The sequence below is a fragment of the Diabrotica virgifera genome, chromosome 8, assembly GCF_917563875.1.
Source record: "Diabrotica virgifera virgifera chromosome 8, PGI_DIABVI_V3a".
In the NCBI taxonomy this organism is placed as follows: Eukaryota; Metazoa; Arthropoda; class Insecta; order Coleoptera; family Chrysomelidae; genus Diabrotica; species Diabrotica virgifera.
Genome location: NC_065450.1, coordinates 138,619,610 through 138,907,967, shown reverse-complemented (window position 1 = coordinate 138,907,967; position 288,358 = coordinate 138,619,610). Strand labels below are relative to the sequence as shown.

Sequence of the window (288,358 nt, the reverse complement as noted above, 5' to 3'; positions counted from 1 at the left end):
CTTTGTATCTGCTTTGGTAGACAGGGTTGCCAGGTCAGTTTTAACTCTTTCAGTAGTTTTGTTTTCACAAAATCAGTAGATTCTTTTTAGGCCATGTAAATATACAGTAATACAGTGATATGCACATCCGTCCTAAATGTCCCAAGAGCAATTCCACAAAATTGGAAACCTAATTATTCCAAACCACCAACTGGTAATTATCATTTTTTAGCTAAAATCTACTAAATCAAAAACTAAAATATACTTAAGTATTTTTGGGATATATTTGGGATTTTTTATAACAAACACAACAGCTAACTTAAGGGGATAGGCGCAAAATGTCGTCTGTTAAAATGTTCAATGTATTTTAAATGTTTTCGTTTTTTTTTGCGAATCCTTAGGGCCGGTTGTTCGAACGCTAATCAAAAATGATCATTATCAAATATTTAATTACTGTCACAACTGTCAATGTCAACTTTGATTGGGTTGCTGAAAACATAATTATTGATTACAATTATGAAATTAGTTTCAATCAATCAATTATGTTAACAATTGTTATGTTAATTAATTAACTAATTTCATAATTATAATCAATTATGTTTTCAGCAACCCAACCAAAGTTGACATTGACAGTTGGTGACAGTAATTAAATATTTGATAGTGATCATTGCTGATTAGCGTTCGAACAACCGGCCCTTAGAAAACTAATAAGTATTTTTGAAAAATTTAAACGCACAAAGAAAGATTACGTTATTACCGAGGACCGAAAGTCCCTGAAAACTTCTATAATGTTTATTTTAATACGTTACAGGGGTGAAAAAAAGAAAAAATTTAGTGACTTTTAATTCCAAATATCTCGTTCAAAAGAAACGTTTTGGTTTTTCTAAATAATGCAGTCTTTCATTCTGCGTGTAAATTTTTCAAAAATACTTATTATAGTTTCCTCATGATTCGAAAAAATGGATCAAATTCTGTTGAAATATACCAAAAATCTACTAAAAAATATTGCCTACTAGAATTTTTTAAAAAATATCAAAATTCTACCAAAAAAGTAGAAATCTACTAAATGTGGCAACGCTGTTAATGAGAATGATACACTTTTGACACTGGTCACATGACCTCTGTCACCCAATAAGAGGGTGCGTTCTAAAGTGGTTTTGATAGTCGGCGCGGCCGGGTTTGGTTGGCGATTGGACTTCTAAGTTGTCTTATCCGTCTAAGGTTGGTAATTAGGTATTTTTTTAGTAATATTGGTAATATTGTTTAATGCGCCATTTTGGTTTTACTTGAGATTTTTGGGATGTAAAGAAAATGAAAACACAGAATATAAAAAATGCAGACATTTTCTGATAACTTTAAAAGCACCATCAATACATTAAATTTATACAGAACATCTTTAACATACATTTTGACTTTTATATTAAAATGTGATTTTTTAAATTTGCTTATTTTTTGTCAAAAATGTCATAAAAAAGCAGCGCGTGTGTTTTTTAAAGGTGAAATATCCATATTTGACGGTAATCTGAGATGCGTTTATAAATTTCACATCAGGTAATAAGTCCTTTATGTATTTATATCATATTAATTTAAATACCCAATACGATGTCAAAACAGTTTACTTTTTGGTTTTCGCATTCACCATACAGGTGTTAAAAATATAGGTAAAAAACATAACTAGTCTGACTCCTTGAGCAACCATTGCACGCGCAGGTGCTTTTTATAGTCGCTTCAGTTTTTTTTTCTTTGGAGTTGTATGACTACGGGCCCTTTAAGGCTCATTCGCCGATTCACCAATTTTGCTCATTTATTTTACAATATCTTTTCCTATACCTATCTACTTAACATTTTTTATCCTACTTATTCTACATACTTTATAAGGAATGACCACTGGTCAGTGGAAATACCACATCAGGCAAAACACAGGTTTACTTATATAATAAGTTTTAATTTCGATCTTTACTTTAGTTAGTTTATAATTTGATTTTTATATTTTTAATATGTTCTATAAATAATTGCATTAATTCTGTATTATTAATTTGTGATAATATATATGTTAAATTTATTGGGTGTGTTATATTTTTACAACTGTATAATTTACTTATTAACATATTTATATTTATTTGTATTAGAGAGCAATTTAAAATCTTATGTTCAGCATCACCTATTTCTCCACATTGACAATATGGATTGTCTCTTAAATGAATTTTATGTAGATATGTTGGAATCAATGCATGGTTAAATCTTAAACGGCATATTTGTCTCAATTTCTTTATAGTACATACCTTTTTTAATTTCCTCAAATTCTTTGCTCCAGATTATTTTATATATATTAGTGCTAATATTTTTAATTTCTTCAGGTGTACATTTGTAGTAAATATATGTCCCTTCTTTTAGAGCTTGCTTAGCTAAGGAATCCACGAGTTCATTACCCATAATTCCGCTGTGTCCTTTGACCCACAATAACCGTATTTTTTTTAAAATCTGTATTTAATTTGTTAATATTTTTGATTATTTCCAAAATAATATAATTTACTCTGGAAGTTATCTTCAGGTGCTTTATTTTTGACAAAGCGCTTTTACTGTCACTTATTATAACAATTTCTGAATTTGTGATAATATGTTGACAATACTTCAAGGCTTCTAGTATACCTATTAACTCCGCCGAATATATGTTTGTGTTTATATTTAATTTTACCATTTTTTTATACTTAACTTGTGGATCATATATTGCACAGGCTGTTCCCTCCTTGTTTTTTGATGCGTCGGTGTAAATTTGATATGAATTTGGTACTAATTCTTTTATATCTGTTTCAAACATTAGATTTCTTATTTGATTTGGATATTTCGAATAATCTCGAAGGAAATTTATATCTATTTTCATCGTTTCTTCGAATTTATAGGTATAGCTTAGGTTTATTGATGTAGTGTGAATATTTTCCTTGTACTTAGCCAATTGTCTATAGCATTCTGCAATACAAGGTGATTTCTTTTTTTGCCAGTATTAATTCATTAAATCTTGCATTGACAATCGATGAATTTTTTCAATTATATATTATATTGGATTCTTTATGAAGTAATTTAATTAAAAATTGACTGCCTAGTTTGCATCTTCTTATTGTCATAGGCATTTCAGAACACTCTATAAATAAATTATTTATTGGAGTAGACTTTAGAGCGCCTAAACACAGTCTTAAACATTTGTTCACAACGACTTCAATTTTTTGTAGATAACAGTTGGCTGCGTCCGCATAAAATACTGATCCATAATCTATTATTGCTCTTATATAAGCTCTATAAATCAAAAGAGAAATATTGGGATCTGCTCCCCATGTGGAATGTGAAACTGCTCGTAAGGTATTTACTCCTTTTTCTGTTTTCCTAATTATATTTTCTATTTGTTCTTTCCATAGAAATTTTTGATCCAAAATGACACCGAGGTGTTTTACAGATTTTTGTACCGGAAAATTTATATTATTTAATTTTATTTCTACTGGGACATTTTTCCTTTGTCTAGTAAATATAGAGGCTTGAGTTTTATCTTTAGATAATGCAAGTCCATTTTTAAATGCCCAGTTACTAATTGTTATGTAGTTATCATTGATATTTTTGATCCCTTGATTAATTTCAGTTTGATCTTGATAAATTACCACATCGTCTGCAAATTGTATAATTTTTGAAAATTTTGCTGTTTTTTCTAAATCATGTGTATATAATAAGGTACAATACTGGACTTAATATGCCTCCTTGTGGTAACCTATCTCTAGCAATTTGAGGTCCTAACAGGTTATTGTTAATGTTTAGGAATATTTTTCTGTTGGAATACATCTTAATTATTTTTTATTAAAACTTTCCGGAAGACCAATTAGTGACATTTTGTTATATAGAATACTAAGATTGACATTATCGTATGCTCCTTCTATGTCCATAAATAAAGCTGTAACAGACTTATTTTCAGTAAAACTAAGATTAATATCTGTTACTAGATGACCTATGTTTTCTGTGGTAGAATATCCTCTTCTAAATCCGAATTGTGAAGCCGGTATTTTTTCATTAGATTCTAACCATTTCTCCAATCTCCACTTTAACATTCTTTCAAATGTTTTACTAATACAAGATCCTAACGAGATTCCTCGATATGATTCTTGCATTTCTGGATTTTTGTATGGTTTTAGAAAGGGTAAAACTATAAACTCTCTCCAACTTGATGGATAACATTCGGTATTCCATATTTTATTGTAAATTGCCAGTAGCATATTCTTAGCCTCTTCTCCCAATTTACTTATCATGATATATTGAACATCATCAAGTCCTGGAGCTGTGTTTTTGTTTATTTTTATACTCGCTTCTAATTCATTCATAGTAAATGATTTTACTAAATAATGTTCTTCTACATTAGTCGAATATATGATATTTTGAGCAGGACCTGGTTGACAAATTTTATTAAAAAAATTTGCTATCCAATCTCCTTCCATAACTGAACTTATGGGTGGTTTATAGACATTATTTAATATTCGTATTTGACTCCAAATGGTTTTAATATTTGTGTTTCTATTTAAAGAGACACAAAATTCTCTCCATGCTTTTCTTTTACTTTGTTTTATTATTTTTTTAGTAATAGCTGTGCATTTGTTGTAGTTAATGTAATTTTCAATTGTTCCTTGTTTTTTATACTGTTTAAGTGCTAATTGTTGTTGCTTTATTGCCCTACTACACTCTGGATTCCACCAATTCTTATTAAATTTTGCGTGAAACGATTTTTTCTTCTCTGGAACAGTAATTTTAATACATTTTTTAAATTCTTCAATAAAGGTATGGTAGTCATTATTATTTTTATTAATTTCAGCATATTGTTCCATAAGAGAAGAAAAAAGCGTCCAATCTGCATTCTCTATATTCCATTTTTTTCTAGTATAATTAATATTATTAACGTTATAATTCAAATTTATCTTCATTAAAATTACATAATGATTTGAACCTAATGTCGTATCATCCGCGTCCCAGTCAAATAAATGAGCAACATCGGCTGTAGAAATAGTAATATCTATTGCTGACTTATTAATACTTCCCGGTCTAGACACAATAGTTTCTTTACCAATATTTAAATATATTAAATTACATTCATCAATGGCCTCTAATAAGTTTTTCCCCAAATGATTCGTAGTACTACAACCCCAAGCAACGTTATGACAATTAAAATCACCACCTACCAAAAATGGTTTTTTCAAACTACCAAAAAAATTTTTCCAATCATTCTGTGAAATACTTAATCCAGGTTTAACATATATTGAGTATAAGTTTATTGTTTTTCCTGAAGGTAATCGGACAGCTATGCTAATAGTCATTACATTATTAATTTTATGATATAATGGAGTTGGAGAAACAGCCAAACTGCTTTTAAGCAGCAAGGCCACTCCTCCATATCCATCATGTCTGTCTTCTCTATATATATTATATCCTGAAAAATGAATATTCATATTTCTTTTAAACCAAGTTTCCGATAAAAAACAAATAGAAATATTTTTATCAAAAAGATACCTTTCTAAAGAACCTTTATTTGCTAAAACAGACCTACCGTTCCATTGCAACATATTAATATTAGCCATTAGTGTTATTTATTACTTTCTCTATATTATTTTTTAAAGCTGCTAATGTTTCTATGTCCATAGTATAACTTAATTGATATAATTTAGTTTTTATAAAATCTAATATATTTTCACAAAAATTTTTACTGTAAATTATCACTATTGTGATAATCAGATATATTATGGTAGTTTGAAAAAACCGGTTGTGACTGTACATTGGGATTACGTAATATTTGTTTATGTTGCTCCATTGTTGCCATATCTTTGGTATTTGAACTAATACTTCCAGTCCTCTTCCGTTTTGCTATTGTATAATAACTCGAGGTAGTTGCTGGATTGTTTTTAACCACTGTAGAAAAGTTTTTTTGTATTTGACGTTGGCTTCATAGTAAGATAGTTTTTCTGAGTTCATTATATTTTTAATATCTTTTTGCTTTTCCCTTTCTGGACAACGTGCCGTCATATCTGTTGCCATATGATTATCGCTACAAAGTGCACATTTTATATCTTTTTTGTCGGTACAATTATTACTCTCATGTTCTTCACTACAATATTTGCATCTATCTTTTCCTCTACACTGGGAACTTACATGTCCAAATCTCAAACATTTCAAACACTGAACTAATCTGGGGATATATGCTTCGACTTCATATACCATTTTTTCTATAATTACCTGCTGAGGTATCGTTTGACCCTTAAGAGGAAACAGTAGCGATCAACAGGTAGCGAAAACGCGTTCCAAGATTGCGGCTGTAATTTTGAATATTTTTTCGAGATATTTGGCACACGTATTCGTAATATAATAAAGAATGGCGGTACAGAGCCCAATTTGAAAAATATATTAATATGTGGAAATTACTCTGTAATTAAATACAATATTAAAAAAACGAGCCTGTACCGCCATTATGAAGAACAAAAAATACACTTTCTTCAAATAAACTTTTTAATCCGATGCCTAGATTTTGTGTCATTTTGGAACTACTAAATTTTTTTATTTCATTAGCAGTTCAAAAATGACACAAAATCTAGGCATCGGATAAAAAAGTTTATTTGAAGAAAGTGTACTTTTTTATTCTTCTTAATGGCGGTACAGGCTCGTTTTTTTAATATTGTATTTAATTACAGAGTAATTTACACATACTAATATATTTTTCAAATTGGGCTCTGTACCGCCATTCTTTATTATATTACGAATATGTGTGCCAAATATCTCGAAAAAATATTCAAAATTACAGCCGCAATCTTGGAACGCGTTTTGGCTACCTGTTGATCGCTACTGTATCACCTTAAAAGATACTATTATGGTAGATGTAGGGATATACTCTATACAGGGTGTCCCGGAAAATAGTGCGTTCCTTTAAGGTATGGAGAGAATACACAATTTGGAACAAAAAAGTCCTATACCATTTTTTTCTAAAGTTAGCCGTTTCCAAAAAAAAGTTAACATTGTTTTCCATATACCTGTATTTTAATGTTTGGAAATTTTAATAAACTGGCAACATCGAACGCACTACGGAATAATAACATAATAAAAACTCGTTTGTGATTGTGATTAACAGTATTTAAAATAATCCAACCTAATAGTAGGTAATACTTATGTATTTACGATTTGTTTACTAAAATTATTTTCTTTTGAAATGTATTGAAATACCTATTGCATAATTTTAAACGAATTACACATCTTTTAACATAAAAACACGTCTTTTAACTAAACTAGTATTATGTATTTAGTAAGGTTTAAATGGGTTGAATGCTGAGTACTGCTGAGGGCTTTAACTGAATTACATAGTTTTAATAGTTTACAGTGGAACTTAAATACACCAGATAATGTCTCAGTAATTTGTTTACTTGTGAACTGAAATAACTAAGTTGTACTTACTTGAAAATAATTATTATACCGAATAGATGTTTCAAGTAACCTTTCACAAACACCATTCATAGGTAATAACATAATAGGTAATACACTCACTATTCGAAAACATTTTCGCATTGACACTAAACACTAAACAGGATTCTTTAAAACTATCTGTTTACTATGTATCTTAGTATCTTCTATCTATTTACATGGGACTGTCTATGCTTAAATTTGCGTACCGCACATAGTTGTCAGATTTAAATTTACATACCAAAATACATTTTAATTTTTTGGTCAAACGGTTGCATTTAGAAAAAAATGTTATAAGAGTTTTTTGTTCTACATGGTGCCTTCTACCTATACCTTCAAGGAACGCACTATTTTCCGGGACACCCTGTATTTCCATCTGAATTCTTAACTCTTCTATTAATTCTTTTTACATTAACTACCTCAAATTTATATTCATATCTAGGTTGAATTATATTAATTAATTCTTTCTCATCCAGGTCTTTATCAACTAACTTAATTACTCCCCTTTTTTGTATAAGGAATGTTGGTAAGTATACATTATACTCCTTTGCTGCTAACTTTTCGGAAATTATTAATTTATTTGCACTTTCAAAATAATTAAGTTCAACTTTTACTTTATTCCTACCAATTACTGTTATTAATGTAATATTATTTTGTACCTCCGGCACTGTATTTAATATTATTCTGGCTGTCCCGATTTGGTGCAATTTCCAAAATTACCGTTTTTATTTTCGATATATACGTAAAAAGGTCCGTTATCATTATTTGTGTACAGATTTTTTATGACCTTATCATTTTCATTTGTTGACATCATAGAATTTTTTCCCCTGTCAGGTGGTTCTGGCGGAATATTGACTTGCATTTTAGTTTTATCAGCTATTATTTGATTATTATACCGTAAGGAGTAACGCCCACCTCTACAGTTCCAAAATGTTTACTCCTATCTCTAGCCAAATGTTTTTATTTGACAGTTGTTAAATATTATAGGTTGTCAGTTTTTAATATAATTTAATTTTCAAAATTTTTTACTTACAGCCTCTTCCGCTTGTAATTTTTGATTCTTATTTTCACTTTATACAATAATTTTACACTAATATCACACTTTAAGTTCAAAAGGCAGTTCATGCAAAACTAAAATTGAAATATAACACTGAGCCACTTTCAAACGTCTGTACTAATTAGTAGTCGCTTCAGTTGTCTTATGCAACGGTTACGAAACGATATGTTGCTTAAACAGGAGGTTGCCTAGGCAACGTCAAGACAACTCAAAAATCGTCCACCAAATCAGTGCAGAATAGGGTCGTCTTTTAGGCAATAACAACGTTGTAAGAAAACGTTGCCACGCAGTAGACAACGTTGTCGCGTCGACAAATTGCTACTTGGGTTGGTTGCAAAATTCTGCTATAACTGTATCCATATGTTTAAAATAATAAAAAGGTCGTATTTTTGCTATCATATGACCAGTTCCAATGTGGCCGTAGTGGGAATGAATCTTTTTTACCAATTGTAAATCAAAGTTCTTAGATATAAAAATGCGTTCTTTGTTTCTTAGTTTTTTATAAAGTAGTTCGCCTTTTTTAACTGTACGATTGTCTAAATATAGCTCAGTGCTATTATTTTGTTGATCTTCTTTTATGTCTTCGATGGTTATCAAGTTAACCACTTGTAGCATGTCCTTAGTATTCTCAAAAGATTCCAAAACAGGAATTCTCGAAAGAGCATCAGCTTCTTGGTTCGTTTTGCCTGGAGAATATGTAATGATAAAATCGTATTGAGAGAGATAGTACACTAGGTCTCCAAGTTCTTCATCGGTTCGTGCTTTTATTTTCAGATTTTCTAATGGCTTATGATCTGTGATTACCTGAAACTTTAGACCTATTAACCAGTGCTGCCAACAACGTAGTGCTTCTCTTATTGCGAGATACTCCAAATAAACTGCTTTTGTCTTTGCTTGTGATGGCGAGAATTTCTTTGAAAAATATGCCACTGGGTGCAACTCACCATTTTCTTGTAACTGTTTCGAAACTGCTCCAACTCCTAAAGCACTAGCATCTGTAAATACATAAGTTTTTTTCTCTGGGTCAAAAATTGACAAGATGGGACTCTGACATAGTAGACGAAGCAACGAAGCACTAAAAAGCTCAAAACCATGGAACTTTTTGCATTCGATTAGAGAGAGTGTCAGGCAACTTTGTGAACTAAATTCATCTAGGGCAAAAATTTTTGTGCATAAGAAAATGCATTTTAAAAGTGCATCTCGAAGAGGTGAAAATGAAAAATTTAGAACTTGGGAAATATTGAAGGAAATGAGTTGAATTTTTATACTCGGGGGTTTTGGGTATCGCTGAGCACGAATTTCATATCGGCGATGGTCTCCAAGGTACCTGGTGCCCAGGGTGGAACTCGTCGCCTAGAGTTTTATGTTATAATTATTAAAAATCAGTCAATATCCATTAGTCGGGGGGTTTTGGGGTCGCCGGCCACGAATTTAATGTTGGCGATGGCATCCAAGATACCTGGTGCCCAGGGTGGAACTCGTCGCCTAGAGTTTTTAGTTATAATTATCCAAAATCAGCCAAAAACTATTACCCTATGGGTTTTGGGAGTCGCTGAGTACGAATTTCATGTCGGCCATGGTCTCTAAGGTACCTGGTGCCCAGTGTGGAACTCGTCGCCTGGAGTTTTATGTTATGCTAATTAAAAATCAGTCAATGTCCATTACACGGCGGTTTTTGGAGTCGCTGACCACGAATTTAATGTCGGCGGTGGTCTCCAAGATACCTAGTGCCTAAAGTGGAACTCGTCGCCAGGAGTCTTTAGTTATAATTATTCAAAATTAGTCAAAAACTATTACCCTGGTGGTTTTGAGGGTAACTGAGTACGAATTTCATGTCGGCGATGGTGCCCAAGTTACCTGGTGCCAAGGGTTGGAACTCGTTGTCTAGCGTTTTATGTTATAACCTTAGACCATAAAAACTGATAGACACGCCTTGTACCGAACCGTTGAAGCAAAGACCTTCCGCTAAAGTGACGTCGCATTACGGCAAGAACTTGTTTGGATTCTTAGCAAAGCACTAATAAAATTACCCAATTTTAGATTAATTATAGTATAACTTTTGTAATATAAGTAGTTTTGTAGTATAACTTAATATTTTGTAAAATATATGGAAGAAAAATCATTTAGCAAAGTAATTAATAAATATTTTTGACTTAAAGTAATTTTGTAAAAATAAATGTTTTATTTGAAATTATATCGTTGGTATATCTCTTCTTGTTTGATAATCAAAAATAAATTTAAAGGAGAGTAATTTTCTTTTGGGTGTTAGTTTCACGTTAGGTGAAAAAATATGTAGGAAATCTATTAATTAATGACCACAAAACAAAATAGCTTTTGTTAACTTACTTCTAACTCTTATTACATTATTTAGTTTTTCACCTTCGTGGTACAATCTGATGTATCAATAATGCGAACAAATTATCTTTATTCGATTAAACAAATGGTTTGTTTCAAAATCATGATCAAACATGTTATTTGTATTCGCTAAACACAGAACCATGCACGTTTAAGATCAATTTTGTCAATAATTTAGAATCGTTCAATTTTTTTGAATTGTACCTACATAATTCTAATTTCGCTTTCAGCAATTTTGCAAATATGAATGACGTCTTTAGAAGGTTGAATTAAAAAATTTTTTGATATGCTATAATTTTTGTGTCTTATGAATGGACATTGTAAATTATCACATTCAATTGCACACAAACATATGTCACAATGTAATGTTCTCTTAACTTTCTTAACTACAAACCGAGCGATATAGTCAACAACATCACAAACATAAGATGACTCTTTTTGAAAAACTTAAATTATTTGCAGTATAATCATGGTTACTAGTTATTATTTCCCTATTATTTTCATCAGTTCTAGAGTTGTCAATGAGTTGATGATCAACAGTTTTCATTTTTACAGTATTTGTTGTGCTCATTGCTAAAATTCTGGAAGGTGCCTGTTCTATACAATTAGCCTGGGTAGATCCTGTAACACGTGTGTGCATTAAGAGTCTTTTATATGCATCTTCAAATTTTTTTGCCGTTGGGTTGTTGTTGTAACCTCCATGACTCCTATAATAGAACTAAAGAAAACTTCTAAGTGATACTGAGAAAGTTTATAGGCCGAAAGATACTTCAGACCTCCATCCATATGATCCTTCACGTAATTTTTCCAAATTCGCATTCGCATCATACCAATAAAACCCGTTTATTTTTGGCTTAGATGCAGTGGTTCACCATTGTTGGAATATTTGAGTGAATTAAGATACTTTATAAATTATTCAATTTTTTGACAAATCGCTTGTTTATTATGCTGCTGTAAACTGGATTTTAGTTGTTTTCCCCTTTTTTTGTGTCGCTGCGTACAATTAAATGCTCTACAAGATAACACCATAATTAAAAAATTAGTGTATTGGAAAAATTTTAAATTGGAACACTTTAAAAAGTTTACAACACCTATAAACACTTCTAATCTCTAAAGTTTTCTGCCGTAAACTGACGTCACGCACAGCTGTGTGAATCGTTTTATGTTGGCTTCACTCTTCGAGACGAGAGAATAGCATTACGGCGTGTCTATCAGTTTTTATGGTCTAAGGTTATAACCATTTAAAATCAGTCAATAACCACTACTCGGTGGGTTTTTGGAGGCGCTAAACACAATTTAATGTTGGCGGTGGTCTCCAAGGTACCTGGTTCCCAGGGTGCAACTCGTCGCCTTTAGTTTTATGTCATAATTATTCAAAATCAGTGAAAAACCATAAATCTGGGTGTTTTGGGGGTCGCTTAGTACGAATTTCATGTCGGCGATGGTCTCTAAGTTACCTGGTGCCCAGGGTGAAACTCGTCGCCTGGAGTTTTATGTTGTAACCATTCAAAACCAGTCAATAACCAATACTCGGGGGTTTTTGGGGTCTCTGAGTACGAATTTCATGTCGGCGATGGTCTCCAAAGTACCTGGTGCCTAGGGTGGAACTCGTCGCCTGCAGTTTTATGTTACATATATTCATTCAGAATCAGTCAATATCCATTACTTCGGTGTTTTGGGGGGGCGCTAAATATATTTTTCATTAATAATTTTTCTTAAAAACTTTTATATTATATCCTAAAAAAATACCTATTTAAAAATTATTTTAGAATTTTGTCGCTTTTAAAGCAGTTGGCGTTAAATTTTGACACTAATGACTTTTATGAAATTTTGACATAATTGGCATTTCCAGGGTAATTAAGTTATATCAGCGATTTTTTGTGTTTTCTGCGGTATTATTTTAATTTTTAGATTTCTAGTCTGCTTTTATATAAAAAAACAGTGGTTTTTAGAACTCTTTAGCGACGTATTAGTATAATATAATGTTAATGGATTAACGTCGAAGGCCGATATGATCAACCAAAAAAGAAGATGTATATGGTGATTTTTCTATTGACCTTCTTGGGTGTGAATCTGTCTTTTTATTTTACTGCTCCTGGTTTAAAAACAAAGCATAGTATATATGTGAATACCTCCAAGCTACACTTTTATGTACTTAGTTCTGTTCTGTTAAAAATGTTTAATTAATTATAAAAAAAAAACATCTAAAAAGTGATACCGTATTTAAAGCAAAGTAAGTTTTTAATGTTGGTGTTTTGAAAAAGTCATATATTTTATACTTATTAGTTTTGTTAATTACCGAGTAAATAATAATATTATAATATCAAGCTATTTAAGATTGGTATTAAAGGAATATTCATTATCTACAGTCTATAGCTGCGCTGTATTATAATTTTAGTTTTCGAAATTGCGGAAGAGAGAAATTTGTGTAACTTCATATAAGTAAATATATTTTTTTATTTTATTTTACTTTTTTATTAAGTTTTTCATTATATTATACAAATAAATTGATTATGAATACGTGCACTAACATTTAATTTAACACGTATTTTTTAGATTATTTTATACCCACCTTGAAGACCATCGCCAACATGAAATTGATGCCCAACGACCCCTTAAACGTTCATAGTAATGGTTATTGACTGATTTTGTATGATTATACCATAAAACTCCAGGCGACGAGTTCCACCCTGGGCACCAGGTACCTTGGAGACCATCACCGTCATGAAATTCATGTTCAGCGACCCCCAAAACTCCCCGAGTAATGGTTTTAAATGATTTGTAATAATTATAACATAAAACTCTAGACGACGAGTTCCACTTTGGGCACCAGGTACTTTGGAGACCATCGAACACATGAAATTATTGTTCAGCGACCCCCAAAATCCTCAGAGTAATGGTTATTGACTGATTTTGAATGATTATAACATAAAACTCCAGGCGACGAGTTCCACCCTGGGCACCAGGTACACAGAAGACCATCGCCGTCATAAAACTCGTGCTCAGCGACCCCCAAAACCCCTGCGTAATGGTTTTAAATGATTTGGAATAATTATATCATAAAACTTCAGGCGACGAGTTCCACCCTGGGCACCAGGTATCTTGGAGACCATCGCCAACACTAAATTCGTGGCCGGAGACCCCAAAAACCCCCCGAGTAATGGATATTGACTGATTTTTAATGATTATAACGTAAAACTCTAGTCGACGAGTTCCACCGTGGGCACCAGGTACCTTGGGGACCATCGCCGATATGAAACTCGTACTCAGCGATCCCTAAAACCCCTAATTATAAAAATTCATCTCATTTCCATCAATATTGCCCGAGTTCTAAATTTTTCATTTTCACCTCTTCGAGATGCACTTTTAAAATACATTTTCTTATGCACAAAAATTTTTGCCCTAGATGAATTTAGTTCACAAAGTTGCCTGACACTCTCTCTAGTCGAATGCAAAAAGTTGCATGACGATTCATCTTACTGCACAAAATTTCTAGGTTTAATGCTTCGTTGCTTCGTGTATAGATATTCTTTGATTCGCATAAATGTTGTCTCGCATTCATCTGTCCATTTAAACTCTGTTTTATTACGTAGAAGATTATGGATGGGCTCATGAAACCTAGGGCCATGGGCTCATGAAATCTGGAATGTATTTATGGTAAAAATTTATTTTTCCCAGGAACTGACGAATATTTTTCTGATTTTGAGGTCTGGGAATTTTGATAATTTAAGCAGGAAACCTTCTTGTCTGAGTGCATAAAATAGTTGTTCTATGTGGCGTAGGTGTTCTTCAAAATCAGAAGAAAAGATTAGAATATCATCAATTATGCAACAGCCCTGAAGTCCGTTACGTCGAATAGTAGTGGCTAGTATTCGTTGAAAAATCTCTGGAGATATTTTTAAACCAAAAGGTAATTTCTTCCGTTGATAATGACCGGACTGTGTAACAAATGCCGTCTTATAACGATCTTTTTGCCTTACTGGTATTGTCCAAAATGCTGAATTAATATCCAAAACTGTATACCATTTGCAGTTGCGAGCCTTTACTATAATGTCTTCGATTCGCGGGAATGGTTGTGATTCCGGTACCAAAATTTTATTCAGTTCACGAAAATCAACACAGAGTCTAGATTCTAGATCGTCTTCCTTCGTCTTTCTTATATGCCAAGGTCACTGGTGTAGCAAAAGGAGATTCAGACTTCTCTATCAGTCCTGCTTCAAGTAACTTGAAGACCGATGTTATCTGACTTTCAATTTCACGTTCATCCGGAATGGAGATTCGATAAGGTTTCTTTGAAGTGTATTTATTTTCTAAGAGTTTAATGTGAGCTTCTTGATTTGTTACTTCTCCTACATCGTACTTGTGTTTTGCAAATATTGATAAGTTTTCATCTAATATTTTAGAAATTTGTTTTATTTTAATGTTGCCTAGCTGTTTTACTTTATCGAAGTAGTCATAGGAGTTTTCTTCAAAATGTCTTACCTGAACTTTATTGTTATCTAAAGTCTCGGTTGTACTATTATGACTATATCTTAAATTATCCTCTAATGTCTTAATATCTTCTATCTTGTTTTCATCCACTCTTTGGAGAATATTCAAATTTTCATCTTCCAGCAAACGAAACTGTTTAATAACATCTAATCCTAGCAATACGTCATAAGAAAAATTATCATTTTTAATCACAAAAGCATCTATTTCTTGTTCTATTTTATGGATTTTCATAGGTAACTTTATTTTATTATAACTTTTTCCCACACCACTAATTGTTCTAAATGTCTGTTCATTTTCCAACATATAATGTTTATCATCTTCAATAATCTTTGAATTTATCAGTGTTATATTAGATCCAATCCACTGTCATAAACTCCAGTAACTTTATTATTGTTTATTGTAACAGTTAATTTAATTAGAGGTGTATAATCTAGTTTTTTTTGTTGTTCTTCCTATTGAGCATTAACAGCAACTTCACCAACATCCGCTAGATTTACCCTTCTCGCCTCAGCGCTACGGGTTTTGCATCTGCAAATTTCAACTGGATGAAAACGTCTCGGATACCCAGGAGCCTCACAGTTACTACATGGTCGATTTTCTATCGATTTCTGATTTCGACTTTTATTTAAATGAATATCAGTCTCATTTTTTTTTTTTTTTTCGTGGAATTTATGGCTTTGGTGAGGACCAATTAGCCAGACTATGTTAGATTGTATAAATAGTTTGTGTAAATTGTTTCATAGTATCAAACTTGAGCATGATGTATTCATTTGTTTTGTTAGTAATATGTAGCATTAGTAAGGTGTAAGGTGTTTAATTTTTTTTTCCTTCCGCGCTAGAGCATCAACCCGGTTCAACGCCGCGGAGGTTTTAGCCCTCTTTGTGTGTGTTTTTATTTTTTTTTTGATTTCTTTTTTTTTGTTTTTTTTTGTTTTTTTTTTGTTTTTTTTTGTTTTTTTTTGTTTTTTTTTTGTTTTTTTTTTGTCTTTTTTTTTGTTTTTTGTGGTTTTCTTTTTTTTTAATTGGTTCATTTTTTTTTACTTGGTTTATTTTTTTTTATTATTTTTTTTTTATTTTTTTTGTATTCACCTTTTTTTTTCCTTTAATGCTTTACATTTAGTTTGTTTTGCAGAATTGCTTACAAAATTGGTTAGTAATTTTACAATTTTAGTTTACAGTTTATGATGTGTTGATGAAGTACATAAAGTATATTATTATTTCCTGAAAAAATAATACAATTTAGGTCTATTGGAAGGTTTATCTTGTAGTGAATTAAGTTTTTATATAGATTATTAATGTTTACAATATTTATTGGACATTCAAGTAAAACATGTACCAATGTACCCATTTTACCACAACTACACAGTGGATCGTCTGTAATTTTTATTTTGTGCTTATAATAAGGTGTTAGTGCATGGTTTGCACGTATTCGATTTATTGTGGCGACAAAGTTTCTGTTTGGTATTTTGTGAAACCATGGTTTTCTGGGGATCCTTGGCTGGTGTTTACAAAAGTTTGTTCCAGTTGTTGATGCACTGTATAGGTTTTGCCACATCTCATTTATTTTGTTCCTTTGATTTAAGAATAAATCGGACGGGGGTAGTTTAAGATTTAGTTCTTCTCCTGATGTTGGAGCTGTTTTTGCTAAGGCATCCACCATTTCATTACCTGTTATGCCTGCGTGTCCCTTTACCCATAGATATATGACGACTTTATTCTTAATGTGTATCTCATTATGTAAATACAGGATTTTTGCTTCAATATGATTAACTGATCTATTTATTTTAACATTTTTAAGTTTATCTACTGCACTTTTGCTGTCCGTACATATTATAAATTTGTCGTGGTTAGAGCCGAGTACGTATTTCATAGCTTGCACTATTGCTGTTAGTTCTGCAGTGTATATGGAAGCTTCCTTTGGTAAAATAAATTTTTTGTCAGTATTTTCCTCAAAATGGTAAAAGGCACAACTGGTATATTCTTTTGACTTTGATCCATCAGTGAATATAGAATCATAGTTTGGCCAGTATTTGTTTTTTGTTTCGTTGAACTTTGTTTGATTGATACTTGCTACTTCTTCACTTTCAAAATAGTAGGTTCTAATTTCACGTGAAAAAATTTGTTCAGGTGAGTAAATTAAAACTGGAGGGAGTTGGTTGGAATAGAGTATATCTGTAATGCCAGCTATTCCTGAGAAAGATTCTACTATGAGGGGGGTTTTCTTGAAGTGCCAGTATCTATGGGTCAAAACTTGAACTGTTAGTGACTGTACACTATTGAGGTAAGAAGTTTTTTTTGAAATGGTTTTTATCATGAATTTTCTGCTCAATAGTTGTCTTCTTAGTTTAAGAGGAGGTTCCACGGCTTCAGCTTGTATAATGTTTATGGGCGTTGACTTAAGATATCCCAGGCAAACTCTTAAGCATTTATTTTGTTGTATCTCGATTTTATTTAGATGTGTATCTGCTGCTGTTCCATAGAGTTGACTTCCATAATCCATTATTGATCGTACCATTGTTTTGTAGAATAGTAAAGCCGTATTTGGGTCTGCTCCCCACTTTGCTCTACAAAACGCTCTTAGGATATTTATAGAATTACTTGTTTTTTTGATAATTTGGTGGATACAGTCCTTCCATAATAGTTTTCTATCTAGATGCAGACCAAGATATTTTACAGAGTTACTAATACAGAGTTTATATTTTCCTATTGTTAATTGTCTTTGATAGTTGTTTCTGTTTCTAGAGAAAATACATATATTGGTTTTGGACTCGGATATGGAAAGTCCCATGTTGTCTAGGTATTTTTGGATTTTTATAAATTCAGTGTTGATATTTTCTATACATTTGTCCTCTGATTTGCTACTAGTGTAAATAACAACATCATCAGCGTATTGAATGATTTTAGACTTTTGTGATATAACATTTTCTATATCCATTGTGTACAGGCTGTAGAGGATTGGGCTCAGGATACTACCTTGTGGTAATCCAGATCTACATATTCTTGATTCCGAAATTTCTTGATTTATCTTTAAGGAAACTGATCGATTAGAGTAAGCTGATTTTATGAAGTTGGCAAAGGAGGTTGGTAGACCAATATTGATGAGCTTCTCTTCTAGTATATTTATTTGAACATTTTCATATGCTGAAGTTATATCCAAAAATGTGGCCAAAGTGCTGTATTTGTGTGTGAATCCTAGATAGATGTCATTTACTAGTATCGTTAGGGGTTCCAAGGAAGATCTTCCCTTTCTAAAAGCATATTGTGAGTCAGGTAATATTTTTTCATTTTCTAGCCAATATTCAAGCCTCTTCTTTATCATTCTTTCCATGGTTTTAAATATACACGATGATAAAGCTATGGGTCTATATGAATCTGCATTTCCATTCTGTTTTCCAGGTTTTTTGATAGGTACTATGATGTATTCTTTCCACATCGGTGGAAAAGGAATCCTATTTATCCAAATCGAATTGAACAATTCCAACAGGGCTTTCTTATGGTCTAAGGGCATTTTATGCAACATATTATATGAAATGTTATCCGCCCCGGGAGATTTATTATTTGTTGATTTAATGCAATGATCGAGTTCCCATAATTGAAATAACGATTGTAGGAAAGAAGTGTTCCTATTTACAGTAGCTATTTGTTGAGTAATGTTGTTTTCGACCCATGGAGGTGAGATTTTTGTGTGGAATTCGCTTATCCAGTCTTCTTTGGGGTCCATTAGGGGTTTATTCGCTTGTTTTCGGTTTTTATATCGGTTTACTTTGTTCCACACTTCTTTAATTGGTGTATTTTGATTTAGATTTTGGCAGTAATTTATCCAACTTTTTTTCTTAGTTTCTTTAAAAGTTTTTTTAGCTACTGCATCAAGTCTTTTATATTCTGTTAGATTATTAAGATTTGGAGCCTGTGTGTAGGTTAAGAAAGCTTGTTTTCTTGCTTTAGCAGCTATGTTACAGGTTTCGTTCCACCAGTCCTTTGAGCAATGATTTCTATTTTGTGCGTTTGCTTTTCGTAACGGAATTGCTTTGTCGGCAGCTTTGTTAATATTGTCGATAATGCCCATTAGTGATGATTTTGGATCTGTTGCTTCAAGGGTAGCGGTGTATACATCCCAATTAGCAGCCTTGAGTCTCCATATATTATGTTTTGTCTGTTTAATTTGCGCAGGTGGGATATTCCTTCCAAATTGTATGTGTATTGGTAAGTGATTAGAGCCATAAGGTTCTTCTAAAGTACACCACGTAATTAGTTGTGTCAGATCCTGTGTACAGAGGGTCAAGTCTACAGCTGACTTCTTATTGTTTGCTAATGTAGGTGATCCGTCGTTTATAATTACTAGGTTGCATTGTTCGATAGCTTCCAAAAGAATCTTGCCATAGATATCGTCATATCCATCGTTCCATGCCAAACTATGTGCGTTAAAGTCGCCCCCAATTATGAATGGTTTTGGAATTTGTTCCAAAAAGTTAATCCACTGTTGTAATGATATTCTAGTTCTCGGTTTAATGTATACTGAAACAAAGTAAATTTTTTTATGTATATATGGAAAATTTACCGAGATACAAGTATGCTCAAAGTTGATTGTAGTTGGAATTGAGACTTCTTGGTATATTAAGTCTGATTTTAATAAAATGGCAGAGCCGCCGTACCCGTCGTCCCGGTCACAGCGAATATTGTTGAAGCCTTTAAAATTATAGTATTTTTCTGCTTTAAACCATGTTTCCGATAGAAGTGCAACGGAGTAGTTGCCCCTATCTAGTAGATATTCTAAGTTATTTTTATTAGAAACTGCCGAACGGCAGTTCCATTGAAGGATATTTATTGCATGGTTGAGGTCTGAGAATGTGATGACGTGTTTCCATTTATAGTTAATTTGACTAAGTTTTCGAGTTCTTCCTTATTTATGTTTATACTTTTTGTTACTAAAACTTTTGTGACAATTTCTATAACTAATTCTAATATTGAATTTATCATGCTCAAGTCTGAAGGAGATGCAACTGGATTATTATTAATATTTCCCTTATAGTTAATGCTGTCTAATATTCCTCCCGTAGGTAATTGAGATCTAGGGGAAGATATAATTTCATTATGCAAAATTAATGTTGGATCTGGACTATTTGGTCTCTGTCTTTTGAATGTTCGAGAATTTGTTCTATTTGAATTATTATTGTAGAATATATTATTAGTTGACATTTTGTTAATTGGATTTGATGGGAATTGGGTGGGTGTATAATTATTGGGATTTAATGGAGGGAAAGTTTTGAGGCAGGAGAGGTTTGTAGTTTGTTCCGTATTTATGGATGTTACTTTTGCATAGGAGTTTCTGGGGAACTGTTTGTTTGCGTCTTGATAACTAATATTATTGGAAGACATAGCGTCTTTAATAAGTTTTTGACGCTGAAATTCTTGACACGCGTTTAAATTTGTAGTAAAATGATCCCCCGAACAGTTAAAACATTTTGGAGTGAGATCGGTCTTTTTACAATCTTTTGAGTTGTGGGATTCTTGACATTTATCGCACCTAGCCTTGCTCTTACACTGCCCACCTGTATGTCCAAATCGAAGACAATTAAAGCATAATAGCACCTTTTGTTTGTATGGTTCGACTTCCTTTAGTACCTTGTTGATTGTTATATATTTTGGTAGCACTTGTGACTTAAAACTAACTACGCATGTTTTTGTTGGAATGTATTGAGTACCGTTTTCATCTACTTGTCTTCGATTTAATCTTGTGACTTGAAGGACTTCAAATTTACAGTGTAAATCGTACATTTTTATTCTGTTTTTAACATACTCTACTGAAAATTCTGTGGAAATATCTTTTATTACGCCCTGTCTAACTAAAAGAAACTTAGGAATGTATATGTCTAGATTATTTTTTATAAATATTGCTTCATTTTTTTTAGATATGATATAGTTAGCCGATTTATAATCTTTAAATTTTATACGTATTTTATTTCTTCCTACTGCGTCAATGCTTACAATTTTTTCATCAATTTCTTTAAAATTTGTGATAATAATGTCACCTATCCTTAACGCGTTTAATCTGCCTTTAAAATCGGGTGAATTATTTTCTAAATACGCGTAAAAAGGTCCTAGGTCGTTTTGTCGGTAAAGAAATTCCTCCCTTTTTGTTCCTACTTCTTTGTTAATGTTATTTGTTATTGAAGTGTGTACATTAGCAAAGTCATTATCGATAATGGGTTTATTATTAACAAGTTTTGTGGTACTTATCTGTGTAACTGGAACAAGATTTTGGAATCCTAATAGCTCCTCCTTTGAAGATGTTGCATGTTCTGTATCCATTTGGGTTTCTAAAACATTTTTATCGGGGGCGTCGCCCCCGCTAACTGCACTCATAACTTTTTAATGTTTTTATTCCGATTTCGCTTTTTTATTTGGTGTAATTAATTTACTTTTAAAATTCACAAAATATTTATTTAAATATCTAATTTATAGACACCGGTTTTAAAAAACAAGCTTCTTTCCTACGCACGTCTGACTACCACGACGAATGGAAGCTAAGTGATCAGTCTCATTAGTAGGTACCATTTAAAAATCTTCCTTGACTTTTTTTGGATCTAGGAAATATTGATGTGTATCTGCGTAACTGATTCATAAGCTGTTCAGTAGTATTATTGGTCTCTTTGTCCAAGCGATCTTGAATGTTCGATGGCAGACCCACCACCACAATGTGATTTATGCGCGATTGGTCTGACATAGAAGGCACAGTCTCTAACAACATCCCTTCTTTTCTAGAAAATAATCGTTTATATACTTATAAGTATATGCTAAGTACACTGTTCGCCAACTTTTATCGCCGTAAGTTTCTAAAAAAGAATTGTGCCATTCCGACCATGCTCCTACATCGTTAGTTTACATACAGTTGAGCTATACCATTCTATAGCATTATTTTCCAGAAAAAGTCGTAATATTTGTATTTTAGCTTCATCTGTCGTGTCTATTTTTTAGTTTAGTGAGAACAAAATTGGAATATGGATCTCTAATATGGAATCCTATTTATGCTCAATATACAACAGCTGTTGAGAGGGTGCAAAAGAAATTCTTAAAATTTCTAAGTCCACTTTACATCAACAATAATTGAACAAGAAATTGACAACAAGTTATTCAAGGTCAAATTTGGCTTATACAAAACACAATTCTACATCCAATTTTGCCGTGAATAAAAAGAAAATAAAGAAATTTGACAAAACAAAACATATCCAATTGTTCTATTTCATCAAATTCCTTCATTTTCTTTTACAAACCATACATTTTGTACTCGTCAAATTTGGCCTTGAATAACTTTGTCAATTTCTTGTTCAATTTATTGTTGATGTAAAGTGCACTTTAGTTTTAAAGTTGACGGCGTTTACCCTGCTAGGGGTTGCAATTATTTTAATTTATTAGAAAAGTTTAACTTTGTTTCTCTAGAAAAACGTAGAAATCGGGCATCAGTATTGTTTCTACATAAGTTATTAAACGGTGGGATAGACTGTGCAGTGTTACTAAATCAATTAGATTTTTTTTGTTCCGAGGCCTGCATCAAGACAAAATGAGACGTTTCTGTGCAAAAGAGCTCAAACAAATCTAATGTTAAAAGCGCCGATTAATATGATGTGTGCTAATGCAAACAAACTTTCATCTCTTTGTGACATTTTTTGTTGTAGTGTCTCGGAATTGAAAAACAAATGCAATACTTATTTGTAATTTCTAATAAGTTACCACATATAAGCATATAAATTTTCTGTTTTATTATCTCTGTAATATTTACCTATATTTGACCTATATTTTATTCTTTTTCTTTTTGTTTTATTATTCTACTTTAAGTTGCGCAACCTTAGATTTTAAGTTCTATTATTTGTATTAAGCATGCAGTGCTGTTATAACTTCTTATTCTTTGTATTCCTCTGTAAATGGGAAACTGTTGGGGAATAAAGGCTATTATTATCTGTTGCTATTTTATGTCTTTCGCACTCATTTTCAAAATTATTCATCCACTGTCTAGCATTTTATTACCTTGAAATTTATTTAAAACAAACTGACTTTGAATTCGGGAGATATCTAGCCTCATGTTCTTTTTTGTCTCTAATTTAGTGCTTAACCTATAATTAGCCTAATTAAATCTGCTTGAGTTTTTCTGTTTCTTCTAATGAAACCGGAGTATTTATCTCTGTATTATTCTCTACTAATTCTTCTAATGGTAGGGGAGCCCTATGTCAGGGGAGCTAATAAGGGGGTGTCAGGTAGCGGCAGAAGGATCCTCTCCTTCAATAAGGAGAGATTTACCGAAAATATCGGGAATCTGCGTGGAGAAGATATTAACTTCCACTCTTTCAGAAGTGCGGTATTACGTGCATACAAAACGAGCAAAAGCAGCACATACACATCGTATACTGTGCCATACTGGTGGAATGAGGACATACAGAATAAGCGCACTAACTCCTTTAGGATGAGACGTATCGCACAGAGAGCCAGAACCCAGCAGGCAAGAGACGCATACAAAGAAGTCAAGAAGGAACTCAATAAAGCTATCAGGAACTCCAAGCGTACTTGCTGGAAAAATCTGTGCGATGCGCTGGAAAACGATATATGGGGTCAGGCCTACAAGATAGCAACAAAAATCCTGAGAATGGAAACTCCATATAGACTATCAGAAAATAGAAAAAGGGAAATCGCGAATGTCCTCTTCCCCAGTAAACCGGATACTTCATTCGTCCCGAATGTATGCACGCGCCCGGATGCCCTTACCCCCATAGAACTCACCAGAGCTGTGGAATCATTAAAGACGGGTAAATCTCCGGGACCAGACCGTGTGCCATCCGAAGCAATTAAACTGTTTACTAATGCGAAACCGGAACTAGTAACAAACATCATGTCCCAGCTCCTTACGGCCCAGGAATTTCCCCGACGCGCTAAAGTGGGCACGCCTCACACTAATCCTGAAACCCGGAAAGGACCCAGGAGAGGTTAGCTCTTTCCGACAAATATGTCTCTTAGATTGCCTAGGCAAGTTGTACGAAAATATAATCAAAACCGCTTGGAAGCAGAACTAGAGGAGAAGCACGTAATTTCGGCTAGGCAATACGGTTTTAGAAAGGCAAGATCGGCGATTGACGCGGTAAAATACATCACCGACGGTGTAGGGAATACAAGAAGGAGGTGGGCCGTGATAGCTATGTTCGACGTCAGAAATACGTTTAACTGTGTAAACTGGGGTTATATTATACAAAAAATGGAAGCCGCCAATATTTCAGAATACCTAAATAACATTGTTAAAATCTACCTCACAGATAGGTATGTAACTGTGGAGAAAAATATAGATATAAAGCTAATAGCCGAGGTACCTCAAGGCTCGGTACTCGGCCCAACTTTATGGAATATTCTATATAATGGAGTGCTAGAGATCCCATATGGCAGAGATAGTGTGGCCGTGGCCTACGCCGACGACTTGGACATTCTCACGACTAGTGACATGTATCGGGTGCTAGTTGAGACCGTAGAGGATTGCTACAAGAAAGTGAATGATTGGATGACCGACAATGACCTTGAACTTGCAGATGGCAAGACAGAGGTCGCCATCCTAAAAGCCCCGAGAAATGGGCCAGACTTGTTGTTCCGCCTAGGAAATAACAACGTCCAGGCGACGCGCTGCGCTAAATATCTGGGTATAGACCTCGACAAAGGACTGAGATTCACTAAACACCTGGAAAGAGTGGTGAAGAAGGCGGAAGTACAGACGACGGCCCTCCAAAAAATTACACCCAATATTGAAGGTCCGAGCAGTTCCAGGAGAAGGCTATACCTACATATCGTTCAGTCTACCCTTCTTTACGGAATCCCAGTCTGGTTCTGGGTACTAAGATACCAAAAGTACAGGGATATGATAACAAGAGCGCAGCGTAAACCTCTGTTGAAAGTCACTAGTGCATATAAAACTACTTCTACCAAGGCCCTGCCAGGTGATAGCAGGCGCGCCCCCCATTCACCTATTAGCCAAGGAACGCCAATTATTATACGAAAACGGCAATGGTCACGTACCGGAAGTAAGGTCAATAGCACGCGAGCGGATCATAGAAGATTGGCAAAGGGAATGGGAGGCAGAGCACACGAAAGCCTAGTGGACTAAGAGACTGATCCCAGTTGTTGAGACGTGGTACGACTGCAAGTTTAAGCGTGTCAATTATTATTTTACACAATTTCTAACAGGACATGGATCCTTTGGATCCTTCAGATCATTCACTTTCGCAATCGGGAAATCAAACGATGACACGTGTCAAACCTGCCACGTGAGGGAGGATGCGGGACATTGTATTTTTAGATGCAATGTTTTCGCCCGTGAGCAGGGCACCCTGCGAAATAGGCTAGGCGACATTGGACCTGATAATTTTCTGCAAATAGCGACTAGCAGTAAGAGCAACTTTGAAACCATTATTGATATTATAACAAAAATAATGAAGCGTAAGTCCCTAATGGAAAGGCTGGAGCAAAATGGCTGAGGTAGGCCACTCCAGGCCATTACAAAAGGGATAAAAATGTAAAAATATGAAAAAAAATATGTATGTATATGTGTGTGTATGTATGTATGTGTGTGTATAATATGTATATATGTGTATATGAAATATATATATAAAAAAGAATGTGTGTGTACTTTGTACGCACGTAAGAAGATATTCTTCTATTATATAATAGGTAATTTAAACGAAGTAACTATACTTAAAAGGTTATTTTACTTATTTTATTTAAAAATCAAACAACTTTCTTATCTACCACTTTCAAAAAAGAAGAATATCTTAAAAAATTATATAATAATATACTTACAATCATAAAATCTATAAAAAAAATAAAAAAATAATAACTTGCTTGGGGTTCGAACCCACTTCACGTCTACCGCGCCGTACGAAAGTTGACGACATTTCAAACTGCACCAAACTCTCGTATACGTCATGTGGGAATATACACAAACTAAACGTTTACACCATCAATTTATATGAATTTAATAAAATTATTAGTTTGATTTTTGTCGAAATAAAATACAACAAAATATAGAGTAAGAAAACGATATATGAGATGAAGATTTGTAGAAAGTTTGTTCGTAATCAGATTATGTAAATTAAAGCATTGCCTACTAATAGGTAACTACATTATTTTGTTTACATTTTCCAAATAGATAGGTATTGAAACTATTAGGTATTTCCAACTGAAACATTTAGAATTACGTACCTGCGGCTTTTCAAAACTATTTAAAAAGTCACTATAATTATAAATTTGATTTTATTTCTGTCCCCACATCAATAAAAACTAATATTATACAATATTTTTGTTTGCCGATAACCTCCATATTGAAGAATTATTGACAGATCATTTCCAAATTTCAACACCCAATCAGAGCCCGTATAACCACTAATACCATACTGTCGGTGTGCGCATGCGCGGGGATCAATCAAATTTTACCCTCAATCGATTCGCCGCTAAAGAAGAATATCTTCAAAAATATAATCCCTGATCCAGGACCATAGATACGATAACACTTCTAGCTACGTTTCTCCGCTGCTCTGGTGAAACTTTTGAGCCAGGACCTATTCCACAAGCGTTTGCCGCTTTTAGGCAGGTGCTTTGGGTTCAGTTATTCAAACTTCAGATACAGACTTATTGCTATGTTCCTGCCGCTTCTGGGCAAACATAATAGGATTTTTTAACAAGTAAGATATCTTCAGACATCCTTTTTAGACTGCGCGGAATATCCCCATGTTTCGTTCATCCACTGAACATGTTAAGGAATATTCCGGGTCGCAAGAGGGGGTGTTTTAGTTGGTAGGCATCTGGTTATGGGGGGCACGCGGGACACATGGACCATACTCTGGTCTCTGTGCCCTGGTGTGTTCTCCTCTCCTGTCCGAGTCCAACAGTACTAGGGACATCTTTCCTAGTCAGCTAAGAGCGTTCCACCTCAGTCCAAAAAAATGGTAGGAGAGCCCAAGCGGGGATTTTTGCAGTAACTCGAGCGCGTCAGATTATCATATGGGGAGAACCCTGGTACCCTGTAGATGTACCTCTACCATATATTGGCTCTAAACACAGGGGAGTTCGTTAAGGGGGGGCCGAAAAAAAATCTAAACTGGACTGCCATTTAGGCAGTCCAATGGCGCATCTCATTCGCACTCACATTTACAGCCGCGTCAATACGATCTTTAGACAAGGCGAAAAGGGCGGGATTTTTGAAGAAAATATTCCCATGAAATTTTTTTGCAGAATCACATTCGTGAGACATTCCAGAATAAGATTCCAGAAGTCGCCCACGCGAAAATTGGTCCAAATTTTTTTTAACAATTTTTTTTAATCAATATGCAAAAATCAATGTTTTTGGCCGGAATATTTTTTTTAGGTTTTTTGGACCATTCTGGATAAAAAAAGTCTCTTATAATTTTTCTCTAAAGTTATTCGTTTTCGAGGTAAAAGCATTTTATAATAAAAAAAAACGAAAAATGGCGATTTTTAAGGCTCACTAACTCAGTTAAAAGTTATTAATATGAAAGTCCTACAAGATCCTGAAGAAATTTTTGTCATTATTTGATTACTAAGCTGTTATTTTTAAGTAAAAATAATGAGCGCCATGCACGTATTAGGCGGCCGTCCATGATGAATGCGGGATGCCATTCACGCAGTCCAATGGCGCATCTCACTCGCACTCACATTTACAGCCGCGTCAATACGATCTTACCGCTCATTATTAATAATTAAAAATAACAGCTTAGTAATAAATTAATTACACAAGTTTCTTCAGGATCATGAAGGGGGGCTTTAAATTTGATTTAGCCACTTTCTGACTTTCTTAATAATAATTTTTAACCGAGTTATTAAGTCTTAAAAATGGCCATTTTCGCGTTTTTCAAATTTTAAATTGCTTATAACTCGAACACGATCAATTTTAGAGAAAAATTATAGGAGACCTTTTCTGTCCGGAATGGTCCGAATAATATAAAAAAAAAATTCTACGGGCTGAAAATATTGATTTTTGTAATTTGTTTAAAAAAAATTGTTAAAAAAAATTGGACTACTTTTCGTGTGGGCGACTTCTTGAATCTTATTCTGGGGTGTCTCACGAATGTGATTATGCAAAAAAATCTCATGGGAATATTTTTTCCAACGAACCCGCCGTTTTCGGCTTGTCTACTTACCGCTCATTATTAACAATTACAGCTTAGTAATAAATTATTGACACAAGTTTCTTCAGGATCATGTAGGGGGCTCTAAATTTGAATTAGTCACTTTCTGACTTTCATAATAATAATTTTTAACCGAGTTATTAAGTCTTAAAAATGGCCATTTTCGCGTTTTTCAAATTTTAAATTGAATTAAACAGACTGTCAAACTAACGTCAGAACGTGTATGTATCGATCTGTAAATTGGTGCCGAAATTTGTAATTAAGTATTACTGTAAATACTAGTTATTAAAATTAGTTTTCGCGCAAATAGTGACTAATAATAATTGTGTTACGTGTAAATCATCAAGAACAAGCCGTAACTTCGTTCAGTAAGAGATTTTTACTTAATAATCTTTAAACTTAAACAAATTCAGTGTCAAACTGTCAATAGTATTTCACTGTTGCTATCACGTCCCAACGGACGCCAACAGTTAGGCAACCAGTATTGCAGTGATGTATCGAAAGTTATCACTTATTTCCAGATATCCAAAGCGTTAATATAAACAAATTCAAGTTACTTTTGACTACATGAGTAACAATTTAAATCAATGTTCCCCCACTGTTAGCAACACCATGTCTGGACCCAATTCTTCCAGTAATCTTACTAGTTCATATGCAACTGCTACTATGACTAAACCGCGTCCGAAGTATCCGAAGAAGACCGAAGCAATTTTAATTCATGCAGAACCAAATTTAGTACTACTCGACTATGTCAAGGCCATAGGTAATATTGTTAATCCGAAAAACATCTGCTTCGCCTCAAGAATTCCCAATAACAGAATCTGTATCTACCTTACAAATTCTGAACTCGTCGATCAAATTATAACTGAACATCCTACAATTAAAATAAATACAGTTGAACTACCAGTACGCAGACTAGTAACACCAGCTAAAAGGCTTATAATTTCCAGCGTTTGTCCATCAATCCTACACGACATCATAGAAAAACATCTCAAGGATCTAGGTCTACAACTCACGTCACCAGCCTCATATCTAAAAGCCCCGGTGATGTATTTACTCATATTATGAGTTTCAGAAGACAAGTATATGTCACTCCATCCACAGAAAACTTTGAGCTCCAACTTCAATAATAATCCCTTTTGACAACAACTCTCACAGGATATTTCTCTCTACGGATAAAATGGTTTGTTTTTTATGCAAACTACAAGGTCACACGGCAAATAATTGTCAAAATCCTCCTAGAAATCCTTCCCTAAATGAACAATCGTTCCCTACTGAACCCAATCCCACTTCCCCAATATCAAATAATGACACACTTTCAAACCCAACAAATAATCTAGATCTTAGTCAACAAATAAATACAGTCGATGTTCCCATTACTTCCATAACCCCAAATAATGATTTTCTTCCCTCATCCACCAGTCAGAAACGAAGTCGTTCTGACATCAGTGATACAAGTTCTTTAGAAACACAAACTTCTAAAAATACACCCACTAAAATCAATGAAATGCCCACATCAGATGTAATTGTTCCCACTAAGCATAAAGCCAAAAGATCTAAGAAAGACTCCCCGATAAGTCTAAATTAACTAATTCCACAATTCACACTATCCAAAATCTTTTTCAAGAAAATCCAGACTCATTTTCCCTTCCTGTTGAAAATTTCCTAGCCTTCCTTGAAAATACATTCGGCAGTGATAACCCCTTGCACGAAGCACAGGAGTTCACTTCAAATGTCGAGGCACTCCTTGACGATATGTCAAAAATATACCCCTCACTTGAAGACAGAACAGCGAAAAATAGATTCACAAGAGTTTCTAAGAAAATTAAAAAACAGTTAAATATAGATAGGGTTACCATAATTTATTAAGGCCAAATCCGGACAGGGGTAGTCCAAGGGGTTGTAGAAAATGTAAAATGTGAATTTGACTGTGTTGCTACCTCTACATTGTACATATATGTGAAATGCATATAGGGCACAATTAAAAGTACAGCTGTTTCGCTACAATATGCAACTAACATCGAAAATCTCTGCCAGTTTAAAATACATATACACCTATGTTTTAACATACTTTAGACCTAAGGTGCTGCGCAGAATGAAATTTTCCACCGTTGAGCCTAGTATTTTCCATTTTTTTTAGTAAAGAAAAAAATCCGGACATTCCTGATATCCGGACGCCAATCCGGACCGATCTTTCAAATCCGGACTGCCCGGACGAAATCCGGACGTATGGTAACCCTAAATATAGACAACACAGAAACGGAAAGTACAGCATCTCAATCAACCAATAATGATAACGATTATCTCTCAGACTCTTCCTTAACTACCTAAAGCCATTACTTTCACGCTTGTTCAGTGGAATTGCGATGGGTTTTACCCTCGCTTAGAACGCATACAACAGCTAATCAACAATACAGAAGCCGATATAATTTGCTTTCAAGAGACTAATTTTAAAGACTCTCATAAACGAGAGCTTAAAAACTTTGAAGGTTACCATTTTCTTCGAACAACATTTACTAGAGCAAGTGGAGGAACCTCTATTTTCGTGTCTAACGATTTATTTTCTTTACATCATATTCTAACCACTAATTTGGAGGCTATAGCAGTAACGATCTGGTGTCCTGATAAAATAACTATATGCAGTATTTATATTCCACCTAAATATAACCTCACTGAAATCGAGTTAGATGATTTAGTCCGCCAACTACCTAGCCCATTTATACTAGTCGGAGACTTCAACGCCCATAATACTATGTGGGGCTCCAAGAAAACATTCGGAAGAGGAAAAATCATAGAAACCGTATTGAATTGCAATAATGCTTGTTTGATGAACAGTGGAGCTAACACATATTTTAATATCGCATCAGGAAGTTACTCGTCTATTGACTTAAGTATATGTGATCCCAAGTTAGATGATTCACTCTCATGGTATACGTTAGATAGCCTATACTATAGTAATCATTTCCCGATAGTCATAACAAATAGTCATAAAAAACATTGCACCGTCACTAAGTGGAATATTGCTAAAGCAGACTGGAATCATTTCAAAAGTAGTGCCGAAAACCTACTCTCATTAGTACAAGAGTCTGAAGATATTGACGAGACAATAACTCTTTTTAACAATTGCATTATCATGGCTGCAGAAACTCATGTCCAGAAAATATCAATATGCCCCTTTAAAAAGGCTGTACCATGGTGGAATCCAGAATGCGAACAAATAGTACAAGAATGTAAAACTGCTCTTAACAGATATCTAAGAAAGAGAAGTCAAAAAAACCTGATTTGCTTCAAAAGACTAAAAGCTAAAGCTAAATATATTGTTAAAAAGAGTAAGAAAGATTCCTGGCAAAATTTTGTTTCGGCTCTTACCAGTGATACTTCTTTAACACAAGTAAGTGTGGACAAAAATAAGACAAATTAAAGGACAGAAATCTTCACCAAAAATCCCAGCAATTACACAGGAAGGAAAAGTAATTACAGATAACCAATCAATTTCGCATATTATGGCTGAAAAATGACTGAAAGTTGAAATGAATATGACTGAAAGTTTCGCACTGAAATTTAGATATGAACTCGAGCATAACCAAAATCTAAATGAGCAAAATTCGTTAACTTCTCACACTCCTCAAATTAGTAGACATGATATAGTCGCTATAAACCTCCCTTTTACACTAGAAGATTTAACAGTAGCTCTAGCGTCTTGTAAAAACTCCACTGCCGGGCCAGATAATATTCCATACATATTTTTAAAAAAATTATCTGAATCCAGCCTTGCAAAACTTCTAAATCTGTACAATAAAATATGGCTTACTAAGAAATTTCATCGTATATGGTCCGAATCAATCATCATACCAATTAGTCCTGTCGCCAGGGGGGGTACAACGGCCTCGTTAATTCAGATGGACTTACTCAAGTTTTTTTTATGTATTTTGACCCGTAGAACACGAATTTTTTGGGTAACAGTTGATCCGAATGTCGATAAGATTGTTATAGACCAAGAACTTGAGGAATCAAATAACAGCGATTTTTGGCAAAACAAAACAATATTTTGTATTTTTTGGGCCATTTTAAGTAAAAAATATTTCTACAAGTTTTTTCGTATGATGCACAGTTTTCGAGATAAACGCGGTTGAACTTTAAAAAAATCGAAAAATTGCAATTTTTGAACCCGAATAACTTTTGATTAAAAAATAAAATAGCAAGTCTGCTTACCGCATTTGAAAGTTTAAGTCAAATTATATCGGTTTTGATTATTTGCATTGGTAAAAATTTATTTTTTTATTGTTTAACAAAGCTATAAACACGTAGGGTTTCCCGTGCTTTTACATGCGTTTTAACGCATGTAACGTAGAAATAGTCTTGATTGCACTAGTACCTATTCTACCTACTCGTTCGATTTTAAATGAGAAATCATAGAAACATCACTCACGCACTAGTTGTTTGTAGCTTTGTTTAACAATAACACAATAAATTTTTAGCAATGCAAATAATCAAAACCGACATAATTTGACTTGAACTTTCAAAGGCGCTAAGCAGAATTGCTATTTTATTTTTTAATCAAAAGTTATTCGGGTTTAAAAATTGCAGTTTTTCGATTTTTTCAAAGTTCAACCGCGTTTATCTCGAAAACTGTGCATCCTACTAAAAAACTTGTAGAAATATTTTTTGCTTAAAATGACCCAAAAAATACAAAATATTGTTTTGTTTTGCCAAAAATCGCTGTTATTTGATTCCTCAAGTTCTTGGTCTATAACAATCTTATCGACATCCGGATCAACTGTTACCCAAAAAATTCGTGTTCTACGGGTCAAAATACATAAAAAAAACTTGGGTAAGTCCATCTGAATTAACGAGGCCGTTGTACCCCCCCTGGCGACAGGACTAAATAAAAAAACCCGATCAACCTTCCAATCTGCCAAAATCATATAGGCCAATTTCACTGACCTGCTCGTCATGCAAACTTCTCGAGAAAATGATTAACTCAAGGTTAACCTGGTTTCTAGAAAAATATGCTATAATTAACGAAGCCCAATCTGGCTTCAGACGCCACCGTTCTACACTTGATAATTTAGTGTTATTGCAAACACAAATAGCTACCGCTTTTTCGAATAAACAAGATGTTATCGCTACCGCTTTTGATATAGGAGCCTTCGATAACATTTCACGACCAGCCATTCTTCAAAAGCTTCTTCAATGCAATATTACAGGAAATATTTATTTCTTCATACAAAACTTAAAAAAAAAGAACTTTCAAGGTACAAGTAAACGGTGAAATATCTGCAACATACCCGCAAAATAATGGAGTCCCACAAGGTTCCGTACTCAGTACAACCTTGTTTATACTCGCAATAAATGACATCTGTTCGAGTGTTTGTCAACCAGTCAAATATGTAATGTATGCGGATGATCTTATTCTATATTGTCAAGGAAAAAATAAAACCGCCACATGTAAAGTACTGCAAACCGCCGTAAATCAACTTAACGAATGGGCTAAAAAGACAGGATTAATACTATCACCTTCCAAATCAAAATTAATTCGATTTAGCAGAAGACCTTGTAGCCAAAATCCTATTGTATATCTCAACGAGATTCCATTGCAAACTGTAACACACTACAAAATACTTGGTTTAATTTTTGATAGTAGACTAACTTGGAAAGAGCATATTAACAAACTAAAAGGAGATAGTTACCATGACGAGGCTTAATATAATCAAGGCACTGTCACAGTATACTTGGGGTGCAGACGAAAGTATTTTACTCAATGTCTACAGAGCCTTAATTCGCTCCAAACTTGACTACGGTAGTTTCATTTACATGTCTGCGTCAAAGTCTGACTTAAAGTTACTCAACTCTGTGCATCATACTTCCATTCGTCTCTGTTTAGGCGCCTTCAAATCCAGTCCTGTAGAGAGCCTTTATTGCGAGGCTAATGAACCACCCCTCTGGATTCGACGAGAGTATCTCCTACAATCTTACTTTGCTACAGTATTCGCAAATCCATCTAACCCCGTCTATCATCTAATAAATTCAAAACCTCTCTCAGATTTACCGAAAACGATCCAATCAATTATTGAAATCCAGAAATCAACCTTAAGAAATCCCATCGATCTTACCAAAACACTTCCATATCCAATTCCAGCTACCCCTCCTTGGAGCAGATCAATCCTACATTTAAATACTTCTTTGTTGACCTACAACAAACATGAAACTCCGAGCATTGTAATAAGATAATACTTTGAAGAAATCATAGAGAACAACCAATTCCAAAAAATTTTATACACAGATGCTTCCAAAAGTGAAATAGGAACTGGATGTGCTGTTACCACAGTTGATAAGACTATAAAATCATTTTTTTTACCAGATGTATGCAGCGTATATACTGGAGAATTATACGCGATATTAGAAGCTTTTAAATCCTTAGAAATCGATAGTAAAAACCAAGCAATATGCACAGATTCCTTTATCATCACTCTTATCCATAAAAAGTTTATATGTTCAACATCCTTTAGTTCACGAAATCCATAACATCTATAGTACACTTGCTTCTCAAGGCGTTGTTGTTACTATCATCTGGATACCATCCCATATCGGTATCCCCGGTAATGAAAAAGCAGATCACGTCGCCAAACTAGCCTCTACCCTAAATGGTCAGCATTCAAAAGAACATGTTCAAATCCGTAGGGATTTGAAGCAGATGTTTAAGCAGCAAAAACATATCTCTTGGCAAATCCACTGGAACACAATCAAAAACACATTACATGAGATCCGGCAGACTGTCAATATATTTGAACTCCCAACTATGACTAGAAAAGAAAAAGCAGTCATTAGAAGGTTGAGAATTGGACATACCCGATACACACACGAATACTTAATGAAGTCTGAACCGAAGCCTAATTGTCAAACATTATTTAACACAATATGATCTTTTGTCTTTATAATCTCTACCTGTTATTCAAAATTCAGTAATTAATAATTAATCAATATAATTAATAATTAATAGTTGTTGTAATAATTAGCTGTACGTCTCTATATCCCATGATTGTATATCCAATTTTTTTTTTCTTCATACTTTTTACCTAATGTTATTTAAGATTAAGAAATTAACTGTTATAATAATTAGTTTTAACTCCTTATTGTAATTAATTATTGTATAACCAATATTGTTTGTGTCAATGGCCATTGCAGCCGAGACACATAAATTTAAATAAAAAAAAATTTAAATTACTTATAACTCGAACACGATCAACTTTAGAGAAAAATTACAAAAGACTTTTTCTGTCCGGAAAGGTCTGAAAAATCTAAAAAAAATTTGTTCGGGCTGAAAATATTGATTTTTGCAATTTGATTAAAAAATATTGTTAAAAAAAATTTGGACCACTTTTCGCGTGGGCGACTTTTTGAACCTTATTCTGGGGTGTCTCACGAATGTGATTATGCAAAAAAATCTTATGGGAATATTTATTCCAAAGAACCCGCCGTTTTCGCCTTGTCTAATATAAAACAATTTGGTGTTGGAGGATAACTTTCACTTTGGATGTCTGGGTTGGGGTCTAGTTATACCATACTATATATCTCAGGAATTAATGTAATAGTGATGTTAATATACTGACCTACTTTTGTCAAAACTTTACTTACCATTTTGACAGTACTACAAGTGTCAAATAACTCTTTAGGATGTTTAAAATTTTGTAAATTTTTTTGAAACAAGTAAGTGATATCATCTGATAATAATCTAATTGTTGTTAGTTTAACTACCTCTAAGCTATGTTCTTCACCAAGCTCCAAATGGATCCGTACCTGTAGGCTATTGATTCTGTTCAAAATAAGACAGCTAAAAGGAACTACAACGTTAACGGAATTTTATTATCTCATATGGTTAACGGTCCTCTAAATTTGAAAAATCCGCAGAGTGCTATCATTTAAATGGGTGCGTTTTTGAGAAAGGGGTGAATTAGTCCCTAGGCACAGGGCGAATTAGGGTGAGTTCTATGCACTTTTGGTACAAACACGTCTACAGGAAAATTGTTCCAGGTTAAATTTACTATCGAAATATCACATTTTAAAGTCAAAAATGTTCTTTTTTTACAAAAACATATTCAAAAGAAAAGCAGGAAAAAACACGAAAGAAAACAATTTTGTTTTTTTGCCCCATAACTTTTTTCCGCAGTAACATAGGAATAGGCATGGCTTTAGCGAAAAATAAACCTCCATCCTTCCTCTTTAAAATGACGTTTGGTAGAAGTCTCCAGGATTTACAGTTTCCGAAATAAGATTTTTCAAAGTTCGCCGCTCACAGCATTTTTGAGCCATTTCCCCCATTATTTCATTTAGTAGAAAGTATAGTTAGTGTAGAAAGTGTATTTAGTAGAAAGAGAAGTCAATTACCTTTATAATGGTCTACTGCAGCGATACTCAACCTTTTTCTTTCCTGGGCCACATAGAAGCTATTGCCACAGTTTGCGGGCCGCAATCAAGATGAAGTAGTATATAGGATGTTTCATTGGGAAACGGAAATACTTGAATGGTGAATAGAGGTAACTGAGGCGGTTCTAGACATACTAAATTTATTGCTACACCGAGTTTATAACCGAGTTACAAGGTGATTTATCGATTTTGCCCCTTTCTTTCTGGACCCATAACTTTAGAACCACCTTGTATATTTTTTGATATGTGGTACACATATGTCACATTTAGAACAAAACCACTCAACACTAATCACAAGAAAAATCCAGGTCCGGATTAAACAAAATTATAAATCCATTGTGACTTTGAATCAACATCCTGTATATTGAAATTTTCAAAACCCATTTGCACATTTGAAAAGAGCTTTAATGGAGCTGTCATTTTTTGCGCAGATAATTCAATGACTTTAATTTTGAAATTATGTCGAAATTTTTAAGAACTCTAACTTTCAAAACAAAAATTTCGATAAAATTTCAAAATTAATGTCATCAAATTATCTACGCAAAAAATTGAAGCGAGCAATTAAACTTAGTTTTTTGTGCTCTTTTCAAATGTGCAGACGAATTTTGAAAATTTTAATATACAGGGTGTTGTTTCGTGGTCACAATTATTATAATTTTTTTTTGTTAATCCGGACCTAAATTTTTCTTGTGATTAATAAATGGGTCATGGCAATGTAGTAAATAGGTATTGATAATTTTTAAAATGAGTATTTGTTCAATTACTTTAATAATTTATTACTAACAGTTAATAATACCCCGCTTATTAATCAAGAGTTCTTACAAATTTCAATATAATTTAAAATTGAAATCATTAAGTTGTCTGCCTCATGCTCAAACACATCGGCACACTATCAAATAATTTGAAAAACACGTGAAATTTGACAGATAATTTGATCACAGGGCCCAGGGCCCCTTAGTTAGCCTTCGGGCCGCATAAAAAACGCTAGAGGGCCGCATGCGGCCCGCGGGTTGCAGGTTGACTATCACTGGTCTACTGTGTAAGGTGTTACTATTTTTAAGCAATATTTGCTTTTTCAAGGTTTTATACTTTTAATGATTTTTGATATTTCTTATGATTATTTTTTAAATTTCTCATTACTACTTTTTTTTCTTGTACATTTAGGTACATACATTATGGAATAAAAAAAGCTTATTTTCTTTACTTTAAAATGGTGTATTGCAAAAAATTCTAGGACTATTTTTAAACAAGATATCCGTAGAATATCCAAAGGTATCCGTATTCTGAGAAAAATTTAAAAATTTTTTTTTAATTAGAAGAATATAATTGCATATTGTAACACAAGTTTTAATTCCAAATAACTTTTCTTAATAACACTTTTCGATATTGTGAAATATAAAGGTACTTTACTCTTGAGCGAAGTTCATATTTTTTAACATACCTCGTACACTATTATTGATAAAATTTGATATTTGATGATTGCATATTAGGTTTTAGACTATATAGAGCATTTTGGGCATAGGTAAATTGAGTCCCATATACCTGAATTAAGAAGGGTCAAAATATTTAGATGGTCGAATTGAGTCCCGGGCATCGTAATCCTTCTAATTACCTTTTAATAGCTTTTTAATTTGTAAGTATTTTATTGGTTCTGCATTTATGGTAATCAAATACAAAAAGTAATATGTACACCACAAAATATTTATTAGAGTGCGATGTATCTGTACATATACGATACGGTGTTAAGTTGATTGTCAAAATGAGTTATGTGATAATTGTTCTTAGTGAAAAAGGAAAACAACAATTGATTATGTTGAATGGCTTGGTTTCAAATATCGTTTTCACAAATCTTTAAAAAATGACGGCAAACGTTGGATTTGTTGTGCGCAGACGAAAGAAAAATGTAAAGCATTTTTAAAACCCAAGGGGACAACTTAGTGACGGAAATTATGAATGACCACAATCATAGTGAATTAAACGAAGATGTACTCAATTGTCAAATGTTAAGTAACTTCTTGAAGCGAAAGACCGTAAAAGATATCAGTGAACGACCTATAAAAATGGGTGATATGAAAATTTTGCATGAGGAATTACGAAATGGCGATATTAGTACGTTGATCGTTGACTACCAAAGTTGTGGAATTGGTCCGAAAAATATGTGTATAACGCCCGACGATCTCTTCTGTTTAAATTGCCAAAAAGTATGGAAGAAGCTCATGCACATTCATTTCCAGTGAAAACCAACAAAAACGAGGATTTTCTAATGGTAAACGACATAGAAAACCAAATTATTATGTTTTCCTGCAACAACAATTTACAATTTTTAGCAGGTTTGGACACCATTTATATACTTAGATGGAACTTTTGAATATTACATTACACATTTATTTGAAAACAAAAACATACATGTACACATTGGCATTTAAATACCTTACTTAGCATGTAAATATATGTTATATTGTTTAATGTAAATATTTTAGGTATACATTTTTGTAATAAAATTGTATGTTATAAAATAAATTATTGTTTTCTAATTCCTAGAAATCATTACGTACACCGACTAAGCCCCAGGTAGACACGGGACTCAATTTACCCATCTTCGGGACTCAACTCGGCTATTGGAAAGACGGATTATAAATTTTGGGACTCAACTAGGTTACTTCGAGCATTTTATAAACACTAATTTTTTTCATAAAGTTAATAATGAAAAAGTTTTCCATATGCTTATAACTTAGTGGGACCTATTGCATGTGTATATGTCACATTTTGAAAAAGCATTATCTAGTTTAAAAATAGTCCTAGAATTTTTTACCACACACCATTTTAATGTAAAGAAAATATGTTTTCTTTTTTATTGCACAATGTATATACCTAAATGTACAACAAAAAAAGTTATAATTAGTACATTCTTTCACGGTTTTTGCTGTACATTTTAAAGAACCGCTTGGATTGACATGAAATTTGGCACACGCATAGCTAACATGTCAAAGAACAAAAGTGTTATGGTGCCCATGTGTGCTTTTGCCCTGGGGGTGAGTTTCATCCCATCTCGGGGGTGAAAAAATATATGTTCAAAATAAGTCCCGAAATGGATAAATTGACTAATTTTAAGCAACTTTTGTTCTATAGAGTTTTTTCACCAAATCAATACTTTTCGAGTTATTTGCAAGTGAATATGTTCATTTTTCAACAAAATAACAACGTTTTTAGACGGTTTTTCGAAAATAACTCAAAACGTAAGCATTTGATCGAAAAAAATATTCTTATCAAAACTATAGCCTATAAAAAAGTGAAAAATACGGTGTATATATTAGGTCTCTATACCTAGCAAAAACAGAGTTATAGCTAACGAAAAATAGGTTCATATTCGAAAAATTACAAATAGAATAATTCAATGTAAAATATCCAAATAATAAAGCATTCTTGGGGAAAACACATTACAACTTTTTAAAGTGCTTAAAAAAATATTTATTTCTGTTTTTATAAAAAAAATTTCTAGCATCAAATGTAAGCAAGTTACGCTCAAAATAAAGTTGGTCCCTTTTGTTTTGGCAAAAAAAATCAGGAAGATCACCCCCCAATTAACAAATTAAATGAAATTAAGCGTTACCGCTTCATAAGTTACTTTACTTATGTTGTGTTTATATGATCTGTAAGTTTTATCGATTCAAAGTGCTTATTTTCGAAAAAATTTGGTTTTGAAGTAAAATTTTTAAAAATTTCAATTTTGAAAAAAATGCTTTTTTTCAAAATAACTTAAAAATTATTAGAGATACCAAAAATCTTAAACAATAAATAATGTCGGCTTTACTTTTCTGAATATTTCGATTTTTTTTTGTTTTTCTGTAAGACAAAAATTGGTTAAGATTCTTTTTTTTTATTGGCTTAGACTTACCGTCATACTGCCAGACACATAAGGAATACAAGTTATACAAAACAGGTTTAAAACAAAGGTAACAACTAAAAAGTATTAAGAACACTAAGCTTAACAGCTAAAACAACTAACTACCAAAGGTATTAACTAAAAATGTTTAAGGGAATTATAATGATAATAGGTTAAGATTCGGTGTTTCCAAATTTGCATACACTTGTGATAAGTGACTTGTTCAAGCCCTTTTAACTACAGCTCTTTCAAAAATAAGGACTTTGAACCGATGAAACTTACAAATCATATGATCAATACATAGGAGAGTAAAAAACTTGTGAAGTGGTAACAATTAAGTTCATTTGAAATGCTAATTAGGGGGTGATTTTCCTGATTTCTTACCAAAAAAAGGGACCAACTTTATACTGAGCGTTACTTGTTTACTTTTGATGCTAAAAAATTTAAAAAAACAAAAATAAGCATTTTTTAAATACTTTAAAAAAGTTAAAATGAGTTTTCTCCAAAAAAATGCTTCGTTTTTTGGTTATAGCACGTTAAAATATTCGATTTGGAATTTGACGAATATGAACCTATTTTTCATTAGCTACAACTCTGATTCTACTAGGTATAGTGACCTAATATTATATACACCATGTTTTTCACTTGTTTATGTGGTATATTTTTGATAAGAATTTTTTTTTCGACCAAATACTTACTTTTTGAGTTATTTGCGAAATACCGTCTGAAAATGTGGTTATTTTGTAGAAAAATTAACATATTCACTCGAAAATAACTCGAAAAGTATTAACTTAGTGAAAAAACTTTATAGAACAAAAGTTGCTTAGAATTAGTCATTTTATCCATTTCCGAACTTATTTCGAACATATATATTTCACCCACAAAAGGGGGTGAAAGTCACCCCTAGGGCAAAAGCACACATCGGCACAATATCACTTTTTTTCTTTGACTTGTTAGCTATATGTATGCCAAATTTCATGTCAATCCAAGCAGTTGTTTAAAATTTAGAGGTTATGCAATATTTTACCTTTAAAGAACGTACTAAATGAGAAATTTAAAAATAATCGTAAATATGTAATATCAAAAATCATTAAAAGTATAAAACTTTGAAAAACCATAATCAACTATTTTTAATGGGAAATAAGCCACAATTTTACCAAAAAATGATTTTATTTTCGTTTCGAAGCCCAAATCGGGTTTCGTTGTCAAAATACAAAATACTACTAAAAACGACTGTCAAAATATCAGTAGTACTTTGTATTTTGACAACGAAACCCGATTTGGGCTTCAAAACGTTAATAAAATCATTTTTTTGGTAAAATTGTGGCATATTTCTCATTAAAAATAGTTGATTATAAAAAATGCCACAAGGAAATAGCTTCAGAACAACATTGAAAAACCATACCTTGCTTAAAGATACAGCCTTTTACGATAGACCATTTTAAAGGTAATTGACTTTTCTTCCTATTAAATGTATTGCATATACCTAAAGCTGCATAGAAAAAAGTTACAGAACAATGTTTGCGAAGTAACAAGGAAAATGTCCCAAAATCGCTGTGAGTGGCGAAGTTTGAAAAATCATATTTTGGAAACTGTAAATGATGGAGACTTCTACCAAACGTCATTTTAAAGAGAAAGGAGGGAAGCTTTTTTTGCGCTGAAGCAATGTCTATACATAAATCCCCGTGAAAAAAGTTATGGGGCCAAAAACAAAATTGTTATCTTTGGTGTTTTTCTCTTGCTTTAATTTTGAATATATTTTTGTAAAAAGAAAATATTTTTGACTTTAAAATGTGATATTTCAATAGAAAATTTAACCTGGAACAATTTTCCTGTAGACGTGTTTGTACCAAAAGTGCATAGAACTCACCCTAATTCGCCCTGTGCCTAGGGACTAATTCACCCCTTTCTCAAAAACGCACCCCTTTAAATGGTAGCACTCCGCGGTTTTTTCATATTTAGAGGTTCATTGACTACATGAAACAATAAAACCCCGTTAACGTTGTAGTTCTTTTCTAAAATACATAATCCATAGCCTACTGCTGTGACATTTTCACGTCTTCAAGGTGACCAAAAACCGATTTATAATGTTGAAATCTTGAGAACTGGGATGACAGACTAAACACCGTTTTTTCTCCTTAAAAAACAAAATTTTTTAGTTTTGTATACAATTAAAAAATATTTACATACCTTAAATAAAATCGGTTTTATAAGTCGTTAACTATTCTAATCTTTAAATTAACAATAACAAATAATACATTAACAAATTTAAATAATAAAAATTATCAGAGATGTACAAAAATATTAAATTAGATTTTAAAATTGACGGATCAATATTTATGTCAATTTAGTGTCAGAATATTTATTATTCTTCTATTTCTTTACAAATATCCTTTATCCTTTTATATACCAGGTTTTCATTATTAGATATTCTATATATTGTTCTTTTTCTCATGATCATCTTTCAGTGCGTCACAGTTTTTCGATTTCTTTCTAACGCATTAAATTGTATGTGACAGAAAAAAAGGCACGCCGGTGATTACATTTCGTCGGTGACATTTATAACATTTATTCTAGTTATTCTAGTTGTCGATAGATGGCGCCATAATAAAAAAAATAATTTTTTTTTAATTAGATAATAATATTACAAATATAATCTGTATAATTTATAAGACTATACAAATCAAAGAAAATACCATTTTATAAATGCAAGAAACACATTTGATTTGCTTTTATTCCAAATTGAAAATAAAATGTGACAACTGTCAGATTTAACTAAAATGTCATGTTAGAATAAATTTCATAAATGTGTATTATCACGGACTTACCCGTGGGACTTACCCTTTTTCCTATCACTTGTTACGCACTGAAAAATGCTCATGAAAAGGACAATATAACAATATTTTTATAATCCTACATTATATTATAAATACCGATAATAAATAATATTAATGTCCGACTGGTATATCATTTGACAAATAGTGACAGTCGTGATCTCGAAGTCAGTTAAGTGTGATATAATGCCTTAGGACGTTATTTTGAAAAATAAAGCCTTGGGCATTAAATTTAAATAACTATGATTACCCCAATGGACAAATAACAACCTAAGTAAAACTATGGTTACCACAATTACGTTACGACTATTGCTGGTAAATGTACTTATGTAAAAACTAATTAATTAAAACTTCATTCAAATTTTTTGCATATTATAAAGAATAATTTAGTCGGACATTAAACGTTGAAGGCACCACGGGTATTATAAATAATATCGCTTTCGGTCAACGTATATCCCTCGGGCCAAAGGCCCTTGGTATATACACCATTGACCTCAAGCGTTATTATCAGTAGCAATTGCACAAGAGCTCTGAAATTATTGAATTTTTCCCGAGTGACACTTTGACAGTTTTAATTTCACGAGCCGAAGGCGAGTGAAATTATGTCAAAGTGTCACGAGAGCAAAAATTCTATATTAATTTCAGAGGTCGAGTGAAATTTGTTGCGATTATTTCATGAATAAAACTGTTCAAAACCAAAATTTTATTGTAATTTATTTATGTAAGTACCATTAAACACACAGTTTTTATAAATATTTGACGATTGAAAGTCATCACTTTTATAATTTTTAAAACAATTATTGTCATTAATGTCACTGAATGTATTTTTTCGTAGCAACGAAGGGTATCTGACGTAATATATTTAACGACGGGAGATTATCAAAAATTATCGATTTAATTCAGATTTCTGTAGCTTTCTATTGGTCAGAATCTCCTATGAATGAAATAATCCTTATAATACCCTTGGTACCTTAATAACTATTGGTTAAAATGAACAAAAATAAAATCGGACGAATTTCATGGTGGCGTCGGATTCAAGAATAGTTTTGTATCGAGTTGGAACAAACCTCTAGTCTACTTATTTGACTTTTGAATAATATGTCAAAATAATTCTATTTTAACGAATTATCGCGTTAATTTCATTACAACATGAACAAAATAAGATAAATTTGAAATAAATTAGTAAATAATATCTAAATATTAGTTTATTACATATATTATAATAAACATAATATTATAAAGCCACATTACAAGGTATTCTACTTTCCAGCATGCCGTGCGGGTAAGAGCAACTTTCGGAAACGAAATACAGTTTTGCGCCACGTAATATTCGTATCAGGTTTTTTCTACGAGCTTGCAAAAATGTCTACTTTCGCGCACGCATTTTAGTTTAGAAAGTTTCACTTTTCCGCACGTGTGTTACTTTTCCGCACGCGGTTTTTACTTTTCCGCACGCGTGTTAATTTAGATATGTTAATATGGCCTTAAAGTAATTATAATATATGCAATAATAGTATATTAAGTATGGAGAACGGTAAGGGTTTTATACCGATCGAAGACAATTGTTTGGAGGAGGAGCGGAGCGACGACTCCAATTATTGTCTGAGATCGGTTACCCTTAACGTTCGACATGCTTATAACGTTTTTTGCACGATTGATACCATTATAAATTATAAAATTAAACATTTTCGTCATATTGACTAGTTTCATTCATTTTATCAAGATAGATACTTTGGTTGTTAGGTAGTAACTAGGGTGCATAACAACAATGGAGAATTGAGTTTTTATTTAGTTGTCAATAATTTTAAGTACAATTTTGATTATTATAAATTAAAATATGAGCGAAAGTGAATTTGAAGAAATTGAACGGGCTTGGGAAGAAGGGTGTTCCGCAATTATTCCCGAAAAATCCAAAATCCGTTATCAAAATACCTACCAAAGTTTTAAAAAATGGTGCGAAGGCAAGAATTTAAGAATCGAAGAAAAGGCTCTATTGGTATATTTCGTTCAAAGACATATGCAGTTGAAAGCTCCTGGAAGCCTCTGGGCAGAATATTCAATGATTAAATTCACCGTTTTTCTTTATGATGGCATTGATATTTCCAAGTTTTCAACTTTGATCGCGTATTTGAAGAGAAAAAATGTTGGCTACAGGCCTAAGAAAGCGAGCATTTTTACATGGGAGCAATTTGAAAAATTTCTGATGGAAGCACCGGATGAAGAATTTCTAGTTCACAAGGTAATATAAGCTAGTTTAGGTAAAAGAAATACTCTAATGAAGATTTTTTCATAATTTGTAGGTCGCAATGATATTGGGAATATCTGGTGCCTGTAGAAGAGAAGAATTATATAATATTACTATGAATGACATCCAACAAACCGATTGTTTAATGATTGTAAAAGTACCCAATACAAAACGAACATCCAGAGTACTTTTACAGTCGTTAATAAACCAGACGATAAAATTCCATATTTAGAAATTCTGCAAAAGTATATAAAACTTCGTCTATTACAAGTAAAATCAAATCATTTGTTCTTAAGATACGCCAAAGGAAAATGTTGTGCTCAAGTAATAGGGAAAGGGACAATCGGGGGCTGGCCTTCTCAAATTGCCAAATTCTTAAATTTGCCTAATCCCGAGAACTATACTGGCCATTCGTTCAGGAGGACATCAGCAACGCTTTTGGCTAATAAAGGTGTTGATGTCCTCGCATTAAAGCGTCATGGAGGTTGGCGTTCGTCGACAGTGGCAGAAAGCTATGTAGAAGATTCTCTTCAAAATAAAATAGATTTTGCCGAAAAAATATTGTGCAATACTAGTAATACTACTAATGTATGCGATTCTGCAGGAGTTTCTGTTAGAAGTGAAACCACAGCCCAAACAAGTGGGATTTCATTAAATAATTTAACAAATTGTACCATAAGTATCAATATTAATAAATAATTCGTTAGTTTTCTTTATTCTTTCAAAAAATAAATTAAAATTAAAAGATTTTTTAACTCGACGGTAAGTGAATTACTTACCGTCGAGTTGGAGTACTTACCGTCGAGTTGGATTACTTACCGTCGAGTTGCTAGTAAATGTCACCTACTGACGTAAAATCTGTCACGGTAAACAGTCAAAAATGATCAATCGTGCAAAAACTAATATTTAGATATTATTTACTAATTTATTTCAAATATATCTTATTGTGTTCCTGTTTTAATGAAATTAACGCGACAATTCGATGAAATAAAATTATTTTAACATAATATTCGAAAGTCAAATCGGTAGACAATAACAGTCGTTTTGAATCATCGTCATGGAAACCAAGATCGTCGTCGTGCTAACTAATTATATTGAAAGTTTGGTTTTGACAACCTTGTCAAAGAATTAATTTGTGTATGTATTTTCGTATTAATTAAATTAACTGATTAAGATTTGGTAATTTTTTCTCCCGTTTCGCGTCGTTCGGCAAACTGCAGTCGCGTGCGGAAAATAATGACTTTCTGCACTTGTTAGGAAAATAGCTATTGTGTAGTTGCAATATGCCGTAAAAATGAGTGTGCGCCATTCATTTTTACGGCGTTTAGCGTTTTTTATTCTTGTATGTATACAGTATGGTGATATTTCGTAAACTGGCGACTTTAAGGAAAAATCCCGAAACAGGTCGATTTTTAATTTTTAATTTACGATATTTTGGCATATATTATTTCATACGAGTGACGTCATCCATATGGATGTGATGACGTAATCGATGATTGTTTTAACACTAGAAAGCCGGAGGGGCCAATTTGGCCCCTGTTGCGATGTAAAGTTACTGTAGTTTTTTTATTTGAGGCAATAATATTTTCATATTTTATGACTTTTAATATTTTGATACAAAGCCTTATGTAAAACAAAAAAATATTGTTTACTAAATTTATTTAATGGTTTTTTTAACAAATCTACCATAGAAGTCTAAAGGGGCCAAGTTGGCCCAGTGCAAGTTATTATCGTTTTCTGGTAAATTCGACGATCCTTTCTTTCAAATTCCTCTCGAATGGGTAAAATTATATTTATGTATGTTTATTGTAAATGGTTACCCTTATACTGGTACTGATCTTGTTGATACAAGATTGTAAGATACAATTGTTGGCGAACACAAGTGAACACAAAGATGCAATTGTTGGTGTAGACGACCAAATGACGCGTCTTTATACTACAAAATCAACTTCAAGACGATGGCCTATGTACTTGTTTTATCATACTCTTGACTTGGAAGCAATAAATGCATGGATTATTTATAAAGAAATAACTGGAAGTAGACTCAGTTTCCGTAAGTTTATTCTTCGCCTGTGTGAAGAATTACGGGCCCCATACCTTGTCTCCCGAAATCTGGAACTACGTCTAGCAACACCATTTCTACCAACAACTATCACTGTTACTATCCAAAAACGAAAAAAATATCAGTTGAAAATATTTTGTAAAGGAAATCATACTTCAAATCATTGCCACGGTTGTAACAAGGCAATGTGTGGCAAATATCAAAAACTGCAAATTGTATGGTGTTCCGAATGTTTTTGATGGGCAGCGAATGTGTTAAACAATAAAAAAAAAAATAAAATTATATTCTACCGTCTAGAGTTGATTTAATTTCTTTAAACTGAGTTTTAATTGATTAAAGAACGTGGGGCCAAAATGATCCCTTCCGGCTTTCTAGGTAGGTATGCTAAGCCAGATATTCTAGTGTTAAATGAGACTACGGGTCGTGTGATAGCTCATTTAAAAGGGTATTCAATTCTGTATTCAGTAATATAAATATTAACATAATTGTTTATACACAGTGTCCAAAAATGTTTTTTTTATATTAAAATAATTGACAAAAAAAAAGAAGAATGTACGTAATTTATTTAATTCAAAATACATTTTACAGCTGTCAGAAAACATAAAAAATGTTTACTTGAAAAATAAGCATTGCTTTTCGCTTAAATTAAATTTTCAAACTTCGAAGAAGTAGGTGGTTGGCGGGTGCTGGTTTGAACATTGAATTTAAGAGAAAAGCAATGCATATTTGCCAAATAAACATTTTTTTCTCTTTTCTGACAATAGTAAATTGTATTTCGAATTAAATAAATTATGCTTATTTGTCAAAATAACGCGAAATTATGCAAAAAACAATGCTTATTTGTCAAATAACATTTTTCTTGTTTTCTGACAATAGTAAAATGTATTTTGAATTAAATAAATTATATACATTCTTCTTTTTTTTGTCAATTAATTTATATAATTTTTTTGTGACACTGTAAACAATTATGTTAATATTTATATTACTGAATACAGAATTGAATAACCTTTCAAATAAGCTATCATACGACCCCTAGTCCCATTTGAAAAAATCATCGATTACGTCATCACGTCCATGTGGACGACGTCACTTGTATGAAATATATGCCAAAATATCGTAATTTAAAAATAAACATCGCCCTGCATCCTTAAAGTCGCCGGTTTACGAAATATCGAATATATTCCAGACATTTGCACCATACTGTATACCTTAAAATATCTTTCAAAATAAATTGTGAATTTTATTAGGGTAAACCCGATTGTATTTAAAATCGGTTTTTGTCGGGACACTTGAGCAGCCAGGTTGCAAATAGGTTTTTTGGATACTATATACCTAACACAATATAAATACAAAAATTCCCGTCACGGTTCAGACGAGAATTTTAGTTATTAACAAATAATAAGGGTCAAAAATGGCAGTTTTTTCGTTTAAATCGCTACAGGTAAAAAAAGGGTAATTAAATATCTTATTTGTAATATTCTTAGTTTAGTAGATGCCAAGGTTTAGTAGAAGCCAAGGTTTAAAATGGCAGTTTTTGAATTTTGGTCCGATCATTTGTTGCTTCGGAAATTGCAAAATAAGACTAGAATTTCGAAAATAAAAAAATTGCTATAAATTTTGCGAAAATGACCTTAAGTATTCCATATTGCACATGAAATTGAGTCAAACAGTCCATATAAGGCACCAAAGTTAAGACGATTCATCAATTAGTTTAAATTTTATTCAATTTGATTATCCTAAAGAGCTTTTCGCAATGTTCTTGTTCAGAAAATAATAATGATATAGCAATTATGTGTAAACCACATGAAAGAAGAATAGTTATATTTTCAAAGTATTGAAAAAAATCATTAAAAAGTCATTTTTATTACTCCGAAAACACTTTACTAAAGTAGAGTCATTTTTGGCTTACCTATAAATAATTTGAATAGCTTTGTTAATGTTGACTGTCGACTAAATCTACTTTGGGATTTCCAAAGCTGGTATTTTTAAACGAATTTTCAAAAATAACTTTTAGCCTAGGTTAATTACGGTCAAATTTAGCCAATTTTTGTTATTTAATTCACAGTTACTTCTATATACATACAATTCTCTATTCTCCTGTAACAGTGTTAGTTACCATACTACCCCGAAAGGACTTGTCCGATTTTCATGAAATTTTACACATGTATCCTATAGGACTGAGCATAGGTTTTAATCTATTTTTTATACCCATAAGTTATAAGGGGTTGCTCCCCTGACAATTTTTTAATTTTTTTGGACACAATTATCTACTTTAATATTTTATGATGTAGAATTAAAAAATACATAAAACCCTTAATTTTTCACTCTTCTATCACCAACCACTATTTGTTAATAGCCATCTATATATTTACATCTATAAAATTCTTCTGTCACAGTGTTAGTTGTCATACTCCCCCGAGACCGCTTGACCGATTTTTATGAAATTATATATGTATATTCGGTAGGTCTTTGGTTGTTGTCATGAGGTTCTCTTTCTTCATCAAATATACCTTCAACAAAGCCTTTGAACTGTACACACTCTTCTCCAAAGTCGCCATCTATGTCGATTCGATACTTTTTAGTCAAAATAGAAACGTTTACCCCGATTTCTTCATTGGAAATTGATGATAAGTTGTTTTAAATCCATATTCTTCGTTAAGACTGAAATAAACTTCGGGCCTTTCATTCAATTCTGAATAAAGCGTTTCAATTACAACATTAAATCTTTAAGTTTTCTTTGCCATTAAAGTAGGGTTCAGTGGATTTATCTTCTTTGTCTTAGCCAGGGAGAGCTTTTCTTTTCGGGCGTCTTTTTATTTCAAGTAATATAGGCTTCATTTTTAGACAACTCTTTTCCTCTTTTTTCACAGGAATCAAAATTGTCTCTCAGACTCAATGCATACTCCTTTAGAGATTTGTATGTTGCAAGTCACATTCAAGTCTGTAGCAGATAATGTTTTGCTACTCTTGTCAAAACGTTCTAAAAACCGTACCACGTGTTTAGTAGAATAGACATTCTCTTATTTGAAAAATTGTTTACCGATTTCAATTCAATTAGTAAAATTTTTTTACCAAAAAAGTTTTTTTTGACAATACGCCACGGCCCCCTTTTGCTTGCGCCTAGTGGTAAATCCGGCACTGCTGTAACTTCAAAACAGCCCTAGTTAGGTTGCTTAATTATTATAAACAAAGTAGCCGTCAGTTAAATAAGAACAGTGGCTAACCGTAAGTTGGACCGTAATTAACCTAGGCGAAAAGTTTTTTTTGAAAATTCATGTGAAAATACTTGATTTTCAAATCCTATTGTAGTTTTAGCCTACAGTCAATATTAACAAAGTTATTCAAATTGTTTATAAGCCAAAAATGACTCTACTTTAGTAAAATGTTTTCGGAGTGATAAAAATAACTTTTTAATGACTTTTTTTAAACACGTTGCAAACATGACTATTCTTCTTTCATGTGATTTCCACAGAACTGCTAGATCATTATTATTTTCTGAACAATAACATTGCGAAAAAAAGCTCTTTGGGATAAATAGATTTAATAAAATTTAAAATAATTGACGAATTGTCTTAAAATTTTTTGTACGTTATATTATGGACTATTTTATTCAACTTTTTGTGCAATATGAAAGTGTTGAAGTAATTTTCGCAAAAGCTAGCAAATTTTTTATTTTCGAAATTTTAATCTTATTTTGCAATTTCCGAAGCAACAAATGATCGGACCAAAATTCAAAAACTGTCATTTTAAACCTTTGCTTATCTACCAAAGGGTGAATACTTTAAATAAGATATTTGATATTTTCATTATCCTATTTTTACCTGTAGCGATTTAAACGAAAAAACTGCTATCTTTGACCCTTATTTGTTAATAACTAAAATTCTCGTCCAAACTGTGACGGGCATTTTTGTATTTATGATGTATTAGGTATATAGTACTCAAAAAACTTATTTACAACCTGGCTGCTCAAGTGTCCCGAACATGGTATATTTTTGCCTTATTTCCCTGTTCTATTACTGTAGAAAGATCATCTACATCTATTATATTCCGCACTATCCCGAAAACTTGTTGAGCAGCGCTGATTGACACAACAAAGCAGTAACATTGTTATACATAAAGATGTAATAGATTCGGTTATTTGGTCTACTAGTAGAGATGGCGGTTTTTGATAAAACACCGGTTTTCGGTTATACCGGTTTTTTTTGCTTACGGTTTAACCTGGCGGTTATAACCGGCCAAAAAAAACGGTTTTTGGAAAAATCGGTTTTCGGTTTTTTTAAATCCAATATGTTACAAAGTTACATTTGCAATACACTTTAGTTTGCGATACTCCATTCGACTCGATATCAATATGATCAAAATTAGTACTATCGAAAGAACATGTATTACTTTTAACACGTTTGTATATTTGTAGAATAGGTACATTTTAACTCATTTAATACTTCCTGTATGAGTCTATCGTTTTGAAAACGTAGGGAAATTCTTGGAGATTCGTATTCGTAATCAGTAATTCTATATTCATAGTCAGAGCATTATTTTTGGTAATCAGAAAAAGTCATTCACCCACTTTCAATGTCAACAGTTAATTGTGAAAAATAGTTGATGTTTGCGTCTAATTAAACCAGATCACTTCTTATGTAAATATTATGATTACAAATACCTTTTCAAGGAAATATAATAAAACTTAATAATTGTTTCTGGCTGATGTGAGATTACACTTTCAGTTTGCTTCTGTATTTTATAAAGAAAATAAAATTTGAATTATGGTTTTGTTTGGAATAATTACTTCAGAATAATAATTATGATTGGGATCCAAAATAATACCAGGACGGGGTCGAGTTCGCTCCCAATGGTAAGAATTTTACCTGAACTAAAAAAGGTAGAGTCCGAATTGGCTGCCATAGACAAAATTTATTTTACCTAAACATGTCGAAAATATCACCCAGCGTTGTCACTTCTTTCAAATTTTCTCTTTTTGTTAGAAACAGGTACCTTCCTAGAAATATCTATGGGAAAGGAGGAAGACATAACCCTTCGGTCCTAACTTAACTTTCGGGTATTAAAGTGTAGAGCGCAAACCGGCCGATTTCAGGTAAGAGCGCAAAACGGTCGAGCGCATACCGGCCGACACCGATAATTTGTGTTAAAATTGCCACATATGCCAATGTTGAACTAAAACAAACTCTAAAAGTATTTGTCTAAAAGTATAATTTTCCTATAAAAAGTCTATATCACTATGTAAATTTCCTAAGCAGTATAAATATTACACGATTTGGCAACAATGTCTAATGTTTCCGCGATTATATGAGAGCCTACCCGCATTCATGCGGGAGCCAATTCGTACCCTTCTAAAATATACCTGAACGAAGCGGAGCGAACTCGACTTCACGCAATACCAAACCTAATACTAATCACCGTAAAAACCTAATAACCGGTTTTTACTTTAAAAAGAAATAACCGGTTATAACCGGGACAAAAAAACAACCGGTAAAACCGGTTATTGCGAAGTAAAAAAACCGGTTTTAGGTTTAAACCGGTAGGTTTTTCCCATCCTATCTACTAGTAATAAAGTAATCAACATCAAATAGAAAATAGTTTTGATTTATAGTTAGTAGATAAAGAAAATCACTGGCAATATCGTATCAAAAAAAATCAATATTTATTACCGATTATTTGTAAAATACGATTAATTTCTTCTCCAACAATTCCATTCATAGTGCAGCCGATATGTGAAACAATTGTGCATTTAATGATAAAAGTATACCTATAATTTGAACCACATACATATACTGCATATATAAAGGTTCAAATTTAGATATGAGGCCATCTCAGATTTCGCCCTTTACAAAAATGGCGGGGATTCAAAATGGCGACTATACATTGTGACTAATAGCACGATAACTTTTGAACTAGACTTCAGATTTCAACCAAAATTGATACATAGTTTCTTTTTTTGATGTATAAGATCGAGGTCTTGAACTGGAAGAATCGGTTTACCAGAACTTGTGTTTTTCCTGGTTTTGTTGTAAAAATATGCTGTTTTTTTACAATTCTTTCACCCTCTATGTATTAATTTTTCAAAAAGTTAATACCGCCATTGAAAAGAGCGTAAAAATATTTTTTAGGAAATATTTTTAACCTTTTAGTTATGTTAATTACCATTTAATAAATGCAAAACGCAGCTTCACATGTACCTATATGCGGCAGATTCGTGCAAATATTATAAGAATTATTGTGAATTTAATGGTAGAAGCATATAATTTGGACCAGATATACTACACATATAAAGGTTCAAATTTAGATGGGAGGCCATCTCAGTTTTTATTCCTTTTAGAAAAATAGCGGGCATTCAAAATGGCAACTATACATATGTGACTAATAGCACGATAAATTTTGAACGAAACGTCAGATTTCAACCAAATTTGGTATATAGGTTCTTGTTTTGATGAGTAATATCGAGGTCTTGAACCGGAATAATCGGTTTACCAGAATTTGTGTTTTTACTGTTTTTTTTATGTAATAATATGTTGTTTTTTTTCAATTTTTTCACCCTGTATATATAAATTTTTCAAAAAGGTAATAACGCCATTAACGCCAGTAAGTATATTTTTTAGGAAATATTTTAAACCCCAGTTGTGTTAATTACCATTTAATAAATACATAACGTATGTTCACATGTACCCATGGGCGGCAGATTAATTTTGAATGCCCGTCATTTTTGTAAAAGACTAAATCTGAGATGGCCTCATATCTAAATTTGAATCTTTGTATGTGTAGTATGTGTGGTCCAAATTATATGCTTCTACCATTAAATGCACAATAATTCTTATATTATTATTTGCACGAATCTGCCGCACATAGGTACCTACATGTGAAGATACGTTATTCATGTATTAAATGGTAATTAATGTAACTAAAGAGTTCAAAATATTTCCTAAAAAATATTTTTACGCTCTTTTCAACGCCGGTATCACTTTTTGAAAAATTAATATATACAGGGTGAAAGAATTGAAAAAGAAACAACATATTTTTACATAAAAAATACAGTAAAAACACAAATTCTGGTAAACCGATTCTTCCGGTTCAAGACCTCGATATTATTCATCAAAAAAAGAACCTATATACCAAATTTGGTTGAAATCTGACATCTCGTTCAAAAGTTATCGTGCTATTAGTTACATATGTATAGTCGCCATTTTGAATGCCCGCCATTTTTGTAAAAGGAACAAAAACTGAGATGGCCTCGTATCTAAATTTGAACCTCCATATATGTGTAGTATATGTGGTCCAAATTATATGCTTCTACCATTAAATGCACAATAATTCTTATAATATTTGCACGAATCTGCCGCATATAGGTACATGTGAAGATACGTTTTGCACTTAATGAATAATAATTAACATAAGTAAAAAGTTAAAAATATTTCCTAAAAATATTTTTACGCTCTTTGTAATGGCCGTATTAACTATTTGAAAAATTAATATATACACGGTGAAGTGATTGAAAAAAAAACATATTTTTACATAAAAACCAGGAAAAACACAACTTCTGGTAAACCGATTCTTCCGGTTCAAGACCTCGATCTTATACATAAAAAAAGAACCTATATACCAAATTTGGATGAAATCTGAAGTCTCGTTCAAAAGTTATCGTGCTATTAATCACATATGTATAGTCGCCATTTTGAATCCCCACCGTTTTTGTAAAAGGTAAAATCTGAGATGGCCTCCTTTTTAAATTTGAACCTTTATATAGTAGAAAAAATGAAAGACTACCCATGAACGAACATATAAAATACGCTGTATTTTCCTGTCACCGTGTCACAAAAAAAATTTGGCCAGCGCAAGTGCATGTAATAATTATATAAACTGTTCTTATAATACTGGTACTGGTTTATTACTTTCTGGAATATAGAAAAGATGTGTTTAACATGATCGCTCATGGGTATTCTTTCATTTTTCCTACTATATATGTAGTATATATGGTCCAAATTATATGCTTCTATCATTAAACGCACAATTCTTATAATATTTGCACGAATCTGCCGCACTATCAATACATCTGCTGTTATCGTGTACTAAGAAAAAATAATATGTACTACACAAATAGTATTTTCTGAGATATTGTGCTCGTTCTGAACTTAAACATCCGTTGAAGATGGCTCCAACTTTGTACATGCTCGAAGCTAGTCCTGCTGTAAGGTCGGTAATTCTATGTGCCATGGCTCTAGATTTAAAACTTAACGAGAAAGAAGTTAATCTTCTTACTGGAGAACACCTTACACCAGAATTTCTCAAGGTAATCATTTCATTTATTGAAACAATAAGGTATATTAAAAAGGACTATTTAGAGGCCGTTATATGCAAAACCCTCTCTTTGCTATTTACTTTTAATTTGATTTACTTTTAAGGAGAAACAAAAAACATTGCAGCTTTCATGTAAACAATATTTTCGAATTATTATATTTTTTAGCCAATACAATAAATTAATTAATCATAAGTAATGCTGATCGTAAACTTAAATCTATAACAGTTTTTGAAAAGAAATTTTTTGTTTTTCACAATGAGAGAGTTTTGCAAATAAAATTAATGACTGAAACTCATTAAAGTTTTTTTAAATGAAAAGTTTGTTAACTAAACAGTAAATAACGTGTTGCAAACATTAAAATAAGGTTTTCAAATAACAAAATTCAGTTTCAAGTATCTTTTCTTAAAAAAACTAAGAAATAAAAAGTAAAAAATTAAATGATTTTAGTGTAGTTTTCATTTTCATACAAACTTGGTCACCTTCACTTCTTATTGTAGTTACAGCAGTTTGCTTTAGGATGTGATTGTAGAATTCTAGCTCTGGTAATTTTCCAGTCTTCAGCATAATGCTTATCCAGCAAAACTAATAATTGAAACATTACCGCCTTTAAGTTTGTTGCGTAGTTCACCTGGCCAACTTCATGAAAACAATAGTATATTGTACAAGTGAGAAAAAAGACATATTTCTCACGAGCGCAGAAGTTGTTGTAACCCCCCCTTTCCAGTAGTTGTAACCCCCACTTAGGATCATCCTGGTTACGCCTATGCTGTTTCTTACCCAGTTATTAATGTTATCCACCTTGCATCTCCGTCGTATATCTGTACTTCTAGCTCTGTCCCATAGAGTCTTACCATCGATTTTTCGAAGGGGTTTTCATCTCCGCTATTTCGAGCAATCTGTTTGTCCTCTCTGTGTCGGGTCGTGTTTCTGCCGCGTATGTCATTATTGGTCTGATGACTGTTTTGTAAATTCTGCCTTTCATTTCTTTTCCCATATTTTTATTTCTCCATATTGTGTCATTCAGGCAACCTGCGGCTCTGTTTGCTCTATTCCCTTGATCTTCCACTTCTGTTTCGAGCCTTCCGTAGCTAGATAGTGTGATGCCTGGATATTTAAACTCCATCACTTGTTCTATTATCTGACCTTCCAGCTCCATTTACATCTTATTGGATCTGCTGTTATAACCATGCATTTTGTCTTTTTGAGGAAATTAACATGTTAAATTTTCTGGCGATTATGTTGAATTGGTGCAGCATACAGCATACGTTGTAAATCATCTTCATTTGAGAGATTAGTATTGCATCGTCCGCATAGCAGATTATTTTAAGTTGTTTTTCTCCCATTTGGTATCCTTTTTTAGTTCCTACTTTTTTATTATTTCGTCCATAATCAGGTTGAACAATAAAGGACCCAAGGAATGCTCGAATAGGTAACCAAGTAATACCCAGAATACATATACAAGTATGTAGGTATTTAATATTCTTAACATTTATATACGTTATTTATTTAAAATTCTAATTAACAGTTATTTTTGAACAGTTTTGAAAGGTTAATCCTGATAAGTTTTGCTTCAACACATTTTTAAATGAAAACTTCTTTAGGGGCGTTGTGCTTTTTTTGGATGGGGTAAAAGCATTGAATTCGCGACCGTCATCGCACTATTTGGATGGGGTAAAAGCATTGAATTCGCGACCGTCATTGCGACCGTCATCGCGACCGTCATCGCTACCGTCATCGCTTCGGCGATGTATATATATATGTATGTATATATATATATATATATATATATATATATATATATATATATATATATATATATATATATGTAAATAATATACGAAATTAATATTCACACCTCCGTCTTTCCTACCATTCGTAGACCGGTTTCTGCATTATTGCGTCATCAGTACGACTTTATAGGAAAGACGAAGATGAGAACATTCCTTTCGTATATCTGAGGCCGCGATGCAGCCAAAAAGTCATTCAAAGACTGGTGCAATCTGAATTATTTGCAAACAATCTACCTACTTGTTTTGGTAATGAAACCTGTATAGCCTTCCACTTTGAAGGCACTAGATGGCGCCCGGTATTTAAAATAAAATACCTAGAACGCCGAAAACAAGAGGCAATAATTGCTGCTTTCTACTTTAACAAAAGTATGAAAATAATGTGTAAATAATATACGAAATTAATATTCACACCTCCGTCTTTCCTACCATTCGTAGACCGGTTTCTGCATTATTGCGTCATCAGTACGACTTTATAGGAAAGACGAAGATGAGAACATTCCTTTCGTATATCTGAGGCCGCGATGCAGCCAAAAAGTCATTCAAAGACTGGTGCAATCTGAATTATTTGCAAACAATCTACCTACTTGTTTTGGTAATGAAACCTGTATAGCCTTCCACTTTGAAGGCACTAGATGGCGCCCGGTATTTAAAATAAAATACCTAGAACGCCGAAAACAAGAGGCAATAATTGCTGCTTTCTACTTTAACAAAAGTATGAAAATAATGTGTAAATAATATACGAAATTAATATTCACACCTTCGTCTTTCCTACCATTCGTAGACCGGTTTCTGCATTATTGCGTCATCAGTACGACTTTATAGGAAAGACGAAGATGAGAACATTCCTTTCGTATATCTGAGGCCGCGATGCAGCCAAAAAGTCATTCAAAGACTGGTGCAATCTGAATTATTTGCAAACAATCTACCTACTTGTTTTGGTAATGAAACCTGTATAGCCTTCCACTTTGAAGGCACTAGATGGCGCCCGGTATTTAAAATAAAATACCTAGAACGCCGAAAACAAGAGGCAATAATTGCTGCTTTCTACTTTAACAAAAGTATGAAAATAATGTGTAAATAATATACGAAATTAATATTCACACCTCCGTCTTTCCTACCATTCGTAGACCGGTTTCTGCATTATTGCGTCATCAGTACGACTTTATAGGAAAGACGAAGATGAAAACATTCCTTTCGTATATCTGAGGCCGCGATGCAGCCAAAAAGTCATTCAAAGACTGGTGCAATCTGAATTATTTGCAAACAATCTACCTACTTGTTTTGGTAATGAAACCTGTATAGCCTTCCACTTTGAAGGCACTAGATGGCGCCCGGTATTTAAAATAAAATACCTAGAACGCCGAAAACAAGAGGCAATAATTGCTGCTTTCTACTTTAACAAAAGTATGAAAATAATGTGTAAATAATATACGAAATTAATATTCACACCTCCGTCTTTCCTACCATTCGTAGACCGGTTTCTGCATTATTGCGTCATCAGTACGACTTTATAGGAAAGACGAAGATGAGAACATTCCTTTCGTATATCTGAGGCCGCGATGCAGCCAAAAAGTCATTCAAAGACTGGTGCAATCTGAATTATTTGCAAACAATCTACCTACTTGTTTTGGTAATGAAACCTGTATAGCCTTCCACTTTGAAGGCACTAGATGGCGCCCGGTATTTAAAATAAAATACCTAGAACGCCGAAAACAAGAGGCAATAATTGCTGCTTTCTACTTTAACAAAAGTATGAAAATAATGTGTAAATAATATACGAAATTAATATTCACACCTCCGTCTTTCCTACCATTCGTAGACCGGTTTCTGCATTATTGCGTCATCAGTACGACTTTATAGGAAAGACGAAGATGAGAACATTCCTTTCGTATATCTGAGGCCGCGATGCAGCCAAAAAGTCATTCAAAGACTGGTGCAATCTGAATTATTTGCAAACAATCTACCTACTTGTTTTGGCCGTCTTTCCTATAAAGTCGTACTGATGACGCAATAATGCAGAAACCGGTCTACGAATGGTAGGAAAGACGGAGGTGTGAATATTAATTTCGTATATTATTTACACATTATTTTCATACTTTTGTTAAAGTAGAAAGCAGCAATTATTGCCTCTTGTTTTCGGCGTTCTAGGTATTTTATTTTAAATACCGGGCGCCATCTAGTGCCTTCAAAGTGGAAGGCTATACAGGTTTCATTACCAAAACAAGTAGGTAGATTGTTTGCAAATAATTCAGATTGCACCAGTCTTTGAATGACTTTTTGGCTGCATCGCGGCCTCAGATATACGAAAGGAATGTTCTCATCTTCGTCTTTCCTATAAAGTCGTACTGATGACGCAATAATGCAGAAACCGGTCTACGAATGGTAGGAAAGACGGAGGTGTGAATATTAATTTCGTATATTATTTACACATTATTTTCATACTTTTGTTAAAGTAGAAAGCAGCAATTATTGCCTCTTGTTTTCGGCGTTCTAGGTATTTTATTTTAAATACCGGGCGCCATCTAGTGCCTTCAAAGTGGAAGGCTATACAGGTTTCATTACCAAAACAAGTAGGTAGATTGTTTGCAAATAATTCATATACATATATATATATATATATATATATATATATATATATATATATATATATATATATATATATATATATATATATATATATACATTCATTTATAGTACAATCCTGAGCCTTCGATAGTAAAACTTAAACACAAACCTGAACCACGTTAACCATCCTGAACCTGTATATTGGTTCAGGATTGTTTTCCTTTTATAACTGACATATATTTTTAAACTTACAATATAAATAATTTTTTTAAACTAGTGGTGTCATCAGCGGACAAAACTGATTAACTTTTAATTCAATATGTCACTTGGAATCCGAGAGAAACCTGTTTGTAGTATGGTTCAGCATTGTATCTTTTAGTTCAGACATTTGCCACTTTGGCGCTGGAAACAATTTCTCGAATATACATGATCTTTATGTATATATCACAATTAATACCATCCTGATCCATACCATGTGGCAACATTGCTTTGTCGTTATTTTGTCTAAAGATTCGGCGAATTCTATTTTTAGCCAGACAGATTTGTTAATAGGTATATATATTATATACTTTAGTTTTGCAACTTTGCAAGATTCGTTTGTTTTGGTTCAGGAACGTCGCTGTGTGCGCTCGATGTAAAAGTGAATATGAATAATAAAGGACGTTGTAAATTGATTTTAACTATTTAGAATGGGAAATAAGCCACAATATTATTAAAAAATGATTTTTATTAACGTTTCGACGCCCAAATCGGGTGCCGTTGTCAAAATACAAAATACTATTAATATAAACAAAAATGTTGTTGCTTAGTAAAAAAATTCTTCTAATAATTTATTTAATTTGACTCATTTATATCGGCAATTCAGATACATATGATACATTTTAAAGTAGAAGACTTTAAAATGATATTGCCAATATTTATGAGTTGCGTTCCTGGGACGACTTTACTGAAAGATAGTTCATTCGATTACATGAAATCAACCCCAACTCAAGAATATCCGTCACAAAAAATCATAGCATGTGATCTGTCTTTAAAAAGACAACCACATGCAACGGTGACATTAAAATTCTCGCGTTAGAGATCTCATAGTAAATCACGAGGGAAAACCAGGAAAAACCTCGTGATACTATCCCGACATCGTAAGTATTTGGTCTTACATTTAATTTACTCTCAAAATTAATACCAAATTCTGACTTTACTATAATTTTGTTTAAATTATAAATAATATCAATAATACATGGGTATATAAGTAATACTAAAATATACAATATGTACTAACTCGACTATTGACTTACTAATTGTGGTATTTTCTTTCTATTGACTTCCTCTTTCAGTATGGGTATCCACATCCTACTGCATTCCACCGAGGAATTTGCGACACAATTGGTTTCGTTTAGCATAATTAGAGCCGCTTCTTTGATTTTTCTCTTTTTACTGTCTGTTTCTTTCAGGATTTTTTTAATAATATTGTGGCTTATTTCCCATTCTAAATAGTTAAAATTGTAAAAATGCCACAAGAAAATAGCTTCAGAACAACGTTGTAAATTGATGGTTGATATGTGTTTGTAAGTTAGGTAAAGTTTAGTTATACAGAAGGGATTAAAATAAATTCTCACTTTGAGAATAATGGTTTAAGGATTAAATGTATATTAAATTTATTTCTAGACAAAACATAACAGAAAATTTAAATCTTATTAACAAAACAAAAACAACTTTGACATTTATTAATGTCAAAGGAACAAAATTGGGAACAAAAAAATTGAAGAAAATTGCTCCATGGGAAGCCGAGAAAATGCAATTTTTTTTAACATATACCGATTTTGAACGTTGACATTCCATTTTCTCCAACCTGATGTTTTATTGAAATTTTGGTATTTTTGGTATTTTTCACTCGTAATACCGATAGTTTTTATTATTATAATATATGTTATGAGTCTTTTGACGATATGAAAATTTGTGCGGAGAAAGAGAACCGAAATAGAAAGGTGATGATTCGAAAATTACCATCCTATTATGTATATCTTCGCCGTACATGCCGGTCAACTTTGACCGGTTGTATCTCAGGAACCACTCATCGCAATTAAATAGTTTTTCTTTTAAAAGAAGCGTCCTGCCGCTTTCTTCCCAAGACCGTTTTCATAATTTAATTTAATTTAATATTTTCCGAGATATTATATTTGTTTTTAAGGCAAAAAATTGTTTATAATTTTAAAATATTCCTAAGGCCGCTCAAATAGTCCAATTTCAATTCTGTAAAGTACATTAGATAGGTATAGTGCCATTTTATACAAAAATCATAGTTATTCTTATGCATCATAATTACTGTGGTTATTATGGCGACCCTAAATTTTTAATTAACAATTTAATTGTTGCTAAACTGTAAAAGCTCTTTTGGTAGATAGATCTATTTATTGATAAATAATTACTAACCTAAAATTTTAGTTGAAATTAAAAATTTTGTTGAAAAAAACCAGCATTTTCCGAAAAAAAATTTCGTCGAAGTAAATCGAGAAAAATCTGTCTCTATGCAGAATTTCATTACGGTGAATTTTTATTTGGGTGTTTTTGGTGTAAAGTTAAAATCTTTGGAATTGTAGTGCAAAGATTGAAAAAACACGATTTTCGGGCGCCATTTTGTTTATAGAAAAGTAGCACACTGTCTGTGGACTTTGCCTACCTATATTATTAATATATAGGATCATAAGATTCGATTCCAGCAATAAAATTGCTGGTAAATAACTTTTCCCAAAAATTGCTTATTCTCCGATAATCTGCCCAGACTATTCTTGCAGTTCTCAAATTTAAATATTCTACTAAGAAAGAGCCATCCACATAATATATGTGAAGAATTGGTTGACAGCAAGCAGCGTGAGAACGATTCGTTAATATTTGAAGAAGTGGTTGATAGAGCGGATCACGGGAATAACGTTTCTTCAATATCATTTGAAAAACCGGTTGAAAGAGAGAAGCGCGAGAAGGACGAATCCCTAATAATAAAGAAACTCTTAAATTTTGATAGTAAACAAAAAAGTGAACAGACAAGCAGCAGTTCTGTAGCTAAAAGGATATCATCTCTTGTTTTAGAAGAGAAGGTAATAACTCAATTAAATTACGATCATCATCATCATTCAACCCGGATCTATCCACTGCTGGACATAGGTCTCCCTCAGTATTTTCCATGCATTTCTGTTTTGTGCTGTTTGCATCAAATTTTTGTCGATCCGTTTTATTTCTTCAGACCATTTGGTTGGCGGACGACCTCTACTTCGATATGCTTCTTGTATTGGTCTCCAGTGTATTATTTGCTGTGTCCATCTGTTATCCGACATTCTAGCTATATGTCCAGCCCAGTTCCACTTTAGTATGGCATCCGTCACTCCTCTTCTCCGTCTTATCTCCCTGTTCGTAATTCGATTCCTACGAGAAATGCCTAACATTGAGGCTCCATTCCATGGCTTTAAATTACGATATAAGCAGTATAATATGGCATCCAAAACAATTTGGTACTTTACGTTTTCCTAAACTCCAATAATTGTCAAACTAATAATCTGTGAGAAAGCCTATAACGTAAGGACAGAAGCAGAATTGATTTTAATCCATTAGACATGACATACCCTGGTAAGATTGTTTTGTCGTTTACGGCTCGTAAGACGGTTTTTTGTGTCCAACAAAACAAACCAAACTCAGCTGCATGTATAAAAAGCCTATATGACAAGTCGTAAATGACGAAATAACTTGGTCACAAGATTCTGTGTCTAATAAGTTAAAATCAATTATGATTATTTTTTTAATGTTACTTTACTTAAATCTTTCCTATTTCTTTTAACGTGTTCGATTCATTGTACATTTTTTTAGCCACTTGTTGAAAAAACGTTGAGGAAAAATTACAAAGATCCAAGGGATTTTTGCTTCTATTGCGAAAAGGATGTACAATCTCATTTTGCTAGACATATTTCTAAATGGCACTCAGAAGAAATTGAGGTAGTTAAAATATTATGTCATAAAGTTAATTTGAAAGAGAGACGATTGGCTTTATCAAACTTAAGAAGGGAAATTTTATCAGAAATCGGGCAGACGCCGCATTAAGACCTGTTAAAGGACAAACCTTACTGATAAGTCGTCAAGTGCAGATATATATCTACCGTGCAAGTATTGTTTGGGATACTATAATAAAAAATGTTTACTTAAGCATACCAAAATTTGTCCGTCTAATAATTATGATAAGGATAATAATAGAAGACAAACGTCCCAAAGCGACGGACAAACTACTTTGTTTCTACACCATTTTCTTAAACATGACGATTTATTAAAATCAAAAAAAAATTCAGGATGCACGCAGATGACATAAATATTATTGCCAAAAAAGATCCCTTAATTTGTCAGTATACATATTTGTACATAAAAGGCCGTCAAAGTAAAGGCAATATGGATTTGGTAAGAAAGAATATGCGAAGACTTGAAAAACTCTTACACTTTGCAAGACTACAAAATCCAGAGATTAAGAAACTTATAGGTATTCCTCGCCTAAAGCATTTTCAACTAATAATTTTTGGAGTTAATAAACTGGCAAAATATAATCCAGAAACAGAAAATTATGAGTCACCAACGTTGGCCATAAATTTTGGGACACTTATAAAAAAAATCTTGCTACTTAGCAGATATTAATCTTGTTCAGATTGAGGACACAAGCGATGAGAGAAAAGACCTTAAAATATTGAAAAATCTTATAGAATCCCAATGGTGCAATGAAGTTTCTGCACAAGCATGTACCAACTTCAATCAGAATAAATGAAACAAGGAAGAACTTCTGCCGCTTACTAACGACCTCAAGAAACTTAACATTTTTTTGCAAACAACTGCAGAAGAATTATTTGACAAATTGAAATCAGATGAGTATGATTTTAAGACCTATAATTCATTAAAAGACACACTGTATGCGCAAGTCATTCTTCTTAACAGACGAAGACCAGCAGAGATGACTCAGCTAAAGATCCAAACGTTTAAATGTATTAATTTAGGGGGTGAAAATGCTCCGAATTCGAAAAATGTTTAACTCAAGCTGAAAAATATTTATTAAAAACTTACAGTCGTTTAGTTATAGGAGGTAAGCGTGGAAGAGGAGTAACCATGTTGTTATCACTATCAATGAAAATGCATTTCGATTATATTTTACACTGTAGAAATAGCTTTGTAATTGAAAGTGACTTTGTATTTCACACCACTGGAAGAGGATTTGTTGATGGAACTAAAATTATTCATAAATATGCCAAGAAATGTCAGTGCGAGTATAACAGCAACAATACTTTGAAAGCATTTGGCCACCATTACTCAACTTCTCCAATTTTACAATAATGATATGGAGCAATTAAGCAAATTCATGGGACACACATTACAAACGCATTGCAATTATTATCGTTTGTCTGAAAAAGTATATCAAACTGCTAAAATTTCTAAACTTTTACTTTTAATGATGGAAGGAGCTGAAAAATACAAAGGTAAAACTTTAGACGAAATTGACATTAACTTACCTCCTCTCTCTGACGCGCAAGGTGAAGAAATGGAAAATATATATTGGATGATAATCTAAACGCCGATTACCAGATTCCATCTACTTCAGCTAACTTAGATAATAATAAAGAACCACCAAAAAAAAGGGCCATTTAAAAAAGAAAATCTTTATTGATAGGAGACAACCATGGAGAAAGCAACAAAAAAGCATTATCGCAGAATATTTTTCCGACCATATTAAAAACAGAAAGCCTCCCGTTGAGGTAGAAGTGCATCAACTTATTGGAGTCTCGAGGTATTTAAAGAAAGAAAATGCACAAGTATCAAAGCTGTCGTTTATAATATATGTACAAAGGAAAACATTAAATATTAAACACTATTTTTCAAATATTTTTTAGTTGATGTTTAATTTTTTTTTCACTATTTTGAAAGACATTATTGTTTTATTTTTGATCTGTATCACATTATTCTTACGCTTGCAGGCAATTGAAATTGCCATTACTTAAGCTATAATCAATAATAAAATCAAGTAATGTACAAATGTACCTACTTTTGATAATAAATTATTGTACCGAAAACTTTCCTGATTTATTCCTTTTTTGTTAATCTGCATAAATTGCTGTCAACATAGGTACGTCATATTTTTGACATTCATTTCTTTATAATAAGAACTGGAACCTGGAATCTATAGTTTATAGTAATATGATGCTGCCATTGCTGTTAATTCGGTGGCACATAATATCGTTTTGCAATATTATGATGGGTTCGCCTTCTTTATAATATTCATTATGTGGGACGGATCTTTTGCAGTAATGTGATACCTTCGCCGACAAGTTTGTTACTGTTTAAAACCCTTTTTTTAACTAATGAGTTTTATATTAGGTATTATTTTTAAATACTATATAACGTTACTGTGCAATCCACTATGTATTTCATTTTTTTGCATTTTTAAACATTTGTTGTTGTTGAGATACAATCAAAACTTACGCCAACGAGTTTATCATTTTGTTTGATAAAAGAGGTTGCTTTAATTTCTTATATATAATATTTTATTACAATCAGTTTAATAGTTTGTTTTTTTGAGATATTTATAATTTGTAATTTTTTAAAGCCTGTATGTTTATTATTTTGAAAAATAAACTAACTAACTAAATAACTAAATAAATTACTGCTGTCATTACTCCACAGGCGAGTGTTCTTGTAATCTGAGATCCCAATCCCAGGGACCACCATTATAAGACACTAAGTTTTATTCAATTTATTATTCTCCGGAAAATAAATAAACAGAGGGGTTTGTCTATTTGTTCACTTCATGAACAATACAAATAATTTACTAGATAAATTGTAACTATCCAAAAAGGTGTAAACTTATGCATATGTAAAAGATAATTCTTGCATTTCTTTTGTTAATTTTTATTTTGACTACTTACTTAAGCCATACGAAAATTTCCCTAAGAATCCCATTTCACTTAAAACTGGCAACATCTATTAGGCTCAGGTTTGTATATATACACATATGTTTGGGTTCAGAATTGACTGAAATAACAAGGGGATCAGGATTATGTCAATAATATGTAAAATCCCTATTTATATATCTTTAAAAATATTAAAAATTTCTTTTGTATATATACATTTTTGAAATCCCCGCTAGAATTAATGAATATAATCGTGCCGTGGGCAACTATAAATACTCTAGATAATTGAGGTTCAGGATTGTACGGTTTTCCAGATGGTTCAGGTATGATATAAAGATGTATATATATATATATATATATATATATATATATATATATATATATATATATATATATATATATATATATATATATATATATTGTATTTGCGTCCCTCGTGGCTTCTGTATAGTTTTGACTCTTCGTGACTTCCGATCAATATACAGCGTGTATATTAACAAGAATAATTTCATACAGTTAGCGCTCGCTTTGGCATCCGTTATACTGGCAACAGCGTACTTATAATATCAAGTAAAATATTTAACCTTGGTCGTGTTTAAGTGCAAATTTAGTTGTAGAACCCAGACAAATTCTATTTATAACTTTTGCCAATTAGGTGGTTTTGCTCGGATATACGATAAGGATTTGCTGTAAATTGTTTGTTTTCGTTTTTTTATACTCTTAAATCAGGTTAGAAAAACTTATTTCTTGGGTGTAGTTATGAATGATGTATTTTCTAAACTTTTAGAATTTCTATTTTATTTCGATGGAAGAAGATTATGGATTTCGGAAGATTTCGATGGAATAAGTTATATTGTAATATACTTAACAATACCACTATATACCCTTGACAAATTTTTATTTTTTAAAGTTAATAATTGTTTAATGAGCCTTTCGATAAGTTAGGTTAGGTATATTATTAAATTTTATTTTGATAATAACCGGTACTGTTTCTCTCTCTCTCTCTCTCTCTCTCTCTCTCTCTCTCTCTCTCTCTCTCTCTCTCTCTTCCTGTAATCCCTTCCCAGCGCATCCTTATCTGTTTTATTCTTTCGAAATTTGCTATACAAGTATTTTCCATTGCTCTCTGTTTCTCGCTCTCTGTTTGACTTCTCTCCATCTCAGGACAATTCTTTCATGATCTCTTATTACAGTTCTTCTCCAGCTATTATCAGGTCTTCCTCTTCTTCTTCTTTCGTCTGGTTGGTATTCGAGTGCTTGTTTGGTTATATTATTTCGATCCTTCCTCAGAGTCCGTGTAATTCATTTCCATTTCCTATTTTTAATCGTGACTGTTATTTTCTCTTGTTTTGTTCTTCTCCGTAGATCTATGTTTTTTATTTTATCTGGCCAGTATATTTTTAGGATTTTCCTCAACGATTTATTTATAAAGGTTTTTAATTTTTTGCTAGTTGTTTCTTCCTGTCTCTTCCTGTAAATATTTTGATTTTGGTTAATTCTGATATATCGCGTGTGTTCCAGATTTTCCTTAATGCATTATGAATATATAATGAGTGCATATTGTGCCTTTACTATCCTTTTTTCTACATCTGATCTACTAGCGCCTTTTTTTCCATGGTTGATCCCAGATAATATGTAAAGTTATCTACCTCCTGTATTTGTCTTCCTTGTATTTTAATTTTAGTTTCTTGGTTGCTGTTTTTTAAGTTTTGTTTTTTTTTTTTCTTTATCTTCAGGCCCATTACCCTGGAGTATTTTGCAAGCTTCTTTTGCTTATGGCTGCTATGTTCGGTTAGGGGAAAAATTGTTGGAATTCAACTTTATTATTTTTGTTAAGTGTTAGAATACAAAGAAGCGCTTAAAAGAAGTGATATTGAAAAATGGAAGCAAGCTATGGAAGAGGAAATCACGTCATTAAGGAAAAATAAAACTTGGGATTTAATACAAGCACCAAAGGGAAAGAATATAGTCTCATGTAAATGGGTATTCAAGTTAAAAACAGGCGAAGATCAAAGCTCGAAGAAGTACAAAGCACGGCTGGTAGCAAGGGGTTTTAGCCAAAAATTCGGCGTAGACTACGATGAAGTGTTCGCTCCGGTTGCGCGGCAAGCTACTCTTCGAAGTTTATTAACAGAGGCATGGAGAAAAAATCTCATAGTAAGGCATATAGATGCAAAAACAGCCTTTCTAAATGGAGAACTGTCAGAAGAAATTTTTATGAAACAGCCTGAGGGATTTGAAGAAAAGGATACAAGTTGTGTTTGCAAATTAAATAAAAGTTTATATGTTTTGAAACAATCTGCCAGAACTTGGAACAAAAGCTTGATGAAGTTTTATCTAAAGAGAATTTTTGTAAAAGCAATATTGATACATGTTTATATATCAAGGTAATAAATAATGAAAGGGTTTACGTACTTATATACGTGGATGACATTTTAATAGCAGCAAAGGATACACAGGTAATTGATACATTTGAAGAGAATCTAAAATATAATTTTGAAATAACGAGTTTGGGATTATTACAAGATTATTTAGGTATGAAGATTGAAATGTGCGATAAAGGGATATGTAGTTTAAATCAGGCCAGTTATATTGACAAATTGCTGAACAAGTTTATGATGAAAGATGGAAAAGAGTTCAATATACCGCTGGATGTTGGATACTATAAGCCTAGCAGAGAAAAGCCGGTGAAAAACAGTGAAATATATTAACAACTGATTGATGGTTTATTATATATTGCGGTAAATACTAGACCGGATATATTGGCAAGCGTCACCATACTAAGCCAACAGAATAAAAATCCAAATGAAGTAGATTGGAACGAAGCAAAGAGGGTGTTAAGATATTTAAAGAAAAGTAAATATAAAAAGCTTATTTTAGGACAAGAAGGGACAGATAGTGCATTATACGGCTATGCAGACGCTGACCGGGCAGAAGACAAGGGGAACGGAAAATCAAATAGCGGGTATATATTTTTATTACGGGGTTCGCCTATAAATTGGGGATGTAGAAAACAGAATTGCGTGTCTCTATCATCAACTGAAGCAGAGTACATAGGATTGGCTGAAGGATGCCAGGAAGCAATTTGGTTAAAACAGGTTATAAACGAATTTGTGGGTTTAGAGCCGGAATTAGTTATATAGAAAAAGGGGTTGTTAACTTTATGTATTGTCCTACCGAGGATATGATAGCCGATATGTTGACTAAACCGCTGAATAGGGTTAAGTTAGAGTACTTAAGTAGTAAAGGGGGTCTGTTTGACTAATTCAAAAATAATTTTAGTTGCGAGGGGATGTTGGAATTCAACTTTATTATTTTTGTTAAGTGTTAGAATACACATGTGGGGTCTCTCTTCATGGCTGGGCCAATTCTCCGAATGCATTAGGGCGATAAACTCTTACCTAAGATTGCACATGTTACAAGGGATGTGAATTCCAGAACTGTATGTTAGTGTTAGTTCTGCGTTCGATAAGTAGTCTGGTAGTATACGTTGTAGAAGACACATCTTAATTTCTTTGTTTGTATATTATTATAATACGGTTCGGTTAAAATAAATAGTTTGTTTACTATTATTTGTACCTTTTATTATCTACTATTTCTAATAAAAATGTCATCTGGGAACTACAAATCCTCCAACTAGTCATGCAATTTCAATCTAATACCTGTTTTATTATTGCTTACTTTCTGCTTGATCCAGTCCGTTATTATTAGAAATAATGTCGGGGATAGCACACATCCTTGCTTAACTCCGCTTTGTATAACTACATCTACTACCATTTTTCCCGCATGTTCTAGTCTGGCTGTATATTTCTTGTCAAATAGTCTGATTAAGTTGATGTATTTTTATCGGTAGTCCATATAGTTTTAGAATCTTCCACATTTGTTCTCTGTTTATACTATCGAATGCCTTTTCAAAGTCAAAGTCAAAGTAAACACTATGTTTATATTTTTTTGCCATTCACTAGCTTGTTCCAAGATAATTATAGAGTACAGGAGATACAGCGGTACAGGTACAAGATACAGAGGTACAGATAGAGTACAAATGTGGTCGATAGTGGAGCGTTTTGCGCGAAAGCCTTCTTGGTTGCTTCTTAGTCTTAGTTTCTTGTCTATTTCTGGCTTCAGTCTATTCAATATGATATTTGACATTATTTTGAATGTGGCACTTAGCAGTGTTATTGCTCGCCAATTCTCGCATTTATTTAAATCGCCCTTTTTTGGTATCTTAATGGTTACACCCTCGTTCCATTTCTTAGGGAGCTCCTGGTCGGCCCATATCTTGAGTTTGTGTAACATTTCTACTAATTTGTTTGCGCCCGCCTTTATTAAATTTATCGGTAGGTTGTCGCTTTCAGCGGCTTTGCCATTTTTTTAGTTGATTCAGTGTGTTTTGTATTTCTTCTTTCGTAATTTCAATTGTTCTAATGTTTATTTCCTGTATTACGTTATCTTCGTCTATATCTGGTGTTTGGAGTATATTTCCTCGCAGTGTTGTTTTCATCTTTGTATTATTTTATGTTCTGATTTAATTATATTTCCTTGTTTATCTTTGATTTGTTTATTACTGTTTAGTGTTTTCCCTGTCAAATTTCGGATGATATTGTACTGTATCTTCAGGTCGTTTTCTTGCGCAGCTTTTTCTGACATTTTTACCATATCATATACATAGTATCTTTTGTCTTTCCTGGCTTGCTTTTTAACCGCTATATTTTTTCTTTGTATTTCCTTTCTACTGCTTTTTCCTTCTTCGGTTGCTTCTTTTTGTAGCATTTTTTTTTAAGTTTCTTTCTTTCTTCTCTTAGTTGCAATAGTCCAGAAAAATAAGGTTTTTGTCGGGACACTTGACCAACCAGGTTGCAAATGGGTTTTTTGGAGTTATACCTATTACATTATAAATACAACAATGCCCGTCACAGTTCGGACGAGAATTTTAGTAATTAACAAATAAGGGTCAAATATGACAGTTTTTCGTTTAAATCGCTACAGGTAAAAATAAGGTAATTAAATATCTTATTTACATTATTCACCTTTTAGTAGATAAGCAAAGGTTTAAAATTTTTTAAATTTTGATCCGATTATTTGTTACTTCGGAAATTGCAAAATAAAACTAAATTTCGAAAATAAAAAAATTGTTATAACTTATAAAAAATTGTTATAAAAATGAAATTAAGACTTTGATATTGCATGAAATGTTGAGTCAAACAGTCCATAATGCACAATAAATTTCAAGACGATTTGTCAATTAGTTTAAATTTTATTCGATTTGTTTATCACAAAGAGCTTTTTTTGCAATGTTATTGTTCAGAAAATTATAATAATACAGCAATTCTCTGGAAACCACAGGAAAGAAGAATACTTATATTTTTAACTTATTTAAAAAATCAATAAGAAGTCATTTTTAGCATTCTGAAAACATTTTACGAAAGTAGAATCATTTTTGGCTTCTAAACAATTTTAATAACCATATTAACATATTGACTAAATCTGCGTTGGGATTTGAAAAGCTGATATTTTTACACGAATTTTCAAAAAAAAACTTTTCGCCTAGGTTAATTACGAGCAAAGTTAGCCACTTTTATTACTTATTTAATTCACAGTTACTTCTATGTACATAAAATTCTCCTGTAACAGTGTTAGTTATCATATTCCTCCGAAACGGCTTGACCGATTTTTATGAAATTTTACACGTATATTCTGTAGGACTGAAAATAGGTGGTAATCTATTATTTACACCCATACGTTATAAGGGGGGTTGCCCCCTGCCACTTTTTTATTGTTTTGGAGAAAATTGTCTACCTTCATTTTATATTATGTACCATTAAAAATATATACAACCCTTAATTTTCACCTTTCTACCACCAACCCCTATTTTTTATTAGTTATCTTTTATTTACATCTATAAAATTCTCCTGTCGTAATGTTAGTTGCCATAATCCTCCGATACCGCTTGAACGATTTTTATGAAATTATATATGTATACATATACTTGTATATGTATACATAACATTTTGTATTGTTAGGTGGGTATATGTGTACATAACATACTCTACAAAACTACAGGTATATATAAATTAAAAAAATAATGATAAAAGTCCATCAACAAACTCCGGAGATATTAAGCGCAACATATCTTTGAAAAGTTAATTTCATTTTTTGAGTGCACGGATTTTAATAATTCCGCTCCACAGACCACGAGTCGATTTCGTTAGGACGTCATTTTTAAAGATATATTAACAACTCTGTTCAAGTTTACTCAAACTTTTACACATAAACTATATACATACCTTGAACTTTAAAATAGCGCTAGTTAGGTTTCTTAATTGTTATAAAGAAACTAGCTGTGAATTAAATAAAAAAAAGTGCCTAACTTTGACCGTAATTAATCAAGGTAAAAGTTTTTTTTAACATTTATGTAAAAGTACACATCGAAAACAATGTGATAACTACAGGGGTAATTTGTGTTACTAAAAGATAAATTTTTCATATCTACAGTATTTTTTGATAAAATGCATATTTTTCGAGGTATTCTCAAAAAACCCTCTAAAAAAGTCGATTTTTTCGTCGAAAAACTGTTACTTTCAAGCGCGAATAACTCGAAAAATATTAGTTTTACGAAGAAAATGTAAAAAACATTTCTTTCTTAGAATTACTTTTTACATCGATTTACATGGTTAAAATGCAATAAAAATTTCCCGTCCCCGAGATGGGGTGGCAACCACCCCAAGCTTTTAGCGTACAGCGGCATGATATAGAAAATGATCCTTGGCCTATTCCCTACGCCCTACCTTCTGTGAAAATTTCAAGTAAATCCATGCTGGACGAAAAAATTGCGAGTCAAAATGCTTCATTTCCTCGACTATAGAAGGAGGAGAAACAATCAGTAAATGTAACGAATATAAATACCTGGGTATGAATATGAAAATCACGAATGATGGAACACTAGACGGAGCCGTTAAAGAACGAAACACTCAGGGCAGGAAAGCAATTAGGCTCCTAAACTCAGTACTCTGGGACAAGCAGGTAAACAACCAAAACAAGAAAAAGATCTATAACGCCGTAGTGAAAAGCATTATAACTAGGGAGCGGATTTTATGCTAACTGCATATTGCTTGCATATTTCGCATATTTGGAACTTTACCAAATTTTGCATATTTTAAAAAAACATGCATATTATGTGTCTATTTAAAAACATAATTGTCTAAAAACAAATAAATTCTAAAAATTTTTAATTCGACACAATTGTTTCACCGCACATGCGGTCGTATCTTTTCGAGAACTACCTGAAAGGGGCGCATTCACTGCCTTTTCGGTGTTTTTTAGAAAATACCCGATCTTTCCCCACAAAGTGCACTAGTACGCCGTCATCAAATGATTTTAAGGATGGTTTACTGGGAAATTTGGATTTTATTTAATTTTTTAAGTTTTAAATATCCTATTTAGAGAATTTAGTAGTTAATAGTTACTTATTTTATGATATAAGTGTTAAAAATAAAATTTTAAGGCACGCATGTGAAGGTTTGCAGAATGAGCGAAGCGAATTCTGCAATTCACATGAGTGCCTTAAAATTTATTCATTCTCAATTACAGGACAATACCTACAAAAACTTTTACTTGAACTTGACTGACATTCCATTTTTATATTTTTCTTGACATTACATCAAAATTGCCTATACTGTCAATACGTAAATCATAACAACTATAGAATAACATTTACTTTCATTGTTGTATATTCTAACAAATTTTAATAGTTTTTTTCTACAAACGTGTTAAAAATGCCATAATACAGTTTAAATTAAATTTTAAAAAACCTTCTAAAAAACCTTTTTCTAATTGCGCAAGTTGTACTGTTAATATTAATGTTTATAATTGAAATATAAAAAATATTTTGACGTTTGCTTTCAAAATTTGACATTTTAATTTTAACTGTAGTGCCTTAAAAATTTTAAAGCACTAGTGCTTTAAAGTAAAATTTTTAACGCTCCTATGGCGTGCTAAAAGTTGCATTTTTAACACGTTTGTAGAAAAAAGTTTTAGTATTTGTTCCAGAAAAAATAACGGCTTTAAAACTTTGAGGGGCATTTACTTATTTTTTAACGGAAATTTTGAAATTGTTTTTGGTGTAGAATTTTCGGGTTTAACAAGCTATTTTAAATACGCTCCAATTATCTCTACTGATGTTGAAAGGAGTCTTTCAAGTTATAAAAATATTTATCAGATCAAAGAAATTCGTATTTCCTTCCTAAATAATTTGGAAAACACATTGTAGTTAATTCTAATAGGTACATACCTATTTCATTATTGAATCAGTTTTTGTAAAAAAGGTGAATAAATTGCGTATATATAAACAATAATGTTTTATTTGAAATTTATAAAACCCACTAGGTAGTCCTTTTTTTGAATTTTTGTGCATATCTTGCGCATATTTCGTAATTTTTTACAGCATATGTATGCGCATATTTTATCAAAATTGATCGCATATAAATCCGCTCCCTAATTATAACATACAGCTGCGAAGTATGGCATATGAAGGAAAAATCAAAACGAATGTTAGAGGTCACCGAAATGGATTTCTGGAGAAGGGCTGCAGGAAGATCAAGAAGAGAACATGTCACCAATGAACGGATACGAGAAATAATGAAGGTCACACATACAATAAATGACGAAACCAACGAAATACAACTACGATGGTTTGGTCACGTATAAAGAATGCATGAAGACAGAATCCCAAAACAAGGGCAAAAATGGAAACTGCAAGATAGAAGAAGATGAGGTAGACCGAGGACAAGTTGGCAGGCAGGAATAAACAAAGCCATGGATGAAAGAGGTCTGCAAGTAGATCAATGTACGGACAGAGAGGAATGGCGAACGGGTATCGGAAGACGAAGAACGTTATAAACCGATAATATAATAATAATGTAAAAGTACCAGCTTTTTAAATCCTAAAGTCTAGGGATGGCGCTTGTTGAACAAAAAACCGGTTTTTGGTTATACCGGTTTTTTTTAACTTACGGTTTAACCTGGCGGTTATAACCGGTCAAAAAATCGGTTGTTCCAAAAACAGGTTTTCGGTTTTTTTTTAATCAAAAGCAAATACTCAATAAGTTATAATGTTACATTTATATTGCTCTTTAGTTTGCTCAATTTTCCTCCCGAAAAATTCCCCAACCAATTCAACCTATAAAAATTTTCCCAGGCGCTTTCAAGTTACCCTAAAAATGGGCCAGAGTATCCCAATCTCTGATTCGTCGCTCGTTGTAGACGGCGTCGGCGTATATTGCGTTGTCAATAATTGGGATATTCCCAAAAGTGATGATCCTATCGATCTATCAAAATGTCCCTTGGATCTATCAAGTTTTAAAAAATGTCCAAATGACTTATGGGTATTTTACAAAATAAATTCGATAAACCAATTCAGTATTTACTTCTCTATTGCCATCAAAAAATTTCAGTAGGTAATATTTTTTAATACGTTTGTATAATACCTATTTATTTCGTAAGAATTATTTATTGTTTAAAAATTACATAATGGAGATTCCTAATCGTATTTCGGTATTCACATTATACAGGAGTCTTAAGTCTCAAGTACTCAAGTATAAACAATTTTTTAGCTGATGATGGTTGGAATATCGATTTCAAGCAGATCACATACTTTTATGTAAATATTATCATCACATGCACCATTTCACCAGTCTTTGAAACATTTATTAATCTAAATAACTATTCTCAAAATTGTTTCATAAAAGCTGATGTGACACTTTCGTCCAGTTCTCTATTAGTAAATAAAAGTTGAATTATGGTTGTTTGGGTTAATTACTTCGCATTTATTATTTATAATATTATATGATTAAGATCGAAAATATATAGAAATTTCTTCATTTTTCTCTAAATTAATTTTTTTCCACAGGCAACTTATTCGGTTTTTCAATGGTTATTACTTTAAAAAGAAAAAAACCGGTTATAACCGGGACAAAAAAACAACCGGTAAAACCGGTTGTTTCGAATTAAAAAACTGGGTTTAGGTTATAACCGGTAGGTTTTTTCCATCCCTTAGTCGATTAATTTAGTTTGCAGTCAATACTAACAAAGTTATTCAAATTGTTTATAAGCCAAAAATGACTCTACTTTACTAAAATATTTTCGGAATGATAAAAATGAGTTTTTATTATTTTTTTAAAAACTTTGAAAACATAAGTATTCTTCTTTCATGTAGTTTCCACAAAATTGCTGTATCATTATTATTTTATGAAGCATGCTTTATCATTGCAAAGAAAAGGATTTTTTATTAAACAAATTGAATAAAATGTAAACTAATTGACGAATCACCTTGAAATTTTTTGTTATATCTGGACTGAACATGGACTGTTTGACCCAATTTTTCATGTAATATCAGTCTTAAGTTTATTTTTGCAACTTCCGAAGCAACAAATAATCGTACCAAAATTCAAAAACTGCCATTTTAAACCTTTGTTCATCTACTAAAAATGAATACTCTATCTGATATAAGATATTTAATTACTTATTTTTACCTGTAGCGACTTAAACGAAAAGACTGTAATTTTCAGGGCCGTGCCGTTCTATGATGCGGTGAGGCAGCCGCATCAGGCGGCATCACAAGGGGGCGGCATAATCAGTAAAATCTAATATCTTCTTCTTCTTCAAGTGCCGTCTCCTAATCGGAGGTTGGATATCATCATCACTATCTTTAATCTATCCACCTCTGCTCTAAAGAGTTATATAGAACTGCATCTAAACCAATCCCTTAAATTCTTTAACCGTGACATTCTCCTTCTTCCAATGGACACGGGCCAACACGTAACTCTTAATGACAAACTTTTTCAAATCAAAATGTACACCGGCCAATTCGTAACTTTTTTACTACCTGACCCTCCCAACTTGCAACTTATACAGGTGAATTCGAAACCATTGTTTAATTCTAATTCTATTTACACATAAACATTACATCTACTGGTAATGCAGCAGAGTTATGCTCCACGTAACGTAGAGCCACACCCAGAGCTTTAGTGGCATCTGCGTGTGACACTCAATATGACAGGGAAACTTCTTCCTCGCTTTCTTCATCTTCATTAGTCATTAGGGTTGCCTTGAGGTTGAACCAAGTCTACAATGTATTCATCCGTAAATTCTTCGCTCCCTTTGTCGTCAGCTTCAATCCATTCTGTAATTACACTTTCTTCTTAGTTTTCTGATCCATCTTGTATAGGGGAACTGGGAAAAATGGAGCTTATTCAAATTAGAAATCAAGCCATGGAGTTAACGACTAAGCACAAATCATGACACTGGCTCTGCATCAGTGACATCAATCTGAGATGGGTGGAAGAGGGAGAGAGACAGGCACAGCGACTCAAAATCAACGACAAAGTAAACTTTCAATTATTAGTTAGGCTAACTTTCGGATAATCCGACCTTTTCGGAATCCGAACAGGCTGTCCCCCCAATTAGTTAGGATTTGCGGGGTTTTACTGTATATAGGTCAGGTACCTACTATAATATCTGCGTTCCAATCGGCTGGTAGTCTGTTTTGTTCATATTTTTTGTTGTATTAGCTGGTTTATTTCCTTATGTAATTCTCTTCCTCTGTATTTTTTCCACTGTTATTTCATTTTCTTCTGCTGCTTTTCCGTTTTCTATGTTTTTAATATTTGTTTTTGTACGTTTTCTTCTGTGAAAATTTCTACTTCGTTGTTATCTTGTTCTTCTTCATCTGTTTCCTTCATACCGAATAGCATTTTTTCGTAATATTCTTCTCATATTCTGCTGATCTGTTTGTCTTCAAACAGGGTTTCTCTTTTTTTTTGTTTTTTATTACTCTTGTTTTAATGCTGGACGTATTTTTTTATCTGACTTTTTTGTAAAATTGTTATATTTGATGGTTTTCTGTCTTTTTTAATGTCCTCCAGCGAAACCCGTCATTTTTCTTCTTTTTATTTGTTGAGTTTGCTGTGTTTCTCGCTATTTTTTATTCTTCCCTGTTTTGTTTTGACGGATTGGTTGTTTATCAACGTCATTCTAGCGTAGTTTTTAGTTTTCTGCGTTTCGCAGTCTTGATCGTACGTAAATTACACATTTAAAATTGAAAAGGATTTATAGGTGCCAAATTAGCTAAAAGACGGTGTTTCAATCCCTGTTTGTGTATTATCGCTCCAAACCCTTCTTGGCAGTAGCGCACCCAGGGGGGGTTTGGGAGTTAAACCCCCTTTCCCCCATGGCATATGAAAAATATATAAATAATAGCAGGAAAATGTAACTTGTCTTTCACAAAATATTGTCTTTCACAAAATATAGAAAAAAATTTCGACGCCCAAGCCAACCCCCTTCCCCTCAGAGAAAAATTATAGGTGCGCTACTGCTGCTTGGATGTGTCCCGTTTTTTTCAAATTTATGATATGGTCACCCTACAGTAGAAACGCTTCTTAATTCACGAGAGTATTCTACACACTTGTTCTTAATCCAGGATACAGTTTTTTGTGTCAAATTAGAATTTCATAATGGTAGATAAGTTTATTTTAATTTTCTAATATATTTCAACAGTAGGGCCCCCGCATACTGCAGACTTTTTACCTGCCGATAGTTTAGTCGGGTTGGGCAAAATTAAAGATTTTTCTTTTTAAAATATGTAAGAATGTAGTTCGTTTGGTATGGCATGAGTGCTTTAATTTTTTTTAAGTATGTATTCTATTTGTTTTTAATTTTGTAGACTAGCAGACTTAACTACTTTATGTAATGTGAAATTTAAGACTTACTACTATATTTTAAATATTTTTCAAAATATTATTTTCTATATCCTTACATAAAAAAATACATTGAGTGTATGAAATAAGTAAGCAATGTTTTAAACATTTTTATTATTTTCCAGACACCTTTGCACCTATTAGTTGAACAAATTATATTATTAAAAATTTTGTACTTACTTTACTTAAGCCGTCCCCTTGTACCCTACGCTGTCGAGGTAAAAGTTTTGTAATAAAAAATTAAGAATTCAATTTTAACACTTCTATAATATGTTACAATTGAGCAATTAGACCAGCAGATTCGGCAACTGGTTATGATAAATTCATCAATTTTAATGAACATACTTTTTAATTTTTTTATTTTTGCAGTGAAAAAAAATACATTGTTAATTATACAAAAAAATATCATTAATATATCACAACAATATTTTTTTCAACATACTACAATAATCAATTATAAAAATATCCGAAGTCTAAATTCCAACATTTGAGGTGACAACAGCGCAGTGGAAGCCATGAGGACATAAACTCAAATATACGGAGACCACTACAACCGCAAACTGAATAAATATATATTTGGATGCCATCAAAACCGTTAAAGTGATTTTAGATATACAGCAAGCGAACATGGCGCGCCTGACGGCAATTGCTCCAAGTAATGTGTATATTATTATACAGATAACGTGACTGAGGACGTCCGGCCAATATTTTGTGTAAGCATTGTAGGAAGTGGTACCTTTCATTTGCGATACATTTTAGGGAAAGTCCTCGTGGCAACCGTATATCGGAGTTCACGAAGACCTGGAAGCCACGAGAGACTACGGTTTAACATGGGGGGACGTCATAAGATGCTAAAAATAAATATATATATATATATATATATTTACTCCCAGCGTATGAAGTGAGCCACATATCAAAAGAAACTGCGGTTGAAGTAAGGTCCTATACAAAGTGAGGTCCAGTATACGGACCTCACTTTGTCAATCAATGTAAGACTTTTTCGTAGACATGTACTGATAGCAAACACTGTTTTTTTACAAAAAAAAGTGGGACCTCATTTTGTATGGTCCACATCAATTTTTAGTTCAGACATTTTCCGCATAGAGGCGCTGACTTTGGCGTATATTTTCTAACCATGTATATTCTATGCCCTGTTGAATAACTTACGATACACATAGTGAGGACCATACAACTGGCAACATCGTTCAACCAATCTTTAAAACAGTGGATCGTCGCGTAATAAATTCAAACAGTGCTAAAATGTATAATACTTTAATCACTTTTGAGAGCGTAGGCCCAAAATTTCGGTCGAATTCTTTTTAAACGCATTTATTTTTTTCGAATTCTGAGAAAACTAATGGGTATTTTTAAAAAATTCAAACGCAGAATAAAAGTGTACATTATTGCCGAGGGCAGGAAGTCCCTTATAATAAACAAAAAGTTTCTTTGAATGATATATTTAAAATTAAATATCAGACTAATTTTTTTCACATCTGTGACTTATTAAAATAAATGTTATAGAAGTTCTCACGGACTTTCGACCATAGGTAAAGGCAAGCGTCCACAGGTCCGTATCGTACGCATCGGATCAATTTTTCACACTGCGTCCACTGTATCGGCAGCGATCGGATTGCCTATGCCACTACCTGCTAGGGTAGAAAAAAAGGTAGACTTTAAAATTTGTTGTTTATTTAATTTAAAATATGATATTTTAATGTATTTGTTTAGTAATAAAAAATCCGCAAAAACGTAAAATATATAGTTCTTTTTTAAATATCTACAAAACGAAACATGCTAGGTACATACAACCTGATATTAAAAGAAAGCCTGTAATATTTACTACAAAATGCAATATTAATATACAGGGTGTACCATTTAAAAAAATGAAAACAAAATTCTATGTGCAAATAGTATTCACATTGTATATTATATTAATATACCTATGTCAAAGATATTAAATTATTTAAAAATGACACTATACTGGTAAAACTCTCATGCCATTTTAAATATTTCGAAAATTATTAACTTTAGACCTATAAAACCTTACACAAACTCTACATGTTTTTAAAAAATACACAAAAATACGAAATGATTTCTAAACATTTTTTATCGGCAGAGTAATATTAAAGCTTATAGACCAATTCTCTCGGTAGACCGCAAGCTGTAGCAGAAACACGACGGTAGACCGCATAATAACACCCATTTTTCTAACTAATTATACATTTGAATATAAAGGAATACCTACACAAAGCTGTAACAATTTGATTTAAATGAAAAATAGTAACTACATCAGTCAAAGTTTCTTTTTACACTTCTCTAATATTTAGTTCCAAAAAACCAGTTTTAACCAAATTCTCTAAATCTATTTTAAAGTTCCAATAAATCCAGAAATTATCTTGAATTACAAGAATTTAAAGATCACCTTAGATGTTACCTGTTTATTACTGGTGGCAATACTTTTATTAAATAAACTGGTTAAATACTGGTAAACATTATTTATTAAATTACTTTTTTCTAAAGCCGTGCATAAAGTATCGCTTTCATATACATAAATCATAAATATTAATATTAATACACGTTTAATTATCGCTTGATCCTAAGCGAGACATAACTAGTCTAAGAGCTAGTGAACCCTACGACTAACGGTCGTCCTGTAAGGCTAGAAATTTTTCTAGTGATAATTCATAGCACACCAAGGCTAAAAACCATGACCTGGCAAGCCTCAGCGGTGCACGTGTATCTACCAGGTGAATCGAAAAGTGCAAATTTAGGGGGTAAAATAAACTTTCTCCTGTAAGGTTTAAATTTAAGTATGTGTTTGAGTAAGTCATTTAGAAGAAATGTGTACAATGACAGGCGATTCTGAAGAGCATAAGACCTTGCCAGGCGAGGGGAAAGATTAGGGGTTTTCCTAAATTTATTTTTTTTGCATCGAACAAATTTTTTTTTAAGTTTTTTGAATCATTCCAAACAGAAAAGGTCTTTAGTGATTTTTCTCTAAAGTTATTAGTTTTTGTTATAAAAGCGATTGAATATTTTGAAAATTGCGAAATCGACCATTTTTAACCCTAAATCGGACAGTTATCTAAAAATTTCAAAGTTGCCAAGATAGGTAGATATTCTTTAAACATTGATTGATGAAATCCCGAAGAGTTTTTTGCAATACAGTATCGGAAACCCCTTTGTTTTTTAATTAGTAATCAAGCGGGCGCGACACTGTAGTATAAGTGAGGACGTTTGAGTTAACATAAATTCATTATCTCGAAAATGGGCAAATTTCAAGAGCAATCCTCAGACTGGTCGATTTTTATTTTTAAATTATGACTTTTTGGCATATATATAATACTAGTGACGTCATCCATCTGAGCGTGATGACGTAAGCGATGATTTTTTTAAATGAGAGTAGGGGTTGTGTGATAGCTCATTTGAAAGGTTATTTAATTCTCTATTCACTAATATAAACAATAACATAATTATTTATACAGGGTGTACAAAAAATGTTTTTTAATTAAATTAACTTTGATTAAATTTGACAAATAGAAGAAAAATTTTTTTGTGCATCCTGTATAAATAATTATGTTAATGTTTATATTACTGAATAGAGAATTAAATAACCTTTCAAATGAGCTATCACACAACCCCTACTCTTATTTAAAAAAATCATCGATTACGTCATCACGCCCAGATGGATGACGTAACTAGTATTATATATATACTAAAAAGTCTTACACTCAAAAATAAAAATCGACCTGTCTGAGGATTTCTCTTGAAATTTGCCCATTCTCGAGATAATGAATTTATGCAAACTCAAACGTCCTCACTTAGACTACAGTGTCGCGCTCGCTTGATTAGCAATTAAAAAAAAACAAAGGAGTTTTCGATATTTTATTGCAAAATACTCTTCGGGATTTCATCAAACAATGTTTAAAAAATATCTTCGTACCTTGGCAACATTGAAATTTTTAGATAAATGTCCGATTCAGGGTTAAAAATGGCCGATTTCGCAATTTTCAAAATTTTCAATCACTTATATAACAAAAACTATTAACTTAAGAGAAAAATCACTAAAAACCTTTTCTATTTGGAATGATTCAAAAAACCTAAAACAAATTTGTTCGATGCAAAAAGAATAATTTTAGGAAAAACCCCTAATCTTTCCCCTCGCCTGGCAAGATCTTATGCTCTTCAGAATCGCCTGCCATTGTACACATTTATTCTAAATGACTTACTCAAACACATACTTAAATTTAAACCTTACAGGAGAAAGTTTATTTTACCCTCTAAATTTGCACTTTTCGATTCACCTGGTAGATACACGTGCACCGCTGAGGCCTGCCGGGTCATGGTTTTTAGCCTTGGTGTGCTATGAATTATCACTAGACAAATTTCTAGCCTTACAGGACGACCGTTAGTCGGAGGGTTCACTAGCTCTTAGACTAAACCTGGCACCGGCGAATTGCGTAGAGAGTTCAGCGCATCCTAATATCAGTGAATACAATACCAGGTCTATCATGCGAACGTTTGTCATCGAAACACAATTTTCTGGTGTCGTGGGACGCGTGACTCAATTCTCAGTTGTGGTTTTGTTTTCGAGATGGACGTAGAAAAGCTAATAGAACTCGTTCGGAATTACCAGTCTGATTTTTGCATGAGAGTTTAATGAAAGGGTAACAAATCAATGACGTTCCAAATTTTTAACATGTTCCACAATTAAAACTTCCCCTGTTTCAGTGTTCCCGTACATCGAAGTTTGTCTGACGAGACACCGTTAAGCTATTAACAAATTTTCAGCTTGCTATTAATTAACTTTTTGTTGGTACGCGGGATCCAGGCCTAGAAATACAATGTCACAAATGATGGCGTAAGCCCTTTTCTATAGGTATAAAAATTTTTTAATATCATTCATTTTTCTGAAATCTGCACAACATTATCATTAAAAATGATTCATTACTAAAAACAGTTAAACACATCTGTGAATATCGCATACCCTCAAATAAAATGTGTCGTGTCATCATACCGGGCTTGTTCATGCTTAAAAACAAAATATGTAGACGAGATATAAATATATGTAATAGGTAAGCAGTTTTTGCAACGACAATCCAATCACAATCAGTGTTGTTTATAATAATCGTATCGGCATCGGCTGATAAAATAATTAGTTTTTAGCAAAATTCGCACCTTTGGGGACACTGACGTACATAAAAGCAAATTTGTTAATTATTGTTGAGAAAACGTAGGCATTTAAAGTTTTAAAAGGTACTTAAAGCCAAAAATGAGATGCAAATTACAAGAGGAAGTAGAAATCTATTGTCTACAGTCCTAGTTATTAAGATTTTAGGATTAGAATTTTTCTTAAACATCACCTCAAAGCTTCCTTTTCTTTATTCATTCTTCTCAAGACCTCGACATTTTGTGAATCTCTCCGTCCATGATATTCTCAAGATTCTGCGATACATCCACAGTTCAAATGCCTCTAATTTTTTGGTATCAATCTTTTTCAGCGTCCATGACTCCATTCCGTAGAACAGCACAGAAAGTACGTAACATCTCATCAGGCGAAGTTTCATTTCAAGGCTCAAATCTCTTCCACAGAACACTCTCTTCATTTTAGTGAATATGGATCTTTCTTTCTCTATATTTATTTTGATTTCTGCTGAGCTATCGTTGTCTTCATTTATAAAAGTGCCTAAATATTTGTATTTGCTAACTCGATCGATAATTTCATTGTGTAAATATAAATTTTGGACATTTCGTGTTGATTTCGATATTAACATAAATTTAGTTTTCTTTATGTGCAAAGATAGTCCATATTCTTTGCTGCAGTCGCTGCTATCTTATTCACCAATGTCTGTAGCTCTTCAAGTGTTTCTGCGATCAGAACGGTATCGCAAGGGCGGATCCAGGGAGGCCTCCGAGAATTTAAAAAAATATAAATTTAAATATTTGCAGTTCAAATGTTTTTAGTTTCAAACACATGTACCTATATGTACAAAACAGGAGATAAATATACTATTGTCTGGACTAGAATTGAACAAAAGCAGTAACGGAAGCATCAAGAATGACATAGGATATATTGCAAATTAACATGTTGATAATTTTACAAAGTGCCAATTTTTAGGACTACCTTGGGTCACTAGCACTTAGAACAAAGGAGTTGGTTGGTACTTTCGCACAGTCAAAAGGGATTGTTTATCAAGTATTGCGTTTTATTTTTCTAAAGAAAAATATGGTCACAATAAAGGGATGATAGCCCAAGGTCTTGTCATGAAACCTTTAACATCTTTCACTAAACTCATGGTCAAAGACGGAGCCATACAAACCCATGAAAAAACATCATACCACAAGGAGTGCGTTCAGGTTGGTCTGGATTTTCTACAAAGTTATCGCAACCCGCAAAAGTCAATCATTAACCAGATAGACTCTCAGAGGTCTAAATAGGTACAAGAAAATAGAGAAAGACTACGACTAATAGTAGAGTCTATAGTGTTCTTAAGTCGACAAAAAATTGCCCTTCAAGAGGCCATCGTGATCTTCTGCTTCTGGACGAAGGTGCTGGACCTAATAATGAGGGGAATTGTTAAGGTTTAAAATCGCATCAGGAGATAAACAACACCTATCCACAGCACCTTCTCGAGCAACATACATTAGTAGCACCAGTCAAAATCAATTAACATGTTGTGATGAAGAAATAATTGAACAAATAATGAAACAGGTTCAAAGTGCAAATTTTTACTCTGTCATATTTGACGAAATGACTGATGTACCACGTACCTCACGTGGAACAGCTTTCTCTAAATTTGAGATACATACACAATAACAGCATTCGTGAAGACTTTGTCAAGTTCATTGACGCTTATGAGAGCATAAAAATAATTATTAGTGAAAATCAAAAAGAGGTGAAGAACAAGGCCTGACAGGAGAAGCATTGGGAAAAATAGTATTAAACTTTTTGAAAGAACTGCACTTGGATCCGAAAAAATGTGTAGGAATCTTTACTGACTTTAATAATGCTTTAATAACGATAAGTTTTGAATGTCTTTTTGGCATTAAAAAGTGTGTGAAAAGTGCCTTAAAACTTACCATTGTAACCCAAATTTTTAAAAATTATCCCCAGACCCTTCGGTACCCCTCTCGAAAAAAAAGTTCATGGCCCCTCCCGAAAATCGGTCCTGAATCCGCCCTTGCGGTATCGTCGGCAAATCTCAGATTGTTTAATCTAACACCATTTATTTTAATACCTATGGATTACTCAGAGAGTGCTCTATTCATTACGTCTTCGGAATAGAGATTAAACAAGGTTGGTGACAGTATACACCCTTGTCTCACACCTCGCTTTATTTCAATTTCTTCAGTGATATTATTCTCTACTCTCACTACTGCTTTCTGATTATAGTACATATTTGCTATTAGTCGGATATCTCGTTTATCTAAATTCTTTTCTGCCAGGAGTCTGATTAGATGATCATGCCGCACTTTATCAAAGGCCTTGTTATAATCTATGAAACGCATCAGATACAGGTACATCAGTATTTTGTAATCAGTATTTGTACTCAGTATCTACCACTGAGACCCGGTATCAAAAGTAACCGTTACACGTCCGCACTGATTTTGCCCGTCCCTCTATTCGTTGCAGAGACAGCCAACGGTTGGGTCTTGTTGTGATCAATATGCGTTGCGCTAGAAAAATAACTGCACAGGTCACCCGTCCCGCCGGCGCAGGTTGTGACTCGCTTAGGTTCAATATGCGCCGGGGCTTACAGTTCATAAAGTACATAGAGTAAACTCTCTTTAGGCCATTTTAATAAAGGCCATTTTCTTCGGATCTATTGATCATTTATTTAATTTATGTGGACAGCACTCTTTTGCACAAAACACATCTTGTGTAACATTTTTCAGAAGTACTGTAGAAGCAATTTTTATTTTTTTAATGTTTCCATTAGCTCAGTGGTTCCCAACAGGTGGGTCGCGACCCACTAGTGGGTCGCGGACAGATTTTAGGTGGGTCGCGACGTGGCTCTTACAGTAGCTGAGTGACGTACAGAATACAGAATAGCGTATTATCATGGGTGAGGGATTGGTCGCGAATATGAAAAAACATCAGAAGGTGGGTCGTCAAACATAAAAGATTGGGAACCACTGCATTAGCTGATAAGAAGTGCTTATTAAACACAACAAAACATCTGTTAAGCGACTTTCCACAACGCGTTGGAGTTCTCAGTCACTGCGCACTATGCTGGCTGCAGTTAAAGTATTGGCAGAACATTTTTATAGTGTTGTTGCTTCAATTGAGGAATTCTCTCATCAACAAGAAAATTTATACACCAGAGGTACTGCACATAACCTTATGTCCGCTTTGTGCAATTAAAGGCATAACGGTTGATCAATCATGACCAAAATAGGGGCACTTCGTCTTTATATTGAAGAAAAACGTAATCGTATTATAAATAAAGTAATACATAGATTTTTCCACGACACAATATGAGGACGACGACATTCCCACCTAAAAACTAATTCGACGTAGAAAACGAATGGATAGTGAGTTAGCTACCTATATAGGACTTACACTTCGAGCAGAACTTCAAAAAGATAATATTATGTTAAAATGTTTTGATATTCAATGTTGAACTCGAAACCAGATCAGTCCAATATGGCTTCATTGTTCGAGGCTGTGCAGACACACACTTTGCTTTTCCACGAACAGTGAACAGTTGAAATTAGCTGTTTCAACATTTTGTGACTTATACCATAAAGAGGTATCAGAAGAACCTCCTGCTAGAAATACCAAGGCTCAGAAGACTTTTACAAGCGGCCTATATTACAGCATCTAAATGGTTAGCTGTAGACTTTTTAAAATTCATTGTAGAATGGGATTTTATGGAATCTCTCCCAAACTTAATGGTCGCCTTAAAATTGTTTATGACCATTTTTGTATCGGTTGCTTCATATGAGAGAAGTTTTGGGAAGCTAAAACCAATCAAGAATTACTTGCGAGAAACAATGACGTCAACAAGGCTAAATAACCTAGGTTTATTAACTATCGAACGGAGCGGTCAATGTTAGGAGAATGGAGCGGTCAATGTTAGGAATAACTCTGCGAGACAAAATCAAAAACGAAGAAATCAGGAGAAGAACAAAGGTGACTGGCGTCATCGAAAGGATAGCCAGGTTGAAGTGGAGATGGGCAGGACACATAGCCAGAACGACAGATGGGCGATGGACGAAGAGGTTACGGGAATGGAGGCCAAGAGACGACAAGAGAAGCGTCGGTCGATCGCCTACAAGATGGACTGACGACTTAACAAAGCTAAAAAAAACTGGATCAGAGCGGCGCAGGATAGATGGGGTTGGAAATGAGGGGAGGAGGCCTATGTTCAGCAGTGGACTTTTGAGGCTGGATGATGATTAACTATCGAACATGAAGCAACACAACACATAAATATAGAAATTTTAATTTCAGAGTTTGTCGCTAGTAAAGCTAAAAAAATATTTTAATTCATTCACATAGTGTAAACCAAAAAAGTAAATAAACTTATATAGAACTGCCGGGAAGTAGATAGAGGTAGCACAAGATAGGGAGACATGGAGAAACTTAAAAGAGGCCTATGTTCAGCAGTAGACGATAGCGGTTAGACGATGATGATGATGATGATGATGATATACTATTTACTGCAGTTTCGTTAACTATAATTCTTAATTTTTTTATTATTCAAAACATACGTTTATCGGATTTTCGTTGATTTTAACAATCTTTATTTTTAGGATTTGGGGTGACACCATCGATTACCGCCCCGGATGTCACCCACCTAGCTACGCCACTGTGTGTGAACCCTTGAAACAACGGGGGTTTTTACTTTTTCCAATTACGAGTGGTTTTCTTTGTCCCCTATCATGTTGGTGCAAAATAGTATTGTGATTCTTTCTTTGGAAGCCTTACCTCCAGTGCATCTTTCTCCTTTCAGGGTATAAGTTTTGTTGGGTAGGGCTCTAAAAAATAATCCCGTCTCATCTGCATTAAAAATATCTCGCAGAAAGTATCCTTTAATTAAAGTGAGCAGTTTTTCCTTCCAGTCAGAAACCACTAACAAATCTACAGCAGCTGCTTCGCCACATATAGATTTGAACGAAATATTATGTCGCTTACAAAATTTCTCGAGCCATCCACAAGAAGCTTTCATATCAACACTTAGCTTCTTTGCAACTTCTATTGCTTAATTAAAGTGAGCAGTTTTTCCTTCCAGTCAGAAAACACTAACAAATCTACAGCAGCTGCTTCGCCACATATGGATTTGAACGAAATATTACGTCGCTTACAAAATTTCTCGAGCCATCCACAAGAAGCTTTCATATCAACACTTAGCTTCTTTGCAACTTCTATTGCTTTTTCTTGGATAATTTTACTAGAAACGGGAATATTTTTAGACCTCACTTTACAAAACCAATCGAAAACAATTTGGTCTAATTCAGCACCCTCGGTTTTCAAAAATTTTCTTTTGGCTTCCAGGTTTCCGCACTCAGGAAATTGATTAATTAAATCACTTTTATTTTTCAAAATTTCACTGGCTTGAGTTTTTCCAATTCCAAATTTTTCTGCCAACTTTCTAACACTCGACTTATGCGTCTGCATAATGAACCATATCGACTTTTTCTCTTAAACTTAAAAACTTCCTTTTGGTAGACGCCAAGTTATTTACGTTGCAAAACCTTTAAAACCAAAATTATTTCAGTTACTTTAATTTTATATAGGTCGATGTTCAGATAAAATCTATTGCGAAACTTAATCCGAAAATAAAAAAATATGAAAAAAAAAATTTTAGGAAACGCTTTTCTTTAGTTCCGAGTGACTAAAATTAAAAATATTAAAAAATCAACTAAAAAGCAAAACATAAAAAAAAATTGAAACACATTCGTCAAATAAAAGCGTGGCGCGGCTTCATCGAATAAACGGTTTTCGCCCCACGCTTTTCTTTAACCTTTAACTACACGCGCTGGCGTATTTTGTACGCCAGATATAAGAATTCTACTGCAAATATATTTAAAAATTAAATTTTTGACCTTGTTTATGTCTCTAACCTATCACTGGAATTAGCTTACAATTTGGTTTTAGTTTCGTTATAATCGGCGTTCTGGGAAGATCGTAATTTACAGTTTATTATTTGTTGTTTCCGGTGGTGGACAATATACGCCACGATTATATTAATATAAGTAGTAATATAAGTACATATTTCAATTGTTTTTTAGTTATTATGGCACAAAATATATTTTTTTTGTAAACAATACTTTCTCTCCCGTAAAATATCATATTTCAAAAAAAAATTTATTAGCAATTTTATTTATCATGGAATCCAGTTATTCCATGATTCCAGTTATAAATCCCAATTGTCTTACTGAGAAGGAAATCCAAGAATTCACTGATGCCGAATAAGGTTTATAACAAACAACTAAGTGTATTTTTTCAAAAAAAAAATAAACAAATCCGCTGTTATCGTGTAATTTCTTGTGGCGTATAAAGTACGCCACGCGTGTAGTTATGTCATAACTTGATGCGCGGGTAGTTAAAGGTTAACGAATATGTTGGATTTTTTAAATTTTTTTATGTTTTGCTTTTTAGTTGATTTTTTAATATTTTTAATTTTAGTCACTCGGAACTAACGAAAAGCGTTTCCTAAAAATTTTTTTTCATATTTTTTTATTCTTTACTTTTTAGTCTTACACTTTTCAAACATAAAAAATATATCGTCATGTTTATTAAAATATGTATATAAAACAATATGATGTACAAACATAAAAAGTAGTCGGAATCGGCAAAAAATTTGAAACTTCATTGTTTATTTGTGAAGCATAACGTAAATAATTAACGTAAAAAGTGAAATTATGTATAGTTCATATCATTAGCTAAAATCCGTAAAAATTTCAAATTTCTACATTGTAAAAAACAAGAGAATTAAGGCATTTTCCATTAAAATCGTTTTTTTTAACTGTTTTTAATTTAAACAATTATTAAACAAACAAATTTTTTTATTGACTATTCGTGTATTTTTCCCGCGAATGCATATGTCTGCAAATTTTCATTCATTTGCATTGAAGAAAAGGCAGGCAAATTAACCTCTAAAGATTTAACGCAAACTATTGAACTAAAGAAAAGTGTTTAAAAAAAGAAGAATGTGTGTAACTTATTAAATTTAAATTAAAATACATACATTTTACTGCTTTCAGAAACCAGACAAAAATGTTTATATCACAAATAATCATTGCTTTTCGCTTAAATTGAATGTTAAAACTTCCAAGAGGCAGGTGGCTGACGGGAGCTGGCTTGAATATTTAATCGAAAAGCAATGTTTATTTCTGAAATACACATTTTTTTCTGTTTACGGGCAACTGTAAAATGTATTCTGAGTTAAATAAATTACATACATTCTTGTTTTTTGTCAAATAATTTAATTAAAAAATTATTTTTGGACACCCTGTACAAATAATTATGTAAATTTTTATATTAGTGAATAAAGAATTGAATGACCTTTCAAATGAGCTATCGCGTGTCCCCTATTCTCATTTAAAAAAATCATCAATTACGTCATCGCGCCCAGATGGATGACGTCACTAGTATAACATATATGCCAAAATATCGTAATTTAAAAATAAAAATCGACCTCTTTCGGGATTTTTCCTTAAAGTCGGCTTTTTACGAAATAACGAATTTATTCCTTTCATTTGCATCGTACTGTAGAAACAAATATATGAGTGTTCAAAATTTAAAACTTTATTGTTTATTTATGACGCATAACGTAAAAAATTAACGTAAAAAGTGAAATTATGTATAGGTTATATCATTAGCTACAATCCGTAAAAGTTTCAAGTTTCTATATTGTAAAAAACAAGAGAATTTAGGCCTTTTTCCATTAAAATCGTTTTTTTTATTTAAACAATTAATAAACATAAACAAAAATTTTATGTTGTCTATTCGTGTATTGTTCCCGCGAATGCATATGTGCAAATTTTCATTCATTTGCATGGAAGAAAAGGTAGTCAAATTAACATCCAAAGATTTGACGCAATCTATTAAACTAAATAAAAGCGTTTAATTAATAACAAAAATTAACTTGAATTTTTGAATATGCTTCACTTGCTATTTCCGTTAAAATTGTATTCTAATAGACAAAACACAATAACGTTATTATAAAATTTAATGTTCTTGGTAATACCTACCTATCGGCATTCTTTTCATCGGCTGACACAGGACATTAGTAAAATTTATTATTTCACTTGCTTTGCTTAATACAGTTACAGTTTGTTAATGTGAAGCGGAAACATCAAACTTTTATTACTTGGTGCCGATAACCTAAACATTTGTAATATCAAATATCACTCATGGACATCTGTCTGTATTGATTTGAAATAATAAATCTAGGTAGTTCTATAACATAATATAATGTAAAATATTTGGATAAAATTTTTTTTACTGTCCGCATTTGTACCATTATTTATTGTCCGCGTCCGTTGTTGAGAGTGTCCGTTGAAAGGAGTTAAAAAGTACAGGTTCGCATATTGTAGAATGATTTTTGTTTTAAAAATCGTCCGTACAGAGGAGTTGTCCGGCGAAGAGAGATGTCCGTTAAGAGAGAGTTTACTGTATTACTTTTTTTCACGAGTTAAAAAATGAAACTACATTTAGGGAAGGAAAGTATGCTAAATGTGCAATCACTCGAGCGCTTAGGGGACCTATTGGGTTGTGAAGAGTAGGTTCTAAAACCAAAAAAAATTAAGTAAAGTTTTCCGTTTTAGTGGGGAATTGTTTCAAATAAAAGTTACCTATTGTACGTAAGGAATCCAAATCTGCAATAAAAAATGGGGGATCCTATTTAAAATTTTAAGTAACCCTCCAACCCAATCTCCGTTGGGGGTCGTGTTTGGTGCCATTCGATAGATTTTTCAAACATATTGAATAAGTGTATTTTTAAGCTTTTCGATCTGATCATTTCGAGAAATATCGCGGGATTCGTATTAAAAATTTAAAGTTTACCCCCACCCCTCTCCGTGGGGAGTCGTGTTTGGTATCATTAGATAGATTTATGACAAATATTGAGCACTTATTTTTTAGTTTTTAGATCTATCGTTTATTTCGCGAAATATTCGCTTTTTTCTTGTGAAACTTTGTGACTCACCCATTTACTTACGCCCAGGGGCGGATGGGCCCCCCGGGATACCGGGAATTTTCCCGGTGGGCCGTCGTTTGTGGGCTGCCACGCGCGGACCTAAACCCTTAATTTTTCAACTGCATGAATCTTGATTTTTATAAATCGATGTAAAAATACTGATACGGTTGCACCTAGACCTAGCAAATACCTAGACTAGACTATAAAAGTAAGAAAAGAACCAAAAATTATGTTCAACAAAAGTAAACAGGATGTATACTTTCTTTAAAGACTGGTCCAGCGCTGTTCTTTATTATGTTATTTTCTAAGCTCCCTCAAACAGCGTATACCTGCTAAATGCTACCTGCTATTTTTGTAAGCTATTATTGTATTAAAATTTACCCTGCAAGAAACACGAAAATAAACTTAAACACAATGTGTGTCTGGCACTGGCCTATGTTAAAAACATCTGCGGACAATATGCACTCCCGGCTTACAGTTTGTATCAGTCATCGTAGTTATTGTTTTCTTAGTAAAGGAAGCCCCTTGACCTTGAGACCCTAAGGATTATTTTTCGTTTTACAGTTTGTTTATTACTGTCGACGACTGTCGTTATTTGAGACAGCGGTTGTGCGAGTTTGCAAATTCTACGTCCGTCGCGTCGCCAGAAATCTTTTGGATTAACTAACGCCTTATCACTTAGTTCCGATTCCGAAAGACACGAATTATTATGTGACGTGCGCTTTTACTTCGGGATTAGTTGAATAGTGGCGTAGAAGGATAATAATAAACATTTAACTACTTCTAAATTAACCAATAACCTTATATTACTTAAGCCGATTTATTAGAGTGGAAGTTTAAGGTAGGAAATAATTATTTAAAATAATTTTTACTATACAGGGTGTTTCAACACTATACACCGTGTCCGGAAAGTCGCGGATAAACAGTACAAGGTGTTATTCTGTACTAAAAGTTCGTATTTTTTTAAAATAAACACATTAATAAATTAGGCAGGTGCAAGCTTTCTGTTTAAATCATTCGATTAAAATAAATTCTCGTACACTCTGTTTCATCTTCTTTCCCAAACAAAAAATTTACTTACTTTTAGTGTTTTGTAGTATTGTTAAGTTCTGTAAAAAACTATAAAATTTGTAAAAATCTATTGCTTTCAAGTGTTTTTTACGTCTAATTCGCAAACAAATCGTTTTTGGGCGTTTGTTTATAAAGCAAGAATGTTGGTTGTGATGTCTCCTACCACGTTTAAAGGTTTGTAGGTATAGTTATGAAATACTCTGTATAAACATGCTCAAAAAGCGCCTATTCTAGCTGTTCAATAATTATGAAATTTGTTACGTTAGGACGAAAACTGCTTGTATGATAGCCGTCAGAACCAATATACTAAGTGAATAAAAAATCAAATACCAATGCCACCAAAACGAAAAGGAGGACAAGAAAAAAAACTAGAAAGGGAGAAGAGAAAAAGATGTGAAATAGCAAAAAAATGTCACTCTTTGGATAATTTGCTCAATAGTTATTCTGTTCCTTCAACTTCAGGGGTAGAAAGTGATATTAACACGGAAAAACAAGAGCAAGAGCAAAAATCCGAAGAAAATTTACCGGTTTCAGAAACCAAATTTGAAACTGAGTTAAAGCTGTCAGAGGACTCGGACGACGACATAGAGACAAGTGATGAAAGCGATAGTGAAGCTAATGTAAAAAAGGCACTTAAAGACGAAGAGGCGCTACTAAAGCTGGGACAGCCGGAAGAGACAGAATCTGGCAATTTCTTCGACCGTCCCGATCCCAATAAATTACAGCTATTTTTTGAATTCCATCCAAAGGTACCTGTCGCACAAAAAGATGTACCTTTCAATGTGGAAAAAGCGTTTACGCGTAATAATAAAACAAAAAGGAAATGGTTGAGCTATAGTGAAGAAAGAAAGGCACTTTTCTGCACAATTTGTCTTGCTTATTCAGTTGAGAGTAATAAAGATCAAAGTTCTGCTTTTGCAAGAGGTATGTCTGATTGGAAACATGTATATCAGCGAATAAATGAGCATGAAAGTTCAATCAGTCATGGAAAAAACTGCGAAACATATTTCATGTATATTAAAAATCAAACAATTGAAAAAATACTTTTTGGAAACGTTGTTGAAATGAGAAATAAAAAAGTTGCAAGCAATCGGCACGTTTTGGATGTTATTATTGATGTTATAAAACTAATTGGCAAACGAGGACTTTCTTATCGGGGCACAGCAAATGAAGCTGCATACAATCTAGAAAATGAAAACCTAGATCATGGTAATTTTTTGGAAATAATCTTACTTTTATCGAAATTTGATGTTATTTTGAAGAAACATTTGGACGCCATTGTTAAAAAAAGCAAAAGTTATCACAATAGAAAAATCAAACATCGAGCTGGAAATTTCTACACATTTTTGTCAAAAACTACTGTAAATCCAATCATTGTCATAATCACAGAAATAATTCTAAAGAAGATTTCTTCAGAGATACAGACTGCCACTATGTTCTCTATAGAAATAGACAGCACTCAAGATATTTCAGTAACAGACCAATGTTCATTTGTAACAAGGTATGTTAAATTGTAAGTATAATAAAATCTTCACCTTTGCTTATTTTATTTTATTTCAGGTATGTTTACAACGGAACAATTCACGAACGCCTTCTTGCAGTTGTTCCTTGTCACAATTCAACAGGGAAGGGATTTCATACCATGATTCATGACATACTGGTAAAAAATGGTTTGGATGAAAAAAATTGTATTGCTGACTCTACTGATTGGGCGGCTAATATGCAAGGGAGATATTCGGGATTCTCCAGTTTCATTGTCCAGGAAAATTCAAATCATGTTCATGTTTGGTGTTATGCGCATATTTTAAATCTTGTTCTGACAGACATTTTTAAATCCCACATTAAGGCCGCATCATTTTTTTCATTACTGAATTGTACCTATAGCAGCATTTTTTAAAGAATCTCATCAACGCATGGGTTACTGGTTGGACATTGGCAACAATGCTAGATCACAGAAACTTCAGTTGATAGGAGAAACTCGTTGGTGGTCAAAGGAAGCAGCGCTCAGTAAAATTTTTGGTAATTTTAATGAACCTAATAAAGCACTGTACGTTGATTTAATTGACATTCTTAATACAATTGAAAATTCACAAAAAATTAAGCCAGATGCAAGAGCGACTGCTGCAAATTACAAAGCACAATTACTGAAATACGAAAATATTTTAATTGGGCACATATTCTTAAAACTGTTCTCTATAACAGGCCCTTTATCAAGATATATTCAGACAACAGGGTTAGATTTATTAAAATGTAACTTTATGGTTAATGATTCTATACTGAGTTTAAAAAAAATGCAACGAAATTTTCCAGACATTGAAGCATCTGCAGATAAATTTGTAGGGTGGGCTAAACTCTCTTTTGAAAGGAGAGACTTCGAATTTTTTATTGAAGAACAATTGCCCGAGTTTCGATCAAAAAAGAAAAAGAAATTCTTTGATGAGAAAACTTCTGATGAAATCCCAGTAAGCCCAAAAGAAAATTTTAGAATTGTTTTTTTTTAACGTTATTGCGGATACTGCAATAGAATCAATCAGTAGAAGATTTGCAAACAACGCTGAATTATGTAGGGATCTGAACATTTTAGATCCAAATAATTTTGAAGAAATCGCCAAAGGTGAGCTACCTGAGAATTCTCTAAAAATATTGTCAGAAAAATTAACACAGTTTGATTCTTCTGCAACTCCTGCAAAGTTGAAAGAAGAGTTAGCAAGCTTTGCAAGCAACTGGAAACATATTAAATTAACAATTGAAGATTCATATGAAATAAATTATGCTAGACTTGATGTGGGGTTAGACGACTCTTCTTCTGCACAGTCAGATGTAGACGAAGATGACTGTATAACAAAACAGAGTACAAAATCAAGGGTGTGCATCGAATCTAACAAATGTCAGAACTGTGTCATTTGTTGCTACGGTTCAATTTTAAAATATAATTTGTTTAAGGGGGCTTATTCCACGCTGGTATTGGCTTATCAATATATACTTTCATTGCCCATCTCGCAAGTGGCATGTGAACGATCGTTTTCAACTTTAAAATTTATCAAAAATAGATTAAGAAACTCCTTGTCTGATAATAGACTCGAGTCGTTCATGCTGATGAATATTGAAAATGATATACTGAGCGATATCAACAATGATGAAATTAATAATCGTTTGGGTCAAACAACCAAATTAATGAAGGACGCTTTAATGTATTAATATAATAAATAATAGGTAACCATTTAGTGATAGCTATATATGTAAAACGATATTTCATTCACCTATAGTTTATAACACATTAATTTGTTATTTATATATCTTAAATATCTTAATATAGAATTTTCTAGAGCAAACTTTGTATTTTAGATTCCAAGTTTCTATAGTTTAAAAAAACCAAAAAAACTCCCATGTATATATATATATATATATATATATATATATATATATATATATATATATATATATATATAAATAAATAATCAAAATCATTGGCTAATACTCGTAAAGTGAATGTGAATTTAGTTGGAAATATATAAAATGATGAAAGGGTCATCATTCCATACATTTCTGTGCAACTATATACACCGGTGTTTCGGCCTATTTGGGCTTCGTCAGTATAGTGTAGCAAGTTAAAAAAGTTGTTTGTAAACTTGTAAAAGGATTACTACAGGAGCAAGGTTACCATTTTTGGTCAGATTGTTAGAAGACCCGCAGTCGCAAGGCTACAACTAACATTGCCAAGGAGGTAAGGCTACCTGAGGAAATGAAAAGCCATAACATTATTAAATAAAATGATGTTGGATAATCGAGTACAAATATAAAAATAAATAATCAAAATCATTGGCTAATACTCGTAAAGTGAATGTGAATTTAGTTGGAAATATATAAAATTATGAAAGGGTCATCATTCCATACATTTCTGTGCAACTATATACACCGGTGTTTCGGCCTATTTGGGCTTCGTCAGTATAGTGTAGCAAGTTAAAAAAGTTGTTTGTAAACTTGTAAAAGGATTACTACAGGAGCAAGGTTACCATTTTTGGTCAGATTGTTAGAAGACCCGCAGTCGCAAGGCTACAACTAACATTGCCAAGGAGGTAAGGCTACCTGAGGAAATGAAAAGCCATAACATTATTAAATAAGATGATGTTGGATAATCGAGTACAAATAAACAACTTTTTTAACTTGCTACACTATACTGACGAAGCCCAAATAGGCCGAAACACCGGTGTATATAGTTGCACAGAAATGTATGGAATGATGACCCTTTCATCATTTTATATATTTCCAACTAAATTCACATTCACTTTACGAGTATTAGCCAATGATTTTGATTATTTATTTTTATATTTGTACTCGATTATCCAACATCATTTTATTTAATAATGTTATGGCTTTTCATTTCCTCAGGTAGCCTTACCTCCTTGGCAATGTTAGTTGTAGCCTTGCGACTGCGGGTCTTCTAACAATCTGACCAAAAATGGTAACCTTGCTCCTGTAGTAATCCTTTTACAAGTTTACAAACAACTTTTTTAACTTGCTACACTATACTGACGAAACCCAAATAGGCCGAAACACCGGTGTATATAGTTGCACAGAAATGTATGGAATGATGACCCTTTCATCATTTTATATATTTCCAACTAAATTCACATTCACTTTACGAGTATTAGCCAATGATTTTGATTATTTATTTTTATATTTGTACTCGATTATCCAACATCATTTTATTTAATAATGTTATGGCTTTTCATTTCCTCAGGTAGCCTTACCTCCTTGGCAATGTTAGTTGTAGCCTTGCGACTGCGGGTCTTCTAACAATCTGACCAAAAATGGTAACCTTGCTCCTGTAGTAATCCTTTTACAAGTTTACAAACAACTTTTTTAACTTGCTACACTATACTGACGAAGCCCAAATAGGCCGAAACACCGGTGTATATAGTTGCACAGAAATGTATGGAATGATGACCCTTTCATCATTTTATATATTTCCAACTAAATTCACATTCACTTTACGAGTATTAGCCAATGATTTTGATTATTTATTTTTATATTTGTACTCGATTATCCAACATCATTTTATATATATATATATATATATATATATATATATATATATATATATATATATACATATATATATATATATATAGTAATGTTTGAATAACGGCAATTCGGTCAGTTGAAAGAAAACTCTATTTGTTTTAAGTCTCAATATTTCGTCACTATTTGGTGACTTCTTCAGGAGAAAACTGCAAATTTATTAATATTAGACATGGACAAACTTAAATATTTCGATACTTACAACTATAAGAGTAAAAATTTTTAAATTTCTTTAACATTATTTTGAAAATTGATTTAGAAAATGACAGATTTTATTTTGACTTATTGGGGAGTTATGGTAACTGCAATATATTTTATATTAATAGAATGTTATCTGATATATACAATTTTTAGTGAATAGGTCAAAGTAAAAAAATAAAATTATACATTTACGAAATTTTAAGGTGGAAAGGTAATAGTAGAAAACTTAGAAAGGACCTAGAGTAAGTTAAATTGATTTATAAAATTTAATTGATGGTACTTCATGAGTTAGTGTAAGACTGGTATTTAGAAATTTAAATAAAATTGAGGTAGATTAACTATTAGAAGATAAATTGGGTAATTTGTTTATTTAAATGTTATGTATTAGTTAGAATATTACAGTAGATATTACTCAAATGGTTAGTGTCAGTCTTATAATTAATTGATTCTGGAGTTTTGTTAATATGTACCATCTCAAGGAAAAGTCGCTTTTTATAATTATCAACTTGTTCCAATATTTTTACATTATTAAAATCAAATTTATGTCCTGTATTTATGTGGTGATCTACTAAGGCACAACAGTTTTTTCTTATATTGCAGTCACTTTTATGTTGAGTGACACGTTGCTTAAGCCATTGTTTACTTTGACCAATATAACAACCTTGACATCCAATGCAATTTATTTTGTAAATTATGTTGCTCTTCAATGTGTTTGGAGTATTAGTTTTAGTTTTTGAGAACAAACTTGAATTTAGAAGTGGATTGTACTTAACTAATTTGATGTTGGGAAAAGTTTTAAAAAGTGGGATAATTTGGTCTGTTAAATTTTGGACATAGGGTATTTTTTTGTAAATAACTGGTTGTGGATTATTTATCAAAGGTCTATTAGAGGAGTTGGTGTTATAAATAAGTTTTTTTAAAATGTGTTTTGGGTAGCCATTGTTTAAAAACATTTCAAAAAGTTTATTAAGATTGACATTTAAGAAACTTCGATCACAAATTGTCGTTACTCGATTTTTCATGGATATAATTGTGTTATATATATCAGATAACATTCTATTAATATAAAATATATTGCAGTTACCATAACTCCCCAATAAGTCAAAATAAAATCTGTCATTTTCTAAATCAATTTTCAAAATAATGTTAAAGAAATTTAAAAATGTTTACTCTTATAATTGTAAGTATCGAAATATTTAAGTTTGTCCATGTCTAATATTAATAAATTTGCAGTTTTCTCCTGAAGAAGTCACCAAATAGTGACGAAATATTGAGACTTAAAACAAATAGAGTTTTCTTTCAACTGACCGAATTGCCGTTATTCAAACGTTACTATTTAACACAGTACGGTCGATAATATTTGTACAAATATATATATATATATATATATATATATATATATATATATATATATATATATTAAATTTTGGGCCGCCGTCGTTTATTCTCCCGGTAGAATTTTACTTGCCCATCCGCCCCTGCTTACGCCCCGCCCAAATCGTTAGATTTTTGAAATATAAACTGTTTTGCATGTAGTTAACTTACCTTATCGTAATCTGATAATTTCGAGTTTTTCTAAGGATACTTTTTTTCGGCCCAATAGAGCCAATTATGCCGTTTAGAGCCAATATGTGGTAGAGATACATCTACAGGGTACCAGGTTTCTCCCCATATGATAATCTGACGCGCTCGAGTTACTGCAAAAATCTCCGCTGGCCGCTTGGGCTCCCCTACCAATAGGTAGCTAGGATTTTGACGTTTATTAGGTACCTACCTAAATAAAAATTACTTGACATTGTCAAAATTTATATCGCATAAGTTTACAGTAAACTACATCTTATTGTCTAAAATATATTTTAAATATGATATTATTGCAGTTTGTGGTCTAAATACATACTAGATTGGTGTAATAAGCCATTTAAAAATATTCAAAAAATTGAGTGTAGGTATTATAAGAAGTTACTGTTAATAGTAATATATATAACCACGTTACAGGAAAACTTGTTGTATAAGAGCGATAACCTAGTGAGTAGACCTCGGATTCGTAAACCAGAGGTTTCGAGTTCAAATCCGGGGTGTGGATCTCCGATTTTTTTATTTATTGTAACTGCATTCATGTCTATAGACAATGTTGCAATCTATAGGGGGGGAGCAAAGTATGCTAAATTTGCAGTCACTCGAGCGTTATGAGGACTAATTGGGTTGTGACTATTAGGTCCTAAAACCAAAAAAAATTAAGTAAAATTTTCCACTTTAGTTTCAATTTTTTAATTTAATTTTCCATTTCCAATAGGTAATCGTTTTTTCCGATTATAGCGCCATCTATCCGTAATTCTAAAAAAATGTCTCGAATAAAAGTTGCTTATTTTTACGCAAAGAATCCAAATCTGTAATACAAATTTGGGGGTCCCATTTAAGATTTTAGAGTAACCCCCCACCTCACCTCCGTTGTGGGTCGTGTTTGATACCATCCGATAGATTTTTCAATAAAACTTTGAAAGTGTATTTTGCAGTTTTTCGATCTGATGTTCATTTTGCGAAATATCGAAGGGTTTGTATTTAAAATTTTTAATTTACCCCCCACCCCTTTCCGTGGGGGTAATGTTAATTCGATAGATTTTTGAAAAATAGTGAAGACGTATTCTTGAGTTTTTCGATCTGATGTTCACTTCGCGAAATATTCGCTTTTTTTTGTGAAAGTTTTTGACTCATCCATTTCCTTACGCCCCGCTCAAATCATCAGATTTTTGAAATATACACTCTTTTGCATGTACTGAACTTACCTTATCTTAATCTGACATTTCGAGTATTTTTAAGGATAGATTTATTTTTTCGGGCCCCTCTTAACGAACATCCCTGTGTTAACAGCCAATATGCGGTAGAGGTACATCTGCAGGGTACCAAGTTTCGCTCGACGCGCTCGAGTAACTGCAAAAATCCCTGCTTGGGCTCCCCTACCACTATTACAATGCGGTTTATAACTATACATTTAACATCAAACTAGTGCATATCTGTATCTAATTGAATATACAGGGTGTTTGGTAAAGAATGGGCCATATTTTAACCTCAGATTCTTGAGCTTAGAATAGGTCGATTTAGGCTAACTTACCTTGGTACAAAAGTTGTTAATCACCGAAAGTCAAAGTTAAACTTTTATTTTATTTATTTTTGAATATTTCCTGACAGGCATGGGACAACAACACGAAATTTGGTATATGGTGCTGGTATTGTACAATCTACTAAATTATGTTTAAACAAACGTTTCTGGCTACTACCAGAGGCATACGACGGCAGAACGTGAATGGTTGACCCTTCCCAAATTCTACGAAACTCGCGGAATTGATATTTTAGTGCAATTTTTTGATTCTCCAATACTTTATTATACAAAGCCATTAGTTTTCGAGATATTTGAAGGTAAAACAAAGGAGCATAAAACATTAACCAAAATAAGTGTGCCTTTTCATTTTTAACTTCAAATATCTCGAAAACTCATGACTTAACCGTTACGAATGAAAAGTATATTATTTGCAGAGAAAGTATTGCAGAATCTAAAAATTATGCTAAAATAGCAGTTTCATCAGTGGCGTAGAATTTCGGAAGGATCAACCATTCACTTTCCCCTGTCGTACGCCTCTGGTCGTAGCCAGAAACGATTATTCAACATAATTTAGTAGGGTGTACAGTGCCTACACTTTCTGCCAAGTATCACATGGATATGTCAAATTATTTTAAAGTATTTTTTTAAATAATTTATTCTTTATTTAAAACTTTAATTACTTTAAAAACTATTTGACATATCCTTATGGTACTTGACAGAAAGTGTAGGTACTGTACACCCTACTAAATTATGTTAAATAATCGTTTGTGGTTAATACCAGAGGCGTACGACAGGGGAAAGTGAATGGTTTACCCTTCCCACATTCTACGCCACTGAAAAAACTGCTATTTAAGCATAATTTTTAGATTCTCTAATACTTTATATGCAAATAATATACTCTTCATTAGTAACGATAAAGTCATGAGTTTTCGAGATATTTGAACTTACCCTTATTTTTATTAATGTATTATGCCCCTTCGTTTTTAGCTTCAAATATCTCGAAAACTAATGGCTTTGTCATTACGAATGAAGAGTATGTTTTTTACATAAAAAGTATTGGAGAATCAAAAAATTGCAATAAAATAGCAATTCCGCCAGTGGCCTAGAATTTGGGAAGGGTCAACCATCCATGTTCCCTGTCGTACGCCTCTGGTAGTAGCCAGAAACGTTTGTTTCACATAATTTAGTAGATTATACAATAAGAGCACCACTTACCAAATTTCGTGTTGTTGTCCCATGCCTGTCAGGAAATATTCAAAAATAAATAAAATAAAAGTTTAACTTTGACACCCTGTATTTAGGTTATTATCAACTTTTCTACTAAGGTAAGTTAGCTTAAATCGACCTATTTAGAGCTCACAGGAATCTAAGGTAAAGCTATGGCCCATTCTTTACCAAACACCCTGTAGGTATTAAAGTTATTACTTTGTTTATCTTTATTTTGTTAGTTTTATGTTTGTTAGTTTAGTGGAGTTGAAATCAAATAAGTGTTTTGCCTGTAAATAAAATTAACAAACAGTAAGAGCAAGAACAAATTGTCCACATCCTTCTTATAACTTCAAGTGACTGAAACAGGAAACGTCGGTAGAAACGACTAATCTCATATTTACCGACAACACTGTATGGTCCTCACTTGATGAGCTGTAAGAAAATATACACGTAAAGTTGTCCTCACTTTGTGCGCATAACAAAAAATTATATACAGTCTCACTTTAATAGCTGGGTATAATGGCCTCACTTGGGTGGCAATATACTTGAACAATACGGGACACATATACGTAATTTTTTTTGTGTATACTGGTCATTTTTTAATTGCTATTTACTTGTCAAGGTCACTATGAAGAGTTGAAACGATTATGTCTACGTTTTCTACCGGTCCTCACTAAGTGCGCGTAATGTCAGGACCTCACTTTGATATCTGTGCATAAATATATATATATATATATATATATATATATATATATATATATATATATATACAGAGAGAGTCTGTAAAGTGGAATAAATTCAATATCTCAAATACTAATTGTTTTTTTGGAAAATGCTCAGACCCGTCGATTAGTATTTCAAATTGTCCTTTTTGACATTCAATAAAAATGTATACAGGGTGTCCCAATTTAGAGATATGACGTCATCGTCGATTTTCTTAAATGGCAACACTGTCATTTTGATAGCTAATTTGAGAGGGTTTGTAAAGTTATACATAACTGCAAAATATCAAATTTTTATTCTCTACCATTTACACGATAATAGAAAATAACAAAGTTGTACCTGTAATTTGGAATATATTCAATAATTAAAATACTAACTGTTTTTTTGAAAAATGCTCAGACCCGTCGATTAGTATAACAAATTGTCATTTTTGACATATAATAATAATGTATACAGGGTGTCCCAATTTAGAGATATGATGTCATCGTTGATTTTCTTAAATGGCAACACTATCATTTTGATAGCTATTTTGATAGCGTGTGTAAAGTTATACACATCTGAAAAATTTCAAAATTTTATTCCCTACCATTTACAAGATAATAAAAAATAACAAAGTTATGAAGAACAAGAAGTAATCAAATAATAATTGAATTTATTTATTTCAATTAAGCAAATGCTCATAACGTTGCCCATTGACAATTTGACAATAATTGAGGGCAACATTATGAGTTTTTGCTTAATTTATTGAAATAATTAAATTCAATTATTAGTTTATTACTTCTTTTTCATAACTTTGTTATTTTTTATTATCATCTAAATGGTAGAGAATACAAATTTGAAATTTTGCAGTTGTGTATAACTTTACACACCCTATCAAAATAGCTATCAAAATGACAGTGTTGCCATTTAAGAAAATCAACGATGACGTCATATCTCTAAATTGGGACATCCTGTATACATTATTATTATATGTCAAAAAGGACAATTTGATATACTAATCGACGGGTCTGAGCATTTTTCAAAAAAACAGTTAGTATTTTAATTATTGAATATATTCCAAATTACAGATATAACTTTGTTATTTTCTATTATCTTGTAAATGGTAGAGAATAAAAATTTGATATTTTGCAGTTATGTATAACTTTACAAACCCTATCAAATTAGCTATCAAAATGACAGTGTTGCCAATTAAGAAAATCGACGATGACGTCATATCTCTAAATTGGGACACCCTGTATACATTATTATTGAATGTCAAAAAGGACAATTTGAAATACTAATCGACGGGTGTGAGCATTTTCCAAAAAAACAATTAGTATTTGAGATATTGAATTTATTCCACTTTACAGACTCTTTCTGTATATAAATTGTGTAGATGTATTTAAATTTAAAATAAATGTAAAACCTATTTGTGGATGGGGAAAAATGATTGATTTGGCGACCGTCAGCGACCGTCATCGCTTCGGCGAAATAAATATTGTACGTATAGGTACATATATTATAATGTACCTATGTGTATATAAATTGTGTAGTGTAGAAGTATTTAAATTTAAAATAAATGTAAATCCCATTTTTGTATGGGGAAAAAGGATTGATTTGGCGACCGTCATCACTTTGGCGAAATAAATTTTGTACGTATATATATTTTTGAAGTGAAAACTTCTTTAGGGAGGTTGTGCGATTTTTGGATAGGGGAAAAAGCATTGAATTCGCGATCGTCATCGCGACCGTCGTCGCTTATGTTATATATATTATGTGTATGTATATATAAATTGTGTAGAGGTATTTAAATTTAAAATAAATGTAACACCTATTTTAGGATGGGGAAAAAGGATTGATTTCGCGACCATCATCGCGACCGTCATCGCTTCGGCAAAATAAATTTTGTACATAATATATAGGTATATTATGTGTACGTTTATATAAATTGTGTAGAAATATTTAAATTTAAAATAAATGTAAAAGCTATTTTAGGATGGGGAAAAAGGATTTATTTCGCGACCGTCATAGCGACCGTCATCTCTTCGCCCAAATAAATTTTGTACGTATAATTATTTTGTGTATGTATATATAAATTGTGTAGAAGTATTTAAATTTAAAATAAATGTACAATCTATTTTGGGATGGGGAAAAGGAATTGATTTCGCGACCGTCACGTCATCGCAACCGTCATCGCTTCGACGAAATAAATTTTGTACGTATATTATAGATCTGGATCCCGCTTATAAAAAAAAGTTGATTAATAGCAAGCTGAAAATTTGTTAATAGCTTAAGGGTGTCTAGTCGGACAAACTTTGATATATGGGAACACTGGAACAAAGGAAGTTTTAATTGTGGAACAGGTTAAAAATTTGGAACGGTCATACCACGAAAACGTCACATGTATTTTGTCCGACAGAACTTCCAATTGATTTGTTACCCTTTCATTAAACTCTAATGCAAAAATCAGACTGCTATTTATCACCAAATGGGCATTTTAATGAGTGCAACACGTAGAACGTGTAAAATGACAGGAATTGTGATAGGTGATAAATAGCAGTCTGATTTTTGCATGAGAGTTTAATGAAAGGGTAACAAATCAATTGAAAGTTCTGTCGGACAAAATACAGAACAGACTTAAACTCTCCGAACAGAGATTAAACTCTCATGCAAAAATCAGACTGCTATTTATCACCTGTCATAATTCCTGTCATTTGACATATTTTACATGTTCCACTCATTAAAACGCCCATTTGGTGATAAATAGCAGTCTGATTTTTGCATGACAGTTTAATTTCTGTTCGGAAAGTTTAAGTCTGTTCTGTAGGACAAAATACATGTGACGTTTTCGTGGTCTGACCGTCCCAAATTTTTAACCTGTTCCAAAATTAAAACTTCCCCTGTTTCAGTGTTCCCATATATCAAAGTTTGTCCGACTAGACACCCTTAAGCTATTAACAAATTTTCAGCTTGCTGGAATAAGTATTGAATTAGTGACCGTCATCGCGACCGTCATTGCTTCGACGAACTAATTTTTGAAGTAAAAACTGCTTTAGGGACTTTTTGCACTTTTTCGATGGGGAAAAAGTAATTAATTAGCGCCCGTCATTGCTTTAACAAAATACATTTTTGAAGTGAAAACTTCTTTAGAGACGTCGTGCTCTTTTTAGATGGAGAAGAAGTATTGAATTAGCGACTATCATTGCTTCGACGAAATCAATTTGTGAAGTGAAAACTTTTTTAGGGACGTTTTGCACTTTTTAGATACGGAAAAAGTATTGTGTTTGCGACCGTTATCACTTTGCCGAACTAAATTTCGTACGTATATATCAGGGGCGTGCGGTGAAATTTGAAACAGGGGAAGCAATTTATAAAAAAAATTGTAAAATCACCTATTTATAATGTAATTCAGTTCTTCTACCATTTTTCGAAAACTTGTCTATAACTTCCTTGTACAAACGTGGATATTGTGACATTTCTTTAATCAGATTATATTCAATTGGAAAAGAAAACAAGTAAAATCCTTTATAAAACGTATACATACTACTAGGTATACTCCCTAGGGAGTAAAAGTACCTTGTCTCCCTAGGGACGAAAAGTAGGTACGCCTTTCCTCCCTACAATCAGGTCAGGAAATGTATAGTTTCGGTAGAGGTAGGTGGAAAAAATATTAGTAACTCACTGGCAATATTTTTTGTGTCAATATTCAATATCCTCAGTCTCATATAAAGCTGTTAGTTCTGAGCTTAATGAAATCAAGTCAAAATATTGTCCATAAAGACGCATCAAAGATTTTGTTTGTTTTTCAGGAAAATGTGTTTTTTTAATGTATTAAAATTGCACACCTAAAGAAAGTCTCGGTCATCAAAATTCTTAAAACCTATTTTCCATTCGTTGACATATTTGATCGAAAATCTGGTAAATTGTATAGTTGGCGGTAGCACGATTCGACATCTTCAACATTATCAGTGCGTACCTATTCGTTTCCTTTTAGGCTTAACTTAACTTCTTGCCATCATATTATTCGAGCATTTTTCAAAGTCATCTCTCTCTTTTTGTTAATAATATCTTTAAATACGCTAATTTTTTTACACAGAAACCAATCTCGTTTATCTTGCAATGCAATATGTACATTAAATAAATTATCTGAGAATGGAAATATTTCTGAAAAAAGCTAAGTTATAAAGTAAAATTCAAATAATCTTTTAAACTATCCAAAAATCCTCTCGAGCTATTTATGGTTTCTGTATCCCACATTTCACATTTTCACCATTTTCCAAAACACTAATACATATTTTATAATGTATTTATATAAATAATATTTATATTTAGTATTTATAATATAAATAATTCTATGTACTTATTTATATAAATACTTCAATAAAATCCATCTTCATACTTTCAAAAAATCAGTCAACGAAGCCCGTCATTGTCAAATGCTGGTAAATCCCATTTAAATTCACCAAAAACATCTTCGTATGCAATTGACAAAACTGCTTCTAAGCTAAAGATATGCCCCAAATTTGAACTCACCGCTCACCATCTAACCCCGATGATTTTTACATAGGCTTGAGACGCTGGAGAGAAGCAACTTAAAAATCAGATTATTATGCCGATATAACTCCGAATACCACCGTAGAAATACGATCATGGTCCGAGTACGGAAGGATGCAGCATACAGCGCTGCTTATACTAGTATGGGTACCTATTTCATTGCTTAGTTATTTACTGTATGACAAAAATAGAGTAAAATACGTTTGTCTTTTCTTATTAGGTAGGTACTTGCTGCTTGTACTACATAATTAAATATTCTCGTACGCAACTTAAAATCCTGCTTATTATGTGTTTGTTCAATTTTTTTAAAATTATCTCAGTTACTCAGATGGTACGGCATTACTACGGAAACCAAGGGAAGCAATGCTTCCCTTGCTTCCATGGACTGCACGCCCCTGGTATATATATTATGTATATGTATACATAAATAGCATAGAACGTACGCAACGCGTATATAATATAGGTATAGCACTTCTTTTTGGATGGGAAAAAAGCATTGAGCTCGTAATTTAGATACTATAAGGAGTTTTGACTTCTGTCGGCACTCCCATGAGTGTTTTAAATTTTTTTTTTGGCAATATTAATTGTGTTAGTATTGTGCATGTTACCATGGAAACGGCGATATGTATGGGAAACCGTAGGAGAACCCGTGAGAAAAAATATTTCTCACTGCAATGGCCGACTTTTCTTACTGCATGAGGAATTGTTCGTTTTGAATGTTTGTAAGTAGTGAGAGAAGTTGCACATTGTATAGCATCCATAGAAAAATATGTTTTTTCTATGGATGCTATAAAATGTGCAACTTCTCTCACTACTTACATACATTCAAAACGATCAATTTCTCAGGCAGTGAGAAAAGTCGGCCATTGCAGTGAGAAACATTTTTTCTCACGGGTTCGCCGCCGGTTTATACACATATGATCGCCATTTCCATGGTAACATGCACAATACAAATACAATTATTATTTTTGTCAAACAGCTTGTCAAAACTTATCAAAAATTACCTTTTAAGACTGTTCAACTGTGAATTATAATTTTAAATAAATAAAGTATATAAATATTAAGAATATTAAATACCTATGTGTATATATGTATTTTATTTCAATTTAGGCATATAATACACCTAAAAGCACCTAAATTATTTAATTTTGAAGTTTGAACTCTGGACAAAAACGCATCCATAGAAAAAGTACAGTGTACAACACGAGAGAAAATGACATATTTCTCTCTCGCTTGATTTGCGGCACTCGCTTCGTGCCTCGGCTCGTGCCAACAAACTTCTGCGCTCGTGAGAAATATATATTTTTTCTCTCTTGTTCTACAATATACTATTTACAAACACCTTTAGTTTTAGACATTCCTGTGTTATTTACATAAGTAATTAATCTCATTTTGAATTAAGGTGATACAGTAGCGATCAACAGGTAGCCAAAACGCGTTCCAAGATTGCGGCTGTAATTTTGAATATTTTTTCGAGATATTTGGCACACGTATTCGTAATATAATAATGAATGGCGGTACAGAGCCCAATTTGAAAAATATATTAATATGTGGAAATTACTCTGTAATTAAATACTATATTAAAAAAACGAGCCTGTACCGCCATTAAGAAGAACAAAAAAATACACTTTCTTCAAATAAACTTTTTTATCCGATGCCTAGATTTTGTGTCATTTTGGAACTACTAATGAAATAAAAAATTTTAGTAGTTCCAAAATGACATAAAATCTAGGCATCGGATAAAAAAGTTTATTTGGAGAAAGTGTATTTTTTTGTTGTTCTTAATGGCGGTACAGGCTCGTTTTTTTAATATTGTATTTAATTACAGAGTAATTTCCACATATTAATATATTTTTCAAATTGGGCTCTGTACCGCCATTCTCTATTATATTACGAATACGTGTGCCAAATTTCTCGAAAAAATATTCAAAATTACAGCCGCAATCTTGGAACGCGTTTTCGCTACCTGTTGATCGCTACTGTTTCCTCTTAAAGCCGTGTGTTCTTTTTATGAAATATACATCCCTGACATTTGAAATGCCAGGTTCCAGGCAGTTTTACGATTGTTTTGCTTCAATTTTCCAGTCAACGCCTAATTTTCTGTGTAACTGTGGCATGTTTACTTATTATGGCATCGTATTGACTTGTTTCTACGATAACGGGTATTTTTTATTTTTTTTTTCTATTAATCTGAAAGCTCTATCTGGTAAACAAGCACTTTTGCAAATAAACTGTGAATGCAAAGAGTTTTGAAAATAACCAGCTTTTATATGGTAATGACTGTAATGAGGCAGTTATGAAAAATTTTAACGATAGTAATACGTTCCTTGTTGAAAACTTGTTTTCCACCTACCTCTACTGAAAGTATACATTTCCTGACCTGATTGTAGGGAGCGAAGTCGTACTTTTCCTCCCTAAGGAGACAAAGTACTTTTACTCCCTAGGGAGGAAAAGTAAAAGTGACGTCATGGAATGTCATTGATGAAATAACTTATTGACGCCCTATATAATATTCTATTTTCTATTACGTAAGTATCTATACATTTTAACGTTTATTTATAGAACACCCTTTATTTTGCAGAACGCTTAAAAACACTAAATTGTTATTTTGATTTACCAATGTTTATATTAATAATTTGACTTATATTAAATTTGACAGTTGACAGTTATACTGTACCTACTTGTTAGTTTTAGTTCTCTACTAAATTTTGAAGGAAGGTAGAAAAATCATATGTTTAATATGGGAGTAAAGTACTTTTCCTCCCTTGAATGATTACTGCCGCCCGCTCCACGTCGGGCAGTAAACTTCATTCTCGAGAGGAAAAGTAGCACTTTGCTCCCTTGTTATACAAATAACTATAAACTTATCGAAAAAAGTGAATTTTTATTTTTTTTGTCAATTAGAGACTTTTGCAAATAACGGCCTCAGCAACATTTGTAATATTTTCTCTCGTTACAGATATTCATAACAAACACGTAACTACTTTTAAAGGTGTTTCTTGCAAATAATTGGTACTATTTTTAAAGGGGTATTTAATCTAACCAAGGGGTTTAGCGATGGATCGCATCCACGTGGTGCACCCTGGGTAACGCCAAATGATCCATCACCCCCAATTCTTAGGTTTAACACATCGTGCCGACTGGATTCATGGTACAGGGAGTAAAGTGTATTTAAAGTGATGCCCTAGAGAGATGGCGAACCCTAGGGAAATATAGCCTTGGTGCGATAAGGGCGCACTGCCGTACTCGACATTTATTTCGACCCTACTCGTGGGAAAAATCGTGGAACCAAAGCGAAACATAAAATAAGCGGAGAGGGACTCAGAAATGGGCAACCTCTCCGAAGAAACAAGGATGGAAGCTGCGGGAGCAGCAGACCATATAGAACAAACGAATTATGGAGCTGTGGAAGCAGCAGACCATACCGAGGAGATAGATATGGGAGCTAACCAACTAGAGACAAGCCTCGAAAAACTAAGCCTCAGGACAAAAAAGCTATCTGGGGCTTAAAAAACGAAGGCTTAAGAAAGCCGAAAAAATAGCTGCTGGGACGTGAGTTAAAGAAAACCCACATAAGACCAAAAGCCAAAAGGGGAAAAGTGACCAGACCACGGGAGTGAAAAGAACCCGGTCTGACGGCTGGACCCCAACAAAAACCCTAAGGCCAAAAGACCGAAGGGAATTACGAAGCAAGCAGCTAACAACGCGACCAGGAGTGGTAATACGCAGACTGGCACAGTTGCTAGCGCTGTAGAGGCAAGGGGCGGTAAAACGCAGAGTGGCGTTTACGGCGAAGTGACAGACAAACTGAGGATGGCGGTGGTAGACAGGCACAATCCTGAGGTAAAACTGAACCAGGAACAAGCAGACCTGGTTCGAAAAAAATTGGAAGAGGCAGTGGATAAGGCACTTGATGGGAGTCGGAATCCACTGCAATTACTAAGAACTACATTCAGCGCAGGGATTCTGTGGACCCACTGCGCGAATGAGCCTACCAAATATTTGCTGGAGGGGATGGTACGAGAGCTTCGGGATCTCTGGGAGTTGGCGGATTTGAAGTTGATCGAATCCAAAGACTTGAGAAGACCGATTGTTCTTGTGCACGTGCCTGAGACTGGCATATGCAAAAAAGTGTCCAGGAGTCGCTTGGGCAAGCACAATGCAGGGCTCAATACGACAGACTGGATACTGAAAAACTCAGAAAGTCAAGGGGCAGGGAGAAATCGTTGCGTACTCGATCGACAGGGTCTCCCTTAGGGTTTTAAAGCAGACCCAACTCAAGGCCTTTTCTAGGATTAAAAGGGTAGCATTCACGATTGTGAGAGAGACAGATGGAGATGGCAAAGGTGAGAGTGATCCAAGCCAACCTTCAGCACAGTAAGCCAGCTTTGGCAGAACTTGCTGTGGAGATGAAAATGTTTGATGTTGCTTTCATCCAAGAACCCTGGGTAAACCAGAAGGGTCTCTCAGGGATAAGCGGAGAACGGATTTACAGTAGATCCGCTGAAGTACTAAGAACCTGCATAATAGCTAAAAGCAACATCAAAGTACTGCCGTTAACTGATTTCTGTTCCAGGGATCTAAAAGCAGTAAATCTAAAAGTTAAAGAGGGAGGTAGACTGAAGGAGATAATACTCTGATCAGACTACCTGCCCTATGATGTCATAACCCACCACCACCAAGGGAACTGGAGGAGCTGATGAGAGACTGCAGAGGCAAAGGATCACACATAATCAAAGAGGTGAGCACTTACTACAATTTATTATGGAATATAATTTACACATACTAAATGTAGGTAGATAGAGTAAAGATAGTGATGATGATATCCAACCTCCTATTAGGAGACGGCACTTAAACAAGAAGAAATGTAGGCAACAAACCTACCTTTGTGACTGCAAATTGGAAGGAGGTTATCGATATAAAGATGGCGACTGCATTTGCAATCAACATCGTTAGGAACTGGCATGTGTCTGATGAGGCGAGATTCTCAGACCACAGACACATAAACTTTGAAATAACGGGCTATGAGCACGAAACAGAGACTTATTGAAACCCCAGGAAAACTGATTAGGAAGCGTATCAAGAAGACCTGACATATAGTTTTCGTGGGACTATAAAGAAGATAAGGAACACAATAAAGCTAAGCTACTGAATAATTTCAGAATATAGTCATAGAAGCATATAAAGATAACTGTCCCATAACAGCAAGGAGCTCCAACAGGAAAGTGCTCTGGTGGAACAATGAACTTGCTAAAAGAAGAAGAGATGCGGGAACAGAATTCAATTCTACAAAAAGATAAGGCGAGTGGAGCGAATATCGCAAAGATCTGAGTGAATAAAACAAAGCTTTAAGGAAAGCCAAAAGAGAATCAAGGAGGAAGCACTGTGAGGAGATAGAACAGACTGCAGAAGTGGCTCGACTCTAGAAGGTTCTCTCGAAAGAGCCTAAGAGCAATATCGCCACGCTCCAGATTTAGTTGGGCGACTACACACACACCAGTGAAGAGACGCTGAGGGAACTCTTCAATGTTCCCTTCCCTGCGTCAGTAACCAGAATGATGACACCAGAAGTCCTACAGCAAGAAGGACCAGTTACCATGGAACATGGAAATAGGGGAAGCTGGAGAACTGCAAAAGAGATGGTGACACCAGACAAAATAAAATAAGCAGTAAGTTCATTTTAACCATATAAATCACTGAGAACGGACAGAATATATCCTGTACTTTTGCAAAACGGTCTACACTCTAGGTAACAGATAGGGGTCACCGTGGACTTTTGAATTCTGATGGGTCCACCCATCAGAATTTTTCTGTGTATTTTTGGCTACTGAATAAGGACTTTGAGGGTGGATTTCGATCCGAGTAATCAAAGAATTGTTATCAACAATTTAATTTCTTATACATACAATATTTATAATAGGCGAGAGGCAGGCACCCCCAAAATGACCAGGTACTGACCACGGAGAGGTGAATGGCCAATTTCATTCATACTGTATGATTTTGATGGTGCTGAAAACGAAAAAAAGGTTTATTTTGAATTTTATGTGGGGGAACATTGTCAAAATTGCAATTTTACCCTAAAAATAAAAGAAAATGAAATCACGTTTTTTGCGTTTACCTACAACTCTGTTCCGTTTTGATATTTTTTTCTGAAATTTTCACAGTATATAACTCTAATACTTCTGAAGACAACGGTACCTGCTTCAATCTTTCAGTCTTACTCTGGTAAAGGTTATGCATTTTTTTAAGTAAAAGGTGCAGATTTCTGCATTGCAACGTTGAATCGCAAAAGTTGAGTGACGAAATTTGAGATTTAGCTTTATAATCACGTTTATGTTAAAATATAGAGTACAAAGAAGTTTTCTGGAAAGTATTAGATCAAAACATCTTATAAAAAAAATAGTGCAACTTTTAATATCGCTATAAGAAATCCCCAAAATAACGCTTATATTTCGAGATACTGACCATGGATGGTGAACGGCTAGTTTTGATCTTACATTATGTTTTTGACAGCGTTGAAACCGAAAATGAAATTTATTTTAAATTTTAGCTGGGGGAATATCGTCAAAATCGCAATTTTATCCTAGAAATAAAAAACAATGAAATCACGTTTTTTGCGTTTAACTCGCTACAACTCTGGCCCGTTTTATTATTTTTTTAAGTTTTTTTTATTTGTGACTTTAGCACTTAGCTATTTAGCCAGATACAACTGGATAATAATTAATACTAATACAAAAAACTATTAAACCTAATACAAATTATTAAAAAGAAAAACATATTATTCTAATTTACTTAATACTAAATAAAAAAGTGTCTATCTATACCTACTATTGCAAACAGATCAAAATAGTCAAAAGAAAAAAAAACCTCTTAAAAATTCCTAAAAGACATTACTATAAATAGGGAAAAGGAGGGAAAATAAACAATTGGGTAAAAAAAAAGGTTAACGAGATTGGCTAAAATTGATTACAGACATACATTTGTACTATGTATAAATTTGATTAGACAATCATATACTCTTTTGTCATTAGTAGCCAATAGGTTATTTATTTGGTACGAATGAAATATTTGCAGCGTTTGCAAGCTGCTTAAAAGAGCTCCTGTATGCTGAATATATTTGGAACAGTTAAAAAAGATATGATTAAGATCTCCTTGTTCTTGACATGTTTCACATAAGTCTGAATTGTAAATTTTGATTTTAGCAAGATGAGTAGGATAACAAGCATGACCAAATCTCAATCTTATTAAGGTTGTTATATATTTACGGATGTTACTAAATTTCTTAAACCATCTCGAATTTGGAATTTGTGGTTGTATATATTATTGTGTATATTATGCACTAGTTGAATCTAGAATTAGATATGGAATACTTGGGTGGGGCGGTGTACAAAAAACTTATTTAAAGAAAGTCGACATCTTACAAAAAAAAATATTGAAAATAATAATTAACAAAAAAATGACATACCCGTCTCATTTATTATTCTGTGATACTAACGTAATGGATACGAGGCAACTTTATATGTATTCCCTGGTATTATACACATACAACCATAAACATATCCTGCATACATTACCTCATCACTATGAGACTCGCACTAAAACCAACCAACACGTACAATTGGGAAATATTAAAAAATCAATAGGACAGAGATCTGCCATGTATCTTGCTCCAAAAGTATTTAATCACTTGCCGAACATATACAAGATATATATTAATACTCTTAATTCATTAAGTATGGTAAAATTTATATTCAAAAAGTATGTATTGAACCTTGATCGTAATATTGTACATAAGTTGTTTGATTGACTTAACAAGTGAATGAAATTAAAAAAAAAAATAAAAAAAAAATGATAAAAAAAAGAATGTTTGCAATACAGTGGTTTGTTAAATTTGCCCAGTTCCTTTATTTATAATATAAAAAAATAAAAGAAAATAAATAAATACATGTAAGATAATAGAATGTTTGTACCTTGACATTTAGTATACACATACTATATTCAATAACTAAACATTGTCACACACTATCCCCGTGTTCGACCAATAGGTTTTAACGGGTAGTGAGTAAATGTTTCTTTATTTTCCAGGATTAACATGTAAAATTAAAAAGTAGAATGTAATAATGTAAAACGTAGAATATAAAGTTAAAATGTATGTATTTAATTCTTGTACTGTGAAATTAATAAACATTATTATTATATAAATATATTGTGTTGTTGAGTGGTTACAAAAAGTTTGCCAATAAGTTTTCCAACGATCTATTTGATTTCTTTTAGAGATACAAAAAGTGTCAGGAATACAAATTCTCTCCTCTGGTACAATTTCAGCTGAAGAGGTTATTGCAGCTTTAGCTAAAGAATCAACATGCTCATTATATTTTATACCAACATGAGCTTTTACCCAAATAAAATTAGTAGTTTTATTTTTATTTTTAAGCTTGACAAGCATGTTCTTAATTTGGTAAATGAAAGGATTAGAATTATAATTGGGTAATTTTGAACTTTTGAGAGATAATAAAACTGACAATGAATCGGATATTATTAACACTGAATTATTGTTTAAACTATCGAAATATATCAAGGATTCAAGAATTGCAATTGCTTCTGCACTAAAAATTGAGCAATTAGAAGGTAATTTGAACATTTTTTCTGTTGACTTAGATGGAATGTAGAAAGCACATCCGGTCCCTTCCGATGTTTTGGATGCATCTGTATAGATTACAGTTGCTTTGGGCCATTTGTCTATACAGGAATTCAAGATGCATGAATCTAATAATGAACTATTATAATACGTAGGTATATGTATATCAGGTTCATAAAAAAATGCGAAATAGTCGTTAGTATCAAGGTTGTTGATATTGTTGATATACTTATTGTTGCACATGGTTCTAAAGGCTGTACACAGGGTTGGTGTATTTTTATGAGTCCAGTATCTGTTTGTTAGATCATCTGTGTTTAGTGAGCTTATGCTAGAATATAAGGAATTATTGATACATGCAATTTTCACAACAAATTTTTCACTCAGATAATCTCTTCTAAAATTCAAGGGAGGTTCTAACGCTTCAACATGCAATGGTGCTATTGGAGTAGACTTCATTGCTCCCATACAGATACGTAGAACAGTACAACAGTACGTTGAAATACATCCATTTTATTTAAAATTTGTTTACTTGCTGATCCATAAAGTATACATCCATAGTCCAGAATAGACCTGATGTAAGATTTGTAAAATAGTAAAGCTGTTTCTACATCAGCTCCCCACCAAGTTTTAGAAATGGATCTTAAAAAGTTTAAACCTTTATTGCTTTTGTCAAGCATATACTCGATGTGTAATTTCCAAGTTAGCTTTTGATCTAGAAACATGCCTAGATACTTTATTGACTTGCAGAAATTTAAAGTTTGGCCATTTAATAAAATAGTATTTGGGTTAGGAATATTATGTTGTGAAAAAATACACACATTAAGATTTACTAGTGGATAAATTAAAACCATTTTCACAAAACCATTTTGAGAAATGTTCATGTAATTTTCTTAAGATTGTAAGGGAGAGTTCATATTTTGTCCTTTCTGTATATATGAGGAAGTCATCCGCATATTGGATTGTTTTGTAAGTAATATTTGGTGCATTAAGGCTATGAAAATCAGCCGTATACAGATTAAAAAGAAAAGGGCTTAAGACTGATCCCTGAGGTAATCCCCAACTATTATAACGTGGTCCAAGAAGTTCATTTTTATGGTTTCTAACGTATAGGCGTCTATCAGTGTAGAAATTAAGAATAGTTTGTGCTAGTTTTATGGGTATTTGAAACTGATTGATCATTTTGTCTTTTAATCGAGGTAAACACACACTGTCATAAGCGCCTTCTACATCTAGTGATAAAGTAGGCAAATAATTATTTCTAGAAAAATTACCCTGTATGTCCGCTACAAGTGTAGCTAAAGCATCTAAAGCTTCACATCCTCGTCTGTGTCCAAATTGATTGTTTGGTAGTAACTTTTTAGTATGGACCCACCATTCTAGTCTGTTTTTTAACATACGTTCCAAAGTTTTAAATACACACGAAAAAAGAGAAATGGGTCGATAAGATTCGGCTGAATTTGGATCTTTTGTAGGCTTTAGAATCGGAATAACAATTATGTCTTTAAAAATATTTACGTCAGAATTGTCTTGAACTATACGATTAAAAAGGTCCAATAGAAAATGTTTTGCTACTTCTGGAAGGTTTAAAAGCATGGAGTATTTGATATGATCGTATCCTGGACTATTATCTTTACGATTATTTATAGCGAAAATTAGTTCATTGTAAGTAAAAGGTTTTAAGAGAAAATGATTTTTATCAGCTGGGGTTGATGCTATGGAGCTGGGAATTATTTGAGGGTTCGCAGTTGGGGGGTGCAACTTTAATAAGAAAGTCATCCATCCATTTCTGATCTAAAGATTTTATGTTTGATACCGGTTTTCTGTAAAGTTTTTTAGCTTGATTCCAAAGAGTTGTAGCTGATGTACTTTTATTGAGCGAAGAGACCCATTCAATCCAATGCTTTTGGCTATACTTTTTAATGTTTTTTTGGTTCTAGCTGCAATCTCCTGATATTGAACATAATTTTCAAAATTACTTTTTTTCTTGTAATTTATTAGAGCCAATTTTCGTTGTTTGATAATATTGTCACAATCAATATTCCACCAAGGAGGTGGGTGCCTTTTACATTTATAAGGTTTATATTGGGGTATAGCTGCTCCCGCAGCCGTATTTATATTATTTATGAAGAAGGAGTACTTATCAATTAGATTATCCGAGTGAAAATTGTTTGTATCGTGTAAATTTTGAATAGTAGAGGTATATAACGCCCAATTGGCTTTTTTAATATTCCATTTATTTTTAAGAGATATTTCATTTTCATTAATTGCAAAAAGAAGTTCTATAGATATGACATAGTGATTTGATCCTAGAGTGTCAGGAATGACATTCCAAGATGTCTTGTTAACCAATTCAGGTGAACAAAAAGTTACATCGACAGCCGAATCTTGTTGATCAGGACGTCTCAAAATTGTAGGTTCGCCATTATTTAAAACTGTTAAATTTAAATCATCTGCGACATTTATAAGTTGTGACCCTATGGTATCATTATTACGACAACCCCATATAGAGTGGTGTGCATTAAAGTCACCACCTATAATTAAAGGACCTTCAAATTGTTCAAAAATTTTAGTCCAATCGTCATATTTTGTTTGTATTTTTGGAGGTTTATAAATAGATACAAAATTTAACAATAAAGTTCCATATTTAACTTGGATAGCACACACTAAAATATTTTCATTGTAATTTATATTAATTTTATGTTCAACAAAACGAAGATATTTGTGTACCAAAATTGCCACACCAGCGTAGCCATCGTTTCTGTCATTGCGGACTATATTGTAACCACTAAAACTATATTTTTGATTTCTTTTGAACCAAGTTTCACTTATAATAGCAATGTCGATACTTTTATCATAAAGAAATTGTACCAGACTATTTTTGCTAGCTATAGCAGAACGTGCATTCCATTGCATTATATTTAAATTGCGTGTTTTGGGCATTTTATTGGTTTTTCAAAGTATCCTCCAATACCTGTTCTATGCTACTTGTAATTAATTTAATATCAATAGGTTGTCTATTGTTACCTGAAAGAATTTTATTTAAAAAGTCCACGATAAAAATGGATAGGTTGCTAGCTATACTACTTTTCTTGGTTTACAAACAAGCGTAGTTTGGTTTATTTGAATTTATCGGTAAATGTTGTGAAGGTCCAAAGGAGAATGGAAATAATGGTTCATGGATAGGTGACTGGATAGTGGGAGAGTTTGATTTTCTCTTCTTTTTCATTGGAGGACTAAAGCTTACAGGATTGGGTTGGGAAAGGAAATCATAATTTGTTAGCGGTGAAAAAGAGTTGTGACTTACTAGACTGGATAAGGAGTTTTCAGAAATTTCTTTAGCTTCTTTAAAGGAGTTTTTTTGCTGTATCATTATATTTTTAATTTTTTTTTGATTATCGTAAGAGGGACACTTTTTTGAGATAGAAACATGATCTTTGCTTTTACAGTGTATACAAAAAGTTAAATTTTTATCACAATTATGTTTGTCGTCTTTAATTTCTCCACAATTGATACACTTTTCTTCAGTACTGTTACACTGCTTAGATACATGCCCAAATTTAAAACATTTGAAGCATTGGGTCACTCTTCCTACAAATTGTTCGACAGGAAAAAATACTCTATTAAAAGCTACCCGATTAGGTAAAATATTCCCCTCAAAAGTAACAACAATAGTTTTTTTTGGTACAATTCAACTGTTCTGTCTTCTTTTTGGACTTTTCTATTTAATCTGTAAATATTAGTGACGCGTGAGTGTGATTCTATATTTTCCAAAAGATAGTTGATATCGTAACGAGTATCAACATTTCTTACTAACCCTTTAATTTCAAGTAAGTGATTTGGAATAAATGCTTTTAAATTTTCTGACTTTAGGAGGGGATTTTTAACTAAATTATTTGCTTCTAATAATGATTTTAATAAAACCTTAATCCGGTTTCGGCCTATACTCTTAATTTCCAAAATGTTATTAAGTTTAAATTTTTTAAAAAGGATATGGGCAACTGTTATTGCATGCAATTTTCCTACATAATTTTCAGTACTTTCTATGTATACCCAAATATTTTGTACATTGTACTTATCTGAAAGAATATTGAAAGTTTTCGGTTCCAACTGCTTTGTTTTCTGGAGGTGACTATCACTTGGATTATTACTAGTAACACTTGAAATTAAAATACTGTTATCCATATCAGCATCTGTCGTCACAAAAGACGTCGGTTGTGTAGTTTTGTCTCCCATCGGGGACCGATATTTATTAGTTGCCAGAATACACTTGTCTTCTTAATTGACTTTTCACTAAAATTTTATTGATAATTATGACATAAAAAAATCTGTGGCAAATGGACTTGCATCCAAGCCAAAAACAAGCACACACACACACACACACACACACACACACACTAAAATTTTAAAGTTTACCTATATAAATAAGTATACAATTTTATTCACTGACAAAAACTGTTACTTTTTCAACTCGTATGAAAGTTTAAATAATACTTTTTGAGCTAAAAATGTTAATTTTTACTAAGAGTAGATTTTACTTCGTACTATCAGTTTGAAGTTTAAAACGTCAATCCTTTTTTTAAGTTTATACGCTGTGAGCTCGTACGTAGAGGGGATATTTACAAATTCGCGAGCGCTAGTAGTGGCAAGTCTGCAAACGTTTACCGGAAAGGGCCTAGCCGGGTAAGATGATGAAAAGTGCCCCCAACTCGATTTGAATTCCATATAGGTCACCGTTTAGCATATATAGTGAAACTAACTTTCTGAAATTTTTAGCCCCCTAGGTGGTCATGTGACCCACCTACAGCCTAATTAGGGTTTTTATGTTTTTATTTTTTATCTCAGCCGCATCGAGAACTAGCGAAAAACTTTAAATAAAAAAGGTGTAAGCTTTAAAAAGTTCTGTCCGAAAAAAATATTGTTTTTAATATTTGGCGGGAAATTTAAATTTTAGAACGATTTCAAAATTTTAAATGAGTATAAAAAAATAACTAAGACATTCGTTTTCACGAAAAAAATATATAACGTGCATTTTGGCATAATGGTTCACCCTAATTTTTTTCAAATTTTTAAAATTGGTGAAACACACCTTTAAAAATAAAAAACCACATTTTTTCGGCTTTTTTTTTCGTTTTTTGATACAATTTTATACATGTTTTTCAAAAAAGTAACACCGTCACTAGAGTAGGTAAAAAACTGAAAAATAGTTGGGGTTTGCTTAATAAAAATTTTTTGTAACGCCATCCATTTTCAAGATACAGGGCGTTGAAGAAAACAAAATTTTACACATTTTTTACGATTTTGCCGAAACTACTGGCAAGATTGTAATAAAATTTGGCGAGTTTTAAGAGGTAGTTGTTGTGCATTTTTTGACATACAATTAAGAATTTTATATTTATCATTGGCGCGCATAGGGGTAATGGTCTGAACTTTTTAAAGAAAAAAGATAGTACGCCACTGACATATTTCAAACTGACAATCGTTTTTGAATTCCTCGTTCAATTTGCGACAAACAATCTATCTTCCTATTTTTTCATACGAGGCGCCGTTTTGCTGCAAAAAATAAAATATCTTAACGCTTCCAAAGTATTCGAATTAGTTTCTATAATGGATGTCGAGTTTATGTAGATGTAGGAACTACTAATAGTAGTATTTTATTTCATAGAAGTTCGAATACTTTGTAACGGTTAAGATGTTTTATTTTTTTAATAAATATGGCGCGTCGTATGAAAAAATAGGAAGATAGATTTTTTGTCACAAATTGGACGAGGAATTCAAAAACGATTGTTAATTTGAAATATGTCAGTGGCGTACTATATTTTTTCTTTAAAAATTTCAGACCATTACCCCTATGCGCGCCAATGATAAATATAAAATTCTTAATTGTATGTCAAAAAATGCACAACAACTACCTCTTAAAACTTGCCAAATTTTATTACAATTTTGCCAGTAGTTTCGGCAAAATCGTAAAAAATATGTAAAATTTTGTTTTCTTCAAAGCCCTGTATCTTGAAAATGGATGGCGTTACAAAAAATTTTTATTAAGCAAATCCCAATTATTTTTCAGTTTTTTACCTACTTCAGTGACGGTGTTACCTTTTTTGAAAAATATGTATAAAATTATATCAAAAAACGAAAAAAAACCGAAAAAATACGGTTTTTAATTTTGAAAGGTACGTTTCACCAATTTTAAAAATTTGAAAAAATTCAGGGTGAAACATTATGCCAAAATACACGTTATATATTTTTTTCGTGAAAATGAATGTTTTAGTTAATTTTTTATACTCATTTAAAAATTTGAAATCGTTCTAAAATTTAAATTTCCCGCCAAAAATTAAAAACAAAATTTTTTTCGGACAGAACTTTTTAAAGCTTAAAACTTTTTTATTTAAAGTTTTTCGCTGGTTTTCGATGCGCCTGAGATAAAAAATAAAAACTTAAAAACCCTAATTACGCTCTAGGTGGGTCACATGACCACCTAGGTGGCTAAGAATTTTAGAAAGTTAGTTTCACTATATATGCTAAACGGTGACCTATATGGAATTCGAATCGAGTTGGGGGCACTTTTCATCATCTTACCCGGCTAGGCCCTTTGACATAAATGTCAAAGTGATTAATTTAAAATTAAAAGTAAAAACATTAATTATAAAAAATATTAGTTGGTCAAAGCTGTGGTATATATTTTTACCTTAAATATACTTACGTTTTAAATACTGAATTTAAGTTTTTTTAATGTTCCGTAATATCGTTGATTGAAATAAACGGTAATCTTAGCGCCATCTACACGATAATTGTGAAAGTATCCGAAGTAAAAAATTCATATTTTATCAATAGAACGTCAAAATGATTAGCAAAATCTTAAAAAAATCGAGTACAATTTAATTAATTTTTTGCGTTGTAAATATTAAGCGATAACAATTAAATAATAAATTTAAAAATTACCGGTGAAAGTTGAATTAGTAATCCGCCAGGAGCGCCACCAGCGAAGCTCAGAGCCTATACAGTATATATTGCTCACTTTTCTGAAGACGGCGGTATCTGTTTCAAGCTTTTATTCTTATTCTAGTAAAAGTTATGAATTTTTTAAAGTACAAGGTGAAGATTCGTGAATGGCAAAGTCTAATCGCAAAATTAAAATTTGTCTTATTAATCACATTTATGGTAAAACATAGAGAACAAAGAAGTTTTCTGGAAAGTTTTAGATACCAATGTTGCATAGAAAAGGAAATGGTGCAACTTTTAATATAAACGTTATACTATACATCCCCAAACTGACGCTTATTTTTCGATACACTGACCATGGGCGGTGAATGGTTAATTTTGGTCTTACTTTATGTTTTGGTTGGTGTTGAAAATGACAATGAGGTTTGTTTTGAATTTTATGTGAGGGAACATTGTCAAAATCGCAATTTTAACCTAAAAATGAAAAAAAAAAAAAAATTAAATCACGTGTTTTTACGTTTAACTCACTACAACTCTGTTCCATTTTAATATTTTTTTCTGAAATTTTTATAGCAAATATTTCTCACCTTTGTGGAGACTATAAAAGCTGTCGTAGACTTTCAATCTTTTTCTCATAAAAGTTATGCATATTTTTAAATAAAAGGTGCAGATTCATGAATTGCAAAGTTAAATCGCAAACATTAGTGACAAAATTTAAAATTTATCTATTTGATCACGTTTATCTTAAAATATACAGCCCAAAGAAGTTTTATGGGGAGATTTAGATCTAGATATGTTATAGAAAAAAAAAATGGTGCAACTTTTAATTTTAAGAAAAACGTGATTTAATTTTTTTTTATTTTTATGGTCAAATTGCGATTTTGACAATGTACCCCCACCTAAAATCAAAATAAACTTCATTTTCTGTTTCAGCATCATTGAAAATATAAAGTAAGACCAAAGTGAGGCATTCACCACCCATGGTCAATATCTCAAAAAATTAGGATTTTAGGTAAAACAATTTTGGGGATTTATAACGTCGATGTTAAAAGTTGCACCATTCGATTTATATAAAACATTTTGATCTAAAACTTTCCATAAAACTTCTCTGTACTCTATGTCTTAACAAAAATGTAATTAAAATTCTAAATTTCAAATTTTGTTAGTCAAATTTTGCGATTAAACTTTGCAATTTACGAATCTGCACCTTTACCTTTAAAAAATTTAACTAAAATTTAAAATAAATTTCATTTTCGTTTTCAAAGCCATCAAAAATATAATGAAAGACCAAAATTAGCCGATCATCACCCATAGTCAGTATCTCGAAAAATAAGCGATATTTTGGGGATTTCTATAGCGATCTTAAAAGTAGCACTATTCTTTTTTCTATAAGACGTTTTGTTCTAAAACTTTTCAAAAAATTTTTTGTACTCTATATTTTAACATAAATGTGATGAAAAAGCTAAATTTCAAATTTAGTTACTCAACTTTTGCGATTCAACGTTGCAATGAACAAACTTCATAACCTTTACCAGAATAAGACTGAAAAATTGAAACAGGCACCGTTGTCTTCAGAATTGTTAGTGCTATATACTGTTAGACAAGGCGAAAACGGCGGGTTCGTTGGGAAAAATATTCCCATGAGATTTTTTGCATAATTACATTCGTGAAACATCCCAGAATAAGGTTCAAGAAGTCGCCCACGTGAAAAGTGGGCCAAATTTTTTTTAACAATTTTTTTTAATCGAATTGCAAAAATCAATATTTTTGGCCAGGACAATTTTTTTAAGTTTTTTGGACCATTCTGGATAAAAAAGGTCTCTTATAATTTTTCTCTAAAGTTGATCGTTTTCAAGTTATAAGCAATTTAAAATTGAAAAAAAAACGAAAAATGGCGATTTTCAAGGCTTAATAACTCGGTTAAAAGTTATTATTATGAAAGTCAGAAAGTGACTAAATCAAAGTTTAATGTCCCCCCTACAAGATCCCGAAGAAATTTTTGTCATTTATTACTAAGCTGTTATTTTTAATAATATTGAGCTCCATGCACGTGGTAGCCGGCTGTAAATGCTGAGTGCGAGAGAGATGCCACTCCGGCAGTCCAATTGTGCATCTTACTTGCACTCACATTTACGGCCGCCTACCACGTGCATGGCGCTCAATATTATTACTTAAAAATAACAGCTTAGTAATAAAATAATGACAAAAATTTCTTCGGAATCTTGTAGGGGGGGGGGGGGGGCGTTAAACTTTGCTTAGTCACTTTTTGACTTTCATAATAATAACTTATAACCGAGTTATTAAGCGTTGAAAATCGCATTTTTCGTTTTTTTCAATTTCAAATTGCTTATAACTCGAAAACTATCAACTTTAGAGAAACAATTATAAGAGACCTTTTTTTATCCAGAATGGTCCAGAAAACCTACAAAAAAATTATCCGGGCCAAGAATATTGATTTTTGCAATTTGAATAAAAAAAAATAATTGTTAATAAAAATTTGGCCCACTTTTCACGTGGGCGACTTCTTGAACCTTATTCTGGTATGTCTCACGAATGTAATTATGCAAAAAAAATCTCATGGGAATATTTTTCCCAACGAACCTGCCGTTTTCGCCTTGTCTATGTGGAGATTTCAGAAAAAAATATCAAAACGGAACAGAGTTGTAGCGAGGTAAACGCAAAAAACGTGATTTCATGTCATGACTACAATTGGTTATTCACCTCTCCGTGGTCAGTATCTCGAGAAATAAGCGTTTTTTTGGGGGTGTGCCGCTCGTCTATAAGGCTTGTAATTTAGAGCGTGGCACCTGCGGAGTGCTGACAGAAGTGAATACTTCTTACAGACTCCATTATATTCGGTTCGATTCGTATGGTTTAATTTTATTTAATACCCTGCGCGTCAGAGAAAACGGGCACCCCAAAAAGGGTCATTTTTATGTCTCGTATCTCCTAAACCTGAAGTGGCAACGTCGGATTGATTAAGAAAACATCGTGTTAATTTACGGCTATAATGAACTCGAAAAATCGGGAGTTATAACGAAAAATAATTCGTCAAAATAGTTATAATAGGTGATAATAAACTATTGTTTACGTGAAAAGACAAAAATATTATAGAACTGCTGCAGAATTGAATAAATAACAGAAAATATACAGATTATTGTTGACAACAGTAATTAAGTGATAACGAGGTCTACTGATAAAACACCAAAACAAAAACAGCTGATGGTAAGAACTTGGATTGCTTATAAACACCGTTGCCAGATCTGTAAGTAAATAAGGAAATACTTAAAATAGTAATAGGTTCAAAGTTGAATTTAATTAATTAGGGGAATTGTTTTAAAATAAAATATTGCACCGATAAAGGGAACAGATTCGACGGGTTGACTGGCCTGTGATCTTTTCCGCGGTGCATTTACAAAAAAAAAGGTAATAATAAAATAATACGGAAATTATAATTTTAATTTTATACTGGTGTTGGGTAATATTAAAATAGAATATTGGGTAATTATAATTTATAATAATAATATAATTTAGATATAGTGTTAAGTAGATTTGGAATAGACAATCGAATAAATTAAAAAAGGAAAAAAGATGGAAGAACAAGAGAATTATAACTCTGAATAAGAAAAGTAGATCATTAAATAATGGAAACGTTATTAGTATTGACACAAGAAATCTGAAGAAATCTGAGGGAATGGTTCGGCTGCAGTTCCATCGACCTATTTAGGGCAGCCGCCAGTAAAATAAGAATAGCTGTGATGATTTCCAACCTCCGATAGGAGACGGACTTGAAGAAGAAGATTGACACAAGAGATAAAAATGATAAGAGAGGGGCACAAAGAATATATTAAAGTAATACAAAAGGTTAAAGAAGAGAATGAGGCAATAAAGAAAGAAAATGTGCATTTAAAAGAAGAAATAGAAGTAATCAATGAAAAGTTGGAAGAAATAGGCAGAGAAAAAAGGCGAAATAATATTGTAATACAAGGAATTAAAATAGACACGAACGAATCGAATATTTTAGAATGTGAAATGAAAACCTTTATACAAAATAATCTGGAAATTAAAGTAGAGATAAAAACAGCAAAAAAGATTGGATATAAGACCTGTTTAGTGGAATTCAATAAAATAGAAGATAAAATCAAAGTAATGACAAACAAAAACAAATTAAGGAACATAACCAACAGAAATATACAGTATTTCCGTGAGTCAGGGTAAGTCCGTGATAATACACATTTATGACATTTATTCTAACATGACATTTTAGTTAAATCTGACAGTTGTCACATTTTATTTTCAATTTGGAATAAAAACAAATCAAAAGTGTTTCTTGCATTTAAAAAATGGTATTTTCTTTGATTTGTATAGTCTTATAGATTATACAGATTATATTTGTAATATTATTATCTAATTAAAAAAAAATTATTTTTTTATTATGGCGCCATCTATCGACAACTAGAATAATTAGAATAAATGTTATAAAAATGTCACCGACGAAATGTAATCACAGACGTGCCTTTCTTTCTGTCACATACAATTTAATGCGTTAGAAAGAAATTGAAAAACTGTGACGCACTGAAAGATGATCATGAGAAATACTGTATATATATTAATAAAAGATGAATCTAAGCGAAAAACGGATACAAAGAAAAATGAAGGAAATAGCTATTGAGGAGAAGAATAAGGGAAAGAAAGTCAAAATGGGTTATCAAAAAATATGGATCGAAAGTGAAGAATGGAAATGGAATAAGGATAAGTAAATAATAGAAAGGGCTCCAAAACGAGATAAAAAAGAGATAAAAGCCGATGGTTCAAAAAACTAAGTAAAGAACAGACGGGAAAGGAAAAACGGAAAATGGACTGGAGTGGAATAGGACAAACGAATAAAATTGAAGAAAAAGTAGAAGTTATTAATACAAGAAAGAAGGTAGTAGTAAAATATTTTAAACTAGAAACGTGGAACGTAAGAAGTATTAATGGAAAAGAAATAGAATTAAACCAAAGAATTTGAAAAAGCGGATTTAGATATATTGATAATAACGGAAACAAAGAAAAAGAATAAAGGAATAGTAAGAACCGACAATGACCACATTTTCATGTGGAGTGGAGTAGAAAAGAATGCACGAGCGGTAGCAGGAGTGGGATGTTTAATAAAGAAAGAACACAAAAATACACTTAACAAATGGGAAGCAATAAGTGAAAGAATACTGAAGATAGAATTAAAATGCAAGACACACATCAAGACAATAATAGGAACTTATGGACCAGATGAAAATGAAAAAACGGAAGAGAAAGATAAATACTGGAATTAACTGCAAGAGGCTATAGAAGAGTGTAGAGGAAAAATATATATTGCTGGAGACTGCAATGGACGAGTTGGAACAAAGGATGATATATATGGAGCAGTAATCGAAAAACACGGTGAAAATACAAGAAATAATAATGGGAAAAGACTACTGGAATTTTGTATTAACAATGATTTAATAATAACAAATACTTATTTGGAACATAAAGAGATTCATAAGATTACTAGAGAAGAACCAAGCAGAGGAGAAAAGTCAATAATAGACTATACAGGGTAGCGAGAAAATATGGAAACACGTTAATTTCTCGGAAACCGCTGGAAAGATTTTTATATATTTTGGTGGGTAAGGGTTTTCTAATACGGCCGATATTATAGTGGTAATTACATTGTTGTCAAATATTCCGTTTTTCTGTAAATCTAATGAACTTTCTTATTTCAAATGGAACACCCTGTATACTTTTTACGTTTTGACGTCCATATCCATACCAGTGTCAATTTTACTACACGTAATTTGCCGTGTAAAGACAGAAAAAGTAGGGATAGCCGTAAAATATTTGCGAATTATGTACCCATGCATGGCCTTAAAATAGAAAATATAGTCATCTTCATTGAAGAAGGAGCTGAACATATTAAAACATGAAGTGAATTACATGGACTAAAAATATCTCTGATTCCAAAACTAATTGATATGTATATATAACATAGTATTTTTTAAGAAAACAAAAATAAATGCAAAACCACATCTTTAACACCCAATTTTTTTTTAAATTTCAAAATTTTAATTATATCTACATATTAGTTGTCAATAATATTTTTCTTAATGGGGGCTCTTAAATATTCATGAAATGCATTTCCATCGAAAGTAGAAAATTATGATAACCTGACTGAAGGTTATCATAATTTGAAAGATATATGAAATAGTTCACAACAGTTACGAGAATCCAATTTTTAGTTAGGTACATCTAATAAAAACAAGTTTATTTTTATGATACTGTATAAAACAATTTTGACAGAATGTTACAGTATATTTTCCACAGTGTGTTAGTGGTTTGGCTTTACAATTTTCTCCTTGACATCCCCTCTACTTTACACGTTTTTCATGAAGTGTTTTTCCCATCTAATCTTACGTCCATAAAAACTTTTGATGATGATGTATTTGGTCTAGTGAAGTATATTAAGAACAACTATACTTCTTGTACGAAGTGTCAATTTAAGGTAGGGAAGTGCTACAGAAAATCTAAATCTAATAAAGTAATCATTATCGACTTATTGACTCGTTTGCAGAAAAGCCATAAATTTCCTAATGCCATATCAATCAGTTATTTGACTTTTGGCAAATACCACTTCTTGTCTCTGGTGTTAGTGGCATAATTTCCAACAAACCATTCGTGTTTATCCACGCCTTCCATGTATTTATTTATTATAATAACACTTGTAGTTGAAAAACTAAATGTTTTCCTTTGAGCTTGCGATCCAATCTATTAGCTTTAGCGGGATGTTCTGTATTATCAAAATATTTATTATAATTTTTTAACACTTGTTGAAAAACTAAATGTTTTCCTTTGAGTTTGCGATCCAATCTACTAGTTTGAGCCGGATGTTCTATATTATCAAAATTACATGCTATAGGAACACACTTATTATCGTTTCATTTTAAAAAAGTATTTCTCCATTTACATCAAATCGAGAATCATATGAACCACGAGCTTTTTACTAAGGGTTTTTGTATCTTGTATAGGACACTTCAATAATCAATTTTTCCGCAAGGTTTCTAATGATCGGTATCTACATTTTTGTAAATGAATTAACAAATCTCTGCTGATAAATGAATGATCAAAAAACACTCAGTGAGTTGCAGGTTCAGGAATGCAATCTAACATATCAATTAGGTACTAGTACTTTTAGTATCAAGTAGAAGACAGCCCAAAATTTATAGCCGAATCGAATAGGCTTCCCGTATAAATTGCTTCAATGAGTTATCTCCATATTTTTATATCTTGTAACTGGTTACGACCTGAATTTGTTTACCTAAAAAATTTAATAACCAGAGAACGGCAGTTCTCGCCAGTGGCGCACACCTACACCCCCTACACGCGACACTATATATACACGAAATTTCCGATTTTCTAAATCTGACTGAATTGAAAATTGGGCCAACTCCCATCTTAAAGTTCAGGAAAAGACTCACTCATTCATATATCAACCATCCATTTTGGTCCAAGGGTGTGGATTTTACGGCTCTTCCTATTTAGGGTCTGTTTTTCGTTCTCGTTCTGAAAACTCCCAAAACTTCGAAAATTTTACTCCGACCTTTGCGGCTGCTAATAGAAGCGATCATTACCTTTCCAACGCATGTCTAATTTTGAAAATCGGTTATACCGTTCAAAAGTTACCTACCTCAGAAATATGAGTCAATTTTTATTTAAAAAAGGGAAAATGTTTGTGGATATGCATGTATGTATGTATGTATGTATGTATGTATGTATGTATGTATGTATGTATGTATGTATGTATGTATGTATGTATGTATGTATGTATGTATGTATGTATGTATGTATATATGTATGTATGTGTGTCGAAAAGTTAAACCGATCTAAATTTTTTTCTGTGTTTGAAGAGGGGGTGAGGGCCGATTCAGAACCGGTGTAGTTTGTGAGTTTTGACTACCCATAAGCCAGCTATATATAGGACTTGGTAGGTACAAAATGGCATATTTTTTGGCGGTATAGATCTTCGGTTCAAGAAGAGACAGGAGAACAGTAAATACACCAAATCAATGGCGTTGAGTTAAGCTTTTAAATGTGTCTAAGCTGTCAGGATCAGACATACAGACGGCTCAGTATAGCCGAAAAACTGAAAAACTAAACTTTGAAAATTTTGGTTTGTCGACAATTACTCAAAATTTCAACCTACAAATTACGCCAATAACAGCGTTTGTAGAAGGACTCTGGACTTAAAGTTCTAACGGTGTATACCTTATATCCGGGAAAATTCGAATTTGTAGGCTTCATAAGTATGATCAAATCTATTTCTTATGGGAAAAACGGTTTTTCAAGCTCAGTAATTCCTGTAATAGCTTCAGTTATCATACTTGACCTTAGATGCATAAGATACTACTTGTCAATACATTTCAAACTCATGCTTAGTGAACAAAATCGGTTAAGTTGTTTAGAAGTTATTAAGCTACAAAAGTATAATCCAATTAACGATTATTCCCTAAATGGTTTATGTAGTTATAGTGGTTACGACGCTAATTTGATCTGCCAACGAGCAATCCGAGTTTATTTGCCGGCCATCCCAATATTTTTTTCAATCTATTTCGAATAGAAAAAAAATCGAGTGTACATTCGATGGACACTAGATCATTTGGGAGATAATGCGACAAAGGCGGCCATTTATAAAGCTTAACGTGTAATAGAGAAGCATTGCATTCAACTTTATACATTTAATATATAAATAACTTTGAAAACCTCCTCATACAAAAATAAAAAACCGCTAAACGCCGTAAAAATGAGTGGCGCATACAATATTCCAGCTACAAAAGATATGAATATTACGTGGCGCGAAAATGTATTTTCATTTTGATGCAAAACAAAATTCTAGTTTTATGTTAAAAGGTTTTTTCATTATATTTGCTAAATTTGAAGTAAACGCGCCACAAAGGAGTTTCAAAATTCAAACTGTATCAAACTTACTCTTTTGTAGCGCGTTTTACTTCAAATTGGGCAAATATTATGAAAAAATCTTTTAATAAAACTAGAATTTTGTTTTGCATCAAGTAAAATGAACTTCCATCAAGTAATGGTCGAATCCATCAATTATTTAAAATGAAAATACATTTTTGCGCCCCGTAATATTCATATCAGATCTTTTGTAGCTGGAATATTGTATGCGCCACTCATTTTTACGGCGGCGTTTAGCGGTTTTTATTCTTGTTTTAATATAAGTACAATTATTACAATTTCTTTTCTTAAATTCAGCATCTACCAGATAGGGCTGTATCGTCGCCCCCCGTTAGGTAAATTATTCTGATTCGTTCTTTTTGCACAAACTTACTCAAAAAGAGACCCTTATAACAAATCCACAGGGTGCCGGGAAGTGCCGCGGTCGGAAAATTGTATAAACAATTTTTTTAAACGAATTTAAAAAATCAATTTTTTCACTTCGTACAAATTTAGATTAGTGTTTAGATTCTTTGCATCATTATGAGCAAAAAAGGTCTCTTGTGATTTTTCTCTAAAAATTAATTGTCGAGTTATACGCGGTTTAAAAAATTCGAAAATAAACCATTTTCAAGGCTTAATAAGTCGGTTAAAAATTATTATTATGAAAGTAAGAAGGTGACTAAATCAAAGTTTAAAGCCCCCCTACATGATCCTGAAGAAATTTGTGTCATTGACCTATTACTAAGCTGTTATTTTTAATTATTAACAATGAGCGCTAACAGCGTATTGCGACTGTCGTCAATGTGAGTGCGAGTAAGATTCACCATTCGACTGCCGGAATGGTGCATCTCTTTCGCACTCACATTGACGGCCGCCTCAATACGCTGTTAGCGCTTATTGTTAATAATTAAAAATAACAGCTTGGTAATAGGTCAGTTACACAAATTTCTTCAGGATCATGTAGGGGGCTTTAAAGTTTGATTTAGTTACTTTCTGACTTTTCAAAATAATAATTTTTAACCCAGTTATTAAGCCTTGAAAAATGGCTATTTTCGCGTTTTTCAAATTATAAATCCCTTATAACTTGACAAAAACTCATTTTAGAGGAAAATCACAAGAGACCTTTTTTGCTCATAATGACGAAAATAATCTAAAAAATTATACGAAGTAAAAAAATTGATTTTTTGAGTTTGTTTAAAAAAAATGTTTAATCAATTTTCCGACCACGGCACCTCCCGGAACCCTGTTGGTTTGTTATAAGGACATCTTTTTGAGTAAGTTTGTGAAAAAAAAAACGAATTGGAATAATTTCCCTACCTAAAAGCCGCCTCCGTGACTTAAGTTCAATTTATCGTACGACGGGACGTGGACGACACGTGCCGTAGAACAATAGACGGCGCACGTCTCCGGTACCGTCATGTTCCATTGTACGATAAACTAACCAATTCTTTCACATTAGACGATTCTTCAACATGCCCCGTACGATAGCCGTGTTGTCCTCCTCCCCGTTGTAAGATAAATTGGACTTTACCATTAAATTAAAACAGGGTTTTAAAGAAAATAATTAGGTTATTTAGTTACGATTATTAAAATAACTACAACAAACTTCCAAAATGCAAAAATAATATTTATACAGTATACAACACTATCTACTAGACTGTCCTAAATATTCCTTTTAGATATCCTTATAACCTGAGAAATAGATTTTGATAACACTTTAATTCCATACTACTTGTTGACAATTGGGTACTAAAATAATATGCACACAATTTAGTAGCTAATTACCGTAGGGTGTAATCTGTAAATGGTAATCTGTTAGTCTGAAAATCAATAAAGCTAAGACAAAAATAATGGTGGTCGACAGATTCGACATTATTCAACTGACTAACATGTTACAGGAATACCAGATAGTAAACACCTTTGTCTATCTCGGGTCTAGTATAACTAACGATGGTAACTGTGAAGCAGAAGTTCGGAGCCGTATTGGTATGGCAAAAAATGCGATGAGTCGCCTAACTAAAGTTTGGAAAGACAGATCTATCTCTCAAAATATCAAGATGAGACTGGTGAATGCCCTTGTATTCTCAATATTTCTATACGGAGCAGAGACTTGGACTCTTCGCGCATGCAAAAAATTGATGCCTTTGAGATGTTGTGCTGGATAAGAATGCTACGCATACCTTGGATAGCTCATAGAACAAACCTTTCCATTCTAAACCAACTCAATATTAAAAAAAGGCTGTCCACAATATGTCTGCAACGAATTCTGCAATTCTTTGGTCACGTGGTTCGCAGAGGTTACGACAGTTTGGAGAGATTAATTGTTTCTGGAAACGTTCCGGGGAGAAGATAAAGAGGACGACCACCAACTAGATGGTCTGACCAAATAAAGCATTCAGCTGGAAACTCATTCTGCAAAGCTCTTGGAGCAGCTGAAGATGGAGAAACATTGTTAGGAATATTGGAATAGGGAAACAACAAGAGAGAGAGAGAGAGAGAGAGAGAGAGAGAGAGAGAGAGAGAGAGAGAGAGAGAGAGAGAGAGAGAGAGAGAGAGAGAGAGAGAGAGAGAGAGAGAGAGACAGAGAGAGAGAGAAAGAGAAAGAGAGAGAGAGAGAGAGAGAGAGAGAGAGAGAGAGAGAGAGAGAGAGTAATCTGTAAATAAATAAAAAAATAGTAATATTGCTTTTCTACGACCGTTTCATAACAAGTTTATTATTCACTATTTTTAAATAGATAATAACACCCATTACTTTATCCATGAGTAATACTTCATTACTCACGGGTCGTTATACTAATGAGTTTAATTCATCAAGTGATGCATGCCTATAGGCGAAGCAATAAAGCACTGAACCTCCGAAAAAAAAACGACGAGACGGATCTTAATAACTCCTTTTGCATTCGATTCGTGAATGCGCCAGGAAACTTTGTGACTCCTAGGAATGGGATAATATTGAAAAACTGCATACAAAGAATGCATTCTTAAAGTGCATCTTAAACAGAAAATAGAAAAATTCAGAACTCGTCAATTATCGGCAGAAAAAAATTCAATTTTGTTACACGGGGGTTTTTGGGGTCGCTGAAATTTACTTTCGGTGAATTTCATTTTCATTTTACTGTATTCTCCAGTAAGAGACGAATTGGTTAGCCCAAACGGTGTTTGCATGATGTATTGTCGGAAAAAGGATTCCGTTACATCGCCTTTCATAGCTTTATTGTTATAAAGCTTGATTTTGCTATTCGCCGGGCTACCAGAATATTTTATTTTCTCATTTCACACATAGAGGTCGCGCTAAGCATACTCTGGTGGGTTTCTTCTATAAATCCACCAAATAATAATTGCATTTTACTTGAATTCGAACACTCACCTAGTGTCCCCTGATGACGAGTTGACATGACTCGAAACTAGTCGGGCTCCAGTGAGGTTCGAATCCAACTAAAATGCAATTATCCATTTCATTTTACTGTATTCTCCAGTAAGAGACGAATTGGTTAGCCCAAACGGTGTTTGCATGATGTATTGTCGGAAAAAGGATTCCGTTACATCGCCTTTCATAGCTTTATTGTTATAAAGCTTGATTTTGCTATTCGCCGGGCTACCAAGAGAATATTTTATTTTCTCATTTCACACATAGAGGTCGTGCTAAGCATAAACTATGCTAAAAACCACTAATTATTAAAATCTTTTAAATTCGTCGCACAGAAAGGTATTAGAGACAATTATGTCAATATACTGTCAATTATGACAGAAATAGGTAGTATATTATGAACTAGAATCTAAACTAAAATCTTCATTGACATTTAAGTTTTTATCAAGTTCAAGAAGGAAAGAATAGATCTCTGTTAATTGTTTAATATCTGTTCTTTTATTAATTGTCTGTTCATTCTGATAAATAAATGCCATTTCAAGAAAAGTTCTTTTGTGATAGTTCTTTTCATTTGTTAAAATTTTTACAGATTCAAAGTCCATATTATGGCTTTCATTTACAACATGTGTAGCTAAAGAGCACCTGTCTGGATATAATCTACAATCACTTTTATGACTTGTCATACGATCTTTTACTCGTCTAGTTGTCTGGCCTATGTACTGTTTGTCACAATCAATACATGGTATACTGTAAACTACATCAGTTAATAGCTCTTTTGGAGATCTATCTTTCATCTTTGAAAATAAGCTATTAATAGTTAAAACTGGTTTACTAGCTATTTTGATGTTTAGCTCGTTTTTTACAATTCGTGTGAGTTTTGGTGTAATCTCTCTAATGAAAGGTAAAGAGATGAATGAAACTACTTCCGGAATGACAACACTATTATTGTTAGCTGTATTATGATTATCTACAATAGTTGGTGTGATAGATGGAGTGTTAAATAATAACTGTTTTAACATTACAGGAGGATAAGAATTAAATCCATCTATTACACCAACTATTGTAGATAATCATAATACAGCTAACAATAATAGTGTTGTCATTCCGGAAGTAGTTTCATTCATCTCTTTACCTTTCATTAGAGAGATTACACCAAAACTCACACGAATTGTAAAAAACGAGCTAAACATCAAAATAGCTAGTAAACCAGTTTTAACTATTAATAACTTATTTTCAAAGATGAAAGATAGATCTCCAAAACAGCTATTAACTGATGTAGTTTACAGTATACCATGTATTGATTGTGACAAACAGTACATAGGCCAGACAACTAGACGAGTAAAAGATCGTATGACAAGTCATAAAAGTGATTGTAGATTATATCCAGACAGGTGCTCTTTAGCTACACATGTTGTAAATGAAAGCCATAATATGGACTTTAAATCTGTAAAAATTTTAACAAATGAAAAGAACTATCACAAAAGAACTTTTCTTGAAATGGCATTTATTTATCAGAATGAACAGACAATTAATAAAAGAACAGATATTAAACAATTAACAGCGATCTATTCTTTCCTTCTTGAACTTGATAAAAACTTAAATGTCAATAAAGATTTTAGTTTAGATTCTAGTTCATAATATACTACCTATTTCTGTCATAATTGACAGTATATTGACATAATTGTCTCTAATACCTTTCTGTGCGACGAATTTAAAAGATTTTAATAATTAGTGGTTTTTAGTATAGTTATTTATATTATAGTTCCATTTTTTATCTTTTTTATTGTTATATTTTTAATTTTTAATAACATTCACTGCAATTCTTTTTGTTAATGCCGCTTTTTTACACATTTATAACATCGTTGACTAAAATCTCAAACTGGTGAGTTATTTTTTAATACCCAGTTTCACTATTATACCTTTAATATTATTTCAGCGTCCCTGATGATGTTAACGACTGTTAACGAAATATTGGAATCGTAGAAAAGAGTACACTGAGTCTTCCATTTCAGCTGTTAACCCAATAATTTGTAAATTGATAATTACTAATCAGCTGTGATCATTTCTAGTTTATATATACAGCGTGTCTACTTGAGTTGGAAACATATGGGAAACTTTTTTATTATTAATTTTACGAAAAAAAGTTATTCTTTATAAAAAGTTCTGCATGCCCCAAAACCTAAGATTCAATCATCAGATATCAAATTTTCTGAATATTATACGAGGTATGTCAAAAAATATGAACTTCGTTCAAGAGTAAAGTACATTTATTTCTCTCAATATCGAAAATGCTTATTCTGAAAAGTTGTTTGGAAATAAAAACTAAGCTCAAATATGCAATTACATGCTTCTAATTGGAAAAAAATATTTTCCAAATTTTTCTCAAATTTATTGATACAACTTCGTTTTGATTCATTGCACATACGATAACTCTTTTATTATTACTTTTAGGAAAAAAAGGTATTCTTTATAAAAAGCTCTGTAGGTCATAAGGCCGAAGATGCAACCAACAGATATCACATTTTATTAATTTTATACGAGTTATGTCAAAAAATATGAATTTCACTCAAGAGTAAAGTACCTTTATTTTTCACAATATTGAAAACAGTTATTAAAACAGTTGTTTAGAACTAAAAACTATGTGTCAATATGCAATTACATCCTTCTAATTGAAATACTGTGAAATATAAAGGTGCTATAATATTGAGCGAATTTCACATTTTTTGACACACCTCGTATAAAATTAATAAAAGTTGATATATCATGGTTGTGTCTTAGATTTTAGACCATGCAAAGCTTTTTACGAAGAATAACTTTTTTTCGTAAAATGAATAATAAACGAGTTATCATATTTGTAATAATTAAAAACAATGTTGGGTATCCTTAAATACTTTTTTCAATAAGAAGCATGTAATTGCATATTTGATCTTAGTTTTTAATTCCAAACAACTTTTTATCATAAGAATTTTCGATATTGAGAGAAATAAAGGTACTTTATCCTTGACCGAAATTCATATTTTTTGACATACCTCGTATAATATTCAGAAAATTTGATATCTGATGATTGAATCTTAGGTTTTGGGGCATGCAGAACTTATTATAAAGAATAACTTTTTTTCGTAAAATTAATAATAAAAAAGTTTCCCATATCTGTATATATATATATATATATATATATATATATATATATATATATATTTCATATTTTTTCATATAATTCATATTTTTTGACATACCTCGTATAATATTCAGAAAATTTGATATCTGATGATTGAATCTTAGGTTTTGGGGCATGCAGAACTTATTATAAAGAATAACTTTTTTTCGTAAAATTAATAATAAAAAAGTTTCCCATATCTGTATATATATATATATATATATATATATATATATATATATATATATATATATATATACACAAAGGAAAGGATCAATGGGAAAGCAGCTGAATAATGGAGCCAAGAGTACTCTTTTTTTCAAATATCAAATATTTCGGTATTTATTTGATACCATCATCAGTGATAGCTAAAAGATTGTTTTGGTGAGCTACATTACAAAATATAAATTGAAAATTTCGACTTACAAAATTGAGAATGTGGCTATGTTGTTAAAAAAAATATGTAGAAAAGCCTCCAGAGGGGAAACATGTTGTGATTTAAAAATTATTGTCAATAAAACACAAAAAACATCTGAACAACAAAAAACTGTAACAATACACATTTGAATAAATTAATTAAAACGAATAAAAATTTTTTTGAATATTAAAATCTAAACATTGGAAAACAGACATTAAGTAGGTACAACTTGTACTTTTTTGTACATGAAAAAATTTTTGAAATGTCATGTACAAAAAAGTACAAGTTGTACCTACTTAATGTCTGTTTTCCAATGTTTAGATTTTAATATTCAAAAAAATTTTTATTCGTTTTAATTAATTTATTCAAATGTGTATTGTTACAGTTTTTTGTTGTTCAGATGTTTTTTGTGTTTTATTGACAATAATTTTTAAATCACAACATGTTTCCCCTCTGGAGGCTTTTCTACATATTTTTTTTTAACAACATAGCCACATTCTCAATTTTGTAAGTCGAAATTTTCAATTTATATTTTGTAATGTAGCTCACCAAAACAATCTTTTAGCTATCACTGATGATGGTATCAAATAAATACCGAAATATTTGATATTTGAAAAAAAGAGTACTCTTGGCTCCATTATTCAGCTGCTTTCCCATTGATCCTTTCCTTTGTGTATTCAATTGTTCAGCTGTGATCAAGACTTGGATATATATATATATATATATATATATATATATATATATATATATATAGATATTAACTGTAGCTACAGGCACCCAGTAAACCGACGTCAATGGAGCTCCCGGTGTATATTGTATATAGTAAATATTGATATTTAGGCACCCCGAAACTATTTGATAAATAGGCACCCAAGCTGTATAAAATTTTGATAATATATTACAAACAAGCACCACGCAGCATTGCCACATTTATGGGGGTCACATTGACTGTTTTTCTGATTAAAATGTATATTAGTTATTTAAACTCGACACTAATTTTACATGTTCATAAAATATGCATGTAAAAGTGGGTGCCACTAATTATCGTAATAAAAAAATATGCAATTTTATTCGAATGAAGAAAGACCTCAAACGCATTAAACTTTATTTTATTTTAAATTTGTGCGTATACAATGTGTCCACGGATGGGGCCCAAGAGGAAAAACTTTTTTATTTTCAATTTTAGCGAAAAATATCATTCTTGATAAAAAGTTTTGCTTGTTCTAAAACCCCATAAAACGAAGTAAAATTCAAGTTTTTCAAAACCTGCTTAATTTTGTAGCCAATTTTATGTAAATCCCTATAAATTTTTGCACTAAGTTTGAAATCGTAACAATAATCTAGGGTTGCTAAGCTACATTGTAGCTTAGTAGCTGTCAACTCCGATAAATAATTTGCAAATTGCCATTCTTTTTCGGTAAGACAATGTTAAGCATCCAACAAAGAATTTATCTTGTAAATATTGAAGATTTGAAACAAGCAATCATTAATGCCGTCAGAGGAATCACCCCAGACATGCTAATACTTAAACGATTATAAAAAATTTAAAAATAGGGTGGAGAGATGTTTTCAAGTTGGTGTAGGCTACGTCGAATAGTTGTTGTTTTATTTACTGTTAGTTTTCCTATTTTCCTTTATTATTGTTTTGATATTGATATTAAAATTTACTGTTTTTTTTATAGGGTTTTAGAACAACAAAAAAATATTTATCAAGAATGACAGTTCACAAGACAAATTCAACTTATTATTTAATGAACGGTTAACATTCTAAAAAAAATGACAATTCACAAATTACTATTTATTGTTGACAGCTACTAAGTTACATTGTAGCTCAGCAACACTATTAGATTATGTATTGTTACGATTTCGAACTTAGTGCAAAAATTTATAGGTAGATATTTACATAAAATTGACTACAAAATTAAGCAGGTTTTGAAAAACTTAAATTTTATTTCATTTTATCGGGTTTTAGAACAAGCAAAACTTTTTATCAAGAATGACATTTTTCTCTAAAATTGAAAATAAAAAAGTTTTTCCTCTTGGGCACCCCAACCGTGGACACACTGTATAATATGTTCATCAAAAATAAACTATCAAAACTGCATAACAGAAAGACATACTTGCTAAACAAACAAAATATACACTAAAAACAAAATAAATAATAATAAACTACGGAATATCTTCTTCTTATACTTGTTGTAGATCTGTCGATTTCTTAATTCCGACGTTGAAGTATTTCTTGAGAGGTAGACTACCAGCTATAACTCCATCTTTTTGGTGCTCTCCCCGGTGGACGCTTACCTGCTGGCTTTCCTTCTAGTGCAATTCCTTGTAGTCTGTGCTCCTCCATTCTTTATACATGACTGAACCATTCTCTTCATTTTTTGCCTACCCATCTGACTACATCTTGCACACCACATTGTTCCCTGATGAAGTTGTTTCGTATTATATCTCTTCTTGTCTTCCCTGCTATTGATCTTAGTGTATTCATTTCGGCTGTCCGTAGCATACTTTTGGTTTTATTGGTGTCTTCTCTTGATTCAATGTCATAGCTCATAACAGGTCTGATGCAAGTTTTATAAATTCTAACTTTGCTGTCCATTGTCATGTATGGGTTATTCCAGACCACATCTCTCAAACATCCGGACAAGACGGCGGTCTTGTTAATTTGTCCTCTTAGGTCTCTGGTTGGGGCATAACTTAATAAGTCTACACCTAGATATTTAAACTGGTTTAGCTGTTCTATGGGTTTCCTCTTTACCACGAGCTTGCACCTAATTTAACGTTTCGCGAAGGTAATGCATTTTGTTTTCTGCGTGGATATGTTCATGCGAGTCGTCGACATGCTTGGTAGAATCGATTAAGTTGTCTCTGTAGGCCATCCTCATCCTCTGAAATCAGGGCTGCATCATCCGCATAGCACACTACACTGATTCTACTGTGACCAAGTCTGTATCCTAGTTGTAGCAATTCCACATCTTCTATTATTTCATCCATTAGTATATTGAATAGAAATGGACTGATGCTGTCTCCCTGTCTGATTCCTCCTGGTGTTGGTATGTTGGTCGTAGTGGTGTCTTATGTTTTAATTTTTGTCGTGCTGTTATTGTTCATTAATTTGTTTTATGACTTCTCTGCTCTTTGTCTGTAAATCCAATGTATCCTTAAATATGACTGTGAATAACTTCATTGTCGTATTTAAGAGAGTTATTCCTCTGTAGTTGTCCGGATATGATCTTTGTCCTTTCTTAAAAATGGGTATTGTGATACTGGTGTGCCAATCTTGTGGTATCTCTGCTCTGTCTAAAATTTTGTTAAACAATGTTGTGAGACAATAATTAGTTACTTTCTGACCGCTGTATTTCAGCAGTTCGTTCGGTATTCCATCAGTACCTGGCGATCATCTATTCTTTAAGATCTTCATTCTCGCTTCTCCTTCAGTTTCTTTAGTTATATACCTGTCTTCTGTTTTGTAATCGTGTTCGTCATTGGCTTCTTCACCTTGGTAGGGTTCTTTGAAATATTATCCCATGGGTCAGTTGGTATTCCTATTGTCTGTACAAATTAATTTATTGTTTTTTTTTCTGTTTTTTAGCATTTTCCAAACTTTCCTCTGTGCGCCATAGATGTAGTGATCCATGTCACTTGTGAACTTGATTCAATGCTCTCTTTTTATTGTTCTTATTAGCGAATTTATTCTGTTTGTTTTTTCTATATAGATGGCGCGTTGTTCCTGCGTTCCGGTGCTTTTGTAACACATGTTCTCTTTTGTTCTGCGAGTTCTTTGACTTCTTGACAAAACCATGGTTTGTTGTTTCTTGAATGAAATGAAACTAGTAGAGTTGGGAAATTTAGCGATAAAAACGTATAAATTTAAATTCTACTTATTGTTTCCCACCTTTAGACGAATCAAAGGAGAATGTCAACTAAAACAGTCACTCTCACAGTGGCAGTTGCTAAACTCGTGCGATACGTCTAAAGGTGGGAAACAGTAAATATAATGTAAATTTATAGGTTTTTGTCGCTAAACTTCCCACATCTACTAGTTTTATTTTTTTTATTTAATAACTTATTATGTTTTCCATCTTTTACGTGATTTTGTCGGTTTTTAGCGAGCTCATCACTGTATATACACTTGAGTCCACGAGTCTTTACCCGTGCCTTATTAATACCTGGCGAGATAAAACACATACTTTTTATCTAACATCTTTCTGTTCACGCATGAAACTAATGACAAACCAGTTACCGCCTCTTATTAAGTAAAAACACATGTTATTTTTATGAACGATCTACGCTCAGTACAATGAAAAGAGATAGGTACAAAAAAGATGATTGGGGATGTTTTCACATATTTAAGTACAATTTCTGACGTTTTGGTTTCTTTACATTTATGGCTGTCAATTTGTTGAAGTTTTTTATAGTATACAAACAGTTATTTTCCCAACTAATTTTATATTGGAGTTTGAAATTTTATGATAAGTTTCTGTTATTTTACGATTAATTTTGACAACTAACCTCATTGACACAGTTAAGGAATACTTGTGTTCAATGTTCCGACAAAGTGAATAAAATATCAAAAAGAAAATATGTTATTAATTTTTTTTTATAAATTGTGTATTTATTTATTAATCAATGATAATAAAAGAATTTATTAAGCTACTTCAAATGTAGCTGTAATTCTGCACCAAAATTTTAAAGCAAAACTTAGGTACATTTGACATTTTATTTATTTGATAACATCAAATTTTAACCCGTGATTGGAACAGTAGCTACTTACTGTCACTTGCTGTTGCCTTTAGTAAATTTCCGACTTATTTCGTATGCTTTAACTTGAAAAAATGAAGCACGGGTAAAGACTCACCTGTATAGAGATGTTTAAAATAATGGTATAAATTCAATTTATCGAAAAGAGTCCACTTTGGAGAAAAATCCCGAGACAGGTCGATTTTTATTTCTAAATTATGGTTTCTTGACATATTACATACTTTAATAGTGACTTCATTCATTTGGGCGTTTGATGTAATCGATGATTTTTTAAAATGAAAACAGGGGTCGTGTGGTAGCTCATTTGAAAGGTTAGGCAACTCTCTAATCAGTAATATAAACAATAACATTACTATTGATACAGGGTGGCCAAAATATATTTTTTGAAATAAACTAATTGGCGCAAAAAGAAGAATATAATTAGATATGCAATTTCTTTAACTCAAAATACATTTTACTAATGTAAGAAAATATAAAAAAAACAAAAGACTAAGAATATAATTAGATATGCAATTTCTTTAACTCAAAATAAGAAGAATATAATTAGATATGCAATTTCTTTAACTCAAAATACATTTTACTAATGTAAGAAAATATAAAAAAAAACAAAAGACTAAGTTTTTCAACCTAATAAAAATGGTATACATTTTTATTTTTATAAAAAAAATGTTTATTTCATACATAAACATTACTTCTTGCATAAATTAAATGCCAAACAGCCACTCACCTACTTGCTGGCAGTTTGAAGATTTAATTTAAGCGAAAAGCAATGTTTATTTATCAAATAAACATATTTTTCTCTGTTTTTCTCTGTTCTCACAGTAGTAGAATGTATTTTGAGTTAAATAAAAAACATACTTTCTTCTTTAATTCAAAATAATTTTTTGGCCACCCTTTATAAATAAGGATTATGTTTATATTACCGAATAGAGAATTAAATAACCTTTTAAATGAGCTACTACACGGCCCCTATTCCCATTTAAAAAAATCATCGATTACGTCACCACGCCCTAATGAATGACGTTAGTATTATGGCATATATGTCAAAAAATCATACTTTAAAATTAAAAATCGACCTGTCTCGGGATTTTTCTCCAAAGTGGCCATAAAATGAATTTATTCCATAATTTAGAATCTCTCTGTATATGGATTTTAAATCTGTACATTTATGTTGGCGATTCTGTTTGTGGTAGGGGAGCAAAGTATGCTAAATTTGCAGTCACTCGAACGCTTTGGGGACCTATTGGGTTGTGAAGAGTAGGTCCCAAAACCAAAAAAAGTTAAGTAAAGTTTTCAATTTTAGTAGGCGCTTGCCATTTTTTAATTTAATTTTCCGTTTCCAACAATCGTTTTTTCCGGTTATAACGCCATCTATCCATAATTCGAAAAAATGTTTCGCATAAAAGTTACTTATTTCTACGTATGGAACGCAAATCTGCAATAAAAAATGGGGGCTCCTACTTAGGATTTTAAAGTAACCCCCCACCCCACCTCCGTGGAAGGTCATGTGTGGTGCCATTCTATATATTTTTCAAAAATGTTGAATAAGTGTATTTTACAGTTTTTCGATCTACTGTTCATTTCGCGAAATATCGCGGGATTCGTATTTAAAATATAAAATTTGCCCCCACCCCTCTCCGTGGGAAGTCGTGTATAGTATCATTCGATAGATTTAAAAAAAATAGTTTTTTTTTGTTATATTTATTTATTAACAATCAGAGTTTTAGATTCCCTAAGTTAATTTGATAACAAGCACAATAACACAAACTATAATATTGAGCACAAATTTTTTATTTTTTCGATCGGTCATTTATTTCGCGAAATATTCGCTTTTTTCTTGTGAAACTTTGGGACTCGTCCATTTCCTTACGCCGGGCTCAAATCGTCAGATTTTTGAAATATGTATACACTATTTTTCATTTATTTAACTTACCTAATCTTAATCTGACAATTTGGAGTTTTTTTAAGGATAGATTTTTTTTCAGGCCCCCCTTAACGAACTCCCCTGTAAGAGCCAATATATGGTAGACGTACATCTGCAGGGTACCAGGTTTCTCCCCATATGATAATCTGACGCGCTCGAGTAACTGCAAAAATCCCCGCTTGGGCTCGCCTACCATTAGTGTATAGTAAATAAAGTTAATACTTTATTACTATACCCTATTCCACGAACATACGCCTGTTTTGGATTACTTCGACAACGAATATTTTACTGTGCAACATAAGAAGAACGAAAGTAAATTGCAAATTACATTGTTGTTTATTGGAATAATTATTAGCGCCATTTACTTTCGTACTTCTTATGTTGCACAGTAAAATATTCGTTGTCGAAGTAATCCAAAACAGGCGTATGTTCGTGGAATGGCCCATATTATTATACTCGTAATTAGGTTAGGTTAGTTATCTTGTACTTTGTCGTCTAATAATTTGAGTATTCTTTTCGTTCTGTCTTTCATGTTAACATCCAATTTATTGTTTATTGCACTCACTTTGATTTACTGCACACAAAGAGCACCTTTGAAAATACTTTGTTACATAGAATCGGATATATATCTCCATTGATCGCAGCGATTTAAGCGGTATAACAAATCGGCGCCAAGCAACATGAGTTAGGTTATATTAGGGAAAGGCGGGGTTGTCAGATTTATGGTGCCACTATGCCACTTTTTATATTGGTGCCAAATTGACTAAAATTATATAGTTACATACAGTTGTATATAGTAGAGCGCCCTCTATCGAAAAATGCCTGAACAAATCAATATGTCCGTTTAGAAAAAGCCTCAATCTGGCACCATTACGTTTTTTACATATTCTGCATTAGGAACACTTATACTCTCCTAGGACGAAAATATACACGCTGTCGTACTGGCACCCAAAATCGGGTGCCACATCGTCAAATTGGGTGCGACATTGACATGTTTTGCTTAAAAATGGTGCCAGATTGACAGAATATATCTGTATATATATATATATATATATATATATATATATATATATATATATATATCGTCACCTGAATGCAGAACTAGCTTAACTCACATTTAAGATATTTTACAGGAGAGCGATTTTAATGTTTCAATGTGTCATAATTTAAACAGTATTTGGTTAAATGGTGAAATTATCTCAGTATAGTATATTAGGAACCTTTTAAATGTGTTATTAGGAATGAGACGGATTAATGATAATTTTTTTATAAAAAGTGTGACTTAGGATACTACTGACTTATAAATTCTACTGCAGAACTATTGTAAGTGCGATGTTTGGTACATAAGCTACTTCTGCATTAATACATTTCAAGCTTAGAATAAATTTAAGATTAACATAGGATACAAATAAAAACAAAATCGGTAAAATTTAAAACTTTTTAATTTTTATTAAAGATTTACAACTCAAAATCAAAATACCAAAGAATACTATGAAATGGTCAAATTATTAAACTAACATATTAAATTAATCTTCGTCAGTTTCCTGTTCGGGAATGTTACTAGCTTGAAGATTAGTGAAAAAGTTATGGTATTCCGTAGGTATAACCTTGTTTTCACACAAAAATAATAAGTCTTTATATTTCGCGGCAGGAATTGGAACTGGTGAGCTTCTTAACATTCTAAGTTGATAGGTCTCTAATGAGTCTAACTTTTGGTGGCTCCTTTTCAATTCCAGAGTATTAATTTTTATAAAATCTTCTTCAAAACTATATTTAACGTTAAGTTGGTTTGGGCATTTTGGGTCAACCATAATAACTTTCAAATTATTAAATATGACTTTGCAACCAAGTTCAGTTTTATCCCAATTTTTTGTAGTTTTGGCTAACAGGTCCTTTAAATCGTAAAAGTCCGCCTGAGCCATTTCTTTAATTTTATAAGGTCGCACTTTACACGCAGTCCTTGCTAATGTGTACCACTGCTGTGGACTAAATATAGGGATTTTTTTTGCAGCTCTTTCGATAACCCCATGTACGGAGTCGCACTCATTTTGTGTATGTCCCTTTTCTAGAAAACTGTGAGTAATTTTAACACCATATTTGGCGGCACAATACATGTACAGACAATATATAAATCGATTGCGATTTTGTCCAGTGCAGTTGTCACTATAGAAACTGAATTCCTTAATTCCATTTCGTACCATTTCGTCAATGAAACTTAATATGCAACTACCGATTTCACAAGCACCCCTACATGCTAGCGATTCTGGCCACATGTAGCAGTATCCCTGTTTGTTAGCAGCATCGTACACAGTCAGATTGTAACATGCAAGCTTACGTCTATAGTAGAGGAGAGATACTTCAGCTTTAGGACATAACAATGTTTTTTGTAAGTCGTATATAGCCATGCAAAACGAATTATCAGTTTTAGCCCTCTCTTTATCTAGTTCTTTATTTGCTCTAGATAAGTCCTTGTTTTTAAGATGAGCTTCCATTGCAGAACGAAGTTCTTCCTTTTCTGACGGAGAAGAATTAGACAATTTGTTGCAAAAATCGCACTGGTCTTTTTTGGGAATGAAAAAACCCAAATTAAATTCATTGTTAAATACCTCTCTATATATAGCATAAGAAGCTATGGTATTTATATTGTTATCACTGCAATATGTTTTATATAAACGGTACATTTTGCTGATATTGAGGTCAGGTGGCAAATATTTTTTAGTGCTATTTTTTCTGCAATAATGGCTTTCAATCAAAGCAAATGACTTAATATGATGTCGTACTGAATCCTTAAAATGTTTTGGCAATCGAGAATTACATTGTACTTTACCTCGTAAATCTGCTTGTGGCGATATTGAATTTGAATGATGAGTTTTTTTAACTACTGTTTTGACGATTTGATGACTTATTCCCAGGGTATTTAAGAAAAATGTTTGACATACCTTGATTGTGTTGACTGGACAATTCTCTTGTGGAAAAGTATAAAAATACGACAGCTTTCTACGACTTTCACAAGTATCACCTTCTGGAAGCTCAACTGCATCCTTCTTTTTTCTGGGGTGTTTTGTAGGCTTCACAGTTAAGTTCCGCAAAACAAATTCTCTCTGATAATTAATATCTCCCAATTTCCAAAAATCTTGAAAAATCTGGACGCGATGTTTTTCCTGAAATTTCGTTTGACATTTAAGTCTGCATGTTGTGGGACATGGCGGTTTCATAATCCTTTCTGAAACCTGTTTAGACTTCCAATTTACATAGGCCTTGCCGGAGTTTCGTAATTTCTTTATTCTATTTCTCCTCCAATTATCTGGGTTTCTTTTTCGCTTACGAGACTTGGTGATATCTGGTATTTTTTCCTCAGACACTAGGGCATCCTGCTGGTCTAAATCAAAATCATTTGGATTAAAATCAACATCTGAGCTTCCATCTGTAGCATATGGGTCACTATTTTCATCAGTTTGATGTGAGATGGTCGGTAAAAGCTTACCGGTAGATGTGGATGGACGCGTAATATCATCTTGGTGCTGAAGGACCTGCTCTTGAAGGACACGTGTTGCAAAATTTACAACGCTAGGTGTAGGATTATGGGAATCTTTAGCTTCATCACGTTGCTGCAACCGTGGTTGTTCGATGGATGTTTGAAGATCTATGACGTTATCTAGAGGTGAACAATAACCCAAACAATTATTCGGAGATTGGCGATACTGCTCTGCTTCAGGTACTAGTAGGCTTATGGAGGTAGGTATTGGTAAGTCGTAATATTGATTATAATGTTGGGAAAACTGCTGTTCTATCGGTGTCTCGAGCTGGCAATACTGTTGTTCTTGGTGTACGGGAGAGTGTAGACATCTTAATTCACCTAGATCTCCGTAGTACTGCTGGTTAGTATACAATGTGGAAGGGCTTTCTACCGTAGCTATAGATATGGGACTACCTGCCGTATCATTACTTGATTCTCCAGAATTCTCATGTTGTGTTGGATTCATAGACATGGCCATTTTTACCATTAACGCACCTGCAACAAATTTACAATGAGCTTACAGTCAGCATAACAAGAACATATTAATTGCAGACATTTAAAATTAATTGATACAAATTAAAATACTCAGAAACCAGGACGTACGTTAAACCTTATTTCACTTGTTCAAATTTACAATTTTTGTCCCAATAATAATGTATCCCCAAACTGCCGTCTGTAGCAACGCATTGTTCAATATAAAGAATTATATATTATTTAATAACGAAATATGTATGTGTGGTTAGTAATTCTGCGATATTTTCTCAAATATATCATAAAATATTGTGAAATTCAACACGTGCCTAATAGTTATATACAATTTATAGCACGTGGCAGAATAAAAACACAGCCCTTTAATGCGTACCTACTTTCTACCAAAAGCATCTTAAAAACAAGATTCACAGTTTTATTAATTCACTTATTAGATAAAAATTAGATTCACTTAATAGATAAAAAACTACTAATAAAGCATATTTATTATTAAAACTTACCTCGTTTCATTATTGTTGTTAAAATTCACACTCACTGCAACTCTATTTGGCAAAAGAACAAACGTGAATATCCAACAAGACGATGGAAATGACTAACCGATAGCCGTTGAATTATCCTATGTAAATAGAAGATAACAAAAATAATGTTGGCGCGCATTGTTATTGAAAATGCAGAACAATCCTAACTGTATTTGTATTTACTTAGGATTATTCTGCATTGATAAAATAATGATTTGCTAGTTAGGATTATGATGTTCTATATAGAATTTCTATTAGTAAATTTAAAGTTATGAACTTAAGATTGTTCTGCATGAAAATATACGATATGTATTACCTTTATAAGGAATAAACGAAAAAAAAATTTTTTTTGAGTTAGGATAGTTCTGCATTCAAGTGACGATATATATATATATATATATATATATTGTTATATTTCTATGTGATATGAAAATTAAAATTTGATAATTATAAACAGAATTCAATTTAATATAAAATATTTTCAATTTTCTCAACCACGGGCATATAAATTTAGAACAACCTGTATACAACAAATTGTTATATTTAATTTTAAGAAGTGATTAAATAAGACTCAAGTGAAATCGTTAATAGGTCATTATCGTTGTTCGCGGAAGGATCGATCATTAGCCGATGCTAAATAAGACTAAGTGGAAATAGAGAATAGGTCATTAAAATTTGTATATAGTAGAAAGTAATTTTAGAATGGGAATTAACTATTTTCTTTGAAATCCATTAAGCATATTTAGAAAGTTTAAAAATTGGTTTTGAGGAATACTGCGAATGAGAGTTGGTGGTGGAAGTTTGATTTGTGAATCTGGAAGGGATATTTAGAAAGTAGGGGAATGAATGACAAATAGAGATCAGAATGTTTTGAGCTGTCGAGAAGTGAAGTGGAGTAGTAGACGGTAGTGTACGGAGAGTGAGAAAGCCGGTAGTTCCGTGAGTGTGGAGTATCTATCGTGGAACGAGAAGTAGGCCAGGTCGAGAGTAAAAGAACCTCCTTGAGCCAAGAGTGTCCCGGTAGCTGATAGCAGTTTCGAAAAAGGTAGAACACAGCATCACAACAAAAGCAGGAACGAGAGCTATTCGAGCTAGTTTTTCAAAGGAGAACATTACTGGAAGCCAGGACGAGGTTTGATCGCAGCCAAGGATAGCAGGAAACGGGTCTTGTGTGAGGACATTTTCAGTTCACCAGGAAAAGGTCAGTCTCATTTGTTTGGACATGAATGTATGGGTTTTTCGTATTAAATTCCACATAAAAAATTGAATAACATAATCAATAATATCAGAAAAGCTTCATCAAAGTTAAATAGAGTTGTTCCTAATAACTCCTAATAGTTAAATGTTAATAAAAACTTTCAATTGAAAACCAAAAGGAAATAAGATTCCCATTTGTAAATGTTATGTTTAAGAATAATAAGAAATAGCAAATATTAAGCATTGATTGCCTTTTAAATAAAATAAAAAATATTTTTATTATAATTGTAACCCATATGTGTATTTTTTTTACTCTTTTCTTTTCTATCCCGATTAGGAACCATTAAGAAATATTTGAAGCCACGAAAGTAAGTAATTAATTTATAATTCGCCCTGAGATTGAAAACATATTGATATGTGATCTGGTTAATTAATTAGATTAGTATTAATACATTGATTAAATTAAGTGACATATAAGAATATTATCTCATATCAATAATCAAGATCACATCAATATATATATATATATATATATATATATATATATATATATATATATATATATATATATATAAGAAATATAAAATCTTTCCGAAAGTCCTTTTTTAAAAAATATTTATTTAACACAAGAAAGTAGTCTTTACAGTTTGAAAGCAAAATCTGAACTAAACAATTATAATTCTAAACTAAGAAATGAAAATGTAACATTTTGATAACTATGAACGTATGATGTCTTCGTCAGCGTTTCTCTGGTTCAGGGACTTACTCTTCTCACGGTCATTACCGTGTTCTAGCTGATGTTGCGGAATGTGGGTCGTTAACTCCTCTTCCCCAAGAGTGAAGCCATGCGAGGGAGTTCTATGCCGGGGTTAGGACTTTCTTCTTTTTCCTCTATGGAATCGTTTCTCTTTGTTTTTGCTATTTTCCTTTTGAGTAAAATAATAAGTGTTGTAATTATTCCAATGTACAACAGAATTGTCCAAATACTTGGAATGTGGTACAGAGCCGTATTTTGAAATATTGGTTTTATTTCGTGATTTGGAATATCTTTAAGTTTTAGCGAATTTATTTTTATTTCCATTGGTGCTATTTTAATTATATCGAAATTTAATTGTGGTGAGTTTATCATCATTGGTTGCCCTGATGTGACGTCTTGAAAGGTTAATTCTTGATTTTGGAAAATAATTTTACAAGGGGCATTCTCTATTAGATAAATGCCGTTTAGAATTTTTATTTGCGTTTCTTCTGCACATTTAATGATCAGTTTTTCTTCTTTAGGAAAGACAGCTAAATATTGGTTGATTTCTGGAATAATTTCGATATGGTTTCCTGGAATTTTCGCTTTTAGGTATTGGCAGTCTGTAGAGTTGCCAAAAAATAAAATTTGGTCTTCACATGAGTGCTCGTGATTAATTTGCAGATAACCAGGACATTGGAAGATCTTACTATGTGTGCAGATGTCATTTAGAGGAAATATAATTTTTTCATTTTTTAATAAATATCTTGAGTTTGGTAACATGATGACAAATTCTGACTTACTTTTTGTGGGAATTGGCAATAAATGATAAAGATCAAAATTGGATTCATAGTCAATAGGGATTGAAAGAAAATATTGTATTTGATTCTTTTCTATTTTGCAAGTTATTTGTAAAATAGCTTCGAAATCTAAAATGTTTTCATATTTTACTTCAAATGGTAGCTGTGCTTTGTAATGTGATGAAATTTTTTGGAGTTCGTTAAATAATTCGCTTGATTTTATTATGCTAGGATGTAATGTTTTCAATTTGCAAAATGTAATCGAATTCTGGACATTTTCCATTGTATCGAGTATTAAGTTGTATGTTATTATAATTTCATTAAACATGTCTTTCAAATAATTGACATTTTCAAGATTTGTTTGGAAATCTACTATATCTTTTATTGCTAAAATTTTGGATTTTAAATTAATTTCATTTTCTTGAATATTTTGAATTGTTTCATTAAAGTTACTGATAATTTCATGGCTTAGCGAATATTGATTATCGATTTGGCTTTGCAAGTTTGCTTCGTTTGTCTTTAAGTGTTCTAGTATTGAGTTAATTTTTTCGCCGTCTTCAGCATCTAAATTTCCTGTTATAGCTTTAATAATTGAACCGAAACCGTTGATTATACCTCTTTTATTTTTTTGTAGTTTTGTATGAATGTTTAGGTTCTCAAATTTTTCCTCAATGTTATCTTTGACGTACTGTACTAAATTAACATAATTTTTTGTTTCGTTATTGAAAAATTTACAATTAGAAAGATTATTTTTTAGGTGATCATATTGTATATTTAAGTTATCATATTCTTCTAAAAGTGGATTTAAGTTGTAATAATGGACAAAAGTGTGGCTAGATTTTTGAAGTTTGGCAGGTCCCAATTTGATTGGTAATATGCCTAGATTATGGGTAACATCTTTTATTTGGATTGCTGCGCATCCGATTGCGAGGTACCTGAAAATTTGTAAGGTTTTCTTTTAGGTCGTTTAACATTAGAAAAATGAATATTTTCGGCAGTATTTTTATGTCTAGTTTTTATTTTCGCGGTTTTTCTTTCTTTATTAATTTTACTTATTTCTTCAGCTTGGTATTTATTTTTTGTTTTACTTTGATATTGCTTATTACGAACAAATATTTTAGTAGGGATTGTTTCGGGCAGTTCTTCTCGATTTTCGTTAGCTTTAGAGATTACTTTTTCTTTTACGTTTTGCAAGGATTTATTGATATTAGAATAAAGTATTTTCATTTTTTCTTTATGGTTTGAAATATAATTATTTAAAATTTGTTGCTCGATATTAATATCAAAAGGAGAATTACTATCTATATGTCCCGTAATCAACTCATGTGGTTTCATTTTTGTTACTGAATGGATGCTGTTATTATAAGCTAGTAAAGCGTAATTTATTTTTTGTTCAATATGGTCATTTTTGTACTCTTTTTGATTATTTAATAGTCTAATATGTTCGATTATGGTTGAATGGAATCTCTCAGCAATTCCATTAGATTCTGGATGTTGAGAGCTTATAAAATGTACTTTTACTTTATGTAGCTCTAAAAGTTCTTTGACAACTGAATTTTTTAATTCGGTCCCATTATCAGATATTATTTGCTCTGGTATGCAGTGATGAGTAAAATATCGAATTAATGCATTTGCTACTTCAATACCTTGAGCTGAATTTATTTTATATAATTGACCATATTTAGAAAAAGAATCTATTATAGTTAAAAATTTTGTTTTTTCTAATGTGACTGAATCTAGGTGAACAATTTGAAAGGGTCTAGTTGCAGTAGGTATTATATTAAATAAGGGTTTGATAGGTCTCCTATCGTATTTTGTTAATTGGCAAATTTCACAATCGTTTATATAAGTTTGGATAGATGCTCTTTGATTCGGCCAATAATATAAGGCTTTTATTCTATTTTCTGTTTCATCTACTCCTCTGTGGTTCTGTTTTCCTTCGTGATAATTTTTTATTATTTCTTCAATTTCGTTTGGTGGGATATCGATTAACTTCTTGGTGCATTTAATAAGGTTTATTTGCGAATTTTTGAAATATTTTTGTACAACGTTACTAAAAGTTTCGTATATAGGATCTTCGAAGTACAGATGATATTTAACTTTAGGTATTATATAGTCTTTTACAAATTTAACTATGTCACGTTCAGTGTCATTTTTTGAAAATTGTACGAGAGTTCTTTGTTTTTTATCGTAAAGTTTTATAATAGATGGTTCTGCTGGTTCATAATTAACTTGAGAAATGATAATTTGATTCATTCCAGTGTTTACTGAGCTTTCTGATATAGGTATACCTGTGATGGGATTTTCTTCATTCGTGTGAATTGTAGCACCGTCATTTTCATTGACATCTTCTTCATTTTGGCCATTTATTGTTTCGTCTGGTTCAACAATCAAAGATTCTGAGTCGACGTTATGTGGGGTACCTAATAAAGTTTCATCAAAATTTTCTACATAATCTAAGAAATCTTGATTTGTTTCGGGTTCTATGTCATGAGTTTCGTTTGCGTTTAATCGTATTCTTGATAGACAATCGCTATTTGTGTTTAGAGCACCTTTTTTATATACAATCTCATAATCATATTCTTCGAGTTTTAATCTCCAGCGAACTAATTTTGAGCTGGGATCTTTTAATGAAAATAGCCATTGAAGAGGCTTGTGATCTGTCACGAGAGTCACGCGACGTCCAAAAATATAGGGTCGGAAATTCTTAACTGCCCAGACTATAGCTAGGAGTTCTTTTTCAATGGTAGAGTAGTTTATTTCTGAATCATTCAGTGTTCTACTCGCGTAGGCAATTGGGAGATCAGAACCAATTTTTCCTTGACTTAAAACAGCACCTATTGCATAGTTACTTGCATCTGTTGTCAGATTAAATGGTTTAGTAAAATCAGGATATTGCAGAATTGGTTCATTTGTAAGAAGATCTTTACAGATATTAAAACACTGTACATAGTCTTCGTCTTTAATATTTATTTCATTATCTTTTTTTAGTCGCAATGTTAAGGGTTTTGTAATTTTTGAAAAATCTTTAATAAATTTTCGATAATATCCTAATAATCCGAGGAAGCCTTTTAACTGTTTGGTAGTAGCAGGTATTGGGAAATTTTTAATAGCCTTTATTTTATCCGGATTGGGCTTTACTCCTTCTGGAGTGACAATATGACCTAAGTAAGCCACTTCTTTCTTTAAAAATTCGGATTTGTCCAACTGTATTTTAAAGTTAGATTCACGTAGTCTCTGAAATACTTCTCTTAAATTTGTAATATGTTCTTGCAGGCTAGTGCTAAATATAATAATATCATCTAGGTAGACAAGGCATTTTTCGTTTTGTATGCCTCTCAGTATGTTATCCATTACTCTCTGGAATGTAGCTGGGGCATTTCTAAGTCCAAATGGCATTCTAAGAAACTCATAGTGACCATTTTCGGTGTTAAAAGCGGTTTTTGGGATGTCTTCTTCTGCCATTTCTATTTGATGGAACCCAGAAGCCAAGTCTAGCGTGGTAAAGTACTGACAACGCCCTAATTTGTCTAAGAGGTCAGTGATATTTGGAAGGGGGTATCTATCTCCTAAAGTAATAGCATTTAAACGTCGATAATCGACTACAACACGAAATTTACGTTTATTGGAGGCATCAAGTTTTTTGGGGACAACCCAGATAGGCGAGGACCAGGCAGAATTACTATGTCGGATAATATTTTGACATGCCCTGAATTTGATTTTGGACTTCTTTACGATATATTTCCGGATATCTATATGATTTAGAATATACTGGAATCTCATTAGAAGTTTTTATACTATGCTTAATTTTATTGGTGAAAGACAATTGGTTGCCCTCAATATGAAAAATGTCCGAAAATTCTCTTATAAGTTTTAAAATTGAACTCCGCTCTTCGGTATTCATATGTTCCGCGCGGATTTTAGAAATATCAAATTTGAATTTTTCGGCATAAATAGAATTGAGATTAGGATGATTTATTTGTTCGTATTCATCGAACTTTTCAACTTCTATTGGTGAAGTTAAATCAACTTTAAAATGTGACTCTGATGAGTTAGTAATAGTGCATAAAGCTTCTTTATTAACAACTTTAGTAAGACATTGGGGAGTTTCTAATTTCCCTATTTTTGTATAAGGTACGATAACGTCACCATTTTCTATATTTTTTATATTTAATTTAATTACTTGTTCGGAACGTGGAGACACTACTATACAATTCGTGCTGCCAGCGCTCGGACTATAATAGTTAATTTTAATTGAAGAACAAGGTGTTCTTAATAAATTATTTACTAAATCGATATTTGCTTGTAATAGTTTTAAATTATCTAATCCTAATAAGCAATCAAAATGATCGTGAAACTTAAAAATATGATAAGTTAATTTTATTGGCTTTTTATGCCTAAATATAGAGGAAGAAGGAATTACGGTACAGAAATTTTCCTTAGTAGTTCCAAGAGCAGTGGAAATTTGAAATGGTTTTTTAAATATTGAATTTTTAAAATATTTTTCACCTATTTTTGGTGTAATAAAAGATTTAGTGCTCCCAGTATCTATAAGGACCTTTAAATTATGCTCAGGGAAAATTATGTACGGCAATTCACATTCTTTGTTAGTTAAGTTTAATAATTCTACATGCTCTGGTTTTCTTCCGAGGCTATCTCTTCTAAAAAAGGTTCTTTGGATGAACTTTCAGGACAGTCTGTATTATCTATGTTATGCAGTTCTTCCGGAATAATATTTTGGCTTGCGAAATTATTGGGGTTACGGAAACGAGTCCTATTTTGGAAGTTTTGTGATGGTCTGAAAGTATTATTGGTTGTGATAGTCATTGGAGTAGGGTTTGAGAATTTTCTGTTTGGATTTGGCTGGAATACATTGGAGTTTCGATTAAAATTCCTACTTGTACTAGGATTATTTTGGAAATAATTATTTTGATTATTTTGTCTCATATTTTGAGGATTCGGTTGGGGATTCGGAGGATCCATAGTATTTCTCTGTATTGGAAATTGATTCCTTGGTTGATATTGAGTTTGGGGTTGATATTGAATTTGGGGTTGATAATTATTTTGTTGGTTTTGTCGGAAATTGGATTTTGGTCTAGACGAATAATTGTTATTTTGATATGATTTGTGATTTTTGCTTTGAGAAGAATTATTTTGGTCGAGGTATATCTGAAAATCATTTGTGAGGATGCCTAACGCAGAATTTATATCTGGAGGATTCTTTGTACGCATTAAGGTACCAAGAGGTTCTTTTAACCCACGTAACAAAACTCTTAATGCTAAATTTCGGAAGAAGCTACCAAGAATATTAATTTCAGCAGCATGTTCAGTTTTTGAGGTCAAGAGAGATATTTGAAGATTTAATAATTTTTGTATTCGGTTATAAAAATCAAATGGGGATTCATTATTGCCTTGTTTCAAATCTGAAATTTCTATGTTTAAAGTATAAATATCTCTTTTGTCTGAATAAGAATTAATTAAAGCATTTTTTAAATCTTGCCAAGTTCTAAGATTACAAGAAGAAATATTAACTGCGGCTTCGCCTTTTATTTTTGCAATTATGCTTGACATCAAATATTCATTTTGAAAATCATTCACATCTGTAGCATTATAAAATTTGGTTACAAGTTTTTCGGAAATTTCTAAAAATCTAGGAAGTAACGTATGATTTCCTTCAAAATCTGGAATCATATTTAAGTATTCTTTCTTTAGTTGAGGAACTTGTGGAACAGCCATTTTAAATTTATTATTTAATTCTAATATTTTCGAAAAACTTATATTATTTTTATTAAAAGGTAAATTAGCTAAATTAGTTAAATTTGAGTCAGAATCTGTATCTGAGTTACTACTGTCTGAATAATCAGAATCTAGTGTTAAATTAGGCTCTCTATATGACATTAAACACTTACAGTAATGTAGCGATCTTGTCCATGGAACTGCTTCGGAACTGGGTCGAGACACTCACAATATTCGCTTGAAAGTCTCTCCGAAAGTACGAATCTTCTCGTCAGGTTACTCAATTCGCCCAACTGGAATTCACTTCGCGAAAACTGTTCGAATAGTCAAAAAATCGTAAAAACGAACCGAGAGTTATATTCGCTAACGCCCGTTTGACTATCCTACTGACTGCGCCAGAAATATAAAATCTTTCCGAAAGTCCTTTTTTAAAAAATATTTATTTAACACAAGAAAGTAGTCTTTACAGTTTGAAAGCAAAATCTGAACTAAACAATTATAATTCTAAACTAAGAAATGAAAATGTAACATTTTGATAACTATGAACGTATGATGTCTTCGTCAGCGTTTCTCTGGTTCAGGGACTTACTCTTCTCACGGTCATTACCGTGTTCTAGCTGATGTTGCGGAATGTGGGTCGTTAACTTATATATATATATTTATATATAATATATATATATATATATATATATATATATATATATATATATATATATACAGTGCTGTTTTTGTAACAATATAGGTTCCGGTACGCAATGTTCCGGGGGGTCTGGGGAGTGTTCATATAGGGGGTCCACCCCCGGGAAAACTTTTTAAGTCTAGCCTCAATAAGGGGGCGTTTTAAAGCTGTTTGGAATCACGGCAAAAATTAATTAATTTGTCTATAATTTTGTTGTTTTTTTATCTTTTTCCCAAAAGGTCCCGGTACGGCGTACCGGCGCGTACCGTCACAAAAACAGCACTGTATATATATATATATATATATATATTGTTATGATCTGCTTCTTATTAATTTTATATTAATTATTATTTATTTGATTAATTATTTAGTTGTCGCAAATCATACATAAAAAATGAATAAAAAATCTCAGGGTGCCTTTTTATAATATCAAGAAAATGTCTAAATTATCTTACGTTATACTTATCTTCTCTCGTGGGTTCAGTATCTCTTAGTTGATCCTAATCGGGATAAAATAGGGAAAATAAATAAAGCAAAATATAAAATAAACATACAGAATTGTCTTTTATTTATCAAAATCGATACTCTAAAAATCTATCAAATCTAAAACCTGTGGACACAGATGTCCGAATGAAATTTTTACCACTTAAACTTATTCTAGTAAAAAAAAACAATTTATCGGTTTGTTCCCGATGACTTTGGTAAAACAAAATTAACAAAACCAATTTATGTATTCGCAAGATTAGCTATACTTCCTATTTACTTTTTGTAATATTGGAATTTTAATTCATATGCTTTTTACTCAAAATTTTAGTTTCCGAACATAAAAATATCTTTCACATAAGTTGACTGACCTTTTGCTTCACTCACTCTGATGTCTTTTCGTGACCCAAAACAGCTCTCCCTCGTTGACTATGTTAAAGGCTACTCATCAAAGCCCTCTCCGTTCTCCAGCTTCAAAACTATCAGCATACCAGCACCAATTCTCCAACAAGCCAGGCCTCTTTTGACCAGTACTCGATTCAAACAAAACTCCAAAAATTCTCTGCTCTCCTTCTCACAATAATACAGAATCAAAGAGGTATTTCGTCTCAATTTGATCTGTCTCTGGTTCCACTTTTCAGCACTATTCTCCACTATCAAACAACCACTGGTACTTGCTAACTATCTATCTACGAAAACGTCGAACTGCTCCTCAGCGATGCCAATAACATAATACTTTCTTTTTCAAATTCACTCAACATTCAAACCACGTTTCCCCTTCCAAATTGCCAAGAATCAGAAACATTTCTGTTTTCCATTCGATAAACAAACACTCATTCTTTCAAAATTATTCCGACTATCCTAATTACTTTCGGGGAACTCTACAACATTTACTCGGGGTGAAACAAAGATATTAAAATTCCAAACTTTCTTTTAAACCATTTTTCTAGAAAATGATAATTACCTCTACCTGTTGATTCTACAGTTCCCGTAATAAACAATCTTTTTCCATTTTAAACCTAAATACATCGTTTTTTCACTTTAATTATTCACAAAAGTCTTTAATGGTTCATCGGAAAGCTCATTAAAAAAGAAATCCACTTACATCCAAACTAAATTCTAATAAATATTTACAGATCAATATACAGGGTGTATCAAAATTTATGTGCCCGCGTTATTAAAAAAAATTTAATTTAATTTTTATTTTGCCTTTGATTGATAAAATTGAAAACACAATAACATCCCCGCCTTGTTTTGAGATAAAATCAGTATTAATAAGTGCAACAAAAATATGATTTTCTCTCGACAACAACACTTTTCTATTGTGTCAAAATATTGAGTCCCACCTGAAAAACAATTGCTTTCTCTTTCCCAGTGTCTGTACTTAGATGGGATAGGGTAAGTTTTCGATCGAAAATTTCCTAAGTCTTTAGTCTCAAATGAATTTTCATACTTTTTGGCTACTCTGTTTTCTTCATTTATTAAATTTTCACATTCCCTCAATATTACACGCAGTTCCTTCTCCTTTTCTTCTCCACATATCAATTTTCTTTCTTTTTCCTCCGATTCTCTACACATGTTTATTGTGTATTCTGTCTTCTCCATTTTGCATACTTCCTCTTTAAATACTGCAGTCTCAATTGTATCTTTTCCGCTTTCTTTTTCTATTCTGATCTCTTCTTCTTCTGGGCTCATCTCATCTTTTGAGGAATCCCAAGCTTCATTTTCCTGTGTCAATCTTTTTTCTTCCTTTTCTTTTTCTGGGCTCATCTCTTCTTTTGAGGAATCCCAAGCTTCATTTTCTTTTGTCAATCTTCTTTCTTCTTTTTCTTCTTCTGGGCTCATCTCTTTTTTCGAGGAATCCCAATCTTCATTTTCTTTCATCCATCTTCTTTCTTCTTTTTCTTCTTCTGGGCTCATCTCTTTTTTCGAGGAATCCCAATCTTCATTTTCTTTTGTCAATCTTCTTTCTTCTTTTTCTTCTTCTGGGCTCATCTCTTTTTTCGAGGAATCCCAATCTTCATTTTCTTTTATCCATCTTCTTTCTTCTTTTTCTTCTTCTGGGCTCATCTCTTTTTTCGAGGAATCCCAATCTTCATTTTCTTTTATCAATCTTCTTTCTTCTTTTTCTTCTTCTGGACTCATCTCTTTTTTCGAGGAATTCCAATCGTCAATTTCCTTTGTCACTCTTTTTTCTTCTTTTTCTTCTTCTGGGCTCATCTCTTTTTTCGAGGAATCCCAGGCTTCATTGTTTTTATTTATCTTCTGTTGCTTTCTCCTCTTTCTTCTCTGTCCTTGCTTCATTGCCAAATTCATTTCCAACGTTTGCTGTTTGTCAAAATTATCCTTTTTCCGTTTCTCATGTTCCTTGTCCATTTCCAGAATGTCCTGTTCTTTTTCTTTTGCTTGTTTTGTTTCCTGTTGATTGTTATCCATTTTTTGTTGTGTTTCCTTCATCGCTCGTTTTGTTTCTTCCTGATTTTCTTGCATTTTATCCATTTTATACATCTTCTTTGATGTTTCTTCCTGATTTTTATCCCTTTTATTTAATATTTCATCCCATTTTTGTAACTGGAGTTGCATCAGTGGTTTTACTTTATCTATTCCTGATAATTCCTGTTGTTCTGATGCCATGATTGTTGTTTCAAAAATGTCTTCTTGTTCTATATGTTCTTCTTGTTCCAAATGTTCTTCTTGTTTTTTGTTTTCTTTGCTTTTGCTTCTGGTTGTTATCGACATGTATTTAAAATTTATCCCCGCCTAATATGAAATCCGAAAATACCTTGTATGCTGTCGAGACGAAACTTTTTCTCTCCCCAAATATCAATTTATCCCACAAATTTTTAAACATTTCAAAATTCAAATCAATCAAAAATAAAATAAATATGTAAAAACTGTACCTAGATAAAAAATTAAGTCAAACAAATATTTCAAAAATTTTAAATATATCAACTTTTTCCGACGGGCAAATAAATTTTACTTCACCTGTTTTTCCGTTTCCTATTTCCTTCAAATTCACAACCAGAGATACTTTAATGTCCTACGTTGGCTCGCCCTGTTGTTATGATCTGCTTCTTATTAATTATATATTAATTATTATTTATTTGATTAATTATTTAATTGTCGCAAATCATACATAAAAAATGAATAAAAAATCTCAGGGTGCCTTTTTATAATATCAAGAAAATGTCTAAATTATCTTACGTTATACTTATCTTCTCTCGTGAGTTCAGTATCTCTTAGTTGATCCTAATCGGGATAAAATAGGGAAAAGAAATAAAGCAAAATATAAAATAAACATACAGAATTGTCTTTTATTTATCAAAATCGATACTCTAAAAATCTATCAAATCTAAAACCTGTGGACACAGATGTCCGAATGAAATTTTTACCACTTAAATTTATTCTAGTAAAAAAAAAAAACAATTTATCGGTTTGTTCCCGATGACTTTGGTAAAACAAAATAAACAAAACCAATTTATGTATTCGCAATATTAGCTATACTTCCTATTTACTTTTTGAAGTATTGGAATTTTAATTCATATGCTTTTTACTCAAAATTTTAGTTTCCGAACATAAAAATATCTTTCACATAAGTTGACTGACCTTTTGCTTCACTCACTCTGATGTTTTCTCGTGACCCAAAACAGCTCTCCCTCGTTGACTATGTTAAAGGCTACTCATCAAAGCCCTCTCCGTTCTCCAGCTTCAAAACTATCAGCATACCAGCACCAATTCTCCAACAAGCCAGGCCTCTTTTGACCAGTACTCGATTCAAACAAAACTCCAAAAATTCTCTGCTCTCCTTCTCACAATAATACAGAATCAAAGAGGTATTTCGTCTCAATTTGATCTGTCTCTGGTTCCACTTTTCAGCACTATTCTCCAATATCAAACAACCACTGGTACTTGCTAACTATCTATCCACGAAAACGTCGAACTGCTCCTCAGCGATGCCAATAACATAATACTTTCTTTTTCAAATTCACTCAACATTAAAACCACTTTTCCCCTTCCAAATTGCCAAGAATCAGAAACATTCCTCTTTTCCATTCGATAAATAAACAGTCATTCTTTCAAAATTATTCCGACCATCCTAATTACTTTCGGGGAAGTCTACAACATTTACTCGGGGTGAAACAAAGATATTAAAATTCCAAACTTTCTTTTAAACCATTTTTCTAGAAAATGATAATTACCTCTACCTGTGGATTCTATAGTTCCCGTAATAAACAATCTTTTTCCATTTTAAACCTAAATACATCGTTCTTTTCACTTTAATTATTCACAAAAGTCTTTAATGGTTCATCGGAAAGCTCATTAAAAAAGAAATCCACTTACATCCAAACTAAATTCTAATAAATATTTACAGATCAATGTACAGGGTGTATCAAATGTATGTGCCCGCGTTATTTAAAAAAAAATTAATTTAATTTTTATTTTGCCTTTGATTGATAAAATTGAAAACACAATAATATATATATATATAAATATATATATATATATATATATATATATATATATATATATATATATATATATATATAATTGTTAATATGTAATGACTGTTGGAATGTAATAAAAATTTTATTGGGGAATGCAGTCAATAAATATTTGGGCTATTCAGTGAAACACTTTGAATTTATTAGTCGAGCTTTCGAAAATTTTATTTTCTTTATCAAGACTATCTACAAATAAAAATGTTTAAATTTAGATAAAACTCAAAACAAAACTTAACTTACTGCTCGTGGTTACAAATTAATAATTATACAACTTATATAAAAACATGAAAATTTCTTAAAAGTAATATGTAAACGTAAAAATTTTGATAGTATGTCAATTCGACATCACTCAAAAAAATGTCGTTGGACTACTATAATAATTCCATAGGTTGGGAAAGAAATTAATGACATAATTTGTTGTAATTTATGATAGAAAAAATAAAAAAAAAAATATTTTAGGTAGAATTATTAGTAATATTTCAACAAATTTTAATAAGACAAAATGTTATTATAAATGATACTTAATTTATCAATGTCAGATCTCTTATTAATGCAATTTGATTTTTTTATCCAAACCATTTCTTTAAATTCTCTTTTGCGTAAATTAATTTCCCTTTCTAAAATTGTGGTTTCTTGAAACATGAAAACATGATCATCATTAATCACATGTTCTGCCAAGGCACAAGATGGAACATTTCTCTTAATATCACTTTTGTGTGAAGTTAATCTAAGGGATAAATTCCTTGAGGTTTGACCAACGTAACATTTACCACAAGTGATACAAGGTATAGAGTAAATAAGATTAGAACTCTCCATAATTTGTAGTGGAGTCTTCGTTTTGGTGTAAAGACTGTTTAAAGTTTTAATATTTCTAGTGGCAATCTTAATTTTTGGATTTTGCCTAAATAACTTAACCCTGCTGTCCCGTTCGAGTCAACTACACAAATGTACTGTTCGGGTCAATATGACCCAACTATGGTTTACGCTCCTTAATCGAAATAAAATAAGCTAATGGTGATAAATAAAACTTTGTTAACAAGAAATTATGGTTAATTAAACAAAAATTATGTTGTCAATGTAAATTAAACTTTATTAACAAAAACAAAAGGCATTTTTTCTTTCAAAAAAGCCTAGTAACAAATATCTACAAAAATTTAATTCAGTTTACAAATGGGACATTAATAAAAAGAATGGATTTTACAAATACGTTTGTGATATAATCCAACATAATAATTTGTCTTGTTATCGTTGTTACGGCAAGTTTACAGCGTGTTCGTTTAGCAGGCGGAGTTAGATTTAATAGACGGTTCACTAGCATTTCCATCTTGTCTACTTGTTCCTGCTCGTGTCCTTTTGGCCAGTTCGTAAGAGCCTTTAGTTATTGGTATATTTTTTCTGGAAATGATGACTGGATTCATTAGTTTTTTTCCAATTCCGCAAGAAAAATTCGCCGTTTCCCCAATTGATTGGTATTCCATTGGATATTTATTGATGCCCATAACACGAACGCGTTGTAGGCAGAAATGTCCAGTAGATTATAAAAAACAATCATTGGCCAGCGATTTATCTCTTCTCACATGTATACGTGCCAGCAAGCTAATCTAGAGTATCCACTGCTCCCTTGATGAAAGTGATGCATGATGCATCGATTCATGATGCAAAGTACTTATAAGAACAACATTTTTATTATTTTTGGGAATATTGTCAAATCTTGCATGAAGCAAAAAGACGAGCTATTAACTTCTTTATTCGCGATTTTTGCTGAAAGCTCCGGTTTATTTTACTTATAATCCCCGGCATTGTATCTACATTGTTTTAGAAGAAATTGTCCTAAATTTTACGATGTAAAAAAGTTATTATACACGTAATATTGTGGCATTCCAAATCACTACTAAAGTCACACATCACACGCATTTCTGTATAGATCTGCAATTTTAGAGCATAAGAAGTTTTACTGTTCATAATTACATAAACCCTAAAGTTTTGTGCCATATTTCGCTGGCTTGCTGGAATGTACCATTTGAATGGAGAGCGGCCTCTAAATGCAACTAGTTGCTTATCGACGGTAACATTTTCATCAGGGTTAAAAGTTCTTTTTACATTTTCTACCCATGTTTCATAAATTTCACGTATTGCCGCAAGTTTATCAAAATGTCTTCTCTAGTAGTTTTGTTATCAAAACGTATTACTTGCAAACTTTTTGTAAATATATCAAGCGACATGTTGATCTAAATATAGTACGACCCGTTTCTCCATTCCATAAACTTTTAGTTGATTCACCATGGGACTTATAAACTCGAGCTAAAAATAAAAGACCAATGTATACTTGGAAACCAACTTTATTCATGTCTTTCCAGTTGGTTCCAAATACATGCTGTCCGTCCATGTTGGTCATATTTATAATTTGGTTTGCAACATCGTCCAGCTATACTACAGTTTATTTTACAAGTTTTAGCTTGCAGAAACCTGTTTTTATTTACAGACGTATCCGGCTGACAAACACACAGGTACTGCTAATATAGAATACTGCCAACTAAACACACATAGACAGGTAATTTTTAACGGTTTAAATACGCGGGTCACATTGACCCGAACGTACCCTAGGTAACAATTTCATTTTTATCAAAAAAATCAGGAAGTTGAATGTTTATCTCATATGCAATTGAAAGACCTCATATTAGGTAATAAAGTCACGAAACACCAAATCGTTACGCCGCGTAATAATTTGTAAAATAAGAAATAAATTATTTTTTGGGTCAAATAGACCCGAACAGGACAGCAGGGTTAACCAACTTGGGTGTTAAAGTTGGTATATATGGTAGAGAACAATAAGAAATGGTAGGTAAACTTTCTAATTGCCTTTCCTGTTGGTCAATATTGTCTTCCTGAAGTTTATTTTACTTTTAATTTTACTTCAGGAAGACAATATTGACCAACAGGAAAGGCAATTAGAAAGTTTACCTACCATTTCTTATTGTTCTCTACCATATACACCAACTTTAACACCCAAGTTGGTTAAGTTATTTAGGCAAAATCCAAAAATTAAGATTGCCACTAGAAATATTAAAACTTTAAACAGTCTTTACACCAAAACGAAGACTCCACTACAAATTATGGAGAGTTCTAATCTTATTTACTCTATACCTTGTATCACTTGTGGTAAATGTTACGTTGGTCAAACCTCAAGGAATTTATCTCTTAGATTAACTTCACACAAAAGTGATATTAAGAGAAATGTCCCATCTTGTGCCTTGGCAGAACATGTGATTAATGATGATCATGTTTTCATGTTTCAAGAAACCACAATTTTAGAAAGGGAAATTAATTTACGCAAAAGAGAATTTAAAGAAATGGTTTGGATAAAAAAATCAAATTGCATTAATAAGAGATCTGACATTGATAAATTAAGTATCATTTATAATAACATTGTGTCTTATTAAAATTTGTTGAAATATTACTAATAATTCTACCTAAAATATATTTTTTTTTATTTCTTCTATCATAAATTACAACAAATTATGTCATTAATTTCTTTCCCAACCTATCGAATTATTATAGTAGTCCAACGACATTTTTTTGAGTGATGTCGAATTGACATACTATCAAAATTTTTACGTTTACATATTACTTTTAAGAAATTTTCATGTTTTTATATAAGTTGTATAATTATTAATTTTTAACCACGAGCAGTAAGTTAAGTTTTGTTTTGAGTTTTATCTAAATTTAAACATTTTTATTTGTAGATAGTCTTGATAAAGAAAATAAAATTTTCGAAAGCTCGACTAATAAGTTCAAAGTGTTTCACTGAATAGCCCAAATATTTATTGACTGCATTCCCCAATAAAAAAAAAAAAATTATTATATATATATATATATATATATATATATATATATATATATATATATATATATATATATATATATATATATATATATATATATATATATATATATATATTGTTATATTCCTATTTGATAGGAGAATTAAAATTTATAATTATAAGCAGAATTCAAATTAATATAAAAGATCTTCAATTTTCTCAGTCACGGGCATGTAAATTTAGAACAACCTGTATACAACAAATTATTATATTTAGTTTTTAAGAAAGTGATTCGAAGAAGTGTACGAAACTCGATAACAATGCGCCTAAGATAAACAAGTTGAGTGACGCGGACCATTATAGTGTTCGCGGAAGATTCGATCATTAGCCTACGCTAAATAAGACTCAGTGAAATAGATAATAGTTCATTAAGTTTTGTAAAAGGTAGAAAGTAAGTTTAAATTGGGAAATGATTATTTTTTCTTGAAATCCATTAAACATATTTAGAAAGATTAAAAGTTGGTATTGAGGAATACGGCGAATTAAAATTTGTGGTGGAATGTTGATTTTTGAATCTGGAAGGGATATTTAGAAAGTAGGGGAATGAATGAGGATGAGAGATCAGAATGTTTTGAGCGGTCGAGAGGTGAAGTCCAGGGTGGACGGTAGTGTACGAAGAGTGAAAACGCCGGTATAGTTCCGTGAGTGTTGAGTACCCATCGGCACGAGAGTTAGGCCGAGTCGAGAGAAAAGAATCTCCTTGAGCAAAGAGTGTCGCGGTGGCTGATTGAAGTGGTTCGAAAAAGGTAGAACACGGCATCACGAGAAAAGCAGGAACGAGAGCGATACGAGGTAGTTTTCAAAGGAGAACATTACTGGAGGCCAGGACGAGTTTTTCATCGCAACCAAGGGTAGGAGGAAACGGGTTTTGTGTGAGGACATTCGCAGTTCACCAGATAAAGGTCAGTCTCATTTGTCAGGACATGAATGTATGTTTTTTTTTGTATTAAATACCACATTAAAAATTGAAGAACAAAATCGCTAATATCAAAAGATTTTCATCAAACTTAAATCAATTTGTTGCTACTAAATCCTAATAGTTCATTATTAATAAAAATTCAAAATTGGAAACCAAAAGGAAATAAGATTCCCATGTTTAAATGTTTGTATTAAATAAATATAAGATCTAACAAATATTAAGCAGTAATTGCCATTTATATAAAATAAACAAAATTTTGATTTATGATTGTAATCCATATGTGTGTATTATTTTATATTTTTCCTATCCCGATTAGGAACCACTGAGAAATATTTAGAAGTCACGAAAGTAAGTAAGTAATTTTATAATTCGCCCTGAGATTGAAAACATATTGATATGTGATCTGGTTGATTAATTAGATTATCATTAATGCATTAATTAAATTAAATTACATATAAGAATATCATCACCTATAAATAAATAAGATCACAACAATATATATATATATATATATATATATATATATATATATATATATATATATATATATATATATATATATATATATATATATATATATATATATATATATATATATATATATATACCAATAAACAAACGATGAATTTTAAAGTAAAAGGACAATAATATTTATACTGATAAAAAAGGTCGTAGAAAAAGTATAGTATTCTACTCGCATGTAATGTCTATTACCCACTCTGATCAATTACGGCACTCGCTTTCGGCTCTTGTCGCAAACTTCATCATCATGAGTAATAGAGATCACTATAATATTATGCTCGTTGAATAATATATTATTAATGTTTTCTAGTTAAATCCTGAACATACTGTACCTGTGTTGGATGATGATGGTTTCGTGATTGTTGACAGCCATGCCATTAATACATATTTAGTAGCCAAATACGGAAAAGATGACTCTCTTTATCCAAAAGATATTAAAAAGAGGGCGATTGTCGATAACAGACTTCACTATGATTCAAGTACTTTGTTCGTTAGAGGACTTACAATTTATGTAAGTATGTAGATACAAATATTATCTTGCAATAAATATGTTATCTTACTATATTTTAGTCTTACGTTATTTTCACTTCTCTTTGTAATTTTAACCCGGGAACAGTCGCGCTCTTTTCTGTCACGTAATCGGTCGCGCGTTAGATTTTGTCTAACAATACGAATTTAGACGCGAATTTACAACAAATCTTTATGTTACAGTATTTTTATTTACTTGTAATGTTAATATTATTTCTAACAATTATTAAAGCCAATTTTTTCTCACCAAAGCCATAAATTGCAAACAAAGAAGAAGGAAAAAAAACCAACGCATTACTACACCCTCTCTCGAGGCACTTACGAGTGGAAAGTTATGTTGCAATTTTCATCAAGTTATCACGAAAAAGGATAAAATATTAGATTTTTCTAACGGGGCGACTGCTCGCGGGTTAAATGTGGTGAAATGTACATTTGTACATTTTTTAATTTTGATCGTTTCTAAATGTTTTTGGATATTAATCTGTTAATCTTTTTTATTCATTCACTTCATAACTAATAATATATTATGCAACGAGCATTTAATGATGGTCATTATGAAGCGAGTATGAGGGATACGAAACGAGCCGCCTAGCGGCGAGTTTCGTATAGAGTACGAGCTTCATAATAATAATTAAATGCAAGTTGTATACACGATGTTTTCTATGATCATTCACAACTTAAAATATATTCAAATTTATTAATTTTGTAACGCAAACAAATTTTGCAGTTTGTCAGTTTGTTGTTTGTTAACATATTGAGAACTGTCAATGCGTATGTATTTGACTCGCCATTGGTCACTGCGCCTATGCCACCTTCATCGCAAATGCCATAACGCGATTCTATTGGTTAAAAACCTGTATCGTAATGAAAATCTGTATCCTAATGAAGTTCATTATGATAAAGAGTGAAATCAAAGAATGTTAGCCCAGTCGTTAACATTTCAATCGACATGTTCTGGTTCAAACCTTAAACGTGCTACACAGTGTGCCCTCGTTAACAGTGGAGCACTAGTAGGCACTCTGGCTCTGATTCCAAATTCCCTTAATCTGTTTCTAACCAAATTGGCACTTATTTGAACATTACGGGTAGTGGAAAGATCATTTCGCAATTGTCTAGCTACAACATGATGTGTACACAAAGTCTGCAGATGTAAATAACGTTCACTTGCGAGGCTCGTGTACCTGAGAAATCCTGGAGCTGGTCTTTTTATGTACCCTCCACTTTCTTCATACCTTCTTAAAGCACTTGAAATGCTGGATTGGTGGATTCTCGTAATGCATCAGCAAGATACTGCTGTTATAGTCCATCTCCAATTAAAGTTCCAATTTGAGCTGCTTGTTCTGACGGTAAATTACTAATTTTTTGTCAGAACGCACCTCCTCATTGAAAAATCAAGCAGACATAATGCACAGATCAAATTATCGCAAATAAATGTCCAAAATAAATATTCTCTTTTATTAACGTTTTGTTTACTTTCGACAAAAACACGCTTTAGATAAACACGAGAAATAGACTAGTATTATGACATTCTCTATTAATACATTCAGTATTTTATGATGGATTTACCAACACAAGCGTTAAACTGTTTTTGGCTTCCGAAGGGATTCCTACCAAGACTGAATATCTATGCAAAATTCTTCTAGAATTTAACGAAGTCTATGGAATTGGTCCAGATGAGGTGGAAGCTGATCTTGCTGCTTTTAGGTCCTTTCTCACTACTGAAAGAATTATCCATTTACAAAAATCAAGGGAATGTCACCGAAATTACTATTCCGCTGTCTCTCCTAAACGAAATTTTTAAACATTACGACGTGTTCTGAGGGACTACAATCCTCAAATTATTTTAGTGATAACAAATTTAGCATGGTTCTGATTAATATTCGTTCTATAAGATACAAAACTGATTAATTGTTTTTGTTTCTAGAGGAATTAGGATTTCCCCTCGGTAGTTGCGGTTACAGAGCACTGGCTTGAAGTCAACAAGCCTTTTTTTGTAGAAAAAAACATCACAATTGCTAGTATGATCGTCCAAGCTCAGCTCATGGGGGCACCCTAATTCTTTCTACAAACAATGATTTTTCTTTGGTAACAAAATATAACTTTCTGTTAAGTGAAGCCTAATTTGGGTTTTCGTTAGTTTACAATAAGAATGTTAATCTTTATATTACTTGCATTTATAGATCACCTGACTCTTCAGTGGAACTATTTTTTCAGAACCAGCTAAATTTGTTAGATGACCTGACCCATAAAAGCAGAAAAATTTTATGCGGGGACTTCAACATTGATTATGCTGCTGCTTGTGCTATACAAATATCCTTGGTCAACATATTTGAATCGTATGGTCTTACAATGCACGTTGATTCTCTTACAAGGATTACAAAAACTTCATCTACCATAATTGATTATATTGTCTTAGACTTCTCACTACTTGATATCCGCTCGACAATTATTAATGCTGGACTATATGATCATGAAGCAATTTATACGAAGTTTATTATCTCCAGCAAACCCTCCTCGAAAACCCGACGTTTAGGCAGGATTTTTTCCACCCGGAACTTTCGTAAATTCCAAAATTTATGTATAACATCTGAATGGCAATTTCCTTCTGTGGACGTGGACTATAATTTCCGTGATTTTTTAGATAAGCTTGTCTGTATCTTCAATAAAGCATTTCCATTAATTAAAATTAACCCAAAAAAAATCGTAAACCCTGGACTGCCAAAGGTATCCGAATATCAGCTAGGAATATGCGTTCACAACCCTACATCAAGAAATTTACGACCAACGTCTCGGTCACTGAATATATTGCCAAGTACAGGGCAACCTATCTTAAACTTTTAAATCAGCTAAAAAAGTCTACTATTAAAACCGCCTGGGAAGCTCTAAAAGTGTTGCAAAAGAGACGTGGTCCATAATAAACGATCATCGAAATAAAACCCACACTTCTCAAACGTTCTCCCTTCCAGACCCTGAAAATCTAAATGGGTACTTTGTTAATGTGAGTAAAAATATTACATCAACTATTTTGCCACAACGAGATCCTATTTCCTATCTCCCTAGTTCAAGAAAGGTCTCGAATTCATTATTTATAAAACTAGTTGATAAATCTGAACTGATCCCAACAATCAATAGTATTAAAAGCAAATATTCCTGTAGTACTGATGGTCTATCGATAAAAAATTTTTCAAATCTTTCAGAAAATGTGTTTGAAGTCCTCATTTCACTAATTAATGATTCTTTTGAGAAGGGTAAATTTTCAGAGTGCCTAAAGACAGCCATCATTATTCCTCTTCATAAGGGTGGTAAAAGATCTAATACCTGGAGTTATAGACCTATTGCACTACTACCGGTACTTTCCAAAATTATTGAGGGATTCATAAAAGCCCGACTTATGTCCTTTCTCGTTGAAAACAACATTTTATCACAAAATGAGTTCGGCTTTTTAAATAATAAATGTACCACTGATGTCATGTTTTCTGTCTACATGACGTTTACCAAGCACTGAACAATAATCTTCACACTGCCACCGTTTTTTGTGACTACGCCAAAGCTTTTGATTGTGTAAATCGCGACATTTTGATAAAAACACTAAATTTCTACGGAATTCGAGGTATTTCTTTGAATTGGTTCCAATCTTACTTGGATGATAGGAATCAACTGGTTCGGGCAAATGATACAGACTCTAGTCTCAAAAACATTGTATGTGGGGTACCTCAAGGTTCAGTATTGAGTCCTCTACTTTTCCTTATCTTTATCAATGACATCACTAGTTTAAAAATCGATGCAAAAATCTTTCTTTTTGCTGATGATACCAGTATCACTTAGAGCAACTCAAATATTGCAACTCTTCATGCTACTGTAACTTCTGATCTACTTACAATAAAAACCTGGTCCGACTCTAATTTGCTCTCGTTTAACGTAGATAAAACAGTAGCATTATCTTATAAAGGAGCTCTTCAACCCTTACTTCTTAATAACAGCCAGATCAGTACCGTTGATTACGTAAAATTCCTTGGTATTTTTTAGACAGCAACCTTAAATGGTCCCTTCATATCGATGTGTTAAGGAAGAAATTATCTTCAGCTTGCTGTGCTATAAGATCTGTTTCGAAGGAACTCAATTTAGCATCTTCCAAAATAACATATTTTTTTTTGGTTCGAGTCGCATCTTCGATATGGTCTTCCTTTTTGGGTTTCTGGTACAGTTGCCCAATCCGATGTTATTTTAAAATTACAAAAAAGAGCAATACGATATCTGTTTGGCCTCAGAAAAATAACACATTGCAGAAGCTACTTAAAAAATCACAGGATTTTAACTCTTCCTTCTTTATATATTTTAGAAAGTGTTTGCCTAATTCGTAAACATCTACATGTCTTTCCAGCAAGACCGAATCATGACTATTTCACGAGAAATTCTACCCTTGACGTCTATTTACCGACCCCGTCCTCTGAATTAGTAAAAAAATCTATATTATATTTCGCAAAAAAACTATACAACCATCTCCCTCTACAACTTAAATCTGCAACATCTTTCTCAAAATTCCGTAAAATGACAAAAGCCTACCTATCTGAAAGACCATAAATATTATTCAGTAGAAGAATTTCTTAATCAATAACTAAGAAATTACAGTACCCTTTGTACAAGTAGTTTTTTTTACCTATATTTGGGTGTCATATGCAGCAGCCTAACTTTTAAACTTATCAGTTACTAAGGTTGACTATGCAATTTGCAATTTATTTAAATATTTAAATTTTGCAATTGATTGTTTCTGTTTACTTTATTATTATCACATTTTTTTATTTAATTGATGATTTATGTATCTATATATATATATATATATATATATATATATATATATATATATATATATATATATATATATATATATATATATATATATAATTGTTAATATGTAATGACTGTTGGAATTGTAATAAAAATTTTTTTGGGGAATGCAGTCAATAAATTTTTGGGCTATTCAGTGAAACACTTTGAACTTATTAGTCGAGATTTCGAAAATTTTCTTTTCTTTATCAAGACTATCTACAAATAAAAATGTTTAAATTTAGATAAAACTCAAAAACAGAACTTAACTTACTGCTCGTGGTTACAAATTAATAATTATACAACTTATATAAAAACATGAAAATTTCTTAAAAGTAATATGTAAACGTAAAAGTTTTGATAGTATGTCAATTCGACATCACTCAAAAAAATGTGGTTGGACTACTATAATAATTCGATGGGTTGGGAAAGAAATTAATGACATAATTTGTTGTAATTTATGATAGAAGAAATAAAAAATATATATATATTTTAGGTAGAATTATTAGTAATATTTCAACAAATTTTAATAAGACAAAATGTTATTATAAATGATACTTAATTTATCAATGTCAGATCTCTTATTAATGCAATTTGATTTTTTTACCCAAACCATTTCTTTAAATTCTCTTTTGCGTAAAGAAATGGTTTGGATAAAAAAATCAAATTGCATTAATAAGAGATCTGACATTGATAAATTAAGTATCATTTATAATAACATTTTGTCTTATTAAAATTTGTTGAAATATTACTAATAATTCTACCTAAAATATATATATTTTTTTATTTCTTTCATCATAAATTACAACAAATTATGTCATTAATTTCTTTCCCAACCCATCGAATTATTATAGTAGTCCAACGACATTTTTTTGAGTGATGTCGAATTGACATACTATCAAAACTTTTACGTTTACATATTACTTTTAAGAAATTTTCATGTTTTTATATAAGTAGTATAATTATTAATTTGTAACCACGAGCAGTAAGTTAAGTTCTGTTTTTGAGTTTTATCTAAATTTAAACATTTTTATTTGTAGATAGTCTTGATAAAGAAAATAAAATTTTCGAAAGCTCGACTAATAAGTTCAAAGTGTTTCACTGAATAGCCCAAAAATTTATTGACTGCATTCCCCAAAAAAAAAAAATTTATTATAAAATTTTTTATTATATATATATATATATATATATATATATATATATATATATATATATATATATATATATATATATATATTTATGCACATATATCAAAGTGAGGTCCTGACATTACGCGCACTTAGTGAGGACCGGTAGAAAACGTAGACATAATCGTTTCAACTCTTCATAGTGACCTTGACAAGTAAATAGCAATTAAAAAATGACGAGTATACACAAAAAAAATTACGTATGTGTGCCCCGTATGGTTCAAGTATATTGCCACCCAAGTGAGGCCATTATACGCAGCTATTAAAGTGAGACTGTATATACTTTTTCGTTATGCGCACAAAATGAGGACAACTTTACGTGTATATTTCCTTACAGCTCATCAAGTGAGGACCATACAGTGTTGTCGATAAATATGAGATTAATCGTTTCTACTGCCTTTTTCTGTATAACACAGTAAGAATTATTATTGTTTCGATGTTTCAGTCACTTGTAGTTATAAGAAGGATGTGGACTCTTTGTTCTTGCTCGTACTGTTTGTTAATTTTATAACATTTTAGTACATCAGCATTAAATCACGGTAGCCTTATCGGAGACTAGCGTTAATAAAGAAATAGTTTTATATTTTTTAATAATTTACGTTAAAGATGGATAGGAAAGCAAGAATTTTGAAAATAGCGTTAGTTGAGAACAATAATAATCAAAATGGAGGATACAGTGATAGTTCAGTTATGTGAAATTTATATTGAACTTAATATATAAATATAAAAGCCCGACTTTTGATCTAAGGGGAACACAGTTTTTACGGTACATACATATCTGTCATTTGTCAACCCCCTCCTTTCCATTTCCCCCACCCCTTATTTTTAAATAGGGAAGAGGGGCGTGTGCTAGCTCATTTGAAAGGATATTCAATTCTCTATCCAGTATTATTAACATTGACATAATTATCTATACAGAGTGTATTTTAGTATAGGTACTGTTGCCCCTGTCGATTTTCATTTTGAAATGACAATTTTCCAACCTTAGTTTTAGTATACAAGATGATTTACTTAATTTAATTAAACTTAATGTACCTTTTTTACTGACTTAATTTTACAGTTATTCCACTAGATGGCAAATACAGTGAATATGTGCATATGTTTTATTTCGAATAATCATTTTAAAATAGTTTTAGTTTTCTATTTTCTCTGAAAATTGTTGCAAGCTTCTTGTTCTTATACTTAAAATCATGTCACTACAAATTTATACGAGACTGCATATTAAGAGTATAGAAAGTATTATAATATATGACATACATGCTTTTTTCCATTTATTGAAGATATTTCACCTTATCCTGAAACAATGCAATGTGACCAAGTGTCCTCAACTAAAAAAATATATCCCACTATTTTGATATTAAATGTATAGTTTGTACTATAAACCGTATTGAAATAGATTGCAACATGTGTGTGTGTGTGGTTGGGATATTGACTGCGAAACCTAAGGCTTCATTCGCCTAATCATATTTACCTTTGATTCTTATAACAATAAATAAAATTGATTAACATTTTATATCAATATTATTAGTGTTTTTAAACAATATCAGTATGATCTATCAGTATGATAAAGTCAAGATAAACAATACTATAACAGAAAGCTTTGAGGTCAAACAAGGACTGCGACAGGGTGATCCATTGTCGTCTATAATGTTTAGCATATTACTAGAAAAGGTTATACAGGAAGCAAACATTAATAGAACAGGTCTGATCTACCACAAAAAACATCAGTGCTTGGCATTCGCAGACGATTTGGTAATCTTGGCTAGGAGCAAAATAGAACTTATAGAAACACTCATGAAACTCGAGGAGAGGGAAGCAACCAAAGGATTGTATATAAATGAAGCAAAAACAAAGTATATGGAATGGACAAATAAGCAATTCGTTCGGGGGCAATACATAACAATGACAACAGCGAAGGGAACACAGTATAAATTCGAAGAAGTTGAGAGACTTGAGTACTTAGGAACTGTCTTCACAAGAGATCCTAACTGTGAAGAAAAAATACAAAAAGAATTATGTCGGGCAACCGCGCTATATTTGCTTTTAATGGGTTGTTAAGAAGTAAACATATATCACGAAGAGCAAAACTAAGAACTTACAAGACCGTAATAAGGCCGATAGTAACGTATGCTTCTGAAACATGGGTCACAACAAAAAAACATCAAGAGTTGTTATTAGTTTGGGAGAGGAAAATACTGCGCAAAATCTTCGGTGGGAAAAACTTAAATGGACAATGGGTAAGAAGAACAAATAAGGAACTAACTGAGCTCTATCAAGATCCTAACATACTAGCAGTAATTAAGGTGCAAAGACTTAGATGGTTGGGCCATGTGCAGAGGATGATTCCATCTAGAATTCCCAGAATGGTACTATCTAATGCATTGGCAGGGAAAAGACGAAGAGGAAGACCGAGGTCACGATGGAGTAATGGAGTTAGAGAAGATATGAGAAGAATTAACTTAAGGAACTGGGAAACAAAAGCGACTGACAAAAGGGAGTGGAAAAGAATAGTACATCAAGCCATGGGCCTACTAGGCTCGTAGTGCTTACATATTATAATAGCAGTTTTCTAATATTATCCAGTTCCATATCCAGTTCCGAATCCAGTGGTTATATTTCTTCCGTATTGTTTAGTTTCGCTTCCCGTGATTGTATTTTTTTTCTTGTTTTTTTTTTAAATATTTATTTATTATTTTATTACTATATTTTTTTATTGTGCTCATAATAGATTGCAACATTGTCTACAGACATGAATGCAGTAAAAATAAATAAAAAAATCGGAGATCCACACCCCGGATTTGAAATCGAAACCTCTGCTTTACGAATCCGAGATCCGAGGTCTACCCACTAGGTCACTAGGCTATCGTTCTTAGACAATATTTTTTCCTGAAACGGGGAACTTTTAAAGCCGGGTCTAGACTATGTAACAAAACATGCTAATAACAAAGTTGTACAACAAATTTGTTGTACAACTTTGTTATGTAACTTGTTATAATATAGCATGAGTATCCAGACTATATAACAAAAAACAAAACAACAACTTGCGCATAAATTTTGCAGCATTTTAGATGGATAGCTGGTAGGTTAGGTAGTATATAAAATTGCGTCATATAAGTATGGAGTATCTCTTCATAGCAACAGCAGCTTGTGTAATATTGTGGAGGCGACACCGGCGTGTTAAATTAATATTTTGGATGTGTCATGTGTAGGTAGTGGTACAGCTCTTTTAGCTGATCTGGAAAGAGATAACATAGACCCATCGACAGGAGACATTAAATGTGATGGCAGTTTTAAAAACTTCTTAAGAATAGAAAGTTCTGATTTTGAATTTCTTATAAATGAAATCGGCCATAAAATAGGCAGGAAAGACATTTCGAGATGCAATTCCAGTAAGAGAAAGATTAACAGTTATATTATTAGCAAAGTATATTTTTTAACCTTTTTACTCATTGTTTCAGAGAGGAAGTATAACATTTCTGTAAAATTTAATTCCTCAGTATTATCGTCTTCACCTGTTCATGATTGAGTGTCACTGTCTGTTTGAATTGGTGTAGCTGGAGAAGTAGCGGATGTAGGTGTAGTAGACGGAATAGAAAGGCTCAGATATATTGTATGATTGAGTGCCTGTTTGAGTAGCTGATGAAGCAGTCTGCATCTGTGTAGCGAATGAAGTGAATGTTACAGGTTTTATGTCTGAACACTCTGCTCTGTAGAGAATAGTATTTATGTCAAATTTAGAGTTGATTTGCACCGATTTGCTGTTAAGGTTCCGCGTACTGCTTTTCTTTTGTTGGCTTGAGTTATAGGCGTACGTGCATTAGTTTTAACTACAGTTTCTGTATCTATTTTCACTTCTATTTCAGTCTATTCATCGTGTTTTTTAAATCAATAAATGTAGCTCATCCCATAGCAGTCCCATAATACTCGTTACTTACGAAATAGCTCAATTAAATGAGTAGTCAGTTCTTTCGACAATTTCATCGCGTAAATAACCCTACGTGAACAGAGCAAAGAAAAATCTAGCACAATCACTCCAGAATGAACAAGGCGATATGACTCCAACGGTTGCTGCTCGCGTAGGTACTATGCCAGAGAAATGTTTCAATAACATGTTTTTAGGTGTAGATCAGTCGCGGTGCGGTTTTATAACTTTCTTTGATGTTTACCGACATCTGTTGGATAACATAAAACATGCTATATAACCAGAAAAATGTTATACAACACTGTGTTTTAAAACTTGTTTATTTAAAATTTTGTAACAAGTTACAAAACTTTGTTATTTAACATGTTTTGTTACATAGTCTGGACCCGGCTTAACGGTAACTTCTTATAGGTAATACACTACAATTTCTGAATATTTTTTCTGAAATCTATCGAATGGTACCAAACACGACCCCCACGGAGGTGGGGGGGGGGGGGTTACTTTAAAATCTTAAATAGGAACTCCTTTTTTTATTTCAGATTTGGATTCTTTGCGTAAAAATAAGCAACTTTTATTCGAAACGTTTTTTCTAATTACGGATAGGTGGCGCTATAATCGGAGAAAACGGGTGTTGGAAATGGAAAATTAAATTAAAATATGGAAAGTCCCCACTAAAATGGAAAATTTTACTTAACTTTTTTGGTTTTAGAACCTAATAATCACAACCCAATAGGTCCTCAAAGCGCTCGAGTGACTGCACATTTAGCATACTTTGCTCCCCTACTATATATGTATTATAAATAATATGCGAAGTAATTATTAACCCAAACAACCATAATTCAACTTTTATTTACTAATAAAGAACTGGACGAAAGTGTCACATCAGCTTTTATGAAACACATGAATATTTCCATAAAAAGGTAAGTGATCTGCTTGAAATCGATATTCCCAAAATCATCTAAAAATTGTTTATACTTGAGTACTTTGAGACTTGTATGAAATGTGAATACCGAAATACGATTAGGAATCTCCATTATGTAATTTTTAAATAATACATAATTCTTAGGAAATGAAAGGTATTATACAAACGTGTTAAAAAATACTACCTACTGAAATTTTTTGATGGCAATAAATGATGAATTGGTTTATCGAATTTATTTTTAAGGTGATACAGTAGCGATCAACAGGTAGCCAAAACGCGTTCCAAGATTGAGGCTGTAATTTTGAATATTTTTTCGAGATATTTGGCACACGTATTTGTAATATAATAAAGAATGGCGGTACAGAGCCCAATTTGAAAAATATATTAATATGTGGAAATTACTCTGTAAATAAATACAATATTAAAAAAACGAGTCTGTACCGCCATTAAGAAGAACAAAAAAATACACTTTCTTCAAATAAACTTTTTTATCAGATGCCTAGATTTTGTGTCATTTTGGAACTACTAATGAAATAAAAAATTTTAGTAGTTCCAAAATGACACAAAATCTAGGCATCGGATAAAAAAGTTTATTTGAAGAAAATGTATTTTTTTGTTCTTCTTAGTGGCGGTACAGGCTCGTTTTTTTAATATTGTATTTAATTACAGAGTAATTTCCACATATTAATATATTTTTTAAATTGGGCTCTGTACCGCCATTCTTTATTATATTACGAATAGGTGTGCCACATATCTCGAAAAAATATTCAAAATTACAGCCGCAATCTTGGAACGCGTTTTCGCTACCTGTTGATCGCTACTGTTTCCTCTTAAGTGAAATATCTCATTTGTATATTTTTTTAAACTCGATAGATCCTAGGGACATGTCGGTAGATCGGTAGGATCATCACTTTTGGGAGTTTTGGGAATATCCCAATTGACAACGCAATATACACCGACGCCGTCTACAACGAGCGACGAATCAGAGATGCCAGATTGGGGTACTTTCGCCCATTTTTAGGGTAATTTGAAAGCACATGGGAAAATTTTTATAGGTTGAATTGGTTGGGGAATTTTTCGGGAGGAAAATTGAGCAAACTGAATTGCAATATAAATGTATGTAACATATAACATTATATTAACATTATAACCTATCGAGTATTTGCTTCTGATTAAAAAAACCGAAAATGGTTTTTGGAACAACCGCTTTTTTTGACCAGTTATAACCGTCAGGTTAAACCGTAAGTAAAAAACCGGTATAACCGAAAACCGGTTTTTTGTTCAACAACCGCCATCCCTACCTTGGTTGTTACAAATACAGTTCGCTGGAATAAGTTTTACCCCCCTTATTAACTTATTTATTTTTAGCACATAAGAAAAACGCTCGGATAGGTCGATTTTTAAAATAATCATAGTATATTATAGCGTCAATGTTTCGAACTTTACGCGATCCCTCTTCTTCAGGTGACAGGCACAACTTTTATTTTTTTAAATAGGAAAGTAAGTACATCATGTGACACCTCATTTAAAGGCTTTTTTCTACAACCGTGTTAAAAATGCAATTTTTAGAACTCCATACGTGCGTTAAAAATGCTACTTTAAGGCAGGGCCGGTTTTAGGGTTCTGAGCGCCCCTGGCAAAATAAAATTTGGCGCCCCTTCATATAAGAATATACCAATTTACTGCAAATATAAAAAAATAGGAAAAAATCAAAATTTTACCATAAAGAACTATGTAAAAATATATTTATTTAAAAAATAGTAGGATAGTTATTACTTATAACTTATCCAACATAGGGCATAGCATAGCGAGCACATTTTAAGTTCAAGCGACGAAGAAGCGAGGTAAAAGATAAATGCACATTATCAACAACCAGTAAAAAATGTGTATAAATAACTATTTAGATGGAAAATAAGCCACAATTAAATTGAAAAAAATAATTTTATTATCGTTTCGACGCCCAAATCGGGTGGCGTTGTCAAAATATAAAATACTACTAAATTAAACAAAAATGTTCTGGCTTAGTAAAAAATTCGTCTAATAATTTATTTAATCTGACTCATTTATATCATTTAGTGTGTATAAATCTTCTACAAGACCAAAAAACATGTTGATTGTGCGCAAGATATAGCTGCATCCCCAGTAACTAAATTGAGGGAGTGGCATCCACTTAGCATAAAATAGCATGCGGATATTCTTTGCAAACGCGAGCTTGTACATCTTTATTTTTTCTCTTCCTTTTAGAGCCGTTGTGATATCCTTGGCCTTACAATCATCTATGCAAATTCAAATAAAATCATTCATTTTTTTTTTTATTATCTCATGAGCTTTTTATTATCTCTATGACTCGATACCTATAGAACCAAGCTATGGTTTTAGGTATCGAGTTACTAGGACAAACAATATGCTGCATACTAAAATTAAACCCGGTACTGTGGGATAAGAACATCAGTATAAAAACAAAAAGAAGAATATAATATAACACCATGACAAAAAGTATTCTGAATAATGGGTGTGAAAATTGAATAAAAAATAAGAAAACCAAATGCAAAATAAGAGCAACAGAGATCGAATACCTAAGTAGAAGCTGTAGAAGGGATAGAATAAATAACATAGAGATTAAGAAAATAATGGTAATGAATTCAAGGGATAATAGACAACATAGGACAAAAGAGATTAACCTGGTACGGATATGGCAGAAGAGCAGACCAAAATCGTTGATAAACAGAATAACAGATTGGAGCCCGATAGGAAGAAGGAAGAGAGACAGACCCCGAAAATCTTTTAGAGATAAAATGGACGAAGCAATATTAGAAAAGAAACCTGCAGGACTGGAAAAACAGAAAGAACTGAAAATAACCGTCAAGTGAAATAATACAGGAAAAACTATGAAAATCCAGGGTGGTCAAGAAAAAACAGGATGTTTCTAAATAAATGCGACAAACTTTAACAGTTAATTCTATATGAAAAAATAATGACAGTTTGCTCTATAAGCGTATGTCAGCAAATACTTCGTTTCCGAGATATGGGGTGTTGACATTTTTCTTACAAACTGACGATTTCTTTATTGTTCTAAAACCGGTTCAGATATGCAAATGAAATTTGATGTGTTTTAAGAGGTAATTATTGCGCATTTTTTGACATAAAATTAATAATTTTATATCTACTGTTGAAATGGTGTGAATTTTTTTAAACAAAAACATAGTATGCCACTGAGATATTTCAAATAACAAATCATTTTGGAATTACTCGTTCAATTTATGATATATACAAAAATCTATTATTCCTTTTTTTCATACGTCGTTCGTGCCGTTTTTATGCAAAAAGTGAAACATCTTAACGCGTACAAAGTATTCGAAATAAATTTCTATATATTCATATTATGAAAAAGAACTTGTCAATTCTAATTCATACAGATATACCTGGTTTGTTTTTTTTTATTTCAAATTACACACCCACGGACACACGACAATGTTGATAAAGCAAAGTTTACAGAACAGGAAGACAAAACTATTTAACCATTGAGGCTATAATGACAAGCAGCAGTATAATAATATCACTGACTATTCATAAATTTGTTGATACTTCGTAAATCTGATCTTCGTGTATTTTAAGTATGTATGTATAACATTGTAATACCATAAAAGTGATAGGTATTACCTGACAAATGACCTTTAAAAGCCATAACAATTTTTAGGTTGCATTATTTTTATTAGAGAATTTTTGTGAGCTAGAAATAGTTTTCTTATTGTTACAATTATTTAATATTAATTGTCTTAGGAGTAATATTAGCCCAAAGATAATCTATAAAGTCCAAAAAAATAGTGAATGTAAAAAATATTATATTTTTTTTTGTTTAGCTAATGCCTCGGCAACTAATGGCCATTGGCATGGTAGGTACGGTAATTTTGAACAGTTAGGTACCTAGTTTCATGTGTAAGTAGTGTGTGTGTTGAGTAAGTGGCTTGTTACTTTGCAATGTCGACGTCATTGTCTTTGCAAAGAGACGCTAATTGTATCCGAACGTCTGCGGTCCCTCCGGTGAGAACCGATCCCACGAGGACAGAAACTATTCATTTATTAATTTATAATAAATGAAAAATTTCCGACCCTGGTGAGATTCGAACCCCTAACCTTTCGGATTTTTTCGATCCAAAGGCAGGCGCTCTTACCACTGAGCCACGGAGGGGGGCAAATATTATATTTATATATCAGCGTCTCTCAAAATTTGGCGCCCCCAAATTCTGGCGCCCCGGGCGGTCGCCCGGCTCGCCCGCCCCTTTATCCGGCGCTGCTTTAAGGCACTAGTGCTTTAAAATTTTTATGGCACTGCAATTCGTATTGATCGTATAGACAATTTTGATGTAATATCAAAAAAATATAAAAATGGAATGTCAGTCAAGTTCAAGTAAAAGTTTTTGTAGATATTGTCCTGTAATTACGTTTGTAGAAAAAATATTGCATGATATGCGTGTTAAAAAGTGCATTTTTAAGGCACTTATGTGAATTGCAGAACTCGCTGTCGCTCATTCTGCAAACTATCACATGCGTGCCTTAAACGTGTACTTTTAACACTTATATCATAAATAACTATTGAAATACTGATTACAAAAATTTATAGTATTTTAAGCCTTTCTGAGAGCATATGCGCAAAAATTTCGCTCGAATTAGGTATTTTTAAATGCGTTCATTTTTTTTCGAATACTGAGAAAACCTTAAGTATTTTTAAAACATTTAAACGCAGAAAGAAATATTACTGTATTATCCATGGTCGAAAGTCCTTGAGAACTTCTATAATATTTATTTTAATAAGTCACTGGAGTGAAAAAAAATAGTCTGATTTTTAATTTTAAATATATATTACAAAAGAAACTTTGTGTTCATTATAAGGGACTTTCTGCCCTCGGGAATAATGTAGTCTTCTATTTTGCGTTTAAATTTTTTAAAAATACCTATTAGTTATCTCAGGGTTCGAAAAAAATAAATGCGTTTAAAAAGAACTCGACCGAAATTTTGCGCCTACGCTCTCAAAAAGGATTAAAGTATTAAACATTTTTGTACTGTTTGAATTTATGCGACGATTGACGATCCACTGTTTTAAAGATTGGTTGAACAGATGTTGCCAGTTGTATGGTCCTCACTATGTGTATCGTAAGTTATTCAACAGGGCATAGAATATACATGGTTAGAAAATATACGCCAAAGTCAGCGCCTCTATGCGGAAAATCTCTGAACTAAAAATTGATGTGGACCATACAAAGTGAGGTCCCACTTTTTTTTGTAAAAAAACAGTGTTTGCTATCAGTACATGTCTACGAAAAAGTCTTACATTGATTGACTAAGTGAGGTCCGTATACTGGACCTCACTTTGTACAGGACCTCACTTCAACCGCAGTTCCTTTTGATATGTGGCTCACTTCATACGCTGGGAGTAAATATATATATATATATATATATATATATATATATATATATATATATATATATATATATATATATATATATACATCGCTATTAGGCATGAACGCCCTTCGGTAGGGATCTATGGAGAAGTATCAACAAGCCGCAAGCTCTTATCCCTTGCCGTACCGCTCCTCCATAGGCCGATTAGACACCAATTTATTTCAGACCAAGTCGTAGATTCTATTGAATTTTATACTACCGACTACCGACGTTGGCCTTTTATTAATTTCAAATGACCTGGATGAGTCTCGAACCGTCGATCGTAAATCCCCTAAACTTGTCGATCGACTGCGCCTCTGCCAACTGAGCCGTCGCGTCGTGACCTACTATTTATGTAATTTTAGTAAATAATTGTATTGTTATTGTTTTGTTTTCGTGACTTTTCATAAAATTGTACCATTTTTCATGACAATAAAGCATATTTCTAATTCTAATTCTAATTCTGCTAAAAATTAAAAATTGGTTTTAAACTTTTTTTGTTGTTCAATAATTATACCGAACCTTGTTTTCTTAACAACGTTATTCCGATAAGGATAACAGTTTAGACTTGACTATGATATTAGTTTTTAATTATGTCATATTTTATTATTATTTCTGTTTTAGAAAGGTTTTCTCTTCGAAGGTGAGAAAGAGATTGCCCCTAAATTACTAATAGCGCTCGAAGAAGCATACAGTATAACAGAAAAATTTCTGGAAAATAGTAACTTTATCGCTGGTGACCATCTAACAATAGCTGATTTCTCTTTTATTACTTCCATTACTGGATGGAATATGTTTTTCAACTTAAAGGAAGAAAAATATCCCAAAATAGTTGCTTGGATGAAGAGAATGCAAGCTCTGCCTTACTACAATGAAGCAAATCAAGTTGGTCAAGACCACTTTTATAAAATTGTTAAAGACAAACTTCCAAAGTAGAGTACATCTGGTTTGCTGCTGATCACTGTATTTTTTCTTCAAATTTTTATTTTTAGATACATTATTTTAAATCTGGTTTATGATTTTACAAAAAAAACGCACCTGTATCTGACGGTTCCATGACATATCGTATCACATTGATTTGTTACTGGAGGTGGTTATCATAAAATATACGAATATTTATATCTTTAATTAGTATTATTAATATTTTAGAATATAAAGTACAAAATCAATTCACCTCCGTTTATCTAATCTCAGGGCTTTAGTTGTGGGTTTAGCAGAGGGTGGTCTTGGATAATTCAAATATTAAAACAACCTGGGAGTTCTTTTCTTTGCAAACATTTATTTAAACATAGAATAGGGGAAATTGCAACCAAAATATGTGAAAAATGTATATACTAATTGGACTATTAAATATAAAATATTGTTAAGACTTAAAAAGACCCTAATTTATCACATACATATATACACCATTAATACCTTGAAATATAGAAAATATAGTAAATATAAAATACAGCCTGATGAGTAAAGTGTACGTATGTTGTACAAGAATCTGATATGTACAGTAAACATACTATATTAATATTGTTATTAATTAATACCCTGAAATAAATACTTTGTGTCTACCTTTGAAATGAAATCTGTACAGTAAATATACCCTGTATTCACTCTGTTAATAATTAATACCTTCATATTCATATTCTGGTACAATAAAGGTACAGGATGGAAGACTACATTGCTTTGATAGTTCTTAAATTAGATGTATAAAAAGTAGTAGGTATATATATGATTTAGGATATACCTATATAGTATGTATATGTTACAGTTCAAGTTGATTATCCAGTTGGAGTTGACTCCAACTAGTTGGAGTCGACTCTAACGGCTGGTTTCAGTAAAAGTTGATTATAAATATAAAATGAAGATTTATATTCAACATTTACTAGTAAAAGTAGACTTCAACTAGGAAAAGTATACTCTTCCCAATGCCATTTAGTAAAAGTTGATTCTGATTCACACAAACAGCCGATTCTAGAAATTAAATTAATGTTACTGAATATGTTCAAATTAGTCTAGGCTGTATCGTCGTCCCCGTTAGTGAAATTACCGATTCGAATTTTTTGCACAAACTTACTCAAAAAGAGGTCCTTATAACAAATCTACTGGGTACCAGGCAGTACCTTGATCGATATATTGTTTAAACAATTTTTTTTAGACAAATTCACAAAAATAATTTTTTCACTTCGAACAATTTTTCTTTAGATCATTTGAGTTATTCTGAGCAAAAAAAGGTATTTTGTGATTTTTCTCTAAAATTGATTGTTGTCGAGTTATACGCGATTTAAAATTTGAAAATGCAAAAATAGCCATTTTCAAGGCTTAATAACTCAGTTAAAAATTATATTAGTCCCCGAAAGTGACGAGAAAGTCACCGAAAGTCACGAGAAAGTCCGAAAGTCACCAAATAAAATTTTAACGACCCCCCTACAAGATACTGAAGAAATTTTTGACAACAATGAGCGCTAGGAGCGTATTGACGCAGCTATCAATGTGAGTGCGAGTGAGATGCACCACTGCACCATTTTGACATTTAAAAATTCAAACTTCTGTCAAACCACAAAAACACTTTTTTTGTAATTTATTGCTCACATGTCATCACCATGGCAAGGCGAAAGTTCTTCTTGTGGTGCTTTCTCCTTTAGTGGAGGTTAGCGACTACACTGGCAAATCTGTCTCTGTCCAATGCGGCTCTAAACAAATATGTTGAATCAAGGCCGGTCCAGTCTCTGATATTTCTAAGCCATGAAATCTGGCGCCTACCGGGACCCCGTTTTCCTTCAATCTTACCCTGGATGATCAGTTGCGTGAGGCGGTACTTTTCGTTTCTCATTATGTGTCCCAGGCAGCTAACTTTTCTGACTTTAATGATTTTTAGCAGTTCCCTACCTGTACCTATTCTCCTCAGAACATATTCGTTGGTGGTGTGGGTTGTCCAAGGTATTTTCAAGTCACTTCTATAAAGCCAGAGTTCAAAGGCGTCCAACTTGTTCATCAGTATTGTGTTGTGTCCAGGCCTCCGTTCCATACAAAAGTATTGGCCACACATAGCAATGCAGAAAACGACATCTAAGGCTGATATTAATGCTACTGTTACAAAATAAGCTTTTCATTTTGATAAACCCCTGTCGGGCTACCTGTATTTTCGCTCTTGACTTCTTGTTTATAATCAAGTTGATTGTTGAACCAGCAAGCAAGATATTTGTACTGGCTTACGTATTCAAGCTGTTGGTGTTTCACATATTTATTGGAAGAGGTAAATTTTTGTTCCTTGATATTTTTATAACTTTGGTTTTCGCAGTATTGATCTTCATCCCCATTTTTTCACAACTCTCAGTATCCCTATCCAACAGTATCTGCAGACTATGGTCCGAATCAGTCATTAATACTGTGTCATCTGCATAGCGGATGTTATTTACTCTCTGACCGTTTATCCTGATTCCTTCTGAAGAGTGCGATAAAGAGTTCGCAAATATTACCTAAGAGTAGACGTTAAAAGTATGGGTGATAGCACACAACCCTGTCTAACACCTCGTTGTATTTCAATTGGCCTTGACGTATTACCATTGGTCTTTACGATTGCTGCCTGATTCAATTAAATAGCCTCTATAATTTTAGAATCTCTTTTGTCGACTCCGATGTTGTTCAATCTTTCTATCAAGGTCTTGTGCGTCACCCTATCGAACGCTTTTTCAAAATCTATGAAACAGATAACAAGGTGTGCTTGCTGATCTATGTATCTTTGTGCCAGAGTTTGAAGACAGAATATTGCTTCTCGTGTCCCCATACCTTTCCTGAAGCCAAATTGTTCTTGACCGGTGACCTCATCACATTTTTATAATACAGTAGAATCTCGGTTATCCGCCATAAACAGGCCGACGGAAGGGCGAATAAGCAAAAATGGCGGATAATAGGGAGCGTTAAATGAAACACAAGTTGAGCCCTTGATGATTTCCAGTCTCCGATAGGAGTGGCACAAGAAGAAGAAGAAGAAGAAGAGAATCAGTTTAATTTTGACTGACATTGGACATTGTAGATAGAATGATTTAGGATGAACGAAAAAAACTAACGATTTTCATCTGCCTTGCTGATGTATCTCGTTTCGTTGCTGCCAATACTCGCCCTCTTGTAGCATCATAATATCGACAGCTCTTTCTTCTTGTTGCTCGAAATGCTCGGCTTATTTTATCTCATCTTAAAAAATTTTTACTCATTCTTTAATATTTTCAAAGTGATATAAATTTGAAAAAAAAAAATATTACTTAAATGGAGCGGCGGATAAAACGGAACGGCGGATAAATGAAGGGCGGATAACCGAGACTCTACTGTATATTATGTTCTGTATGATACGCAAGAAAAGCTTTAGAATGTTATTTAATAGACTTATAAGGCGGAAGACCTGGCATAATTTGGCATTCTTCTTTTTAGGTAGTAGTATGAAGACTGATTCAAGCCATATTTTAGGGATAGTCCCTGTATTGTAAACATTATTAAATAGTCCAAGAAGAAGGTCTAAGTTTTCTCGTTGATTAACTTCAACAGCTCAGCTGGTTTTTCATCTTTTCCTACAGATTTGTTGTTTTTTAGTTGACGTAGAGCATATTCCAGTTCGGACTTCAGTATTGGAAGACCTTCGTCGTTTTCGGTATTTAATGTAGGAGGTTCTCTGATGTGATAGAAGAGTTCCTTTATATAGTCTTCCCACATGTTTATTTGTTCTTCAGGGCTTGAAATCAGTTTGCCTTCTGCGTTGATTAGATTATTTAGTCCTTGTGAATATGTCGTGCCTGTGAATTCCTGAGTTTCTTATACAGATGGAAGTCATCATGTTTTTATATAAGTTTTCGATTTCTTCACATTGTTCTGTTATCCATTTTTCTTTTGCAATTTTAATTTTTTGTTTAATGGTTCTATTTAATGCTTTGTACATTGCTTTGTGCTGTTTGAATTTTCTTCTTTTATCCATTAAATCCAATATTTCCTCTGTCATCCATCTTTGCTGCTTCCGTGGTCGCTGTTTTGTGAGCATTTCAGTTGCCGTTGCAAGGGCGAGTCTGATTTCCTCCCGAAGGCGAAAGTTAAGGATGTTTAATTATATGAAAGTGTGCTAAAAAACAGTGCGAAAAATTAAAAGCCGTTTAAAATACATTGTTACTTCAGACACACTTTAAGCCCTTCATGTACTGCTATCTATTTACAATTTTCACACAATAAAACCTTTACTTACATAATATGAGATAAAGTAGATAAAAATTATTTTTGTGAATTTAACAAAAATTGGTTAAACAATTTTTCGACCGCGATACCGCGTGACACCCTGTGTATTTGTCATAAGGATTGTTATACGGATGTATTTCTTTGAGTAAGTTTGTGGAAAAAATCCAATCAGAATAATTAACCTAACGGGGACGACGTTACAGACTCTACTAATAAGTAGTTAAAACGGTCAAACAAAGAAACGCACACTCATCAAAAATGCACTTGAGATTCTCGTATAATCAACATTTACTGAATTGGTCCAGGAAGAGTCAACTCCAACTAGTACAAGTTGATTTAAATTTTTAAAATCAACTTTTACTGCTCGTTTCAGTTGGAGTTGACTCCAACTAGTTGGAGTTGACTCCAACTAGTTGGAGTCGACTCTAACTGAGAATCAACTTGAACTGTAACATATATATGTTACAGTTCAAGTTGATTCTCAGTTAGACTTGACTCCAACTAGTTGGAGTCAACTCCAACTGAAACGAGCAGTAAAAGTTGATTTTAAAAATTTAAATCAACTTTTACTAGTTGGAGTTGACTCTTCCTGGATCGATTCAGTAAATGTTGATTATACGAGAATTTCAAGTGCATTTTTGATGGGTGTGCGTTTCTTTGTTTTGTGCGTTTCTTTGTTTTGACCGTTTCAACTATTTATTAGTATAGTCTGTAACGTCGCCCCCGTTAGGTAAATTATTCTGATTCGATTTTTTGCACAAACTTAGTCAAAGAAATACATCCGTATAACAATCCTTATAACAAATACACAGGGTGTCACGCGGTACCGCGGTCGAAAAATTGTGTAACCAATTTTTGTTAACCAAGTTCACAAAAATAATTTTTATCTACTCTATCTCATATTATGTAAAAATGTAAAGGTTTTATTGTGTGAAAATTGTAAATATAGATAGCAGTACATGAAGAGTTTAAAGTGTGTCTGAAGTAACAATGTATTTTAAATGGGTTTTACTTTTTCGCACTGTTTTTTAGCACACTTTCATATAATTAAACATCCTTAACTTTCGCCTTCGGGAGGAAATCAGACACGCCCTTACAACGGCAACTGAAATGCTCACAAAACAGCGACCACGGAAGCAAAGATGGATGACAGAGGAAATATTGGATTTAATGGATGAAAGAAGAAAATGCAAACAGCACAAAGCAATGTACAAAGCATTAAATAGAACCATTAAACAAAAAATAAAAATTGCAAAAGAAAAATGGATAACAGAACAATGTGAAGAAATCGAAAACTTATATAAAAAACATGATGACTTCCATCTGTATAAGAAACTCAAGGAATTCACAGGCACGACATACTCACAAGGACCAAATAATCTAATCAACGCAGAAGGCAAACTGATTTCAAGCCCTGAAGAACAAATAAACATGTGGGAAGACTATATAAAGGAACTCTTCTATGACATCAGAGAACCTCCTACATTAAATACCGAAAACGACGAAGGTCTTCCAATACTAAAGTCCGAACTGTAATATGCTCTACGTCAACTAAAAAACAACAAATCTGTAGGAAAAGATGAAATACCAGCTGAGCTATTGAAGTTAATCAACGAGGAAAACTTAGACCTTCTTCTTCTACTATTTAATAATGTTTAAAATACAGGAACTATCCCTAAAATATGGCTTGAATCAGTCTTCATACCACTGACTAAAAAGAAGAACGCCAAATTATGCCAGGACTTCCGTCTTATAAGTCTATTAAATAACATTCTGAAGCTTTTCTTGCGTATCAAACAGAATAGAATATATTATAAAAAATGTGATGAGGTCACCGGTCAAGAACAATTTGGCTTCAGGAAAGGTATGGGGACACGAGAAGCAATATTCTGTCTTCAAACTCTGGCACAAAGATACAAAGATCAGCAAGCAGACCTTTTTATCTGTTTCATAGATTTTGAGAAAGCGTTCGATAGGGTGAAGCACAAGACCTTGATAGAAAGATTGAATGACATCGGAGTCGACAAAAGAGATTCTAAAATTATAGAGGCTATTTATTGGAATCAGACAGCAATCATAAAGACCAATGGTAATACGTCAAGGCCAATTGAAATACAACGAGGTGTTAGACAGGGTTGTGTGCTATCACTCATACTTTTAACGTCTACTCTGAGGTAATATTTGCGAACTCCTTATCGCACCCTTCAGAAGGAATCAGGATAAACGGTCAGAGAGTAAATAACATCCGCTATGCAGATGACACAGTATTAATGACTGATTCGGACCATAGTCTGCAGATACTGTTGGATAGGGTTACTGAGAGTTGTGAAAAAATGGGGATGAAGATCAATACTGCGAAAACCAAAGTTATAAGAATATCAAGGAACAAAAATTTACCTCTTCCAATAAATATGTGAAACACCAACAGCTTGAATACGTAAGCCAGTACAAATATCTTGGTTGCTGGTTCAACAATCAACTTGATTAAAAACAAGAAGTCAAGAGCGAGAATAGAGGTAGCCCGACAGGGGTTTATCAAAATGAAAAGCTTATTTTGTAACAGTAGCATTAATATCAGCCTTAGATGTCATTTTCTGCATTGCTATGTGTGGTCAATACTTTTGTATGGAACGGAGGCCTGGACACAACACAACACGGATGAACAAGTTGGACGCCTTTGAACTCTGGCTTTATAGAAGAGACTTGAAAATACCTTGGACAACCCACACCACCAACAAATATGTTCTGAGGAGAATAGGCACAGATAGGGAACTGCTAAAAATCATTAAAGTCAGAAAAGTTAGCTACCTGGGACACATAATGAGAAACGAAAAGTACCGCCTCACGCAACTGATCATCCAGGGTAAGAGTGAAGGAAAACGGGGTCCCGGTAGGCGCCAGATTTCATGGTTTAGAAATATCAGAAACTGGACCGGCCTTGATTCAACATCTTTGTTTAGATCCGCATTGGACAGAGACAGATTTGCCAGTGTAGTCGCTAACCTCCACTAAAGGAGAAAGCACCACAAGAAGAAGAACTTTCGACTTGTCATGGTGATGACATGTGAGCTATAAATTACAAAAAAAGTTTTGACAGTTTTGTGGTTTGACAGAAGTTTGAATTTTTAAATGTCAAAATGGTGCAATGGTGCATCTCACTCGCACTCACATTGATAGCTGCATCAATACGCTCCTAGCGCTCATTGTTAATAATTAAAAATAACCGCTTAGTAATAAAACAATAACAAAAACTTCTTCAGTATCTTGTAGGGGGGTCGTTAAAATTTTATTTGGTGACTTTTGGACTTTCATAATAATAATTTTTAACTGAGTTATTAAGCCTTGAAAATGGTCATTTTCGTATTTTGCAAATTTTAAATCGCGTATAACTCGAGAACAACAAAATTTTACAAAAAAAATCACAAAAGACCTCTTTTGCTCCGAATGACCCAAATGATGTAAAGAAAATTGTCCTAAATAAATTTTTTTTTGTGAGTTTGTTTAAAAAAATTGTTTAAACAATTTTTCGACCACAGTACCATCTGACACCCTGTGGATTCGTTATTTGGTCGAAGAGGACCTCTTTTTTAGTAAGTTTGTGCAAAAAAAATCGAACTGGAATAATTTACCTAACGGGGGCGACGATACAGCCTAGACTAATTTGAACATATTCAGTAACATTTAATTTCTAGAATCGGCTGTTTGTGTGAATCAGAATCAACTTTTACTAAATGGCATTGGGAAGAGTATACTTTTCCTAGTTGGAGTCTACTTTTACTAGTAAATGTTGAATATAAATCTTCATTTTATATTTATAATCAACTTTTACTGAAACTAGCCGTTAGAGTCGACTCCAACTAGTTGGAGTCAACTCCAACTGGATAATCAACTTGAACTGTAACATATATAAAAATAGAGATGATTTTTATTGGTACTGACTTCCTCTTCTCTTGCTTACGGGTCTCGTAGGTGTGTATTCTCGAACATGTGTTGACTCCTTTTACTAGGTGCTAATAATTACTAACGTTGGTTACTAGCTGTTGGTACTAGATGATAGTAAATGCTAGGAAAGCTGTTAGTCCTCAAGAAGTTGACCTTTGTTCTTATGGGGCCACAAGGAGAGTTGTCACCGGATCTTTTCCTCAACCGCCGCCAATGGTCGAAATGTCATGTGTACTCTCACAAGTTAAGGTTATGTTACAGTAACTCATCAAAAAATTATCATGAGTATACAAAACTTTTAGCCCATAAATCCGTCCTGGTTTTTCATAAAACCAGGTTATAATATAGCTGATGAATTCGGATTTGCAAATATCTATACTTCACAATGTCCTACCTCGTCCAAGACTAATAAAAGACAGATAGGATATCAATCAACCCACGGTTATTAGACTTTTACTATGGTTGTCTTGTGACGATGGTGGGGAGACTTAAATTTTTGACTTTACGTCACAAGTATACACAAGCCCATATTTTTAAATGATTTTCGATCATTGAATGTGTATTATTCTGTATGTGTGTGTGTGTGTGTGTGTTGTGTGTGTGTGTGTGTGTGTGTGTGTGTGTGTGTGTGTGTGTGTGTGTGTGTGTGTGTGTGTGTGTGTGTGTGTGTGTGTGTGTGTGTGTGTGTGTGTGTGTGTGTGTGTGTGTGTGTGTGTGTGTGTGTGTGTGTGTGTGTGTGTGTGTGTGTGTGTGTGTGTGTGTGTGTGTGTGTGTGTGTGTGTGTGTGTGTGTGTGTGTGTGTGTGTGTGTGTGTGTGTGTGTGTGTGTGTGTGTGTGTGTGTGTGTGTGTGTGTGTGTGTGTGTGTGTGTGTGTGTGTGTGTGTGTGTGTGTGTGTGTGTGTGTGTGTGTGTGTGTGTGTGTGTGTGTGTGTGTGTGTGTGTGTGTGTGTGTGTGTGTGTGTGTGTGTGTGTGTGTGTGTGTGTGTGTGTGTGTGTGTGTGTGTGTGTGTGTGTGTGTGTGTGTGTGTGTGTGTGTGTGTGTGTGTGTGTGTGTGTGTGTGTGTGTGTGTGTGTGTGTGTGTGTGTGTGTGTGTGTGTGTGTGTGTGTGTGTGTGTGTGTGTGTGTGTGTGTGTGTGTGTGTGTGTGTGTGTGTGTGTGTGTGTGTGTGTGTGTGTGTGTGTGTGTGTGTGTGTGTGTGTGTGTGTGTGTGTGTGTGTGTGTGTGTGTGTGTGTGTGTGTGTGTGTGTGTGTGTGTGTGTGTGTGTGTGTGTGTGTGTGTGTGTGTGTGTGTGTGTGTGTGTGTGTGTGTGTGTGTGTGTGTGTGTGTGTGTGTGTGTGTGTGTGTGTGTGTGTGTGTGTGTGTGTGTGTGTGTGTGTGTGTGTGTGTGTGTGTGTGTGTGTGTGTGTGTGTGTGTGTGTGTGTGTGTGTGTGTGTGTGTGTGTGTGTGTGTGTGTGTGTGTGTGTGTGTGTGTGTGTGTGTGTGTGTGTGTGTGTGTGTGTGTGTGTGTGTGTGTGTGTGTGTGTGTGTGTGTGTGTGTGTGTGTGTGTGTGTGTGTGTGTGTGTGTGTGTGTGTGTGTGTGTGTGTGTGTGTGTGTGTGTGTGTGTGTGTGTGTGTGTGTGTGTGTGTGTGTGTGTGTGTGTGTGTGTGTGTGTGTGTGTGTGTGTGTGTGTGTGTGTGTGTGTGTGTGTGTGTGTGTGTGTGTGTGTGTGTGTGTGTGTGTGTGTGTGTGTGTGTGTGTGTGTGTGTGTGTGTGTGTGTGTGTGTGTGTGTGTGTGTGTGTGTGTGTGTGTGTGTGTGTGTGTGTGTGTGTGTGTGTGTGTGTGTGTGTGTGTGTGTGTGTGTGTGTGTGTGTGTGTGTGTGTGTGTGTGTGTGTGTGTGTGTGTGTGTGTGTGTGTGTGTGTGTGTGTGTGTGTGTGTGTGTGTGTGTGTGTGTGTGTGTGTGTGTGTGTGTGTGTGTGTGTGTGTGTGTGTGTGTGTGTGTGTGTGTGTGTGTGTGTGTGTGTGTGTGTGTGTGTGTGTGTGTGTGTGTGTGTGTGTGTGTGTGTGTGTGTGTGTGTGTGTGTGTGTGTGTGTGTGTGTGTGTGTGTGTGTGTGTGTGTGTGTGTGTGTGTGTGTGTGTGTGTGTGTGTGTGTGTGTGTGTGTGTGTGTGTGTGTGTGTGTGTGTGTGTGTGTGTGTGTGTGTGTGTGTGTGTGTGTGTGTGTGTGTGTGTGTGTGTGTGTGTGTGTGTGTGTGTGTGTGTGTGTGTGTGTGTGTGTGTGTGTGTGTGTGTGTGTGTGTGTGTGTGTGTGTGTGTGTGTGTGTGTGTGTGTGTGTGTGTGTGTGTATTATTTGTGCTATTATTTATCTTATTTATCCTAGTTTACTTCATTCGTTATCCAGCAGTGGAATTGTACGGATGTATGTTTTGATTTGTTTCCTTTTTTTTATATGATTTGTTATTTGTTTTGATTAAGTGTTGTGAATACTAGCTGTAAGTGTTTCTATATTTATTATTTTCATCACATCGACCTAGTTAATTTTTACACATCTAACCTTGAAAATGACGTATGCTTGTGAACATTGTCTGACACAATATTCTGACTCAGATAATTACAACAGCTTAAGATGTAATGGAGATTGCCGAAGAAATTTCTGTACGAAATGTACTTGCTTAAATAAGACCATCACTAAAGCCCTATTGGACCAAAAATTTTCCCATCTTAGATTTTTTTGTACAATATGTGAGTCTCCAAGCTTAAGATATTTAAACGAAAAAAATATTGCCTGTTTTCATCGAGACTTATGATCTATTAACTAAAAATGACGGCAAACTGGATTATCTTACTAAAAAAATTGACGAGATCCACAAACTAAACAACCTGCTGAATCCTGAAAATATTTTAAACGACATTTTCAATTTATCGTCAGTTTTTTTCGGCTCTTCAGATGAGACTTTCAAGGTTGAAATCCAAGACACAAATTCAACTGAGATTAAGTTGGGATTAGAAAGGCTCTCTTCAAATATTGGTGAAATTTCAAATCAAATGAGCAGTCTTACTAAAAATCTATCTACTTTACCAACTAAAAAAGAGATATTGAAGAAAAATACATCTTATGCCACCGCAAGTACCCAAACTGAAGAGCCCCGACATTTTGAACCAAGTCGAGAGCAAAAGCCAAAAATTATAGACGACAAATGTCACTTTGTGGTTATTAGTAACTTGAACCCAACGTACACCCCTATATAAGTCGTTCATTATATTAAAGAGAAGCTAGGCATTAAGGAATATATTAGATGTTACGCACTCCTTAAAGATGCCGACACAACAACTGGCTCTTCGTTCAAAATAGGTATACAATCTAAAACATCGATTAACTTATTATTTAATAAGGAAATTTGGCCACCTGGTGTTAACATTAAATGGTCTATAGAATTTCCCAACGCTTTCATCTGAGTCACATAAGAATCCGAAGAATCTCAGAAGCCCTGTCACCTTGGAAAATCCAATTACCAATTCACGACAGGACAAAGATGAAGTAGAAACCACAAACATACGTACAGACAAGCAGGCCATCGAAGTTTGTAAATCTAAGAATCCGTTCCATTCGCCTATAAATTTCATTAAGAAGGATACTTTAGAACCATCGATAAATCTGGATCCTTTGACCCCACCAAGAGTTAGATTAACCAACAACTCGAATAGTCGATATCTTCTAGCCAAATTAAGGGAACCGGATATATCTTGCTTATCTTCACGACCAACCTGCCTCAGCGTTCTATGATGGATTTACCAACACAAGCGTTAAACTCTTTTTGGCTTCTGAGGAACTTCCTACTAAAACTAAAGATCTACGACAAATTCTGCTTCAATTGAACAATGCCTTAGGAATTGGTCCACCGAAATTACTATTCCGCTCTCTCTCCAAAACGAAATTTTTAAACATCACGACGTGTTCTGAGGGACTAGAATTCTCAAATTGTTTTAGTGATAACAGCTTTAGCATGGTTCTGATTAATATTCGTTCTATAAGATACAAAACTGATGAATTGTTTTTGTTCCTAGAGGAATTGGGATTTCCCTCGGTAGTTGCGGTTACAGAGCACTGCTCAATATTGGCATTAACACAACTCTATTCTGATCATCCACTACTACTTTTCATTAAAAAGGAACTGAAATATGCAGAAAATATGAATATTAAAGTTAATTTTATTTGGGTACCATCGGTAACGAGGTTTTAGACAAAATAGCAAAGAATGCACCTAATAACCCAAACGCAGAAGAGAACATGAAAACCCTACATACCGACCTGAAAGCATATTTCAAAGTAAATACTTTTAAAACATGGCAGGATACATGGAGGGACTCATCAACCAAGCTATACGAAGTTGACATTAACCACAATCAAATTCCACAATTCAAAAACAGAAGAGAGCAAGTAATCTTCACTCGTCCCCGGATTGGCCATACTCGATTAACCCATGACTACATACTCCAACGTGCCGATCAACCTGTGTGTGATTTGTGTAGAAGTGTCCTTACCGTAAAGCATTGTTTATTGCAGTGTCCGAAGTATAAAGTGCAACGAAAAAAGTGCAACATACCACCAACATTAAATAGTGCACTCGGAAAAGACAGTGATACAAAAAGCATCTTCACATTGCTCAAAGACTGCAACCTCTTACCAAAAATATAGTACTTTACTTTACTTTGTATAGATTTAGAGCTTTTTATAATTTCCTATTGTTATGTTTAAAATCTATTTTTAATTTATAACTTTGTAACACAATCCATACACGCTAATAACCCTGCGTGGTTGATACGTAATGTAAGGAAAAAAAATTTTGACGTTTCGAATTGTAATGTTACGAATTGTCCGTTACTATTTGTGGGGTTAAAAACTGTCACGTCACAAGATGTCTTGTCACGTTATCTGACACTAAATGTAATAAAATATGAATGACTTTATTCACTACATTAATAGTATGTTGTTGTTTGTTTGGGTTTATATGACTGCGGACACTAAATCCATTCGCCAATTTTACTATTACATTAATAGTATCTTTAGTTTATGTATATGTATACAATTGTAAGATATTAAAATAATATTATATTATTTAATGTTATTAAAATATTTTTATTAGTTCACTAAGTTTATCACACAATCTCCGATAAGGGCGAAACTTGAATAAGAAGTGGAACTAGCAGGGGTTTTGGGGGTCGCTGAGCACGAATTTCATGTCGGAGATGACCTCGGAGGTGTCTGGTGCCTATGGTGGAACTCACCGCCTGGAATTTTATGTTATAATCAAAATCAGTCAATAAACATTACTAAGAGGGTTTTGGTGGTCGCTGAGCACGAATTTCATGATGGCGTTGGTCTTCGAAGTACCTGATGCCCATGGTGGAACTCGCCTAAAATTTTATGTTATAATCTTTCAAAATCAGTCAACAACCATTACGGGGAAGGCTTTGGTGGTCGCCGAGCACGAATTTCATGACGGCGATGGCCACCGAGGTACCTGGTGCCCAAGGTAGAAATCGTCGCCTGGAGTATTGTGTTATAATCATTCAAAATTAGTCAATAGTTACTACTCAGTGGTTTTGGGGGTCGCTGAGCACGAATTTCATAACGGCGATGGTCTCCGATGTAGCTGGTGCCCATGGTGGAACTCGTCGCCTGGAGTTTTATGTTATAATCCTTTAAAATTAGCTATTAGAGCACAAATTTGATGACGGCGATGATGGTCTCTGATGTATCTGGTGCCCATGCCATGGTGTAACTAGTCGCCTGGATCTTTACATATGTTATAATTATTCAAAATCAGTAAATACCCATTACTCGGGATTTTGGGGGTCTCTGAGCACGAATTTTATGACGGCGATGGTCTCTGAAGTACCTGGGTCCTATGGGGGAACTCGTCGCCATGAGTTTTATATTTTAATCATTCAAAATCAGTCCATAATGATTACTTGTGGGGTTTTAGTTGTCGCTGAGTACGAATTTCATATCGGCTATGGTCTCTAAGGTATTTGGTGCCCAGGATGGAATTCGTCGCCTGGAGTATCATGTTATAATCGAAAACGAAAACGAACAAAAAACTATTATATTTTTTCATTAGAATTTTCTTCTTATATATCTTCCTCTGCGTATTTAGATGATTTTTGTTGTTGTACTGCTTGTATCCACACGAGGTACTGAAATCTTTTTTGCAACTGCAAAAAATCAACTTCATGACGTTAGGAGGACCACGAGGCTGTGTCATCTTCACTGAAACATAAGAATTTCCTTTCAGTTCTCATCCCCAATCAATAGTTAATGACTGATTTTTAAAGTTTATAACATAGAACTCCAGATGACGAGTCACACCCTGAACATCAAGTAGTTCGGAGACTATCGCCGTCATGAAATTCGTGCTCAGCCATCCCCAAAACCCCCCGAGTAATGGGTATTTATGGATTTTGAATTTTGAACTAACATAAAGCTCCAGGCGACGAGTTCCACCATGGGCACCAGATACTTCGGAGATCATCGCCGACAGAAATTCGTGCTCAGCGATCCCCAAAACCCCGGAGTAATAGTTATTGACCGATTTTGAATGATTATAACCTGATACTCCAGGCGACGAGTTTCACCGTGGGCACCAGGTACCTCGGAGACCATCGCCGTCATGAAGTTCGTACTCAGCGACCCCAAAAACCCAGGAGTAATGGTTATCGACTGATTTTGGATGATTGTAACATAAAATTCCAGGTGAAGATTTCCACTCTGGGCACCAGGTACCTTGGAGACGATCGCCGAGATGAAATTCGTGTTCAATTTCTTATGGAAATTTTCATTTCCCGGAGATCAATTTAGTTCACAAAAGTTCCTGACACTTACCTGAATGGAATTCAAAAAACTGCAAGAAGATTCATCTTACTGCACGGAATTCCTAGGTTTTGGGCTTTTTAGTGCTTTGTTGCTTCGTCTACTGACGTTTGGAATGGTTAAATTTTTAGATAGGAGGTAAAGTTTGTTTAGCAGTAAATGGTTGACTTCAATCCAAACATCCCGGGTTAACTGATAATAGTATAAAAGGCCCGGTTTCAGGTAAAATTTAAATATGTTTCATTTACATATTTCAGGTAAAAATTCTGTAGATCCTTTTCTTTATTATAGGAGTACCGTCTAGTCAGACTCAGTCAGACTTAATTGTCAAAAGACCAACTCTCTCTACCTCGTTCCCTTATCGCTCCGGACCGGTCTTAACAATGGGCCAAGTCAGATAAATTTAATAATATTTACGACCGCACCAATTGAAGCCAACCATTTTCTGCTAAACAAACTTTACCAATAGTCATATCACCTATCAGTCGAAATTTCTCTTCGTTATCTAATTAAAGAGGTAGTTTGTTTTAAATTGAATGCAAATATTAAAAATACAAAAAAAAAATCATCTGTACATTATTTTTGTCAAAATTTTAGTCTTCAAGGTCTATGTTATAAAAGTTTAATATTTTATACCATTTTTTAGGCATTGATAGGTTTGTTACTTATTTTTTTAATGTATGTAGACATCGATTATTTTATCATTATCGAATAATGCACCTTTTTTTGCTATTCATTCACTATCATAATATAGTGCAAATTCTGTTTGTGATTGAAATATTAAGTCAACACTTGAAATTATTATTTTTCCAAGTCATCATGATGTTTTTATTATCTATAATATTGTACAACCTTTTATATTAGTTATCTATCTATACACACAAAAGGAAAATCATTGGCAAAAAACTCACAATGTGAATGCGAATAAAAAATAAAATTTTTGATGCAAAAGCAGCAAAATTAACGCACTACCTTAAAAATGTGACATTTTTGATGTCTCGAATTTCCTAAACCTGCTGTCAGATTTGAGTGACTTTTCCAAAATCTTAGAGCCTTATTCTTTAAGAATACTGACGTAATAATATTGTTGCTAGACAGGTAAATCTCATTGTATACCGGGTGTAACAATCATACTGTGTTTTTTTTCCTCAAAGTTCGGAACACCCTGTGGAATATTCTAGCATATATAAAATACTGAAATTAAATACGAATTAGATACGTTAAGAACTAGCCATATTTTTCACCAATAAATCCACATTTTCTGCTTATAGTCTGGGCTGATTATCGGAGAATAGGCCATTTTTGGGAAAAGTTATTTACCAGCAATTTTATTGCTGGAATAGAATTGTAAGATCCTATATATTGATAATATAGGTATGCAAAGTCCTCAGATAGTGTGCTACTTTTTTTATAAACAAAATGGCGCACGAAAATCGTGTTTTTTTCAATTATTGCTCTATAACTCCGAAGAATTTAACTTTACAACAAAAACACTCAAATAAAAATTCACCGTGATTAAATTCTGCATAGAGACGTGTTTTTCCCGACCTGCTCCGACGAAAATGTTCTTTGGAAAATGCGGGTTTTCCCAACAAAATTTTTAATTTTCAAATAAAGTTTTAGATAAGTAATTATCTACCAATAATTAAATAATTTGGTCACTTGAAAGCCTTCTTGGTTTAGATTAAAGTTCCAGAATCTGGTGAAAATTGAACGAATATTTTAGCAACAATTCAATTGTTAATTAATAATTTACGGTCGCAATAATAACCAAAAATAATTATGATACACTGATCAACCTTTGAAATCTTATAAAGATGAGATGCCTATTTAACATTTTCTCGACAAAATATAAATTTTTAATTTTTTGCATAATCTTTAAATGTTTAAAAAAATAGTTTGCAAACAAATTAACGTTTCTCAGAAAGTTTTTATAATATTATAATTTTAAAAAATAGCTAAAATGCGCATTTCAAATATCTTGAAAATGAATGCTTTAAAACTTTTTTGCAACCATTTGCAAAAAAGTTATGAAACAGCAAATAAACATACGATTACTACGGTGTTTATAATTTTTTTAAATTCTTTCAAAGCGTAGAAGTGAGTTTAAAGTACAAGCTAATTATTTACAAAAAAATATCGACTATAAGTTTAATGGTTATATTTTAATTAAAGATTATAAATATATTTTTTTTGTAATTTACACGTGCGAAAGTAGAATAATACAGTACTGTAGCTAAAATTTTCACTCGGAGCGACGACCGGCGGCCGCGCGACGTACACTTTTAATAAATAAATGATGTATGCTGCGTGTCAGTTGCTTCGAGTGAACATTTTAGCTCCGACTCTGTATCAGGCCTACTTTTGCGCTAAAAATTACAAAAAAAGTATTTTTAATCTTTGATTAAAATATAACCATTGCACTAATTTTTGACATTCTTTGCGAGTAATTAGATTGTACCATAGACTCACTTTTAAGCTTTAAAACAATTAAAACAAATTATAAACAACGGAGAAATTGTATATTTACTTTGCTGTTTCATAACTTTTTTGCAAATGGTTGGAAAAATTTTTTAAAGCATTCATTTTCAAGACCTATGAAATACGCATTTTAATTATTTTTTAAAATTAGAATATAATAAACAATTTCTGAGAAATGTTAATTTGTTTATAACATTTTTTTTAACATTTAAAGAATATGCAAAAAAATAAAAAAATTATATTTTGTCGACAAAATATTAAATAGGCATCACACATTTATAATCTTTCTAAGTTTGATCAATGTCTCATGATTATTTTGGTTGTTACTGCGACTGTAAATTGTTAATTAACAATTGAATTGTTGCTAAAATATTCGTTTCATTTTCACCGGCTTCTGAATTTATAATCTATACCAAGAAAGCTTTTATTTCACTAAGCTATATAACTATTAATAAATAATTACTGGCCCAAAAAAATTATTTGAAAATTCGAGATTTTGTTGGGAAAACTCACATTTTCGAGAAAAATTTTCGTCGGAGCAAATCGGTAAAAACATACCTCTATGTAGAATTAAATTTGGGTGAATTTTTATTTGAGTGTTTTTGGTGTAAAGTTAAAATCTTCGGAGTTATAGAGCAATAATTGAAAAAAATACGATTTGTCGGCGCCATTTTATTTATAAAAAAGTAGCACACTATCTGCGGACTTTGCATACCTATATTATTAATATGGAGAATCTTATAATTCGATTCCAGCAATAAAATTGCTGGTAAATAACCTTTCTTTGTACTTCACTAATTAGACCAGCGTATTATAACTATTTTTTTTTCAAAATTTAAAGATTATGCAAAAAAAAAGAAAAATTTATATTTTGTCGATAAAATATTAAATACGCATCTCCTCTTTATAATCTTTATAAGTTTGATCAATGTATCATGATTATTTTGGTTTTTATTGCGATCATAAATTGTTAATTAACAATTAAATTGTTGCTAAAATATTCGTTTAATTTTCACCGGCTTCTGGAATTACAATCTATACCAAGAAAGCTTTGATGTCACTAAGTTATTTAATTATTGATTAATAATTACTTACCTAAAACTTTATTTGAAAATTAGAGTTTTTGTTACGAAAACCCGCATTTTCCGAGAAAAATTTTCGTCGAAGCAAATCATGAAAAACATGTCTCTATGCAGAATTTAATGGCGGTGAATTTTCATGTGAGTGTTTTTGTTGTAAAGTTAAAATCTTCGGAGTTATAGAGCAATAATTGAAAAAAATACGATTTGTCGGCGCCATTTTGTTTAAAGTAGCACACTATCTGCGGACTTTGCATACCTACATTATTAATATGGAAAATCTTATAATTCGATTCCAGCAATAAAATTGCTGGTAAATAACTTTTCCATGAATTTTGCTAATTAACCCAGAGTATTAGTTAAACAAGCCTAAAATAGGCTACGAGAAATTAACAATTTGATAGGTGTCAAATTGTTAACAATCAAAAAGTGTCTGATTTATTGTAAAAATTAGTAGATTTATTACTAAAAGTTTCAATTAAGTACGCAATTTTTTTTCTTGTTTGGTGAAAATGGAACGTGCTGCAAGAAATTTGACCAGTGATGAGTGGGTTCGGCTAAAAGAAATATGTACTTGTTTAATACAAAACGTTTTTATTAGCATAACTTAAGAAGCCTAAGTTTACTATTCATTAAAGTAACAAAAATAAATCAATACAATACGCGTCAGGATCGCGTGTTTCCGCCTTTACTTCTAATGACGGATTCACATTAACGAAACACACTCGAAATGAGGTTTGTTATTTAGTCTTATTAATCACTGGCGAAGCGTCCGTGTAACCACTGTTACCATTGGTAACAGTTAAAAATCTTGCAATAAATATTTTATGACTGTTATGAAATAATTCCATTTATATTTTTTACCAACAGAAATATTTGTTAATAGTACCTAATTCAGTAAATAGCCAACTAGACGCACGAAAATATTGGCGAGATAAATTAATCCATTGCAGTTTATTATATGCTGTTACCAATACTGGCAGTGGTAACGCAGGAGAAACCTCGTTATCGCACGGGACTAGCTCGTTTCTGAAAATTTTGAAGGAGCGACGGCTCTGTTCGAGCGACGAGAGACGGCGCGCGGGCACGCTGTGTATATCAGTATTGTCACCATTTTGAGGATTGGTAACATTAGTTTAGTACCTATTACAGATTACAGTGTGCGTGCATTTAAACATGGAAGGGTGTTGCTACAAGGTTGCTACGTATTGCGTAATTGATCAACTACTTGAAAAGTTATTCTCCTTGTATATTTTTTTTATATATAATTTTGAAAAAAAAATGATATTATTGAAAATGGAAGAATTAAAATATGAACAATAGTTTTCAAAATCTATTCTTTTTCCTACTTGTTCATTTTTTTATGTTAATTTTATGGTAGAATAAAGAATAGTACAGCGTGTGTCAGCCAAATGGAATAAATTAAATAGTTCAAATACTAATTGTTTTTTAAAAAAATGCTCAGATCTGTCGATTAGTATTTTAAATCTTAATTTTTTACATACAATAATAATGTATACAGGGTGTCCCAATTTAGAAATATGACGTCATCGTTAATTTTCTTAAATGGCAACACTGTTATTTTAATGGCTATTTAGATAGAGCGTGTAAAGCTATACATAAATGCAAAATATCAGATTTTTATTTTTTAACATTTCCAAGATAATAAAAAATAAAGTTATGTCTGTAATGTGGAATAAACTTAATAGTTAATGTATACAGGGTGTCCCAATTTAGAGATTTAATGTTATTTTTTATTACCTTATAAATGGTAACGAATAAAAATTTCATATTTTGTAGTTATGTATAACTTTACACACCCTATCAAAATAGGTATCAAAATGAGAGTATTGCCATTTAAGAAAATCAATGATGACGCCATATCTCTAAATTGGGACACCCTGTATACATTATTATTGTATGAAAAAAATTTCTATTTGAAATACTAATCGACAGATTTAGTCATTTAAAAAAAAACAATTAGTATTTAAACTATTGAATTTATTCCAAATTATAGACACGACTTTGTTATTCTTTATTATCTTGTAAATGGTAAGGAATAAAAATTTGATATTTTGCAGTTATGTATAACTTTACACACCCTATCCAAATAGCTATCAAAATGACAGTATTGCCATTTAAGAAAATCAATGATGAAGCCATATATCTAAATTGGGGCACCCTGTATACATTATTATTGTATGAACAAAATTTCCATTTGAAATACTAATCGACAGATTTAGTCATTTTTCAAAAAAACGATTAGTATTTGAACTATTGAATTTATTCCATTTGGCTGACACACAGTGTATGTTTAGTTTGTTTATTATTTATTGTTATACCTGTTACATATACATAATTACATACATATAATTTGGGAATAGTGATTCATTTAATTTTATCCCACAGGATTGAAAACAAAAACTTATATTTGGGAGGTTCAAAATATTTTTTTTAAATAAGATTTTTTTACATCTGGTTTTGGTAACACTTTAGAAAAACTCACGCGTCGCCACTGGTCTTAGTCAATATTATTCCAGATCGAGAGCTACTGCTTCTACTTCTTGTAGGGTTCTAGGAGGATGTAAATGCTATGTCTTCTGCAAATTATATCCCACAAATTTTTGATCGGGTTAAGATCTGGACTATGCGGTGGCAAATTCTAAGTCCGAAGATTTACCTGTTTTAAATATTTTGTTACACTTTCGTACAACGTGAGCACAGTATAAAGAGGGAACCTCTATATACTGTGACGTGAGGTCTTGCGTCATCATGCATTTTTTTTATTTTAAAGAACACCGAGGAGGTACCTTGGTTATTTATAAATATGTAGTCACAAAAAATATTAGACAAACGAGCAAATTTTCTTTATTATCAATCTTAAAACTAAAGTATGTTGAGTTCTCCCCAATGGTATTCCTCATTTTTTTGATATTTACATTCAAAACTCAAAAGGTTTTACACTAACACAAAAGGTTAAGTCCTCTTGAGTCTTCTCACTAATCCACACTGATCCAGGAGTTGAATAGCCTCTACGTTTGCATGGTTTGCGTCATAGTACATTAACAAAATCATTGGGCATAAAGCTCTATTGCTACTGGGCTTAAAGGTCAATCGAAATTATAGAGGCAAATATGGATTTATCTGTAAATATAACGTTTTAGTATGATAAAATTGATCCAAATAATGGCATAACCCAAACATCCAAAGTGAAAGTTATCCTCCAATACCAAATTGTTCTATATGGTCCACATAATGTTCAGAAAAAAGTCACACCATTTTGAACGTCGGGTTTGGGGGGCGGGGGAGAAATCGGTAAATTCGTAGTTTTTTACGTTTTTCGTCAATATTTCTAAAACTATGCGGTTTAGCATGAAGAACCACATTTTATACAAAATGTTCTACATTAAATTTGAAATAAAAAAGATTCTATGCATAATTCTTCTAAAAGGAACGGTTCCAAAGTTACGAAGGTAGTATAGTGTAATTGGTCCAAAAGAACGCCTAACCCAGACATCCAAAGTAAAAGTTTTTCTCCAACACCAAATTGTTCTATATGGTCCACATATTGTTCAGTAAAAAAGTTACATCATATTGAGCTTCCGGTTTGTGGGGGGGGGGGGGGAGATGGGAGAGAAGTCGGTAAATTAGTAGTTTTTTAAGTTTTTCGTCAATAGTTCTAAAACTATGCTTTAGCGTAAACAATGTTCTTTACAAAAATGTTCTACATAAAATTTAAAACAAAAAAGGTCCTATACATAATTGTTATGGGAGGGTTAACAGAGTTACGGAGGGTTAAAAGTGGAGGTTTTCGATACTTTTTATATTATTTGGACAATGACGATTTTGGGTGGTGAGGTTGACGTTTCTTCAAGGGCTTATCACTAACATACCATCGGCCACTGAAATAGCAAATTTTATTTACAAAAAAATTTCTTTCATCAGTAATAATATTATAAATTGCCCAGAAAATATATAAAGTATAGAAAACCTCCACTTTTCACCCTCCGTAACTCTGGAACCGTTGATTTTATAACAATTATGTATTCGACCTTTTTTGTTTTAAATTTTATGTAGAAAATTTGAGTACAGAACATAATTTACGATAAAGCATAGTTTTAGAAATATAGACGAAAAACGTAAAACAACTAATTTACCGACTTCTCCCCCATCTCCCCCCAAACCGGACCCTAAAGTTGGTGTAACTTTTTACTAAACAATATGTGGACCATATAGAACAATGTTGTGTTGGAAGAAAACTTTTACTTTGGATGTCTGGGTTAAGCCTTTTTTGGACCAAATATAATATACTATCTCCGTAACTTTGGAACCGTTCATTTTAGGATTATGCATAGAGCCTTTTTTATTTCAAATTTTATGTAGAATATATTTAGAATATTTTTGTATAGAAGGTTGTTCATGCTAAACTGCATAGTTTTTAGAAATATTGACGAAAAACGTAAACAACTACGAATTTACCGCTTTCTCTCCCCTACCCCCCCCCCAAACCCGACGCTCAAAATGGTGTGACTCTTTTCTGAACATTATGTGGACCATATAGAATAATTTGGTGTTGGAGGATAACTTTCACTTTGGATGTCTGGCTTGGGTCTAGTTATACCATACTATTTTCCCAGTAGTCATTATTTCAGTTTACTTGCGCTCTACCCCAGGCTGTGGGTGAAAAAACGTGATATAATTCAGAAATTTTTGAAACCTATCAGGTGTTGTAAAGGACGATGTCAGGAATAACTTATACTAAAATGTAACCAAAAATTTTGTGCGGTGTTTTATTTATGACGATTTTCATTTGTTAAATTTACAATTTTTAAAGATTTTTAATTTTGCAGCTTAGGATATTCATTTTAGAGAAAAACTTTTAAATAGAAAATTGTAGTAAATTAAAAAATCTACAATTTGAGCTGAGGCAAGTTTATTTTCGTTAACACGTTATTGCAAAACAGCCTGCGAAAGTTCCAAAATGGCCGTTTTTTGCAATTGCCTTATTTATTGTAAAAATAACTTTCATGTATTATTTAAGGCTCTAAAATAAAGATATTTCAATACTAAACATAAAAAAATTGTAGTGCCCGATTTGTGAACTTGTTGTTAAGATATTATAATTTGTTTATACCAAGAGGTCAAATGTCCAAGGCTATAACTTTTTGAAAAAAAATCGTACAGAGTTAATCCAAGATCCACTCTCCTTCTTAAGACTTATGTTTTCATATCCTGATGTAAATAAATGCGTATAACATTTTTCAACCTATTATTTCGGGTTTGATAATAAGGGGGCAAAATTCGTTATAAACATTTAGAACTGAAGCCGCCCCTGTCCATCCTATGAGTTTTAACTTGCAGGTTATTGTTGCTGAAGACAAAACAAAAATTCAAAATTAAATAAAAATTTTCTACGACCAACTGAAGCCGAGATAATTGTTTTTGTTTTCTTAAATCGTAGTGACTTTATTTATAACAATTAAGAAATTATTTCACAGTCATTGACTAAAGAAAGACTTATATTATCTTAAAATAAAAATTATTTTAACCGAAAATTACCTTTAATTATTAAAAATGATTTTTAAAGTGTAATGGAGATTTATTTTTCGTTACGACTATGATTTATTATGTCGGTTGCCCTTAGCAACGGCTAGCAACTTATAATACATTGTATCACGGTTTTTGCTTTAAATTTTAAAGCACCGCTTGGATTGACATGAAATTTGGCAAACACATAGATAACATGTTAAAGAATAAAAATGATATTGGGCCTCTGTGTGCTTTTATCCTGGGGGTGAGTTTCACCCCTTATGAGGGGTGAAAAAATATATGTTCAAAATAAGTTCGGAAATGGACAAAACGTCTAATTCTAAGCACTTTTCGTTCGATAGCATTTTTTTACCAAGTTAATACCTTTCGAGTTATTTTCGAGTAAATACGTTCAATTTTCAACAACAAAAAAACAAGTTTTTAGGCGGTTTTTGACAAATAATTCAAAAAATTAGTGTTTTATTAAAAAAAAGGGGTTTTAACAAAAATATTGCAAATTAAAAATTGAAAAAAATGATGTATGCATGAAATTTCTAGACCCAGTATAAACAAAGTTCTAGCTAATGAAAAATAGGTTCATATCCGTCAAATTTCAAAGTGAATTATTTCAACGTGAAATAATCAAAAAATCATGCACTTTTTGTAGAAAAATCATTTTTTAAAGTATTTAAAAAAATATGTATATCTGTTTATAAAAAATGTTTATAGCATCAAAAGTAAGCAAGTTACTCTGAAAATAAAGTTGATCTCTTTTTTTTTTGTAAAAAAACTCGAAAAAAAGTCAACCCCCAGTTAGCATCTTAAATCAAATTAATCATTACCGCTTCACAAGTTACTTTGCTCATGTATTATTTATATGATCTGTACCTAGTATCATCGGTTCAAAGGGCTTATTTAAAAAAAAAATGGTTTTAAAATAAATCTGTTTTAATTTTTAATTAAAAAAAATGTTTTTTTCTAAATAACTTAAAATTTACTAATGTGGCCAAAAATCACAAAGAGTAAAAAAAATAGTCTTTGCTGTTATGGATATTTCGGATTTTTTGCTTTTTTTGGAAGGCAAAAATTTATTAAGATATGGCTGTTCTAAATTTGCATACACTCGTAATTATTGCCTAGTTCAAGTCCTTTTAACTAAAGTCCTTCAAAAATAAGCACTTTAAACCGATGAAACTTACAGACATAAACGACACATACAGGAGTAAAACAACATTGAAGTAAAATTGATTAATTTCATTTTTGATGCTAATTAGCGGGTGACTTTCACGAGTTTTTTGACCAAAAAAAAAGATCAACTTTATTTTCAGCGTAACTTGCTTACTTTGATGCTATAAACTTTTTTTTAAAGCAGATATACATATTTTTTTAAACACTTTAAAAAAGTTGAAATTATTTTTCTCCAAAAAGTGCACTTTGAAATAATTCACTTTGAAATTTGACGGATATGAACCTCTTTTTCATTAGCTAGAACTTTGTTTCTACTAGGTCTAGAGATTTCACGCGTACACCTTTTTTTCAATTTTTAATTTGCTATATTTTTGTTAAAACTCCTTTTTTCAATAAAATACTTACTTTTTGAGTTATTTGTCAAAAACCGCCTAAAAACGTGTCTTTTTTGTTGTTGAAGAATGAAGGTATTTACTCGAAAATAACTCGAAAGGTATTAACTTGGTGAAAAAATGGTATAGAACAAAAGGTGGTTAGAATTAGACGTTTTATCAATTTCCGAACTTATTTTGAACATATATTTTTTCACCCCTTATAAGGGGTGAAACTCACCCCTAGGACAAGAGCACACAGAGGCCCAATATCATGTTTATTCTTTAACATATTATCTATGTGTTTGCCAAATTTCATGTCAATGAAAGCGGTGCTTTAAAATTTAAAGCGAAAACCGTGATTCAATGTATTATAAGTTGCTAGCCGTTGCTAAGGGCAACCGACACAATAAATCACAGTCGAAACGAAAAGTAAATCTCCACTACACTTTAAAAATAATTTTTAATAACTAAATGTAACTTTCGGTCAAAATAATTCTTATTTTAAGATAATATCAGTCTTTCTTTAGTCAATGACAGTGAGATAATTTCTTAATTGTTATAAATAAAGTCACTACGATTTAAGAAAACAAAAACAATTATCTCGGCTTCAGTTGGTCGTAGAATATTTTTAGTTAGCTTTGAATCTTTATTTTGGCTTCAGCAACAATAATCTGCAAGTTAGAAACTCATAGGATGTACAGGGGCGGCTTCAGTTCTAAATGTTTATAACGAAATTTGCCCCCTTATTTTCAAACCCGAAATAAGAGGTTGAAAAATGTTATACACATTTATTTACATCAGAATATTAAAACATAAGTCTTTAGAAGGAGAGTGGATCTTGGATTAACTCTGTACGATTTTTTTTCAAAAAGTTATAGCCTAGGACATTTGACCTCTTGGGGTAAACAAATTATAATATCTAAGCAACAAGTTCACATCTAAGTATTGAAAAATCTTCATTTTAAAGCCTTAAAAAATACATAAAAGTTATTTTTACAATAAATAACGCAATTGCAAAAAACGGCCATTTTGGACCTTTCGCAGGCTGTTTTGCAATAACATATTAACGAAATTAAATTTGAAATAGCTCAAATTGTAGGTTTTTAATTTACTACAATTTTCTTTTTAAAACTTTTTCTTTAAAATGAATAACCCAAGCTGCAAAATTAAAAATCTTTAAAAATTGCAAATTTAACAAATGAAAATCGTCATAAATAAAAAACTGCACAAAATTTTTGGTTACATTTTAGTATAAGTTATTCCTGGCATCGTCCTTTACAACACCTGATAGTTTCCAAAAATTCCTGAATTATATCCTGAAATCGACCTTTTTGCACCCACAGCTTGGACTACTCTAGCAAATTGCAATCGAGCTCTGCGGTGGCATGCACTTAATGCTGGGCTTGTAGCTGGTCTTCGAATACGCAAGCAAGGCATGTTCTACAAGACGTCTTCTGACGGTATCAATGCTAGGTTGGATATTATGAACCGCACTAAGTTGCTTTAAAAGATCCACTAACGTGGTGAATCGTTCTCTGAAAGCTCATAATTTCATTGCACGACCTTAAACGACCATATTGACTCGAGGTTTACCTTGTCCGGGATGTCAGCTGTAGTCGTCCATTTCTGTAAAACGTTGAACAATACGGGAAATTAATGTATGTGAAACTTCCAACCTCCGATCGATAGCATGGTAGCTAAGTCATTCTCTGTGTAAGGTAGAACGTCCCATTTCCATCAAATAAGAAAAAAAATTACGGACTTAATTGAAACTTGAAATAAAAAATTTACTAATTTTCATAACAAACCAGAAACTTTTTGACTGTTAACAATTTTACATCTATCAAATTCTTAATTTTTCGTAGCCTACTTAGGTTAGTTTATTGAACTAATACAGAAAATGAGCATTTATTGATGAACAACATGGCTATACCCTATTCCACGAACATATGCCTGTTTTGGATTACTTTGACAACGAATATTTTACTGTGCAAAATAAGAAGAACGAAAGTAAATTGCAAATTATATTGTTGTTTATTGGAATAATTATTAGCGCCATTTACTTTCGTACTTCTTATGTTGCACAGTAAAATATTCGTTGTCGAAGTAATCCAAAACAGGTGTATGTTCGAGGAATGGCCCATAGTTGATATCGTACCATACTATTCAACATTGTAGAGTTTCGGCTCAGCTTCAGGATCTATTGCCGATATTGAAACACCAAATTAAAGATGAAACTTTATTTACTTGGAAAGGAAACGAGAAACGACCGTGCGCGAGTCGCGGAGAAATATTGCAACTATCTTAAATAATTCATATTGTCAATTGAAATTGTCAAATTGACGTATATTTCATACCTTCTGTCACTGAAGCAGAAAAATTATATATTGCTCCACAATATTGATATGGTATGCAATTATTACATAAAGGTAAATTTAATTAATTGTATTTTGAGTGCAGTACTGCATTTTAATAACTAATTTTATTTACTACATACAATTGTTCACGTTTTCATAACATAACCTGAATCTTATTTTTTCTTCTTACTATTTTTTTGGACTATGGCGTTGACAATTATCCAGTAACCAGGACTAATATAATTGGCCAATATAATTAAAAGTGCGAATAAAAGTACAGAGCGAAGAAATAGGGGTCGCTTTGCCGAACTTGCACGGTCCCAATACCCGGGAGACCTTAATTGTCTACCTAATGACGTAACTTTACTGCCCGATTCGTTTGACGGTTGAACTGATAATCATTATATTACATGTTGACTGTATGAGGTGAAACGAATGAATTCTAAAGGCACATTTTTAGTGTTTGACTTGACTCGAATGAATCTAAAGGCACATCTTTACCATTTGAATTGACTCGAAGGAATCATTCTAATGTATACTCTTTCTTAGTGGCACGGCAAGATGAATTGCGTCATAACCCACGCGACCAACAAACAAAGGTACCGATTTATTATTATGTACCGATGGCCTTAATACAAACACAATACGCGAATACGCTAATGTCACTGTCACTAAAATAAATGATAAACGTCAAAATTTTTAGTAAACAAGATAGAAACGTAAAAAATATACTGACGTTGTTACAGTTCAAATTCCTTTAAAATTTTTTCAAAGTTAATTATTGATATAAATTACAATAATTATTGTATTAAATAAACAAGTTTAAGTAATTTTATTTGCAGTTTATACACGATTAATATTAAAAGTGGCGTGCGCCACTTGAATCTAACTTCAGCCCGTGAGTAATGACCCGTGAGTAACTTCAGCCCGTGAGTAATGAACTATTACTCACGAGTAAAGTAATGGGTGCTATTATCTATTAAAAAATAGCGAATAATGAGCATGTTATTAAACGGTCGTAGAAAAATATTGTTTAATATCGGATACGAATGATGAATATTTGAGATTAAACAAACATAAGCGAATAAATAAAAAAAATTTAAGAAACGCTTTTCTTTAGTTAAGAGTGACTAAAGACAAATATTAAAAAAAAAGAATGTGTGTGTACTTTGTACGCACGTAAGAAGTTATACTTCTATTATATGATTTAAACGAAATTAATATACTTTTTATTTATATTTTGTTTAAATATTAAACTAATTTATACTTACTACTTCTCAAACATTTTTATTAGAACAGTGCCAAAAATTAAAATAATAAAAGAATAAAACACACACAAACACATTAAACAAGCCACAAATGATGTCTGAACATTAATTGTCGAAATTTTTTTTAACTAAATACGTATTTTCTGAAAATACAATTATATAATAAATATACTTACAATCATAAAATGTATTAAAAAAAAACAAAAAAGAAAGTTTCTATTGGGACTCGAACCAGCGCTGATAAGAGCGGTTGGTATTGGAATTCATTCGCCTTCTCCGCTTAGCCACGGACACTATGTGTCATTATTTACGAAGATCGACTAACTAAACGAATTAAACTTGTGATATTTTGATATTTTGAAAATTGATCAAATTATTTTAATTTTGAATTGAAATGATTTAGAATTGAAAAAATACAACAAAACATAGAGTAAAAAAACAATATATTAGGTGAATATTGATAGAAATTTTGATGGTAATCAAATTATATAAATAAAAGTATTACATACTATGTATTTTGGCAGATCAAATAGGTAGGTTTATACCCATGATACATTAACAATTATTACGTACCTGTTGCTTTTAAAAACTATTTAAAAGTCACTACAATATTATAAACTTTTTTGTTTCTGTCCTCACAACAATAAAACTAATATATTATACATTTGTTTACCTTTACCTCCAAACCACAGCTGCCATATCGGATAATTTTTGACATGTCATTTGAACATCCAATCAGAACAAAGTTATAATGCGCGTGCGCCGGGCTGATAGGTTTTAATATATAAAAAAATCACCCTCTATCGCCGGTAAAGAAGTATAACTTCAAAAAATCAACTATAAAGCAAAAAATAACAAAAATTCGAATAATCGGTTTTCGCCCCACGCTTTTCTTTAACGAATGTATTAGATTTTTTCAATTTTTGTTATTTTTTTGCTTTTTGTTTGATTTTTTTTAATATTTTTTAAATTTAGTCACTCTTAACTAAAGAAAAGCGTTTCTTAAAAATTTTTTTCGTATTTTTTTATTTTTTACTTTTTAGTTTTACACTTTTCAAACATTAAAATATATCGTCATGTTTATTAAAATATTTATAAAACATATTATGTACAAACATGAAAAGTAGTCGGAATCGGCAAAAAATTTGAAACTTTATTTTTTATTTATGAAGCATAAGGTAAACAATTAACGTAAAAAGTAAAATTATGTATAGTTCATATAATAGCTACAATCTGTAAAAGTTTCAAGTTTCTTCATTGTAAAAAACAAGAGAATTTAGAAAGATGTGTTTTAATGAGTTTAGAGAACTAAGGGAGTCTGTTATGATCAGGGCTTTTGTGAGTGTAAGCTCGTTAACAAGTTTCACAGCACGGTATATGGCATAAAGTTCAGCTGATTATGTGCTACATACTGGGGGTAAACGGAAAAGAAGATTGTTTTCTGAGGAAACAATTGATGCCCCCACTCCGTCTTCGGATTTAGATGCATCTGTGTAGATTTTATGATGGTCGGGGTACTCTTTTAAGAGGGCCTCGAACTTGGACCGAATCGGAGAATGGTGTGTATTGGATTTATCGAAATACTATATAGATGCATCACAGATTGGTAGATTGATCAGCCAAGGCTCGGGGTATTTAATATCCGAGGAGAAAACCTCCGGAAAATTAATGTTTAGGTTTTGAAGTATGGATTTAATTCATTTGTAATATGTTTACATATTTGTTTGTAAAAGTATTTTGATGTACTGGCTTTGAAATATTGCAAGCGACTGAGGCTGCATGTGATAGAGCGAGGTACATGCGGCGGTGATATAGCGATGGTTCTCCTAAAAGATCATAAATGCTGGGTACAGGTCACAGGTGTAGTTGGGAAAGCCCCTGTGATTAATCTAAGACTTTTATTATGAATATTATCTAATGATTTGAGTAGAGATTGACCAGCAGTGCAATAGGCAATTGCTCCACAATCTAGCTTGGAACGTATTAAAGATTTATACAGGAGGAGTAGGGTGGATTGGTCTGAGCCCCAGTTTTTATTACATTTAATCTTTTATTACAGGAAAGGATGAGTTGTGAGATGTGATTTTTCCAAGTTAACTTTGAATCGATGATTAAACTCAAGAATTTGTGATGATCTCTAAACTCCAGCTGTTTCTCATACATTCTGAGTGTACGGGGTTGTGGCAAGGAGCTTGAAGAGAATACGACTCCTATTGATTTTTCTATTGAAAGTTGAAAACCTGTAAAGTTGGACCAATTTTCGAGAGTATCTAAAAAGTTTTGAAGAATTGAAGAGATTGAGGAAATATTTTAACCTTTAATAGATACTACTAGGTCATCAGCGCATAAACGAGCCTGCAAGGGTGCTTGAATGCTTTTGATTATATCATTTATTGCTACCAGAAATAGTGTTGGACTGAGTATAAATCCTTGGGGTGTACCATTTTCCAAACTATAAATATTTGAAAAGGTATTATTTATTTTCACTTGAAATGATCTGCTATTTAAAAAGTTTTGGATGAAGGCAAGGCAGTGACCTTGAATATTCCATTTATGATGTTGCCTCAAAATGTTGTACTTTCAAGCTTTATTAAATGCACGTTCTAAATCAAAAAATATAGCAACGCATTTTTGGTTTGTAGCAAGAGCTTCGTGTATTTCACTTTCCAAGTCTAAAATGTTGTTTGTGGTTGACCGATCTTTTCTAAAGCCGTTTTGTTCGGAGATTAAGAAATTAGGTGGATATACATTTTTACGTAAGTATCTGTACATTTTAATGTTTATTTATAGAACACCCTGTATTTTGCAAAATGGTAAAAACAGTAAATGTTATTTTGATTTAACAATGTTTACATTAAGGCTATGGGTACATAATTCGCAAATATTTTACGTGTATCCCTACTTTTTCTGTCTTTACACGGCAAATTACGCGTAGTAAAATTCACACTGGTATGGATATGTAAACATTACTAGAATGTCATTCTACTTGAAAATGTCATCATTAATTTCAAGAGATGGGTTTTGAATGTTCCTTGATAACTCTTATTTTTATAATTGGAAATTATTAATTCAGTTAATAAATGTGATAATTTTTTCACTAACTATGTATTCAGTGAAGGTAATAATTTATTTGTACAACAAAGACTAATACTCAATCGAGAAAAGAGGAAAAGTGTTAAAGTGATTTTTTAATAATATATTGTTATGGAACGCTTACAATTTTGAACATCTTTAACAACAAAATACTTGGATCACAGAATATATTATCCTGATGTATTCTCTGCTTGGATCTTCCACAAATAATACACAATAAATAACTTTTTATTAAGTTCACGTCTTAAATCGATTATTTATTAAATACACTATATTTCAATAATATTTAATCAATAACTCAACATATTCCCGATGCAATGTCAAATATTTAAAATTTTCACTGATTGTCAGTGTCTGACTGACAATATATGCTGACAATATTATATTCGACCGAGTGCGTTGTAAGACAAAGATAGATTTGGAAAATATTACCACGGCATTGTGTTTATTTTTTTCGAATCCTCAAAAAACCAATAAAGTCCCTTAGAATAAATAAAAAGTTTATTTTGAATGATATATTTGAAATTAAAAATCACACTAAATTTTCTCTTAGTTTTTCACCCCTGTAACTTATTAAAATAAACATTATATAAGTTCTCAGGGACTTTCGGCCCTCGCTAATAACGTGATCTTTCATTCTGAGTTTAAATTTTTCAAAAATACTTATTAGTTTTCTCAGGATTCGAAAAAAATGAATCCCCATTTGAATTGCATTGCAGCCGAAAATACGTACCGATCCTCTTAATAATGTGACTTATATTTGATAGCGACAGGTATACTATACAGAGCCGTGCGGTACATCTTTTCAATATGATGCAAGTCCTCGAAATGCCGCCCCTTAAAAATATTATTGAAACTTAACTTTTATATTTATATAATGCAACTGCACAAAATAAACGAAAACTTTTATTTTAAAAACAAAGCATATTTTACATTAAATGAAATATAACATTTACAAAAACTACAATTTTACCCACCTGACTAATTTTGGCAAAATCGTCAATAGTCCAGGGCGCATCTGTTTTGAGATGGACGTTGAGAGGTGACTCAAAATTTTTTGCCGAAATTGCTTGAAAATAACTCAAATAGTAATATTTCAGTTATCCTCCCACTTAAAATGGTCTGGAACATTGTTTAAATAATCAAAATGTCAAAATATGAAGGAAAAATTCGATTTTTTTATTGGTTTTTTGATTATAACTTTAAAACTATTCATTTCTGAGAAAAGTTGTACTGACATAAAAGTTGCGTAATTAAATTTCCTACAATATAGAATTGGTTACAAATTTAAAAAATAGTCACCCTTGTTGCAAAATAGCAATAATTGCGAAAAAAACATACAGAAACAAGTATTCGCATTTTACGTTTTTCAACCATTTATGCTACCTTAGGACCTTCATATTTTACCCAGAAAAACTTTTTGATATATTAAAAGAACACTGTAAATTTCATTAAGATCGGTGTAATAGATTTTGCAAAATAAATTTTGCAATCCAGCTTTCGCAAAAAAAATTCATTTTTTAAAATGTTGCAGGACTGAAAATAAAGCAGATAGCAAGTTGAATTTATTTTTTTTTGGCTTATAGAAATGCAGTATATTTTTTGGCAATGAAAAATTAAAATCGATTAATTACCACGGCGTCAGGAAGCTTTTTAAATAAACATTAATTTTTGGTGCTACGCGCAGGACAGCGGTGTTCGATTCACACAAGTTGATTTCCACCACAATTTCTTCCAACCTTTATCTAATATATTATTTTCTTACTCTATATTTCGTTGTATTTTAATATCTTAATTCCACAAAAATCAAACTAATTTTATTATTGTTTGTGAAATATTGTTTAAACAATTGCATATCTTTAAAAATAAACTTTTATATTCTAAGTTAAAATATATGAACAAAGAAAGTTTTTGCTAAAAAAAGTGTTATTTCAAAGGATAGAGGATGTGTTTTTATTTTGCAATAAACAAAAGGATTTACTTTTATGTTAGTACAACTTTTCTCGGAAATGAATACTTTTAAAGTTATAATCAAAAAACCACGAAAAAAATCGAATTTTTCCTTCAATTTTTGACATTTTGATTATTTAAACAATGTTCCGGACCTTTTTGAGAGGGAGGATAACTCAAATATTATTATTTGAGTTATTTTCAAGCAATTTCTGCAAAAAAATTTGAGTCACCTCTCAACGTCCAAATATACTAATATTTTTACAGATGCGCCCTGGTCTACAATTAGATTGGTGTAGCATAAAGTAGCAGCTAGTGAGGACTCTATTGAAATGAATGCTATTTTTTAGTTTGGTTTGTCTTATGGAGCTTCGTAAATAGTTTTTAATAATTTTTAGCGACAGAAAGTGTTAAGAAAATTCTTAATGAACAACTACATTTGGTTATTGGGACCGTGCAAGTTCGGAAAAGCGACACCTGGTTTCTTCGCTCTGCGCTTTTATTCGCACTTTTAATTATATTGGCCAATCATATGGTCCTGGTTACTGGATAATTGTCAAGGCCATAGTCCAAAAAAATAGAAAGAAGAAAAAATAATATTTAGGTTATGCTATTAAAACGTAAACAATTGTATATAGTAAATAAAACTAGTTATTAAAATACAGTACTGCAAGCAAAATACAATTAATTAAATTTACCTTTATATATTAATTGCATATCATATCAATATATAAGCATATAAGCATAATTGAAGCAATATATAATTTTTCTTCTTAAATGACAATAGGTATGAAATGTACGTCAATTTGACAATTTCAATTGACAATATGAATTATTTAAGATAGTTGCAATATTTCTCCGCTATTCGCGCACGATCGTTTCGTGTATCCCTTCCGAGTACTTGCACACCGCGAAATTAGATTATCTTGGCACAAAAAATTCAAAGCCTCTAAAGGTGTCATGGAGTATGGTATCATTTGTGATATATCATGCAATTCTTTTAGAAGATCATTTGCCTCTATATGCGATTCTTTTTATATTTAAAGTAAGATTCATACCATATATTTTTAGCGTTTTATTATCTACTTCCCTCAATTTAAAAATATCAAAAATTTATTTATTTATGAATTTCTAGAAGCGAAAATCGATCAATCAAAGAATTAATGGCAATGTCTAAAAAGTAGATAAAAAAATTTATTTTAAATTTATCTGATCCTGTTAAGAGCTCATCCAAGTTTTTTGTAATCAAATTGACGCTTTTTTCTCCTGGTTCGAATTTCATTTTCAGCTGGAAATTCGGAACTTATATCAAAATTTTCTGCAATTTCATTATCAGTAAGTTTCGTTTGGCCATAGCCAGATTGTCTGTACCCTTTCATATTTTCTATAGTTTTTGACAACATTTTAACACAATCTGACAAATTTATAGTTACATGTTGCAACATCTTCTAGAGTGAATTTATATGAAATAAAATATCATGCCAAAGAACTACACCACATATAAATTTATAATTTTTAATATTTTTTGCCTATTCAGGTGCTTTGACTTTAGTTTCTGAATCTTTGTTGCCTTCTTCTATTATTTCGAATGAGGAATCATAATATATATTTCACAAAATTTATATCTTAAAAAAGGTTTCAATCCATCCATTTGACTTGACCATCTAGTATCACGCAACGGTTTTAGAGTTAACTGTGAAACATGTTTTTTCAGAACTCTGAAGAAGACGCTTTCTTCACTTTTAAAACTAATTAAAGAGTGGCATGCGCATTTCACATAAAACGCCCTCGGATATTTTTCAAGTATTCTATTTTGCACACCCTTCTTTATTCCTATGATTATTTTGATGTATCGTAAACGTAACATCTATAACAGCATTGTTAAGAGCATTATAACATACAGCAGCGAAGTTTGGCCACTTAAAGAAAAATCCGAAAATATGCTCAGAACAATTGAAGTGGACTTCTGGAGAAGATCTGCTGGTATATCAAGAATACAAAAAATCAGAAATACAAGAATATTGGAGATAATGGATGTAAAGCATACAATAATGGACGATATAAAAACAAAGCAACTAAGATGGTTTGGCCACGTACAACGTATGGAAGAAGACAGATTACCCAAGCAAGTGCTACGATGGGCACCAAAAGGACGGCGGAAAAGAGGAAGACCTAGGAAAAGCTGGATAGAAGGAATCCATAGGGAAATCAGAGAAAGAGGCTTGAACGAAGACATGTGCTACGATCGAGAGCAATGGCGATTGGGAATCGGAAGACGTCGTAGAACGTTATGAACCGATTATATATATATATATATATATATATATATATATATATATATATATATATATATATATATATATATATATATATATATATATATATATATATATATATATATATATATTCGGAAAGATTTCCGCGGTCAGGTAAATGAAAATTACTAAGTTCTCGGGAAGAACCGCGTTGAGAATTTATAACTCGACGTTTCGGCACCCTTTTTGGAGCCATTATCAAGAGGGGTATGGTTCCGTTCGAGTTCGGGGTCTCAATCTGCCTACTCCCCTCACTCGTGACGTACCAGTAGTGTCTTGTTCTCTAGGAGAACGGTCAAGCGGCACTGAGGTCTCAATCTGCCTACTCCTCAGTGTCGAGTGACGACCTGTCTTCGCCTGTGTAGCTCCTTTTATACTCTCAGTGCGCGCGGGAACTGTATGCGCGGGAGAGGCCTGAGTGGGATCGACTGACGTGGGGATTCGCCGAAGCAGCGGTCGCCATGTTGCCGGCAGTCTTTTGGCGTCATCGCGTGTGTTTAGGCTGTGAGGGCGTTTTTCAATTTCGATGGCTTCACGGATGATTCTCGATTTTAAGGAGCGGACAGGGGCGATGGTTTTTGCTTTCTCGAAATCTATTTGGTGACCTGTCTGAATATGATGTTGGGCAAGGGCTGAAGTAGTGTCGGAATGTTTTACAGATCATGATTATGGAATGTTTTACGAACATTCCATATCTGTAAAACATTCCGACACTACTTCAGCCCTTGCCCAACATCATATTCAGACAGGTCACCAAATAGATTTCGAGAAAGCAAAAACCATCGCCCCTGTCCGCTCCTTAAAATCGAGAATCATCCGTGAAGCCATCGAAATTGAAAAACGCCCTCACAGCCTAAACACACGCGATGACGCCAAAAGACTGCCGGCAACATGGCGACCGCTGCTTCGGCGAATCCCCACGTCAGTCGATCCCACTCAGGCCTCTCCCGCGCATACAGTTCCCGCGCGCACTGAGAGTATAAAAGGAGCTACACAGGCGAAGACAGGTCGTCACTCGACACTGAGGAGTAGGCAGATTGAGACCTCAGTGCCGCTTGACCGTTCTCCTAGAGAACAAGACACTACTGGTACGTCACGAGTGAGGGGAGTAGGCAGATTGAGACCCCGAACTCGAACGGAACCATACCCCTCTTGATAATGGCTCCAAAAAGGGTGCCGAAACGTCGAGTTATAAATTCTCAACGCGGTTCTTCCCGAGAACTTAGTAATTTTCATATATATATATATATATATATATATATATATATATATATATATATATATATATATATATATATATATATATATATATATATTTGATGTATTTTGATTTTACTGATTATGCCGCCCCCCTTATGATGCCGCCTGATGCGGTGACGCCTGATGCGACTGCCTCACCGCATCATAACACGGCACGGCCCTGATACTATACCTACTTTACTTGTTAGTTTTAGATCTCGAATACATTTTGTTACATAGTTAAAAAAATAAAATATTTAAAAATGAAAAACTGACTTGTTATTTGATGGAGGTGGAAAAAGGGCCAAGGGCCACTTGGACAAGAGGCCATACTTACAAAAATTACATGCCTGAGCCACCAAAATGTATTGGGTAAAAACCCTTTAAATGTAAACGATTTGGTTGTTTTACATATTTATATAAAATTCATGTGATGTCAAAGATATGCCCAGATGTTACCCAGGGCAACACAGGACTCTTTCCACGTGGTTGGATTTTTTTTTTTGGAGAAAACCTCACATATTGGATTTCAATGAACAACTGACAACTGAATTCAAGTGCAACCCAAAATGACATTAAGAACTTTCAATGTAACCTAGTTATATCATTACTTTAGCCACAACGTTTAAAGATTATTTTAATATGTAAGATAAAAATCAGTATCAAATTTACATAATATGTTGGAGTTAAAGTTGTTCGAAAAAAGATGAAAATTTTTTTTCTTGAAATAATCTATTAATTAAATATTCAAATAGGAAAATAAAATGTTTACGTTGCCAGAAGTTATGCAGTCAACAATACCAATAGATGTTGTATTAGTGGTATGAAATCAATACAATTGGACAAATGATGGTGAACGGCCTTTTACGTCTGGGAACACAAAATTGTATGTAATGTGTACTATGTGTACAATTCTAAGAGTATTAATAATTGAAGGATAATTGTTTGATGACTGATAACTTGCTTAGAAGTCGGCCCAACATAAATTGGATAAAGATGGAAACAGTAATCTGATAATTATAGAAATACTGTTTTTTGTATCTGACTGAAAATGAGACTAGAGTAGCTTGACGAAACTAAGTCCTCCAGAGACCTGACATCAAATTGGTTGTAAATGAAGTGATCATAAAATATGGGGGGAGTTGAAGGGTATGAAAAGTCTGACAAAGTATGTTGTGATATTGGACCATGAAAGATTTGTAGTGTGTTGTTATGATAGGAGAGTTATCTAATCGATAAACTATGAGACAGACTAAGAAGAAGAGTTTGGCTGGAATGGGACTCAATTCTGATGGATGTGGTGGTATATGTGATGTATGAGCTAAAAAATTTTTTTGGAAAAATAAAGCTGGTGTGAAGTAATGAGAATGTGGGAGGATGAAGTACGAATGAATTATTAAAGAGTTAAAGTAATATGATGCTTATCGACAATTGGGAGTGAAATAGATGTAGGTAGTAGTCATGAATAATGAAGCAAAGAAAAGAGAAAATTGTATCATCCCATATAGCATGTAAACTTGTGGCAAGTTTGATTCTTCTTTGATTTTAAATTGCTGCGTCAAATATGACGAGGCAAGTTTGTGTCAAGTTTGCTGCAATATTGTTATGACAAAGATGATGATTCAAGTTTGTAGAAACTTTGCTGCAAGCGTACAGTGGCAAAGCCAAGTCACGCGTGCCATCTATTTGGTTGACTTACACGTTACGGTTGGTTCGGTTCGGTTTGTTCGTTACCCTGGCTGATGTCACGCCCACGAAAACGTAAGTGTTGCCACCGGTGGTAAATTTCCCTTTCAGCGAGAATTTTCAACATAAAAGGGAAAAGTTAAATTATAAGGGAATCTTGGTTCCAGTCCAAATTGTAAAATATTTATAAAAATCAAAATATTTACAAATAGTTCAACATATTTTCACAGATTTTTTAAATAGGAGCATAGGAGGGAATTTTATCATAAAAGTGGGAATTTTTAAGGTACGTTGAGGGAAAACGCTTACTTGACAGCTGGCAACACGGGAAAAGTAACCTGCCATCCTGCCAAGCGGTGATAATTTGCAGGTAGGTATGTCCTATCCTATGTTGATATTTTTTTTTGATTTGTTTACAGCATTTACCGTAAAATTCTTCGAGACTATTACTTTAATTACTAACCTGAAGCTTGTTTTCTTCAGTTTTTCATAGAGCTACCTGCTTGTGGTGATTAAGTACAGATTGGTATTCTTTTTGATTTGGTGAAATTGAGGTAAGTTTTTTTTTATATATTTCGTAGTTTCTAACTGTATTTACATACATACTATCTAAAATAAACATATTATAATATATTATTTATAAATAAGTTTTAGGTTTTATTGTAAAATTGTTATTTTAACATGTTTTTATCTCTTTGAATAGCAAATATTAATTCTGTTCACAAAGCAAGACTTTATAACAATTTTTTTTATTTTCAACTATTTTTAAGAGGAATAAGCCACAATTTTACCAAAAAAATGATTTTATTAACGTTTCGAAGCCCAAATCGGGTTTCGTTGTCAAAATACAAAATACTACTAAAATAAACAAAAATGTTGTTGCTAAGTAAAAAAAATTCTTTTAATAATTTATTTAATCTGACTCATTTATATTGGCAATTCAGACATATATTATACATTTTAAAGTAGAAGACTTTAATATGATATCGCCAATATTTATGAGTTGCGTTCCTGGGACGACTTTACTAAAATATAGTTCATTCGATTACATGAAATCAATCCCAACTCAAGAATATCCGTCACAAAAAAATAATAGCATGTGATCTGTCTTTGAAAAGACAACCAAATGCAACGATGATAGTAAAATTCTCGCGTTAGAGATTCCATAGTAAAATATGAAACGTTAATAAAATCATTCCCCTGGCAAAAAAAATAGTTGATTATAAAAATGCCACAAGGAAATAGCTTCAGAACAACATTTCTTTTATTTGTTTCAGAGCTGAGACAAAACTGTGCATCGGAATCTGAAGCTAGGGGGTTTAATATAAGTTCCAATAAATAATTTTAGACAATAGATTGTATTTTAGTTGAGTCATTACTGAATAAAAAGTTATATAAAATGGTATTGTATTTTTTATTCACACTGTTTTATTAAAACTGTGGCTAGTACCTATGTCAAATCAAACCTTAAGCAAGTTTGTATCAAGTTTGAAAAAACAAACTTTATGCAACAAAACAAAAACAAACCTTCACTAAGTTTATTATATCAAGTTTGTATCAAGTTTGAAAAAACAAACTTCATGCAAGTTTGTCACACTCCAACTAGCAAGTTTGATTTAAACTTGCTGCAAGCTTGCAAAGTTGCCATGGCAAACCTGCAGCAAGCTTTCATGTTTGATGTATCAAACTTGTTGCAAGTTTGAAACAAGTTTATATTGCTATCTGGCACTTTTTTCATAAACCACATCTGATACAATTTTCTCTTTTCTTTCCTTCATCATTCATGACTACTACCTACATCTATTTCACTCCCAATTGTCGATAAGCAAGATCTTACTTTAACTCTTTAATAACACAGCCCAACAAAAAAAAAATTGTCTTGCTGCCGAAAAAAAATCAACTGATATTAGCTAATTCATCTGTGCTGATTCCAAAAATACAAACCTTCTCTTTGTATCAGCTCTAGTTTTCGAGATATAGCATACTTATCAAATACTTAAATATTCTTAAATTTCTGTATATTCCACCACTATAATTGCAACATGTTTATAAACAAACTTAACAAATTTTGAGACAAATGGGCAAATAAACAAATGGGCCTATTTTGTTGTTCATTTAGGAGATCAAGATAAATCCTGAGCTCCACATGTAGTGTGCAAAACTTGTATTGAAAACTTGCGACAGTGGATGAAAGGACAACGAAAATGTTTAAATTTGGTTTTCCAATGGTATGAAGGGAACCAAAAAATCATTTTGACGATTGCTATTTCTGTTTTGTGAATATAAAGGGCATTAATCGTAACAATCGACATACGTGAACATATCCTAACCTGGATTCAGCAATAAGAACAATTCCACATCAGCTTGAGCGGATACCCATTCCAATATTTAGCAGTCTACCTATGTTACCAGAGGATAATGCCGAAACGTTATTTGACGAACTACAGACTAATAGATTTGAGGAAGACGATAGTGATTTTGAAGGGGATTCAACACGTCCTGAATGCTTTATCCGAGTTGCTTACCTCCAGACTAAAAGAAAAGAATGTTCTTCACCCAGACACCAAAATTACATACTACCGTAATAGAGATAAAAGATCTTTTGCATTTTTTTATCAGCAAGATGATATGGTTTTTCATAACAATATTAAAGGACTGTTAGAAAAATGGGTGTATCAAAGTATACACCAGATCACTGGCGTCTTTTTATCGACAGTTCCAAACGAAGTTTAAAGTGTGTCCTTCTACATATTGGCAACAAATATGGAAGTATACCAATTAGGCATTAGAGTGGAATAAATGCTCAACAATTTTAACAAACACGGTTGTCATAATAATATGAGTATTAAAATTCATTACCTCCACAGACCGTTTCCCAGAAAATCTTCACCAGGATATCAAAACGATGGAAGAGGGGTATCAGGGAGATGGGGTTATCACATGATGGCGGATTACTGCCGGAGTCTTCAAAGGGACCGTCCTTTTAAAGCCTCTGCAAGAAAATCAAATAAAAGGAAGTTTTTAGGTGACGCCCAATAACACATTTTTGTTGCGACGCTGCCGGTTAGGTTAGATGAAAAGTTAAGTTTTTTTGGCAGATATGTGTGATGATTTTTGTAAGTACATTATTGTACAATAAAGATCTTACTTTTTATTCGTATTTGGTTTATTTCATGGATAGCAGCAATACATATACGTAGGTAGTGCTGCGTTAAATTACCCTATATGTTAGAAAGTGATCGGTTGTCGTATTTTCTGAAAACGATCTGATGGAGCAGATCTGGTGGCATTTTTGGATTCAGCAGACCAAAATTACCTAGACCAAAACCAATTACCAAAACAGTAAAAAAATTTCCGGCAGCAAACTGCCTGTTTACCAGTGTAATTCATTCGTACTTCATCCTCCCACATTCTCATCATTTCACACCAGCTTTACCTTTAAAAAAAAATTTAGCTCATACATCACATATACCACCACATTTATCAGAACTGAGTCCCATTCCAGCCAACCTCTTCTTCTTAGTCTGTCTCATAGCTTATCGATTAGATAACTCTCCTATCATAACAACACATTACACATCTTTCATGGTCCAATATCACAACATACTTTGTCAGACTTTTCATACCCTTCAACTCCCCCCTTATTTTATGATCACTTCATTTACAACCAATTTGATGTCAGGTGTCTGGAGGACTTAGTTTCATCAAGCTACTCTAGTGTTATTTTCAGTCAGATACAAAAAACAGTATTTCTATAATTATCATATTACTTTTTCCATCTTTATCCAATTTATGTTGGGCCGACTTCTATGCAAGTTATCAATCATCAAGAAATTATCCTTCAATTATTAATACCCTTAATTGTACACATATGTACACATTACATACAATTTTGTGTTCCCGGACGTCTATACGTACAGTTGAGTTCGCGAGTCTTTACCCGTGCGTCATCATTTAAAGCAGCGGTTTTCAATGTTTTTGACTCATGTACCACAAAATTCTTTTAGAATTATTCTTGGTACCACCTAACTGAAATAACTATCGATCTAGGACAATCTAGGTAATCTAACTAACTACGAATATGCTGGTTTTTTGCTGTGTTTTCGTATTTTGTGTACTATCCCAAATAATGAGATGTATACCACCAGTGGTACATGTACCACAGATTGAGAAGCCCTGATTAAAGCATACGAAATAAGTCGGAAATCTATTTCACGCAACAACAACTGACAGAAAGTGGCTACTGTTCCGATTACGGGTTTTATTATAAAATTTGACGTTATCAAATATACAGGGTAGCGAGAAAGTATGGAAACACGGTAATTTCTCGGAAACCGTTTGAACGATTGTTATAAATTTTAGTGGGTAAAGGAACTCTATTACGGCCGATATTATAGTGGTAATTACATTGTTGTTAAATCTTCCGTTTTTCTGGAAATCTAATAAACTTTCTTATTTTAAATGGAACACCCAGTACATTTTTTGCGTTTTCAAGTCCTTAAGAAATACTGATTATTTTTTATGTTATATTCCCTATACCTAAATGCCATAATTTAGGAGTTATTGCTACATTTATATAAAAAAAAAATTTAACAAATTATAAAAATTTATTTGTTTGGACCAGGTAGATATTATTTTAGGTTCTTTGGGCCATTGGGAACAAAAAAGGTCTTGTAATTTTCCTCAAAAGTTAATTGTTTCCGAGTTATAAACAATTTAAAACTGAAAAAATTGAAAAATAACGATCCTCTGGGTTCAAAAACATAAGTAAAAAATATTATTTTTGAAACTATGAAGTGCCTAAATTTAAGTTCAAACCATATTTTATCAGATGCCGATAAGTGATTTGGTCTTATTTCATTCTAAAACATTATTATTTAGTTTTTAATGCAGCCCGATAGCCCGTCCTCTCATATGAGCTTTATTAACAATTAAAAAAAAAACAATGTTTTAGAATAAAATATGCCAAAAATTCTTATAGAGATATGATAGAAAAAGGTTTGAGCTTGAATTTTGGTACTTCGTAATTTCAAAAATTATTTTTTTACTTGTGTTTTTGAACCTTGAAAATCGTCATTTTTCGATTTTTTCAATTTCAAATTGTTTATAACTCGGAAACGATTAATTTTTGAGGAAAATTACAAAAGACCTTTTTTGTTCCCAATGATCCAAAAAACCTAAAATAATGTTCACCTGGGCTTAAAAAATTGATTTTTATAAATTGTTAAAATTTGTTTTTTTAATAAATGTAGCAATAACTCCGAAATTATGGCGTTTAGGTATAGGGAATGTAACATGAAAAATAATCAGTATTTCTTAAGGACTTCAAAACGCAAAAAATATATATGGTGTTTTATTTAAAATAAGAAAGTTTATTAGATTTCCAGAAAAACGAAAGACTTGACAACAGTGTAATTACCACTATAATATCGGCCGCATTAGGACACCCCTATCCAGCAAAATTTATAACAATCGTTTAAGCGGTTTCCGAGAAATCACCGTGTTTCCATACTTTCTCGCTGCCCTGTATAGAATGTCAAATGTAAGTTTGGCTTCAAAATTTTTGTGCAGAATTACAGCTACATTTGAAGTAGCTTAATAAATTCTTTTATTATTATTGATTAATAAATAAATAAACAATTTATAAAAAAATTCAATAACATATTTTATTTATGTTACTTTATTCACTTTGACGGAAATCTAAACACAATCATTTATTTACTGTGTGAATGACGTTATATTAGCTTTGTATGTTTTAAATATTAATTTTAAATAACAAAGGGATACAGGAGAAACACCCCACCTGTTATCCAAATTAATGGACATCAAATTAATTATAAACCACAAGTGAAATACCTTGGGATAACATTCCAGCAACACCTCAAATGAGATACACACATAACAAATAATATCATAAAAGCAAAAAAATCTCTCAATGTACTAAGAGCTAAAAGCAGAGTATGGTGGGGAGCTGACCCGTGTACCCTTTTGATGGCATTTCAGGGGCTTGTGAGATCCCACTTAGACTTCGGTGGACTCTTTATAAAACCAGCCAATAAATCAATCCTAAATAAACTTGATTCAATCTTTTTTGAAGGTGTTAGAATAGCTCTTGGTTGTATGAAGTCAACTCCACATGCAGCACTATTAGCAGCGGCAAACTTACTAGAACCAGAACAAAGAAGGAAACTATTAACCATAGGGTTCTTGAAGAAAATTATATGTATTAGAAACCACCCTCTAACCAAATTAATCTCAAATACCAGAAGAATATTAATAAATAGACCAACCTTTTGGAGAGATGACAATACGCCCTATTTGATAGCAGGTTTTGCTGAATTCATGCCATATCTCAAGGACATTTATAAGTCAAACAACTTTCCTTGTTATGAAGTCCCTTATAATACACTGTGTAATATAGTGAAGACAGTCCCATTGAGTCTAAAAAAAATGATCCCATGATCAAAGAACAATTTTTAATAAACACAGAAAAATATAAAGCAACCCATACCTTTATATTCACTGATGCATCGAAGAAAGATCTTACAACAGGGTTTGGAATCAGTATACAGATATCAATATCAAATACAGCTCAAAGTTACCAAATCACCTCTCCATATGTAAGGCGGAGATTATAGGAATCTATGAGGCAATTAAATTAGCACTTAGAAAAAACTTATTCAGAATAATCATTTTTTCGGATTCCAGCAGTGCAATTGAAAAAATCAGCAGTTGTTCAGTCAAAAATATATCAGAGTTTTGGCCTATTGGAAGAAAAAGACTTATAGTTCATGCAACTGAAAATGGCTTTGACATCAGATTAGCATGGATACCAGGACATTCAAATATCCCGGGTAACGAAGAAGCTGACACCCTAGCTAATATAGGAAGAAATTTGAACATACCAATGGTCATGCCCCTCGATGTCCAAGACATATATACTGACATTAAATCTAAAGTGTATGATGATTTCAGAAATAAATGGAACAACCTAATCAGAATCAAAGACCATCAATACCGAAAAGTACAACCTACGTTTCCTAAAAATAAATGGTTTGCTATTCTTCCATTCATAGATCGAAGACACATCACTACAATTATTAGATTACGTACAGGAGACTGTCTAACAAAAGAAAACTTGCATAGGATGAACCTGACAGACAATCCCTATTGCGAATGTGGGAAAATAGAAAATCTTAATCACATATTTTTTGAATGCCCTATTAACTCCATTCCAAACTGGGATATCTACAATTTTTTCGCCAATAAAGGACTTCCCACCCCGATAACAATATATTCAATTTTACATAACGTAGATGAAGAATCGATCAGAGCAATTATGAGGTTTCTTAGCATAAACAGAATAAAATTATAATGCTCATTTAGCTACAACTTATTTATAATTCATGCTTATTACTAATAGATTATGTTTGTTATTGTACCTTGTCCAAAAAGTAAATATTTAGTCAAAGTTATCACCATAGCCAATTTACTTCAAAAGAGATCAAGAAGTAGACATATTCGGTGGGCCCGACATGGTCATGAGCCAGTCAACGTCGTGACCGCCAACCTGATCGAGCTGGCCAAATTGCATAAAGCAAGGCCAATAACCAAGCAAGCAAGCAAGCAAATATTAATTGCCAAAATATAATTATTTACCTTAAAATTTCAAAGCCCAATATAAAATTAGTTGTGAAAACAACTGTTTGTGTATTATAAAGAATCGTCTTTTTTTGTACCTATCTCTTTTCAATGCACTGAGTCTAGATGGTTCATAAAAATAACATGTGATTTTACTTAATAACAAACGGCAGCTGGTTTGTCATGAGTTTCATGCGTGGAAGAGAATGATGCTAGATAAAAAGTATGTGTTTTATCTCGTCAGGTAGTAATGACGCACGGGTAAAGACTCGCGGACTCAACTTTATAAAGCCGGACTTAAACGACTCGTGTACTTGGCGAACAATCGTTACTTGCGTTACTTACTATGTCTTTTGGGCGGGTTACTGGAACATTCTTTGACAATTAATAGTAGTATTAACATTATTATTATTAGTGTTTGACAAATAGTACAATAATTGTACTAGTAACTCACTCACACAGCATTGCCAGTATACGCAAGTGACGATTATTCGCCAAGTACACGAGTCGTTTGAGTCCGGCTTTAGACCTTTCCCATTATTTGTCTAATTGTATTGATTTCATATCACTAATACAACATCTATTGGTATTGTAATAATGTGTAATAAAGTGGCATAACTTCTGGTAACGTAAACATTTTATTTTCCTATTTGAATATTTAATGGATTATTTCAAGAAAACATTTTTTCATCTTTTTTAGAACAACTTTAAGTCCAACATATTATGTAAATTTGATACTGTTTTTATCTTAAATATTAAAATAATATTTACACGTTGTGGCTGAAGTAATGATAAAACTAGGTTACATTGACAGTTCTTAATGTCATTTTGGGTTGCTCTTGAATTCAGTTGTCAGTTGGCCATTGAAATCCAATATGTGGGGTTTTCTCCTAAACAAAAAGTTCCAACCACGTGGGAAGAGTCCTGTGTTGCCCTGGGTAACATCCAGGCATATCTTTGACATCACATGAATTTTATATAAATATGTAAAACAACTAAATCGTTTAAATTTAAAGGGTTTTTACCCAATACATTTTGGTGGCTCAGGCATGTAATTTTTGTAAGTATGGCCTCTTGTTTTTTTTTAAAACCTCTGTCAATTTTTTAACTTTATCTCAATTAATTAGGTTATTCTTAATTTTAGGGCTTTTGAACACTGATGATGGATTTCTTAATCCGAAAACGTTTTGTGTTGTGACCCTTATTTAGGGTCACCTTAAAATACCTATTCGCAGTGTGCAAGTATTTGGAAGGGAATTGAGAAACAATCGTGCGCGAATAGCGGAGAAATATTGCAACTTTCTTAAATAATTCATATTGTGAATTGAAATTGTCAAATTGACGTACATTTCATATCTACTGTCATTGAAGAAGAAAAATTTTATGTTGCTCCACAATGTTGATATGATATGCAATTATTATATAAAGGTAAATTTAATTAATTTTATTTTGCTTGCAGTACTGCATTTTAATAACTAATTTTATTTACTACATACAATTGTTTACCTTTTAATAACATAACCTGAATCTTATTTTTTTTCTTATTATTTTTTTTTGGCTATGGCCAAAGTATCTAGTAACCAGGACTAATATAATTGGCCAATATAATTAAAAGTGCGGATAAAGTTACAGAGCGTAGAAATAGGTGTCGTTTTACCGAACTTGCACGGTCCCAATACCTTTTCCAAAAACCTGGTATTTTTTAATTTAAATTATCAACATTAACAAGCTTGACAGAATAATTAACGGCTTACAAATATGTACTTATTTATATTTTGAAATAGTAAAATTAAAGACCAGATCTCCAAAGATTAACACACATCTTCAATACAATATGATAATATCAGCAGAAAAAACCAAATGTATGACAACATCTAAATACCCACTGCCACTACGATGTAAAATCAAAATTGATGGGAAAATAATAAAGCTGGACGCAAGGTGTAGATATCTGGGAATAGATAAAACCAGTTACGGAGATGTCGAAGAGGAAGTACAACAACAAAGCTTAAAACCAAGTAAAGCGGCGGGATCCCTTAATGACACAATCTGGAAGAACAAACACCTAAGACAAGACACAAAAGCAAGAATCTATAAAGCAGCAATTAGACCTATATTGACATAAACGGCGGAAACAAGACCCGACACATCTAAAACGAGACGAGTACTAGAAACAACAGAGATGATAATACTCCGACGAATATCAGGGACAAGTCTGTTGTATTTCGTTGGTGTGGTTGACGGAATTAATAAAAAATAAGTGTAACAACGAACAGTTATATCTTTATTTATTTTGGGTAAACAAGCGGTGTTTTTCTTATATCTCGAAAGAAGGTTGTTTGTTAGCGCGAGCGAGGGTGTGTCTTTTTTGTTTGGATGCTGTGTAGTGACTGCCAGACCAGAACACTCTATTCTGTCATGATGCTTGCGGTGTTAAACTATCTAGAAAAGGCAATAAATTACAAACATCTGCCTTTTAAAAGATGAAAACCTTTTTGTATTTTAAGCAGTTAACGAGTGTGGCAATCTGAGATCGTAATTCATTAGTGTTTCGATGAAAAAAACATAAATTTTATACAATCTGTTTAGGTTCATTTTGGTTTCTCGAAATCAACGGCCCTTGTGGCATATTGTTTGTATATTACACGTGAGTTTTAAATGACTAATGTTGTTTCGTTTTGAGAAAAGTTATTAAAAATTAAGAAAATAAAATTCGCAAAAATAGTAATTAAAGCGTATCGCTATAGTTGGATAGGGAGAGAAACGAAAACATAAGAAGATCATGCAATGTAGAAGACATAAATGGATGGGTGACAAAACGGAAAAAGGAGTAGAACGAACACATTATAGTCTAAGAGCTAGTGAACCCTCCGACTAACGGTCGTCCTGTAAGGCTAGAAATTTGTCTAGTGATAATTCATAGCTCACCAAGGCTAAAAACCATGACCTGGCAGGCGTCAGCGGTGCACGTGTATCTACCAGGTGAATCGAAAAGTGCAAATTTAGGGGGTAAAATAAACTTTCTCCTGTAAAGTTTAAATTTAAGTATGTGTTTGAGTAAGTCATTTAGAAGAAATGTGTACAATGACAGGCGATTCTGAAGAGCACAAGACCTTGCCAGGCGAGGGGAAAGATTAGAGGTTTTTAACAAATTTTTTTTTTGCATCAAAAAAAGTTTTTTTAGGTGTTTTGAATCATTCCAAACAGAAAAGGTCTCTAGTGATTTTTCTCTTAGGTTAATACTCTTTCTTATATAAGCAATTAAAAATTTTGGAAACTGCGAAATCGGCCATTTTTAACCCTAAATCGGACATTTAACTAAAAATTTCAATGTTACCAAGGTAGGTAGGTATTCTTTAAACATTGATTGATGAAATCCCGAAGAGTTTTTTGCAATACAATATCGAAAACCCCTTTGTTTTTTAATTGCTAATCAAGCGGGCGATCACACTGTAGTATAAGTGAGGACGTTTGAGTTTGCATAAATTCATTATATCGAGAATGGGCAAATTTGAAGAGAAATCCTCAGACAGGTCGATTTTTATTCTTAAATTAGGACTTTTTGCATATATATAATACTAGTGACGTCATCCTGCGCTGTCCCGGCCAGACAGCAATCTTACACTTTTGGCCAAGAAACGCATAAGCGCCCAATACTCCACAAGGAGGGATGGAACGAGAGAGAGAGAGTGACGTCATCCATCTGGCCGTGATAACGTAATCGATGATTTTTTTAAATAAGAGTAGGGGTTGTGTGATAGCTCATTTGAAAGGTTATTTAATTCTCTATTCAGTAATATAAACATTAACATAATTATTTATACAGGGTGTACAAACAAATTTTTTTATTAAATTAGTTTAGACAAAAAGAAGAAAAAATTTGTTTGTACACCCTGTATAAATAATTATGTTAATGTTTATATTACTGAATAGAGAATTAAATAGCCTTCCAAATGAGCTATCATACAACCCCTACTCTCATTTAAAAAAATCATCGATTACGTCATCACGCCCAGATGAATGACGTCACTAGTATTATATATATGCCAAAAAAACCTAATTTAAAAATAAAAATCGACCTGTCTGAGGATTTCTCTTCAAATTTGTCCATTCTCGAGATAATGAATTTATGCAAACTCAAACGTCTTCACTTATACTACAGTGTGATCGCTGGCTTGATTAGCAATTAAAAAACAAAGGGGTTTTAGATATTATATTGCAAAAAACTGTTCGTGATTTCATCAATCAATGTTTAAAGAACATCTACCTACCTTGGCAACATTGAAATTTTTAGTTAAATGACCGATTTAAGGTTAAAAATTGCCAATTTCGCAATTTTCAAAATTTTTAATCGCTTATATAACAAAAATTATTAACCTAAGAGAAAAATCACTAGGGACCTTTTCTGTTTGGAATGATTCAAAAAACCTAAAACTTTTTTCGATGCAAAAAATATAATTTTAGGAAAAACCTCTAATCTTTCCCCTCCCCTGGCAAGGTCTTGTGCTCTTTAGAATTGCCTGTCATTGTACACATTTCTTCTAAATGACTTACTCAAACACATACTTAAATTTAAACTTTACAGGAGAAAGTTTATTTTACCCCCTAAAGTTGCACTTTTCGATTCACCTGGTAGATACACGTGCACCGCTGATGCCTGCCAGGTCATGGTTTTTAGCCTTGGTGTGCTATGAATTATCACTAGACAAATTTCTAGCCTTACAGGACGACCGTTAGTCGGAGGGTTCACTAGCTCTTAGACTATTAGTAGAATGGCAGAGGAGAGGATAGTACGAATAGCACGAGAGAAGTCACCAAATGGACGAAGAAGTATGGCAGACCAAGAAAAAGACGGTGCGATAACTTGAATAATTTAGGAGGCTAATATTGAAGAAAAAACAGGCTTTAAAGCCTACATACAAGAAGGAAGAAGAAGAAGAAAATTAAAGCCTGACAGATCTTATATATTATTATAATATAGACAAAAAATTTGTATTTACTTTAAAACTACTTAAAACGTATCAATTGAAAAACAAATATTGTGTAATATTTGTATAATGAAAAGCAAAATTGAAAAATAATGTTAGACGGGGCAGTATCGTCGCCCCCGCTAGCGCAATTATTCCGATTCGATTTTTTTGCACAAACTTACTCAAAAGAGGTCCTTATAACATATCCACAGGGTGCCGGGCGGTGCCGTGGTCGAAAAATTTTTTAAACAATTTTTCGACCACCGGCCGGCACTCTGTGGATATGTTATGAGGACCCCTTTTTGAGTAAGTTTGTGCAAAAAAATCTGATCGAAATTGTTCGCATTTTTCAAATTTTTAACCGCATATAACTCGACAACAGTCAATTTTAGAGAAAAATGACAAGAGACCTTCTTTGCTCATAATGACCCAAATTATCTAAAAAAAAATTTTGGAAATAAAAAATTATTTTTGTGAATTTGTTTAAAAAAAATTGTTTAAAAATTTTTTCGACCACGGCACCCTGTGGATATGTTATAAGGACCTCTTTTTGAGTAAGTTTGTGCAAAAAATCGAATCGGAATAATTGCGCTAGCGGGGCGACGATACTGCCCGGTCTATGTATAATTTTATCCTGGATAAATCAATAGTCGAGGCAATAAAGCACTACATTATCAATTTTCCTTAAAGCAAGAAATATAAACTGAATTCTATGAACAACTCTGTGAGTTTATTGAAAAAGTACTAAAATAAATATTAAAATAAGTGTGGGATATATGAATGCGAAGGTTTGAAAGAAGATATTTATATGAATATAACAGGTGGTAAAAGCATCCATAAAGAAAGTAATGACAATAAAAAAACTAATAGGATTTCCAATGGAACATAACCTTAAGATAGTAATTTGATTATAAAGATTTCTAACTAAATGCACCATGTTCAGATGTTATCATTGAAAAAAAAAGACATAACAGATCCGTGACTGACTGTAGAAGCTGCAGAGGAGTGGATGCCGGTAGTGACCATAATAATGTTAACAATAGTCAAACTTAAGCAAGAAATTCCCAAACAACCAAGAAAATGAAAACAACGGAAAGATACCAAGTATGTAGATAGCTCTATAAAATAAGTACATAAGCTAGAAGATAAAGAGGAAGCCAAAATAACAGAGCAAGAATAAACAAGAGATTGGGAAAGCATACTTTGGAGAACTTAAAGGAAGAATGGGAACTAATACAAACAGCCATGGTATTAAGAGAACTGCAAAAGAATCCTAGCTTAATGGAACAACGCAAAAATGAAAAATATTAGAAGCACTACAGAAAAAAGTAAAGAACACTATAAAATTAAAAGAAGAGAAGCTAAACGATTATACAGGCAAAAGAAGAGAAATTACTGGAAAAGCAACTTAGTTACTTTTTCGAGTCTGGATCCGACTACAGTTTTTCTGCCCAGTATCGGTCTATGTCCACACCCTTTGTATTTGCGAGCCATAAATCATCGAGGGTGAACTGTGATGGGTAATGTCTGCATACCTATCTCAGGTGATCCACGTTCTGTATGTCCCCACATCCACAAATAGCCCAGTCGGGAACCATTTGACCTTGCATTAGGAGCTGCCCCAAATTTTATTTTTCTAATCTTTAGGGGGGTCAATAGTAGTATAACTTTAAAATCTCGACTGAATTAGACCGTTGCGTTAGCCGCCATCTTGATTTTAAACGAGAACCGTTTTTGCTCAATATCTCCGCCATTTTCAACTTTTCGGCAAAAAGTGTAATGACTGAAATTGTTGCAATTACGATTTACTACAATTTTTCGAGAGAACCAGTGGCGGGTCTAAAAGGGGGGAATGGGAAAATTACCCCCAACGGGGTCCAAAATTAAAAAAAAAATGTTGAAATAGTAAAATATGTTCGCTGACCTGAAACTTAATTATCGACAGACAAATTCAATCAATAAAACCTGCTAGTTAATAAAATTAAGTGAACTTAATGCAAATAAGTTATTATTTATGTCTTTTATGTACTTAGTTTGGTTGGTGTTTCATTGGAAGTTTCAAAAATTGTATAAAATATAATTCTCTTTATTTTTGTTTATGTACAATTATGTCGTAAAGTTAATAATAAATGAGACAATTCAATAATTATGCTTCCCCTTCGCTTCCATTATTTTCCTCCTTAACTCGGAGAATATTGATCGCATAAAAAAATTGTGGAAAAGAAATTATAGGAAATTGCGTTTCCAAGAATTTTAGTTCCTACCGTTTTTGTCGAAAAGTTGAAAATGGCGGAGATATTAAGCAACAACGGTTCTCCTTTAAAATCAATATTGCGGCTAATGCAACCGCGGAATTCAGTCGAGATTTTAAATTTACACTACTATTGATCTTCCCTAAAGGATAGAATTATTAAATTTGGGCCAGCTCGGAAAAAAGATTCAATTCAGTAATTATGCTCCCCCGCCACTTTTTACTATTTTTCCACTTAACTCAGAAAATATCAACCGCATGAAAAAATTGTTAAGAAGAAATTGTAGGAAATCATATTTGGAACAATTTAAGTTGAAAATGGCGTAGATATTGAACAAAAACAATTGCTACAAAATCAATCAGGTCTTACGCTCGCGCCATTATCGCATACATACTTCCTTAAATATTAACTTTAGCAAAAAATGAGACCAACTAGAATTGTGTAGAATTTAATTCTCTCTATTTTTGCATAGGAACATTTTTGTCGTAAAACTAACAATAAACGAGATAATTCAATAATTATGCTCTATTTATATATAACTGTCATTATTTTCCGCTATAACTCGGAAAATATCGATGGCACGAAAAAATTACAAAAATAGAAATGATAGAAAATTACATTTTCAACAATTTTGGTTGTTATACTTTTTGTCGAAAAGTTGAAAATGGCGGAGATATTGAGCAAAAACGGTTCTCGTTTAAAATCAAGATGGCGGCTAACGCAATGGCGGAATTCAGTCGAGATTTTAAATTTACACTACTATTGATCCCTCATAAAGATTAAAAAAAAATAAAATTTGGGCAGCTCCTAATGCAAGGTTAGACCTGTTATTCGTCTAACCCGACTGGACTAAAAGTGCGTCGTTATCTGTCTTGATTTTATGAATTTATTGCTCATTGCATGGTATAGGTTCATTGTTTTTTGAATTCTATTATTAATTTCTGTTTCCTGTCTTCCGCTGTCTTCTAATTCTACTCCTAAGTATTGGAATGTTCGTGCTTGTTCTATATTTACTTCTCCTATTTTTATGTGTATCTTTTCTTCTTCTTCCTTTTCCCCCATGACCATAACTTTTGCTTTTTTTAAATTAATTGTCATTCCATATTTTTCTAGTGTTTCATTCCATATTTCTATATTTCTTTGTAGTTGTTTCTCATTTTTGGCCAATATGACGACGTCATCGGCGAATGCTCCTTCTGAAATGTCTACTCTTCTTAAATTTCTATAACCCACATGCATTTTTTTCACTTTTACTTTACATTCTTTATTTATTTCATCCATGTAAATTCTAAACAGTGTTGGACTCCTTGTCTTAGTCCCTCGTTCGTAGTAAATGGTTTTGATGTTCTCGTTTGGCTGATGATATATGTAATGGTAGGGGAGCAAAGTATGCTAAATGTGCAGTCACTCGAGCGCTTTGGGGACCTATTGGGTTGTGAAGAGTAGGTCCTAAAACCAAAAAAAGTTAAGTAAAGTTTTCCATTTTAGTGGGCGCTTGCCATTTTTTAATTTAATTTTCCATTTCCAACAATCGTTTTTTCCGATTATAACGCCACCTATCCATAATTCGAAAAAATATTTCGAATGAAAGTTACTTATTTTTACGTAAGGAATCCAAATCTGCAATAAAAAATGAGGGTTCCCATTTAAGATTTTAAAGTAACCCCCCACCCCACCTACGTGGGGGGTCGTGTTTGGTGTCATTCGATAGATTTTTCAAAAATATTGAATAAATGTATTTTACAGTTTTTCGATCTGATGTTCATTTCGCGAAATATCGTGGGATTCGTAACTAAAATATTAAATTTACCCCCCACCCCTCTCCGTGGGAAGTCGTGTTTGGTATCATTCGATAGATTTTTAAAAAATACTGAGCACTTATTTTTTAGTTTTTCGATCCGTCATTTATTTCGCGAAATATTCGCTTTTTTCTTGTGAAATTTTGGGACTCGGCCATTTCCTTATGCCCGGCTCAAATCGTCAGATTTTTTAAATATACACTCTTTTGCATGTACTTAACTTACCTTATCTTAATCTGACAATTTGGAGTTTTTTTAAGGATAGATTTTTTTTTCGGGCCCCCCTTAACGAACTCCCCTGTGTTAAGAGCCAATATATGGTAGAGGTACATCTACAGGGTACCAGGTTTCTCCCCATATGATAATCTGACGCGCTCGAGTAACTGCAAAAATCCCCGCTTGGGCTCCCCTACCATAATTCACATTGTTGTTGTAAATGTTCTTAATTTCCCTTATCATTTTGTTGCTTATATGTACCTCTCTTCTCTAATATTTTCCATAATTTTTGCTTTGGTACCGTGCCAAAAGCCTTTTCAATATCTATGTAAGCCATATACATTTTTTCTTCTGTTGCTGATATTTTTCTATTATTTGCTTGATTGTAAATATATGATCCTGGGTGCTTCTGCCTTTTCTGAAACCGGTTTGTGATTTCTCGAGTGTGCTGTGAATTTTTCCGATTATTGTTTTGTTCAGTATTTTTTCGTATATTTTCATGGCAGTGGTTAACAGTGTTATTCCTCTGTAATTGTTGCAATCTGTTCTATCGCCCTTTTTACTCTGCCAGTCCATCGGTATGTGTTCTTCTCTCCAAACTGAATTAAATATTTTTAATAACAGCTCTGTTGCATTTTGTCCCATTTTTTTTTATCATTTCACTGGTTATTCTGTCATACCCTGGTGCTTTTCCGTTTTTCATTTCTGCAATAGCTTCTTGCAGTTCATTTATGGTTATAGGGTCTACATTGTCTACTTCTATTCTTTGGTTCGCTACGTTGTTTTCTTCTTGATAGCAGTGAGTTTGTAGCATCTCTTGGAAATATTCTCTCCATCTGTTCATTATTTCATTTTCTTCTGTAAGAATTTCGCCAGTTTTATCCTTTATGTTTTCTATTTCTTGAATTCTTTCTTTTCTCATTGATTTTAATACTCCATAGAACAGTTTTTGATTCTCTTTACTGTTTGTTTCCATATTTTCTCCAAATTCTGTCCATTTGTCTTTCTTTGCCTTTGTAACAAGTTCCTTACTAGTCTCCTGTGTTTTTTATTTTCTTCATAGTTTTCTGGTGTTTTGTTTGTAAGTATTTTTTGTAAAAAATCGCGAAAATCACCCCATAATTAACATCCCAAATGAAATTAATCGTTACCGCCTCACAAGTTACTTTACTTATCTATTTAGTTTCATTGGTTCAATACGCACATTTTTGAAAAAAAAAACTGGTTTTAAATTAAATAAAAAAATTAATTAAATAAAATAATTAAATAAAAAGAAATAAATACTTTTTTTAATTTTGAAAAAAATTAATTTTTTTTTCAAAATAACTTAAAAATTAATTGATAAGTTAATTAACAAAAAGGTCTAATTTATTTTTGGACATGTCTTCTATTATTCTTAGTTGCTTTTAGATGCGCCTCACAATATGTGGAGAAGATCAGTCAAACTTTCGATGAAAAGCACCAATTATACGGGTTTGACGAACCGCCAGGAATCAGCCGACTTAAATCAAGGAAAATGTTTATAAGAAATGTCAACGTCGAAACACCCGAACTGTTCCCCCTACATCCAGATCAACCTAATGGAATGAACCTGGACTGGAGAACCTGGCGAACACTCAACCGCATACGCACCGGTTTGCCTGTAAAACAGAACCTCATTAAATGGGGCATCAAGACCGATAACGACGCACTTTGTGAATGTGGGGACATACAGAATGTGGAGCACCTGAGAGTATGCAGACTTTGCCCATCACAGTTCACCCTCGATGATTTATGGCTCGCAAATACAAAGGGTGTAGACGTAGAACGATACTGGGCAGAAAAACTGAAGTCGGATCCAGACTCGAAAAAGTAAGTAAGTTGCTTTTCCAGTAATTTCTCTTATTTTGCCTGTATAATCGTTTAGCTTCTCTCCTTTTAATTTTATAGTGGTCTTTACTTTTTTCTGTAGTGCTTCTAATATTTTTCATGTTTGCGTTGTTCTATTAAGCTAGGATTCTTGTGCAGTCCTCTTAATAACATGGTTGCTTGTATTAGTTCCCATTCTTCCTTTAAGTTCCCAACGTATGCTTTCCCAATCTCTTGTTTATTCTTGCTCTGTTATTTTGGCTTCCTCTTTATCTTAGAGCTTATGTACTTATTTTATAGAGCTATCTACATACTTATTATCTTTTAGTTGTTTTCATTTTCTTGGTTGTTTGGGAATTTCTTGCTTAAGTTTGACTATTGATAACATTATTATGGTCACTACCGGCATCCACTCCTCTGCAGCTTCTACAATCAGTCACGGATCTGTTATGCTTTTTTTCAATGAAAATATCTGAAGATGGTCCATTTGGTTAGAAATCTTTATAATCAGATTACTATCTTAAGGTTATGTTCCATTGGAAATCCTATTAGTTTTTTTATTGCCATTACTTTCTTTATGGATGCTTTTACCACCTGTTATATTCAAATAAATATCTTCTTTTCAAACCTCCGCATTCATATCTCCCACACTTATTTTTATTTCATATTTTAGTACCTACCTTTTCAATTAACTCGCAGAGTTGTTCATATAATTCAGTTTATATTTCTTGCTTTAAGGAAAATCGATAATGTGGTGCTTTATTGACTCGACTATTGATTTATCTAGGATAAAATTAGATTATTACGCAATATTTGTTTTTCAATTGATACGATATATGTAGTTTTAAAATAAATAAAAAATTTTTGTTTAAATTATAATAATATATAAGATCTGTCAGGCTTTAATTTTACTATTTCAAAATATAATTAAGTACATATTTGTAAGCCGTTTATAGTTTTAATGATTATTTAACTATTAAGATTAGTAATTTTTTCTACCAAGATTGTTAATGTTGATAATTTAAATTAAGACAATAAATAAATGACGTGCAATTAGTATACCAAATACATACCATTTTGTGTTGCAAGTCTTTGTGCTTTTCAAAAGATGCTCCTGTTATATCAGAATGGTGCCCCACCATCTAGGGCTGTACAATTGGTTGCTGAAGCGCTATCTGTTAAACTTACTCTGAAATATGTGGATGTTTTAACGAAAGAACAATTCGCTCCAGAATTCTTAAAGGTATTGTTTATTTGCATATATTTGACATGAGGTTGGTTCATTAGGTACTTGTTATTTAATTGCTTATATCTATGTCTTCAACCTGAAATACTTTTTAATTTGAAAAAATAGATGAAATAGTGTTCTACTTTAGGCTATAACATAACTAACATCTTTAGGGTACCAATAGTCTTTAATATGGTATTATATTCTTTTTTTCGTTTCCGGTCTTATATTTTTTGCCATAATACTGAATTCAACGCACCTATAACTTGTTTTCCTTTGGTTATTCTGTCTTTTATGGCTTCATCACTTCTCCCTGTCTTTGTCAGTTTTACCCCCAAATATGTACATTGGTCACATTTCTTAATAGTTTCATCTTCTAAGTCGAGGTCATCTGAAGTATTTTCTCCTCCTACACAAAGATATTGTGTTTTTGGACATTTACTTCGAGACCCCATTTATTGTACTCTTCCATTAGTTTTTTAACCATATACTCCAGGTCTTCTGTGTCTTGGGCAATAACTACCTGGTCATCTGCATAGTGCAACGTATATATGTATAACGTTTCATCCCCAATAGATAGCCCCATCCCTTTACACTTCTTTTTCCAGTGCCTGAGTGCTTCATCGATATATATGTTAAACAGTATGGGAGATAAACAATAACCTTGCTTCAGTACTTTTGTTGCCTGAATAACATTAGACACCTCTTTTCCTATTTTAACTTTTGCTATTGTGTTTTTATATAGCTCTTTAATAGCATCGATTAGTGTAACGCTGATACTGGTTTTCTCTAATACTTTCCACATCTTTGCAACAGGCACCGCGTCATATGCTTTTGTTAAATCGACTAAAAGTAAATGCACTTCTCGAGATCTGTGTTCTTTTCTCGAGTATTTGGGATAAGCAGAAAATACTATCTATTGTGGATCGCCCTGCTCTAAATCCGTTTTGTTCTTTTGACTCAAAAGGGCAGTATTCTTCGCATATGCGTTCTTTTATAATTCTTCCGTATAATCTGCTAAGCTTGCTCGTAACAGTTATACCCCGATAGTTATTGCAATCTTCCTTATTTCCTTTCTTATGGATAGATGTAATCCATCCTTCTTTCCAACTTTGTGGCACTAGTTATCCATGCAAGTGCCTATTGAAAACTTCTGTTAGTATCTCAAATAGTTTGTTGGTTCCATTTTTTATTAACTCTACATATATCCCCTATGGAACAGGAGCACGTCCATTTTTCATCAGTGATACAGCGTTTTTAGTGTCTTCGATGTTAATTGATGATGGCTTCCCTTGAATAAGGACTTCATGTTGTTCTATGTTTTTGTATTCCGGTCTTTCTTCTACTAACAGTGTTTTATAGTGTTTTTCCCATTTTTCAGGTTCTATGGAGTGTATGGCTATTTGTTCTGTTTTGTTGAATCTGATGTTTTTTATAAACCTCCAGGATTTTCTTGATCTGCGGCCGCCGATGTACGTATCTAATTCCTGACATTTTCTTTCCCAGCTTTGATTTTTTGACTCTATTAGCGTTGATTTAAATTTATTTACCATTTCTCTATATTCTCTTTTATGTTCTTGATCTTTTGTTCCCAGCCATCTGTGATATAATTTTTGCTTTTTTCTTTCATTTCATGTAGTTCATCATTCCACCAATTGTTTGTCTTTTTGAGTTTACTTTCTCTTATACCTAAGGCTTGTTTGGCGGCTTAATGTATTTCTTTTTTTATTATTCTATATTAGCTCTTCTGTTGTTTTATGTTTGAATTCCTGTGGTAGTTGTTGCTCTAATCTTTTTTTCATACAATTCTCTAGTGCTATCGTTGTCTAAACTTGTTAGATTGTACTGCAGTTTTTCAACTTCTACTGAATGATTTTCGTTTAGGTTTTGATTTTGTTGGTGTTTACAATTTCCGGTTAGATGTAGTATCATTTTGGCTTTTACTTGCTTTTACTAAGTAGTGGTCACTTCCACATTCGACTCCTCGAAACACTCTTACGTCATGCACTTCTTAAATTTTTGACATCTTTAATAGTTTTTTAGTTGTATTTTGCGAACATTTTGTTGTTGTTTTTGTGCAGTTTTTAGTTGTAGAAGTACTTGCACGACTTCATTTAGATTTAAAGAGTGAATAAATAAAGATGAGTTAATATTTTTGAAAGTTGTTGGCAGAAAATATAGTTGTTGCTAGTAGGTACACTAGTTAGTTAGTTATCATTTTTATAGCTTTTTTATTATAAAGGTAAACTAAAGTTTTCATCCTAATAGCAAAAATTAATAATATTGAAAAATATTAAAAATATTACTAAAAGATTTTTAAATGAAAACTTTTTGGTCCATTTCCTTGGTAACACCTCCATGGCTTCTGCAATTTGCAAGCCAGATGGATGCTGAAACGAAGAAGACAAGAGGGAATTCAAATGTTGTGAAATTCAAAAGTGAATTGTAAGTTTTTGAATTCCCTCTTGTCTTCTTCGTTTCAGCATCCATCTGGCTTGCAAATTGTAGAAGCCATGGAGGTGTTACCAAGCAAATGGACCAAAAAGTTTTCATTTAAAAATCTTTTAGTAATATTTTTAATATTTTTCAATATTATTAATTTTTGCTATTAGGATGAAAACTTTACCTTACCTTTCAGTTGCCAGATGAGGCTAGTCACCTACTCCATACACGTCAATTGCAATGTGGGGATAAGCTTTCATGGTTGGTCACTTCGAGTATGGAGCAGCAGGCCTACGCCTCTCCGATGATGACTCCAACAAGAGTCGAAAATTCGTCGATTCATAGTGCTGGTCTGCGCTCCCTATTCTAAGTGAAAAATAAGATTGTTTTGCCTTCGCATTGCAACTGAATAAAAATGGAGTTTTTACTTTATTTTTATTATTATATTTAACCATTGCTTTTGTCTCTCAAAGCATAACTTATTTAGTTCAGTTGGTTTTATGCTTAAAATGTGGCACTGATGGTAGTCGATAAAACTGAACTTTATCAAGAGTACTTCGCATTCCACACTTCAAAACACAACAGAAATGAAGCATATTATCGATTCTTCCAGCAAAAATGTTAAATTATCCTTGTACAAAACAAAATTACAAATAAACGCAACTAAAATGATCAAACCCCGTTAATAGCTAATAGAAAAACATTAATGTTTGCCTCCCGCTGCCAGATTGATTTAAAATTGACAGCATGTTGGAATGGCCTATTTGTATATCAAGGGAGCAAAGTGCCACTTTTCCTTCCGAGAATGAAGTTTACTATAATCATTCAAGGTAGGAAAAGGTACTTTACTCCCATGTTATACATATGATTTTTTCACCTCCCTCAGATAACAAGTCAGCTATTCATTTTTAGATACCTTATTTTTTTTAACTATGTAACAAAATGTATTCGAGAATTAAAACTAACAAGTAGGTATACTATACCTGTCAGCTGTCAAATGAAAGTCAAATTATTAATGTAAACATTGTTAAATCAAAATAACAATTTACTGTTTTTTACCCTTCTGTAAAATACAGGGTGTTCTATAAATAAACGTTAAAATGTACAGATACTTACGTAATAGAAAATAAGATATTGTATAGGACGTCAATAGGGCTTTTCATCGATTGTCATTTGTTTCGAGCTTCTGTCATGTGTCACATAATATTAATATATCTACGTCATACGTCTTCGATTTGTGTCATTGGTATTACCAATAACGTACGACGTAGATATAATAATATTATGTGACACATGACAGAAGCTCGAAACAAATGACTGTGAATGAAAAGCCCTATATGTAAGTTATTTCATCAATGGCATACCATGACGTCACTTTTACTTTTACTCCCTAGGGAGTAAAAGTACTTTGTCTCGCTAGGGAGAAATAGTACGACTTTGCTCCCTACAATCAGTTCAGGAAATGTATACTTTTGGTAGAGGTAGGTGCAAAAAGCTTTTTCCTACGACCGTTTAATATGCTCATTATTCGCTATTTTTGAATAGATAATAACACCCATTACTTAACCGTGAGTAATAGTTCATTACTCACGGGCTGAAGTTACTCACGGGTCATTATTCACGGGCTGAAGTTAGGTTCAACTGGCGAATGTCACTTTTAATATTAGTCTTATAGGGCTTTTCATTCACAGTCATTTGTTTCGAGCTTCTGTCATGTGTCACATAATATTAATATACATATCTACGTCATACGTCTTCGGTTTGTATCATTGGTAATACCAATAACGTACGACATAGATATATTAATATTATGTGACACATGACAGAAGCTCGAAACAAATGACAATCGATGAAAAGCCCTATAAACTACAATTAAAATTACTTATTGTCCTTTTCATGATCATTTTTCAGTGCGTAACAAATGATAGAAAAAAGGGTAAGTCCGTGATAATACACATTTATGACATTTATTCTAACATGACATTTTAGTTAAATCTGACAGTTGTCACATTTTATTTTCAATTTGGAATAAAAACAAATCAAATGTGTTTCTTGCATTTATAAAATGGTATTTTCTTTGATTTGTATAGTCTTATAAATTATACAGATTATATTTGTAATATTATTATCTAATTAAAAAAAAATATTTTTTTATTATGGCGCCATCTATCGACAACTAGAATAACTAGAATAATTGTTATAAAAATGCCACCGACGAAATGTAATCACCGACGTGCCTTTTTTTCTGTCACATACATTTTAATGCGTTAGAAAGAAATCGAAAAACTGTGACGCACTGAAAGATGATCATGAGAAATACTGTACTTAAACTTGTTTATTTAACATAATAATTATTGTAATGTAGGTATATCAATAATTAACTTCGAAAAATTTTTAAAGGATTTTAACTGTAACAATGCGTTAGTATATTTTTTACTTTTATACCTTGTTTACTAAGTATTATGAATTTTGACGTTTACAATTTTCAATAACAGTGACATTAGCGTACCTATTTGGTGTGTTTATTGGAATTTAAAACTTATATTGTGTCTATTTTATAAAGTTACCTTGTGTTATATTATATTATACCATTGTGTTATATTATATTCTAAATCTATTATAACATATTATAGATAGATATATTATTATATTATATACATATCACTATTTAATTTCCTATAGTTATATTATTATATTACATATACCTATACAATCACTAATTGTTAATTTCCTATTTATTACAATGACAGTAGATACAAAATACTTATAATTTTTCGGAAATGAAAATAATATTAAATGACTATTTCTTCTTGTGTCTTTTACAATACATAATTAAGACAGCATTGCTAATTAATAGTAAGCAACCAATTATACAGCCGTGTAATATTGTCAAACAAAATTTATTTTTATAAATTATAATTTTAATCTCAAGTAGTTGATAATTATGTTGTTTTACTAATTAAAATAATAACGGTCGTAGAAAAAGTAAAGTATTCTACTTGCATGTAATGGCTATTACTAACTTTGATGAATTACGACACTCGCCTACGGCTCGTGTCGCAAACTTCATCATCGTGAGTAATAGCCATCATTACATGCTCGTTGAATAATATACTATTCTTATTCTACTTTTTATATAATCATCTGGCGTTGATGGAGGCGTCTGGTAAACAAACTTTTTTATATATTTAGCCCAAATGAAAAAATCTGAAAATCTGAAAAAAAAGTTCATCTGACGTTAATATTTTTTGTCATCTTCTGGGAGTGTAGATAGACTACTGAATTGTGAAATAGGTAATTCTTCATACTGCATAGCAGATTTAAGTTAATCTTAGATCAAAAATGAATAACGATTTTCAATTTCGTTGCAACACGAAACTACAGCCGCATCATCATTCCAGTTCAATCAGAGAGTGCAGCAAGCACCTCTACTGGTTTCGAAACTTATTAGTCTCTCATCAGGAGGCACATATTATGCTGCTCTCTCTGATCCAACTAGGACAAACCCCGGCGTGCAGTCCATTGTTTTCAGTCTGGTAGGATGTAGAATAACATTTTTGGATGTTATGTGCTATTAGATTGAAAACTTAGTTTTTTTTTTAATCTTAGATATTGAAATATTTTTTTTGCGTTACAAATAACCCAGCAAACAGACCGACGTGTTAATTACGTGAATTTTGGGTACATTTGTCACCAATATACGTAAATTGCTTACGTGAATTTCACGTGAAAATTTGGTTGGAATGTCACATTGAAAATACGTCTTTAAATTACGTGAATAACTCATCTTCAATAGACGTGTTATTTACCTTAAATAGCAATAAAATGTTTCGGGAAATTCACGTTGCAAATACGTGTTGATTAACGTATCTTTTAGGGAATGTATATATTAGTATTCACGTGAAAGATACGTCCTCGGTTCACGTAAATACATAATTCGACCTTAATTAAATTATGAATCACGTAATTATTATATCCTCATAATATGATATAAATAAAACAAGCATATAAAGTATTAACAATGTATTTATTTAGTATAATTTAGAGACCTTAAAACGTTTGTCCTGTATAATTATTATACAAGATAATGAACCAAAAATGGTACCGACCTAAAGACACATTAAAAAATTTGCCAACATAAAACACAACACATGTCACTTTTTATTTCGAGGACACTTCGACACTTTCTTGTTTTTTCTAATTGCACCATGGCACTTCAACCCTCGAGCAGTGAGGTAAACGTTAATACGAAAGACATTATTATAAATAAACCCGCCTAAAATAAAACTAGGAAAATAAAGCTCTTCACGTTTCACTTTTTGTTGTGAGAAATGTGAGAAGCCAAGCCAGAGAAGCTGATAGAGGATATGATCATCGATTATAAAAATCGATTATTTTTAAATTACAGTTAAGCTATTCTACTTACTTTAAATTAGTATTACGAATTTTCCTTTTGTTTTTAAATTTCTTCTACTATTAACTAATTGGTCTTACTAAAAATCTATTTCAATACCAGAATAATATAAAAAAAATAGTCCTATCGAAACGTATCTATTATTCGATAAATCGATTAATTTAGTTTTCGAACCAACTATGTTAGTCACGTGATGGTATTTAAAGGAGGAGAAAGGCTTGGTAGTATTTCATCACCGCGCGCGATTTGAAAATAAGACATCATTTTAGCTCCTGTGATATTTTTAAAGAAAAAAATAGCTTCAAATCAAGTTGGATTGAAATAGTTATGCTAAATGATCTTAAAAGCGAAATCATAAACTTTTTGTTTAAATATTGGTATTATTTACATTACTTTTACGTGAAATACATCTAATTTCTCGACGTCCATAAAATACAGTGAGTAAAATTCAAGCGATACGTATTTAACCAACACCGTTGTAAAATTTTTTTTCCAAAATATTTCTCAAAATTTAACCAAAGGAAGTTATTTCTGTTTCGTGATTATTACGTGAAATAAACGTACCTTTGCGATGTAACCGAAATTCACAAATATTATAAAAAACATGTACTATATTCGTTATTATGATTTTATATTATTCTAATGTCAAACATGTATAAAGAAAGCACTAATATATAGGTGAATGATTTGGCACTGAAATACGTTTTTTTCCCGTCATAAATCACCGAGTTACGTATTCGTTGAAATTTGCCGTAAATTTAACGTAATTATCACGTAATTGGGCTCAAGTCTGTTTGCTGGGAACTCTCCTGTATATTGGGATAAGGAATCAAAAACAATTTAAACGTGTTTTAGACTATTTTATTTTCTTTAATACCATATTTTAAAGATACACAAAAGTTGCATTTTGTAATATTTATTTCTTCTTCTTCTTCATCTTCAGCCTGTTTGCATCCACTCATGGACAAAAGCCTCGCCATGAGTTCTCATCTCTTCTCTCTTTTGTGCTATTTGATGTCAGTTTCTCCCCACTTGGGTTTTGATGTCATCTACATCTAGCCATCGTTTTTGTGGTGTTCCTCTACTACGACTGTGTTCCCGTGGTCCCCAATGTACGTGTCCTACCGAGTTCCATTTCATTTGTGCAATTCTTCCAATTACATCTTCCACCTTCGTCCTGCTTCACACGTCCTCGTTTCGTATATGTTCTATCAGAGATACTCCCAACATAGCTCGTTCGATGGCCATCTGTGTTCTCTGTGTTTCCTTTCCATAAGTCATACCCATAACTGGTAGAATACAATTATTATTAAATGTCCTTTTCTTTCGATTTATTGGTATCTTTTTGTTTTTCAACACATCAGTGATTCTTCTAATTTATCTCTGTCCTTTGATTCTGTGTGCCTAATTTGATCGTGTGACTTTCATAGGCGTAACCAGGGGGGGTTTTGGGGGTTATAACCCCCCCCATTGGGATGTACTTTGAGCTCTATACGCTTAACACCATAGCCCTCAGAGACCTTCCAGTAGTTATAACCCCCCTTTCAAGTAGTTGTAACCCCCCCCTTAGGATCATCCTGGTTACGCCTATGAGTGACTTAGGTGTATATTTTATACTTCGACACTTTTGATTTCACTTCCATTTAAGTCTATTGTGATATTTTGATTTGTGACTTTTGTTTTATTTAAATTCATTTTTAATCCGATTTTCTCAGATTCTCGTTCAAGCCCTTTCAGCATGCAGATCAGTTCCTCTGTTTATATTACACAGAGAGGATCTAAATTATGGAATAAATTAATTTTCTCTAAAATGGAAGACTGTGGAGAAAAATCCTGAAACAGGTCGATTTTTATTTTTTAATTACAATTGTTTGGCATATATTTCATACTAGTGACGTCATCCATCTGAGCGTGATGACGTAATCAATGATTTTTTTAAATAGGAATAGGGATCGTGTGGCACCTCATTTGAAAGGGTGATTCATTCTCTATTCATTAATATAAACGATAATAACATTATTTATACAGGGTGACCAAAAAAATAATTTTTGAATTAGATTAATTGACGCAAAAAGAAGAATGTATGTAATTTATTTAACTCAAAATACATTGTACGGCTGTCAGTAAATAGAAAAAAAAATGTTTATATCACAAATAAACATTTCTTTTCGCTTAAATTAAATCACAAACAGCCTCCCACCAAGGGCCGTCTTAAGCATACACGGCGCCGGGGTGCAGGACTCATCTTTGCGCCTCCTTTTTTCAAAAGATTATATAGGTTATAGGTACGCTAAAACTAAAACTAATTTTGTTTGCTTTCTTTGGAAGACGAAAAGCCCTAGATACAAAATTTGCTACTTTTATACAATTAGAATAATTGAAACCGGAGGGACCGCAGACGTTCGGATACAATTAGCATCTCTTTGCAAAGACAAGGACGTCGACTTTGCAAAGTAACAAGACACTTACTCAACACACACACTACACATTACACCTGAGTTAGTGATAAGTTATACAATTACGTGGCTAAAGGTTCTAGTTCTAAACCAAGGCCAGAATCAGAGAAAAAAAAAGAATAATTGAAATAAAAATAATAAACAATATTTTAAATCCAAGACTTTTCGTTAAGAAACTGATTTCTGGCTGCATCCTGTATCTCCGGCTTTTGAAATATATAAGCACAAGAGACGACGAATATGGAAGAAAGCAAATGAAGGACACTAGCCACGTATTTACCTTCTTTTCGTCTAGGAAAAGGACCGAAAGACAGTTTTATTTACTCAAATCTGAGTAAAGATGAAAAAGATAAATGCAGTTTTTGTTTTTATGTGATTCAGAGTTTGACCACCATCTCCATAAATATAGCTATTTCAGCATCTAGGCATCCTCAGTGAAGCTATGCAGTCGTAACTCTGAAACAAATATCGCTGTATATGAGAGATGTCGCTGTTTTGCGTCTCAAAAGGTGGAAACATTGCATAGCGATGTTTTCCCTTAAATAGGCAGGATTGTTGACATGAGTGGTCCACCTCTGAATCAAATAAAAACAAAAACTGCATTTAACTTTTGCTTTCTTTATTTATATATTAAAAAACATGGTTTCATTAATTAAAAAATATCAATCTTTTAGCACTATACTAGGTATATCAAAGTCAACATTTCTAGCTTTTAAGTTGGCAAAAGTTTTTATTACTTCGGTGATATCTATTTTTACTTGCTTTTCTTCTCTATTAAAGCCAGGTTTGTTAATCTGTCTTGGCCCATTGTTGAGCGCAGATAATTTTTGATCAATTTAAGTTTAGAAAAAGACCTCTCTTCTCAAAAGACTTCTCCTTCAGTTATTTTTGATGTCTCGAATTTCCTAAACTTGTTGTCCGATTTATGTAATTTTTTAAATGTGTTATAGCCATATTCTTTAACAATATCGCAGTAATAATATTGACGCTAGACAGGTAAATTGTCATTTTATACCGGGCGTACCAATCAAACTGTTATTTTTTCTCAGATTTCTCGTAATCCTGTGGAATATTGTAGCATTTATAAAATACTGAAATTAGAACCCAACTATAGCCTCAGATTTTCTTAACATGCTGTTTTTTAATCCATTCGCTTATGTTCGATAACAAAAAAGTTAGGGACTTTAACAACTAGCTATGTTCTTTATCAATACAGGGTGTTTCTAAAGAAGTTTGACAATCTTTAAGGGGTACTTCTGCATGAAAAAATAATCACCGTTTGCTTTATAAACATATGTCCGCAAGTGCTTCGTTTCCGAGATACGGGATGTTGAATTTTTTCTGCTAAAATGACGGTTTATTTATTGCTCTAAAACCGGTCCAAATATACAAATTAAATTTGGTAGATTTTAAGAGGTAGTTATTGAGCTTTTTTTATACAATGCACGCCAATGGTGAATACAAAATTTTTAATTTTATGTCAAAAAATGCACAACTACCTCTTAAAACCGTAATGTTGTTCTGAAGCTATTTTCTTGTGGCATTTTTATAATCAAGTATATTCAAATGGGAAATAAGCCACAATTTTACCTAAAAATGATGTTATTAACGTTTCGACGCCCAAGTCGGGTGTCGTTGTCAAAATACAAAATAATAATCAGTATTATTTTGTATTTTGACAACGACACCCGACTTGGGCGTCGAAACGTTAATAAAATCATTTTTAGGTAAAATTGTAGCTTATTTCCCATTTGAATATACTTGATCTTAAAACCGTATTTAAAGAAATAATAAAAGCATCAGTTTGTAAGAAAAAATTCAACATCCCGTATCTCGGAAACGAAGCATTTACGGACATATGTTCATAAAGCAAACGGTCATTATTTTTTCATGCAAAATTACCCCTTAAAGATTACCCCCTTGTCGCACTTATTTAGAAAAAACCTGTTTTGATGAAGAACATGGCTAGTTGTTAATAACCCTAACTTTTTTATTATACAAAACCGGAGTTGGTTTTAATTTCAGTATTTTATAAAGGCTAGAATATTCCACAGGGTGTTGTGAATATTGAGGAAAAAACACAGTTTGATTCGTACACCCGGTATACAATGTCAGTTTACCTGTCTAGCAGCAATATTATTACAGCGATATTGTTAAAGGAGGGCGCGGCCATATTGCACGCTGGTTTTCAAAGTAAGCGCCGAGTCCGTGTGCAAATAATCCTTCGTATTTAAACGGGTCTGTCCAAAGTGCACCAGCGCGCTGTTATTAGGATTATACGCACACGGATTCGACTTTCTGACTTGGAAACCAGCGTGCACTATGGACGCGGCCTAAGGCTATAATATATTAAAAAAATCACTCAAATCCGACAACAGGTTTAGGAAATACGAGACATCAAAATTACCCATTTTTTTGGGGTGCCCGTTTTCTCTGACGCGCAGTGTATTGTCTTATTACTCCAGATTCTACCGCCAGCTTTAAAAAATACCGACTTTAGTCGGCGCACACAGTGGACGCGGTTTCCGCTAGCGGGCAACGCTAGCAGGACCCGCTTTTAAACGTTTTCAAAAAGAATGTACGTCTTTAAATGTACACGAACATTACACCAGTTAATAGGGAAAAAATTCATCGATTTCACGTAAAAATGTTAAACAGGGTTTTGAAGGTTTTAAACGATAGATGAGGGATAAATGATGATAATTCCGTGAAGACGTACAGCTAATATTTCTTCTTCTTTTTTCTAAACAGTTACACAGAATGAAAAACTCAGTTTTTTGACTATAAATCGTTTCTTGTACATTTTAGAGAAAAATGTTTCAAATAAATATTGTAGATCTTAAAAAGTTCTTTAACTTGGTGGGACAAGTATTAAAATATATAAAGAATTGACCGAGATAATTGTAAAAAACCCTCATATTTGCACTAATTTATAAATGTTAATAACTGTATTTTTTGCACAACGAAATTTAATTTAACTACTTTAGATTATGCCAATTAAAGGGTTATTTCAGTGTTCTAAATTTCAACCAGATTGACCAAATAGTTTATGAGTTATTCAATTTGTTTATGCCAGAGAGCAATTGTTTAAACAGCTGTTCTTGCCCTAACAGTGACTCTAGAGATATTTTACAATCCCAATCGATTATTTGAGACTTTAATTTTAAGATGTATTGAAAATGTTTTAAGATTTTATCAAAATTGTTATTAAAAAAACCGTCTGAAAAAGACCCTACTTTTTAGGTTATAAACAATTGGAATAACATTGACAGTTTTTATGATACACGCTTATATGTAGGTTCACTGAAAAGCTGGTGAAAAAATATACTTTAAAATTGTAAAAAGAATTTTATGTGACCAATATAAATCAAGTTAGAATTTTTTTTTCAATAAATCATATTTCCATTGTTATAAACATTAAGAGCTGAAAATTGAATGAGTTGTTTAAGAAAATCTGTATTTTATGATCCTCTTCATATATTGCATATGCGGTGAAAAAATAAAAAGTCATGACTACTCATGAGTCATGACCCGTTAAACTGATGGTATTCGTGAAACACCGCCAACGAATGTGAAGGTGAGAATAGCTTCGTTTTATTTTTTAGAATGGAATCCCAATTTAAAACAATTTACAATTAATTCAACTTTTATGTGCAGAGCTCAACAAATCTGGGTACCGAACTAAAGTAGCAGATGAAGATGCAGACGTATTAATAGTGCAGACATCTCTTTACGAACATACATATGAACCTGACAAGATCGTTGTAATAATTTGTAATGATACCGATATAATCATAGTATTGACGCAACTCTCTGTTGCGGACAATTACATATATTTTGAAAGAAAAAAAAAGCGAAAAAGGACAATCTATCTATCTATTATAGTTGTAATAGGTTTAAACAATCTCATATAAGAAAATACGTTGGGTTCTTCTTATATAGTTTTACTGGGTGTGATACAACTTTTTAGATCTGACAAATATTTTTTATGACGAGAATGCTAACAAGGAGGACATCATGAAAAACGGATATATCATTGTTGCTTTGTATTCTGCTGCAATTGATGTTACATATAAAAAACACAATAACATATTGGCATTAAATGAGTTACGATTTTTAAAATTTGTAAGAAATACAGGGAAAAAAATTTGCGTTTATCATCAATTACAACACTGGTTAGGTAAAAAACTGGATGCTACCCATACCCAATATGGATAGAAAAAGACTGATATTGATTTTGAACCCATTTACACCTTATATTGTTTGACTCCTTAAGTGATATTAAAACAAATAGCATGTAAATGTTTAACGGGTTGCAAAAGTACAAGATGTGGCTGTAAAAAATATGGTATAAACTGTACGGATCTTTGTACACACTGTGCAGAGTGTGCAGTGGAAGAACAGGAGAAAAAATGTTGCAATCGCGCTGCAGTGGTTCTTGACGATGTCGAGTCAGACTTTGTAGACGATGAACTAACTGTAACTTGCCGAGAAGTCTAGAAGTTGTAGATGTTCACTAGAATAATCAAATTAAAATTCATAAACAATGTTTTATTATTTATTTTTATACTTATTAGATGCCTACCTAGACAAATATTAATAGCTTCTTTCAATTAAATCATAATAAAACAAAAATTAATTTTTTAAAAACTATTAAGGACTTTTATATACTTTTAATTAATGCAATTAAAATAAATAAATATTGTATTGTACTAATTTATAATTATTTTATACTTATATAAAAAATATACTTTGTTTAATAAAATTTAAAGGAATTTTTACGAAATACTTGTAAAATTCAATAACTTTTATAGTATAATTAAATCAATTGATTTTCACGGGATTTTCCCATTTTCCCGGAAGTTGAAATTTGCACAGTTTTTATTATTTTTTTGAGCTAACCCAGTTAAAAAAAGAAGGTTGCGCGAGCTATGGAAGGTGATAATTTATTGCAGTTTTTTTTCCAAAAAAGGAAGCGAAGCTCGAACAGTTCCCACCTTCACTTTCGTTGGTGGTGTTTCACGAGTACCGTCAGTTAGCGATACCGTTATAATAATAAGTTTTTTTATTATTTCACTGCCTATGCAATCTATACACTGGATCATTAAATATATAGTTTCCCATAAATACAATATGTTCAATTTTCAGCTCTTAATGTTTATAAACAAGGCAAAATTGATTTATTAAAAAAATAATAACTTGATTCATATTAGTCATATACAATTAATTTTTCTATTTTAATATGTAATTTTTCATCAGCTTTCCAGTGAGCCTACATGCAAACGTGTGACATAAAAACTGTCAAAGTTATTCTAATTGTTTATAACCTAAAAATTAGGGCCTTTTTCAAACGGTTTTTTTAATAACAATTTTAATAAAATGTTAAATTTTTTTAATATATCTTAAAAATAGATTCTCGAATAACTGATTGCGATTTGCTAAATATCTCTAGAGTCACTGTTAGGGCAAGAACAGTTGTATAAACAATTGCTCTCTTGGATAAACAAATTGAATAACTTATAAACTATTTGGTCGATCTGGTTGAAATTTGGCACACTTAAATAGCCCATTAAATAGCATAATTTAAAGTAGTTAAATTATAAATCATTATGCAAAAAGTAAAGTTATCAATATTTATAAATTAGTGCAAAAATGAGGGTTTTTTGCAATTATCTCGGTCAATTGTTTATATATTTCAATATGTGTCCCACCAAAGTAAAGAACTTTTTAAGGTCTACAATATTTCTTTGAAACATTTTTCTCTAAAATGAACAAAAAACGTTTTATCGTCAAAAAACTGAGTTTTTCATTCTTTGTAACTGTTTAAAAAAAAGAAGAAGAAAAATTAGCTGTACGTCTTGACGGAATTATCATCAGTTATCACTCCTCTACCGTTTAGCACCTTCAAAACCCTGTTTAACATTTTTTCATGTTTTTTTACCTATTAACTGGGGTACATAGTCAAAGCAGGTCCGCGCGGGCCAACCGCCTCAACCCGCCTGACTGCTTTTGCTAGAATGAGAATTTAGTTTTTTCCGTGCGGTTTTAATGTTGACTGCAATGATAATTTAGTTTATTCGCTCTTTTATAATAAGAATTAATAGTTCTTCATGGATTAATTTTATAAATAATTGTACATTATAATAAAAAAAAGTAATAAAGTCAATCTTATTGAAACCGTAATTTTGTGTGACTTAGGTATTTCTAAAACCATTCCAGTATTAACTATTAACTAAATCAGTACTTGAAAAATAAATTTACAACAAAACTACTTACCTCAACAAGCCTTTCTTCCGGAAGGATAGCCTGCTTATGTAAATTACACCAGTTTTTAATTAAACGATACTCCTTCTTCTTCTTAAAATGCCTATCCGTTCCGGATGTTGGCGATCATCATGGCTATCTTGACTTTGTCTACCGCAGCGCGGAACAATTCAGTGGTAGTGGTATTATACCACTTTTGTAAATTTTGAAGCCAGGAAATGCGTCTTCTTCCCGGTCCTCTTTTACCATTTACATACCTTCCCTTGGAGAATCAGTTGGAGAAGGCCGTAACGTTCTTGATTTCTCATAACATGTCCTAGATATTCTAATTTTTTTGTTTTGATGGTTATGAGAAATTCACACTCTTTCCCCATTCTACGCAGGAATTCCACGTTAGTAATTCGGCCAACGCAGGATATACGTAAGATGCTCCTATAACACCACATTCGAAAGCTTCCAGCCGATTCATAGATGTAACAGTTAGTGTCCAAGCTTCCATTCCGTAGAGCAGAACTGTGAATATATAGCATTTCAACAGACGGTATTTTGTTTTTAATGATATGTCTCGACTGTTGAAAATGGGTCTCATTCTAAAGTATGCTGCTTTCGATTTTATTATTCGCTGTTTAATTTCTGAGTAGTCCCATTCGCTATTTAAATTCGTACCCAGATATGTATATTCTCAACTCTTTCGATATTCTGTTGGTTGACTGTAAGTTGAGCGTTTAATATTGTTTTTAACGATACTCCACTTTCTCCAAAATATATTTAAAAGTCTCTTGAGTCATTCTCATATACTGGAAGAATCGTTCATCATCTTTTAATTTTTGAAATAGATGATGATATTCTCCATAAATTAATCTTTCTCGATTAATAGGATGTACATCAACTCTCTTTCTTTTCAGTTTAGTCAAAACAGAACCTAAAGCAATTATATCATCATCGGAAGACGACATTTTGCTACAAGTAGTAGACGCAACTGCCGGATTTGAACGATCTCTCTCGCTTTTACCCGTCTTCACTGTGTTACCACACCCGCGCGGTTTGCCCGCTAGCGGAAACCGCTTTCACTATGTGTGCCGCCATTACACATGTAATGCGGCGCTTTTACATAATATTATCTACATAGCTCCTCAAAAGACAATTATACTTTTGTCAGCAAAATCGGATACAGTGATAATTTTTACAAGAAAGTGATTCATTGTCACTCGACATTCAATATTGGTCAAAATTACGCGTCACCTTCTTGAAATTATTATTGTCGGAATAATCTAAATGGGTTTCATATTTCATTTGCATGTCGTTCGCACCATTAATAGCCTTTGTAAAAAATACCAAAAGTGCACTTGTATATTTTTGTTATTTGTAGTTTTTATAAGGACAAGAAGCGTAAGTTTAAGCCTAGAAAGTGTTCGGCTTGCGCCCCTTGGACTTGGCGCCCGGGTGCCTCGCACCCCCGGGTTGAGACGGCCCTGCAGTCACACCTACACATTTTTCTTCTATTTTCTGACGGCGATATAATGTATTTTGAGTTAAATAAATTGCATACATTCTTCTTTTTTCGTCAATAAATTTAATTAAAAAATTATTATTTTGGCCACCCTGTATAAATAATGATATTAATGTTTATATTACTGTATAGAGAATTGAACATCCTTTCAAATGAGGTGCCACACTAGTATGAAATATACCTATGCCAAAAAATTATAATTTGAAAATAAAAATCGACCTATTTTGGGATTTTTTCTAAAGTCGTCCATTTTAGAGAAAATGAATTTATTCCATAATTTAGATCCTCTGTATAATATTTATTTATGTTTTATCAATTCCTTAGGTGTGATTGAATAACCATCTGATATATAAAGACATAATATATTCCAAAGCCCGCTTTATTTACTTTTTTCCGATAGCTCCTTATTTATTGCTGAGTTCGATTTCACCGAATTATCAAAGTAAAAAACGAATTTATTTACAGAAATAAATATTTAAAGAAATTTAACCTTGTTAAAACCCCATTTAAACGTATTTGAAACTAAAATTACCAAACAGACTAAACACAATGTGAATGTTATTCATTAATCTTTTATTACTATCTCATTCTCCCACTGTTAAAACAGTTTAAAATTTTTTGTTGAATTAAAACAGCGATTTTCAAACCATTTTGGTGACGGAATCCTTTTAAAAAACTAAATTTTTAATCGAACTCTAAACTCTGAACCCCTGAACTAAAAGCAGAAACAGTGTGTGTTCTAGTGGTCTTCCCCACGTAGGGCATCTAGGGCATCCTCTGTAGCTGGCTGGATGGCTGCCTTTACAGTTGGCACATGTAGCTTTGACTTCTTTGGCCCTTTGCACATCTTAGTGGGGTGATCCTCACCGCATTTGACACACCTGGGGTCCTTGTGGCACGCGTTCTGGGCGTGGTGGTAGCCTTGGCAGTTGAAACACTGCGTTGGTCCTGTCTCTTTTCGGAGATCCTCTACCACGACCTTCATGTGGCACAGGTTGGTTATGCGCCTCGCCGCCTCGACGTCCCCCTGATCCAGTTATGACGAACATAGGTAGCTGTCTTCTTGGGCCGGCTCTTGTTGACATGTTCTTTGCTGCTTGGCAGTCAATGTTATATTGATCTGCCATGTCATTCTTGATCTCTTCCTCTTTGGTGTTCGTTATTACTCTTATTACCATTTTAGGTTTTACTTCTTCCTCGAATGGGAAGGCTATCCATTGTAGTCTCTTCTTGGGATCTTTTAGGGTCATGTTCTTTGCGTAATCCTCGATAATGTGGGTCATCTTTCGATAATCTTCCGGGCTTTTCGCCTGGATGAGGGTTTCCCTTCCGCTTCTGGAGATCTTGTTTATCGTGATCACGCTTTGTTTCTGGGCTATACTGAGGATAGCCTCTGTCTCGCTCACGCTCTGTAATTTAATTACAGGCGGCTTTCGTTGACGGGTTACCTGTTGTTCAGGTAACGCGGCAGCTTCTTCTTGTTGGTTCGTCTCCATTTGGTCCGACTCTGAATCATTGGGATGCCGTGCGGCAGGCGTATCTCCACCCGTGCTCGTAGATGGATGCATTGGTGGGGCATTTCCTCGGGGCAGATTGAAGGATTCTTCTGCTGGGGGTGAAGCAGCTCTCATGGCGTTTTTTGCTTGGGTTTCCCATGATGTCGTCTCGTCTTTTGAGATGAGTGTCTTCAGTTTTGGGAAATCTTCTTTATTTTTTGGTGTCTCTCGGATCTTCCTTAGTCTCTCCTCTGCGGGTGACTTTTTGGCTTCAGGGAGTGGCTGCGATTTCTCGACTTCAGAGACTGGCTTCTGTTGGAGATTCTGTAAGAGTTCTGTCATCATTCTTTGTTGTTCTATCAGATCATCCAATTGGGCTTGCATTTTTAGCATCGTTTTTTGTTGTTGAGAGATTTTGATTATCAATCTCTCGTTTTCGGCCTTTTGTTGGTCTCTCTCTGCCGTCATCGCCTCTAGCATCTTTCTCATCTCTTCTTGCTCATTTGTCTTAAGTACCTTCTCTTTCATGTCTTCGTTGGCTTCGCTCGTTTGGTGGTGCCTCTGACTGCCTGCTCTGCCTCGTCGTCCATGGGCTCTGCTTTTGGATTTTCTCCATCCTTCTTCGCTTCTGCGTCGTTCTTCGTTTTCTCTTCTTTCTTCTTTTTGGATTTCTCCTTTTTCCTCTCGCTCCTAGGTTTCTTGAAACCATTTTCATCCATGGATGAGCAGTCATCTGTGTCGGAACTTAATTCCTGAAACAGGTTTGGGCCCACTTTGCGTGAGCACTCATAGATGGGCGGGGATTGCGCCATGGATCGGGGGCGTGATCGAGACCTAGCTCGATCAATCGTCTGGGGTTGGGGGCGAACGGTCCTAATATTGACGAAGCCTTTTTTTCTGCCGACTGGCCCGACTTCAGGGTTGTCTCCCTGCACCAAGCGCGGTAGATCACGTACCCAGACAGAACTAGATACGGGTTCCTCTTGCGTTTCTCAATCTACTGACCTAGGGGCCGGGGCTGCACGATGTAGGTTTCTAAAGAACTACACCTTGCAGTGTCGAGGTACAATGTTTTAAATTGCACCCATCCCTTACGGAGGCACAGTAGATATCCCGTAGCGGGCTCACGTCGAGCCCGCTAATTCTTTTTCTGCTAGCCGATCTCTAGCTGTGGCGTCTCAGAGAATCCAATAAAATCAAATTTCCTCAGTTTCACCACATCCAGCCGATCGGCCTTTGCCTCTCCTTCTCGCCTAAGGCTTAGAAGTGCACGACTTCGCTATCACGCTTACATTCGTGATTGGAATGAAAATTCCTGCTAGCCGTACAACTTCTTCCACCGTTGGCTCCTTGTCGTCTTCTCGCCTCGGAGAGTGAAAACGCTCAACTGTTGCCTAGCTTACATTCAAGGCAGGACTGAAATGTCCACAGCCGAGCAATCCCCACTACTCGTTGGCTTCTCTTCGCTGCTGCTGCTCTGCTCCGCTCGCACGCGTGTTACCAGTCCAGTGGTCGGCACCAGACTACTAACGTATACTTACTACTGATAACTGCCCCTCGCCTCCCTATTGTGGCGAATGTCCCTTTATATCTTTTATGGCGATCCATCTCCTAGCACTCGTCGATGGTAGTCGAAATTAGGTGAGGCGAGAGTGCGTGTGTACGGAGCGGTTGCATCTCGAATAATTATTATTGTATATTCTATTAATGATTCGTTGAGTTTTGGGACAGTAGAAAGGTTAACGTATGTTTACTGTAACTTTTGACTTGTCAGGTTAAATCTAGATAACAAGTCTCCCCACAAAATAGAGCTGTTAAGCTTTGTATTTGCTAAAGTTATCCAGAAGCTTCGCATCTTGTTCTAGGTTTTTTACTCATGGCATATGATATGACGGTGAGTGGCTTTATCACTTTATTTCAGTCTCTGTTACGGCTTTGACAAGCCTCGTCACGTGCCGATCAACAAGTGCCTGATATTTTCTTTAGGTCATCATTGTCTTTTTTCACCAAGAATTCTTTCAATATATCCCATCGCTTGGTAGAAAAAAAAGCTTGAGAAATAGCTTGAGAAAAAACGTACAGGTATTGAAGAAGTAAGAAGAAATTAGTATTTTTTTACAACAGCTGGCAGCGCTGTTTCCAACTAAATTAAGAGAGTGTGCAGAGTAGTAAGTTCATATACATGGCAGAAGGGTCAACCTCTCGAATCCTGACTTGTAGACCAGTATACAGTTGAGTCGACGAGTCTTTACCCGTGCGTCATTAATACCTGGCGAGATAAAACACATACTTTTTCTCTAGCATCATTCTCTTCCACACATGAAACTAATGACAAACCAGCTGCCGCCTGTTATTAACTAAAAACACATGTTATTTTTATGAACGATCTAGACTCAGTGCATTGAAAAGAGATAGGTACAAAGCAGGGTAGGCAAAAACCAAGGTTTTTAAAACAAACCAAAATAACCAGGTTTTTTGTTTAAACCAGGTTTATTTGGTTTAAACCAGGTTTATTTGATACAAGGTATCATAGGTCTAAATACTTTAAAAATTAATAAATTATTTTATAAAATAATAGCAATAAACAATAAAAAAAATGATTAAGAAAACTTTTATTTTTATTTACACACACAAAAAATTAAAATAAAAAAAAAACATCTTCAAACGTATCAAAACATATTCAAAATAGCTAAGTTCGAAAGTAAAAAATAGAATTTATTTATCTTAATTTTCTTCATTTGCGGCAGCTGTATAAAAACTTTAAATAAAAACACCAATTTGTAGGTTCAATAAAAAACCAGTTTTTTTTTCTTAAAAAAACAATTGATTTAAACCAAGGTTTTAAGCATGTTGGCTTAAAACTGCCAATCCTGGTACAAAGAAAGACGATTGGGGATGTTGTCACATATTTAAGAACAATTACTGACGTTTTGGTTTGTTTACTTTTGTGGCTGTCAGTTTGTTGAATTTTTTGCTGTTATTCTGTCGAATTTTTGCATTTTGAAGTTTTTTATAGGTTTGTTCTAGCAAACAGTCAAACTAGTCAAAAACCGTCAGCAAATAGTTGGTCAGTGAGAAAACATAATAAAGTCACCAGTGCTATCCCTCTACTCGCGCTGGTCCACTATTCGCTGATGGTTTCAAACCGTTTGAAACTGATGCTAGAACAAACCTTATAGTATAGGTACAAACAGTTGTTTTCACAAAAAAATTTATATTGGAGTTAGAAATTGTTTGATAAGTTTATGTTATTTTACGATAAATTTTGACAACGTACAAAGCTATCCTCATTGTTGACACAGTTGAATGCTTGTGTTTAAGGTTCCGCCAAAGTGAATAAAATAACAAAAAGAATATATGTTATTGATTTTTTATATAAATTGTGTATTTATTTATTAATCAATGATAATAAAATAATTTATTAACCTACTTCAAATGTAGCTGTAATTATGCATCAAAATTTTAAGGCAAAACTTAAATTTGACCTTCTATTTAATTGATGTCAAATTTTATACTATAACCCGTGATCGGAATAATACCCACTTTCTGTCACTTGCTATTGCGTTTAGTAAATTTCCGACTGGATTGCGAGCTATGATTGAATCGAACTCGGCAATCAGTTCTAGGCACAATAGACCGGGCAGTATCGTCGCCCCCGCTAGCGAAATTATTCCGATTCGATTATTTTGCGCAAACTTACTTAAAAAGAGGTCCTTATAACATATCCACAGGGTGCCGGCCGGTGCCGTGGTCGAAAAATTGAGGCGTTCTTTGCAAAAACCCCAGTAGTCCTTTTTTTTCCGAAAATGGACTTATGCCATCTATGGATTGAAGGACTAATTACCTACGTTCCTTGCGTAAGAAACTTCCATTAAAGTTACAGTAATCCAAAATATAAGCGACAAAAGTATAGGCGATTCCGCATAAACCCCATATGTCAAGCGCAATTCCCTTTGTTAATGACTATTGGTGTTTTTGCGGGAAACTTTATCGCTTGGCTGTCAGTAGGTTTTTATAGGTTAAAGTTCCTTCGAATAGTTGTGTTGTGTGATTTTATAAGTAAACACCATTTTTCGTTCATTTTTTATTTTGGTGTATTACTATAAATATCGTTTTTCCTATAAATTAATGAAAAATTCCTGCAAAAATCCCATATGTCAAATGAATAAATGTCCTTCATAAATAAACAAAAGGTAAAAATAATGTTATTTATATTGTAAACTGTGTGTAATCATCAAGATAATAAATCACTAATTTGAGAATTTCCGTAAACTTAATAGGGTTCAATTAAATAACTTTTTTTTAAATATCTCCGATGTTGTAAAAAGTGACATATGGGGTTTTTGCAAAGGACGCCTCAATTGTTTAAACAATTTTTTTAAACAAATTCACAAAAATAATTTTTTCATTTTAAATATTTTTTTTTAGATAAATTGGCTTATTCTGAGCAAAAAAGGACTCTTGTCATTTTTTTTCTAAAATTGATTGTTGTCGAGTTATATGCGATTAAAAGCGAAAATGGCTATTTTCAAGGCTTAATAACTCGAGTAAACATTATTATTATGAAATTCAAAAAGTGACCAAATCAAGTTTCAAACCCCTTCTTCAAGGTGCTAAAGAGATCTTTGTGATTATTTTATTACAAAGCTGTTATTTTTAATTATTAACAATTAGCGCTATAGTCCAGGATGTATCCGTCGCCCCCGTTAGTGAAATTATTCCGATTCCATTTTTTTGCAGAAACTTACTCAAAACGAGGTCCTTATAACATATCCACAGGGTGCCGGGCGGTGCCGTTGTCGAAAAATTGTTTAAACAATTTTTCTTTAAACAAATTCACAAAAATATTTTTTTTTATTGCGAACGATTTTTTTTTTAAATAATTTGGGTTATTCTGAGCAAAAGAGGTCTCTTGTGATTTTTCTCTAAAATTGATTGTTGTCGAGTTATATGGCCATTTTCGCATTTTTCAAATTATAAATCGCGTATAATTCGACAACAATCAATTTTAGAAAAAAATCACAAGAGACATTTTTTGCTCAGAATGTCCCAAATTATCTAAAAAAAAAAAATTGTTCGAAGTGAAAAAAATATTTTTGTGAATTTGTTTAAAAAAAATTGTTTAAACAATTTTTGGACCACGTCACCGCCCGGCACCCTGTGGATATTTTATAAGGACCTCGTTTTGAGTAAGTTTCTGCAAAAAAATGGAATCGGAATAATTTCACTAACGGGGGCGACGATATATCCTGGACTATAGCGCTAATTGTTAATAATTAACAATAACAGCTTTCTAATAAAATAATGACAAAAATCTCTTCAGGACCTTGAAGAAGGGATTTGAACCTTGATTTGGTGACTTTAAATGGCCATTTTCGCATTTTTCAAATTTTTAATCGCATATAACTCGACACCAATCAAATTTAGAAAAAAATGACAAGAGACCTTTTTTGCTCAGAATAATATCTAAAAAAATTTTGTTCGAAATGAAAAAATTATTTTTGTGAATTTGTTTAAAAAAAATTGTTTAAACAATTTTTCGACCACGGCACCGCCTGGCACTCCGTGGATATATTATAAGGACCTCTTTTTGAGTAAGTTGTGCAAAAAAATAGAATCAGAATAATTTCGCTAGCGGGGGCGACGATACTGCCCGGTCTACAAGATAAAGTTGCCACTGTTTGACAGTGACCCGAATTTCTCATAATGCCCTCGTAAAGGTAGGCCTGCATCCTGCAGTTATCAGAGATTTGACTACCGCAATCACTCTTTAATTAATACATTTCACCAGTAGTTTTGTTCGTCTTCAGTGCACTTCTTGACTTGAAAGCTGTGCGTGTATAATACCCCTCTATGACATCCTGGTTTTCATTACATTTTGTAAAATTTACATATTTTTATATTTTTCATAATTACAGAGGATAAGTTTAGCAGATGAACAATAGGGATTTCGTACTGGAAGATCGTGTACAGATGCAATATTCGTCATAAAGCAAATTACTGAGAAATCACTAGAGTATAATAGACCAGCATTTCTATGTCTAATTGACTTAAAGAAAGCATTTGACAGAGTTAGACTCAAAGATGTAATCCATCTTCTGTATAATAGAGAAGACACTCTAGATATCATAAAAACTATTGAGAACATCCACCAAAACAACAAAATGGAAGCCAGAATAGATGGACAACTTACAAAACCTATAGATATAGGCAGCGGAATAAGACAGAGAGACTCATTGAGTCCTATGCTTTTCAATTTAATCATGGATGGAATCATCAAAAACGTCAACAAAGGAAGAGGATATATAATGGGAAACAAATAAGTAAAAACACTCTGCTACGCAGACGACGCAATATTGATATCCCCAGATGAAGATAGTCTGCAAAGATTAGTCCACATATTTAACATAAGAGCAAAATAATTCAATATGACAATTTCATCTCAGAAAACGAAAACAATAGTAATCAGTAAATAACCAATCAGATGCAAAATATAAATTGATGGTATCAATATTGAACAAGTAATGGAAGTAAAATGCCTTGGAATTACATTGTCAAGTTATGGAGACCTAGACAAAGAAGTGAGAAATCAAGTACAAAAAGCAAATAGATTGGCAGGATGCCTTAATAACACTATATGGCGAAACCGACATATTAACACTGAGATGAAGTCAAGAATTTATAAAGCTAGTGTAAGACCAATAATGACATGCGCATTAGAAACAAGACCCGATACAGCCACAACACAAAGACTACTTGAAACGGCAGAGATGAGAGTAGGTACTGAGAATAATTACAGGACATACACTGAGAGATCGAAAGAGGAGCGAAAATATTAGAAGACAATGTAACGTACAGTGTATAAACGAATGGACACTTAAAATAAAAGAAGAATGGAACAACCACATAACCAGAATGGGGAAGACACGTGTGGTCAAAATAGCACGAGATAAATCACCAATCGGTAGAAGAAGTATCGGCCGATCGAGCAAAAGATGGAGTGACAACCTTCCATAGAGGTATCAATCCACCAATGAACAAGCAGAATTGCTTATAAAGAGGAAGAAGAAGAAGAAGACAACATAATTACAAATTGTTATGTTTACAAATTTATTACAAGTAATTTTTTTCACATATTTTTAACTTTTGGAATAATTTATTTTTTACTTTTTTACCAAAATTTGCCGCCTATTGAATTCTGCCGCCCAGCGCTATAGCCCATTCAGCCCATATGTAAATTCAGCTCCGTAGCCAGCAGCGCTATCGTTACAAGGTCTGTAACCAGTTAATGTTTTATGTATCCTACGAGCTACATAAGTTCAAGATAAATTATATATAAAAGATTGCCTCTTATTTATTGTTTACTTTTCAGCTGAATCCCCAACATACACTGCCAGTTTTAGATGACGATGGTTTTATTTTAATCGACAGTCATGCTATCATGTCTTATTTAGTATCAAAATACGGAAAAGATGATTTTTTGTATCCAAAAAAATTACAAAAGAGGGCCATCGTTGATCACAGACTTCACTTTGACTCTAATATCCTCAACGTTAGAGGAGCTGTTATTGTGGTACGTATTAAACAAACATTTTTTTCATATTAATATGTTTTCTTGTTTTTTAATTTTATAAATGTTTGCATATGCCAGATCAGCCTCTAATTATTTTCGTCCATCGTTTTTTTTATAGTGATTAGTAGGGAGCGGATTTATATGCGATCAATTTTGATGAAATATGCGCATATATATGCGGTAAAAAATTACGAAATATGCGCAAGATATGCACAAAAATTCAAAAAATGCGCATTTCGAGATACCACAAAGTTTCTGTTCTATTCTATTCTAAGGGGTCTTTTATAGGGGTGCGACAATCTTATTTATTATCTTTCAAATAATAGTACATTGTTTACCGGGTAGGAAAAGCTTAACATTCCTGGACGACTGTGAAGATTGCTAAGTCGAGGCGCAAGCCGAGACTTAGCAACACAGAGTCTAGGAATGTGGCTTTTCCTACGAGGTAAACATACTATTTTTCCGCAAATCGTTTAAAATTCGACAGATATTGATTGATTTAAAAAAAAACGCGATAATTTTATTCCCAAATAAATGGTGCTTTGAAATTCCTAATAAAATTACTTGGGTTACTATGGAAACGTATTGAGGTTGAATTGTCAAACTTGACGCTTATAAATAGAACACTAACAACTGTACGGAAATATCATTTCCTTACAGTAAGGAAATGACATTTCCTTACAGTAAGGAAGTCCTGACTTTTTCTTCAAGAAATTTTGACAGGAATGTCAAAATTTCCTGGCGATTTGCGGAAAAATCATTTTTTTATAATACTTATATGCAATTTATTCACAGTTTTTACAAAAACTGCTACCAATAGTTACTTATTTAAAATAAAACAACAATATCACTATATAGTTATTTATGATATAAGTGTTAAAAGTACACGTTTAAGGCACGCATGTGAAAGTTTGCAGAATGAGCGATATCGAGTTCTGCAATTCACATGAGTGTCTTAAAAATGTACTTTTTAACACGCATATCATATAATATTTTTTCTACAAACGTAATTACAGGACAATATCTACAAAAACTTTTACTTGAAATTGACTGACATTCCAATTTTATATTTTTTTGACATTACATCAGAATTGCATATACGGTCAATACGAACTGCAGTGTCTTAAAATTTTTGAAAGCACTAGTGCCTTAAAGTAGCATTTTTAACGCTCGTATGGAGTGCTAAAAATTGCATTTTTAACACAGTTGTAGAAAAAATATATTATTATCTTCGATTATAATTCAGTACAATGTGTTTTTCCAAATTCTTTACGAGGAAACCTATTCTTTGATTAGATAAAATATTTTTATAACTTGAAAAACTACTTTCAACACCAATAGAAGTAATTGGGGCGTATGTAAAATAACTTGTTAATTTCCGTTAGAAAATCGTAAAACTATGGTTAAAGGTGTAAATTCTCTTAACAATAGATGATTTAAAAGAATCACCAGAATTATAGGTACCTACTAAATATAATAGAAGTAGATAAAACATCCTACAATCATTTTATAACGGGTTACTATAAGCAATATAAGTACTTTGTGTAAAGATCGGGTATTTTCTAAGAAAAAAATGAAAGGCAGTGAATGAGCCGTCCTCTTCAGGTAGTTCTCGAATTAATAGATACGACAGCCTGTGCGGGGAAATATTTTGTGTCAAATTAAAAAATTAAAAAAATTTTTTGGACTTAAATGTTTTTTAATAGGCACAAAATATGCATGTTTCTTTAAAAATATGCAAAATTTAGTAAAGTTCTCAAATTTGCGAAATATGCATGCAATATGCATTTAGCATAAAATCCGCTCCCTAGTGATTAGCTAGTCAGAAAGACCCTAAGGTTAGGTGGTTAAAAGGTCGCTATTTTAAAATATTTAATTTTAGAAAATGCGTAAGAGTAGAATAAACAACAAAATTAAACAATTCATCCTTTGGTATACTTTGTTTTCAAAAACTTCTGTGTTGTCATCCCATTACCACAGAAAAAACCCAGTATCTTCTGCTCTATCCTCTATCACATATACAGGCAAGATAGTAACAAAAAAGCCAAACACATAAAAACAACTTATCCATATACATTAAAAACAATAAGAGTCAAAATAAAATCAATTACAGAGCGCTGAATACAAATTGACATGTGGTTACTGTCCAAAAACTTACATCGGTAAAACTGGCACAACCTTGGACAAACACATAGCAGAGCATAAAAGGGCTTTCAATAATATAAAAACAGATTCTACGTACGCATTATTACACTACGACAGATCCTCGAAAAAGCGCAAGAGTTTAACATAGATATGTACCATATTTTTGTCGATTTTAAAGCGGCATAATAAGTGTCTTAAGACCAAGTCTTTACAATGCTATGAATGAGTTGGGAATTCCAAAAAAACTCATATCTATGATAAAAGTGACAATGGCGAAGATGCTATCAGCAGTAAACATTCAAAAGGACTCGTCAACCCTATTCGAAATACATAAGGGGTTAAGGCAGGGAGATGCGCTGGCGTGTCAGTTAATGTAGCCTTAAAGTTGTACGAGACGCTAATTTAGATAGCAGAGGAACAATATTTAATAGATCAGTCCAAATTCTTGCATATGCAGATGACTTGGACATTATAACAAGAACCAGGGCGAGAACTGCGGAAATCCTAACCGATCTAGTAGCAGCAGCAGAACTAATGGGGTTACATATAAATCAAAATAAAACAAAATTCATGGCGACCAACACAAACACAAGAGCTGGAAATGTTGATGCAGATCTAATCATCAATGACCAAAACTTCGAAGCGGTCAAAGAGTTCATATATCTAGGGACATCGGTTAACCCCAATAATGACACATCTGAGGAAATAAAAAGGCGAATAATAATTGCAAATAGGTGTTATCATGGTCTATCAAAGTACTTATCTAACAAACGTCTGTCTCAAAAAACTCGGTATAAGGCTGTATAGAACATTGATAGTCCCCGTTCTCACATATGGTTCAGAGGCATGGACGCTAACTAAAACAGATGAATCCGCTCTATCAATTTTTGAAAGAAAGGTACTACGCAAGATATTCGGAGCGGTTTGTGAGAACGGAATATGGAGGCGTAGATATAACTTTGAACTGCAGAATATCTACAAGCAAACGTTTGGTGGAAAAGATATTATCACTATAATTAAGCGAAATCGCCTGCAGTGGGCAGGACATGTAGCCCGAGCCCCTGAATCGAACATGATAAAAAGGATTCTAACAGCTCAACCCGTGGGAATGAGAAGACGGGGTAGACCAAAGTTGAGGTGGATGGACGGGGTAACACAAGATGCCGAGAAGATCGGAGTCGGCAACTGGAAAGTGCAGGCAAGGGACAGAACAGAATGGCGTAGAACGCTTGAGAAGGTCGAGGCCCTCTAAGGGCTGTAGCACCATGATGATGATGATGACGTACGCATTTAACCTTCTAGATCATAATCATTATTTTAATTAACAGTATAAAATTATTCATTTTCAAAATAAAGGCCTTAAGCTATCTTTATTAGAATCTATGAAAATTAATAAATTTAAAAATACAGATATAATTCTGAATGACCAACGTGAGAAAAACAGCTCCACACTCCTCAACCTATTCATATAGCTAGAGACTTGAAAATGTAGACCCATAGTAAAAACATCACTTGAAAAAGGCACTTTAAAGAAATTTGCTGGGAATATTAAAAACAAAAGTTTTCAGGGTTTTATTGTTAGATAAAATGAATTCCAACCAAGTGTCTAACGGTCGAATCAATCAATTATTTAATATATTAATTACAATTTCAGTACCTGACCAGTATCATAATGAGCTTCATTATGATACAGATTTAAAAAAAAATAGAACCGGAAGATCACACTCTGTATCGAAGGTGGCACATGCGCAATGACCAATGTCAAGTCAAAGGCATAGGATTTGACCGTTCACAATATTTAAACAAAAAAGGTTTATTAATAGCAAGTTGAATTGTTAGTACCTTAACGGTGTCTAGTTGGACACACTTTGATGTACGGGAACACTGGAACAGGGAAAGTTTTAATTGTGGAACAGGTTACAGGTTTCGAACGTCAGACTACAAAAGCGACCCATGTATTTTGTCGGACAGCACTTCCAATTGATTTGTCACCCTTTCACATGCAAAAACCAGACTGCTATTTATTACCAACATACTTCTTGTCATTTGATATGTTCTACGTGCGTGACTTATTAAAATTCCCAACATATTTGTCGGACAAACATTTTTTCATATATTATAAAATATAAAGTTTGCTATTGAATAAACTTAAAAACAACCTTCTAGTTTTCATAATTATAAACTTGTCAGGATAACAAGTTCCACAACTAAAATCACGTTCCACAATTAAAACTTCCCTTGTTCCAGTGTTTACCTACATCAAAGTTTGTCCGACTAAACACCATTAAGCTATTAACAAATTTTCAGCTTCAAATATAAACATTTTTTTGTTACGCGAGATCCAGGCCTAATAGGGATATTGAAAATTTAATGTCAGATTCATTTTTATAATTATTGTAATATCCAAAATATAAATGTATCAACAAAATAATTAATTTAATTATTATATAACTACTTGTGTTTTTGTTACAAAATAAATAAATTTGAATATATTTTTTTGTCCTGGATGATCATAGAAAAAATCCATTAAAATGCTAAAGTACACACACCCAAACTTATATGGAATCACCATGTATTTCAAAACAATATTTATTTTTTTTTGAAAAAACTTGTTATTGTTACGAAGAATAAAGGTTTTTATTGAAAATATACAAATCGATAAGACAATCAGATAGCACAGCTCGGTACAGTATAGGTTATTTGCTTGAGTTGCAATTTCAACGAAAATAAAAAAACTAAAACAAAAACGAAAATATGCCTTATGTGGGGTTATAGAACTTATAACAGGGAAAGACTATTGGTCTTGTGAAGCGGGTAATGTTCTCAGAGGGACATAGCTGCAGAGCTAGGTGTAACAGAGGGCGTTCTGTCTAAAACCTATGCTAGGTAACAGGAACTAGGAAAGCTCAAAAATAAAGAAGGGAAAGTCGCCAAAAAGTAATAAAGGCTCGACACGATCGTTTAATTGTCCAATAAGCTGGAAGATACCCAACCATTTCTCACCAGCAGCTCCAAAGGCAGCTTTTGGAAGCTACAGGTGTACCTGTTTCAGTTGAAACGATAAGAAGAAGAGTTCGTGCCAAGAAGTATACAGCAGGAGACAGTTATGGGTTCCCGAGTTATCCAGTCAGCACAAGATTGATCGCCTAAATTAGTGTCTTCACCACCAAAACTGGAACATTGAGAATTGACAAAATGTGCTATTTTCAGAAACAGTCAGGATTTGTGTAAAATCAGATGACTCACAAAATCGTGTACTTAGAAGTCGAGGAAGACAAGCAGGAATGAAAACTGTCAGATCTGTTCACAAATATAAAAGGGGAAGTGTAATGTTCTGGAGAGGAATTGTGATCCGTAAAAAAACTCCTTTAATTCTCATCCAATCAACGTTAACTGCTCACAGGTATGTGATAACCTGTAGTTAGGCTCTGGAGAGGTGAAACAGGAGAAAATTTAATTTTCATTCATGATAATGGACCTCCACATACTATTAGAGTGACTATAGAGACATCATTGAAGCAGAAGGTATCCCTTGTTTGGAGTGGCCTGCTTGCTCACCTGAGCTTAACCCTATAGAGTATTTGTGGGAAATGCTTAAAAGAAAAATTATAGCTCGCCGGGAAAATCTACAAAACACCGCACGGCTATTACAAGCTGCTCTTGAAGAATGGAGCAACCTATCTCAACAAAATCTTGATAATTTTATTAGGAGCGTGCCCACGCAAACTGAAGCTTGCATAAGGACTAGAGATGATAACACTGACTACCAAAAAATAAACAAAAAAATTAATAAAAACAATTTAAACATTATTCGTTTTACATTGAAATTTTTAATGCTATTGTCTTTAAAACAACTAGTTTCAATTTGTTTTTTTTTTAATACTTTATTGTTTTATTTATTTGTTATTTATTTGTTATTAAATTGCTTTAAAATAAATATTGTTTGACTTCGTGTGTTCGTTTTTTTAAATCTTCACGAAATAATAAGACATAATATATCAGATGATTCCATATAAGTTTATGTGTGTGTTATTTGCGGTGTGCAAGTACTTGAAAGGGAATTAAGAAACGATCGTACGCGAATAGCGGAGAAATATTGCAACTTTCTTAAATAATTTATGTTGTCAATTGAATTGTCAAATTGACGTACATTTCATATCTACTGTCATTGAAGAAGAAAAATTATATGTTGCTCCACAATATTGATATGATATGCAATTGTTACATAAAGGTAAATTTAATTAATCGTATTTTGCTTGCAGCACGGCATTTTAATAACTAATATTATTTACTACATACAATTGTTTACGTTTTAATAACATAACCTGAATCTTATTTTTTCTCATTATTTTTTTGGACTATGGCCTTGACAATTATCCAGTAACCAGGACTAATATAATTGGCCAATATAATTAAAAGTGCGAATAAAGTTGCAGAGCGTAGAAATAGGTGTCGCTTTACCGAACTTGCACGGTCCCAATACGACATTCGCCGCTACGCGGCTCATCTCGTTTCCCGCATACTCGCATCATATACATAGGATATGGACCATCATTAATTGGCCTATTAGAAATATATCGAGAACTAAAGACAACAGAATTATGAAAATTGGAATGATGGGGTTTTGAAGAGTGATCTATTTAATGAAAATATTTTCACCTATTTGCTACTTCCGGTTATACCGGAAGTCGCTTATAACTTCGTTTTTTTAAATGGGACACCCTGTATATTTTTACATTTTTGAATTCTATCAATGTCTACTTTCTTAAAATATTAGGTTCTGTAATATTATACAGGGTAGTTTGAAAAATAATTACGTTTTTTTCTTAATTTCGTAGCATATTCACACCCTGTAGAATTGTAGTAGTTTGACATAAAACACTCTGTTTATATTTAAATAGTTTTTAATATAGTGTACTATTGTTAAAAATTGTTAGTATAGCTAATTTTTTAATTGTAGTATACAGGGTTGGTCGAAACAGGGAATGAGTATTTTCTGAGTTTTCTTAAACGGAACACCCTATATTTTAGTATTGTAATGAAATGACATTTTATGGTACTTTTTGATTTCTTAAGCATTCCCTATACCTAGCAGTTCTATTTGTGCTTAATTGTTAATTGAACCAACAATCTTAACTACGTAGTTATTTTAATAGATCAACCATTATTGCTAATTTTAAGGATCAGTCTAGATAAACATGTATTTATTTCCGAAAAATTATTTGTGATTGAATATTTTCAAGGCCAACCTAATAAAATTTCACGTATTTTCTGTTGAAATTAATGTTTGGCTTGAATCACCAATAACTCACAAATTAAAGCGGTTAGGTATAGGGAATGCTTTAAGAAATAAAAAAGTACCATAATACATAATTTAATTATAGTACTAAAATACACGGTGTTCTATTTAAGAAAACTCAAAAAATACTCTTTCCGAGTTTCGACCAACCCTGTATAGTAAAATTCAACATTTAGTCATACTAACAATTTTTAACAATAGTAGACTATATTAAAAATGATTTGAACAGAAATAGAATTTTTGATCTCAAACTACTACAATTCTACAGGGTGTGAATTTTGCTACGAAATTAAGAAAATAAACGTAATTATCTTTTAAATTACCCTGTATAACATTACAAAACCTCATATTTTAAGAAAGAACACATCGAGGAGAATCGAACAATGTAAAAAACTATACAGGGTGTTCCATAAAAAAAAACGAAGTTATAAGTACGGTGACCATATCTTTTTAAAGAAAAAAAAGTACAAAAAACAAAATGTATTAAAAACGCAAAATGTATCTTGTTATTGGACAAATATAACTTTTTGGCATTAAAAATAAATCAACTATTTAGCTAAACATAAAAAATTATATCAATTAAACTAAACATAACACATTATATTAACTTTGAAAAAGTTGCAAGCCTGTAATTATGAGTTTTTAGATGAGGGACCTGGAATAGCCTCATCTTCTTCCGGTTTTTTGCATCATTCATATTTTTCTGAACTTAAAATTAATTTAAGAAGGTCCGGCTTCGACTAAAGTAAATGAATCATTTCATACAAGTCTCATCAAAATTTGCGTACACCAGCATCGCTGCCTTGAGAGTGGATATGGACATTTGAGACTTTTCCGACGTCCAATAATTATTACAGAAAATAAACGCTCGATAGCCGGACCAGTACCCGGAAGACAAAACATAAATTCGCATATTTGAAGTTTTTCAATTTCAATTGATCTACACATTTAAAAACTTCAAGTTATCGATCCTGACTATTTTTTTCTTCTCTGTTCCACTCAGCAATTTTTTCACTTGTAGCCACGTCTTTCAAAATTCCCAGTTCGTCAAAGAGTTGATCTTCATTTAACATGGTTGCCTTGATATACAATTTAAAAGTTTCGAGAGAATAACAAACATCGTTCCATGTTATTTCACTTCTTAGATCTATCCTTTTGAATAGTTTAAATTCATGAAAATTTGTACTCCAGTTGTCTAGGTAGGTTACACATTTTGTGTAAAAATATTTCACTTGTGCAGTGAAGTTTTGTGCACGACCACCGCACCATAAGCCTGATGTCTCATACACTTAAAATGTTTTTAAAGATCATTCATAAACGCATTTACCAAACACTTGATATGGATATTGAAGAAACCCACTTTGGATTCCGTAGAGGCGTAGGTACCCGTGAAGCTCTGTTTGCATTCAACATACTAATCCAGAGATGCTTGGATGTGAACCAGGATATGTACGTCTGTTTCATAGATTACAACAAGGCTTTCGATAAAGTCCGCCACAAAGAGCTAATGGACGTCCTCAAAGCAAAACAATTACAATACAATGACCTTTGAATTATAACAAATCTATATTATAAATAGCAGGCACACATACGCCTTAACGAACACACATCAGAAGAGTTCGAAATTAAAAGAGGAGTGCGATAGGGGCGTGTATTGTCACTACTACTATTCAGTGCATACTCTGAAGAAATTATGAAAAAAGCTCTTCAGGGAGGAACAGCAGGAATAAAGGTAAATGGAACGCCAATTAACAACATTAGATAGGTATGCAGACGATACTATCATAATAGCGGACAACCTCCAAGACCTCCAAAACACAAGATAGTTGAGTATGGAGAAGAATATGAATTATCAGTAAACATCAAGAAAACTAAACACTTTATGAGGATATCAAAAACCCAAAATAATGATAAAAGCCTGACAATTAAAGGTAAAACTTTAGAACAAGTTGAAAACTACAACTATCTTGGCACAATAATTAATCACACAAACGATTACTCCAAAGAAATCAAAGTTCGAATAGAAAGGACAAGAACAAACTTCAATAAAATGAGAAAGGTAGTTTGTGTAAGAGAACTGAAATAATTAAAACTTGAGGCAAGGTGTTATGTTTTCTCGACTCTGCTTTACATAATAGAAGCATGGTCAATTAACACGTCGACTACTAAAAAGTTGGAAGCATTTGAACTGTGGGTGAAGGTACCTGAAGATAGCATGAACCGAGCCTGTCACAAACAACGAAGTCATGAGAAGAGTCAACAAAAGAATGGAAATATTGGAAACCATCAAGACACAAAAGCTGCAATATCTGAAACAGTATACAAAGAAATTTGTTTAAAAGTACATAGTAATATATTAAAAATATTCATTTTTTAGAAAAAATAAGTACATTTGCGTGTCCTTGGAAAGGTTTTAAAGTACATTAGGACAATATTTAAAAATAAGTACTGTCCTACTTAAATAAGTACATATGGTCACCGTAGTTATAAGCCACTTTCGATATAACCGGAAGTAGCAAATCGATGAAAATATTTTCATTAAATAGATCACTCTTCAAAACCTCTTCATTCCAATTTTGATGATTCTGTAGCCTTTAGATCTTGAGATATTTCTAATAGGACTTTTATCTGCCTCACCCTGTATATTACGTTTTCCATTGTTATCGTCTATAATCTCATCGATCCGGTCAACAAAAAATAAATGTAAAAAAATAATCCTTTGTTTTAATTTCAGAAAAGAGTTTTCTTGGAGAAAAAACGAGACATTATACCAGAACAACTGAAAGCGTTAGAAGAAGCCTATGAAATTGTGGAAAAATTTATAGGATCGAATAAATACGTAGCCGGTGATGAACTAACAATAGCAGATTTTTGCTTCTGGACTACAATTACAAACTGGAATGCGATTGGACTGTGCACCGAAGAAAAGTATCCAAAAATTACCGCTTGGTTAAAAAGGATGTATGAGTTACCTTATTCTAAATTTAATAGGGACGCTGAGGATGAGTTTAAGGCTACTTGGATTCAACTTATGGAGGAAAAATAATAAATTATGTTCATTACATAACATGTATTTATTAATTTGTTCACCATTAATGTGCTGGTGCTAAAAAATAAATGTCTATATTTTAAGAATTTAATTAAGTTTATTACTAAACGTGAAATTTGTTTTGAAATATAAGAATGTATCTGGATCACAATTGTGTTGTCTTGAGGAAATAAACAAAGGACCAAGTATTATACAAACAATATAATATTCTTTTATTAAACTACAGTAGAACCCCGCAAATCCGAACCCCGCAAATCCGAACTTTCGGCAAATCCGAACCAACGGAAAGTGAAAATTTTTTTTAAAAATTCAAAATAAAAATTTAAAAACATGTTTATTATGTGAGAAAATAATTACGTAAGATATAATTACAGTATTAAACACTGGAACACTAATGGATGAATAAAAGCGTCGAGTTAGACTAAACACAATCAATAAAGGAATGTGCATAATACACATTTTCCATGGTATACTATGAACGAAAACATTGAAAAAGATAAGAAACATGAGAAACATAGTGTAATCAATATCCAGATTACAAATTAAATGAATCATTTAAGTGGCCCGAATTCCCATGTCCCGTGACGAAACAAAACTACTGGCCTTAGCCATTTCATATTTCAGTGATCTAAATATTTTTCAGCTTTAGAATATTGGAGGCATAAACGTGCGGATAGAGTTTCATAAAGGGATCGGTGGCAGTCCAAATCTTTTAAAAATCATCTTCGTTAGCTTCTTAGGCTAACTTTCGGATAATCCGAACTTTTCGGAATCCGAACAGGCTGTCCCCCCAATTAGTTCGGATTTGCGGGGTTCTACTGTACTATGCAAACTACTATCCGAGTCAGTAAAACCAAATACTATTGACTGAGTAAAACCAAATACTATTGACTGTAATACATCCAACTCCCACAGAAATCTGATAGAACGTTGCCACTAGCGCCACTATTGGCTTGCGGTGAAACTACGTTGTGACAACGTAAAATTTGACGTAAACATTCAAATTTAATTTTATAAATTTTTGAATAACGAGCTAATTTTGCAAAATTAAATAAAAATAAAAATATGTAGTTCAAACACTTATAGAAAAACAATATTAAAGCAATTTTATAAATGTAAGGTTAGATTGCTCTGGTTATCACCGCGGACCACTAAATGGCTCTATTTTTTTGCTTCCTCAAAAATGTAATGCCCTAAGCCCTCTACTGTTTAACCTAATATTGGATGCAATAATAAAACAAGTGAAGAAAAAAAGAGGGTACAAAATGGGCAATAGAGAGATAAAAATACTCTGTTACGCTGATGACACCGTGTTAGTAGCAGAGTGCGAAGACGACTTACAAAGATTATTGCACGAGTTCAACATTAACGCAAAAGAAATGAATATGAAAATATCAGTCCAAAAAACAAAAAGCTTAGTAATTGCCAAAGAACCAATAAGATGCAAATTGGAGTTAGACAATCAAATTATACAACAAGTAATGACTTTCAAATATCTGGGAATTAATCTATCAGCCGACAACAATATCGAAGAAGAGGTAAAATACCAAATAATTAAAGCCAGTAGAACGGCCGGATGCCTAAACTACACAATTTGGAAAAACAAACACCTAAGATTGGAAACAAAGGCCCGAATATATAAGTCAGTTATTAGGCCAGTTATGACTTACACCGCCGAAACAAGACCAGATACAAGCAAAACACGAAGACATCTGGAAACCAACGAAATGAAGATCTTAAGAAGGATTGCTGGAAAAGGACTACAGGATAGGGTAAGAAGTGAGGAAATCAGACGCATATGTGGAGTAGACAATATAAATACCTGGGTAAAGAACAGAAAAGA

The 288,358-nt window shown here is 32.7% G+C and overlaps 3 protein-coding genes across 4 annotated transcripts; 2 read left to right on the top strand and 1 right to left on the bottom strand.

Annotated features, from left to right (window-relative positions):
• Nucleotides 1–56,063: 56,063 nt before the first annotated feature.
• On the top strand, nt 56,064–190,476 carry LOC126889371 (glutathione S-transferase 1-like). 2 transcript variants are annotated; one of them, XM_050657625.1, is made up of 3 exons: nt 56,064–56,265; nt 172,834–173,034; nt 189,973–190,476. In XM_050657625.1, the coding sequence occupies exons 1-3, from the start codon at nt 56,125–56,127 to the stop codon at nt 190,282–190,284; spliced, it is 654 nt and encodes a 217-aa protein (XP_050513582.1). In that variant the 5' UTR covers nt 56,064–56,124; the 3' UTR covers nt 190,285–190,476. The 2 variants fall into 2 exon arrangements, with proteins under 2 accessions (XP_050513582.1, XP_050513581.1); XM_050657624.1 differs by lacking the exon at nt 56,064–56,265 and adding an exon at nt 132,249–132,464.
• On the bottom strand, nt 149,969–153,457 carry LOC126889370 (uncharacterized). The gene is made up of 2 exons (XM_050657623.1): nt 153,051–153,457; nt 149,969–152,556 (listed from the first exon to the last, which is right to left on the bottom strand). Exons 1-2 carry the CDS (start codon nt 153,058–153,060, stop codon nt 150,071–150,073), a joined length of 2,496 nt encoding a protein of 831 aa, XP_050513580.1. The 5' UTR covers nt 153,061–153,457; the 3' UTR covers nt 149,969–150,070.
• A 59,085-nt stretch (nt 190,477–249,561) lies between the features above and the next one.
• Nucleotides 249,562–286,606, top strand: LOC126890348 (glutathione S-transferase 1-like). The gene is made up of 3 exons (XM_050659220.1): nt 249,562–249,882; nt 275,822–276,022; nt 286,201–286,606. Exons 1-3 carry the CDS (start codon nt 249,748–249,750, stop codon nt 286,510–286,512), a joined length of 648 nt encoding a protein of 215 aa, XP_050515177.1. The 5' UTR covers nt 249,562–249,747; the 3' UTR covers nt 286,513–286,606.
• The last annotated feature ends 1,752 nt before the right edge of the window (nt 286,607–288,358 follow it).

Bases quoted from the DNA above. Each gene is read 5' to 3' on its own strand.
- LOC126889371 (XM_050657624.1), top strand. From the start codon at position 132,264: ATGTTACAGTATATTTTCCACAGTGTGTTAGTGGTTTGGCTTTACAAT. The intron at 132,465-172,833 runs GTAGGGAAGTGC...AATGTTTTCTAG, and splicing joins GTACGAAGTGTCAATTTAAG to TTAAATCCTGAACATACTGT. The intron at 173,035-189,972 runs GTAAGTATGTAG...TTTCTGTTTTAG, and splicing joins TTAGAGGACTTACAATTTAT to AAAGGTTTTCTCTTCGAAGG.
- LOC126890348 (XM_050659220.1), top strand. From the start codon at position 249,748: ATGCTCCTGTTATATCAGAATGGTGCCCCACCATCTAGGGCTGTACAA. The intron at 249,883-275,821 runs GTATTGTTTATT...TTTACTTTTCAG, and splicing joins TCGCTCCAGAATTCTTAAAG to CTGAATCCCCAACATACACT. The intron at 276,023-286,200 runs GTACGTATTAAA...TTTTAATTTCAG, and splicing joins TTAGAGGAGCTGTTATTGTG to AAAAGAGTTTTCTTGGAGAA.